Source organism: Pinus tabuliformis, chromosome 5_1 (genome assembly GCF_031772625.1).
Source record: "Pinus tabuliformis cultivar Carrire ecotype Pingquan chromosome 5_1, CPIR1, whole genome shotgun sequence".
Classification (NCBI taxonomy): domain Eukaryota; kingdom Viridiplantae; phylum Streptophyta; class Pinopsida; order Pinales; family Pinaceae; genus Pinus; species Pinus tabuliformis.
The window spans coordinates 566,008,591-566,296,948 of NC_142305.1; the positions used below are offsets into that span (position 1 = coordinate 566,008,591).

The 288,358-nt window shown below is 38.0% G+C and overlaps 2 pseudogenes; both read left to right on the forward strand.

Annotated features, from left to right (window-relative positions):
- Positions 1-77,555: 77,555 nt before the first annotated feature.
- LOC149166083 (serine--glyoxylate aminotransferase pseudogene) lies at positions 77,556-154,429 on the forward strand (annotated as a pseudogene).
- An 8,657-nt stretch (positions 154,430-163,086) lies between these two features.
- Positions 163,087-229,619, forward strand: LOC149166084 (cryptochrome-1-like; annotated as a pseudogene).
- Positions 229,620-288,358: the final 58,739 nt, after the last annotated feature.

Sequence of the window (288,358 nt, forward strand, 5' to 3'; positions counted from 1 at the left end):
ATATGGGTTCATATTTTGATTTTGCAAAGCTATTTATTTTATGTATTTAAAGTGAATTTATGATTAAAAGTTAGAAAAATAACATGTATTTTATTATACCTAAAGATGGAATGAGTTTGGTGACATGTGTAGGTGATTTCGAAGGTTCCAAGACACTCTTATGTGGTCTCCAAGACTCAAATTCGAATTCTCTTGAAGATTTGAAAGAGATTTAGGATACGGGTCAAGCATATCTCATGGAGAAAAATCATAGTTAAAGGAATATGTGTCTTCATGTTGGTTGTAACCATATGAAGAATTTGTGGATCTAGGAGGGATTAGTGAATCTCCATTAATGAGTTAGTTGCTTATGTCTTTGTATAAATAGGAGTATCTCCATTCTAAAGGGAGGACTCTTGGAGCATGTATCCTAACTTATGATGGAATAGAATAAAGTTTTATTTCTATAGTTTTAGATATAAATTGTCTTAATGTAGTATATGAATTTATGGAATAGTTTGTCACTTTGTTTTTAAGAGAATTGAGCCCACTCTAAAAGGATCAAAGAAACATTTTATTTCATTATAGATTTTATTTTCATTTAATTACTTAGATGTTTGAAGATTTTTCATTATTAATGAATGAATTTTAGTTTAAATCTTATCAGCATATGAAAGGACAAACAAAGGTCTGAATTAGGCTCTCTTCCATTTGATATGAGTAATAATTCAAATTCATTCTCTTTTTCTAGTTTCAAGTGATTTTATGAATTTCCAGTTTTCCAACAATGGCATTAATGATGAATGAATTTGTAATGAAGAACAACAAGGAACTCCTTAGTTAAGAGCCTCTTCTATTACTTGTTTTGCATCATAAGCTATTTTCCATTAGTGGTTTTTGATTTCTCTTCATGAAGTATTATTCTAGAAGAAGGAAAAATCTAGTTCTCCTAAGTTAGGAGCCACTTCTCCTACTTATTACATACTGGATTAGAAATTACTTAGTTAAATTTTATATTTGTATATGCACTTCTAATTAGTTTATAATTGCATTCCCTTAAGTTTCCATAAATTATCCTCTAAATTTGATTATAGTTTCATCTTAGGTCCCATATATTTTGGTTTTCTTCTAATTTTTACAAGTCCCTTGGGTTGATAATTAAATAATAGGGATTTAACAGACAACTAAATCACCCAACATTTTGGCACCGTTGTCAGGGAAGCAAAATTAGATGTAATTAGGTTAGGAGGATTGTTTAGGAAACATTTTCTTTTAAGGTCATCTTCATTTGGGGTTAGATGCATTTAGGCATTTTCATTTAAGTTTATTTGCATTTGCATATAGAAAACATAGAACATTAAAATAGAGGACCCCATTAATTAAAAAAGAAAAAGAAAAAAAAGTCCAATTGCAAAAACAAGATCTGGAGAGATTTGTGCTATGATAGTTGAATAAAATTAAAAACCGAAATATGACATTCAAATTTGGTTTCAACTAGTCATTCTTCATGAACGTGTCCAAGAACTCAATATGGTTTACTTTTCAAACTTGGATATGAGTCTACTCATGATCTTGTTGCGCAAATGGATGCATTGGAAATTCTCTTATACTTAAGAGAATGTTCCATTTATTTCTCAATAGAATAGGAGTAACAAATAAAAAAACAAGTTTTTATGATTTTTAGGACAAATTTGAAATTTTGTGGTGCAGTAAGAACCACCAATTTACTAACCCTTGGTAGGAAAAAAATTGCAGTAAAACAAACAGTTGTGAACAAAGGGCACAAGTGAAGATTGAAGAGTGACAATTTCAGGTACAGAAGCCAACGACAAAACAAAATCGAAAACTTTATGTCATGACTTAGCTGAAGAAGATTGACAGGTTTTTTAGGTGCAAGAAGGGCATAATCCTACAGCTGAGAAACCTCATGACAATCTCGATTGTTTCAACAAAATTTCAAAGAAGCACAACTTTCTCATACAACATCAGATTTTGACGATTCAATCATTGTTGGAAAGATATCGACGAGATATATATAATCAGAAATATATCATCAAAGTTTGAAACATTTAAAGAATGACAAAATTGCTGACAAGATATAGAAGGTAAAATGAGGCACTACTTTCGACATAGGCATAAATTCTTTCAGTTTTTCTTTCATGAATTTGCTTTAACCAATTCTCAGTTTTTTTTGTAAATGTCATAAATAGAGATATTGATAACCTCTCTCTTATGATAAACTAACATTTCATTGCAGAAAATGGACTAAGTTTTTATAGGCTCCAGGAAGATAAACAAATGACCACAAGAAAATATTGTCTTTTAAAGACCCCATTTCAAGCATGAGGACGTGATTTTGGGTAAGCCAAGTGGGATAATGTCAACATATCTATAAAATCATTGAAAACCCTCTCAAATACCACATTTCTTTCACATGAAAATGATCAGAGCAACAACAAATATGAAACATCAATGCATGAGCACATGATTTGAGATGCGAGTGCCTCCATTGCATCCATGATTCTCTAGTAAATAAAAAATTCACCTCATTTCCCTTTACATTCATCATTGTATTCCTGATTTTTCAGTAAATAAAACTTTCATTGCATTCTCAATTTTTCAGTTGATAAATTTTCCTTCAGAGTCACTTTCTTGCCTCACTTTCACTAACTTGTAACCCATCAATAAAAACATTCAACCCCTCTAGAAAGATCATTCGTTCCATTTCCTTTTCATTTTTCAAAATAAACCTTGATCCACAGCAAAATTTCTCATCCATAATCCTTCAAAATTATTGTTTCATGCTCAAGTTAGATAATGGAGGATTCCTTAAGGCCTCCCTTCTAACAAGTCTTGGCCTATCAACATGGGCACATTATCTAGCTTCAAGGCAAGAGTCCTTATCAATACCTTCAGGCTTGTATACCTTAATGACAGACTCTCTTGACAACAATCATGGGAATACATCAATGTCCCTTGATCGTTGGATCTTGCAAGCGGCGCGACATCAACTCATCTATTCACCCTTCACAACATGTACTTAGGTACCTTGGCACTCATTGACATTAATGATGAGTTGCCTCACATTGGTTAACATCATGCATCAATGGTTAGTAATCCAATGACTTCTCTTCAAGCTTGACATCGACACATTTATTCAGATGACTAGAATTGTACTATTGGTTTTGTAACGATTGAGGACTACATCATTTTAGAAGTTTGCAACAAATCAATTTGTCATAACAACAATAAATATTCAAACCTTTTCATCAGAAAAAAGAACAAAGAAGAATATCCAAATTCCTTTTTTTACATACTCCATGATCCAACAGCATCAATAGTCATGCTCTTCAACATACACAACTGATGTACATTGAGAGTAAGTGAAGGTATGTGGTTTTCTAATTTTTAGTCATGCAATTCCTTAAAATGCTTAACATTGTAACTTTCGAAAGTTCCTCACTTCCTTTTTCACATTGTCATATCTCTAGTTGGAGGGGGAATTCATGTGCAAACCTCATATTCACATTTCACGATATATATCACATTCATATTCAATTATCACCTTTCATATGTCATATATGTCCTTTATACACATGCTATCCTAATCAACATACTTTTCCAAACCACTGCTATTTCATTATGATTCAAAACGTTACATGTTTTGAAAATGATGATCATAGAATGAATGGTTGATGAAATGTTTTCAATAACTTTTGATGCAACACAAAAATAAAAAGCATATTGTTACACAAGAACACTTACTAATAAAAGTTGGTTGCCACACAAGAACCAACCAAAGTAATATGTCGCAATCAAATATTTTTCAAAAGGACACTTTGCAAAAGGAACAAAGTTATCAAATGATTATGAAAAGATGGAAGAAGAATTAACATCAGCCAAAGTTCATATAAAAGGAAGACAATTCGAAATATCAAATCATGATTAAAGTAACTGAATGAAATAGATTGCATGAGGACATGCAATAACTTAAGTTGGGGGTATGTTGGGCCTCCAAATTAGCATACACTTTCACTCCATTTTCACCTTTATCCTCATTTTTTCACCTCATTTCATCACATTATCATTCTATTTCCATTACCATATGGGTTCATATTTTCATTTTCCAAAGTTATTTATTTTACGTATTTAAAGTTAATTTATGATTAATGGTTAGAAAAATAACTTGTATTTGCTTATACCTAAAGGTGAAATGAGTTTGGTGACATGTGTAGGTGATTTGGAATGTTCCAAGACACTCTTACGCGGCCTCCAAAACTCAAATTCGAATTCTCTTGAAGATTTGAAGGATATTTGGGATAGGGGTCAAGCATATCTCATGGATAAAATTCATGGATAAGGGAATATGTGTCTCATATTGGTTGTAACCATATGAAGGATTTGTGGATATAGGAGGGATTAGTGGATCTGCATTAATGAGTTAGTTGCTTATGTTTTTGTATAAATAGGAGTACCTACTCCATTCCAAACGGATGACTTTTGGAGCATTTATCCTAATTTATGATGGAACAAAATAAATTTTTCTTTCTATAGTTTTAGATATAAATCGCCTTAATGTAGTATATGAATTTATGGAATAGTTTGTCACTTTGTTCTTAAGAGAATTGAGCCCACTGTAAAAGGATCAAAGAAACATTTTATTTCATTATAGATTTTACTTTCATTTAATTACTTAGATGTTTGAAGATTTTTCATTATTAATGAATGAATTTTAGTTTCAATCTTATCAGTATATGAAAGGACAAACAAGGGTCTAAGTTAGGCTCTCTTCCATTTGATATGAGTAATAATTGAAATTCATTCTCTTTTTCTAGTTTCAAGTGATTTTCTGAATTTCAAATTTTCCAACAATGACATTAATGATGAATGAATTTTTAATGAAGAATAGAAAGGACCTCCTTAGTTAGGTGTCTATTCTATTATTCGTTTATGCATCTTAAGCTATTGTTCATTAGTGGTTTTTTATTTCTTTTCATGAAGTAGTATTCTAGAAGGAGGACAAATCTGGTTCTCCTAAGTTAGGAGCCACTTCTCATGCTTATTACATAATGAATTAGAAATTACTTAGTTAAATTTTATATTTGTAATATGCACTTATAATTAGTTTATAATTGGATTCCATTAAGTTTCCATAACTTATATTCTAAAGTTTATTATAGTTGCATACGAGGTCCGATATATTTTGGTTTTCTTATAAGTTTTACGAAACCCCCAGGTTGAAAATTAAATAATAGGGATTTAACATAAAAATTTTAGGATTCATTACTAAATAATTTCAATTTGATCTCTCATCTCAGATAATCCACTTAGGATATTACTCTTTTTCAAATATACATTCATTCGATTTCAACATGAAGCGTATGTTTGGTATCACCAACATGAAGAAGTTGAGAACCCAAAATCAATTTCTTCACACTTCTTCCATCCACAATACCTAGATATTTGGTCACATCAATGATTAAATGCATTCTTTTCATGCTTCCTGCACCCACATGGACTTTTCTAAATCCCATTAGGAGCTTTTGTGGAGTTTTCCCTAAATAGCAAGAGGATTGGTAAACATGAGCACAACATGATCTCCATCTCTAGTGGTTTTGTTATGCACATCCAATTGAAGGTCAAAGAGAAGTCACTGGTGTTTGGTGTTTTCCACTTTGACCAAAGTGTCGGAATTGTTCATTCCATGGCATGGCATAAGTAGGGTTTCAAGAAGGGAAATTGAAACAAACTTTGGTGCACAAACTAGAGAATGAGAGAATGTTTTGTAACATACACTAGTAGAAAATGAGAAATTAGTGACTAGGTGACTAAAAACGTTAGTCACCACAACTTTTCAAAGTGAAATACTACCAAAAATGAGCAATCTCAAGTGACCAAACTAAAAAATTCTAACATAAATAACTAATTCAATCATGGGTTAAAATATGTGACAAGATAATAAGTAATACAACTAAAAATGACTAGCATGAATGACTAATTTAGTCTAAGAAAAAAAATACAACTACCTAACAAGTACTACAATAATATGAATCAGTTTTTTTATGTTAATCATCTTAATTGTGTCAAGCAATATAAACTTACAAGTGATAGGGGATTGAAAAGGCTGTTAAATATTCATCGAAAGTTTATCCTTCCTTAAAGACATGTTCATCTTGATGTGGTGTATAGGTGAACCAACTTTGCATTATTTATCTCTAATAATTTGTAATTTTAAAAATATATCTTTTAATAAAAACAATTATTTTATGTATTTTTAAAAAATCTATTCATTGAATCTAATTAGATGTAGTTCCAAGTTCGGTATTGCGTTGCCAAATTAGCATACACTTTCACTCCATTTTCACCTTTATCCACATTTTGTCACCTCATTTCATCACATTATCATTATATTTCCATTACCATATGGGTTCATATTTTCATTTTCCAAAGCTATTTATTTTATATATTTAAAGTGAATTTATGATTAAAAGTTAGAAAAATAACATGTATTTTATTATACCTAAAGGTGGAATGAGTTTGGTGACATGTGTAGGTGATTTGGAAGGTTCCAAGACACTCTTATGTGGTCTCCAAGACTCAAATTCGAATTCTCTTGAAGATTTGAAGGAGATTTGCGATATGGGTCAAGCATATCTCATGGAGAAAAATCATAGTTAAAGGAATATGTGTCTTCCTATTGGTTGTAACCATATGAACACTGTATGGATCTAGGAGGGATTAGTGAATCTCCACTAATGAGTTAGTTGCTTATGTTTTTGTATAAATAGGAGTATCTCCATTCTAAAAGGAGGACTCTTGGAGCATGTATCCTAACTTATGATGGAATAGAATAAAGTTTTCTTTCTATAGTTTTAGATATAAATTGTCTTAATGTAGTATATGAATTTATGGAATAGTTTGTCACTTTGTTTTTAAGAGAATTGAGCCCACTCTAAAAGGATCAAAGAAACATTTTATTTCATTATAGATTTTATTTTCATTTAATTACTTATATGTTTGAATATCTTTCATTATTAATGAATGAATTTTTGTTTAAATCTTATCAGCATATGAAAGGACAAACAAAGTTCTAGGTTAGGCTCTCTTCCATTTGATATGAGTGATAATTCAAATTCATTCTCTTTTTCTAGTTTCAAGTGATTTTATGAATTTCCAGTTTTCCAACAATGGCATTAATGATGAATGAATTTGTAATGAAGAGCAAAAAGGACCTCCTTAGTTAAGAGCCTCTTCTATTATTTGTTTATGCATCTTAAGCTATTGTCCATTAGTGGTTTTTGATTTCTATTCATGAAGTAGTATTCTAGAAGAAGGACAAATCTAGGTCTCCTAAGTTAGGAGCCACTTCTCCTACTTATTACATAATGAATTAGAAATTACTTAGTTAAATTTTATATTTGTAATATGCACTTCTAATTAGTTTATAATTGCATTCCCTTAAGTTTCCATAACTTATCCTCTAAATTTGATTATAGTTTCATCTTAGGTCCCATATATTTTGGTTTTCTTCTAAGTTTTATGAATCCCCCAGGTTGATAATTAAATAATAGGGATTTGACAGACAATTAAATCACCCAATGTTTTGGCACCATTGTCGGGGGAGTAAACTTAGATGTAATTAGGTTAGGAGGATTGTTTAGGAAACATTTTCTTTTAAGATCATTTTCATTTGGGGTTATATGCATTTAGGCATTTTTCATTTAAGTTTATTTGCATTTGCATATAGAAAACATAGAACTTTAAAATCAAGGACCCTATTAATTAAAAAAGAAAAAGAAAAAAAAGTTCAATAGCAAAAACGAGATCTGAAGAGATTCGTGCTATGACAGTTGAATAAAATTAAAAAACTAAAGATGACATTCAAATTTGGTTTCAGCTAGTCATTCTTCATGAACATGTCCAAGAACTCAATAGGGTTTACTTTTCAAACTTGGATATGAGTCTACTCATGATCTTGTTATGCAAATGGATGCATTGGAAATTCTCTTATACTTAAGAGAATGTTTGATTTGTTTTTCAATAGAATAGGACTAGAAAATAAAAAAACAAGCTTTTGCGATTTTTAGGACAAATTTGTAATTTTGTGGTGTAGTAAGAACTACCAATTTAATAACCCTTGGCAGGAAAAAAATTGCAATAAAAAAAACAGTTGTGAACAAAGGGCACAAGTGAAGATTGAAGAGTGATAATTTCAGGTACAGAAGCCAACGACATCACAAACTTGAAAATTTTATGTCATGACTTAGCCGACGAAAATTGACAGGGTTTTTAGGTGCAAGAAGGGCACAATCCTAGAGCTGAGAAACCTCATGACATTCTTGATTGTTTCACAGAAATTTCAAAGAAGCACAAATTTCTCATACGACATTGGATTTTGACGATTCAAGCATTGTTGGAAACATATCGAAGAGATATATATAATCAGAAATATATAATCAGAGTTTGAAACAGTTAAAGAATGAAGAAATTGCTGACAAGATATAGCAGGTAAAATGAGGCACCAGTTTCGACACAGGCATAAATTCCTTCAGTTTTTATTTCATGAATTTGTTTTAACCAATTCTCAATTTTTTTTGTAAATGTCATAAATAGATATGTTGATAACCTGTCTCTTATGATAAACTAACATTTCATCACAGAAAATGTACTAAGTTTTTGTAGGTTCCATGAAGATAAATAAATGACCTCAAGCAAATATTGTCTTTTAAATACCCCATTTCAAACATGAGGACGTGCTTTTGGGTAAGCCAAGGTGGATAATGTCATCATATATATAAAATCATTGAAAACCCTCTCAAATACCACATTTCTTTCACATGAAAATGATCAGAGCAACAACAAAGATGAAACATCAATGCATGAGCACATGATTTGAGATGCGAGTGTCTCCATTGCATCCATGATTCTCTAGTAAATAAAACATTCACCTCATTTCCCTTTACATTCATCATTGTATTCCTGATTTTTCAGTAAATAAAACTTTCATTGCATTCTAAATTTTTCAGTTGATAAATTTTCCTTCAGAGTCACTTTCTTGCCTCACTTTCACTAACTTGTAACCCATCAATAAAACATTCAGCCCCTCTAGAAAGATCATTCATTCCATTTCCTTTTCATTTTTCAAAATAAACCTTGATCCACTACAAAATTTCTCATCCATAATCCTTCAAAATTATTGTTTCATGCTCAAGTTAGATGATGGAGGATTCCTTAAGGCCTCCCTTCTAACAAGTCTTGGCCTATCAACATGAGCACATTATCTAGCTTCAAGGCAAGAGTCCTTATTAGTACCTTCAGGCTTGTATACCTTAATGACAGAATCTCTTGCCAACAATCATGGGAATACATCAATGTCCCTTGATCGTTGGATCTTGCAAGTGGATCGACATCAACTCATCTATTCCCCCTTCGCAACATGTACTTAGGTACCTTGGCTCTCATTGACATTAATGATGAGTTGCCTCGCATTGGTTAACAACATGCATGAATGGTCAGTAATCCAATGACTTCTCTTCAAGCTCGACATCAACACATTTATTCGGATGACTAGAATTGTACTATTGGTTTTCTAACAATTGAAGACTACATCATTTTAGAAGTTTGCAGCAGATCAATTTGTCATAACAACAATAAATATTCAAACCTTTTCATCAGCACAAAGAACAAAGAAGAATATCCAAATTCCTTTTTTTACATACTCCATGATCCAACAACATCAATAGTCACACTCTTCAATAGCCACAACTCATGTACATTGAGGGTCAGTGAAGGTACGTGGTTTTTAATTTTTAGTCATTCAATTCCTTAAAATTCTTAAAATTGTAACTTTCGAAAGTTCCTCACTTCCTTTTTCACATTGTCATATCTCTAGTTGGAGGGGGAATTCATGTACATACCTCATATTCACATTTCATGATATATATCACATTCATATTCAATTATCACCTTTCATATGTCATATATGTCCTTTATACACATGCTATCCTAACCAACGTACTTTTCCAAACCACTACTATTTCATTATGATTCAAAACGTTACATGTTTTGAAAATGATGATCATAGAATGAATGGTTGATTAAATGTTTTCAATGTCTTTCGATGCAACACAAAAATAAAAAAATATTGTTATGCAAGAACCAATACTAATAAAAGTTGGTTGCCACTCAAGAACCAACCAAAGTAATATGTTGCAATCAAATATTTTTCAAAAGGACACTTTGAAAAAGGAACAAAGTTATCAAATGATTATGCAAAGATGAAAGAAGAATTAACATCAGCCAAAGTTCATATAAAAGGAAGACAATTCAAAATATCAAATCATGATTAGCGTAACTGACTGAAATAGATTGCATGAGGACATGCAACAACTTATGTTGGGGGTATGTTGGAATTCCAAATTAGCATACACTTTCACTCCATTTTCACCTTTTATCCTCATTTTGTCACCACATTTCATCACATTATCATTATATTTCCATTACCATATGGGTTCATGTTTTCATTTCCCAAAGTTATTTATTTTATGTATTTAAACTTAATTTATGATTAAAAGTTAGAAAAATAGCATGTATTTGCTTATACCTAGAGGTGAAATGAGTTTGGTGACATGTGTAGGTCATTTGGAAGGTTCCAAGACACTCTTATGTGGCCTCCAAAACTCAAATTCGGATTCTCTTGAAGATTTGAAGGATATTTGGGATAGGGGTCAAGCATATCTCATGGATAAAAATCATGGATAAAGGAATATGTTTCTCATATTGGTTGTAACCATATGAAGGATTTGTGAATCTAGGAGGGATTAGTGGATATCCATTAATGAGTTAGTTGCTTATGTTTTTGTATAAATAGGAGTACCTACTCCATTCCAAACGGAGGACTCTTGGAGCATGTACCCTAATTTATGATGGAATAGAATAAATTTTTCTTTCTATAGTTTTAGATATAAATTATCTTAATGTATTATATGAATTTATGGAATAGTATGTTACTTTGTTCTTAAGAGAATTGAGCCGACTCTAAAAGGATCAAAGAAACATTTTATTTCACTATAGATTTTACTTTCATTTCATTACTTAGATGTTTGAAAACTTTTCATTATTAATGAATGAATTTTAGTTTCAATCTTATCAGCATATGAAAGGACAAACAAGGGTATAAGTTAGGCTCTCTTCCATTTGATATGAGTAATAATTGAAATTCATTCTCTTTTTCTAGTTTCAAGTGATTTTTTGAATTTCTAGTTTTCCAACAATGGCATTAATGATGGATGAATTTGTAATGAAGAATAGAAAGGACCTCCTTAGTTAGGAGTCTATTCTATTATTCGTTTATGTATCTTAAGCTATTGTCCATTCGTGGTTTTTTATTTCTTTTCATGAAGTAGTATTCTAGAAGAAGGACAAATTTGGTTCTCCTAAGTTAGGAGCCACTTCTTAGAAATTACTTAGTTAAATTTTATATTTTTAATATGCACTTCTAATTAGTTTATAATTGCATTCCATTAAGTTTCCATAACTTATATTCTAAAGTTTATTATAGTTGCATACGAGGTCCCATATATTTTGGTTTTCTTCTAAGTTTTACGAAACCCCCAGGTTGAAAATTAAATAATAGGGATTTAACAAAAAAAAATTAGGAGTCGTTACTAAATAATTTCAATTTGATCTCTCATCTCAGATAATCCACTTAGGATATTACTCTTTTTGAAATATACAGTCATTCAATTTCAACATGAAGCGAATGTTTGGTATCACCAACATGAAGAAGTTGAGAACCCAAAATCAATTGCTTCACACTTCTTCCATCCACAATACCTAGATATTTGCTCACATCAATGCTTAAATGCATTCATTCCATGCTTCTTGCACCCACATGGAATTTTCTAAGTCCCATTAGGAGCTTCTGTGGAGTTTTCCCTAAATAGCAAGAGAATTGGAAAACATGAGCACAGCATGATCTCCATCTCTAGTGCTTTCGTTATGCACATCCAATTGAAGGTCAAAGAGAAGTCACTGGTGTTTGGTGTTTTCCACTTTGACCAATGTGTTAGAATTGTTCATTCCATGGCATGGCGTAAGTAGGGTTTCAAGAAGGGAAAATGAAACAAACTTTGGTGCGCAGACTAGAGAATGAAAGAATGTTTTGTAACTTACACTAGTAGAAAATGAGAAATTAGTGACTAGGTGACTAAAAACGTTAGTCACCACAACTTTTCAGAGTGGAATACTACAAAAAATGAGCAATCTAAAGTGACCAAACTAAAAATGTCTAACATAAATAACTAATTCAGTCATTGGTTAAAATATGTGACTAGATAATAAGTAATACAACTAAAAATGACTAACATGAATGACTAATTTAGTCTAAGAACAAAAATACAACTACTTAACAAGTACTACAATAATATGAATCAGTTTTTTTATGTTAATCATCTTAATTTTGTCAAGCAATCTAAACTTACAAGTGATAGGGGATTGAAAGGCTGTTAAATATTGATCGAAAGTTTATCCTTCATTAAAGACATGTTCATCTTGACGTAGTGTATAGGTGAACAAACTTTGCATTATTTATCTCTAATAATTTGTAATTTCAAAAATATATATTTTTAATAAAAACAATTATTTTATGTATTTTTAAAAAACCTATTCATTGAATCTAATTAAATGCATTTCCAAGTTTGGTATTGGGCTGCCAAATTAGCATACACTTTCACTCCATTTTCACCTTTATCCTCATTTTGTCACCTCATTTCATCACATTATCATTATATTTCCATTACCATATGGGTTCATATTTTCATTTTCCAAAGCTATTTATCTTATGTATTTAAAGTGAATTTATGATTAAAAGTTAGAAAAATAACATGTATTTTATTATACATAAAGGTGGAATGAGTTTGGTGACATGTGTAGGTGGTTTGGAAGGTTCCAAGACACTCTTATGTGGTCTCCAAGAGTTAAATTCGAATTCTCTTGAAGATTTGAAGGATATTTGGGATAGGGGTCAAGCATATCTCATCTAGAAAAATCATAGTTAAACGAATATGTGTCTTCATATTGGTTGTAACCATATGAAGAATTTGTGGATCTAGGAGGGATTAGTGGATCTCCATTAATGAGTTGGTTGCTTATGTTTTTGTATAAATAAGAGTATCTCCATTCTAAAGGGAGGACTCTTGGAGCATGTATCCTAACTTATGCTGTAATAGAATAAAGTTTTCTTTCTATAGTTTTAGATATAAACTGTCTTAATATAGTATATGAATTTATGGAATAGTTTGTCACTTTGTTTTTAAGAGAATTGAGCCCACTCTAAAAGGATCAAAGAAACATTTTATTTCATTATAGATTTTATTTTCATTTAATTACTTAGATGTTTGAAGATTTTTCATTATTAATAAATGAATTTTAGTTTAAATCTTATCAGCATATGAAAGGACAAACAAAGGTCTAAGCTATGCTCTCTTCCATTTTATATGACTAATAACTAAAATTCATTCTCTTTTTCTAGTTTCAGGTGATTTTATGAATTTCAAGTTTCCAACAATGGCATTAATGATGAATAAATTTGTAATGAACAACAAGGACCTCCTTAGTTAAAAGCCTCTTCTATTATTTATTTATGCATCTTAAGCTATTTTCCATTAGCGGTTTTTTATTTCTGTTCATGAAGTAGTATTCTAGAAGAAGGACAAATCTCGTTCTCCTAATTTAGGAGCCACTTCTCCTGCTTATGACATAATGAATTAGAAATTACTTAGCTAAATTTTATATTTGTAATATGCACTTCTAATTAGTTTATAATTGCATTCCCTTATGTTTCAATAACTTATCCTCTAAATTTGATTATAGTTTCATCTTAAGTCCTATATATTCTGGTTTTCTTCTAAGTTTTATGAATCCCCCAGGCTGATATTTAAATAATAGGGATTTAACAGATAGTTAAATCACCCAACATTTCGGCACTGTTGTTGGGAAAGAAAAATTAGATGTAATTAGGTTATGATCATTGTTTAGGAAACATTTTTCTTTTAAGGTCATTTTCATTTGGGGTTAGATGCATTTAGGCATTTTTCATTTAAGTTTATTTGCATTTGCATATAGAAAACATAGAACTTTAAAATCAAGGACCCCATTAATTAAAAAAGAAAAAGAAAAAAAAGTGCAATTGCAAAAACAAGATTTGAAGAGATTCGTGCTATGACAGTTGAATAAAATTAAAAAACTAAAGATGACATTCAAATTTGGTTTCAACTAGTCATTCTTCATGAACGTGTCCAAGAACTCAATAGGGTTTACTTTTCAAACTTGGATATGAGTCTACTCATGATCTTGTTGCGCAAATGGATGCATTGGAAATTCTCTTATACTTAAGAGAATGTTCCATTTATTTTTCAATAGAATGGGACTAACAAATAAAAAACAAGTTTTTGCAATTTATAGGAAAAAATTACAATTTTGTGGTGCAGTAAGAACTACCAATTTACTAACCATTGGCAGGAAAAAATTGCAATAAAAAAAATAGTTGTGAACAAAGGGCACAAGCGAAGATTGAAGAGCAATAATTTTAGGTACAAAAGCCAACGACATCACAGACTTGAAAATTTTATGTCATGACTTAGCCAAAGAAGATTGACAAGGTTTTTAGGTGCAAGAAGGGCACAATCCTACAACTGAGAAACCTCAAGAGAATCTCGATTGTTTCACCCAAATTTCAAAGAAGCACAACTTTCTACGACATCGGATTTTGACGATTCAAGCATTGTTGGAAATATATTGACGAGATCTATATAATCAGAAATATATCATCAGAGTTTGAAACATTTAAAGACTGAAGAAATTGCTGACAAGATATAGCAGGTAAGATGAGGCACTAGTTTCGACACAGGCATAAATTCGTTCAATTTTTCTCTCATGAATTTGTCTTAACCAATTCTCAATTTTTTTTGTATATGTCATAAATAGAGATATTGATAACCTCTCTCTTATGATAAACTAACATTTCATTGCAAAAAATGTACTAAGTTTTTGTGGGTTTCAGGAAGATAAACAAATGACCACAAGTAAATATTATCTTTTAAAGACCCCATTTCAAGCATGAGGACGTGCTTTTGGGTAATCCAAGGGGGATAATGTCATCATATCTATAAAATCATTGAAACCCCTCTCAAATACCACATTTCTTTCACATGAAAATGATCAAAGCAACAACAAAGATGAAACATCAATGCATGAGCACATGATTTGAGATGCCAATGCCTCCATTGCATCCATGATTCTTTAATAAATAAAACATTCACCTCATTTCCCATTACATTAATCATTGTATTCCTACTTTTCCAGTAAATAAAACTTTCATTGCATTCTCAATTTTTTAGTCGATAAATTTTCCTTCAAAGTCATTTTCTTGCCTCACTTTCACTAACTTGAAAAACATTCAACCTCGCTAGAAAGATGATTCATTCCATTTCCTTTTCATTTTTCAAAATAAACCTTGACCCACTGCAAAATTTCTCATCCATAATCCTTCAAAATTATTGTTTCATGCTTAAGTTAGATGATGGAGGATTCCTCAAGGCCTCCCTTCTAACAAGTCTTGGCCTATCGACATGAGCACATTATCTAGCTTCAAGGCTAGAGTCCATAGTAGTACTTTGAGGCTTGTATACCTTAAAAACCGGCTCTCTTGCCAACAATCATGGTAATACATCAATGTCCCTTGATCGTTGGATCTTACAAGTGGTTCGACATCAACTCATCTATTCGCCCTTCACAACATGTGCTTAGGTACATTGGCACTCATTGACATTAATGGCGAGTTTCCTTGCATTGGTTAACAACATGCATCAATGGTCAGTAATCCAATGACTTCTCTTCAAGCTCGACATCGAAACATTTATTCGGATGACTAGAATTGTACTGTTGGTTTTGTAACGATTGAAGAATACATCATTTTAGAAGTTTGCAGCAGATCAATTTGTCATAACAACAATAAATATTCAAACGTTTTCATCAGCAAAAAGAACAAAGAAGAATATCCAAATTCCGTTTTTTACATACTCCATGATCCAACAGCATCAATAGTCACACTCTTCAACATCCACAACTCATGTACATTGATGGTAAGTGAAGGTATGTGGCTTTGTAATTTTTGGTCATGCAATTCCTTAAAATTATTAAAATTGTAACTTTCTAAAGTTCCTCACTTCCTTTTTCAAATTATCATATCTCTAGTGGGAGGGGGAATTCATGTGCATACCTCATATTCACATTTCACAATATATATCACATTCATATTCCATTATCACCTTTCATATGTCATATATGTCCTTTATACACATGCTATCCTAACCAACATACTTTTCCAAACCACTACTATTTCATTATGATTCAAAATGTTACATGTTTTGAAAATGATGATCATAGAATGAATGGATGATTAAATGTTTTCAATGTCTTTTGATGCAACACAAAAATAAAAAAAAATATTGTTATGCAAGAACCAAAACTAATAAAAGTTGGTTGCCACTAAAGAACCAACCAAAGTAATATGTTGCAATCAAATATTTTTCAAAAAGGAAACTTTGTAGAAGGAACAAAGTTATCAAATGATTAAGCATATGAAAGAAGAATTAACATCGGCCAAAGTTCATATGATAGGAAGACAATTCAAAATATCAAATCATGATTAGAGTAACTGAATGAAATATATTGCATGAGGACATGCAATAACTTAAGTTGGGGGTATGTTGGGCCTCCAAATTAGCATACACTTTCACTCCATTTTCACCTTTATCCTCATTTTGTCACCTCATTTCATCACATTATCATTATATTTCCATTACCATATGGGTTGATATTTTCATTTTCCAAAGTTATTTATTCTATGTATTTAAAGTTAATTTATGATTAACAGTTAGAAAAATCACATGTATTTGCTTATACCTAAAGGTGAAATGAGTTTGGTGACATTTGTAGGTCATTTGGAAGGTTCCAAGACACTCTTATGCGGCCTCCAAAACTCAAATTCGAATTCTCTTGAAGATTTGAAGGATATTTGGGATAGGGGTCAAGCATATCTCATGGATAAAAATCATGGATAAAGGAATATGTGTCTCATATTGGTATTAACCATATGAAGGATTTGTGGAACTAGGAGGGATTAGTGGATCTCCATTAATGAGTTAGTTGCTTATTTTTTTGTATAAGTAGGAGTACCTACTGCATTCCAAGCGGAGGACTCTTGGATTATGTATCCTAATTTATGATGGAATAGAATAAATTTTTCTTTCAATAGTTTTAGATATAAATTGTCTTAACGTAGTATATGAATTTGTAGAATTGTATGTCACTTTGTTCTTAAGAGAATTGAGCCCACTCTAAAATGATCAAAGAAACATTTTATTTCATTATAGATTTTACTTTCATTTAATTACTTAGATGTTAGAAGATTTTTCATTATTAATCAATGAATTTTAGTTTCAATCTTATCATCATATGAATGGAAAAACAAGGGTCTAAGTTAGGCTCTCTTCCATTTGATATGAGTAATAATTGAAATTCATTCTCTTTTTCTAGTTTCAAGTGATGTTCTGAATTTCTAGTTTTCCAACAATGGCATTAATGATGAATGAATTTGTAATGAATAATAGAAAGGACCTCCTTAGTTAGGAGTCTATTATATTATGTGTTTATGCATCTTAAGCTATTGTCCATTAATGGTTTTTTTATTTCTTTTCATGAAGTAGTATTCTAGAAGAAGGACAAATCTGGTTCTCCTAAGTTAGGAGCCACTTCTCATGCTTATTACATAATGAATTAGAAATTACTTAGTTAAATATTATATTTGTAATATGCACTTCTAATTAGTTTATAATTGCATTCCATTAAGTTTCCATAACTTATCTTCTAAGGTTTATTATAGTTGCATACGAGGTCCCATATATTTTGGTTTTCTTCTAAGTTTTACGAAACCCCCGGGTTGAAAATTAAATAATAGGGATTTAACAGAAAATTTTTAGGAGTCATTACTAAATAATTTCAATTTGATCTCTCATCTCCGATAATCCACTTAGGATGTTTCTCTTTTTGAAATATACATTCATTCAGTTTCAACATGAAGCGTATGTTTGGTATCACCAACATGAAGAAGTTGAGAACCCAAAATCAATTGCTTCACACTTCTTCCATCCACAATACCTAGATATTTGCTCACATCAATGCTTAAATGCATTCTTCCCATGCTTCCTACACCCACATGGACTTTTCTAAATCCCATTAGGAGCTTCTGTGGAGTTTTCCCTAACTAGCAAGAGGACTGGAAAACATGAGCACAACATGATCTCCATCTCTAGTGCTTTTGTGATGCACATCCAATTGAAGGTCAAAGAGAAGTCACTGGTGTTTGGTGTTTTCCACTTTGACCAAAGTGTCGGAATTTTTCATTCCATGGCATGGCATAAGTAGGGTTTCAAGAAGGGAAAATGAAACAAACTTTGGTGTGCAGACTAGAGAATGAGAGAATGCTTTGTAACTTACACTAGTAGAAAATGAGAAATTAGTGACTAGGTGACTAAAAACGTTAGTCACCACAACTTTTCAGAGTGAAATACTACCAAAAATGAAAAATCTCAAGTGACCGAACTAAAAAAGTCTAACGTCAATAACTAATTCAGTTGTGGGTTAAAATATGTGACTAGATAATAAGTAATATAACTAAAAATGACTAACATGAATGACTAATTTAGTCTAAGAACAAAAATACAACTACCTAACAAGTACTACAATAACATGAATCAATTTTTTTATGTTAATCATCTTAATTGTGTCAAGCAATCTAAACTTACAAGTGATAGGGGATTGAAAGGTTGTTAAATATTCATTGAAAGTTTATCCTTCCTTAAAGACATGTTCATCCTGACGTGGTGTATATGTGAACCAACTTTGCATTATTTATCTCTAATAATTTGCAATTTTAAAAATATATTTTTTAATAAAAACAATTATTTTATGTATTTTTAAAAAATGTATTCATTGAATCTAATTAGATGTAGTTCCAATTTGAAATTAGTTTGAAGATAAATTTTAATTTTTAAGACTATAATATGAAATAAAAACTACGTTAATTTCACGTTAACTGACCTAGATCCATGTTAACCCTAGATCTATCAAGTGCCGAGAGGGCTCCAATATCTCGAGGTGCAAACTTTTTTTTCTAGTGCAAAACTTGAGGAAATGTTTGCACCTCGAGAGATTGGATCCCTCTCGGCACTTGATTGTTATAGGTTTAATATGGATCTAGGTTGGTTATATAATACTATCTAATATCTATACTTGTATTTTTGTCTCTTTTTTATTCCCTCTCTCTATCTCACCCCCCACACATACATACACTCTCTCTCCATCTCTTCCTATTCTCTATGTATCTCTCTCTTCCCCTTCTCTTCCTCTCTATCTATATCCTTCTCTCTGTTGTCTCAAAATCAGACCCTGATAGGCTGCTTGTCAGGTTGATTCTAGGTAACTATTTCAAACCTACTTTAGGCTGAGGCTTAGCCTCCTTAACCTGAGAGGGCTCTCTTTGGGTGTAATAATGATTTTGATTAAAAATAAGATGGCTAACTCTTGTAGAACAACTGTGACAAATATGAATGCTGGAAATACATTAAACAAGTATCCATTGGGCCTATGGAGTCAACAACACTTCAATATAACAAAGATCTTGACCTTACATGGAAGTCAGGGCATTCAGCATTTGAATATTCAGAACATACACTCATATGGAACCACACAGTTTATAGATGCATACAGGAAATCAGAGCACATTCAGTGAATTCTGAGTGATTATACATCCATACCACTGTAAACAAAACTAAGAAAAGGACAACATCACACATTCTGAATAGAAGAAATCCTTCATGAATCCTGAGAAGTAAAATCAAAATTATATTACTGAAAGTGAGTCTTTACATAAGCCAAATACTATACTTTGTTATAAAGTTTTCCAACCTTTATTACATTGCTGTTTCAGCTATATATAGAGTTTTTATTCTAACTGATCGAGATTTCTCCTCCAGCATGAGGGGAATTCGAAAACTACTTCTAATAACACCTATCAACCATTTAACTAACTAATAAATACAACAAAGTGCTGACTGGAGTTTTTTTAGAGATCTAAATCAACTATGACTCTAACTCCATATTACATGCGTGATGGCTTCTCCTCGTTCTTTGACATCTAGCCCTCTTTTAGTTTAGCTGAGATGGGTGTTTAATGCTCCATGTTGACCTTGGATGCTGAATCTTTTTAACTGCTCAGAAATATTAGGAGATTACCCTTGCTTCTCGGCTTCAGTTTTCCCCAAAATATTCGAATGCACAGAAGCATGACCTTTAGCCTTTAATTACCCAAAATGTAGAAGACTGCCATGTCCTTGATGCGTTGTAAGCTTTTCCCATGAACATGTGTGCAAGCAAAAGTTTCATGCAGGCAAACCGTTTGATATATCCTGAACTGTGGTAAAGGTGTTCACTTTACGACAAAAATTGGATTTGAAGATTAAACCTTTTTAAGCGTCCACCTGTCTTGACCTAATTGACTGTTGGATAGCTTCAGATGATGCCTTGTATGCCTTTCAAAATTCCCTTTCAAAATTCCCGCTTATAATTCAAAACTGCTTGATTTGCGTTAAAATCATCACCTACAACAGTTTTGTAGCGCGCTACGAAACTGCTGAATTATTCAAAACATCTTGCTTTTAACCCGAGAACTTTATTAGCCGAGTATTTGATTGCCAAAAACTCCTTTATACTTTCCACATGTTGAATAGGAATTTATATTTCCTCAGAAAGATAAAATCAAGCAAATTTGTCAAAACTTTAAAACAAAATCTTACTTGAAATGAAAACTTATTTAGCAGATAGCTGATTTAACTGTGCCTTTAGATCTTCAATTTGTTTCCTCATAGCCTTATTCCCAGCTCTCAATTGCATATTGATCCTTCTTATGTATTTGGCTTCTTTGATTGCTGGTACTGTCCATGTGTGAAATTGTGAATGGCCATCAACCACTGAATTCAGCTGGGCTTCTGCAGCAGCATTTCCTTCCCATAAAGTTTTATAATACTTTGCATGGATAGCTGCATGTTTTCTAGCGGCTTTCTTTAATTTGGCAATTTCATATTTAGCTGATTCCAATTGTCTCTGTATGGCTGCTATATTATCTTCTTGAGATGCAATGACTATTTTGCCCGTGTCTTTTTGTGTCTCTTCCCCTGTTTCCTCTGTTCTTGGCAGTGCCTCCTGTACTTGCTGGAATCTCCTTGTCATAGGTCTTCTAGGTTTGAAAATGAACTCTTCAGCTGGCACATCAAATCTAAGCCTTTTTGAGGCCTTGGATTTCTTGGTGCTTTCCTGTTCTGACTGCATCAATTCGATTTGAACTGGTAGAGACTGCTCAAATTCAATAGCCTGCAATAAATCATTTAAACTTGCCTTGGACATTGGACTTTCTTCAACTGCTATAGCTTTACCTTTTTCCTTATTTATCTGACTTCTTGTTCTTACCCTTGAAACTGCTTCAGATGTGCTTGTTTCAGGTACAGTCTTTTTACCATGAGCCTTTTCCTTAGTTGATTGCTGAGGTTGATCTTGGATGATAAGGGGCTTCACCTATTTTCTTACTTGTGACTTTGGAACTCTTTTAGCTCTTGCTTCTGTTTGGAGCTCAGCTATTGTAAAATCCCTGGAAGGTTGGGGAGTGAGGCCAGTCTGGCTTTTGAAGCCAGCCATAAAAATGAATGAATTCCAATCCCTGTCTATCTTTTGGAGCCCATCTAAAACCCGTAGTTTAATCAAACCATGATGAAACAAAGAGGTTTCACAGTCCTCTTTCCTCAGCTGTACCTTATCACACATCTTACTCAAACTATGGAACGGATAAAAAGGTAAGTCTATGGAGACTTTCCCAGTGAAATGCAAAAGTAGTTTGAAATGGTAAGAATAAACCTTGTTATACCTTCCTTCACAAGTCAAATATTTCTGTATGCAGGTGAGTAAGAGAGCATAATGTTCTTTGACATAATTCCTGGGCACTGCCTTACTTAAATCTTCATTTACATAATCATCCTTCAAAAACTCCTTGCAAGGATTCATGTCAAATTTGAAATTTTTGAACCATTCCTCTTGTCCTCTTGGGATCTCTGTCACAACAGATATCACTTCTGGAGAAACCTGCACTTCTAATATGGCTACCTTTGAATTCAAACCAGTGAAGTTAAGTGCAAATTCCTTAGTTACCTGTGCATGTCCTCCTTGTAACTTTTTGCAAAAGTTCCAGCACCCGGCCTTTTTAAACGCTTTCTTCACTTCTTCATTTCTCAGCGTTATATCCAGGCCTTCAGGTTCAGTCCTTAAAGGTTTACCAGATCTGTGCTCTTTTCTCTCCATTGATTCTTTCGAATCTTCGCACACAAAGACTACCAGCTCCGATTGGAATTGTGATTCAGCCTCGCTTGAATTTTAAACTCTTCCGTTTAAAACCTTTCAAGATACAATCTTTCAGATTTGTCATTCATGCAGGACTTATGGCCATCATTATGGTTTATGCACGGTAAAATTTCTTGGGAATAATAAGTTGTGCATATCAATAGATCTAGTGGTGGTGATAGTGGCAATGAGCGTTAAAATGTGATAAGAAAGGTATATGAGCTGACATGAGAAGACATGGCTGATGACTCACCTAACAGACTTGACATTTCGGGAAAGATTCGCCGCGGAATGTATGAATCCATGATTTCGCAGCACTGTTAGTTTTGAATTTTAATGATGCGCTGCGAAACTGCCTAATCATGAAGCGCTGCGAAATTGCCTAGTTATGATTGTGCTACGAAATTGGCGAATTTGAATAGCGCTACGAAATCACGAAAAGGCACGGTGACTCACATAAGACAAGAGGTGGCTATAGAACAATGATGGGTAGAGGGGAACCAATGGGAGTTGAGAACAACTTGAGTTAAAAACTCTTTTAAAAACTCCAAATCCTACGGGAAGAAAATTAAAAATGAAAATTTGAAATTAAACTAGCACAGACCTTTCTCATCGGGCTAGGATAGAAAATTACATGTATCAATTTTTAGTTCTAAGTGATAACACTCTCTATTCCTTCTCACTCTCCTCTATCCCTCACTCTCTCTCCATGACTCTGCTGTCACCCTCTCTCTCTCTCCACCTTTATCCCTCAATATTTTTCTTGTTCCCTCCCTCTCCTGCCCCCTCCAATTCCATCTCTCTCTCCCCATCTCTATCTTCCTTCCACTCTATCAGCTATATCCCACCTCCCTCTATCTCTCCCCCCCAAATCACTCTCCCTCTCTCTCTCTCTCTCTCGCTCTCTCTCTCTCTCTCTCTCTCTCTCTCTCTCTCTCTCTCTCTATATATATATATATATATATATATATATATATATATATATATATATATATATATATATAGATATCCTCTCTCTTCCTTCCTCTCGCTCCCTCTCTCCCACCTCACTCCCTCTACTCCCATCACTCTCTCTTTCTCTCTCTATCTACCCTCCATCTTTTTCACTATCTCCCTCCCTCTCTCCACCCCCTCCCCGACTCTCTCCTAAAATTGATCACATTGTATTATGTTTAAGATATTATCTAAATTTAAAAAACTTAATTGGTTGTAAAATATCAAACCTATATTCTGGATCAATCATGTCAAAGAAGATGAAATAATGATTTTTTTTTAAAATCATGCACTATATTTAATCTATTATAATTAGTTAATTAGCTAAGATATATCTAGGCCATTTCTCTCTCTCTCTCTCTCTCTCTCTCTCTCTCTCTCTATCTATATCTATATATATATATATATATAGAACTGACATAGATCCATCTTAGCTTAATTTTATTAAAACTTTAATTTAATTTCTATAGGAATATTTTTAGTAGTCCTGAGGATAGAGTCTTTAGATATATCTCAAATTATAAAATTCTCCCTTTTAGATTCAATTAAAAAAATGTTGTAAGATTAAATTAAAATAAAATATTTTTACGATGAAATAAGTGATGGTTTTTTGGCATTTGATAAGCTGCGGTATTGGCCCATGGTATTGTAACATAGTTGTTTTACAGTTTAATATCCATGGTAAAGTGAGGGTGAATATCCATGGTTAACAATCTTGTCATATTGTTATAAAATATTTTGATTGTGAAATAATTTATGTTTTTTTAGGCATGTCATATTTATAATCCATGGTATTGACCCATCGTATTGTCAGAAAGGCTATTTTTTACAAGTTAATAATATCTACCATAATGCGGGGTTGAAAATATTTTGATTGTGAAATAATTTATGATTTTGGGGCATGTGGTATTGATAATCCATGGAATTGTCCCATGGTATTGTAACAAAGGCTATTTTTTACAAGTTAATAATATCTACTGTAATGTGTGGGTGAATATCCACACTAATAATATCTAACGTAATGTGGGGGTGAATATATTTTTATTGTGAAATAATTTATGATTTTGGGGCATGTGGTATTCATAATTTTTTACAAGTTAATAATATCTACCATAATGCGGGGTTGAAAATATTTTGATTGTGAAATAATTTATGATTTTGGGGCATGTGGTATTGATAATCCATGGAATTGTCCCATGGTATTGTAACAAAGGCTATTTTTTACAAGTTAATAATATCTACCGTAATGTGGGGGTGAATATCCACACTAATAATATCTAACATAATGTGGGGGTGAATATATTTTTATTGTGAAATAATTTATGATTTTGGGGCATGTGGTATTCATAATCCATGGTATTGACCCATGGTATTGTAACAAAGGCTATTTTTTACAAGTTAATAATATCTACCGTAATGAGGGGTGAAAACATTTTGATCGTGAAATAATTTATGATTTTGTGGCATGTGGTATTGATAATCCATGGTATTGACCCATGGTAATGTAACAAAGGCTAAATTTTACAAGTTAATAATATCAATAGTTAAGAATCTTGTCATATTGTTATAAAATAATTTGGTTGTGAAATAAGATCTGGTTTTTGGACTTGTAATATTGATAAGGGCTCATCCCAATATCATTTTTAACTTCTTCTTCTTTTTAATTCAGCGTCTTACCCAAAAATAACAAATTCTTATTAAAAATAAATCATTTAACCCAGTTAAAATTTATATATTCTAATTTATATTATAAATATTTCTTTTTTTTCCATTATAAATATTTATTTTCTTTTCATTTCGAGTTTAGCACTTGGTTCAAATAAAATATTCATAGATTACAACATCACATTGTAGCACTGCATTTTTCTCTGCCTTGTTGATATCTGCATGGAAATGCCAGAACAAGGAAGACCATCGACATGAACTATGGATTTCATGGGATTCGAAGACCATCAACGTGATCTATGGATTTCACGGGATTCAAACCCCAGATGGAGTTTGCATGGGAAAAATCTTTTAACTCCTTTGTTGATATCTGTGTGGAAATGCCAGAAGAAGGAAGGCCATCAACGTGAACTATGGATTTCATGGGATTCGAAGACCATCAACGTGATATATGGATTTCATGGGATTCGAACTCTAGATGGAGTTTGCATGGGAAACACCTTAGGAGAGCATTAGATGGAGGAAGTGGAGATTTTGGCCATTTGTACATGGGTATGAATTTGAACTCTGGAGAGTTCTTCCTTTTTACTAAAAATGATTTTTGTTCTTATGGGTAAACAATTTTGAGCTTTTATATGATCAAATAATAGATTTCATCTAGAGTTGAGGGTTTAATGATTATGATAATGCAGATCTTGATTGTAGGCAACAATTCATCAAAAGACAATGGAATTTTGCATATCCTTACTATACAAAAGGTTGAATGATTACGATAATGAAGATGTTGATTGCAGCCAACAATTTAACCAAAGACAATGGACAGGTAAGAAATTTGCATGTCTAGGGTCGGAATGCATGAAATTTTATTTTTTCTTTTCACCTTTTTTTAGTGGTTGATTGTTTGTGTAATGGACTCTACCATGCCCAAATTCAAATGGCTCGAGTGATGGAAACACATATTTTGGTAGGATGCAAACACTAAACCTTCCTCAAACTTTGTTAAATGAAATTAAAATTTCTTGTAATCATGAGCATGAAATATTTTTTTGTTTCATCCTTAGATTTTGATCTAAATGCCTAATGTTTTAAACCATGTTACTATATTTTCAGTAGAATATACTTAGATCGATTCAACCTTACAACTCTTCAAAGCTGAGGTTATTTTGACCCAAAAAAGGAATTTGAGTGGATTTTGTAATGTAGACTCAATGCTTACAGACTGTTAGGTCCATATAATACTAGTGATTCCCCCATTACTATTGTCCCCGTATTGTTATTATTTTTCCCCATAGAATCCCACTATTGTTATTTTTGTGCCTTTATATTATTATTGTTAGGTCGGTTTTGGTTATATTGTGACCCCTTCGACTCCTATACATAGAAAGGAGGTTTTGTCATTTAAATCATCTAAGAATTGCTCATTTTTGTAATGTAAAGTAGGTTTCCCCCTCAAAGAGGCTTATTTCTAAGGCATTGATCTATCTTTCTATCTTTTTGTGAGCTGGTCTCATAGCATTTGGTATCAGAGCTTTGGATTCTATGGTTTTGCTGCTCCAAACAGGTCAACGTGGAATTTTCGCTATAACATTTTCGCTACAACATTTTAGAAGCTGAAAAAAACCATTTGAGACAAAATCAGTGTAAACCTTGGGCTTGAATTTCAGATTTTGTTTAGCTATATTTTCAGAGATATAATGTGAGGAAGTTAGGGTTTGTGTAGACCCCTGAATTACATTCCAAATAGGTGACCTTAAGAAAATCTTCATAATGTTTTCTCTAAGCATTCGATTGAATTTTCATAAGAGGTTACAGAAAGAGGATCGACCATAGTTTTTTGGATATAATTTTCAGAATCTATGGTTGAACGAGTGACCCGTCGCACATTGTACAAATTCACTCTACTGAACCAGTCTATACTCAGGTCATCGTGGGAGATTTTCCATAACGCTTCATTGGAGAATCCAATCTTGATAATAATTATGGGGTAAGAAAGATTACTCAAAGGCTTACTGTAGGAAGAAATTTTAGACCTTAGAGATCCAAAATTACAGAGATACATCGGATTCCATATCGAGCTCCTACAAAGTGAAAAAAGGTGTGTAGTTTTTATTTTTTATTTTTGCATAAGCTTGGTTTGAAAAATTATTTTAAAGGAATTCAAAGGGCATAGTGAAGCATTATTATTGGTAATTGATGCACTGAAGAAATAAAATGGAAACACCTAGTAAGAAACCTAAAAGCTCTAACATGACTCATGAATAAAAGGAAGAAATGAAACATCATATATCAAAATTACGAGACCAAGTGCAACAAATTTCACTCGCACAAAAAGTAACAGAAGATAAGATGGATGGTTTAAACAAATATGTACAAGCTAATATGTATGATGTGGAAGCTAAGATGGATGGTTTAAAGAAAGGTGTAGAAGCTAACCTGAATGACGTGGAAGCTAAGATGGATGGCATCGAAGCTAAGATGGATGATTTAAAGAATGGCATGGAAGATTTGAAGACATATTTGAAGACAGATTTGACAAATTTTCTACAAGAAACGCTTACTAATGGCGAAATGTTAGTGAAGGAAACTCATGATGAGAAAAAAATAAATGTTAATCATGATTTCATAGACTCTAACATTGGATAAAAGAACCACCATGTTCCAAAAATCAATATGAGGAACTTTGATGGCAAGGATCCTCGAACACGGATACCATAGATGGAGTAATTTTTTGATCTCCATAATGTGCAAAACACACAAAAGGTATGTACTGCAACTTTATATTTGGAACCAAATCAGTTTGTATGGCATCAATGGATTTTCTCTCATAAATAAATTGTCACTTGGGCTATTTTTATGGATGAAATGATAACACAGTATGAGGATACAAACAACAACACTTTTTTTAGCCAATTGATAAATCTCAAACAAAAGGGTTCAATGATGGGGCACATTGAGGACTTCCAAAAATTGAATATAAGGATAAAATATATTCCATAGGAGCATAGGATTGATGTGTTCATAGGGATTTTAAAAAATAACATCCAACAGGAGGTTCACCTTTGGGAACTAGATTCATTGGAGAAGGGATTCAGGTTAACAAGAAAAATGGAAAGCAAAATTGTGGCAACAAGGAAGGCTACCACTCACAATCATAAAAATGGAAGTGTTTTTGCCCCTAGCCATCCACAACCTATAAGGTTGATACCACAACAATTGGAAGAAAAAGGAAAAAAATGGCTTTGTTATAGTTGTGATAGAAAATACACTAAAGGTCATAAGTGTGTCAAGAAGAAATTATTTTACATAGATTGTGGAGAGGAGGAAGAAAAGGAATAAGAAACTTTAAAAGAAGAGGATATACACCAGGAACAAACCCTAGAAAAGGAAGAAATGAATCTGACCATATCTTGTAATGCATTGGCTAGAATTACCACTCCTCAAACTATTAAGATAGAAGGGCATGTCAATAACAAAAAGGTAATATTGTTGATTGATTTGGGAAGTACCCATAATTTTATTCATTGTAACATAGCCAAGGAATTGAATTGCTTCCTATATCCAACACTAGATTTTCAAGTGATGGTTGCAAGTGGAGGAACCATAAATAACTTAGGAAAGTGTCATAATATCAAGATATCCATGGGAGAATATGTATTGAATAGCCCAATGATTTCCATTCCAATGGGTGGTGCTGATCTTATACTAGGAGTCCAATGGTTACAATCCTTGGGTACAATAGCTTTTAATTTTCAAGAAATTTTCATGAAATTCTCTTCAGAAGGAAAGGAAGTTGAATTAAGGGGTATCGTAGGGAAACTAGGAAAGATAATCAGTTCTAATGGAATGACAAAGCTTCTAAAGAAAGAACAATGAGGCATAATTGCACAATTATGTTCACTAGAGGTTCCCACATCGAAATCATCCATTTCTCCATATCTCCAAAAAGTCTTAGACAATCATTCCAAGGTATTTGAGACTCCCAATGGCCTCCCACCTATTCATGATCATGATCATGCTATTAATTTGATTCCAGGAAGTGTTCCTCCAAACATCAGGTCTTACAAATATCCCTATGTCCAAAAGCGTTAAATTGAACATATGGTTGCAGAAATGCTAGAGGATGGTATAATTCAACCTAGTCAAAGTTCTTTCTCTGCTCCAGTAGTATTGGTTCACAATAAGGATGGATCATGGCACATGTGTCAAGATTATAGGGAGCTCAACAAGCTCACTACTAAAGATAAATTTCCCACTCCTGTCATTGATGAATTATTGGATGAATTGCATGGATCAATTTACTTCACCAAGTTGGATGTTTGTTCAGGATATCATAAAATTAGAATGATGACTGAAGACATTAAAAAAACAACATTTAGAAATCATGAAGGTCATTATGAATTTTGTTCATGAATTTTGGCCTTACTAATGCACCTTCTACATTTCAAGGTTTGATGAATTCCATTTTCAAACACTTCCTTAGAGAATTTGTGTTAGTATTTTTTTGATGATCTGCTAATCTACAACAAGTCTTGGAGGAATCATGTCCAACATGTTGACATGGTGCTCAAACTATTGGAGGAGAAACAATTATATGCAAAAGTCACCAAATGTTTCTTTGGAGTACAAGAGGTGGAATATCTAGGTCATTTTGTATCTCATGAAGGTGTTAAGGTAGACCCTAGCAAAATTAAAACCATTAAGGAATGAAAAATCCCCACATCCATAAAGCATCTATGAGGGTTTCTCAGTTTGACAGGGTATTATCGCAAGTTTTTTAAGAATTATGGGAGAATAGCATCACCTCTAACAACATTATTGACGAAAGATGCATTTTCATGGACTCTAGAAGAAACGAAGGCCTTGGAACATATTAAAGAGGAAATGTGTCAAGCACTAGTCTTAGCTACACTGGACTTCACAAAAACCTTTATTGTGGAATGTGATGCCTCAGGAAATGGAATTGGTGTTGTTTTAATGCAAGAAGAAAGACCCATTTCTTTTGAAATTCATCCAATCAAAGGAAAGTATTTACAAAAATCTATTTATGAGAAGGAAATGTTGGAAATACTACATACACTTAAGAAATGGTGACCCTACCTACTGGGAAGACACTTCAAGGTAAAAATAGATCATGATAGTCTTAAATACTTTTTAGAACAAATATTATCTTCAGAAGAGTAGAAAAAATGGGTTATAAAGATATTGGGTTATGACTTTGAAATCATCTACAAAAAAGGGAAGAAAAATGTTGTGGAAGATGCACTCTCAAGAAAGGATGATGATGTGGAAGCATTTCTTTGTGCCATTTATATTATTCAACCAAATTGGATAAATGAAGCAAGGGATAAATGGAAGAATGACAAGAAAGTGTGGGCATTCACTCAAAAGATACAGCAAAATCCCAGTACATTTGATACATTTAGCTGGAAAAATTATTCATTATAGTACAAGGATCGGTTATACCTATGTAAGAATTCCCAACTAAAACAAAATATTCTTAGGGAATTGCACACCTCTCCCTTAGGAGGGCACTCAGGATTTCTAAAAACCTACCACGAGGTTAATAAGGATGTTTTTTGGATGGCCTTAAACAAGATATTTAAAATTTTGTGGCGGAATGTTTGGTTTTCCAACAAAATAAAGTTGCAACAATTAAGACCCTAGGACTATTACAACATTTATCTATTACAAGCCAACGTTCGAAGGATGTTCCAATGGATTTTATCGCAGGTTTACCCAAGTCCAAAGGAAAGAGTGTTATCATGGTCGTAGTTGATAGACTTACCAAGTATGCACACTTTTGTGCATTATCTCATCCATTTAAAGCGAGTATAGTTTCTACTGCATTTATGGAAACAATTCAAAAGCTACATGGAAACCCAAATATTATTGTAAGCGATAGAGATCCCATTTTCACTAGAGATTTTTGGACAGATTTATTTTCCTGTCTTGGTACTTAGTTATCTCATAGCTCATCTTATCATCCTCAATCTAAAGGGAAAACTAAGATAGTAAACAAATGTTTAGAAGGATATATTCGTTGGTTTGTATATGATAAACAGACAAAATGGGTTAAATGGTTGCCTTTGGCTGAATGGTGGTATAACACTTCCTTCCATACTGCAACAAAAATGACCCCATTTATGGCACTTTATGGATATCATCCACCATCAATCACATCATATTTAAGAGAAAATTCTAAGGTTCAAGTAGTGGAAGATCACATCGAGCATCATCAACAAGTTCTCCAACTCTTAAAGGATAACCTGACCTTAGCGCAGAATAGAATGAAACAATAGGCAGATCAACATCACAATGAAAGAAGTTTTCATGTAGGTGATTGGGTATTCCTACAACTACAAACATATAAAAAAATGTCCCTCAAGCAAGCTAAGAAGGATAATAAATTATCACCAAAGTATTATGGTCCGTACAAGGTGTTTCAAAAGATAGGTACCATGGCATACAATTTGGAGTTTCCTTTAGCTTCCCTAGTGCACCCAGTTTTCCATGTTTCATGCTTAAACAGGGTTATAGGTGACAAGCTTCTAGCTCAAACAATATTGCTAGAACTTTATGAGGAAGGAAAAATTATATTGGAACCCCAAGCAGTCAAAGAAACAAGAAATCGACAGCTACAAAATCGATCAATTTCAGAGTATCTCATCAAGTGGAAGAACTTACCCATTGAAGATTCCACATGGGAGGATGATAATGTTATGCAGAAGCATCTAGAACTACTCAAGCATTGAGGACAACACTTTTTTGAAGGAGAGGGGCATGTTAGGTCCCTATAATACTAGTGATTCCCCCATTACTATCATCCCCATATTATTATTATTGTGCCCCATAGAGTCCCACTATTATTATTTTTGTGCCTTTATATTATTATTGTTAGGTCGTCTTTGGTTATATTGTGACCCCATAGACTCCTATATATAGAAAGGATTTTTTGTCATTTGAATCATCTAAGAATTGTTCTTTTGTGTAATGTAAAGGAGGTTTCCCCCTCTAAGAGGCTTATTTCTAAGGCATTGATCTATCTTTTCTATATTTTTGTGAGTTGGTTTCACAACACAGACAATGATTAAAAATGGAAGAACCCAAATGGTCTAATAACTTTTACCCACCCATCGATTTCCAAGACCTTTTATATTATTTTGAACCTAAAACTTAGAGAGTAGAAGAAGAAGAGGAGTCTAGATGAGGTGGACCCTAACCTGCTTGATACTTTTCAAAAGGTGGGCATGCCCTTGAGTAGAAGAAGAGATTGACCAACATTGCTGTAGATGTTGTTTTTGATAGTGTTTTCATTGCTACCATGCATAGGTAGACTCTATAGGCAATTGAGGTTATCTTTTGTTCATTATAAGAGGTAATTCAAGAGTACCTTGATATAGTTAGGAAGAAACATGGCAGGTCTGTTCCTCCTGCTGATAACTATTATGTTGCATTGTATTTTTTTTTTGGTGATAGCTCATTCTATTAAATCCCCAAGAACACTTTTTCACCCATGGAAATATCCATTTATTTCAGGATGAATGAGATGGAGACCAGACAGTTTGAAAGGACTGTTATAGTTGTAGATTAGAGGAGTTGTGTGACATATATTGAGGATTCATCTCCATGCTAGAGTAGTGGATCTCTATTACACCGAGGGAGCAATGATAAAGTATTCCACTTTAAATAATTAGTATGTCGGGGATGAGGAATGCAGACGTGGGATTTATAGTTTTATTATGAAAATAGGTTTGTGCGATGGAGACAAATCAAGGATTTTGTGAACCTGAGTAGAGATTGGGTTGACAATCACCTAAAAATAATCAAGCATTGTTTCTAAAGGAGATGATGCAATTGGACAGTTCTATTCTATTGCCTTGAAAATAACTATCAATATGGGGGGAAAAAGATGATCCATATAGGGAAGAATTACAGAACTATGATTGTTTCTAAAATTATATCTATAGGCAAGTCAAGGAACCACTACAGAGGATTAGTGCAGGTGCAACCAAATTCTCATAATTCAAGGAATATTTTAGAGTGTGATTTGATGCTCACCGGTGACAGAGAAGTTGCAAATACTTATTGTTACATTCAGGTACAATTTGAGTTGTATTCTAAATTCTCTAATTTCATTTAATGATAGTTCTTCTTGTGTCCTTGTCTCTCTTAATTTCATTGTGGTAGGATTGGAATGGGTGAAGAAATCAAGCAAATCATTGAGTAAAATAGACACCCACAAGTCACTTCATGTCATTGTGCATACTCTATGTTTTTGATACAATCAAAAATGAGAAATATAATGTGTAAACAACTAAAAATCCTAGCAAGCATGATGAATCTAGTCTTAGCATGGAAATTGAGACCGAGAATCATAAAATATTAATAAATTTGTGACACAGAGTAAACAAAACAATAAAAGATTATAGCCAACATTGTCTATTTAGTGCAAGATACTACTAATATTTCATAATTTTTAGAGATTGTGGATGTCATGAAGATGCCCTCAAGTAAAGTTGTTGACTTGAAGATAATATGGCCAGTGAAACTATTTACTTCAAATAGGCTAAATTTAGGTAACTAAAACAAGTTTGAAAATCACTAGAAAAACCACCCCTATTTATTTTAAATAGGCTAAATTTAGGTAATTGAAACAAGTTTTAAAATCACTAGAAACACCACCCCCACATCATTTTATGTCTAGTTGTACAAGATAATATTGAATAAAATTATGAGCACTTCCATTTAAATTGACTGACGTACATAAAATATGAAACAAGGTTGATGCTTTTAAAATATATATCCATCATTAAATATAAGATATGACAATCATGGCTCATAATTTTAAAGGCTATTTCCATCACCAACTATAAGATAAGAGTTGATGAGATGAGAAAAAAATTGTCTTGATATAACATGTAAACTTCATATTACTTATAACTCATGCATATTATATCTTATTGTGAATATGTTAATTGTATAACTTATTTTTTTGGGTAGGTAAGCACCCACGAGGGATTTGAACCAGTGACCTATCACAAGGAGTGCCTTAACAGTGCACCCATTCACCATCAATCCAAAGCCCCATGGGCTAATTGTATAACTTCAATCTAGGTAATTCTTTACATTTAAATTCTCAAATATGTAGAAGTTACATTATACTAGCTTAAATCCGCACACAAATAAAATATCAGAAGTATGGTAGGGGAATGAGTAAGCATTTTCATACTGGTTAAAAATTTCCCCTTGGTTGGTGAAGAACCAATTCAATGCTATTCTTGGTGGAGTATTAAGTTATTAACCGAAGATTAAAAAACAAAAAAAATTAGTCACTTAAATGACTTCAAAGGGATATTGAGAATGTTATATAGAAGTTACATTTCATGTAGCTATATCTACCCTGATGTAACTATGATATTCCAACTCAATTTTTTATATACAAGTTACATTTCATCTAGCTATAGAAGTTACATTTACATGTTTTAGGTAGAAGTTACATTTTACGTAGCTATATCTACCATGACATAACTATAATATTTCAACTCCATTTTTTTCACACTTTTCAACATTTTAAAGATTTGTCTATATTAGTGTGATTATGCAATTAAATAGTTGATATTGTTTAAGAAATTTCCTATTGGCAACATTCTGAATTCTTAAGTGGGATCTTGGGTAGCTTTTTGTTACTACCATATATCATGTTTTAAGTAGATGGCGTTTTATAATTCACCCAAGAGACTTTAGGAGCAGCCTTGAATTGCATGCGTGTTTCCATTATACATCTAATATTTGCAACCTTTTCCATGTGAAGAACCTAATAGCCCATGTTGAACATGAAGCAAGTACCTCAAAAATTAGGGAATATCATTTATTATATTTCTATAGGGAGATAGATCTAGAGAAGGCAATGAAAACTATCATAAATGGCTTTTGTCTGGTTTTATTTAATGAAATCCCATAGAATTTGCTACTAAAGTAAATCAATTGATGAATTTGAAGGTTGAAGGTAGTGTTGAATAGGCATTGCAAGGTATCTCTATAACATTATCTATATACATGATTCTAATTCCATGAGATGGTGTCTCAATAACTCTATTGTCCTGTGACGGGTGCTAGATGTAGATAGATTTCTCATGTCCTATAGGTAAATCATATCATTATACTTCTATGAAATCTCAGAATGTATTCAAAGTTTGTCTCAGATAAGGAATATGTATGTTCTCTTGAATTTATCTATGTTGTAATAAGATCAATAATAAAGTTGTCATTGCAAATTATTGGGATCTACAGTGTAAGTTTACTTTACTACATGAAATTCTTGATTTGTTAGATCTCAACTAGTTAGGGTTGGATTTACTTTTGTTGTAATGAGATTAAGAACAAAGTTGTCATTTTAATCACTCAAATATACCATGTAAGATTTATTTATTGTTGGGTGTGGAGCCTAATTATCTTCTGTATTCAAAGGTATCACCGCATTAGACCCCAGTTCGTAATGGGGTGGCAACGCCACCCATAAAATATTCACTATAGGGGGGGTCCAGGGTGGGGAAACTGCGACCTTTTGGGAGGCCCCCCCTAGGGGGGGGATTGGGGGCAGCGCCACTGAAGCTAAGAATAGATGTAAAATTGCCTTGTAAAATTTTGAAATTTTGTATTCAATCTGGGCCGTTCATTAGGTGGAGATCTGATGGTAGAAGTTATGTTTAATTTAGGGTCTTTTGCCCTAGAAGGCACCCCCTCACTATATATGTGGGAATTGTATTACATCTATGTAGATCTATATTATGAGTGAGGAAGAGAGAGGAGATTGAGAACGAAGAGGGAGTTACAACGGATCTGTTGTAGGTTGTATCTCTTCAGTGTGCTAGATAATATAAAAAGAAGGACTGGTTGCCACTCTGTGGACGTAGCCTAAATTGGGTGAACCACGTATATCGGTGTCTCTCTTGTTTTATGTGTTTTCTATGTTTATATTTCTGCAATATTTTATGTGTTCCATTGCTATGTAATATATAATTTCTAACATTTACTACATGAAATTTTTTATTTGTAAGAGCCCAACTTATTAGGATGATGAAGAGTTGTCGTTCATGACAATATTTATGATTGTTGTATTATTTCTCAAAGAATTACATATTGCAGACAGGTGGAAAATAAATGAGATGCAACATAATGGTTTCTATTTTAAAATTTGTGGAGGGAGTATAGAATCATTTTCAGTTGCGTTCAAATATTTTGGAGCACCCACTAAAGTGCTTCATTTTCCTCCAAGTTAATTCTATTTCCATTATCCCAATGCTTCTAGAAGACCTTCTCTAAAGTGATATCTTAACTATCTTAGACGGAAATTGATTACTTGATTGGAACCCATGGATTATAATTTTATTAGGAGCAAGGGATGAGAAATATTCATATTCTTCAATATATTGTGCAAGTTAGGAGCAAGGGATGATACGACAATCACTCGAGCATTTGTTAGAATTTTGAGACCTTTTCAATGATTTTTTTTTTCTTCTGAAAATTATGTTCTCAACTAAATAAATTAGAGAAAAGGTGAACATGATGCAATGGAAGGATTGTCTGTTTTAGTGCCTAAGAATGTCTTGCTAATGTAAAGGGCTTGGTATTTTCTTGACTCAATATTAGTTGCATTTAACTTCTTAGCATTTCTTTTAATTTCATTTTTGATGTATTTATATTGCTATCCTTGAAGTTGGTGATCTAGTGTGTGTAAAATAGGAAGTATTAAATACTAAGCACTCTCAAAGGTTTGATGGATGACTAACTTTAAATATCCCTACTTTACACTTTAGTATTACATGATCATGCAAAGAAATTATTAATCAATATTAAAGGGAAGATGATTAACGTGCAGGGTTTCATGGCTATTCATATACTAATTACTACATCCCCCCCGCCGCCCCCCCCCCCCCCAATAATATATTTGAGGCTACATCTTAGTTGTTACTTTTGGAGCTTCCCTTTGGCTCAGAAAAACATCGAGGATAAATGTCCATTGCATTGGAATTAGACATCATCAAAGAGGAATTCACCAAAAGCAGTAGAGGAAATGGAAGAAATTGGTGTCTCACCCCCTTGCCCCCCCCCCCCCCCCGCGAATATTTTCATGTATATCGAAATACTAAAAATGAAAGTTTAGACTAATTATTCATACTAATAATTATCTTATAGTCATAATTTATAATTAAATAGTATAATATGATTAATATTATATTACACAAATATAGGGTCTGACTATGAGGGGCATTGCGACAATATATGTACACTTCTCATTATATTAGACAATCATCTCTTACAGTGTGATATCCATCCAACAAAATGTACTCCGATAGCCCATTGTGGGATTGAAATTTTTTCTTTCAGTGGACCAATGGTGATATATTTTCTTAGGCCTTAGTGTTTTACTTCCCTAAGGTATTGACAATACTCATAGCTAGCACCTTCACTCAACCAAGTGAGGTACTCATCTTGGAAAGTTGAATCATTTTGTCTCCACAATCCAATATGATGTTGGATCAATCTCATGATCCTAAAAACATAAGTCATAATAGCTAGGAAATTTTATCGTGGGCAAAAGAATATCCAAATTTAAGGAACATGAATATTTTAGAACAAATAATAAGGATACTTTTTACATTGATCTTTTTTTTCTATTTATTTTCACAAGTTATCTATTGCTTGATATTTTTAACATGTAACTTATTTGGTATGATTGTGCCTAAGGTGTTTTTGAAGGTTGAATACTAAATCCCTTAGGTGTTATTTTCTACAGTAATTTTTTATTTTCCTTGTTTATACAGGTCATCTACTTGCACAGTGGCCACTATCGAATGTTGAGGTATATGTCGTATAGATATTTTATAGTCTACTTTATTTTATATTCAAGTATTCGTCGTCTTTCATGCCTTATACTATGTATTGTATCTTCTTTCATTTTCAGGAGAGGAACTCAATATTGATGGTAAGAAGTAGCAGTTGAAGAAAGAAGAGAACAATAACACTGGAGCTAAAAATGTAAAATGAGATAGAGAAGAGAATTTGTCTAGTGATACCCTTAGAGCCAATATCTTGCATAAGACAAACTCATAGAGACTAATGGTCAAGCCTTCATAGTTGGTGAGTTCACTTGAAATGCTTTGGCAACATAGTGATAATGTTTTGAAATGATGAAACAATATTTCATGTGTAAATTGTAGTACAACCGATATTAAGTTGGAAACTCGTATTGTAATACTTGATATTTTATATAATAAAATTTATATGCTTGAAATTAATTTTATTTACACTTGTTATTATTTAGTCTTGTAATTAACATATGTAACTTTGCATTATCATATTAGATAAACATGCACATTGTATGGCATTTTTTTTTTAAATTTAGTCGCAAAATCATACTAATTAATTTATGTTGATTAATAATGAACGTTTAAAATCAATTTAAAACTACTAAAATAGTAATTTATATTAATTAATGATGAACACAAAAAAAAATGAATATATGACTAAATTAGTCGTTTATAATGATTATGAATGAAATTAAATGAAATAAATAGAAACTACTAAATCAGTCGTTTATATAATGAATATGAAAATACCAAAAAAAGATAAATGACTACTACAAATGATAGATTTTTTATTAAAATCACGACCAAATTTTTCATATATACAACTATTAGTACGTAATTTACAGTATCTTATAACATGACTAAAATTTAGGCATACTTATTTGGTCATTAATTGGATTGAAATGATGACTAAAATTTGCATATATATGACTATTAGTAGCTAGTTTACAGTATCTTATAAAACAACCAACATTTTGGTCATTAATTGGTCTTCTCGAGGATTCATATAGTAATTTATTTTGTTTTATATTTGGTCATTAATTTTCACAATTAATGACTAAACCAATGAAAAATTAATGACCAAATTTATGATTAAATATACTACAAGATGGTAAAATTGAGGAAACCAATTAATGACTAAGTTAAAAATGGCTAAAAGTTGGTCACGTTATAAGATATTGTAAATTAGATACTATTGTTCATTGATTGAAAATGGTCATTTATATGCAAATATAAGTTGTTTTTTTAGTAATTAATTAGCCATTTTGTACTAGTGTTACTCCATAGAACAATGGGTACACTGATTGCCCTATGTAAAATTTGTAAGTTTGGCCTGAGTAACCAATTGCAGGATCACGACACATGTTCATGTTTGTCATGGGTACTTTATTGCAAATTCTTCAGGATACCATCTTACCAAAAATCTCCCACATGTGTAAAATTCAAGAAGGAATTTGACCATTTCATCATGCTAGTAGTTATGACAGTGATTATAAGTTTTTCATAGAATTGGTTGTAACGTCTATTCACCATACATAATTCACCATAGATAAATTTAGTTTCAGTTATTACACATATCCTTTACAGCACTCTTACTAATACAACTTCATTACTTCACTTTTGGACTCTGTTTCAAACCCAAACCGAGTGGATTAGCATTATTCTTAGGTTTCAACTTAATATTCAAGTAATCTGGAGTATGGCCTTCAATTGACCTCATGTTTTCCCCACAATTTATTTTCTTGATGGCTCAATCTCAATCTCGACTACTTTGAAGCAATATTTCCTGTATTCGTCCAATAATTTTTCATTCTGTTTATTTAATGATTACTTTGGTGTAAGCATAAAGTCAATCCTTTAGAAACATGCTCAAATGCATGCGCACTACATTGGCAAGCCTCTTAAGAAATCCAAATAATATTGAAAATTGCTTATCATGCTTGATTTTGTGTGCAATTTAAGCCTTGATCAATTACTTTCGAATAAATAAATCATTTGTTGGACACTTTGCATGTCTGACCTAAAAGACATTCTTGTTGGACCCAAAAAAAAAATTTAACACACAGAATTCACCATAATGTCAACTGGATTTGAAAAATCTATATTAGAAGTTCAAGACTCAGGCAACCTTACCTCAACGGTCTGAATAAGCTTTCAGCCCAACAATCCTTTAACAGGAAGAGTACTGCAAATCAAGAGGTTTAATGTCTATTATCATCGCTTCTTTAAGGCTTTAAAGAATCGAAATATTTACAGGCATTAGGATAAAATTCTTAAACTCAAGTTCACATGTCAGCTAAGATGATGATACATGAGGTCATTATAGCTAAGCTTATTCATTTGAGTTAAAATTCAATTTTTTTGGAGTTGATGTTTATTGTTTCTCTGATAAGAAGATAAATGCAATCTGTCTAAAATTTTGTCATTGTCAATAATTATTCAATTTTGTAATTTGAGCTAAATTTAAGTTCATTTTCAATTTTATTTAAATGCAATGCTTATTATTACTCAATGGGACGAAAATAGGATTATAAATGTATTATCTTAATGTAACTGGAACTAAAGTTTAGCCTTTGGATCTCCAAAATAATTATTTGAAGCTTAAATTGATACTCTCTTCTTCTACGATTTCAAAATTTTCTGAAGTCATTGAGTTCTAGTATATGATGCTAAATTTATATGATTGGAACAAAGTATATTTTATTACGGCATTAGATATTTTGTTGAGAGCTAACTTTGTCTAAAATTAATTCTTATTTAAGAAATGTTAATAATTTGAGGTTGATTGGATAAAATTTGTGGCATATGGTGTAAACTTCTGATGAGTAAAGGCTAAATTTCCTATTTTGCAGTAGGATTTCTGTATTTGAAGTGGAAAATGGATTTCGGAAAAAAAGAAAATGACAAGCTACCTTCTTGTATTGCTGACCAAAAAAGTATGTCAGCCCATGCATCTCCTCCAACTTGGCTTGGATATCCCGCTCACAGAATGTTCATATCTTTAGATTATCTCTCGAAAATCAAATGTCCATTGGTCCCCCTAACATTACTACTAATATCATTGTTCCTCTTGTTGCATCTGTTTTGTCTAATACCAGTTGTTCTTTTTGTTTAGGGAATAACATGCTCACTCTGTTAAGCCCATCTGCTTCTACTATTTTGTCTTCTCCTATGATTAACATTGTGAGATCTACTTGAGATGATACCTCAGAAGTCTCACTTATTAGTATAGAATTTCTCTAGAAGGCTACATTTTGACAACCAAGCTTATGTATAGCTTCTTGTTATTTACCTAAACCTTGCAAAGGCATTGTGTATCTACACGGTATACCTATAAACATTTGAGAAGGTGATTTGGAGAGTGCCTCGAGCTACCAAGATTGGGATGAGTAAAATTATAATTGGGTTATTCATGAACTACAATGTTGAAAATTAGTTGGACTACAATGTTGAAAAATGGCATGCGAGTTGCAACCATGAAGAAATAAGTACTTCTTAAGGGGTAATTTGGAGAGGGGCCGAAGTTACCAAGAAATTATGAGAAAAATCATAATGGGGTGACTTTCCATGATGAAAATTAGTAAGTTCCATACCTTCGAAGACAACCCACAATGAGAACGTGGGTACCAATAAACTTAATTAAGCTATACCACTAAGCTTAGCCAACCGAAACACAAAATATTATTTGATGGAATATCTTGGGTACTGAGAAAGTTTCAATTAAGTGTTGGGACTACCTGCATAGTTTCCAATCATAATATTGGTGACATCTACAATAGGTCCAATGACAACCAATGATTTGATTTGGGCCAGAGATAATGGAAATCCTTCATTATTTCTGTTTAACTGAACTATCCACTATCTTGCAACATCCAATGCCAGTGGTTGATATTGTTCACTACACACATCCTCAGGTCTAAGGTTACCATAGGGATGCATTTTTGGATTTCCATCAAATAATCCTAGGCACATATGAATAGTGAAAGAGTTAAATAGATTTGTGTCTATAAAGGCTTCCTTCATCATCCCAACCTTCAATGATGCTTCTCAATTATCCACAAGGAGATTTCCACAATTAACATCCATTCCTATCAATCAGACACAAGCAAGATTGGAATAGTTAATTAGTGTGCAACCACTTGTTCTTTAAAAATAAATAACAAAAAAAAACTTTACTATTTGTACATACTACTAAATAGAGTCCATGATATATGTTGTTACTCTCTTAGGAGTCAAAGTCTACTATTTGGTGGTGTACATAAATTTTGTTATATCACAATCTAATACTATGTATCTACACAATAATTCTAATAGAAAATAAACTAATTTAACAGTTGATCAAAATTCTACACTATTTTCTAGAAGAAATTCGACACCATTAAGCAAATATTATGGAGTACAAACTAGCATTCGCAAGCCTATAAATTACCTCTTAAATCCCCATTCTCCTCTGATAACTCCATTAAGAAGCTTTGGGTCTACATAGTATGGAAGTCCATTAAATCTATTATAAGAACACATACAACTTCTACCCTAACCATCAATCACACAGTTCCTAAAGGGTGGGTTATAAGTGTTCTATAGGTCCTATTGTGTAACTTGAATTTTTCATTGCATATTTGAGATCAAAATCAACATCAGGAGCATAAATTATATAACATATGGATATATGAATTTTTAATTCGTACCCTAACATTGTTTATGTAATCAATCAATATACCTGGGCATCAAAATGGAAGCCATCAACACCATTCAAGTTATCCAAATCATAGGCAGTCTAATGTTTGCAACATGTAGCAACCTTTAATATGTTAGGATCTAAACTATCTATTAACTATAATCCCCTGACATAGTTGGTTTCATATTGACTAACAAGTAAAGGATCCTCTCCTGGTGTCTCTTGACCTCATCCCCATCTAGGATCATGAAATGTATTCACATTAGGGATCCATTATGTCAAAATTGTCTTGTACATTACACGAGCCTTTATTGATACCTCCTACATGTGAAATTCCAGTTTGAGTTGTTTTTACTAAATTCAATCCATGCTAAAATTGTTTGGTTATACTCAATAGTAAATTGTATACTTAGTGACGAATTCCTTAGAATTAAAAATTCCAGATACAAATTCATGTGACTATGGCTAATCCTATAAAACTAAAAAATAATTAGAAATTGATTCATTTGGAATAGGAAGAACCTTGTAATTAATTTCTCTTTATCTTCTAACATTGAATGACATTTTGTTTACTAATTTTTATCTCCAATGATTATTTATATGTCACAATTCTTCTCGAATTTATGCCTTACAACGTTTCCTTTACAACATCAAGTGCAATTACTAGTTTAAATTAACAATCAAAGAATTTTTTATTATGTGAAACTAAATAAACAATAATTTTATAGATGAAATTAAAAATAATTTAAAAATGTAAGTTAAAATATAAAAAAATAGATTGAGAGGATGTCTCCATCTCTCTTTTTGTTTAGTATCACATGAAATTGATAAATATATTATAAAAGGATAAACCATATAGAACATAGACTTTCAGACTTTAATATGTATGGACTCCTTGTTACATCTATTACAGTTTTTTTATCATTTTAACAATTTGTACATTAAATATTTTGTTATTATATTTTCATTTTCATTTTAATTTTTCATTAAATTTACATAGAGATAAAATAATTAGACGTAATTTTCTTTTTCCTTTAAGATAAAGATGATGTGTAATTTATTGTAAAACTAATATTTTTTAATTGTTCTAACCCAAGAATATTTGGATTTCGAACCTCATGGTTTACTAATTACTTCATAACAAGGCAATCCTCAATCGAACTACACCACATGGGTAAAAATAATATTATTCATATTAAATAATGTGTAATTAATTTTATGTTTAATTGAAATATAATGTTTAAAACAAAAAATATTATAGTGCAATATTTATTACATTTTTAATGTGGAGTTGATGTATAACTTTTAAATAACAAAAAATCATAATATAGGTTATAAATCAAATATTTCAATATACATATTGAGTAAAATATAGAGAGAGAATTATTATTCCATTAAGAGGTTGTTTCTATGTTGTGAAATAATTCCTTTAATCTTTAATATGGAATTGACATGTAACATTTAAAAAAATATTAATAACAACATAAACACATGTTTTATATTTCTGAATATAAAGGGTAATGCGTTAGCATTTTAATGTGGAGAATATCAACCATAAATAAAATAAATATTTCAATGTCAACTATACATGTATTATTCAAGTCCTCATCATGAAAAGAACCTTTTCTATTGAGAATTCACTAGCCCAATTCTATGGATACTCTTGTTTATTAGCACTAGGACGACCTTTTCCATGTTAGAAATAATATCTACAAAATTTCTCTGGCATGTTTTATTAGACAATAGACTTTATGAAGCTAAGTTCCTCAAAGAGAACCACATTGTGGGGATTTTCTGGGTGAGTAAGCGAGACAATAAACTATGGTTTGCAGGACCTGAATGTAGAGAATGTAGACTAGGTATTCAGTTGCTTCCTCTTTTGCCAATTACAGAGCTCTTGTTCTCTTATTTTGAGTATTCCTAAGAGCTGGTGGAATGGGCGAGAAAAAATGGAGATCGGGACATTGAAGATGTGTGGAAGGGATTTATATTTGTGTTCAAAGGAGTATATGATAGAATAGTTTTCCTACATAAGGTCCAGTCTCTCACCGACTACTGTGATGGTAAATATTTGAGAAATCTGTTGTGGTTGATGTAAACGAGAGGTCGATCATGGTCATTTTTTAAAACTCATATTTTAGTAGACTAAGTTTGAGAGCCATGTATTGTTTCATTTTGTTTCTCTTCTTTGGATTTTTTGTAAATCTAGAATGTTGCTCTCATTTTTATCATCAAGAAATATCATTATTTACAATATAATATAAGGGAGTCATGTGACCTGAAAAACCCCTAATACATTGACTCATATTAGATTACAGTATTATTCCTTAATCAAAATTAGAACACCATGGGTTGAAACAACATGTGCCATGAAATTACCAAAAGAAAAAACCTTGTGTTGAAAATTGCTAACATGGACATACAAAACCAGCTAAACATAAGCATTGTGTAGCATCCCCAAATAGATTTTCCAACCAAAGTGATCAATAATTTCTTAGAAAGCTATTTTTGATGATTGATTTTGAAAACCCACACCAATGGGCATAGTGGTTTCTCCTAGCACAATGGTATACCACTTATCATGGAGCTATCAAAACAACAAAATATGAAGTTGTGTATGGCCCAAAACACTTGTTAGTAACCTCCTATTTACTAAGAATATTTAAGGTTTAGACAACGGATAATGGACTTTATAACAAAGAATATGTTCTCTATACATTTAAAGTAAATTTTCTTATGGATAAAAATAAAATTAAACCACAAGTAGATTAGAATCTCTTCAAATATTCTTTTTTAAAAGGGGATTAGGTGTTTATTTACCTACAACCTTATAAAAAACCATCATCAAAGAAAATCACCGCCAACAATAACCACAAAAATTCCATGGATCCCATAAAATGATACAATGTGTTTGAAATTTGTCTATATATTGTCTCTTCTAGCACACTCAAGTTTTTTCTTGTCTTTCGTGTGTCTCACATGAACAATTTCATGGTATCAAAGTGAAAGGGGTACACTACATTATCAAAAAAATATGAAGAAGACTCCATTTCGTAACTATTAGTAGTAGTATTGAATACTAAACAATGCTAAGTGAACCAATACATGATTCAAGTACTAATGCAGTGAAATATATGTAGCCTGGATATGCAACATGGTAATCAATAACAATTATGCAGCAATTTCCTCATCTCTAGCTTTGACAAAAATGTTTCTTTTTAAGGGAGAGGATATTTTCATGTCCTAACCTAAGAGCCATACTTTAAACTACCTAGGAGTCAATCAATTGATGCATGCAGCCATCCAATTTGAGTAAGGTCCATTAAAGAATAGTTGATATTTATTTAACATAAAAGGGTCCACTTTATAAGGAAAAATAGGTAGTTGGTACCCATTAATGATAGGACAACAAGTATTTAGGGTTTTCTATTAAGAATCTATTTAACAAAAATAAAATGCTATGAAATGTTTTGTCTTTTATTGTTATATTTGGATTTTTACTTAGTAAAAGGTTTCCCTGTAAAATAGGCAAGTAAAAATTGTTTTCTTTATTTTAATTATCATAATACAAAGGTACATTTCATATATTTTTCTTACTCAACATAATAAACTATAAATTTTCTCAATACTCAAAGAATTAAATAAGGAGTTGTATAAATCATGTTTTCATTTAGCTATTTACCTATGTAATTTTCAATCAATCATCTTACTCTCGCCATAACCAAATTTTGCAATGGAAAATTTCCATCAGCAAGTAAGAAACCACTAAAGTAGAAGCTTCCTCTTCGTATTCCAACAATTATTGTGCTTTTCTTGTGCTAATAACATTAGCCTCATTCCCAGAGTAGTGTCCACTAGACTAGTGGGATCTCACAGGAGGACTCGTTGTGTAGCCTAGGGAACAAGTTTCTAGGTTGTAGGCCCTCAAATAGAGGAAAAAACAATTGTGAGGTAGTTGTGTCCTTCACCCTACTACGATCTGACAAAAGCTGAAACTTCTACTTCATGAAAATATGGTGAATATGTTAGCATTCTTCTCAACACTGGGACAATACTACAGATCAATGATCCCATTATTAATCAATCCTTTGATGTAGTGCGGGTTTATCCTTGCAAAACTTCAGTGTACATTGATTTTTAGCTAGCACGCCAGTCCATGCCTCAAAAGGTGTTTTTCTAGTAAAAAGTTTGTGAGGATATATATTATCAATGTATGAAGAAAAATTGATAGCGTCAGCCCACAATTATGATTGAAGATATCTTATATGCAACATCCAACTATCCATCTCTTTCAATAATATGTTCTTCCTCTTGGGCACCCCATTTTGCTGTGAAGTGTAAGGAATCATGTGTTTTAATTATATGCTTGCTTCATTACAAAGGTTTTGGATATATTTGTTGACATATTCAATTCCATTATTTGTATGGAGGATTTTGACGTGTTTTCCAAACTGATTTTCCACATTCTTTGAAAATATTCAGATGTTGAAAAACTCTTGACTTGAGTTTTAGGAAGTAAACTGAAGTGAATATCATGTAATTTTCTATAAATGAAAGCACATATCTTTCTTTTCTCATTAAATTTTTTGGAAATGGGCCCATGAGATCATTTTGTATAAGCTTCGAAGATAAAAAGGCTCTCTGTACATGCCCCTTCTCATGCCCCAAGAGCACCTCCATTGAAATTGATCTAGATTTAAACAGGAATGCAGCAAATTACATATATAACCATACATATAGAGATGCAGAATAATTAATACATTATTTCATTACTCTAAAATACTGAAATATGCTTACAAATAGAAATGGAAATAAACTAGCTAGGGCGATGGTAGCTTATCTCTGAGAAGAGATGTGGCGGCTACATGCCCCTGAACTGTCTTACAATGAGGCTAGAATGCCTATTTATTATTGAGAAACAATGGATAACCCTAAACATCCAAAAGCCTAACCCTAGGAGATGAAGCGCCAAACTATGGGCCCCATTTTGGGTAAATTGGTACATCAACTTCTCAGGGTCGTAACTTTGGCATATGTTCTTCGTTTGACATGTAGAATACCTCGTTAAAAAGATCTATACGAGGAATACAACTTTGGGAAGAGAAACATCAATCCATGTGCCCATGTTGCTACCATGTTTCCCAAAAAACATCGTTTAGGGCCTCAAAATAGCTCTGGAAGTTCAAGACACAAAAAATTGCTAAAAATAGTAAATTCTGCTATAATTAATGAAACTAAGAAGCTAAAAGAAACAATAGTGGGGGTCGAAGTGGAATTGGTGGGTGGCCGCCAATATCCACCTGGATCATTCCTCTGCCCTTAGGAGTAAATGATCCCCATTGCATTGAGTTCCTCCATGAGATGAGGAAACTTCTGCTGAACATGATCCCTCGTGAGCCACTTGCTAGTTGGATCTTCTGCTAACAAGTGTGCTTGATCTATGTGTCCATGATCCGATTAGTTGTAGATTGTTCCATGGAATCTGGATCTAACTTTGTGGGTGTGAGTTGTTCTACAATGTTAGATGCGTCTACTAATGGTTGAAAATATGGTCGAAGGCAGTCTACATTGAACACTGGGTGTAGGCAAAGGAATGGGGAAATGCTGAGCTCAAATGACTTATCTCCCACATCCTTGGTAATGGTGTAAGGACCATATCAGAGTGGTCTGAGTTTCCGTTAGGCTTTGGTAAGTTTTTCCTTTTGCAAATGCAACCAGACTTTGCCACCCACCTGAAACTTGTGTGGCACCCGATGTTAATCATGTCACTGCTTGTACTTGGCATTTGATTTGTCCATAATGTCATGGAACTACAAGAAAATATGTTGGATGTGCTCAATGAAGTTGTTTTGCTTATATATTTCGGACTGGACATGAGCGAAATCTTCTTAAGTAGCTACAAATGGCATGGCCACATCAATGGGACATAGTGGCTGGAATCCCAAGCCCACCTGAAAAGGGTTGTGGCCAGTCAAGCTATGGAGAGCCCAGTTATAGCTGCGCTAAACATAGGGGAAGCTCTCATCCCATGTGCATGGATGATTTGAGTTGTACATGCACAGAATGTGTCAACCTCTGTATGGCCATCATTTTGGGGATGGAAACTTGTGGACTTAGTGACTTTGGTGTCCAGCATCGACCAGAGACTAGACCAAAATGTACTAAGGAACTTGCTATCCCAATTTGAAATGATAGACTAGGGGATCCCAAAGTGTACCCACACTCATTCAAAGAATATTCTAGCAGTGGCTTCTGCTGTGATATTCTTCTTGTAGGCTGCCATAATGGCCATCTTTGAGAGCCTGTCGGTGACCACAAAAATACAGTTGTTTCCATGCTTAGTAGAAGGAAGGCCCGACATGTAATCCATGGAGATGGATTCCCAAGGTGGACTAGGGATAGGCAGCAGGGTATATAGGCCTTGCTTCTTGATGGTCAGTTTGGCAATGGCCCAGGTAGGACATGATTTGATGTACTTCCCGACATCCTATCGAAGATTTCACCAATAGAAATACTTCTGCAGTATTGCCACTGTTTTCTCAACCTTGAAATGCCCAATAGGCTGACTGTAGTGTGCTTCCCAAATCATCTTGGCAAGCATTCTTGAAGGAACACAAAGGTGACCCGGGTGGCATAATAGGGCATCTTGGAGGTGAAAATCTAGGACATACTGACCCTCCAAGAGTGTCTAGTATTTGTGGCCAAATTATGGGTCACTTTTGTAGAGAAGTGGCCAACGAAAAGTCTCGTGTCCACAAGAGTTGAGCACAGTGGTTAACGCCGTGATCGGTGGTCAACTAAGGCAATCTGCAACATTATTGGTGCTGCCCTTCTTATACTTGACATTCAAATGGATCTGTTGCACATATGTGGACTACTTCTGATGGTGATCATTCTGCAATTTCCCTTGGGTCTGTATGAACTGCAGGGGTTGGTGGTCTGTGTGGATGATCGTTTCCTTCAATACGAATACATCTCTTTGTCATAATTGGGATACTTCCAGACTGTGTCTGAAAGTGTCTCATTGTGATATGCCACTAGATGCTCGTGTTCAGTAAGGACTGCCCCAATAGCAGAGTCAGAGGCATCTGTCTCAACTCCAAATGGTTGTTGCAAGCCTAGTAATGCAAGCACTGGTGTCGATTTGAGACAATGTTTCAACTCTGTGAATGTCTTCTACTGAGATTTAGACCAAAAGAATTTTTCTTTCTCTCCTCCCTTGGTAACTTCACTCAAGGGCCAAGTGATATGAGAAAATCCCAAGACAAATTTATGGTAGAAGTTGGCAAGACCTAGAAAGATGTTGAGCTCTTTCAAATTGGCTGGAGATGGCCAATATTGAAAGACTTGGATCTTGGTTGGATCCACATGCACCCCCTATTCACCAATAATGTATCCCAGATACAGAACCTAGGTCATGCCAAAAATGCATTTCTCCAAATTGGCACATAACTTTTGTTGCCGCAGTGTTTGGAGAACCTGTCAGATGTGGTGGAGGTGCTCTTCCCAACTTTGGCTAAATATAAAGATGTCATCTAAGTATACCACTATAAATGAGTTGGTGAATGGTTGCAAGATGTCATCCATTAGTCTCATGAAGGTTGCAGGAGCATTCGTGAATCCGAAAGGCATAACCAACCATTCGAAAATGCCCTCCTTGGCTTTGAAGGCAGTCCTCCACACATTGAAGGGTCCGATTGGTAACTGGTGATATCCTAACTTCAAATCAATCTTGCCGAAATATTTCCCCCCTTCAGGTTGTCTAGGGGGTCATCAATTAGTGGTATCAGGTACGCATTATGGATAGTGATCTTGTTCAGCGCCCGATAGCCAATACAGAGTCTTCAAGTCCCATTATTCTTTTGTACCAACATGATCGAGCTCCCACAGGGAATTGAACTCGGACGGATGTGACCTTTCTACAGTAGCTCCTGAATCTACCTCTTGATTTCATCGTTCTCTAGAATGGAGCACTGACAGATTGGTCCATTGGGCAGTGGTGCACTTGGGGTCAGATCAATGGAGTGCTTGACCTGACAGTGAAGAGGAACCCCTGTGGGAGAGTTGAAGATGTCCTTATACACCTCAACGACCTTGTCCATCTATAGTTGTCGTGCGAAGGGGCCCTGTCTGGAGGTCATGGCCATCATCTTCTTCTTTCCTTGAGGGCGTATCATAAGGAAAACAAATTTCTTGGTTTTTGAAATGAGCTTACTGCATTGTTTTGAAGTAACGAAAGAGATGGCAGTAGGCGGTGCTACCACTGGTATCATGTACAAATTATTTCCCAAAGTAACAAAAACAGCATGAGGCCTTGATTCATACACAGCATGTTGCTTCCACAAGTATGGTTGGCATAATGATACATCACAAACATCAAGGGGAGAAACGTCACACAATACCTCATCCATGAAGGGCTTGATGTTCTATGGAAGGCGACACTGCTGGCTCATGCAAAGATCCCATCCTTGTTGAAGCCACTTGATTGTGTATGGTTTTGGATGTGTTGTGGCCAATAAGCCCAACCGCTTCACGACCTATGCCAAAATGAGGTTCTTTTGGCTCCCACTATTGACAATGAACTATAGCGGGGAGCCCTTTACCCACATTTGTGAGTGGAAGAGGCGTTCCTCCTCCTCTGGATCTTCGAGTTCCTCCTTCTAGATCTTCATGCTTGCAACAGTGGCATTGGGCTCTACATCGATAATATGCTTCCCTTTGTCATTCCCCTTGTTGGGTTCTGACATAGAGTGGGAACATGCATCTGATTCTGAAACCTTTAGCTTGACCACCAGTGACTGCTTGGCCCGACACTCACTTGTGTTGTGAGTGGAGAATGTATGGAACTCACACCACTTTCCCGTGTCCTTTTTCGGCTTTGCGGCGCTGTTCTTTGCTTGTAGCTTTAGCGAGTTGTCTTAGGCAACCCCACCTTGTCTTTTTCCTTTTTTATATGGTTTGGGGGCACCTTTACCATGCTTCGGATTTGCAAATCCAAAGACTCACTTCTTGTGTTTAAAATTTTTCTCGACCTAGACAAAAAGTTGGTCATGGGGGCTTCACTGGGGGAGCAATAATATACCACGTGGGTTCATCTTGGGGGATATATATTTAGGAAAAAATGAGATAATATATTAGGGTATCTATAGGGGGTAAATGGTTTTTATATTGGCAGGTATAAAAATGGAGCTCAAAGTTAATGAAAAAATATAAAGGGGTATACAAAATGTTAATGAAAAAATGGATACCTACAATATCTAGTGAAATTAGGGGTTTTTTAAATTGCAAGATGTATTGGTGTTGTATTGGTAGGGTTTAAATAATGAGATTTTTTTCTAATATGTAGTCAAATTGGGGTTATTGTTTAGCATGCCACAAATGCATGTGATATGTTAGAGGTTCATTGAGTGAAACCCCCGTGATATTGGTATGTCGTGCTGAGTAAGGAGATGTTCAGGAATTATATTTCGTCGTGGATGTACCTGTGTAGGAAGCTGCAGTATTTGAGTGCCAAATTCTGTTCTGAATCCTTGATACCCAACTTTGTATGAAGGGTATGGAAAATATTGGTAAACAACGGAACGTCTTGGTCCCTTCCCTACCGCAATGTGGCCCACATTATGTATTGATCGTCATATCTTCCAACAGGGTAGTACTTCTCCTTGATGGCAGCCTGGAATGAATTCCAAGTGGGTGCAGCGAAAAATAGTGATGTCATACTTTCATCCTTCTTCTCGTAGTAGGTTTCCCACCAGTCCTTGATGTGGGGGGCAGCTTTGAGAAGAGAAAAGTAATATTTTTCCTAGCTAGAAAAATCATGAACAAGAATATACCCTTCTAGTAGATTTAACCATTTATCTACAGTGTCTGCATCTATCTGACCCTCAAATATTGGAATGTCAAAGTTAGCTTGTACCCTAAAGGGTGTGGCACTTCTAGAGTAGTTGCAGGAAGTAGATGTGTCACCCCTGGGTAGCCGTTGAAGGATCTGTGCAAACTTGTCCATCATTGCATTCCTTTGTCACTCAAGGGCCTCTTCGAGGAAGATTTTGATAAGATCTCCTACCCCCTTTTCTTTATTTTCATCCACCATGGGAGGCCATTAGGATTTGTGAGGCACGTCTTGCAAAGGTTTGACCAGTTCAAGCCCTAACTCCTTATATCCCGACCTCATTGGGGACATGCAAAGAAAGACACAGAAGGAGCAGACCACTCTGATACCGATATGGATTTAAACAGGAACACAACAAATTATAGATATAACGATACATACAGAAATGTAATAGAAATAATACTTCATTCCATTACTGTAAAATACTGAAATATGCTTACAAATAGAAATGGAAATAAACTAGCTAGGGCAATCATAGCTTATCTCTAAGAAGAGATGTGGTGGCTACATGCCTTTGAACTGCCTTACAATGAGGCTTGATATCTAGGACCTAATTTAGAAAAAATAGAAAGAATCAATTGACTTTTCTATTTGGATATATCAATCTAGTATTATTGTAATTGAAAATGCAACGATTTGAATTTCATAAAGAAATCCTGAAGGTTCTCAAAGTTGCCCAGAACTAAGGAATTTATCCATTTTGAAGAAGATGAGTTTGCACCCCATCCCTCTTTCCAGATATATTTTCCAAAGTTGTCTATTCTTGATTTGGAGTTGTGCATGTGTCCACATGGAAACACAATGTTGCAGATATTATAAAAAATAGACGAAAAAAAGGCCTCATTCAACCCATTGAAGTATTTGGATTTTTCAATGGAAAATTTGGCTTTAGTTTCTGTATCCATAACTATCTGATACAATCCTTCACCTCTAAGGTCAATAAAAATATCTAGCTTCCATTGGAAGTAGTTATATGGAGTCAGAATAGTTAAAGATGGAAACTCCATTCTTTCACCTTTCAGATTTTGTGGCAGTTCTTCAATATCTGGATCTGCAAACCAAATCTCCCATGAGTTTCTAATGATTTGATCTTCAAACCTACAAAATATTTTCCATGCACCTTCTCAAGACCCCTCACAGCTCTGATACCATGTTAAATTATTAGATCCTGCACATGTAAGGACCTTGTTGAAGAATAATTGCATAAATTTGCAATAATTGACAAAATTGGAAGAGAAAGTGAAATTTATATATTCACTAGTGATGAAAGAATCAATACATAAAGTAGCTAAGTTAAGCTTAGCGACATGCAAGAACTAAAACTAACTAAGGATAAGTGTGTTTTATGTTATGTTCATGTTCATGTACATCACATACAAGCATAAAGATAACTAAAGCTAACTAACGTGCATGTGCATTGACAATGGGTCATAAACTATTTCAAAGAGGCATAGGTGTAGTTCAAATTGTACTACAACAACCAATAAGTCATAATATAATTTGTCTAATTGTTTTAGAGTTTTCCATTGTATTTCACAAAATAATTTTTAGTCTAAGTGTATTTTTTTATCATTTGAAATCTATTTGAACTTCCAAAACATAAAAAAATTATAGTAAAACATAAAATACAACCTTCTTATATTTATCCTCATTTTTCTGACATAAAAATCATATACTTGATAATCCCAATATTGTCATATAATATTTCTTAAATTGATTACATTGATGCTATCTCGACAAAGGGGTATTTCTAAATGAGAAGTGTACAACTTTTTATTTAATGTCAGAATGCCTATAAAACCAACAATGAAATACAACAAGTAATTGAAAATGATTACATGCACTTTCATTTTTCTTGTTTGCTTAAAGCAGTACATGAAATTTATCCTTTCTCAACATACCTAGGGGTTTATAAATTGAAGCGTCACAAGCGAAAAAATATTGATCAAAAATATTTTGAATTTAGCATTGAATATGTAATAGGTAAACAATTTTTTTTTTTACATAAAATGGGATTATGACAACCGAATCATGATAAGAATCTTAGAAAGATGATTTAATAGATGCTTTGATCTAATAACAAAACTTTGTTGGAATAAGGAATTACTGAGAGAGGGGGGGTGAATTAGTGATAGTGAGATTCTTAAAAAAATTGATGACTATGTCATTAGTTTTTTCTTCTATTGTTTGTTACTTACAAAAGAATTCATACATAATAAAAATGAGTAGCAAGATGATACATTCATATGTACATACAATCCATCACATGAACAACATACACATATTGACACTGGTATTTTTACACGGAAACCCAAAGGTAAAAAATCACCAATCTGTTTATTGCTATGATGTAAATTAAGCACCTACTTAATTACATAAGTTTGTTTGTGAGCACTCACTCACAGGAGGAACCAAACCCCTTAGGATAGTAAGAACATACTTTCCAAGAGGCACCAACTACTTGTGAATCTAGGCCACCACCTGCTCTAGCCATTGTTATACTTTTCATACAATTTTTAAACTACAAAACAGAAGCACATACAAATACAAAAAAACACAAATATATTTTACTTCAGAACCAAATTTTTATCTTTGTCGTCTATTGTTCTATAGGTTCTCTCGACCTCACACAGCAGCACCCTATCCTTTGCACTCTACCTTGTATTCAACAAGCTCTCTGCAACACTCTGCTCCAGTTCAACACTTACGTCAGTTGCACACCTCTCACATGCTTTGCTCTACACTCTTCATCACATAAAAAAATACTCTGTTCCCCTAGTTGCTTAATGGAAAACACTATTTTTGTTCCTTTTTTGCACTCTACACAATGTTGCCTCTTCTCCCTATTTCCACACTTCCCAAGTGTACTTCTGTATGATACCTCCATACTGGTGTTGCATTTTCTTCTTGAGTTTTGCCACTACATTAAACATGCGGATTACTTCTTGAGTGCTTCACCAACCATCTGTGTGATCCTCCATGCTGAGAATTTAATCTCAGTCCACCTGCACATTCCAATGGTACTCCCCATGCTTGTTAAAGTCTTGCAGAGCTTGACTACACCACAACATGGATTCTTTATTTTTTATTTAAGATTCTAATGTGTGCACAAGAGCTCAAAGATAGATTTCTTACAACATCGGAACAACCCAATAGTTATTTCCCTGAGAATAATGGTCCTCGTTGTTTTGATGAAGCGATTTATGTACTTTCCATTAACTTCATCAACCAACTTCTCTACACACATTTACTCAGCAGTTGTCGATCCATTCATCCTTTAACACTCTGTATAGTTGCATCGAATCCTTAACTCATCGTAACTTATATTAATATAATGTTATGAAATCACAAAATCTCAATACATTTAGCCCCTTAGTGCTTAGCCCCCTTATCATTTTATTTCTCATACGATTGATGCTTGAGACCCTCATATTAGCCCTTAGGTGCTGCAATATCAGAGCCCTCAAATCTCATAATTTATATTCAGGTTCTATTATGAGGCTGTGAGGTTCTGAGCTCTTTTCTCTTGGCCCATTCCTATTTTTCCTCTATGATACTAGGTGCTGCGATAAGTGGCTTATATTTTAGGTGTTAAGGCCTTCACATCCTATTGGGGGACCATCTCCCTTTGTCTTTTCTCTTCCAACCTTGGTTCTTTTAGGTTTCCTTGACCAAGCGCCAACACTTCGAAGCTAATACATATCAGAGATTTCTCATAACTCAATTAGAGGGGTGCCCAAAATTCCAACCTTTGAATTACTCTCCATGTGGAATCACATAGCACTCAGGTACTTATGCCTTCTTTGCACCCTACATCCTTTGGATCTCCTACAACCATGTGCCAAACCACATCAGAGACCCTTTGTTGTAGTGTTTTCTTCACAAAAATGTATGAAAACAACCCACTTAATATTTTGGATGGTAAACAATCTCAACAATATAAATGGTTGCTAAACATTGTAGATCTACAATAACTAATAGAAACAAAACCGGCGAAAATTCTGATCTATGCCACAATCATAGTTAAACAAAAAAAAGAAAGAGTAATAACTCCAATTATCCAATGTAAACCCGATATACAAAGAATAGTTCTATTATAACACCTATGAAGGGAACAAATAAATGTTACCAGTCCCCCTCTATGGGATGGGTTCTTGGCTATCCTCAAACGTCTTCATCTTGTGTAGAGTCTCCCTCCTCCATAATGTGTAAACCTAGCAAAAATATGGTGTTCAACAATGAAAATAATCTGAGTTACAATAGTGAGTGCAGTAATGAAAATAATCAAAAGTTAATAATGAATGGAAAACCCTTGTATTTATAACAAAATATTGAGTTATCCTCAAATAATGAGAAATAATAAAATATTATTGATCCCATTCTTGGAAAAATAACCTAGAATATTTTATTATATTTTCTTAGGAGGGAAAAGGTATTTAAACTTTTATTTAGAAATAACAAATAAATAAATGATTTATTTATCATCTCAAGGAATTAGTTAAGGAATAATAAAAAAATAATGATTTATTTAATTATTCCTAAGGGATTTAGTCAAATTTGACAAACAATAATAATTAATTAGTGATTAGTTAATTATTCTTAGAGAAAAATAAGATAATTGAGGATTTATCTGTTTCTTTTTCATGACTGGGTCAAATATGACAAGGAATAATAATTGAACAATGGTTTCATTAATTATTCCTAGAAGAAAATCAAAGAAATAGTGATTTATTTAATTATTCTTCATGGGTTTAATTATAAATTACTTAACAAAGGTGGTTTATTAAGTAATTTCTCACAGTGAAAGCGATTTTACTATGGTAAAATTGGCTTTACATGGTGTTCTTCGATCCATCTAGTAAACTAGGCTAGATGATCAATTTTTTGGTGATAACAGATTTCTGCCCAACGTACAAGTCTTAGGAGAAAAACGTATGACCAAAGTATGTTGTAAAGACACAATCACTAGACAACATAGGGGAGTTAGAGAGAGAGATTGATAAACTTGAATTGAAAGAGGATAGGGACACAAGGGGTGAAACTAATGCAAGTCTCCCTTTATGTTGTGGTACCAAACCTTAGTGAGTTAGGGGAGGCATACCCATACCCTCCAAGATAACTGAGGAAAAAAATAATGGTTGCCCCAGAAATATAAAACTGAGCAATGAAGTACATGCCAAATGGTACATGACATGCTAGGATAACCGAGCCAAAAAATAATACAATGTGTCCCATATATATAATGCACATAGAAAAACATAAGCCAGGACTAAATACACTAATATCTGAGTACATGAGATACAAAGGCCCTTCCCTCAAAAAAAGGGTTGGAGGGAGGGTAGAACAATTGGAGAAGCCTTGTTGAACAAGTAAGGGCTCTGCAAAACTAAATTGATCATCTGAAGGAGACGTGCATGCTATGAACAATGCAATAGGTTGGAAACGGACCCATCAACTCTGCATAACTACATCTAAGGCTGTAGCATAGTAGGTATGAATCCAGGCATGTGGGGGGCTACGTAAACGGCCACCCCCTCATGAGGTCTGAAACATCTCACACACACTCAGGAATCACTCGTACAATCTGTTGCATCAATGGAACATCAAGTGTATGAATCATAAATATGAAACAACCAAGTCAAAGGGCAACAAGAAGTCCCTCTAGTTGATCGAAGATTCCAAACAAGAATGGGAGATGGAACCAAGATACACTACCCTCTAGGTCGTTCTTTTGGAATAAATGAGGTGATGTCAACAGAATAGGACCTACGATAGATGAGGTAATGAGGATCCTCAACTAAATCATAAGTGGAAATAGTAATGTGATTGATGAACTAACACCAGGGAAAATGGGGAGAAGTTGGGCTTGAGTGACAAATAGATGACTACCAATTGTTAGAGCATAAAGTGCAGACTACGAGAATCAATATCTGTGACTTTTAGGCAGGTGGCCTTACTCATCTCTTCAATTTCAGTGGTTTATTTCTTGATTTTTGGCACCTGACATCTCCCTAAGATACCCCTACTCTTTCTCACAGCCACATCACACTTTTTAGGCCCAGAAGTGCGATTTGTCTTGTAAGAAATAGTTAGAAACCTATGAGCTCGCACTTTCACAGGCTGAAAACTATGATTTGGGGCTAGAGAGAGGGTTGGTCTATTGGCCTACTGGGGTTGGTACGCTGATCAGCGTAGACTATGGTTTTCTTCTCTGAACTGACAAGACATGTGGTGTTTTGCAGGCATGGCAGAGCTGCAAATCAACTGGCATGAATGAGACTTGGATTCTCTTCAATTTGAGATCCAGGGGGATAAGGTGGTTCGAGAGGCATTGGCTCATTATGGGGTTGTTAAGTTGGTAGAGAACCCACTAATGAGGGTAGTTGAGCCCTTGCTATTGAGAATTGTGAGTTATTGAGATCCAGATAAGGAGGTCTTTGTCATGAAGGGGCACAAGATTAAGCTCAGATTATAGGATATTTACTTCTTGACTGGATTTCCTCCTCTCGGAGTGGTGGGGGATATTCATCCAGTGTTATCTTGTGGGAGGAATAGTATTGAGTTTGTGGAGCGCCATTTTCGATGGGGTGTTCGTGTCAATGGCATGAATATCCTGCTTGTTGATCTAGAGAGGCTAGAGACAATGGTTGTTGTCATAGCTATGCTACGAGTCCTAGGAAAACCAGGCATTCCACCACATCACTAGTGGGCAAATGATGTTGGTTGAGTGTGTTTTGGATGGCATCTACTATGGGTAGGCCTAGATGATGTCGTTGTCAATGAAACGACAGTTGATTCTTTGCAAGAGGCAGGTGAATGGTGACTGTGCTTTTCATATAGTACTGTATGCATTCTTCTTTGAGAAGATACCACTATCCATCCTCATGCACAAGTATGAGATGGGGGCCCACAGGAGCCCAGGATGAGCTGCTGGGGGCAACTACTGTAGAGAGGAGGAGGAGGGGGGAGTCGGATAGGTTTCCTGACCTGAGTTTCTCACACATTGGGATCAGATGCCCCTTTACATTAACAAATACCCTTATAGTGGGATGAACTATCAGGCAGATCCTGATTTTCCACTTTTGCCTCAGTGAGCATGGGGACCAGATCATAACTATTAAGTTGCTAGTTTTCATGGTGCTTTTCATATTTTTATCACATGTATATGGTACTGAGTGTAGAACATGTTGGATGCAGATGTAGCACCAGTAAATCGTGTAGGATATCTAGGCCAAGCCATAGTGCAGGGGGTTGCAGATCAAGGGACATGATCATCACATCATGGTCCAGACGATATTGTGCTGCTCGTTGATCTTCATCATAGGTTTGATGTACTCTTTACCAGAGTTTTGGAGCGTGAGTGGCATGACTTAGAGTATTGATACACATATGAGTGCACCGGTCTTCCCTCAGAGTGGTGAGGTATCGTTGGACGTGTGGCGATATCTGGTCAGGCAGTACATGATATACGTGTAGGTGGAGTAGAGCCTTTGGTGCGATACCCGCTAGACAATTACTAGGTGTATGGACATATGGGATGCTTTGATATTCATTTTTTGTAACATGCTATGGACATGTCGGATGTATTTAGAGCTATGGCTCCAAATAGTTTTATGATAAACAATATTATTATGCATTTTTATATGATGATGATGGTTTTCCATTTGTTTTATTTATGGTTATCTTCTGTGGTATACATGTGATAAATGCCAATCTAGAATTTTGTGTGCAATGGAATCTACATAGTTATATTGGGCTCTAGGAACATGACTGAATGTAATGGTTTCAAATTCATGTACCAACACCTTAACTCATAGATATTTTCTAAATAGGACTTGGTTATGGATATGATATACACCATTTAATTACATGGAAAGTATCAAGGAATCTAAACGAACATGAAGATGAAGGATGTGATGAGCGAGGGCATCGACTAACTAACCTATCACTACATCATATTCAGCTTGATTATTGGTGGTAGATCCAATGCACACATAGTTCAAAAGGAATAAATTATGAAAGGGGTTAAAAATGGCCCAGGATGCTGAGGCTAGATTCAAGGAGAAGCAACTCACACCGTTGACATGACTGATATACAGTGTGGATGATGCATCCATCCGAAAGGTGCAAAAGAGAATAGATGAGATGATGCAATCTACCTAACTTCATGGGAGAAACAAAGACATGTAGATCAACAGGATGTGCTATGAGCAAAATTTATTAAGGTAGAGTGTGTCAAGAGAATTAGGAAGGAAATGGCCTTCAAAATCCCCGAAAAAATACCCCCCTACCTAAGTGCAAGGTTAATCAGGGGTAGACATAACTTCCATAATGTCCTCATCAGGCTAGGAGATGGGCAGATGTGAGGAAGATTGACTACATGATGCAGTGGCGTTACCTGGTATATCAACCTGAGAAATAAGGTTTACATATGCATCATCTTTAATGGTAGAAAACGAGCTAGTATATTGAGGATCTACGGATGTTGAGACCTGAAATTTTGTCGAAGGAGGTTCAATAGAAGTGCGTGTAGAAAACTCAGAAAGGTGTGTTCACGAGGAACTCAAGGATGATGACATGTAAAGGATATGGCCTATGGTGTCCATCATCGCGATATTAGTGGGAGGGATCACAATGGTAGGACCAGAGTCCCACTTTCCTGGTTGACTAGTGGTACTGGAATCCATAGGTAGAGGACTAGATGATCCACTATGAGTGGCCTCGTATTCATGAAGTGCTTCAAGGTAGTTATAAAATTCATCTAGATGAGAGCAACAATGGGAATAGTAAACATGATTATCACACAGCGCACAAGGGTGATTTCAGCACAACATTTTGAGTTTCTTAGGTGGTCCCGGTAAGTTAACATGGGCTTCAGGGATATTTGACTTAGGGAACATTTCATGAACCAAAGGTTTGAGTTCAAGAAGCTTGGGAAAATTATTGGTGGCGTGCCCAACAACTTGACACAAAGCGTACGGAGGTGATGGCTTTGGGGCCTTAGGGGATGGAGGAGATTTGGGAGCCTTGTCTTTCAATTCTTTCCTTTTAGCTATTCCCCCCTAACCAGATGCTTTCACAATAGGAATGGGTTCTTTTTGAGGTTGTGATGGAACTGAAGTAGCGATAGGGGCTGTAGGGACTAGTTGATCCATGGTTAAAGCATCACAAGGTCTTGGCTGACCAGGCTGAATTCTTGTAGGGGGATCGATTTACCATACTAGGATCCCCAAGGTCATTTTAGGAAGGACAAGTGAAGCCATGACAGGGACAAAAAAGATTCCCAGAGGGGGGAATAAGAAAGGTATCTAGCCTGCATGGTAATGCCCTAGTGGAATAACTCCTAGATGGTGGAGACCTGGAGGAACAATTCCTAGTGGAAACATAGGAGAGGCACCCACAAACGGAGGAGGTCCTAGGGGGTGGATCCAGAGGGCTCAGCTGTAATGGCAACAGAAAGTGCTAGTTGTTGATCAGATGTATGAGATAGCTTAAGGACAGCCTGTGACGCTTGTAACATGCAAACACCCATAGAGTTAGGCTCTAAGATGGGAGGGGATGGATCAAGGAAAGCACCCAACAAAGAGGAGCCTTTATAGACTCCGGGTGAAGCATTGGTGAGAGGAGGGTGTTAGCACCTAAATCTCCCTTAGGCTGAAGGAAAGAAAAATTTAGCGTAACCACAAACCACGCTCAGTCTGGTAGCTAGCCCTACCAGAACAAGAGAGGGCTCCCTCTGAGTCACGCTCAGTGAATAGGTAAGAAAAAAATGATCTGAGATGACTTACAATGAAATATTGATATTAGGCTAGTAAGTGAAAATGGGTACAAGAAACAAATTTTATGAATGACCGAGCTTCTGGGATGGTATGGGACCAATGCTCAGCAAAGAACAAAGAATTTAATACAAAGGCACAGATTATTCCATGAGGCAAGGTAAGCGGAAAATGTAACAATTTAGTTTGAGGTACCGCGGCATGAATAGATTGTTGAAGAAAGTGAAAAGGGCATAGTGACATGAATCCTTTTCAATAGAAGAAAAACATTGAACATGAAATTTTCCCACAGGCAAAGCAATAAAATTTAATTCTACCTAATCTCACTCAGAAAATTTCACTGGAAATGAGCATGAATTGAATTATGAAACATAAAAAAATACATATGAAAACATAAGGGACACATTTGCTACACTCACAACCACAAGAATCTCAAGAAATAGAGTCGCTGCCTTTCATTAATTCTTTGTAAAAAATATACAGTGAAGAAACAGAGTTTCTTTCCCACAGTCTCCCAGAAGTTACAAGCCAACCAACCCTTTGCAAATAACTTGCATACAATATATAGAATGTGTAAGGAAGAGATAGAACGCCCAAGGGTTGGGGAGTTACTCGAATCATTGCAAAATGGAGATGGAGAGCCAAACATCAGCTACAGGTGCAGCGCTACAAACATGACATTTGGCTTGGGTGACCGTTTGCCTTCCTTCACCACCTGGATAGAATCCAATCTAGAGAAAAAACACTTTAAATTCCATCTCTGGTGCCAAAAAACCAAAGTTTAGATGAGCGGGCCCACTTGGAGAAGTCGTGAACCAAAATTCCACGAAACAGAAGCAAATTGGGCAATTTTTCCTCTGTGCGTCGTGCTACTTTGGGGCCTGTTTTGGGGCACTTTCATGTGTCCAAAATGTTCCCACATGGGCTTGTTGGAAAGCCTATCCTGTCTACTTTCTAACCCCACTAGAATTTTTGAATTTTGTGTTCATTTGCCCCTCCAAATCTTCATTCTCCCAAGACTGCTTCCTGTGTGTCAAAAAGGTGGCAGAGAGGCCATTTTTGGGTGTTTTTTGAACTTTTGGAGACTCATACCTTGCCAAAATTTCTTGTCCGGACACCAGTAGTCATGATTTTCCATGTTGAATCCAAAAATGGAAACCATTCCTCATTTGGAGCTCCATAATTGTACCGTCGCGCTAGTGGTGCGATGCATAGGGAGAAAAACCCTATTTTTTGCCCAAAAATTTGTGAAGTGACCAAAAATTCCCCAAATTTCTTGAAATTTGGGCTGGAGTTTCCCTATGGGGTGTTATGATGGGCCAAGGAAGCCTCTGCCAAGATTCAAAGCCGATCTTGCTCTTTTTCCTTTCTTGTTGCTTTCCTCAATTTCGCTTTCAAACTCCTTATTCGGGCCTGTGCACTCATGTTTTGCACCCTGTAACGGAAAGCCATGTGTATTAGTAGAGCAAGGTCCTGGTCAGCCTTGTCCAGCAGCCTCTCCAAATGCATGTTGACCTTCTCAAGGTTGGCCTCCCGATCCTCATTGATTTCTTTCTCCAAATATGTGAGCTCAACCTTTCTTCTTTGAGCAGCTTGGCGATGCTCACGAATGTTTTGCAGGTCCATGGTCGCTCGTTGGTCCTCAAGCTGCTTGTTTCTCTGCTCCAAGTACTTCATGTTCCACTTGGCCCTATCCAAGTCAAGGGATAAGGACTCAATCACTGACTGCTGCTCCTAGATGATCTCTATAAGCTCTACATTTGTTGGTTCTACATTTGTCTCATCATCGTGGAGGAGAACGAATTCGATCTCTCGTTCACCTGATGGCCCTTCCTCCTGCACTGGCTTCTTGTACTTGCCCTGCTCCTGTGATGCTAATGTCGGAAGTGATGCCCCTTCCACCCCTGGTGGAGATAACACTCGCTTTGCTGCTGCAAATAAGGGTCTACTGCCTCTTTGATAGGTGATGTATACTAGCATAGTAGCAGTCTCATGTCGCTCATACTGATGAGATGGGCCTCCTATCTCATGCTCTGCCTCTGATACTACCTATGGAGTGCTAAAGAAGTCACGGGAGATGAAGTCCTCCCAAGCAATACCTTGCAATTCCAACTGATGGTCCACCAAAATCCGGATAAGAGAAAAGTGATAAACACTGTTGAGCTACTGTTGAGGGGTCTTGTGCTACATGAAATTTTTCATCCTCTCTATGTTCCCGCAAATGAAAAATGGGAGGTTCATCATCCGCACCCTGGTAAAGTGCATGAGCAACTTGATGTGATAGGCATGAAGGAGAGAAAACATCCCCTCACAGCTGAAGTATTTCATGATCAATTTCATGAGCTGAGCATACTCATCTCTCGAAAATCTGAATGGAAAAACTCTCGTGAGCTGGCTCAAACAGCTGGCCTTAATGTAAGGCTCATAATGATGCCTCTCCACCTTCTTCTTCTTATGCCACTGTTCTCCAATGTTTGGTATGCCTGTTGCCACTCATATGGTTTCGGGTGTCAATGTGAAAGTGACCCCAGCCAAGATAGACTGTCCTCCATGTAGGTGAAGTGCAAAAAGACGGGCCAACTCATGATGAACTCTAACATTTGCCACCCTTTGAAAAAATTCAAAACATGCTAAGTGCTGCAAACATGACATAGCAAGAGGGCATGCCTGCAACTCGGTGAGGGTGTTTGGCTCATCTCTAACATGTTTTCCACTCTGGTGATGTCTCCTGGGGGCTTGTTCTCCTGAAGTTGTATCACTGTGGGTCTCCTCCTCTTATTCTGATGAAACCTCGGATGCCATGACTGCTGTTTGTAAACTAAATTTAGGCTTCCCTTTGATTATAGTGAAGCTGGAGGTTGCTTTGAAAATCTACCACCAAGGGGACAATCAAAAAGGGAGTATTAGGATGGGGGATAATATAATGGGAATAGGGGTTTATAGAAAAATTGTATTTAGGGATATACAAGGGGTTTTGGGGTATTTTGATAGGGTAGTGTTTGTGTTGTTGGCAAGGTAGGGTTTGGGTTTTTTGAGCAATAGGAGGAGGGGGAAAGGGAGTATGATTTTAGTAGTGTTAGGGTAGTGATTATGGGGAAAATGGCATAGGGGAATGAGTAATAGGGGTAGGGTAGGAAAAACACCTTGGCAGCAATATCACTGTAGCACAAACCCTAGCATCATGGTTTTCTTGATGTCTTCTTGTGCTTGCTTTATGAAATTTTTTTGCAATTTATTACAGGCATAAAATCATCATATCACCCATAAAAATTGGTGCACAATTGAATTTAGGTGGCCTACCTTGCAAATAGAAGAGCTCCACAAAAAATTTGAGGCGATTTGGCAATGTTCTTGGCGTTTTGCCCTGTGCGCCGTGCGCAAAACACTGTGTGCCACGTGCTCTGAGTGCATCATGCCAATGGTGATTTTAAACTATGGGCGGGCTCTGTATGCGCTGTGCCCGATGAGTGCACCACGCCCCTGAGTATATGTGCTGCGCTCTGTGAAACTACCTCCAAGCTGCTCCAAATCGCTCCAACCTCAACTCACGACCTTGCAACCTTCCTCCAACGCTTTGCTTGCACAATGAACTTGTTTTATGATGATATTTGTGTATATAGTCTTGGAGGTCATATTTTTAAATTAACCTTTTAAAAAACCCACTTTTCTAATGTCTTGTTCAAAACCTTTCACTGACTTTAATATAACCCTGATTTTCACCTTTTCTCTAAATTTTGGGCTCAAATGATGAAATTTTCAACACTTGTCGCAGGGATTGCATGACAGAGCACTGTGGCCACGGAAACCATGAATGCACTTGAAGAAATCAATTGTCAACCCATTTTGAAAATTTTGTCACAAATGACATTATTTGACTTTTCTTCAAAACAGAGTTTTGAAGAATAGTCGAATTCTGTCAATATGATGGTGAAACTTTGCGGATCATTACATTGCAAGAGCATCCCTCTAGCCTGCATGGCTATACTGGACATATTTAAAGACCAAATTGATCAATCCCTGGACCTAATGACCAAAAATGACTTTTTTCCATTAAAGGACCAGACCTTGACTGTTGTGGACTTTTTGGTTGTTTGACACAAAGGCATAAGCCAGCAAGAGCCAGACATGAGGAGAAATGACTAGTATGACCTTCTCCGTCAAATTATGGCATGCCCCTAGCAGAATGCAGCTGAGTGAATGGAGTGAGACACTTAAACATGAAATGCATAAAGAGTTTTGATCTCTGACGGAGGATTGACCAGACCGATTCTAACATTGGCTCCAATGGGGGATGGTAGCTCCTTGGAGGTGCCAAGAACAGCAAATCTCTGGAGGAGCTAGACAGTGCCTTTGTCCATTGGGCTATGGAGTCATCATTTCAACTACAACACAGGGCTCTGACTTATTTATGAAACTGAAATGACCAAGAAATTAACTCAAACTTGACATTGAAATGACTCAAAAAACTTACTTGACAGACTGAAACCAAACTGAAATAAAAATGGTATTTACAATGACAGTAGAAGTAGCTTTAATAAATCAACAGTGGTACCGCTTGAGCAGCCGACCATTGATCGGCCCTCCTGGACAATCTTCTCTGTTCATTTCCTTCAGAAGAATGGCATTCTGACCCCTATATGCTGCAATTTTGTAAGGAACTTTCCAAAGATTCTTGAACTTTTCGTGCTTTCCTTTCTCTTCATTCCTTGCATCCCAATTCAGCACCACATCATCCAACTAAAATTTTTCTGCCTTTGCTTTTCTGTCATAGATTTTCTTTATTTTCTCCTACAATTTGGATGTGTTCTTGAAAACTTCTCTTGTCTGTTGCAAGTGAACCATTTGATTCAACCTTCTCTGCATGGGATCTTCCTCACTACCGGCCTCCTGAGGAAGTATTACTACCGGGGTAGCGAGAGAGGTGGGAAATACTATGTCAACTCCATAAACAAGCTCAAACGGTGACATACCAATGGATTTTTTCTGACTGATCCGATCTGCCCAAAGCGCATGGACCAACCTCTTATTCCAGCTCTTTTTATTTATTTCCAGCAGCTTCTTGATGAAGTTGACCAATGATTTATTTGAAGATTCCGCCAATCCATTACCTTATGGATGATAGGCAATTGAGTGACAAAAAATGATGTGATATTTATGACAAAATTATACCATCCCTTTTGATTTGAAAGCCGCTGCATTATCGGTGATTAAATTATTTGGACAACCAAAGCGAGACAAGATGTTATTTTTAAGAAATGAAATGATTACCATATCTGTAGCTTGTCTGGTGGGAGCTGCCTCAATCCATTTTTTGAAATAGTCTGTCGCTGTAAGGATCCATCTATGCTGTCCGGAAGAAGCAGGATGAATTTCCCCAATGAAATCCAACCCCCACTGCTAGAAAGGAGCGCTCACCTCAATAGGTTTAAGTGGCAAAGGCTGTAATTTCTGTTTTCCTTCAAAAATCTGACATTTATGACAGTGCTTGACCATCTTGTATACATCAGCGAACAATGTAGGCCAATAATATCCTGCCCTCAAAATTTTGTTCGCTGTTGACTTCCAAAAAAGGTGACCACCACACTCTCCTCCGTGGAAATCTTCCATGACTTTCTTTTCCTCTTCTTCCACCAAACAATTTAACAAAATGCCACCGGGCTCTTTCCAATATAGCGCAGAATTTAGAATGCAAAACTTGGCAGCCTTCAACTTGAGTGTTCTCGCTTTGTTTCTAGTAATGTCGGGCGGTGTGGACAAATTTTTAGGCACATATATTATATCTGAATACCATGGGGATAGAGAAAACATTTCAGATAACTGAATTGACAATCCTCCCTCATTCTCATCAGACATAGTAGCGATCAGATTTATGTCCAAGGCATGTAAATTTTTCGGCCATTAACTTCACCAACCCCTGTCCTTTGACCAGCTTTGTGGGCTTTATTTCCACATCATATTCTAGCAAGGCTGCAATCCATTTGCCTCTTCTTCCTTCCGGATCGGTCTGCACTAAAACATCTTTTATAACAACATTAGGAACATAGGCCAAAATGTGAGAATGTACAATTTATACCCAGAAATCCTTCAATGCCTTCACCAATGCCAAGGCTTGCTTCTCAATGATGTTTTACTTTAAAGCTGCATCTCCTATAGCCCTTCTGAAGAATGCAATGGGTCCTTCATGATCATCTCTTTTTTGCAATAATACTGCTGCCATAGTGTGCTCAGAAGCAAATGAAAACAATATGAAATCCTGAGTGTAGCCCGGGTTGACTAGAACTGGAGCTGAGGAAAGGGCCAATTTGACCAAGTTGAAAGATTTTACAACCTCCTCTGTCCATTTCACTTGGCTGTCCTTCTTGAGCATGTTGGTCATCTCTCTTAAGTGTTCAGCAAGATTAGGCACAAAGCGATGCGAAAATTCATCTTACCATTAAAAGATTGTATCTCCCTTTTATTCTGGGGCAGATCGATTTGCTGAATTTCTTGCACACGTGCTGGGTCAATACGAATGCCATCCTTTGAAATGATGTGCCCAAGTAATTTGCCTTCCTCCATGGTGAATAATCTCTTCTTAGGATTCAGCGATAAACCATATTTTCTGCACTTTTGAAAGACAGTTTTTAGGTGATGCATGTGCTCTTCATCAGATTTGGAAAACACCGTCAAATCATCCAGGTACACCACCAAAAACACATCCTTCTCATTCGCAAAAGCCAAGTCCATTGCACGCTGAAATGTGGCACCTGCATTCTTTAAACCGAAAGGCATTTTAGCATAATGAAAGGTTCCCCATGGAGTGGTGAATGCTGTCTTGTCTCGGTCATCATCATGGATAGAAATTTGGTTATATCTGGAATAACCATCAAGCAGTGACATACGAGACACCCCGACTACTCGCTGAAGTATATGGTCCATCTTGGGTAGTGGATAGTTGTCCTTTAATGAGACTTTATTTAGATTTCTGAAATCAATGCATAGGCGGATCTCACCGGTCTTCTTTCATATGGGAACTAAGTTAGAGATCCAATCTGAAAACCTGATGGGCACAATGATACCTGACTTGTACAACCTGTTTACCTCCTTTTCAATAGATGGCAGCAATTTTGGATTTATCCTTCTCAGCTTCTGTCTAAATGGTTTTTTATTGGGCTTGATGGGTATTGTGTGCTAAATAATATTGGTATCATAGGTATTTAAATCATAATAGTCCCAAGCAAACACATCTAAAAATGAGGCCATCAAACTGATATATTTGTCCTTGATCTTTGGCAGTAATGCTTTAGAAAATTTTACCAACTTAGGATTGGCACTGTTCCGATGTTGACCTCTTCTACACCCTTCTATGTTGGCTGCAATGTTGGCTTGCGGGCTACATCATCCTGATAAAAAATTTCTTCTAGAGGTATCAAGCCTTTAGGAATAATGTTATTCTTCAGCTGCAACACGTCCATTTCATTGATATGCACTTCATCTGTACCATTTCCTTTGCCATCGTCACTTTCTACATCAATTGAGGTTTCTTTGAACTTGCCTTTGTTTAGCATAAAATCCTTAATCTCCTCATCATCTTGAAACACTTGCCAATATCGCTGATTGTCTGGAATGGTTGGACGATGCTTGACATGGATTTCAAATTTATTGTTGGAGTTCATGGGGATCTTCAAACTACTTGCTGCATTTGCAAGAGCATCAACAATACTATTTTGTATACGAGGTACACATGTCAAGGTGTATTCTGAAAATAACTTTAAGATGTCTAAAACTGCATTACGATAGGCCCGCATCCTAGGATGTTTTGCTTGATACTCACCTCTGACCTACTTTATTACCAATTCAGAGTCACCATATACCGAAATCCTTTTTGCATTTAGCTTTCTAAGAATCTTCAAGCCAGCAATCAGAGCTTCATACTCAACTTTGTTGTTTGAACACTCAAAGGCCAGCTTGTAAGAGCAAACCCTCACGCTGCTAGGCACTTTGTTTGGGGTGTAGAAAGGACTGCATACCCAAATTCCAATTCCAGTGCCATCATTTCCTACTGCTCCATCAAAATCCATGGTCCACAAGCCTTCTTCCTCCTCTTGTAAGTGCTGGAAATCTGTTTGTCGTGCCTTGTCTGCTTACTGTCCATTACTTTCAGCTGATTTCCCAACATTTTTCTACTTTTCTTGTCCTTCTTTCTTCAAAATTTCTCTGAAATTTTTTGTTATTTCTGGAATATCATCTACTTCTACTATCTGACTATCTATATCATTTAAACTATCTGAAAATAAAACAAAAGACTCTAAATCTATATGTACATAGTTAATAGGATGATTTATAGGTTTCTCCTTGATTGTGATCATATATTTCATTTTTTGTTCTCGATATAATTTCCTCATTTGTCCAAACACTGGGATTGTTGCATAGGAGAAATCTAGTTGTAGTGTCCGTTTCAATTTCGCTACCCAAGACCTCGAAAGAAGCATGCCAAACCTTGGAGGAATATCTACTACCACGACATCCATCAAAACATTTTTCATGGGAAGCTAATCCAAACTCACAACCAAGTCTTTCATGAGTCCTATACATCTTACTCTGCTGGAATCGAATGAATAGAGATCATGATATTGCTGGGTGATGTCCAGACCAAGCTTATCCATGATAGCCTTGGGCATGAGATTGTGAGAAGCTCCAGAATCGAACATGGCATTGTGTAGCACAAAATCATGCAATCTTAAACTGATATAGAAGGGTGGCACATCGCTATCAGGAGACTCACCATTCGATGATAGTCCAAAAATCATTTCAGGCTGATCATCTTCTACATTTACCATGTCGGACATTGGGTCCAAATTCAACATCTTAGATATTTGTCCTCTATAACCGTCGTCCTTCATTATTTCAGTCAAGGGGATGGATACCTTTAACTTAGAAATCTCATTCTCTAAGCTAAAAGCGGGAGTCTTTTCTACCTCTTTGACTGGGATCTCTTTCTTTTCCTTTTCATTTGATGTAGCTTACTGCTGTGATTGTTTTGCTCATTTTGATTTGCTACTCTCCAGGCCAACCGCCTCTTTTCCTTTTCTTTGTGTAGCTGACGAATCATTCTTTGCTGCTTCAACCTCTTTCTTTTTATGAATTGGTTTGGCCGGCACATCTCTGTTTCTAAGTGAATATCGCTGCTACTGTGCAGACAGAGCATTCATATACCCCCTTTGATACTCCTCTGGTTCCTCTTCTAAAACAGTGTCGCTAGCTAGAATGAAATCCGTGTCTTGGTGTGCAGCTGAACTCACCGCACACTCTTCTTCTTTGGTAATGTAAGTAGGCAGCTCATCTAGAGTAAAGAGGTGGTTTTCTTTGCCTATTACATTCCCGTCCTCATCTGACTCCGGTCCATGCACAAAATTCTGTTGCAAAGGTGTTTGTACCGGCTGTTGTGTTGTCTGCTCTTAGGTTCGTTGATCTCTCTGTCTTATTCTAGATTGTGGCTGCTGTTGGCCATGGAAGTTAGGATTTCTAACTTGTGGCTCAGGCTTGTCGAGCTTCACCCTTTCAAGCATCTTCTCTACCTTTTTGAGCAGTTGATCCATTGAAGAAGACTGTTCTTTCATAGCGATTTTCTTTTCTACTTTCACTCTAGCTCTTTTGGACAGCAGATTTGCTTCAACGTTGACCGCAATTTTCTGCATGTCTTCCATTGTGGCCGGCTCTCTCTCTCTTAATTGGTAGGCCATATCAGCATCAAAACCATCTAGAAAATTCATCATAGCTAGTCCCACAGGTGGCTTTAGATGATCTGGAATTTCGTTATAGAATGCATTAAATCTAACACAATAATCTTGGATCGACTCACCAGCGTTTCGTTTGATTTGTTCATATTCAGCCAAAATTTGAAGGGGATTCTTTTTCACTTCCCACCGGTTTAAAAATTGTCTTTGTAGTTCAGCCAAGGTAGTGATACTTGCTACCAGCAAACCTCTGAACCATTTCCTTACATCACCTGCAAATGTGTGTACAAAGAGTCTCATTGCCACGTTCTCCGCATCGATCTCATGGAGTTCATAAAAATCTACCATTTTGTCTACATGTTGCTGAGCAGTAATGCTATTAGGAGTGCCATCAAAAAACAGGATTTTACTTTGATAATCCGTTGGCATATCATCTAGAACTTGGGGCAGAACAAGGGGTGAAAAATGGGTAGCCATCATTCTCAGTGGATTTGGCCTTGGAGGTGTTGGAGGAGTGTGAACAGTTTGTAAGGGGCTAGCAATTGGAGTTTGGGGCTGTGTTGCAATATAATTATCGATTGATCGGTTAGCTCTTTCTGTTTCCAAGTCTACAAGAAATTGTGGATTGGGGACAGTATAATCAACAGCCCTTTCGGATTTAGACTCAAACAATGATATCTCAAACCGTTTGTCAAACTCAAGCTCTTCAAGATACTCAAAAATGTCGGGACATGAATGGGATTTGAACACAGGAGTTATGGTGCTTTCTTGATGAAGGAGTCTTGGAATCAAATTGGGGTTTTTGTAAATATGAGGAGGATCTGGGTCTAGATTGGCTCTGGTATATCGTCTCGAAGCCAGCGTGCTATTGAGAAAAATCACAAGACACAACCAACTTACTCAGCCTTTCCAATCCTAAGCTCATCATCCGGAAGCTTAGAATTATTATGAAACAAGGGGATTTGATTTCAGTTGATTCCCCAGTATGGTCGCCACTATGTTAGCACCTAAATCTGCCTTAGGCTGAAGGAAGGCAAAAATTAGGGTAACCACAAACCACACTCAGTCTGGTAGCTAGCCCTACCAGAACAGGAGAGGGCTCTCTCCGAGTCACGCTTAGTGAATAGGTAAGCAAAAAAGGGTCTAAGATGACTTACAATAAATTATTGATCTTAGGCTAGTAAGTGAAAATGGGTACAAGAAACAAATTTTATGAATGACCAAGCTTCTGGGATGGTATGGGACCAATGCTCAGCAAAGAATAGAGAATTTAATACAAAGGCACAGATTATTCCATGAGGCAAGGTAGGCGGAAAATGTAAGAATTTATTTTGAGGTACTGCAGCATGAATAGATTGTTCAAGAAAGTGAAAAGGGCATAGTGACATGAATCCTTTTCAACAGAAGAAAAACACTGAACATGAAATTTTCCCATAGGCAGAGCAATAAAATTGAATTCTACCTAATCTCACTCAGAAAATTTAACTGGAAATGAACATGAATTGAATTATGAAACATAACAAAATACATATGAAAACATAAGGGACACATTTACTACACTGACAACCACAATAATCTCATGAAACAAAGCCGCTGCCTTTCATTAATTCTCTGTCAAAAATATACAGTGAAGAAACAGAGTTTCTTTCCCACAGTCTCCCAGAAGTTACAAGCCAACCAACCCTTTGCAAATAACTTGCATACAATATATAGAATGTTTAAGGAAGAGATAGAACGCCCAAGGGTCGGGGAGTTACTCGAATCATTGCAAAATGGAGATGGAGAGCCAACCATCAACTACAGGTGCAGCGCTACAAACATGACATTCGGCTTGGGTAACTGTTTGCCTTCCTTCGCCACTTGGATAGAAGCCAATTTGAAGAAAAAACACTTTAAATGCCTTCTTTGGTTCCAAAAACCAAAGTGTAGATGAGCGGGCCCACTTGGAGAAGTCGCGAACCGAAATTTCGTGAAACGGAAGCAAATTGGGCAATTTTTCCTCTGTGCCCTGCACCATTTTCTCTGTGCTCCGCGCTACTTTGGGGCCTGTTTTGGGGCACTTTTAGGTGCCCAAAATGTTCGCAAGTGGGCTTGTTAGAAAGCCTGTCCTGTCTACTTTCTAACCCCACTAGAATTTTTGAATTTGGTGCTCATTTGCCCCTCCAAATCTTCATTCTCCCAAGACTGCTTCCTGTGTGTCAAAAAGGTGGCAGAGAGGCCATTTTTGGGTGTTTTTTGACCTTTTGGAGACTCATACCTTGCCAAAATTTCTTAGTTAGTGCCACGCCAGTGGTGCGGTACACAGGGAGAAAAACCATGTTTTTTACCCAAAAATTTGTGAAGTGACCAAAAATTCCCCAAATTTCTTGAAATTTGGGCTGGGGTTTCCCTATGGGGTGTTATGATGGGCCAAGGAAGACTCAGCCAAGATTTGAAGCCGATCTTGCTCTTTTGCCTATTTTGCCTTTCTTGTTGCTTTCCTCAATTTCGCTTTCAAGCTCCTTATTCGGGCCTGTGCACTCATGTTAAGCACCCTATAACAGAAAGCCACGTGTCTCAGTAGAGCAAGGTCCTAGTCGACCTTGTCCAGTAGCCTCTCCAAATGCATGTTGACCCTCTCAAGGTTGGCCTCCCGATCCTCATTAATTTCTTGCTCCAAAGATGTGAGCTCAACCTTTCTTCTTTGAGCAGCTTGGCAATGCTCACGAATGTTTTGCAGCTCCATGATCGCCCGCTGGTCCTCAAGCTGCTTGTTTCTCTACTCCAGGTACTTCATCTTCCACTTGGCCCTCTCCAAGTCAAGGGATAAGGACTCAATCACTGATTGCTACTCCTAGATGATCTCTATAAGCTCTACATTTGTTGGTTCTGCATCTGTCTCATCATCGTGGAGGAGACCGAATTCGGTCTCTCGTTCACCTGATGGCCCTTCCTCCTGCACTAGCTTCTTACCCTTGCCCTGCTCCTGTGATGCCGATGTCAGAAGCGAGGCCCCTTCCACCCCTGGTGGAGATAACACTCGCTTTGCTGCTGCAAATAAGGGTCTACTGCCTCTCTGATAGGTGATGTATACTGGCATAGTAGCAGTCTCATGTCGCTCATACTGATCAGATGGGTCTCTTATCTCATGCTCTGCCTCTGATACTGCCTGTGGAGAACTGAAGAAGTCACGGGAGATGAAGTCCTCCCAAGAAATACCCTGCAATTCCAATTGATGGTCCACCAAAATCTGGATAAGAGCAAAGTGATAAACACTGTTGAGCTACTGTCTAGGGGTCTTGTGCTGCATGAAATTTTTCATCCTCTCTATGTTCCAGCAAATGAAAAATGGGAGGTTCATCATCCGCACCCTCGTAAAGTGCATGAGCAACCTGATGTGATAGGTATAAAGGCGAGAAAACCTCCCCTCACAACTGAAGTATTTCATGATCAATTTCATGAGCAGAGCATACTCATCTCTCGAAAATCTGAATGGAAAAGCTCTCGTGAGGTGGCTCAAACAGTTGGCCTTAATGTAAGGCTCATAATGATGCCTCTCCACCTTCTTCTTCTTATGCCACTGTTCTCCAATGTTTGGTATGCCTGTTGCCACTGATATGGTTTCGGGTGTCAATGTGAAAGTGACCCCAGCCAAAATAGACTATCCTCCATGTAGGTGAAGTGCAAAAAGACGGGCCAACTCATGATGAACTCTGACATTTGCCACCCTCTGACAAAATTCAATACATGCTAAGTGCTGCAAACATGACATAGCAAGAGGGCATGCCTGCAACTCGATGAGGGTGTTTGGCTCATCTCTAACATGTTTTCCACTCCGGTGATGTCTCCTAGGGGCCTGTTCTCCTGAAGCTGTATCACTATGGGTCTCCTCCTCATATTTTGATGAAACCTCGGATGCCATGACTGCTATTTGTAAACTAATTTTAGGCTACCCTTTGATTATAGTGAAGCTAGAGGCTGCTTTGACAATCTACCACCAAGGGGACAATCAAAAAGGGAGTATTAGGATGGGGGATAATATGATGGGAATAGGGGTTTATAGGAAAATTGTATTTAGGGATATATAAGGGGTTTTGGGGTATTTTGATAGGGTAGTGTTTGCGTTGTTGGCAAGGTAGGGTTTGGGTTTTTTGAGCAATAGGAGGAGGGGGAAAGGGAGTATGATTTTAGTAGTTTTAGGGTAGTGATTATGAGGAAAATGGCATAGGGGAATGAGTAATAGGGGTAGGGTAGGAAAAACACCTTGGTAGTAATATCATTGCAGCACAAACCCTAGCATCAAGGTTTTCTTGATGTCTTCTTGTGTTTGCTTTATGTAAATTTTTTGCAATTTATTACAGGCATAAAATCATCATATCACCCATAAACATTGGTGCACAATTGAATTTAGGTAGCCTACCTTGCAAATAGAAGAGCTCCACAAAAAATTTGAGGCGATTTGGCAACGTTCTAGGCGTTTTTCCCTGTGCGCCGCGCGCTCTGAGTGCGCCGCGCCAGAGATGATTTTAAACTGTGGGTGGGCTCTGTGTGCGCCGCGCCCCTAAGTATATGCTCCGCACTCTGTGAAACTGCCTCCAAGCTGCTCCAAATCGCTCCAACCTCAACTCATGACCTTGCAACCTTCCTCCAACACTTTCCTTGCACAATGAACTTGTTTTATGATGATATTTGTGTATATAGGCTTGGAGGTCATATTTTTAAATTAACCTTTTAAAAAACCCACTTTTCTAATGTCTTGTTCAACACCTTTCACTGACTTTAATATAACCCTGATTTTCACCTTTTCTCTAAATTTTGGGCTCAAATGATGAAATTTTCGACACTTTTCATAGGGATGGCATGACAGAGCATTGTGGCCACAGAAACCATGACTGCACCTGAAGAAATCAATTGTCGACCCTTTTTGAAAATTTTGTCACAAATGACACTATTTGACTTTTCTTCAAAATATAGTTTTGAAGAATAGTCAAAGTCTATCAATATGATGGTGAAATTCTGCGGATCATTATATTGCAAGAGCATCCCTCTGGCCTACATGGCTTTACTGGACATATTTAAAGACCAAATTGATCAATCCCTGGACCTAATGACCAAAAATGACTTTTGTCCATTAAAGGACCAGACCTTGACTGTTGTGGACTTTTTGATTGTTTGACACAAAGGCATAAGCCATCAAGAGCCAGGCATGAGGGGAAATGACTAGTATGACCTTCTTCGTTAGGTTATGGGATGCCCCTCGCGGAATGTAGCTGAGTGAATGGAGCAAGACACTTAAACATGAAATGCATAAAGAGTTTTGATCTCTGACGGAGGACTGACCAGACTGACTCTAACAGAGGGGAAGACTGTTTATCTGACATTGACGAGATAATGGACTCAAGGGAGGTCACAGATGCCAGCTCGTAGTAAGTCAACTGATCAATGGTAAGGATCTTCCCTTCATGGGGGAAGCACATCTTGCGTAACCCGCAGACGCGACGGATGACATGGCATATGTGGAACTATGACCTAAGAGAATTTTTAATCGAAAGGGGCATCGATGACTTCAGTGCCGATGTGAACAGTCTTGCTTGCGGGGGTCACTCGAGAGTTGCTGTACATCCCAAGGAGCTAGGAGGAGTGTCCATTCCAGGCACGCAAAGTGATGGTTAAGGGGGACAAATCAAGTGACTTAAGTTGTTTGCAAATAACAATGGACATCACACAGGTGGATGCACCTTCATCAATAATGCATCAGGAGATGATGGAATTACAGACTCAGACTGGTATATGGAAAGAAACGGATGAAGTCAATGGGGAATGTTCTGATGTATCAATCGGGAAGATAATCAGATGATCATTAGAAGGATCTACTACACCCAACGAAGTTAGTAGATATTTCTTTTGAGATGGGTATGACTGGAGGACATCCAACTTTGACATGGCAGTAGGCGATTTGATCTGGATTTAAACAGGAACACAACAATTTAAAAATATAACCACAAATACAGACATGCAACAAAAATAATGCTTCATTTCATTAATATCAAATACTGAAATATGCTTACAAATATAAATGGAAATAAACCAGCTCGGGCGATCATAGCTTATCTCTTAAAAGAGATGTGGCGGCTACATGCCTCTGAACTATGTTACAATGACCCTCAAAGGCCTATTTATTGTTGAGAAACAATGGAAAACCCTAAACATCCGAAAACCTAACCCTAGGAGATGAAGTTCCAAACTGTGGGCTCTGTTTGTATAAATTGGTACATGGGGATGTAACTTTGGCATATGATCTCTGTTTGCAACGTAAAATACCTCATTAGAAAGATCTATTTGAGGACTACAACACTTTAGTCACCAAAATTGACCAACGAGCCATGTTGGTCCCAATTTTTCCCAAAAAACATCGTTTAGGGCCTCAAAATAGCTCCGAAAGTTCAGGACCCAAAAAACTGCCAAAAATAGTAAATTTTGCTACGAATAAGGAAACTGAAAAACTAAAAGAAGCAAAGGTGGGGGTCCAAGTGGAAAAGGCGGGTGGCCACAATATCCACTTGGATCATTCGTACCCCTTAGGAAGCAATGGTCCCCATTGCGTTGAGTTCCTCTAGGAGATGAGGAAACTTCTACTGAACTTGGTCCCTCGTGAGTTGTTCTGCAATCTCTGATGTGTCCAATAATGGTGGGAAACATGGTCGAGGGTGGTCCACATTGAACACTCGGTGCAAGATAAGGAATGGGGGAATTTCATGCTCCAAAGCATTATTTCCCACACCCTTGGTAATGGTGTAAGGACCATATCGGAGTGGCTTGAGCTTATGATGGGCTCTTGTAAGGTGTTCTTTCTGCAGACGCAACCAGACTTTGTCACCCTCTTGAAACTTGTGTGGTACTTAATGTTGATCATGTTGCTACTTGTACTTGGCATTTCCCACAATGGAGAGAAAATATATTGACCTGTTGGGTAGAGGTGCTTCGACCGAATGCTTGACCTGACAGTAACGGTACTCCTGTGGGTGAGGAGAAGATGTCCTTGTATTATTTCATGACAGTATTCACCTGCTTCTGCTGCATGGAGGAGACCTTCCCGAGATCCATGGGTGTGGCTATGATCTTCCCCTTATCTTGAGAGTGAACTAGAAAGAAAATAAATTTCCTAGTCTCAGAGATGATCTTACTACATTTCTTAGCAGAGATCAAAGAGTTGGAAGTAGGTCAGGCTACCTTTGATATCCTATACAATGAATTACCCAAAGAAATAATAACAGCACGAGGCCTTCACTCATACACATCATGTCTCTTTCACAAGTATGTTTGGCCTAATACATGACAAACATCAAGACGTGCAACATCACACAATACCTCATCTATGAAGGGTTTGATGCTATAGCGAAGGTAGCACTGCTAGTAGACTCAGAGATCTCATCCTTGGTGAAGCCACCCCATTTTGTATGAGTATGGGTGTGGTATGGTCAGTAGGCCCAGCCACTTCACAACCTCTACTGAAATGAGATTCTTTTGGCTTCCACTATCGACAATGAATTCCAGCAGTGAACCCTTCACCCACATTTTTGAGTGGAAAAGATGCTCCCCCTCCTCTGGATCTTCGATCTCATTCTTTTAGATCTTTCCGATGGAAACAATGGCATTGGGCTCTACATCAATGATTTGCTTCCCTTTGTCATTCCTCTTGTTGGGTTCTAACTCAGGGTTGGAACATGCATCTGATTTTGAAGCCTTCAACTCAGCCACCAGTGACTACTTGGTTTGACACTCAGTTGTGTTGTGAGTGCGGCTCTTACGGAACTCACACCACTTTCTTGTGTCCTTCTTTGACTTCGTGGTGTTGTTATTTTCTTGCTGCTTTGATGGGTTTCCTTGGGTCACACCATCTTGGATTTGTCCTTGGTTCTTTAGTTTGGGGAAGCCTTTCCCTTGCTTCCAATTCACAGATCCAAAGTATTTCTTCTTCTCTTTAAACTTATTCCCGATCTTGAAAGTGTATCGGTACCCTGTGTCAAGTGAGGAGATGCCTAGGAACTCCATCTCATCCCAGATGTACCTATGCAGGAATCCACGGTATTTGAGTACCAAATGCCACTCAGAATCCTTGATACCAAACTTTGTGTGAAGGGTATGAAAAATATTGGTAAACTCTGGGAAGTCTTGGTCCCTTCCCTGCCACAGCGTAGTCCACTTTATGTAGTTGTCCTCATATCTTCTGACAGGGGTAGTACTACTCCTTGACAACATCCCAAAATGAATTCCAAGTGGGTGCGGCTGAAAACAGTGAGGTTGTACTTTCATCATTTTTCTTGCAGTAGATTTCCCACCAGTCATTGACGTGGGGGGCGGCTTTGAGAAGAGAGAAAGTAATATTTTCCTGGCTGGAAATATCATGAACAGAAAAATACCCTTCTAGCAGATTTAACCATTTATATATGGCATCCACATCTATCTAACCCTCAAATATGGGAATGTCAAAGTCAACTTGCCCCTTAAAGGTGTGGCACTTCTAGAGTAGCTGCTGGAAGTAGATGCGTCACACCTGGGTAGCCACTAAAAGATCTGGGAAAAGTTTTCCATCATCACATTCCTTTTTTTCTCGAGGGATTCCTTGAGAAATATTTTGATAGGATCTCCTACTCCCTCGTATTTCTTTTAATTCGCCATGGGAGGCCATTGCGATTTACAAGGCTGTTCTTGCAAAGGTTCGACTAGTTCAAGCCCTAACTCCTTATATCCTGACCTCATTGGGGACATGCAAAGAAAGACAAAGAAAGAGCAGACCACTCTAATACCACTGATCCGGATTTAAATAGGAACACAACAAATTATAGATATAACCATACATATAGAGATGCAACAGAAATAATACTTTATTTCATTACTGTAAAATACTGAAATATGCTTACAAACAAAAATCGAAATAAACTAGCTAGTGCGATTGTAGCTTATCTCTAAGAAGAGATGTGGTAGCTACATGCCTCTGAATTGTCTTACAATGAGGCTCGAAGGCCTATTTATTGTTGAGAAATAATGGAAAACCTTAAACATCGAAAAACCTAACCCTAGGAGATGAAGCGCCAAACTATGGGCCCCATTTGGGTAAATTGGTACATCAACTTCCCGGGGTCATAACTTTGGCATACGATCTCCGTTTGAAATGCACAATAGCTCATTAGAAATATCTATACGAGGACTACAAATTTTGAGTGACCAACATCAACATTATTCTATGACCCATGTTGGTTCTAGTTTTCCCAAAAAAATGTCGTTTAGGGCCTCAAAACAGCTGCGGAAGTTTAAGACCCAAAAAACTGCCAAAAAATAGTGAATTGTGCTACAAGTAAGGAAACTAAAAATCTAAAAGAAACAATGGTGGGGGTCCAAGTGGAATAGGCGTGTGGCCACAATATCCACCTGGATCATGATTGCACCAATACTTCTACTATACTATATGTACGGAAACTCAGTTAGAAGCCGCATTATGTCGTAATGGTCCCTTTGGGATCTTGGGAATGGCCTCAACTTTAGCTTGAGGGATCTGTCACAGACCAATTGATGTCATAAGAGGCTCAGCAGATGCTTTGGTTTCAGATTCAGTGGCAGACAAATTCGAGGCTTGTCATATTAACGCGACCGATTTTGCAAGTTGATATTGGAGAGATTAACCTAGTCAGAGTCCATCATAAGGATCTAGTAGTCACTAGGACTAGAAGGTTGGGGCGGATGGGCTGTCTGACCTAGATGAGGTTGAGTAGCAAAAAATCCTTTCTGAGGTAAAGGATTTGTGAGCACCGCTAGTTGAGATGGGGCAAGATTTTTAGGTGATCGTTGACCCCTTGAAGTTGCTTGAGCTTCCCATATTTCACATATCTGGGAAAAGAGAAGACACTCGCGTATAATGGTCATGTACACCAGAACATGCACAAGTCTTGGTCATGTGAATAGCATTTTTATGATTAGGTTGGCTACCCTTTTGCTAGTTGTTAGTGTTAGGCTAGTACCCCTAGCGTTCACTAAGCTGGTTACCTCGATTACCATGGTTACCCTTGTTACCCTTCCCCTTATTATTTTTCTTCAAATTTTGGGGTTTGGTTGCATTCTGTTGCATAAACACCTAGCCCTGAGGCGGTGGTGGTTGTTGTGGCTGAGCATGCATGGGATGATGTAGTGCTAATGATTGAGGGGTTAGAGCACTAGCTATGCATAAGGAGGGGAAATAGTTTGGTAGACAATTTGGGGTCCTAAGAACATGTTGCTAGTAGGAGGGGCATGATTGTTAGAGGAACTGTTGCCCCCTTGTAGATAGACATAACTTTACTGAGTATATGGTGAAGGGTGTGTAAGGGTTATAAATATACCATTGATGACATGAGATGTCCCCTGTGTATTGGCACTTCCAGGATGAAGGAGGTCTCAAATGACAGTATAGACATAACTAGATTGCCGATAAATCAAGTCATATCTTAGAGCGGTTTCAAGATATTCTTCCTTGGTCTAAGGAAAATGCGAAGTGAAATATTTTCCAATGGGTTCTAAAAGGCTCCTAAGAAACCAATCTAGATAGACACGAGCTTCGAAAGGTAGGGCACGACATGTGCTCCTCCTTCGATGCCACTCTTGAACATGGTCGGATAGGCGAGTGGTAGAGAACTGATGGAATGAGGTCAATAGCTCTGTACGAGTGCCATAAAATAGAGATAACTGGAAGTATGAAAGGAAAGCTTTAGAAAGCATCATGAAAACAGAATGAGATGCAAATGGCTAGTCTACATACCATTTTGTAGCATCTCCAGTGAGCGTGTGTTGGAATAGCCAAAGACAAATGGAGTCATCAGTTATGGAGCTGGATGAACACCACATGTGGAAGGATTGAACATGGTTGGTAGGATCCTCTCCAGCATTACCCTCAAACTTCGAGATGTCTGAGGGAAGCTTAGTCAGCATAGAAGGCCAGCCAGCATCATGGTGTATGCGATCATTTACGAATTGGTTAAAATCTGGTAGACTTAACCCACCCATAAAGGGGAGCACGGGGGATGTCGGAATGGTTCTTGAGACTGTTCTGCTTGATGTGACCACTGGGATAGAACTGGAGCCAACACTAGGTTGGGTTCCTGCACTAGTTGTGGGTCCAGACATGGTGATGATATGCGATGAAGGAGGCTCAGACTCATATGAGGAATCAAGTGAAACTTTAGAAGAGTCAGTGTGGGGACTCGGGGGGCTATGAACTCGAACCTGATGGGGGGGTAATATGGCCAAGTTGAAACTAGGGGTGAAGGCTTAATAGTCTTTACAACAAATGCTTTGGTGGCGCAATGGTGGTAGGACACACGTGACATAGAAATGGTAAAAGGAGATCAACAATATGTCTTTGTCTCGATGAGGGGAAATAAATTATTATGTTAAGTCTTGGCTTGGCAGTGTAAACCAAGCACCCTTCGCTTAAGGCGTGCTTGTGTGTGCAAGTGTATTAATTGATGAAGCCCAAATTATGTTTGTGAAAAAAAAATCTTGTTGAAAATGAACTGAAATTAATAACAGAAAATGAACAACAAAACAATTGACTAAACCACACAAACTGGGTTTGCTAACAATGTGCTAATTGGTGGCTAAATCAACAGAAAATACACTTAAATGGTCAATAGATCTAAATGTTGGTGTGACTGGGATCAGATGACACTAAGCTATTGGAAAGTGGTGCAACCACAAAAAAAAACCAGAGGGGAAGATTGCTGCAAAAAGATAGGGAGATGGTTGAAACACCTAGGGCAACCAATGGGACCCTAAGGCCAATGACTAAAAAAGAATAAATGTGAAACTATAGATGGTGACAACCTATATTTATAGATCTGAGAAGGAAGGTTATGAATCTGCAAAATGTGGCTAAAAGTGTTGCAGAAACTGAGACTACTCACTGAATTAAACTCCTCCTAGAAAGGTGGAAGCATACTAGAATCCCTAAGGGATACTAAGCTCGTCTTTGACGAGTAAATCAAAGTGGATCAAGGCCTAAGCGGGATGAGATAGAGGTCATACAAACCAACAGATAGCTCTCTGCAAAACCCAGAAATAGATATGAGAAAAACCATAAAACCCAGAAATCGCAAGTACTGACTTGTTTTCCTATAGGGGATTGCACTTTTTGGGCTGATAAGTGCTCTTTGGCCTCCATGGATCCCAGTCTGCAAATCTTGGAAAAAACAAAATTTCCCCTTTGTTGCGGTTGGTTCCTATGACCTTCAGAAACAACCAAAAGTCTTGCAAAAGTAAAAAATTTAACAGATCTAGGGGTAGAAAACTAGAAAAGATGAACAAAATTGAAGAAAGGAGAAACCCTAAGCTGAAAACTAAAGGTCACCCAGGTTACTAAATCTAAAGTATAAAACCTAGTGGAGTCACCAATTTTGTTGTAGTGCTTTCTTCTCAAAGATGTACGAAAAGAACCTACTTAAGATTGTGGATGACAAACAATCTCAAAAATATAAATGGCTGCTAAACATTGTAGATCTATAAAAACTGATATAAAAAAACCAACCAAAATTCTGATCTATGCGACAATCATAGTTAAACAACAAAAAGAAAGAGTAATAACTGCAATCATCCAATGGAAACGAGATATACAAAGTATAGTTTTATTATAACACCTATGAAGGGAACAAATAAATGTTACCAGTCCTCCTCTATGGGATGGGTTCTTGGCTATCCTTAAATGTCTATAGCTTGTGTAGAGTCTCTCTCCTATATAATGTGCAAACCCAACAAAACCATGGTGTGCGACAACGAAAATAATCAGTGTTACAATAGTGAGTGCAACAATGAAAATAATCAAAAGTGAATAATGAATGGAAAACCCTTCTATTTATAACAAAATATTGAGTTATCCTTGAATAATGAGCTATAATAAAATATTATTGATCCCATTCTTAGAATAACCACCTAGAATATTTTATTATATTTGTTTAGGAGGGAAAAAGTATTTAAACTTTTATTTAGAAATAATAAATAAATAAATGATTTATTTATCATCTCAATGAATTAGTTAAGGAATAATAAAAAAATAATGATTTATTTAATTATTCATAAGGGATTTAGTCAAATTTGACAAAGAATAATAATTAATTAGTGATTAATTAATTATTCTTAGATAAAAATAAGATAATTAATGATTTATCTATTTATTGTTCATGATTAGGTCAGATATGACAAGGAATAATAATTGAACAATGCTTTAATTAATTATTCGTAGAAGAAAATCAAATAAATAGTGATTTATTTAATTTTTCTTCAAGGGTTTAACTATAAATTACTTAACAAAGGTGGCTTATTAAGTAATTTCTCACAGTTAAAGCGATTTTACTATGGTAAAATTGGCTTTACATGGTGTGCTTTGATCCATCTAGTAATTAGGCTAGATGATCAATTTTTTGGTGATAACACCTTTTATCAGATCATAAATTTTATATAAATCAATTAGAGGAGAGTTACAAAAAATTCCAACATATGATATGCCAACCTTCGAGATGATGTCATGTTGTTATCATCACTCCACATGGCACATCCTTTGCGGTCACACATGCCACCCATATTTTTCCCGTTAGGCCACCTAAAATGTCGAATCTAACTACCATGTGTCCACCATATAGTCACATCATGCTGGTGACATCTATCCTATCATTTCCTGAGGGTCCAATCAACTACTTCCATGTGTCTATTAGAGGAGAGAAAAAACGGTTTATCGGTTGTTGGTTTTTCAACGATTTCCTCTGTTAATTCCTCCCCTCACAACTTTGACGCTTTTTAAACAATTACTTTGTTAAGAATTTATAAGGTCTCGATCTCTAAAATATCTAGGCTCTGAGGTCCCTCTTAAATATACCATCAAGTTCCCAATCCTTTGACCTCCGATATTCATCCTTCCACTGTGTTGACCTCTAAAATTTCAAGTCTTGATATTTTGGCCTGCATAAGACTTAAATACCCTGACCTCAGTGGCTCATAAATTTTACTCTAGAAGACCATTAGCAGACTTTAACCCACTATTGGAAATCTATTTCAGAGAACTTTCTAGTGGTGAGGGTCTGATGTAGATTTTGAGCCCATATTCTACCAAAGAAATGGTTGCAAACTCTCTGCCTCAAATTGAGTCTAGTTGACATCAATGCCATCATACCAAATGCTAGAAGCCATCCATATAATTTCAACTATCCAACAATATCCTCCTTTGGCATTGATGGAAACAATATAAGCTCCCCATAAAACCAAGCATGGTCTTCTTTACTATTGTTCTTCTTAGTTGTAGACACAACAATATTCTCACCCTTTGGCATCAATGATAAAGGATGTCCTTGAATACTCCCCCTAAACCACTAGAGGCTACTCTTCCATTGATCCCATATGCTGAGTAGCTACCAACACACACAAAACTTGAGTCATTTGGGTGGAGAAGTCACAATACCTATCTATTGCCTAAGATATTTGAAGGGTTCTCTTTTCAGTGTCTTAGTAAACATATCTACAAGTTGGTCTTTAGTAGCCACATATTCAAGCCTAACAACATTGGTCGAAAATTGTTCCCATAAGAAATGGAACTTGATAGGGATATTCTTGATCTTTGAATGCATGATGGGATTATTAGACATACTTATGGAACTTGTGTTATCACACATGATTAGAATAGGATCAGTCAACTCTACCATAATATCCTTCAAGGTGTGATTCATTGATAGAATTTGCTAGCAATGCGTGGTAGAAGCAATATGCTCTACGTCAATAGTTGTTATCACAAAAAATTGGTCATCTACCCATAATTTACTAGATGAATAGAAGAACATCATGTAGGGCCAATTTTACCATAGTAAAATTGCTTTCACTGTGAGAAATTACTTAATAAACCACAATTGTTAAGTCATTTATAATTAAACCCATGAAGAATAATTAAATAAATCCAGATTGTTTTAATTATATTCTAGGAATAATTAATTAGACCATTGCTTAATTGATATTCCTTGTAACATTTGACCCAATTATGAGAAATAAATAGATAAATGATTAATTATCTTATTTTTCTCTAGGAATACTTAATTAACGACTAATTAGTTATTATTGTTTGTCAAGTTTGACCAAATCCCTTAGGAATAATTGAATAAATCATTATTTGTTTATTATTCTTTAACCATATTTATTGAGATGATAAATAAATCATTTATTTATTTATTATTTATAAATAAAAGTTTAAATACTTTTTCCCTCTAACCAAATATAATAAAATATTCCAAATGGTTAATTCTAGAATGAGGTTAATAATATCTTAATATTGCTCATTATTTGAGGATAACCTAATATTTTCTTATAAACAAAAGGGTTTTTCATTGATTCTTCACTTTTGATCATTTTCGTTGTTACACTCACTATTCTAGCTCTGATTATTATCATTGTTGCACACCATCTTCTTTTTTGTTTGAGTTCTCGTTGAGCTCAAACATTTTTGTTTGTTTGGTTTTACACATTGTAGAGGAGAGAGACTCTACAAAAGACGAATACAGTTGAGGATAGCCAAGAACCCATCCCACAGAGGGGGAATGGTAACATTAATTGTTCCCTTCACAAGTGTTGTTTAATAAATATATTCTTTATATATCTAGTTTCCATTGGATTATTGGAGTTACTTGCACATAATTGACTATTCCATTTTGTTGTTTAACTAGTTTTGTTGCATAGATTAACAATCTGACAGGTTTTGTTTCTATCATTTGTTGCAGATCCATACTATTTAATAGTCATATTCATTGTTAGGGTTGTTTGTCATCCACAGCCCAAAGTAGTTTCTTTCGTACACATTCAAGAAGAATTCTACATAACAGCAGTTGATAAAGAAATGGAAGCTTGCTTCTTGCTTACCCATGACACTAAGAAATTTCCCACAAAAAATGTTGCACCTGAGGTTCTTTTCCTATCATCAATATTGCATGCCCATTTAGCATCATTTTAGGCATTCAACTTAAACTCATTGCTTTTAGCATACCACAATCCATAATCCGTTGTCCCTTTAAGATATTTGAAGATCCTTTTGACAACAATGACATGAATTTCATGAGGGAAAGCTTGAAATCTGGCCACAAGATCCACCACTTAGATGATGTCTGATCACAAAGCTCTGAGATACAATGTTATAGCTCTGATACCACTTGTTATAGATCTAACCCAAAGATATTATGATAATAGAAATAACCCAAGAATAACAAGAAAGAAATAGATAGAAATTCTTCTTTATTGATCAAACCCTTAAGGTAGAGCAACACCATACATTCACTCCTTAAGGAAGGAGAACACTCCACAAGCTATATGCCTGTTCATACAATAATCCTTCACTATCTCCATGTGGAGTCTCTAGCCTCTATATAGGCCTCATACATACAATACCATGGGTCATTACCATGGTTCCCTCATACAATCAACTAATACCATGGGCCCATTACATTATTATTAACTACTTGTGGTCCCTTACATGATATGGGTTAACCACCTTATTTATTACTATGGCCCATCCCATTATTACATTATTACCTTGGGTACCTCCCTTGGTACCCCATATTATCCCCCCTAGGTATATAACACTCCACCCCCCTTAGCATGTTTCGTCCCCGAAACATGGGAAGAACACAAATAAGAAGATCTACTCAAAAGAGTAGTCCACTGGTACCATGCATGTGCATCTAGCCATCCAAGAGAAAGGTGAACCCTCGATCTCGTTGGTACCTCGCTCACTTGAGATGGAAGTTGACCATGGCAGCTCTTCTGTGTTGATGTGTAGTAGGTGGATCTTTGCTCCTCACTATCCGTCATACGGGGGTTGTTGTCCTTGTGGCTAATTGGTTGCCATCTTGTTGGTTGTTTTGTTGCGGGGTGATGTGGGTGATGATATGTTGAAGTTTTAACCCACGGTGTCTTTTTCTTTAATTCACCCTGCTGTGGTGCCTGTTGTGGTGTCTTCTTTTCCAATATGACTTCAACCCCTGAGCCCTCCTCTGATGTATCAACACCTGTAACCTTTTCTGCTTCCGCCTCTGTTTGTGTTTGATTGTCTATCATCACTGGCTCATCATCTAATATGTCAGACCCTAGAACATCTTCTGCTTCAGCCTCCTTGCACTCTACCTATTTATTAATGGAAATATCCTGTAATGTAATTGTCTTCTTTTTATACCAGAGCTTCAGGAATTTCTTTTGTACATTAATATTGATAGTACCCACTGATTCCATCCAAGGGTATCCCAAAACAACATCCCTATCATCCATCTCTGAAGTATAAAAATCACCATGCAACACATACTTATACATAGAAAGCTTCAATTCCTTATAAATTTGAACAGCCTCATCATCAACCTGTGTATTTTCAATTTGTTTTGCTGGAACTTGCAATTTTTTTGCCAAATTAACATTGATGAAATTATGCTTGCAACTAGGATTTATAGAAACAATGATATTCTTTTTCTGAATCAATCCATGAACCTGCAATAAGGAGACACCTATAGAAAATAACCCCTTATGTGTCTCATTCTCCTTTTTTCTAGCCCGAGACCATTTGTCCAAAAAGAGTTTTTCAAATTCTGCATCTAAAAGTTTGGTCAACTGCTTGTGGTCAAGTGATAACCACCATTTTCAGCCTCATCTCTCATATTAAGCTTCATTATAATCTTCCAATGTGTCCCATGTATGTACTTGTATCTCTATATGAATTCTTCAATAGTAGGACCATCATCTTTCCTTATAAAATATATCATCTCCATGAAGAGGGTTTGAGAAAAATTCACTTACTTGGCGAAAATTTGAAATGGTCACAGTTTCGTCAATATTGCTCAGAATCCCTATTATGACCTGTTTTTAGAAATGGAACAATCATTCTGCATCTACCCATGTGATAGAAATCTTGATCCCGGCACTAAAATTTCAGATCTGCGCTGCAACTCTTCCACCGTCACCAAAATTTCTGCAAAAATAGCTGATTTTAAATCAGCGATATCTCCCTCATCCGAACTCCGATTCGACTGATTTTTTTTTGAAATCGGGTATTTTTTCACATAGAATCCAGATCTGCAATTATATTTTTCAGATCTTGTACCAGGACGTCTAGATTTGTGCCGCAAAATCGCTGCCCTGAAAATTATCAGCAACCCCATTGATTTTTAGATCAACGATATCTCCTTCATCCGGACTCCGATTCAACAGAATTTTTTTTTTGAAATCGACTATTTTTTCACAAATAATCCAGATCTGCAATTATATTTAGCAGATATTGCACTAAAACATACAGATCTGATCTGCAAACCCGCTGCCCCCGAAACCTTGCAAAAAATAAAAAAAATTCTCCACGGTTTGCCCAAGAAAGTGCTTTGATACCACTTGTTGTAGATCTGATACCACTTGTTATAACTCTGATACAACTTGTTGTAGCTCTGATACCACTTGTTGTAGATCTGACCCGGAAATATTATAGATCTGATATGAAAATATAAGACAATGCAAATAAACCCAGAAATAATATGAAATGATTCTTTATTGATATCAAAACCCTTAAGGTAGGGCAACACCATACATTCACTCCTTAAGGAAGGAGAACACTCCACAAGCCATATGCCTGTTCATACAATAATCCTTCACTATCTCCATGTGGAGTCTCTAGCTTCTATATAAGCCTCATACATACAATACCATGGGTCATTACCATGGTTCCCTCATACCATCAACTAATACCATGGGCCCATTACATTATTATTAACTACTTGTGGTCCCTTGCATGATATGGGTTAACCACCTTATTTATTACTATGGCCCATCCCATTATTACATTATTACCTTGGGTACCTCCCTTGGTACCCCATATTATCCCCCCTAGGTATATAACATACAACAAGCTTCCTATCATGGATTTGTATTCAGTCTAATTTACCAATGATGCAGTTTCCTATCTTCTTTGCAAAATTTGTAGCTTGTAACCATAGGTGTGATAACTGGCTTGGAATCTTCAAGTCCAAACTTCTTTAGAGTTTCTCGGAGGTACTTGGATTGGGAGATAAACACTTCATTTTGAGACTAAGAAACTTGCAATCCCAAGAAGAAAGAGAACTCTTTAATCATGGACATTTTGAACTCTGTCCGCATACTGTTTGTGAAATAATGTCCAAATTGTTCCATGTCACTGCCTAATATTATGTCGTCCATGTATACTGCTAAAATTAGTACATGATCACCTTCACACTTCAAGTATAAATTATTGTCTAGCAAACCTTTCTTAAAGTCATATTTCTAAAGGTATCGATCCATTCTTTCATACCAAGCTCTCAGAGCCTGTTTGAGTCCATATAGGGCCTTTTTTTGTTTACACACAAACTCTTTACTAATCCTTCTCGCGGCTCAATATAAACCTCTTCTTCCATATGTCCATTTATAAATGTGGACTTCACATCCATATTATATACCTTTATATTTGTATGATTAGAAAAGGCAAGAAATATTTTGATAGCTTCTAGTCTTGCTATTGGTACAAAGGCTTCCTCGAAATCTACACCTTCTATATGGACACATCGTTTGTAGACTACTTATTCCTAATTACATGGCCCTACTCATTTTGCTTATTTTTGAAAACCCATTTGGTTCCAATGATAATTTTCTCTTTGGGTCTTTGAACAAGCTCCAAAGTGTCATTATTTTCAATTTGGTCAAGTTCTTCATTTATAGATCTCACCCAGAATTTTTCCTCATTTTCTTGGCTAAGATTTTTAGGCTCAAACTGAGACAACAAAGCAAGATTTGCACAAATTGAACTGCCAACAATTTTCCTCGTTTTCTTCTTGAGCTTCAAATTTTTTAAAACTCTTAAATCCTTCCGGTTTTTCTTTTAAGAGTACAATCCAAATGGCTCTTGTAAAATAATCAATGAGCAACATTAAATACCTTTATCATTTTTGTGTTTTTTCTCTAGTTGGGCGAGAATCATTTGTGTGAATTATCTCCAGTGACTTAGATGAAGAGAATTCCTTTGACTTGAAATGAGTCCTAGTATTCTTATCAAATTGACATGACTTGTAGATTGAATTATCAAGCAGTGACAGTCTTGGAAAACTTCTTACAGCTCCTAGCTTGTTGACTCTTATTAGACTGTTAAAATTCATATGACCAAGTCTCTTGTGCCATAACCCGGATTCATTCGACTTGCACAAATAACAACTTACTCTTTAGTCATCGAACACATATGCATTATTTTGAGTTCTTCCTTCTTTTCCCACCATCTTTCCATTTTCTTCATTTGGGATGTCATAGCCCTTAGATTGAAAAGTCACACTAAATCAATTATCACACATCTATCTTACACTATGCAAGTTGTGCTTGAGACCTTCCACATATAGAACATTTTGAGCTTTCATCTTTTGATCCAGACTGATTATGCCTTTAACATTAACTTTTACTGGGGCATTGCTACCGAAAGTGACATTGTTTCCTCTGTTTTTTTATATTAGTGATAGAAATGTGCTCTTATCCCCAATCATACACATAGAACAACCACTATTCACATAACATTTGTTCTCTTGATTATGTGCGGATAGAAAAATTCCACATTTCATGCGCTTTTCATTTTTTCATTTCAAATTCTCCTTATGCTTCTGAGAAGTTGCCTACCAAACATTATGGGGCTTATATAGGTACTCAAACTTGCTTTTGCATTCATTTTAGTTTTGCCAAAAATTATTACATTTAAAACACTCAACATCATTTGATAGGGGAGAGAAATATTTCAATCTCTAAGAGGAGAGTTTTGAGATCTAAAATTATGATACTTGTTATATCTATAATTTTTATCTCTTTCAACTTTGATCCTTCTATAATCAATAGCCTTATGCCCAAAGATGTGACACTTATAAAAGTAACCATAGATTAAATAAGTGTACCTATTGTTGCAAGGTTTATGAGTTTGTCCATTTAGGTACCTCTGTTGTATGGTTGATTAATTCATTCTTAGTTGGTGTTGCTCGTTGGGGTGGATGGAATTATTATTCCAGTGATGATCTCCTCTTTGCATTATTGCGCTTTTGTCTTCATTGATTCTTTCTTGAAGATTCTTTGCATAGCTTTGTAGTTCCTCAAATCCTATAGACCTGGAGTTTAACTTTCCCATAAAATATTCTTGTGTTCTTGAGTATCCCAGACCTGTTTTGTTTCCTAAACACCGTTAACTCTTTATAATCTAATATAGCTTTCTTGTTCCCTCTGCAAATTTTTCATTTTAAAATTTCTCAGCCTCCATTGTCTCAAGATTTGTTCTCAGGGAGACAACCTCTGCGTGGAGTCTCTGACATTTTTCTTCCCGTTCATGGATCAAATTACAAATAATTCTTCCTTTCACTTAGCTTGTTTGAATTTGATTTTCAAGGAAAAAATTTCATGCTTGCATGTTTTGAGATTATTTCCTTTTGTGCCTTCAACAACTTTTGTTTTAAATTCTTGTTCTCTTCTTCTAATCTCTCACTTGTTCCTTGCTTTTACTCTAGTGGAAGGGATAAACTATCTTTTCTTTTAATGGATTCTTCAAGTTTTTCTTCTTGATATACAAATTATTCATTGTATGAGTTAGACATACCTTATTGAGCATGCTTCAGTTGTTATTTTAGCTGCATGTTCTTTTTCTTGGCATTCTTTAACTCATCAAGAGAACTGACAAGTTCCCCTTGAAAGTCCACTACTCCTTCATATTCTTCCTCCTCTTCAGAATCAATAATATTTCATTTCTTGGAGTTTGTTCTAAATTCCATAAGTAATTTTTTGAATCATCTCCTAAAGAGTTTTCACTGTCTGACTCTAGTGCTAAACTATTCTCTTTGGATTAAAGCCCCTTTTTCTTATATAAATTCTTCTTATGGTTTTTTTGAGATTTGTTTCTAAATTTATGATCATCTTCCTTTTAAGTCCTTTCTTTGTAAGGGAACTTGGACGATATACTTCTAACTCTCCCACAATCCAAGGATTTAAAGGGAAACTTGCCTTTATATTTTCTTGAGCCACAATTTAGTTTCCTCGCAAATTTTCCCAGTTGTTGATTAGATTCATGGCTGGAGAAGTCTTGATGATATTTGTGATCCTTGGCCTTCTTGGACACTTTGAAATTTTCCTCCTTGGATTCTAACTTTTCTCTTCCTACTCCCATATCATAGGCTACGAAAGTACCAAGCAACAAGTCCATCTTGAGATCCCTTAAATTAACCATTTCTTCAATAGCTAAGACTTTGGACTTAAATCTCATGGGTAGGGATCTTAATAATTTATGAACAATCATATCTTTGTTGGAAATAATACTGAGAGGGGGGGTGAATCAGTATTATCAAGTTCTTTTAATAAATCTTCCTTATTTATACTTTGAATTATTTTTGCATGTCAGTACCATAAAATAATGATCATGAACAAAGAAAATAGATAGTCACACCAAAGAACACCAGATGTAAGGTGGAAACCCAATGTGGGTGAAAACCACCTACTGCAATATGTCTCTATCTTCTTTCAAATTAGAAACTCCTTTTACAATGGTTTTGTACTGGTGCACTCCTTTACCAGTATGCAGGCTGCAACCTACAGAGAGCTACAACTCTCTCTCGTTTTCCAGTCTCTCCTGGAAGGGAGCTACAACCCCCTACTTCTTTTCTTTCAAGGACCACTTTTCATAAATTTTCAAACTGGATCCATAAACATCAAGAGATCATCAAGTACAAGTAAATCACCCAGTCAACTGCAGTAACCAGATCAACAATAACAGTAAACAAAACCCAGAACACCTTATCAACAGAAAAATTCAGCCAACAAAAGGTCTTAAGACAGATCCACAGTTTTTCTTTATCTGGCCTGCGTGGCTCCGCACTTCACCTTCTGCTCCCCTGCGTATACCCGCAGAGGGTCTTCTGCTGCACCGCGTACCCACGCACTGTTTCTTCAATCACGCGGCGTACTGTTACTGTAGGCACGCACCCACATATGCTATCGCGCCACATACTGCTACTGTAGCCACGCACCCACAGATGCTATCACGCTGCGTACCTACGCACCTGCGGCTTCTGAAGCGAAGCGTACTTTCACTGTGCCTACGCACCTGAACCTCTGTCGCACTGCGTACCCACGCACTGCGCCTTCTTTTGCTCTGCGTACCCACGCACTGCTCCTTCTTCTGCTCTGCGTATCCACACACTTGCACTGTTAATCACCTGCGTACCTTTGATTAGGGCTGAATTGGCAGTCCCCCAGCGTGCCACAGATAGTCAGATGCCCAGATCTGATCATGCGCCCGAGAGATCACACTTCATAGATTCACTTTCAACCTTACTTTTATATAGATCAAGCTTTTAAAACCGATAACCCAATATTTCAGATCTTAGGATATTCAATTTGCAAAAAGATGCATTAGCCAAGTGATCTCCTTCCCTATTTATAGTCAAGCCCTCATTCACCATGGGACAAAACCATCAATAACCAATACAAGGGATCCAAACTGGGGCAAAAATAGATCCCATACCACGGGCCAAAAACATAGAATCAAGAATGGCAGGCTTCTCTGCCTTGAAGTGAGTGAACTGGGGGTACGCACCTCATGAACGGGTGACCTGCATGTATGAACGCACTTCCTGGCCGGCGTACCTACGGGTACGCACCTTTTGAACCATTCACCTGCGTACCTCTTAATTTCCAACATTTTGAGAGCCTGATCAGAGCATTGCCACTTGAGGGTGTTGCCATCAAGTACAACATCTGTAACATAGAGCCATACCAGAATCATAATGCCAACAATCTCCCCCTTTGGACTTGATGGCAACCTCAAGATCCTCAACGTCATTCTCCCCCTTTGACATCAAGGGCAAAGGGTTATGCTCCCCCTAAGAACATGCTCCCCCTGACTATAAACCAGATCTGCAAAGAAGAACCATAAAACACCATAAATGACCATGAAAGAGATAGAGACATATTGCAGCAATATTCAGACCAGCATCCATGATGTACTTCCTCCATAATGCCAACAATGCATTATATGCTCCCCCTGAACCTGTGCCATTCGATCTTCAACCAATCCGCAACCCAGCAAATGTACGCATATACCCCAAATGAACCTTGCGTACAACCATCAATCAAAAGAGAGTCAACAACATGATGATGCATCAACAACCCCCAGCATTTGCCTGAGGTATTCAAAGGTCTCCCTGGGCAATGGTTTGGTGAGTATATCAGCAACTTGTTCCTTAGAAGGAACATACTCCAACTTGACCTTTTGTTCAAGTACTTGTTCCCGGAGAAAATGATACTTGATCGGTATGTGCTTGGTCTTTGAATGCATGACTGGGTTCTTTGAAATGTTGATTGCACTTGTGTTATCACATAAGATGGAGATAGGTGGTGTACAAGCAATTTGAAAATCCTGCAAGTTCTGCATCATCCAAAGGAGTTGAGTGCAGCAAGATGCAGCAGCAACATATTCTGCTTCAGCTGTAGACAAGGCAATCGAACTCTGTTTCTTGCTGAACCAAGATACTAATCTAGAACCCATAAAGAACGCACCACCACTTGTGCTCTTCCTGTCATCCACGCTTCCTGCCCAATATGCATCTGTATAAGCATGAAGTGTGAGATCTGTATCTCTAGGATACCATAAGCCATAATTTTGAGTCCCTTGAAGACATTTAAAGATTCTCTTCACTACCTGAAGATGAGTTTCCTTTGGATTTGCTTGAAATCTTCCAACTATTCCCACTACATGCATGATGTCTGGTCGGGTACCTGTCAAATAAAGTAGACTTCCAATCATAGATCTGTAGGTTGGTTGATGCACTGCTGCTGATTCATCATTTGCACTGAGGCTACATCCTGTGACCATGGGTGTACATACTGGTTTTTCATCTTCCATGCCATATTTCTTCAAAATCTGCTTGAGATACTTGGTTTGAGACAAAAAGATTCCTCCTTCTTTTTGTTGGATTTGCAAACAAAGAAAATATGTCAGCTCTCCCAGCAAGGACATTTCGAATTCTTTCTGCATTACCAAGGGAAAGCTTTGACTCATAGCTTCTTCATTGCTCCCAAAGATAATGTCATCTACATACACAACAAGTATTAGCAATTTGTCGTTTTCACTTTTATATAAAGATTGCTATCTGCTGATCCTTTTGAAAAACCTTGTTGACGAAGATATTTGTCCAAGCAATAGTACCAAGCCCTTGGAGCTTGTTTGAGACCATAAAGAGCCTTTTTCAATCTCCATACAAGATTTGGATCATTTCCAAGAATGAAACCATATGGCTGCTCAATGTATACTTCTTCTTCCAAGTCTCCATTCAGAAAGGCTGATTTCACATCCATTTGAAATACTTTGAAGTTTTGAAAGCTTGAGAGAGCAAGGAACATTCGGATGGCCTCAAGTCTTGCAACAGGAGCAAAGGTTTCTTCAAAATTTATTCCTTCTTGCTGCGCATACCCTTTACAAACAAGTCTGGCCTTGTCTCTAATTACTTCTCCATTTTCATTCAATTTATTTTTGAAGACCCATTTTGTCCCTATAACATTCTTATCCTTTGGTCTAGGAACCATCTCCCAAGTGTTGTTCTTTTCGATCTGCTCAATTTCTTCATCCATTGCTTTGACCCAACATTCATCTTTGCATGCCTCTTTCACATTTTGTGGTTCAGTGGAAGAGAGTAATGCCAAATAGCTTGAAGCTTCTGCAACTGTTCTTCTTGTTTGTACACCTGCTTCTTTCTGCCCCAAAATCTGAGATTCTGGATGATTCTTCTGAACATATCTGGATAGAGTCTTCTCTTCTATCCTTATCTGCTCCTCTGGTTCTTCTTGAGGTTCTTCTTCTTCATCATTCTGTCTTTGAGGGTAGTCTTCATCTTCTTCGATATCTTCATGATTTACTTGCCTAGGAATGTATCCCTTCTCATCAACCACTACATCAATGCTGTCAACAATTCTTCCAAGTCTTTTATTGTAGCACTTGTATGCTTTGCTGTGTGGAGAATAACCAAGAAGAATGCCTTCATCTGCTCTAGGTTCAAGTTTGCCAAGTTGCTCATCAGTATTCTTAATATGGCATTTGCTCCAAAAGATTTTGAAGTGCTTTACCGAAGGAGTCTCACCATACCAGAGCTCATGAGGAGTTTGAGTGCTGTTCACCCGGACATTTGTTTTGTTGAGAATAACAACCGCAGCATATGCAGCTTCACCCCAGAAAGTTGTGGGAGTTCCAAACTCATCAAGCATAGCGCGAGCCATTTGTTGGACTGTTCTGTTCATTCTTTCCACCACTCCATTTTGCTGAGGAGTTTTAGCTGTAGAGAGTTCTCTTCTTATCCCATGTTCTTCACAGAAATCGAAAAATTCATTTGAGGTGAACTCCCCACCTCTGTCGGATCTGAGGCACTTAATTTTGTATCTTGATTCATTTTCAACCAAGGCTTTAAAAGATTTGAATTTTTCGAATGCTTCATCTTTGTGCTTCATAAGTCCTAACCAGACAAACCTGAAGAAATCGTCAATGAATAATATCAAGTATTCTTCTCCTTGAGGTGTCCTTTTCTTGAATGGTCCACATACATCTATATGTACAAGCTCAAGAGGCATGCTAGCTGATCCTTCCTTCTCTGGAAAGTTAGTTCTGGTTTGCTTTCCAAACTGACATGATTTGCATATGGTGTTGTCTGGAATTTTGATATCTGGAAGACCGCGAACTGCCTGATATTTGCATGCTTTCCTTATTTGTGAAAAGCTTAGATGCCCCAACCTCCGGTGCCATAACCAGTGTTCATCATCCTTGCTTAGATAGCATTGTTGTTGTCCTTCTTCAAATATGTATAGATTATTTGGAGTTCTTTTACCTTTGATCACCATTTTACCTATATCGAGATCACGAACAAGACATCCATTTGATCTAAATATCACTTCGGTTCCTTGATCACACATCTGGCTGACACTCAGAAGATTATGCTTCAGTCCATCAACATACAAAACATTTCCAGCTTTGACCTTTTCTTTTAACTGAGCAGTGCCTTTTCCTTTTATAGCTGCAGGAGTATCATTTCCAAAAGAAGCTTTCTTTCCCTTTTCTAAAGTAGAATATGATTCAAGTTTTTCTTTATCACCTGTCATATGCTTCGAACATCCACTGTCAATGTACCATAGATTTTCCTATCCCTCTGCATAAAATGCTATCCCACATCTTTCTGTTTGTGGTTCCTTTATTCTCCATGTTTTGGTGCTTGAGGCTTGTTCCTTTGTCTGCTGAAACCTGCTCCTGCATTCCTAATCTCCATGACCAAAGTTATTGCAAATAGAACATTCAACTTCATTTTCAAGAACCGAAAAGTTGTTATAGGTCCTTTTTGTAATCCCGGTCATACTTCTTTGTTTTTGAGCTTCTCTAGTCATGATCGTTTTATATGCAACACATTGAGCTACTTTGTGACCAAAGTTATGGAAAAAGAAGCATTGTCAATTGAAGAAACTTCTGCGGTTATCAAATCTTCCGGCCAAACGATTGTAATTTCTATTGTCATTCATTCTTGAAGCAAATTGAGAGGATTTTACCTGTGGCTGGTTGTAGCTTTTGTTCATCCTTAAGACGGATTGCCCCTGGTTTACCTGATAGTCTTTGTTTGTAATTGGTCCCTACTTTACCTGGTGATCTCCATTGTGCTTTTGCTCATTCCTTCTTGCTGCATCAAGATAACTCTTTGAGGTGGATGCTTGAGAAGTTTCTCCATTATACCCCAGACCTGTCTTGTTTAGTGGAGAACGCTGTACATTGATGATCTCATCCAGAGTTTCAGATCCTTTGACAAACTTAAGATTAATAGCCTTTGTTTTCTCAATCTCTTTTCTAAGACCAACAATTTCACCTTCTAACTTTTCAAGATATTTTTCTTTTTCATCAATCTGAAATTGTAGAGTATCAATTATCATATTCTTTTCTTCTATACATGTCTTGAGTCTAGAAATTTCTTCATGAAAACTATCCACATCTATAGCATCCATGTAATCATCATCTTCAAATGCCATTAAAATTTTATAGTCGTTACCTCGTTCATCTTCATCACTATTTGATAGACCATCACTATCTTCATGAGTGTAGTAGCTTTTCATATTCGCATTCTGTTTCTTGCTCCATCTAACAGGTTCCTTTCCTTTGTCAATCTTATCCTTATGAGGACATTTCGCAACATAATGACCTACTCTTCCACAAGAAAAACATTTAAAAGGTAACTTACCTCTGAACCTTCCAGTACCCCGTTGAAGATTTCTGACAAAATTTGATTCTTCTTCTCCTTCTGGCACATGACTTGCTTCATAGTAGTCTCCTTTGCCTAAAGCCTTGAAAGCAGCTTCTCTCCTATCTGATGGACCTCCCTTTCTCATTTCATAAGCAGTTAGAATTCCGTGTAGCTGAGACATAGTAAGAATTCGTAGATTTTCCTTTTCTTCTATTGCAGACACTTTAGATTCAAACTTGGGGGACAATGATCTTAAAACTTTTTCAACCACAATAGCCTCTTTTATTTCTTCACCCAAGTTTTTCATGCAATTAACAATCTCGTCTACCCGAAGAAAATAGTTAGCCACACTTTCATCATTATACATTCTGAGATTCTCATACTGAATCCTGAGGGTTTGAAGTTTAGCACGCTTTACCTGTTCATCTCCTTCGTAGCTCAAGACAATCTTGTCCCATATTTCCTTTGCGGATTTATATTGCATAACCTTTACGAATTTTGTTTGAGATAAGCATCCTAGCAGAGTATTGACTGCTTTAGCATTTGTTTCATATTTCTTCTTCTTGGCCGAATCTGTAGGAGTAGCTGAAGGAAAAGTGTAGCCTGTATCTATGATATCCCAAACTTCTGTACCAAGAGATTGAAGATAGGCAGTAACTCTTACCTTCCAATAATTGAAGTTTGTCCCATCAAAGATTGGTGGCCTGATTGATGCTTCCCTCTCGTAGTTGCTCATGATGAATGATCTTCCTTCAAGCGATCAAGCTTCTCTGAAGGACCTGCTCTGATACCAATTGTTGGAAATAATACTGAGAGGGGGGGTGAATCAGTATTATCAAGTTCTTTTAATAAATCTTCCTTATTTATACTTTGAATTATTTTTGCATGTCAGTACCATAAAATAATGAGCATGAACAAAGAAAACAGATAGTCACACCAAAGAACACCAGATGTAGGGTGGAAGCCCAATGTGGGTGAAAACCACCTGCTGCAATATGTCCCTATCTTCTTTCAAATTAGAAACTCCTTTACAATGGTTTTGTACTGGTGCACTCCTTTACCAGTACGCAGGCTGCAAACTGCAGAGAGCTACAACTCTCTCTCGTTTTCCAGTCTCTCCTGGAAAGGAGCTACAACCCCCTACTTCTTTTCTTTCAAGGACCACTTTTCATAAATTTTCAAACTGGATCCATAAACATCAAGAGATCATCAAGTACAAGTAAATCACCCAGTCAACTACAGTAACCAGATCAACAATAACAGTAAACAAAACCTAGAACACCTTATCAACAGAAAAATTCAGCCAACAAAAGGTCTTAAGACAGATCCGCAGTTTTTCTTTATCTGGCCTGCGTGGCTCCGCACTTCACCTTCTGCTCCCCTGCGTATACCAGCAGAGGGTCTTCTGCTGCATCGCGTACCCACGCACTGTTTCTTCAATCACGCGGCATACTGTTACTGTAGGCACGCACCCACATATGCTATCGCGCCGCATACTGCTACTGTAGCCACGCACCCACAGATGCTATCACGCTGCGTACCTACGCACCTACGGCTTCTGAAACGCCGCATACTTTCATTGTGCCTAAGCACCTGAACCTCTGTCGCGCTGCGTACCCACGCACTGCGCCTTCTTCTGCTCTGCGTACCCACGCACTGCTCCTTCTTCTGCTCTACGTACCCACGCACTTGCACCATTAATCACCTGCGTACCTCTGATTAGGGCCGAATTGGCAATCCCACAGCGTCCCACAGATAGCCAGATGCCCAGATCTGATCATGCGCCCGAGAGATCACACTTCATAGATTCACTTTCAACCTTACTTTTATATAAATCAAGCTTTGAAAACCGATAACCCAATATTTCAGATCTTAGGATATTCAATTTGCAAAAAGATGCATTAGCCAAGTGATCTCCTTCCCTATTTATAGTCAAGCCCTTATTCACACCATGGGACAAAACCATCAATAACCAATACAAGGGATCTAAACTGGGGCAAAAATAGATCCTATACCACGGGCCAAAACCATAGAATCAAGAATGGCGGGCTTCTCTGCCTTGAAGTGAGTGAACCGGGGGTATGCACCTCATGAACGGGTGACTTGCGTGTATGAACGCACTTCCTGGCCGGCGTACCTACGGGTACGCACCTTTTGAACCATTCACCTGCGTACCTCTTAATTTCCAACATTTTGAGAGCCTAATCAGAGCATTGCCACTTGAGGGTGTTGCCATCAAGTACAACATCTGTAACATAGAGCCATACCAGAATCATAATGCCAACAATCTTCCTTGACTTATTCACCAATTCCTCTAATCATATTGGTTAGTTGAACTCTAAGGAATTATTCTATTATGCTTTCTTCTTCACTCATTTTGAAACTTTCAATCCTCCTTTTGAAGGTTTGAAGTTTGTCCTCTTGACTTTGTCATCTCCTTCATGACTCTGATTGTGCTTCAGCCACACTTCCTTGGAAGACATGTAGTGCATAACCTTTATGAGTTCATAGTGAATATGGCCAAAGAGAATGGAATTCTTGGCTTTAGAATTAATTCGATACAATTTTTTACCATCTGCATCAATGGGAGGGGCATTAGGGACATCATAATCTAATAGTACATAACTCCAAACATCTACTCCTAGAGACATAACAGAGGCTTCCATCATGACTTTCTAGAAGTCGTAGTTTGTCCCATCAAATATTGGTATCTTTATTGAGTAAGCATTTCGACAATCTTGCCTAGAAATAATTCCTTATGGATCTACTTTTCAGTGGTTAGAGTGTTCTTGAAGGAACATGAATCCAATACTAATTGTTCAAATAAGGAATTACTGAGGGGGTGCGAATCTTTAATAGTGAGATTCTTAAAAATTTCTATGAATATGCCTTTAGTTCTTTCCTTTATTGTATGGTACTAATGATAGAGTTCACATATAATAAAAATGAGAAGCAATATGAGCCATTCATATGTACATAAAATCCATCACATGAGAAACATACACATATTCACACTGATATTTCATGTGGAAACCTAAAGGGAAAAAACCACCAATTTGTTTGTTTTTATGATGTAAATTAAACACCTACTTAATTACATTAGCATTTTTGTGAGAACCCACTCACTGGAGGCACTGACCCCCTTAGGATAGTAAACATCTACTTTTTAACAGGCAACAACCTCTTATGAATTCAAACCACCACGTACTCTAGCCATTGTTCTTCTTTTCATAGAATTTTCAATCTAGAAAACATAGTCACATACAAATATAGAAATATACTAGTCGGGTTTACTGCAGAATGAACTTCAACTATTGGTCCTCTACTATTCCACGGGCTCTCTTGGCTTCACACACAATTCCCCTATCATATCCACTCTACCTTCTATTCCATAGGCTCACTGCAACACTCTGCTCCAGTTCAACACTTGGGTCAGTTGCACACCTCTCACACGCTCTACCCTACACTTTTCAACACATACAATAATACTCTCTTTCCCCAGTTTCTCAATGAAAAACATTGGTTTTGTTCCTCTACTGCACTCTACATAATATTGCCTCTACTACCTGTTTCCACACTACTTGAGTGTACTTCTGTATGAGACCTCCATACTCTTATTGAGTCTACTGCTTAAGTTCTATCGTTGCATTAAATATGATGATGGGTTCCTAAGTGCTTCACCAACACTCTATGTGATTCTCCATACTGATAATTTAATCTCAGTCTACATGCACATTCGGAGGACACTCTGCATGCTTGTTAAAGGCTCACAGATCTTGACTGTACCACAACATGGCTTCTTTGTTTCTTATTTAATATTCTAATATGTGCATGGGAGATCAGAGATGGATTTATTACAACATCGGAACAACCCAATAGTTCCTTCCCTGAGAATCGTGGTCCTTGTTGTCTTGACCAAGCGATTTCTACAGTTTCCTTTAACTTCATCAACCAACTTCTTTGCACACATTTACTTAGCATTTTTTGACCCATTCATCCTTTAACACTTTGTACAATTGTATTAGAGCCTTAACTAATCGTAACTTATATTATAATAACGTTATCAAATCACATAATTTAGATGCCTTTAGCCCCTTATTTCTTAGCCCCCTTATCATTTTCTTTCTCATATGACTACTTCCTGAGACATCCATCTTAGTCATTATGTGTTTCAATATCAGAGCCCTCAAATCTCGTAGTTTATATTCAAGTGATTTTATGAGTTTGTGAGGTTCCGAGCTCTTTTCACTTGGCCCTTTCCTATTTTTCCTCCATGAGATAGGGCACTGTGACTGACTACTTATATTTTAGATGTTAAGATCTTTAGATCCTACCAACAGCCTATCTCCCTTTGTATTTTCTCTATTCCACTTCACTATTTTGGGTTTCCTTTACCACGTGCCAACACTTCAGAGCTCCTGCATATTAGAGATTTCTCATAATTCAATTAGAGGGGTCCCCAAAATTCCAACCTCCAAAATATTTTCCATGTAGCATCACATAACACTTATGTGCTTAGGCCTTATTTTCACCCTTGGTCCTTTGGAGCTACCTCGACCACGTGCCAAACCACATCGGAGACCCTTTATCAGATCAAAACTATTCTATAAACCAATTAGATAGGAGTTACAAAAACTCCAACCTATGATATGTTCACATTCTAGATGACATCATAATGTCATTATCACTCCATGTGGCACCACCTTAGTGGTGACACATCACCCTGGTTTGTCACATTAGGCACCCAAACATGTTAAATCTAACTGCAAGGTGTCCATGGTACAGTCACATCATGTTGATGTCATCTACCTCTTCAGCTCCTCAGGGGCTAATTAGTTGTTTCCATGTGCATATTAGAGGAAAGAGAAAAGGGTCCATCAGTTCTTGGTTTTTCAACAATTTCCTTTGTTAATCCTTCTCCTCGCAACTTTGACGTTTTTTAAAGAATTACTTTGTTAAGAAGTTACGAGGTCCCAATATGCTACCACATGTCCTGTCTTGCTAATGTTCCAGCTTGCCTATGATATGACCATCCCTCCGGGATATCGGGTCTTCATGCCTTTTTGAGTCCCTTTTAAATAAACTGTTAATGTTTAAAGCCCATACCTCTCATATTCATCCCTTCCGATATCTCGTTCTGAAAACCGACTTCCTCTGATATTCATCCTTTCACTCTGCTGACCTCAAACATTTTGGGTCCCGATATTCTAGCTGCCTCTGATATTTTGACTTGCATAGGACTCCAATACCTTGACTTCGATAGTCCATAAATTTTGATCCAGGAGGCCATTTGCATACTTCAAGACACTATTGGAAAGTTCTTTCAGAGCACCTTCTAGCAAAGAGGGTCTAATATAGGCTTTGAGCCCATATGCTACATGAGAAATGGCTGCAAACTCTCTACATCAAAGTTAGTCCAGTTGACATCAATGCAAACATACCAAATGCCACAAGCGATCTAGACAATGCCAACTGTCTAGAAAATTTAATTTAAATTATAAAAATGAAGTTACGATAACATTAGTTTTAGTTTAAAAATAACATGCAATAAAAAAATTATATATTAATAAGTAAGTATCAAAATAACCACTACATCTATCAAGATTGAAATATAAATACAAAACATGCATTCATCTATCCATGCTTATTGACATAAAATATTGTTAAATCTCTACATTTCTCTTTTAGCTAAAGATATTCACTTAAAAAAGATGTTAGTGCATAAGATACATGGAAACCATGCAGATATTGATGTGTTGATTCCTCATCATGAATACACATATAAATTATATATTAAAATAATCATTTATATATGTTTATATTAACTAGTGTATATGAAAATAAAAAATGCATCCATCAAAATGGAAATAGGAGGAATCACCTGCGAGGTTGTGTGTGAGATTGCATAGAAATAGAATATTGCAGGGTGATTGGTTATCCCACTAACAATTTCTATTTGAAGAAATAATACCAGAGAATAGGAATGCATTGTAATGACTTGTGACCATAGTGTGCATTGAGCACTCAACAAGACATGGTTACAAAAAATAGTATCTGCTAGTTTCTTTAACATTAACTAGAATAGGAAGTTGAACCAGTGGTGGAGCAAGAACATAGTGTTACTAACCATGATGATGCCTTCATAATTTTAACATCATAGACATAATCAACCATGGATTATTCTCCATCTTGACAATAGTAGACTCCAGTATTTGGGTTCAATATATGTCAATTTCTTATTCAAAGATCGCACAACTTCTTGGCTTGACTAGCTCATAGGTTTAATCTATGTCAATTCCTTCTCTAAAAATCATACAAAATTTTCATTGTGAAAACTTAGTACATATTTGATGCCCAACAACTTCAAACAATTTGTATGGAGATGCCCAACTGCACCTATGAGTACTTAGATTTGATTGAGATTTAAATTTTATAAGATGAAACAATTAGAGATAAAATATGATGATCTTACATTCAATTTGTAGGAACAAGTTTAGGCACTATAGACATTAAAACTTAGACATGGTGACTAGCTAAAATTATAAATCATAGATTTTCTTTTGTCTTTATATCTATGTTTTCCTATTTATGAATTTAGACATTGTGACTAGCCAAAATTAGATGTCAGGATTTTATTTTATGTTCTTTTGTCTCTACCTTCAATGGTTGTGACTTTGATGTCCTTCCTAGTGTGTACAATGTATGAATGAAAGGTAAGGGTGTTCCTTCCATGTGATCATTGAGACCAATGGTTTGTTTGTCTCTCTTGATGTAGTTGATTACATGCTTGACTTCATTTTGAGTTTTCACTGTTACAAAGGATAAGGATTTCCTTCCTTATTGGCAGGAAGGAAGAATGGGCTAAAATATCAACAAGAAATGCTTTCTAGTAAGAAATACGTCTGATGATTGTATGTAGGCCTATTGGAAATTAAGCACAACTACCGAAATTAAATGAACTAATCATGCACCATACCTAGAAGTGAAAGACAAATCAAATTGCATATTTTGGTTTATGCCTGAAGGAATGTGAACTAAATGAATTTATAATTAGCATACAAGCTCCCCCATCCCTGCATTACATTCATCAATCAAATATCTGATAATACTTTCACAAAGCTAGTGTAACTGTCAATGCTTGATTGTACTACACACTATAAGGACGACATTGTCCAATAAATATATGAAATGGTCAAGTTTTTAGTATGTAATTTAATGTGATGGCTATGTGCAAGTCATAAGACATATTATGTATTTTAATAGTTTATTATGTTGGTGTGATGACATATAGTTTTAGTTCTGTTGCTTATAGGTTGAGTGTCTCGAGTCTAAAATAGTTGTGGGCACATAGAATTGTTTTCATTGTGTAAAAACAAAGAGTTTGTAAATCTATGTAAAAAAATTGTTTTATTCTGGACAAAAGGAGATTCAACATCTAATTATTCATTTGAATGTAATTTTCTTTCATGAAATCATAATCCAACATATTTTTCATTATGCACTCAATTCTATAAATTCAATTTTTATTTTTACTATGCAATGCTCTATTTTTTTACTATGCGTCATTATGAATTTTTTTCTCTATGTTTTCTTGTTGTGTTATATACATTTTTATTCTATGTCTTTGCTATCATGTTGTATCAGAGTAGGTTATTTTTCATCACAATAGATTTATCATAGTAGGTTGTTACAAATAGAGGAAGAGTAAACATTTATTAGCAACTAGACAAGGAGAAGGTTTTTATCAGTAAAATATGGTAGCTTCAAGCACAAGCTTGACAAATCCATAGATTCCTAAATTTAATGGTAATAAATATGCTTATTGGGCAATCACAATGAATACATTGTTATATTCTCAATATATATGGGATTTAGTAGAGAATGTGTTCCAAGAACTAGCTAATGCAACAACATATAATGCATTGGCGCAACGAGAAAGAGAATTGTTTAGAGATAATAGGAAGAAGGGCTCCAAAGCCCTATTCTACATATTTCAAGCAGTCTATTAGAGAATTTTTCCAAGGATTGCAGGAGTAACAAAGTCAAAGAAAGCATGGAACATTATACAAAAAAGATATCAAGGCATGGCAAAGGTGAAGACAAAAAAATTGTAAATGTTGAGAAGGGATTTTAAAATAATACATATGAAGGAGTCTGAGACAAGAGAATCATTTTTTACAGAAGTTATTGGAGTGGTAACTCAAATTAGATCTCATGGTGAGACACTAAAGAAAGGAGAATAGTTGATGAGATTCTAATAATTTTACTAGCAAGGTTTGGTCCTATTATTGTGGCCATAGATGAGATAAAGGATCTCTCATGGTTTTCACTGGATGAGATTCATGCCTCACTTATTTCTTGTGAACATAGACTCAAGAGAACAAAAATAGTTCATTTAAACATGCCTTCAACGCACAATTATCGGTTGCTCAAGCTAGAGACAAACAAATATCAAATACCATAGGTAGAGGAAGGAGTCCACATGGGTGAAAGAATTAACCCTTCAAGCTCAAGTGGAAGAGGAAGTGCTCAAAATCCAAGCTAAATTCAAGCCAAAATCAAGCACAAGGTAAGAGGTATGACAAATATAAATTTCAATATCATTATTTCAGTAACTATGGCCATTATGCAAGTGAATGTAGAAATAAACATGAAGACCTTAGTAAACCAATTTCAAATTTCACAAAAGAAAATCAAAACCAAGATAGTGTGTTTTTAACTTCTAATATAGCATAAGAGAAGCAAAATAATGTATTTTTTTAGACTCTGGTTGTCAAAATCAAGTGATAGGGAACTTATAAATGTTTTCTAACTTGGACGAAAGTGTAAAGTCTAAAGTCATATTAGCGATTAACAATAAAGTGTTAGTGAAGGGTAAAGGAAAAATTAATATTCAAACCATGAAGGGGGAGAAGAAGTATATTTCAAATGTGCATTTTGTTCCAGGTTTCAAAAATAATCTTATAAGTATCAGAAAACTTATGCAAAAGGGGTATAAAGTATTTTTCAAAAACGGAGAATGTTGAATCTTGGTAGGAAAATTTTTAGTGGCGAAATTTTCATTAATTGGCTATTTTTTTTAAATTTTCTAAAGAAAAAAAAAATTAGTCAAGTGGTGAAAGTTTCACCTAGTTTTTACATATAAGTGATTAAATGGATGATATTCACAAAAAAAAATTACCAATTTTAATAGTAAATTACATGTTTTTTATTAAAAAAAATTCTATATTCTATATGTATAACTTTTGAAACTAGACTAATCTACTATAACACTATACATAGGCATAATATTTGAATCCTTTAAGAAATCCCTAAATATTGGATAAATTTCCAAGTAAGTAGTTGATTGCAAAATTCAAAATGAAAAGTAATAGAATGTTTCCCCTAAAGATAAAACCAAATTTGAAGGTAGAAGGTGCTCAAGCACAATTGTCAATGAATACATGAGAAGATAAAAGAAAGGTTGCAACAATCACACAAACAAACTTTCAAGATGTAATCATTGATGAAAATTGGCTATGGAATTTAAGATTTTTCCATTTCAAATTTGGAAGTATAAACTTGCTACAGAAGGAATGCATAGTAGAGGGATTTCCACTAATAGAAAAACTAGAGATATTATGTGAAGGATGCCTCTTGAGCATGTTAGGATATTCCGACACATAAGAAATAGTTAAGTATAACTTGGTCTAGTGTAGAGTTAGGTGAAGTGTGTTTCTTTACTATGTACTTTTTTAACTTACAAATCTAGCGGTCATGATATGTTCTAGATATGAAGTGATCCGACAGTTTATTCTCTCCTCGGTATTACCAACACTTGATCTATGGCTTAACACCCAATTGGATCATGATACCTATTTAAAGAGCATGGAGGGTCATTTGTAAGGTGACCATTCTTCAGAGAAGCTTATGTAAATTTTATTTTTTTTATTAATAAATTGTCTGAAGTGGCCACGTTGGCTTAGGCCATGGACTGTTCCCCTCTTTGAGGGTTTTAACCACATGAAGAATACTGGTGTATTGACCTGTGATCTATTTTTGAGAGATGTCCTTTAGTTTTCTATCGAATGAACTTACCCTGTAAATTCCTACATGGTATCAGATTTATCTCAAGGCTACATCTATTGGTGATCCAAATCCAAAGCTGGTACAATTGCATCCAACTGTCATTTCCTAGATCTACTGTTTCTGATAACTTTCAGGACGAGAGGACTGCTCTATTTTGTTATAATCATTTGTTCCATTGAAGAACCCCTTTGGTTTCATGCAAAAAGGTTTCTGGTAGCCCTAACCACGTAATTTTTATGATCTATACGTATATAGTATTTATTTTCATTTTTAGTTATTCATTTGTCAATTTATTTCGGTTTATTTAGCTCTCAGTTTTTTATTCCTGGATATATACATTTCATTTCTATGTATGTTATTTTACCTGCGAATTTGCGCGATCTAGGCAAATCAGAAACAAAAGGGAAGGATTTTCCCCATGTATATGCTCTTTTCTGTTGCGCCTTAATGTGAGCTCAGAAAATAAAAAACATTGAGTAAAATATTTAGTTTTCGGTGAAAGCTAACTTCAAGCCATAAGGTTTGGTTTTTTTTGCATGTCCCTGTTGGGTTGCGTGATTTTATTGTTTTGTAGGCAAAAAGGGATTTTTCAAGTAAGCACGCACTCCAATGCTTTAGTGACAAAATCAAAATCCATTCCTCTTTTCCAAAAATTACTAACCTTTTAAACTCGCTCACTTGGTCCAAAGTTACTTTATGAGAATAGAGATCTTGGGTTCAAGTTTTTCTTTTTCTTGAGTTACTTTTTCAAAAATCACATGTAACTTATGTTTTAAAGCTACTTTATGTAAAATTGTTCTCACCCATTATAAAAAGTGAGTCACTTATAATTCTAAAGTCTCTTTATCTTTTATTTAAGTTACAATTTAGTGGGTAGCTCATAAAGTATCATTGTAAAAGTGAATTTCAATTATTTATAAAAGTGGGTCACATAAATTTTTTTTTAAAGTGAGCTAATTATGTTAAGTTTGGAAAGAGGTGGGATTTTTTCTTTTAAATATAACATTATCATTCACTTCTGTACACTCACTTACTTCATCGGTATCTTCAACAACTTTTCTTCGAAAAGCCATAAATTTTTCATCTGGAAGCCGTTTTCAGAGCTGTTTTTTTTAATCGGATTAATTTTTCGAGATATTTCCATTGGATCACTTAGTTTAAGCATATACAGCTTCATTTTTTGTGTAAAATGGAAATTCCATGCCAAGTTATTCTTGACAACACCAATTACTTCTATTGGGTGTCCTACATGGAGGATTTACTTAGAAGTAAATGTCTTTATAAAATAGTCTCAGGGCAAGAGTCTAAACCTAAAGATGGAGATAAGGCATTCAAATGGGAAAATAAGAAATATCAAGCACATGGGTTGATAGGGATGTCTATTTCTACAGACCTTAGATTCCATATCGCAAAACTGATACCCCTAATGAAGCAATGAAACAACTCAATAAAGCTTTTGGAATTAAAAATGAAATAAAAGCCCATCAACTTGAAAATGAGTTGCCTATGTTGGACCCCAATCATTTTTCTTCCATTGAAGATTTTTTGTCCAAGTTCAAGACCCTTAGACTTCTTTTGGAAGGTGTTAAAGTTAAGAAAGAAAATGTTATACTTATCTATTCCATCCTTACTAAGTTAGGACTAGCCTACTCTGTGTTTGTTTCCACCACCATTCTACTAGAGAAGCCTTTATTTCTCAAGGACAAGCCTACAAGTCCCCGTCTTTTGATGCATTTTTTTATTCTTTAATAAGATAACAATTAAAACTCTTACATCTTGGTCTTCTTAATCTTGGAAACTCTTCTAAGAAAGCCTTAGCTGCTGAACGGAAACCAAGTTCAAAGAATCCTAAGAAGCAGCATCCTAAAAAGAATGGTCCTAAACCAACCAAGGGTCCTAAGCACTTTCAGTATCAAAATGAGAAATCGATTCAACAAAATGATAAGGAAAATAAAAACAAAGGGAAGAAGACTAATAGACATTGCAACTTTTGTAATCAATATGGCCACTTAGAATCCAAATTCTTTAAAAAGATGGAAGCCTTGGAAGTAGCAATGAAGAATTATAACATCCATTTGGAGCACTCTTCAACTTCATCTTCAAGAGTATCACTTTTTGCATGTAGTTGTAAAGCATCTTAGTTTGGTTATGCACTAAATGTATATTCTTCTTCTCATTCTCATGAGTGGCTCATTGATTGTGGAGCTTCTTATCACATGGAAAAAAACAAAACCATGTTTCCTTCTTTAATTGATTATAACACCAAAAATATATATCTTGGAGATGATAGATCTCTTAGAGTTGTGAGGACTGGAACTATTCATCTAGACAATGGTCAATTTAATGTTGTATTATGTGTTCCAACCTTATGTTGCAAACTTCTATCTGTATATTAGATAACTCATTCAGGTGAAGGTAAAATCGTTGAATTTTCACCTCATGATGTTGTAATTAAGGACCTGAGAGATCCTAGAATAATTTTAGCTACTTGCATCGCTGATGATTCTACAAGGTTGTATAAGTTTAACAACTTTGGGTCATCAAATCTTCCCTTGGTATTTTTTGCTCATAATGATGAAGTCAACAAACTTTGGCATGAGTGATTTCATCACTTAAACTATCGCTCCGTTCAAAATCCATGTAAAGAAAATATGGTGACAGATCTTCCTATGGTATCTTGCAAAGATGGAATTTGTTCTGGATGTGTACTCATAAAACATCATCAGGATAGTTTTAAAAAAACGTGCCTCTTGGCATGCCTCAGACCGTTTACAGATTGTTCATAGTGATTTATGTGGTCCACTTCCAGTTGTTTCATTCTCTGACTACAAGTATGTCTTAACTTTCATTGATGATTTCTCCAACTGCACTTGGGTATACTTCTTAAAACATAAAAGTGAATTATTTAACATGTTCTTGGCCCTTAAGGCCTTTGTTGAGAAACAATCTGGACATCAAATTCTTAAGCTAAGAATTGATAACGGCGGAGAATATGATAACAACAAATTCATTAACTTTTGCACTGAGCATGGGATTCAAATGCAACATACTGCTCCATATACTCCATAACAAAATGGTGTACCTAAAAGGAAGAATCACACCTTAAAGGAAATGGTTAATTGTATGCTGCAATATAAAGGACTTAATCTTAATTTTTGGGCATAAGAAAATAATTTTGCAAATTACATAGTATATCGCACTCCTACTAAGATTTTAAAGAATGTTAATCTAGAAGAAGCATGGAGCTTAATTAAAGCAGATGTAAGTCACTTTCGTGTTTTTGGAAATGAAGTATGGACCCATATTCCCGATGAGAAACATAAAGCCTTAGAACCTAAGATTGAAAAATGTATTTTTGTTGGATATTCTGAAGATGTCAAAGGATATAGGCTTCTTTCACCTAAATCCGAAAATGTTATCATTAGAAGAGATGTAAAGTTTGTTGAAAATATATCAGCCTATGAGCCTAGTTCGGTGGATGTGCCACATCTCTCTATCCCTTCTGCTTCTAAAAATATTTCTTCTTCAGATGATGACAGCGAGGATGAAAATCCTCCCCCGCCTTCAAAGGATCCTTCTTCAGCTCCTTAGCTTCCAAAATGGCTCTGTGCTACTCAGGACGCAGCAGGTTCTCTTACATGTGATCCTATAGATCAATGATGTACACATTCTCAGTTCAATAGAGTCTCTTCTTTATTGGCTCAAGATTTAGTGAATTATGATCTTGACACCTTTGCAGAAGCTTCAGGACATCCAGATTGGGATGCAGCTACCAATGAAGAATATCATTCATTATTCACAAATGATACATGGGATCTTGTTCCTCTTCCAAAGGGAAGAAAACTTGTTAGATGTAAATGGGTTTACAGAACCAAGTTTGGACCCGATGGAAAAGTTGATAAACATAAAGCTCATCTTGTTTCTAAAGGATTTTCACAGGTTGAAGGCATTGACAATACTGAAACCTTCTCCCCTGTTTCCAAAATGAACTCTATTCGCCTTGTTCTTTCCCTTGCTGCCTCTTTCAAATGGGAAGTCCATCAGATGGATGTTAAATCTACCTTCTTGTACGGGGACTTGCATGAATAAATCTATATGGAAAAACCTCCTGGCTTTATACAAATAGACTCCATCCTTGTATATCAGCTTAAGAAATCCCTTTATGGTATCAACCAAGCCCCTTGGGCTTGGTATGCCAAAATAGATAGCTTACTTTTCTAGGTGTCAATACTGTCTAAACCAAGAAAGTGGGTAAGTCTCTTATCATTCTTTTTATTTATGTTGATGACCTTATCCTTACTAGTAGTGATCCAAACCTTAAAAACCATGTGAAGTCCAGCCTTAAAAAGCAGTTTGAAATGAAAGAATTAGGAAACTTGCATTATTTTCTTGGTCTTCAAGTCTTGCAATCCAAGGAAGGTATTTACCTTTCCCAGACCAAGTATGCCTATAATCTTCTACGCCACCTTCACATCGAAGATTGTAATCCAACCCCTTCTCCCTTTCAATCTGGAGCCAAAATTTTAGTCACTTTTACTTCCCCTGAAGATGCTACCTTATACCATCAGCTTGTCGGAAAAATTTTGTATCTGACCCATACCCATCCTGACCTTTCCTTGGTTGTTTGCCTTATTTCTTAGTTTATGCAATATCCAGATGAAAGTCATTGCAAAGCAGCTAAAAGAATACTTCATTATGTTCAAGGTACAATTTAGTTTGGGATTCATTGCATTGAAGAAGCATCTCCTCTATTAGCTGGTTTCACTATTCCGATTAGGCTGGTGACCCTGATTATCGGAAGTCTACTGCAAGTTATGACTTCACTCTTAGTTCTAGACCTATTACATGGGCTTGTAAGAAACAAAGTGCCATTTATCTTTCATTAGTAGAAGTAGAGTATCGTGGCATAGTAGAAGCTAGTAAGGAAGCCATGTGGCTTCGTCAGATCCTGTCAGAGTTTGGCTTTCAGCGGAAGCATCCTACTACACTTTGGTGTGATAATCAAAGTTCCATTCAACTATGCAAAGGTCTAGTCCAACATCAGCGCAACAAACACATTGAACAACACATGCACTTCATTAGAAATCTCATCCATGACCATCTTCTTGAAGTGCAATATTGTTCAACAAATGATCAAGTTATAGACATCTTTGCAAAGGCTCTAACAGAGGTGGAGTTTACTAAACTTAAATTTATGGTTAGTGTTAAGGAATTTTTCACTAAGCGCGCATACGCTCTAATGCCTCCTTCCTTCTCCTATTGTGTCATATTTGTACATCCTTCAATCCTATCCCAAGTTGTTCTTAAGGGAGGATGTTAGGATATTCTGACACATAGAAAATAGTTAAGTATAACTTGGTCTAATGCAAAGTTAGGTAAATTGTGTTTATTTACTATGCAATTTTGTAACTTACAAATCCAATAGTCATGATATGTTCTAGACATGAAGTGATCTAACAGTTCATTCTCTCCTTAGTATTACCGACACTTGATCCATGGCTTAACAACCAATTGGTCCATGATCTCTATTTAAAGAGCATGGAGGGTCATTTGTAAGGTGACCGTTCATGAGAGAAGCTTATGCAAATTCTATTTCTTTTATTAATAAACTGCCTGAAGTGGACACGTTGGCTCATGCCGTGGATTGTTTCTCTCTTTGAGGGTTTACGTCAAGGATATTGGTGTGTTGATCTATGATCTATTTGTAAGTGTTTTCCTTCGGTGTTATATCTAAGGAACTTACCTTGTAAATTCGTACAGAGTGAACAATGTAGAGAATCATTTTCAACAAGAAAGTCAATAAGGGAAAAGGAATGCTTGGAAATCATCCATTCAAATTTATGTGGACCAATGCATACACCATCAATTAGAGGAAGCCTTTATTTATTGACATTTATAGATGACTACACAATAAAAACATGGGTTTACTTTCTAATATAGAAAAGTGAAGTCTTTGAGCACTTTTGTTAATTCAAGGCTCTTATTGAATAACAAATTTGACACTACATCAAAATTTTGAGAACTAATAGAGGTGGTGAATAAATCTCAAATGACTTCCTACGTTTTTGAAAGGGGCATGCAATTCAAAAAAATTCACAACAAGGTACACACCTCAACAAAATGGTGCCTCAAAAAGGAAGAATAGAACAATTATGAAAATGACAAGGAGTATGTTGAAGAAAAAGAATTTTCCAAATTATTATTGGATTGACTCTTGTGGCTTGTGCACCAGGTATCATAAATTTATGTACAACCAAAAGTGTAAAGAGCCTGATTATGGAAGAAGCATGGAGTGGAATAAAATGTAGTTTCACTCAAATGATAGTGTTTGTATGTGTGGCATATGCACATGTCGCAGATAAATTAACAAAGAAGTTGGACAACAAGGGGGAGAAATCCATCTTTTTTATAGTGATGAATCCAAGGCATACAATATACACAATCCAATAAGAAAAATAGGTCATAATTAATAGAGGTGTACAATTCATAGAAGAGGAAGCATGGGATGGAAGTTTGTATGAGGAAATTAGTGCAAAAGAATTTCTACCACAAGAAGTGAAAGAAGAATTAGAATAAGTAAGTAATTCTTAAATGGTGACTCCTCCTACACCTGTTCAAGCTGAATAAAGTAGTCCTCAAGTGACATCGTCAACAATGAATATGAAAATATCATGCATTCAAGAAAATACCCTGCCAAGTGTGTATGAAATATTAGAAACTCCACATTCTCCAAGTTGAACACCAAGTGACACATCAAATTCATCTTTGGCAAGCATGAGAAGACAAAACTTCAAAAATTTGAGTGAGATTTATGAGCAACATAATGAAGAAAATAGTGCAGGTTTGAATTCACCTTTTTCTATGTTTTCTAATGTAGATGATGTAATTAATTTTGAACATGCAATCAAGAAAGAAAAATTGGTAGAAGCAAATGATGAAGAAACAAAGTTAATAGAAAATAATGATACGTGAAAGTTAGTGAATTTTCCACGAGGAAAATAAGTCATAGGTGTGAATTTCTATAAAACCAAAAGTAATGTAAAATGAAGGATAGAAATGCATAAAGCAAGGCTAGTTATTAAGGGATGAAAAGAACAAAACATAATACTATGTTGAAACATTCACATGAGTCACAAAAATGGTAACAATGATGACAATTTTAGCAATTACAATGCAACATAAGTGGAAGGTATATCAAATGGAGGTGAAATCAAATTTCTTGAATGGATTATCAAGAGAGGAAGTGTATCTGGAGCAACCACTTGGTTATGAGGTTCAACGACAAGAATACAAAGTCTATAAATTGAAGAAATCTCTTGATGGGATGAATTAAGCACCACACACATGGTATAGTAGGATAGACTCATATTTTCTAGACAATGGATTTAGTAAATGTGATGGTGATCATACTCTCTACATCAAAGATAACGATGTAAGTTTTTAATTGTGGTTTTATATTTAGGTTATTCAATCTTCACAATGAGTGATGATCTCTTCATTGTTGATTTCAAATAAGTCATGAAAAATAAATTTAAAATGACATATTTGGGATTGTCAAGATATCTACTAGGCATAGAAGTGAAACAAAGGGAAGATAGTATTTTTATTGCTCAAACAAAGTATGTGTCAAACGTCTTAAAAAATATTAAAATGTGGAAAAACAAGCCTGTGCAAACTCCGATAGCCATGGGTTTGAAATTGTGCAAAGAAGATTGTAGCAACAATGTAAATCCAACATTATACAAAAGTATGGTTGAGAGTTTGATGTATTTGACTGCAACTAGAACTAATTTAATGTATGTCGTGAGTTTGGTTTCTATATTTATGTAGACACCAAAGAATACACATTGGAAAGTAGCTAAAAGAATTTTAAGATATGTTAACGAAATTAAAGGATTAAGAATTTTGTATACTACAACAAGTGATTTTAGGTTAGTTGGATGCACTAGCTGTGATTGGGAAGGAAGTGCATATGATAGAAATAGAACATCAAGCTATGTATTTCATATGTGTTTGAAAGAAATAGCCAATAGTTTTATTGTTCATAACTAAAGCTAAATATGTTGCAGCAAGAGTGGCAACATGTCAAGCAATTTGGTTGAGAAGAATGTTGAAATATTTATGGCATGAAACAAAAGTAACAACAATAATTTATCGTGACAACAATTCTATAAATGTGTTGTCCAAAAATTTAGTTTTTCACAAAGGAAGTAAACACAATAACACAAAGTATCATTTTAACAGGGGGGTGAACACCAATGGAGAAATTATTTCAGAGCATTGTAGGTGGAAAGAGAAGTTTATAAACATTTTCACCAAACCATTGGCAAGAGAAAGTTTTGTCCATATAAGAGACTATTTTGGAATTGTCAATGTCAGTGGTTGTGACTAAGAGGGAGTGTTGTAAATTAATCAACTACTAAAATTAAATGAACTAATCATGCAGCACACCTAGAAGTAAAAGCCAAATAAATTTGCATATTTTAGTTTATGGCTGAAGGAATGTTAAGTAAATGTATTTCTAATCAACATACAAGCTCCCACATCCCTACATTACGTCCATCAATTAAATCTCTAGTAATACCTACATGGAGTTGGTATAACTGTAAACGCTTGATTGTATTGTGCACTGTAAGGACATTACAAAGTAAATATGTGGAATGGTCAAGTTTTTAATATGTAATTTAATGTGTTGAATATTACATATTAGATATTTTAATATTTTATTATGTTGGTATCATGACATATAGTTTTAGTTTTGTTGCCTTTAAGGTAAAATGTCAGAGACTAAAATAGTGGTGGGTGCATAGAACTATTTTCACTCTGTAAAAACTATGAGTTTGTAAACCTATATAAAATTACGGTTTAATATGGGTGGAAATATCTTAAGCCTCCTACTATTCATGTAAATGTATTTTTCTTTCATAAAATCATAATGCAAAGTGTTTTTCCTTGAACTCTACATTTTGGAAATTCAATTTTTATTTTTACTATGCAATACTTTGTTTCCTGACTGCAATTTTTTTTACTCTTGTGTTTTTCTATGCATAGTATACAGTCTTTCCCTATTACTTTGTTTTTAAGGCATGGAATGGCATCACTACTACATGATGGGGTGTTTTAAGACATTAATTTGAGACAAAAAGACAATTTTGTCTCAACTTGACTATTTTGGCTCAACCTACCCTTTGTATAAATGAGGAAGTGTTATTTGATATCCACTTTCTCATTCCTTCTCAGCTTTAAGAAATTAGTTTGAGACATTTCGTATCCACTTTCCCATTTAGTCTCAGCTTGAATGAGCATGATAATAAAAAAATGAGCGAGTGTAGACAATGTTCTCCTCAAAAAAGTCAATATGCAACAAGACTCGTCTAATAAAATTTTGTATTTGATGTTCCCACTACATCAAAGAGGTGAAAATACAACCCAAACTCAATGAAAGCAAGCCCCAACCTGAAAAAAGTGAACCTTCTCAAGGCAACGAAGGCCCAAGTCTTACCAAGTCTCTGTAAAACCGAGGAAGCAATTAACATTGATCCATAAATCTACAGGAAGCATAGAATAACCCAAAGGTAGGGCTTAACCTTGATAAAGCCAAAGGCGAACTATAGGTTTATAGTTCACGAGTTCCAACTATGCCAGTATCATCACTAATACTTGTATTCTATATTATGGTTTTGTTTAATGCTTTCCCATAATTTGTAATGTAGCTATGCTACCATTACCTGGGTCTCCATTAAGAAAGAGAAATTAGTCCACTTTTTATGTTAGTCGAATCAATCATGAGTCTCACATTCAACCATAGTCATTTTCCAGTGGTAGGTATATGTAGGACCTATGGCTACAAAAGTTAATGTTAGGACTCGTAGAAGGAAAGCATCAGTCATAGAAGGAAACCCACAACAAAGGCAAGGAGGCACATAGGGAAAAACCCATCCTACCCTCCAAGCTATCCAAGCCCCATGTTATCGAAGGGAGCCAACTTCCTCATGATTTGTTCTCAATTTACAATGAATTCATTGTTTGATCCGGATTTAAGCAGGAACGCAATAGATTACAGAGATAACCATAAATACAGAGATGCGATAACCATAAAAACAGAGATGCAGCGGAAATAATACTTCATTTCATTAACGGAGAATACTGAAATATGCTTACAAATAGAAATAACCCAGCTAGGGCGATGGTAGCTTATCTCTGAGAAGAGATGTGTCGGCTACATGCCTCTGAACTGTTTCAAACTCTCTTTACAATGAGGCTTGAAGGCCTATTTATTATTGAGAAACAATGGAAAACCCTTCACATTCCAAAACCTAACCCTAGAAGATGAAACGCCAAATTGTGGGCCCCGTTTTGGGGTGAGTTGGACAGCCAACTTCCCGGGGTAGCGAATTGATCGTCTTATCTCCGTTTGACGCGCATGATAGCCCGTTGGAAAGATCTCTCCGAGGAATACGACAGAAAAGAAAATTTTTATCCGAAAAATTACTTGTGGTGGATTTCCCAAAAAAAATCGTTTAGGGCCTCAAAACGGCTCCGGAAGTTTAGGACCCGAAAAACTGCTAAAAATAGTAAACTGCACTATAATTAAGGAAAGTGAAAAACTGAAAGAGACAGTTGTGGGGGCCCAAATGGGATAGGTGGGTGGCCACCAACATCCACCTGGATCATTCCTACCCCCTTAGGAAGCAATGGCCCCCATTGCGTTGAGTTCCTCCCTGAGATGAGGAAGCTTCTGCTGAGTTGGGTCTCTTGTGAGCTGTTCTGCAATCTCTAATGTGTCCAGAAATGGTGGGAAGCATGGTCGCCGATGGTCCACATTGAAAACTCGGTGCAAGCGTAGGAATGGAGGAATGCTTTGCTTCAAAGCATTGTTTCCCGTAGCCTTGGTACTGGTGTAAGGACCATGTCGGAGTGGCCTGAGCTTCTGATGGGTTCTGGTAAGGCGTTCTTTATGTCGGTGCAAACAAACTTTGTTCCCCACCTGAAACTTGTGTGGTACCCCCGTGGGTGAGAAGAAGTTGTTCCTATGTTCTGTTCTGACAGTATCCCTCTGTTGATGCTGCTGCATTGAGGAACCCTTTGTGGGGGTCATGGATGTAGCAACGATCTTCCCCTTACTTTGGGAGCGAACCAGACAGAAAATAAATTTCCTAGTCTGTGAGATGAGCTTGCTGCCTTTCTTAGTAGTGATCAAAGAGGTGGCAGTAGGTGGGGCTACCTCCGGTATCCTGTATAATGAATTATCCAAAGAAATAATGACAGCGCGAGGCCTTGACTCATACACAGCATGTCGCCTCCACAAGTATGGCTGGCCTAATAGTACATAACAAACATCCAGAGGTGTAACATCACATAATACCTCATCTGTGAAGGGCTTGATGCTATAGGGAAGGCGGCACTGCTGGCGAACTTTGAGATCTCGTCCTTCGTGAAGCCACCCGATACTGTACGGCTTCAGGTGTGGTGTAGTCGGTAGGCCCAACCGCTTCACGACCTCTACTGAAATGAGGTTCTTTTGGCTGCCACTATCGACAATGAATTGCAGTGGCGAACCCTTCGCCCACATTTGTGAGTGGAAAAGACGTTCCCTCTCCTCTGGCTCTTCGGGCTCATTCTTCTGGATCTTGGCAGTGGCAACAGTGGCACTAGGATCCGCATCAATGATCTGCTTACCTTTGCCATTCCCCTTGTCAGGTTCTAGCTCAGAGTCGGAACATGCATCTGATTCAGAAGCCTTCAACTCGGCCACCAGCGACTGCTTGGTCCGACACTCACTTGTGTTATGAGTGGGACTCTTGTGGCACTCACACCACTTTCCTGTGTCCTTCTTCGGCTTTGTGGTGGTGTTCTTTTCTTGCGGCTTCGAGGGGTTGTCTTGGGTCACCCCACCTTGGCTTTGTCCTTTAGGCTTCGGATTTGTAGATCCAAAGTCTCGCTTCTTCTGTTTGAACTTTTGCTCGATTTTGAAAGTGTATCGGTATGCTGTGCCGAGTGAGGAGATATTCAAGAGGTCCATCTCTTCCTGGATGTATCTGTGTAGGCAGCCGCGGTATTTGAGTACCAGATGCAGCTCAGAATCTTTGATACCCAACTGTGTGCGAAGGGTATGAAAAATATTTGTGAACTCTGGCACATCTTGGTCTCGTCCCTGCCGCAGTGTGGTCCATTTGATGTATTTGTCCTCATAGCTTTTGACAGGGTAGTACTGCTCCTTGATGGCATCCCGGAAGTCATTCCAAGTGGGGGCGGCTGAAAACAGTGAGCCTTTACTTTCATCCTTCGGCTCGCAGTATGTTTCCCACCAGTCCTTGACGTGGGGGGCTGCTTTGAGAAGAGCGAAAATAATCTTTTCCCGACTTGAAAATTCATGAACAGAAAAATACCCATCTAGCAGATTTAACCATTTATCTACGGCATCTGCCTCTATTTGACCCTCGAAGATGGGGATTTCAAAATTAACTTGTACCTTAAACGGTGTGGCGTTTCCAGAGTAGCTGTTGGAAGCCGATGCGTCGCCTCTGGGTAGCCGCTGAAGGATCTGCGCAAAGCTATCCATCATCGCGTTCCTTTGCCGCTCGAGGGCTTCTTCGAGCAAGATTCTGATAGGATCTCCTGCCCCCTCGTCTTTCTTCTCATCCGCCATGGGAGGTCGTCGAGATTTGCGAGGCTGGTCTTGCAAAGGTTTGACCAATTCAAGCCCTAACTCCTTATATCCCGACCTCGTTGGGGACATGCAAAGAAAAACAAAGAAAAAGCAGACCGCTCTGATACCACTGATCCGGATTTAAGCAGGATCGCAATAGATTACAGAGATAACCATAAATACAAAGATGCGATAACCATAAAAACAGAGATGCAGCGGATATAATACTTCATTTCATTAACGGACAATACTGAAATATGCTTACAAATAGAAATAACCCAGCTAGGGCGATGGTAGCTTCCCTCTGAGAAGAGATGTGTCGGCTACATGCCTCTGAACTGTTTCGAACTGTCTTTACAATGAGGCTCGAAGGCCTATGTATTATTGAGAAATAATGGAAAACCCTTCACATTCCAAAACCTAACCCTAGAAGATGAAACGCTAAATTGTGGGCCCCGTTTTGGGGTGAGTTGGACAGCCAACTTCCCAGGGTCGCGAATTGGTCGTCTTATCTCCGTTTGACGCGCATGATAGCCCGTTGGAAAGATCTCTCCGAGGACTACGACGGAAAAGACAATTTTTATCCGAAAAATTACTGGCGGTGGATTTCCCAAAAAACATCGTTTAGGGGCTCAAAACGGCTCCGGAAGTTTAGGACCCGAAAAACTGCTAAAAATAGTAAACTGCACTATAATTAAGGAAAGTGAGAAACTGAAAGAGAAAGTTGTGGGGGCCCAAATGGGATAGGTGGGTGGCCACCAACATCCACCTGGATCATTCCTCCCCCCTTAGGAAGCAATGGCCCCCATTGCGTTGAGTTCCTCCCTAAGATGAGGAAGCTTCTGCTGAGTTGGGTCTCTGGTGAGCTGTTCTGCAATCTCTAATGTGTCCAGAAATGGTGGGAAGCATGGTCGCCGATGGTCCACATTGAACACTCGGTGCAAGCGTAGGAATGGAGGAATGCTTTGCTTCAAAGCATTGTTGCCCGTAGCCTTGGTACTGGTGTAAGGACCATGTCGGAGTGGCCTGAGCTTCTGATGGGTTCTGGTAAGGCATTCTTTATGTCGGTGCAACCAAACTTTGTTCCCCACATGAAACTTGTGTGGTACCCCCGTGGGTGAGAAGAAGTTGTTCCTGTGTTCTGTTATGACTGTATCCCTCTGTTGCTGCTGCTGCATGGAGGAACCCTTCGTGGGGGTCATGGATGTAGCAACGATCTTCCCCTTACTTTGGGAGCGAACCAGATAGAAAATAAATTTCCTAGTCTGTGAGATGAGCTTGCTGCCTTTCTTAACAGTGATCAAAGAGGTGGCAGTAGGTGGGGCTACCTCCGGTATCCTGTATAATGAATTATCCAAAGAAATAATGACAGCGCGAGGCCTTGACTCATACACAGCATGTCACCTCCACAAGTATGGCTGGCCTAATAGTACATCACAAACATCCAGAGGTGTAACATCACATAATACCTCGTCTGTGAAGGGCTTGATGCTGTAGGGAAGGTGGCACTGCTGGCGAACTTTGAGATCTCGTCCTTCGTGAAGCCACCCGATACTGTACGGCTGCGGGTGTGGTGTAGTCGGTAGGCCCAACCGCTTCATGACCTCTGCTGAAATGAGGTTCTTTTGGCTGCCACTATCGACAATGAATTGCAGTGGCGAACCCTTCACCCACACTTGTGAGTGGAAAAGACGTTCCCCCTCCTCTGGCTCTTTGGGCTCATTCTTCTGGGTCTTGGCAGTGGCAACAGTGGCACTAGGATCCGCATCAATGATCTGCTTCCCTTTTCCATTCCCCTTGTCTGGTTTTGGCTCAGAGTCGGAACATGCATCTGATTCAGAAGCCTTCAACTCGGCCACCAGCGACTGCTTGGTCCGACACTCACTTGTGTTATGAGTGGGACTCTTGTGGAACTCACACCACTTTCCTGTGTCCTTCTTCGGCTTCATGGTGGTGTTCTTTTCTTGCGGCTTCGAGGGGTTGTCTTGGGTCACCACGCCTTGGCTTTGTCCTTTAGGCTTTGGATTTGTAGATCCAAAGTCTCGCTTCTTCTATTTGAACTTTTGCTCGATTTTGAAAGTGTATCGGTACGCTGTGCCGAGTGAGGAGATGTTCAAGAGCTCCATCTCTTCCTGGATGTATCTGTGTAGGCAGCCGCGGTATTTGAGTACCAGATGCAGCTCAGAATCTTTAATACCCAACTGTGTGTGAAGGGTATGAAAAATATTTGTGAACTCTGGCACATCTTGGTCTCGTCCCTACCGCAGTGTGGTCCATTTGATGTATTTGTCCTCATAGCTTTTGATAGGGTAGTACTGCTCCTTGATGGCATCCCGGAAGTCATTCCAAGTGGGGGCGGCTAAAAACAGTGAGCCTGTACTTTCATCCTTCTGCTCGCAGTATGTTTCCCGCCAGTCCTTGACGTGGGGGCCTGCTTTGAGAAGAGCGAAAATAATCTTTTCCCGACTTGAAAATTCATGAACAGAAAAATACCCATCTAGCAGATTTAACCATTTATCTACGGCATCTGCATCTATTTGACCCTCGAAAATGGGGATTTCAAAATTAACTTGTACCTTAAATGGTGTGGCGTTTCTAGAGTAGCTGTTGGAAGCCGATGCGTCGCCTCTGGGTAGCCGCTGAAGGATCTGCGCAAAGCTATCCATCATCGCGTTCCTTTGCCGCTCGAGGGCTTCTTCGAGCAAGATTCTGATAAGATTTACTGCCCCCTCGTCTTTCTTCTCATCCGCCATGGGAGGTCGTCGAGATTTGCGAGGCTGGTCTTGCAAAGGTTCGACCAATTCAAGCCCTAACTCCTTATATCCCGACCTCGTTGGGGACATGCAAAGAAAAACAAAGAAAAAGCAGACCGCTCTGATAACACTAATCCGGATTTAAGCAGGAACGCAATAGATTACAGAGATAACCATAAATACAGAGATGCGATAACCATAAAAACAGAGATGCAGCGGAAATAATACTTCATTTCATTAACGGAGAATACTGAAATATGCTTACAAATAGAAATAACCCAGCTAGGGCGATGGTAGCTTATCTCTGAGAAGAGATGTGTCAGCTACATGCCTCTGAACTGTTTCAAACTGTCTTTACAATGAGGCTCGAAGGCCTATTTATTATTGAGAAACAATGGAAAACCCTTCACATTCCAAAACCTAACCCTAGAAGATGAAACGCCAAATTGTGGGCCCCGTTTTGGGGTGAGTTGGACAGCCAACTTCACGGGGTCGCGAATTGGTCGTCTTATCTCCGTTTGACGCGCATGATAGCCCGTTGGAAAGATCTCTCCGAGGACTACGACGGAAAAGACGATTTTTATCCAGAAAATTGGAGCTGGTGCATTTCCCAAAAAACGTCGTTTAGGGCCTCAAAACGGCTCCGGAAGTTTAGGACCCGAAAAACTGCTAAAAATAGTAAACTGCACTATAATTAAGGAAAGTGAAAAACTGAAAGAGACAGTTGTGGGGGAGCAAATGGGATAGGTGGGTGGCCACCAACATCCACCTGGATCATTCCTCCCCCCATAGGAAGCAATGGCCCCCATTGCATTGAGTTCCTCCCTGAGATGAGGAAGCTTCTGATGAGTTGGGTCTCTGGTGAGCTGTTCTGCAATCTCTAATGTGTCCAGAAATGGTGGGAAGCATGGTCGCCGATGGTCCACATTGAACACTCGGTGCAAGCGTAGGAATGGAGGAATGCTTTGCTTCAAAGCATTGTTGCCCGTAGCCTTGGTACTGGTGTAAGGACCATGTCGGAGTGGCCTGAGCTTCTGATGGGTTCTGGTAAGGCGTTCTTTATGTCGGTGCAACCAAACTTTGTTCCCCACCTGAAACTTGTATGGTACCCACGTGGGTGAGAAGAAGTTGTTCCTGTGTTCCATTCTGACTGTATCCCTCTGTTGCTACTGCTGCATGGAGGAACCCTTCGTGGGGGTCATGGATGTAGCAACGATCTTCCCCTTACTTTGGGAGCGAACCAGATAGAAAATAAATTTCCTAGTCTGTGAGATGAGCTTGGTGCCTTTCTTAGCAGTGATCAAAGAGGTGGCAGTAGGTGGGGCTACCTCCGGTATCCTGTATAATGAATTATCCAAAGAAATAATGACAGCGCGAGGCCTTGACTCATACACAGCATGTCGCCTCCACAAGTATGGCTGGCCTAATAGTACATCACAAACATCCAGAGGTGTAACATCACATAATACCTCGTCTGTGAAGGGCTTGATGCTATAGGGAAGGCGGCACTGCTGGCGAACTTTGAGATCTCGTCCTTCGTGAAGCCACCCGATGCTGTACGGCTACAGGTGTGGTGTAGTCGGTAGGCCCAACCGCTTCACGACCTCTGCTGAAATGAGGTTCTTTTGGCTGCCACTGTCGAAAATGAATTGCAGTGGCGAACCCTTCACCCACATTTGTGAGTGGAAAAGATGTTCCCCCTCCTCTGGCTCTTCGGGCTCATTCTTCTGGATCTTGGCACTGGCAACAGTGGCACTAGGATCCGCATCAATGATCTTCTTCCCTTTGCCATTCCCCTTGTCGGGTTCTGACTCAGAGTCAGAACATGCATCTGATTCAGAAGCCTTCAACTCGGCCACCAATGACTGCTTGGTCCGACACTCACTTGTGTTATGAGTGGGACTCTTGTGTAACTCACACCACTTTCCTGTGTCCTTCTTCGGCTTCGTGGTGGAGTTCTTTTCTTGTGGCTTCGAGGAGTTGTCTTGGGTCACCCCGCCTTGGCTTTGTCCTTTAGGCTTCGGATTTGTAGATCCAAAGTCTCGCTTCTTCTGTTTGAACTTTTGCTCGATTTTGAAAGTGTATCGGTATGCTGTGCCGAGTGAGGAGATGTTCAAGAGCTCCATCTCTTCCTGGATGTATCTGTGTAGGCAGCCGCGGTAATTGAGTACCAGATGCAGCTCAGAATCTTTGATACCCAACTATGTGCGAAGGGTATGAAAAATATTTGTGAACTCTGGCACATCTTGGTCTCTTCCCTGCCGCAGTGTGGTCAATTTGATGTATTTGTCCTCATAGCTTTTGACAGGGTAGTACTGCTCCTTGATGGCATCCCGGAAGTCATTCCAAGTGGGGGCGGCTGAAAACAGTGAGCCTGTACTTTCATCCTTCGGCTCGCAGTATGTTTCCCACCAGTCCTTGACGTGGGGGCTGCTTTGAGAAGAGCGAAAATAATCTTTTCCCGACTTGAAAATTCATGAACAGAAAAATACCCATCTAGCAGATTTAACCATTTATCTACGGCATCTGCCTCTATTTGACCCTCGAAGATGGGGATTTCAAAATTAACTTGTACCTTAAACGGTGTGGCGTTTCCAGAGTAGCTGTTGGAAGCCGATGCGTCGCCTTTGGGTAGCCGCTGAAGGATCTGCGCAAAGCTATCCATCATCGCGTTCCTTTGCCGCTCGTGGGCTTCTTCGAGCAAGATTCTGATAGGATCTCCTGCCCCCTCGTCTTTCTTCTCATCCGCCATGGGAGGTCGTCGAGATTTGTGAGGCTGGTTTTGCAAAGGTTCGACCAATTCAAGCCCTAACTCCTTATATCCCGACCTCGTTGGGGACATGCAAAGAAAAACAAAGAAAAAGCAGACCGCTCTGATACCACTGATCCGGATTTAAGCAGGAACACAATAGATTACAGAGATAACCATAAATATAGAGATGCGATAACCATAAAAACAGAGATCCAGCGGAAATAATACTTCATTTCATTAACGGAGAATACTGAAATATGCTTACAAATAGAAATAACCCAGCTAGGGCGATGGTAGCTTATCTCTGAGAAGAGATGTGTCGGCTACATGCCTCTGAACTGTTTCGAACTCTCTTTACAATGAGGCTCGAAGGCCTATTTATTATTGAGAAACAATGGAAAACCCTTCACATTCCAAAACCTAACCCTAGAAGATGAAACGCCAAATTGTGGACCCCGTTTTGGGGTGAGTTGGACAGCCAACTTCCCGGGGTCGCGAATTGGTCGTCTTATCTCCGTTTGACGCGCATGATAGCCCATTGGAAAGATCTCTTCGAGGACTACGACGGAAAAGATGATTTTTATCCAAAAAATTGGTGGCGGTGGATTTCCCAAAAAACATCGTTTAGGACCTCAAAACGGCTCCGGAAGTCTAGGACCCGAAAAACTGCTAAAAATAGTAAACTGCACTATAATTAAGGAAAGTGAAAAACTGAAAGAGACAGTTGTGGGGGCCCAAATGGGATAGGTGGGTGGCCACCAACATCCACCTAGATCATTCCTCCCCTCTTAGGAAGCAATGGCCCCCATTGCGTTGAGTTCCTCCCTGAGATGAGGAAGCTTCTGCTGAGTTGGGTCACTGGTGAGCTGTTCTGCAATCTCTAATGTGTCCAGAAATGGTGGGAAGCATGGTCGGCGATGGTCCACATTGAACACTCGGTGCAAGTGTAGGAATGGAGGAATGCTTTGCTTCAAAGCGTTGTTGCCCATAGCCTTGGTACTGGTGTAAGGACCATCTCGGAGTGGCCTGAGCTTCTGATGGGTTCTGGTAAGGCGTTCTTTATGTCGGTGCAACCAAACTTTGTTCCCCACCTGAAACTTGTGTGGTACCCCCGTGGGTGAGAAGAAGCTGTTCCTGTGTTTTGTTCTGACTGTATCCCTATGTTGTTGCTGCTGCATGGAGGAACCCTTCGTGGGGGTCATGGATGTAGCAACGATCTTCCCCTTACTTTGGGAGCGAACCAGACAGAAAATAAATTTAGTAGTCTGTGAGATGAGCTTGCTGCCTTTCTTAGCAGTGATCAAAGAGGTGGCAGTAGGTGGGGCTACCTTCGGTATCCTGTATAATGAATTATCCAAAGAAATAATGACAGCGCGAGGCCTTGACTCATACACAGCATGTCGCCTCCACAAGTATGGCTGGCCTAATAGTACATCACAAACATCCAGAGGTGTAACATCACATAATACCTCATCTGTAAAGGGCTTGATACTGTAGGGAAGGCGGCACTGCTGGCGAACTTTGAGATCTCATCCTTCGTGAAGCCACCCGATACTATACGGCTTCAGGTGTGGTGTAGTCGGTAGGCACAACCGCTTCACGACCTCTGCTGAAATGAGGTTCTTTTGGCTGCCACTGTCGACAATGAATTGCAGTGGCGAACCCTTCACCCACATTTGTGAGTGGAAAAGACGTTCTCCCCTCCTCTGGCTCTTCGGGCTCATTCTTCTGGATCTTGGCAGTGGCAACAGTGGCACTAGGATCCGCATCAATGATCTGCTTCCCTTTGCCATTCCCCTTGTCAGGTTCTGGCTCAGAGTTGGAACATGCATCTGATTCAGAAGCCTTCAACTCGGCCACCAGCGACTGCTTGGTCCGACACTCACTTGTGTTATGAGTGGGACTCTTGTGGAACTCACACCACTTTCCTGTGTCCTTCTTCGACTTCGTGGTGGTGTTCTTTTCTTGCGGCTTCGAGGGGTTGTCTTGGGTCACCCCGCCTTGGCTTTGTCCTTTAGGCTTCGGATTTGTAGATCCAGAGTCTCGCTTCTTCTATTTGAACTTTTGCTCAATTTTGAAAGTGTATCGGTATGCTGTGCCGAGTGAGGAGATGTTCAACAGCTCCATCTCTTCCTGGATGTATCTCTGTAGCCAGCCGCGGTATTTGAGTACCAGATGCAGCTCAGAATCTTTGATACCCAACTGTCTGTGAAGGGTATGAAAAATATTTGTGAACTCTGGCACATCTTGGTCTCGTCCCTGCCACAGTGTGGTCCATTTGATGTATTTGTCCTCATAGCTTTTGACAGGGTAGTACTGCTCCTTGATGGCATCCCGGAAGTCATTCCAAGTGGGGGCGGCTGAAAACAGTGAGCCTGTACTTTCATCCTTCTGCTCGCAGTATGTTTCCCACCAGTCCTTGACGTGGGGGGCTGCTTTGAGAAGAGCGAAAATAATCTTTTCCCGACTTGAAATTCATGAATAGAAAAATACCCATCTAGCAGATTTAACCATTTATCTACGACATCTGCGTCTATTTGACCCTCAAAGATGGGAATTTCAAAATTAACTTGTACCTTAAACGGTGTGGCGTTTCCAGAATAGCTGTTGGAAGCCGATGCGTCGCCTCTGGGTAGCCGCTGAAGGATCTCCTGCCCCCTCGTCTTTCTTCTCATCTGCCATGGGAGGTCGTCGAGATTTGCGAGGCTGGTCTTGCAAAGGTTCGACCAATTCAAGCCCTAACTCCTTATATCCCGACCTCGTTGGGGACATGCAAAGAAAAACAAAGAAAAAGCAGACCGCTCTAATACCACTGATCCGGATTTAAGCAGGAACGCAATAGATTATAGAGATAACCATAAATACAGAGATGCGATAACCATAAAAACAGAGATGCAGTGGAAATAATACTTCATTTCATTAACGGAGAATACTGAAATATGCTTACAAATAGAAATAACCCAGCTAGGGCGATGGTAGCTTATCTCTAAGAAGAGATTTGTCGGCTACATGCCTCTGAACTGTTTCGAACTGTCTTTACAATGAGGCTCGAAGGCCTATTTGTTATTGAGAAACAATGGAAAACCCTTCACATTCCAAAACCTAACCCTAGAAGATGAAACGCTAAATTGTGGGCCCCGTTTTGGGGTGAGTTGGACAGCCAACTTCCCGGGGTCGCGAATTGGTCGTCTTATCTCCGTTTGACGCGCATGATAGCCCGTTGGAAAGATCTCTCCGAGGACTACGACAAAAATGACAATTTTTATCCGAAAATTTACTGGCGGTGGATTTCCCAAAAAACGCCGTTTAGGGCCTCAAAATGGCTCCGGAAGTTTAGGACCCAAAAAACTGCTAAAAATAGTAAACTGCACTATAATTAAGGAAAGTGAAAAACTGAAAGAGACAGTTGTGGGGGCCCAAATGGGATAGGTGGGTGGCCACCAACATCCACCTGGATCATTCCTCCCCCCTTAGGAAGCAATGGCCCCCATTGCGTTGAGTTCCTCCCTGAGATGAGGAAGCTTCTGCTGAGTTGGGTCTCTGGTGAGCTGTTTTGCAATCTCTAATGTGTCCAGAAATGGTGGGAAGCATGGTCGCCGATGGTCCACATTGAATACTCGGTGCAAGCGTAGGAATGGAGGAATTCTTTGCTTCAAAGCATTGTTGCCCGTAGCCTTGGTACTGGTGTAAGGACCATGTCGGAGTGGCCTGAGCTTCTGATGGGTTCTGGTAAGGCGTTCTTTATGTCGGTGCAACCAAACTTTGTTCCCCACCTGAAACTTGTGTGGTACCCCCGTGGGTGAGAAGAAGTTGTTCCTGTGTTCTGTTCTGACTGTATCCCTCTGTTGCTGCTGCTGCATGGAGGAACCCTTCGTGGGGGTCATGGATGTAGCAACGATCTTCCCCTTACTTTGGGAGCGAACCAGACAGAAAATAAATTTCCTAGTCTGTGAGATGAGCTTGCTACCTTTACAATGAGGCTCGAAGGCCTATTTATTATTGAGAAACAATGGAAAACCCTTCACATTCCAAAACCTAACCATAGAAGATGAAACGCCAAATTGTGGGACCCATTTTGGGGTGAGTTGGACAGCCAACTTCCCGGGGTCGCGAATTGGTCGTATAATCTCCGTTTGATGCACATGATAGCCCGTTGGAAAGATCTCTCCGAGGACTACGACAAAAAAGACGATTTTTATCCGAAAAATTACTGGCGGTGGATTTCCCAAAAAACGTCGTTTAGGGCCTCAAAACGGCTCCGGAAGTTTAGGACCCGAAAAATTGCTAAAAATAGTAAACTGCACTATAATTAAGGAAAGTGAAAAACTGAAAGAGACAGTTGTGGGGGCCCAAATGGGATAGGTGGGTGGCCACCAACATCCACCTGGATCATTCCTTCCCCCTTAGGAAGCAATGGCCCCCATTGTGTTGAGTTCCTCCCTGAGATGAGGAAGCTTCTGCTGAGTTGGGTCTCTGGTGAGCTGTTCTGCAATCTCTAATGTGTCCAGAAATGGTGGGAAGCATGGTCGCCGATGGTCCACATTGAACACTCTGTGCAAGCGTAGGAATGGAGGAATGCTTTGCTTCAAAGCATTGTTGCCCGTAGCCTTGGTACTGGTGTAAGGACCATGTCGGGGTGGCCTGAGCTTCTGATGGGTTCTGGTAAGGTGTTCTTTATGTCGGTGCAACCAAACATTGTTCCCCACCTGAAACTTGTGTGGTACCCCCGTGGGTGAGAAGAAGTTGTTCCTGTGTTCTGTTCTGACTGTATCCCTCTGTTGCTGCTACTGCATGGAGGAACCCTTCGTGGGGGTCATGGATGTAGCAACAATCTTCCCCTTACTTTGGGAGCGAACCAGACAGAAAATAAATTTCCTAGTCTGTGAGATGAGCTTGCTGCCTTTCTTAGTAGTGATCAAAGAGGTGGCAGTAGGTGGGGCTACCTCCAGTATCCTGTATAATGAATTATCCAATGAAATAATGACAGCGCGAGGCCTTGACTCATACACAGCATGTCGCCTCCACAAGTATGGCTGGCCTAATAGTACATCACAAACATCCAGAGGTGTAACATCACATAATACCTCGTCTGTGAAGGGCTTGATGCTGTAGGGAAGGCGGCACTACTGGCGAACATTGAGATCTCATCCTTCGTGAAGCCACACGATATTGTACGGCTGCGGGTGTGGTGTAGTCGGTAGGCCCAACCGCTTCATGACCTCTGCTGAAATGAGGTTCTTTTGGCTGCCACTGTCGACAATGAATTGCAGTGGCGAACCCTTCACCCACATTTGTGAGTGGAAAAGACGTTCCCCCTCCTCTGGCTCTTCGGGCTCATTCTTCTGGATCTTGGCAGTGGCAACAGTGGCACTAGGATCCGCATCAATGATCTGCTTCCCTTTGCCATTCCCCTTGTCGGGTTCTGGCTCAGAGTCAGAACATGCATCTGATTCAGAAGCCTTCAACTCGGCCACCAGCAACTGGTTGGTCCGACACTCACTTGTGTTATGAGTGGGACTCTTGTGGAACTCACGCCACTTTCCTGTGTCCTTCTTCGGCTTCGTGGTGGTGTTCTTTTCTTGCGGCTTCGAGGGGTTGTCTTGGGTCACCCCGCCTTGGCTTTGTCCTTTAGGCTTCGGATTTGTAGATCCAAAGTCTCGCTTCTTCTGTTTGAACTTTTGCTCGATTTTGAAAGTGTATCGGTATGCTGTGCCGAGTGAGGAGATGTTCAAGAGGTCCATCTCTTCCTGGATGTATCTGTGTAGGCAGCCGCGGTATTTGAGTACCAGATGCAGCTCAGAATCTTTGATACCCAACTGTGTGCGAAGGGTATGAAGAATATTTGTGACTCTGGCACATCTTAATCTCCTCCCTGCCGCAGTGTGGTCCATTTGATGTATTTGTCCTCATAGCTTTTGACAGGGTAGTACTGCTCCTTGATGGCATCCCGGAAGTCATTCCAAGTGGGGCGGCTGAAAACAGTGAGCCTGTACTTTCATCCTTCTGCTCGCAGTATGTTTCCCACCAGTCCTTGACGTGGGGGGCTGCTTTGAGAAGAGCGAAAATAATCTTTTCCCGACTTGAAAATTCATGAACAGAAAAATACCCATCTAGCAGATTTAACCATTTATCTACGGCATCTGCGTCTATTTGACCCTCGAAGATGGGGATTTCAAAATTAACTTGTACCTTAAACGGTGTGGCGTTTCCAGAGTAGCTGTTGGAAGCCGATGCGTCGCCTCTGGGTAGCCGCTGAAGGATCTGCGGAAAGCTATCCATCATCGCGTTCCTTTGCCGCTCGAGGGCTTCTTCGAGCAAGATTCTGATAGGATCTCCTGCCCCCTCATCTTTCTTCTCATCCGCCATGGGAGGTCGTCGAGATTTGCGAGGCTGGTCTTGCAAAGGTTCGACCAATTCAAGCCCTAACTCCTTATATCCCGACCTCGTTGGGAACATGCAAAGAAAAACAAAGAAAAAGCAGACCGCTCTGATACCACTGATCCGGATTTAAGTAGGAACGCAATAGATTATAGAGATAACCATAAATACAGAGATGCGATAACCATAAAAACAGAGATGCAGCGGAAATAATACTTCATTTCATTAATGGAGAATACTGAAATATGCTTACAAATAGAAATAACCCAGCTAGGGCGATGGTAGCTTATCTCTGAGAAGAGATGTGTCGGCTACATGCCTCTGAACTGTTTCGAACTGTCTTTACAATGAGGCTCGAAGGCCTATTTATTATTGAGAAACAATGGAAAACCCTTCACATTCCAAAACCTAACCCTAGAAGATGAAACGCCAAATTGTGGGCCCCGTTTTGGGGTGAGTTGGACAGCCAACTTCCCGGGGTCGCGAATTGGTCGTATTATCTCCGTTTGATGCGCATGATAGCCCGTTGGAAAGATCTCTCCGAGGACTACGACAAAAAGACGATTTTTATCAGAAAAATTACTGGCGGTGGATTTCCCAAAAAACGTCGTTTAGGGCCTCAAAACGGCTCCGGAAGTTTAGGACCCGAAAAATTGCTAAAAATAGTAAACTGCACTATAATTAAGGAAAGTGAAAAACTGAAAGAGACAGTTGTGGGGGCCAAATGGGATAGGTGGGTGGCCACCAACATCCACCTGGATCATTCCTCCCCCTTAGGAAGCAATGGTCCCCATTGCGTTGAGTTCCTCCCTGAGATGAGGAAGCTTCTGCTGAGTTGGGTCTCTGGTGAGCTGTTCTGCAATCTCTAATGTGTCCAGAAATGGTGGGAAGCATGGTCGACGATGGTCCACATTGAACACTCGGTGCAAGCGAAGGAATGGAGGAATGCTTTGCTTCAAAGCATTGTTGCCCGTAGCCTTGGTACTGGTGTAAGGACCATGTCGGAGTGGCCTGAGCTTCTGATGGGTTCTGGTAAGGCGTTCTTTCTGTCGATGCAACCAAACTTTGTTCCCCACCTGAAACTTGTGTGGTACCCCCGTGGGTGAGAAGAAGTTGTTCCTGTGTTCTGTTCTGACTGTATCCCTCTGTTGCTGCTGCTGCATGGAGGAACCCTTCGTGGGGGTCATGGATGTAGCAACGATCTTCCCCTTACTTTGGGAGCGAACCAGACAGAAAATAAATTTCCTAGTCTGTGAGATGAGCTTGCTGCCTTTCTTAGCAGTGATCAAAGAGGTGGCAGTAGGTGGGGCTACCTCCGGTATCCTGTATAATGAATTATCCAAAGAAATAATGACAGCGCGAGGCCTTGACTCATACACAGCATGTCGCCTCCACAAGTATGGCTGGCCTAATAGTACATCACAAACATCCAGAGGTGTAACATCACATAATACCTCGTCTGTGAAGGGCTTGATGCTGTAGGGAAGGCGGCACTGCTGGCGAACTTTGAGATCTCGTCCTTCGTGAAGCCACCCGATACTGTACGGCTGCGGGTGTGGTGTAGTCGGTAGGCCCAACCGCTTCACGACCTCTGCTGAAATGAGGTTCTTTTGGCTGCCACTGTCGACAATGAATTGCAGTGGCGAACCCTTCACCCACATTTGTGAGTGGAAAAGACGTTCCCCCTCCTCTGGCTCTTCGGGCTCATTCTTCTGGATCTTGGCAGTGGCAACAGTGGCACTAGGATCCGCATCAATGATCTGCTTCCCTTTGCCATTCCCCTTGTCGGGTTCTGGCTCAGAGTCAGAACATGCATCTGATTCAGAAGCCTTCAACTCGGCCACCAGCGACTGCTTGGTCCGACACTCACTTGTGTTATGAGTGGGACTCTTGTGGAACTCACACCACTTTCCTGTGTCCTTCTTCGGCTTCGTGGTGGTGTTCTTTTCTTGCGGCTTCGAGGGGTTGTCTTGGGTCACCCCGCCTTGGCTTTGTCCTTTAGGCTTCGGATTTGTAGATCCAAAGTCTCGCTTCTTCTGTTTGAACTTTTGCTCGATTTTGACAGCGTATCGGTATGCTGTGCCGAGTGAGGAGATGTTCAAGAACTCCATCTCTTCCTGGATGTATCTGTGTAGGCAGCCGCGGTATTTGAGTACCAGATGCAGCTCAGAATCTTTGATACCCAACTGTGTGCGAAGGGTATGAAAAATATTTGTGAACTCTGGCACATCTTGGTCTCGTCCCTGCCGCAGTGTGGTCCATTTGATGTATTTGTCCTCATAGCTTTTGACAGGGTAGTACTGCTCCTTGATGGCATCCCGAAGTGAGCCTGTACTTTCATCCTTCTGCTCGCAGTAGGTTTCCCACCAGTCCTTGACGTGGGGGGCTGCTTTGAGAAGAGCGAAAATAATCTTTTCCCGACTTGAAAATTCATGAACAGAAAAATACCCATCTAGCAGATTTAACCATTTATCTACGGCATCTGCGTCTATTTGACCCTCGAAGATGGGGATTTCAAAATTAACTTGTACCTTAAACGTTGTGGCGTTTCCAGAGTAGCTGTTGGAAGCCGATGCGTCGCCTCTGGGTAGCCGCTGAAGGATCTGCGCAAAGCTATCCATCATCGCGTTCCTTTGCCGCTCGAGGGCTTCTTCGAGCAAGATTCTGATAGGATCTCCTGCCCCCTCGTCTTTCTTCTCATCCGCCATGGGAGGTCGTCGAGATTTGCGAGGCTGGTCTTGCAAAGGTTCGACCAATTCAAGCCCTAACTCCTTATATCCCGACCTCGTTGGGGACATGCAAAGAAAAACAAAGAAAAAGCAGACCGCTCTGATACCACTGATCCGGATTTAAGCAGGAACGCAATAGATTACAGAGATAACCATAAATACAGAGATGCAATAACCATAAAAACAGAGATGCAGCGGAAATAATACTTCATTTCATTAATGGAGAATATTGAAATATGCTTACAAATAGAAATAACCCAGCTAGGGCGATGGTAGCTTATCTCTGAGAAGAGATGTGTCGGCTACATGCCTCTGAACTGTTTCGAATTGTCTTTACAATGAGGCTCGAAGGCCTATTTATTATTGAGAAACAATGGAAAACCCTTCACATTCCAAAACCTAACCCTAGAAGATGAAACGCCAAATTGTGGGCCCCGTTTTGGGGTGAGTTGGACAGCCAACTTCCCGGGGTCGCGAATTGGTCATCTTATCTCCGTTTGACGCGCATGATAGCCCGTTGGAAAGATCTCTCCGAGGACTACGACGGAAAAGACGATTTTTATCCGAAAAATTACTGGCGGTGGATTTCCCAAAAAACGTCGTTTAGGGCCCGAAAAACGTCGTTTAGGACCCGAAAAACTGCTAAAAATAGTAAACTGCACTATAATTAAGGAAAGTGAAAAACTGAAAGAGACAGTTGTGGGGGCATCCACCTGGATCATTCATCCCCCCTTAGGAAGCAATGGCCCCCATTGCGTTCATTTCCTCCCTGAGATGAGGAAGCTTCTGCTGAGTTGGGTCTCTGGTGAGCTGTTCTGCAATCTCTAATGTGTCCAGAAATGGTGGGAAGCATGGTCGCCGATGGTCCACATTGAACACTCGGTGCAAGCGAAGGAATGGAGGAATGCTTTGCTTCAAAGCATTGTTGCCCGTAGCCTTGGTACTGGTGTAAGGACCATGTCGGAGTGGCCTGAGCTTCTGATGGGTTCTGGTAAGGCGTTCTTTATGTCGATGCAACCAAACTTTGTTCCCCACCTGAAACTTGTGTGGTACCCCCGTGGGTGAGAAGAAGTTGTTCCTGTGTTCTGTTCTGACTGTATCCCTCTGTTGCTGCTGCTGCGTGGAGGAACCCTTCGTGGGGGTCATGGATGTAGCAACGATCTTCCCCTTACTTTGGGAGCGAACCAGACAGAAAATAAATTTCCTAGTCTGTGAGATGAGCTTGCTGCCTTTCTTAGCAGTGATCAAAGAGGTGGCAGTAGGTGGGGCTACCTCCGGTATCCTGTATAATGAATTATCCAAAGAAATAATGACAGCGCGAGGCCTTGACTCATACACAGCATGTCGCCTCCACAAGTATGGCTGGCCTAATAGTACATCACAAACATCCAGAGGTGTAACATCACATAATACCTCGTCTGTGAAGGGCTTGATGCTGTAGGGAAGGCGGCACTGCTGGCGAACTTTGAGATCTCGTCCTTCGTGAAGCCACCCGATACTGTACGGCTGCGGGGTGGTGTAGTCGGTAGGCCCAACCGCTTCACGACCTCTGCTGAAATGAGGTTCTTTTGGCTGCCACTGTCGACAATGAATTGCAGTGGCGAACCCTTCACCCACATTTGTGAGTGGAAAAGACGTTCCCCCTCCTCTGGCTCTTCGGGCTCATTCTTCTGGATCTTGGCAGTGGCAACAGTGGCACTAGGATCCGCATCAATGATCTGCTTCCCTTTGCCATTCCCCTTGTCGGGTTCTGGCTCAGAGTCGGAACATGCATCTGATTCAGAAGCCTTCAACTCGGCCACCAGCGACTGCTTGGTCCGACACTCACTTGTGTTATGAGTGGGACTCTTGTGGAACTCACACCACTTTCCTGTGTCCTTCTTCGGCTTCGTGGTGGTGTTCTTTTCTTGCGGCTTCGAGGGTTGTCTTGGGTCACCCCGCCTTGGCTTTGTCCTTTAGGCTTCGGATTTGTAGATCCAAAGTCTCGCTTCTTCTGTTTGAACTTTTGCTCGATTTTGACAGCGTATCGGTATGCTGTGCCGAGTGAGGAGATGTTCAAGAACTCCATCTCTTCCTGGATGTATCTGTGTAGGCAGCCGCGGTATTTGAGTACCAGATGCAGCTCAGAATCTTTGATACCCAACTGTGTGCGAAGGGTATGAAAAATATTTGTGAACTCTGGCACATCTTGGTCTCGTCCCTGCCGCAGTGTGGTCCATTTGATGTATTTGTCCTCATAGCTTTTGACAGGGTAGTACTGCTCCTTGATGGCATCCCGGAAGTCATTCCAAGTGGGGGCGGCTGAAAACAGTGAGCCTGTACTTTCATCCTTCTGCTCGCAGTATGTTTCCCACCAGTCCTTGACGTGGGGGGCTGCTTTGAGAAGAGCGAAAATAATCTTTTCCCGACTTGAAAATTCATGAACAGAAAAATACCCATCTAGCAGATTTAACCATTTATCTACGGCATCTGCGTCTATTTGACCCTCGAAGATGGGGATTTCAAAATTAACTTGTACCTTAAACGTTGTGGCGTTTCCAGAGTAGCTGTTGGAAGCCGATGCGTCGCCTCTGGGTAGCCGCTGAAGGATCTGCGCAAAGCTATCCATCATCGCGTTCCTTTGCCGCTCGAGGGCTTCTTCGAGCAAGATTCTGATAGGATCTCCTGCCCCCTCGTCTTTCTTCTCATCCGCCATGGGAGGTCGTCGAGATTTGCGAGGCTGGTCTTGCAAAGGTTCGACCAATTCAAGCCCTAACTCCTTATATCCCGACCTCGTTGGGGACATGCAAAGAAAAACAAAGAAAAAGCAGACCGCTCTGATACCACTGATCCGGATTTAAGCAGGAACGCAATAGATTACAGAGATAACCATAAATACAAAGATGCGATAACCATAAAAACAGAGATGCAGCGGAAATAATACTTCATTTCATTAATGGAGAATACTGAAATATGCTTACAAATAGAAATAACCCAGCTAGGGCGATGGTAGCTTATCTCTGAGAAGAGATGTGTCGGCTACATGCCTCTGAACTGTTTTGAACTGTCTTTACAATGAGGCTCGAAGGCCTATTTATTATTGAGAAACAATGGAAAACCCTTCACATTCCAAAACCTAACCCTAGAAGATGAAACGCCAAATTGTGGGCCCCGTTTTGGGGTGAGTTGGACAGCCAACTTCCCGGGGTCGCGAATTGGTCGTCTTATCTCCGTTTGACGCGCATGATAGCCCGTTGGAAAGATCTCTCCGAGGACTACGACGGAAAAGACGATTTTTATCCGAAAATTAATGTCGCTGGATTTCCCAAAAAACGTCGTTTAGGGCCTCAAAACGGCTCCGGAAGTTTAGGACCCGAAAAACTGCTAAAAATAGTAAACTGCACTATAATTAAGGAAAGTGAAAAACTGAAAGAGACAGTTGTGGGGGCCCAAATGGGATAGGTGGGTGGCCACCAACATCCACCTGGATCATTCCTCCCCCCTTAGGAAGCAATGGTCCCCATTGCGTTGAGTTCCTCCCTGAGATGAGGAAGCTTCTGCTGAGCTGGGTCTCTGGTGAGCTGTTCTGCAATCTCTAATGTGTCCAGAAATGGTGGGAAGCATGGTCGGCGATGGTCCACATTGAACACTCGGTGCAAGCGAAGGAATGGAGGAATGCTGTGCTTCAAAGCATTGTTGCCCGTAGCCTTGGTACTGGTGTAAGGACCATGTCGGAGTGGCCTGAGCTTCTGATGGGTTCTGGTAAGGCGTTCTTTCTGTCGATGCAACCAAACTTTTTTCCCCACCTGAAACTTGTGTGGTACCCCTGTGGGTGAGAAGAAGTTGTTCCTGTGTTCTGTTCTGACTGTATCCCTCTGTTGCTGCTGCTGCATGGAGGAACCCTTCGTGGGGGTCATGGATGTAGCAACGATCTTCCCCTTACTTTGGGAGCGAACCAGACAGAAAATAAATTTCCTAGTCTGTGAGATGAGCTTGCTGCCTTTCTTAGCAGTGATCAAAGAGGTGGCAGTAGGTGGGGCTACCTCCGGTATCCTGTATAATGAATTATCCAAAGAAATAATGACAGCGCGAGGCCTTGACTCATACACAGCATGTCGCCTCCACAAGTATGGCTGGCCTAATAGTACATCACAAACATCCAGAGGTGTAACATCACATAATACCTCGTCTGTGAAGGGCTTGATGCTGTAGGGAAGGCGGCACTGCTGGCGAACTTTGAGATCTCGTCCTTCGTGAAGCCACCCGATACTGTACGGCTGCGGGTGTGGTGTAGTCGGTAGGCCCAACCGCTTCACGACCTCTGCTGAAATGAGGTTCTTTTGGCTGCCACTGTCGACAATGAATTGCAGTGGCGAACCCTTCACCCACATTTGTGAGTGGAAAAGACGTTCCCCCTCCTCTGGCTCTTCGGGCTCATTCTTCTGGATCTTGGCAGTGGCAACAGTGGCACTAGGATCCGCATCAATGATCTGCTTCCCTTTGCCATTCCCCTTGTCGGGTTCTGGCTCAGAGTCAGAACATGCATCTGATTCAGAAGCCTTCAACTCGGCCACCAGCGACTGCTTGGTCCGACACTCACTTGTGTTATGAGTGGGACTCTTGTGGAACTCACACCACTTTCCTGTGTCCTTCTTCGGCTTCGTGGTGGTGTTCTTTTCTTGCGGCTTCGAGGGGTTGTCTTGGGTCACCCCGCCTTGGCTTTGTCCTTTAGGCTTCGGATTTGTAGATCCAAAGTCTCGCTTCTTCTGTTTGAACTTTTGCTCGATTTTGACAGCGTATCGGTATGCTGTGCCGAGTGAGGAGATGTTCAAGAACTCCATCTCTTCCTGGATGTATCTGTGTAGGCAGCCACGGTATTTGAGTACCAGATGCAGCTCAGAATCTTTGATACCCAACTGTGTGCGAAGGGTATGAAAAATATTTGTGAACTCTGGCACATCTTGGTCTCGTCCCTGCCGCAGTGTGGTCCATTTGATGTATTTGTCCTCATAGCTTTTGACAGGGTAGTACTGCTCCTTGATGGCATCCCGGAAGTCATTCCAAGTGGGGGCGGCTGAAAACAGTGAGCCTGTACTTTCATCCTTCTGCTCGCAGTATGTTTCCCACCAGTCCTTGACGTGGGGGGCTGCTTTGAGAAGAGCGAAAATAATCTTTTCCCGACTTGAAAATTCATGAACAGAAAAATACCCATCTAGCAGATTTAACCATTTATCTACGGCATCTGCGTCTATTTGACCCTCGAAGATGGGGATTTCAAAATTAACTTGTACCTTAAACGGTGTGGCGTTTCCAGAGTAGCTGTTGGAAGCCGATGCGTCGCCTCTGGGTAGCCGCTGAAGGATCTGCGCAAAGCTATCCATCATCGCGTTCCTTTGCCGCTCGAGGGCTTCTTCGAGCAAGATTCTGATAGGATCTCCTGCCCCCTCGTCTTTCTTCTCATCCGCCATGGGAGGTCGTCGAGATTTGCGAGGCTGGTCTTGCAAAGGTTCGACCAATTCAAGCCCTAACTCCTTATATCCCGACCTCGTTGGGGACATGCAAAGAAAAACAAAGAAAAAGCAGACCGCTCTGATACCACTGATCCGGATTTAAGCAGGAACGCAATAGATTACAGAGATAACCATAAATACAGAGATGCGATAACCATAAAAACAGAGATGCAGCGGAAATAATACTTCATTTCATTAATGGAGAATACTGAAATATGCTTACAAATAGAAATAACCCAGCTAGGGCGATGGTAGCTTATCTCTGAGAAGAGATGTGTCGGCTACATGCCTCTGAACTGTTTCGAACTGTCTTTACAATGAGGCTCGAAGGCCTATTTATTATTGAGAAACAATGGAAAACCCTTCACATTCCAAAACCTAACCCTAGAAGATGAAACGCCAAATTGTGGGCCCCGTTTTGGGGTGAGTTGGACAGCCAACTTCCCGGGGTCGCGAATTGGTCATCTTATCTCCGTTTGACGCGCATGATAGCCCGTTGGAAAGATCTCTCCGAAAAATTATTGGCGGTGGATTTCCCAAAAAAAATGTCGTTTAAGGCCTCAAAACGGCTCCGGAAGTTTAGGACCCGAAAAACTGCTAAAAATAGTAAACTGCACTATAATTAAGGAAAGTGAAAAACTGAAAGAGACAGTTGTGGGGGTCCAAATGGGATAGGTGGGTGGCCACCAACATCCACCTGGATCATTCCTCCCCCCTTAGGAAGCAATGGTCCCCATTGCGTTGAGTTCCTCCCTGAGATGAGGAAGCTTCTGCTGAGTTGGGTCTCTGGTGAGCTGTTCTGCAATCTCTAATGTGTCCAGAAATGGTGGGAAGCATGGTCGGCGATGGTCCACATTGAACACTCGGTGCAAGCGAAGGAATGGAGGAATGCTTTGCTTCAAAGCATTGTTGCCCGTAGCCTTGGTACTGGTGTAAGGACCATGTCGGAGTGGCCTGAGCTTCTGATGGGTTCTGGTAAGGCGTTCTTTCTGTCGATGCAACCAAACTTTGTTCCCCACCTGAAACTTGTGTGGTACCCCCGTGGGTGAGAAGAAGTTGTTCCTGTGTTCTGTTCTGACTGTATCCCTCTGTTGTTGCTGCTGCATGGAGGAACCCTTCGTGGGGGTCATGGATGTAGCAACGATCTTCCCCTTACTTTGGGAGCGAACCAGACAGAAAATAAATTTCCTAGTCTGTGAGATGAGCTTGCTGCCTTTCTTAGCAGTGATCAAAGAGGTGGCAGTAGGTGGGGCTACCTCCGGTATCCTGTATAATGAATTATCCAAAGAAATAATGACAGCGCGAGGCCTTGACTCATACACAGCATGTCGCCTCCACAAGTATGGCTGGCCTAATAGTACATCACAAACATCCAGAGGTGTAACATCACATAATACCTCGTCTGTGAAGGGCTTGATGCTGTAGGGAAGGCGGCACTGCTGGCAAACTTTGAGATCTCGTCCTTCGTGAAGCCACCCGATACTGTACGGCTGCGGGTGTGGTGTAGTCGGTAGGCCCAACCGCTTCACGACCTCTGCTGAAATGAGGTTCTTTTGGCTGCCACTGTCGACAATGAATTGCAGTGGCGAACCCTTCACCCACATTTGTGAGTGGAAAAGACGTTCCCCCTCCTCTGGCTCTTCGGGCTCATTCTTCTGGATCTTGGCAGTGGCAACAGTGGCACTAGGATCCGCATCAATGATCTGCTTCCCTTTGCCATTCCCCTTGTCGGGTTCTGGCTCAGAGTCGGAACATGCATCTGATTCAGAAGCCTTCAACTCGGCCACCAGCGACTGCTTGGTCCGACACTCACTTGTGTTATGAGTGGGACTCTTGTGGAACTCACACCACTTTCCTGTGTCCTTCTTCGGCTTCGTGGTGGTGTTCTTTTCTTGCGGCTTCGAGGGGTTGTCTTGGGTCACCCCGCCTTGGCTTTGTCCTTTAGGCTTCAGATTTGTAGATCCAAAGTCTCGCTTCTTCTGTTTGAACTTTTGCTCGATTTTGACAGCGTATCGGTATGCTGTGCCGAGTGAGGAGATGTTCAAGAACTCCATCTCTTCCTGGATGTATCTGTGTAGGCAGCCGCGGTATTTGAGTACCAGATGCAGCTCAGAATCTTTGATACCCAACTGTGTGCGAAGGGTATGAAAAATATTTGTGAACTCTGGCACATCTTGGTCTCGTCCCTGCCGCAGTGTGGTCCATTTGATGTATTTGTCCTCATAGCTTTTGACAGGGTAGTACTGCTCCTTGATGGCATCCCGGAAGTCATTCCAAGTGGGGGCGGCTGAAAACAGTGAGCCTGTACTTTCATCCTTCTGCTCGCAGTATGTTTCCCACCAGTCCTTGACGTGGGGGGCTGCTTTGAGAAGAGCGAAAATAATCTTTTCCCGACTTGAAAATTCATGAACAGAAAAATACCCATCTAGCAGATTTAACCATTTATCTACGGCATCTGCGTCTATTTGACCCTCGAAGATGGGGATTTCAAAATTAACTTGTACCTTAAACGGTGTGGCGTTTCCAGAGTAGCTGTTGGAAGCCGATGCGTCGCCTCTGGGTAGCCGCTGAAGGATCTGCGCAAAGCTATCCATCATCGCGTTCCTTTGCCGCTCGAGGGCTTCTTCGAGCAAGATTCTGATAGGATCTCCTGCCCCCTCGTCTTTCTTCTCATCCGCCATGGGAGGTCGTCGAGATTTGTGAGGCTGGTCTTGCAAAGGTTCGACCAATTCAAGCCCTAACTCCTTATATCCCGACCTCGTTGGGGACATGCAAAGAAAAACAAAGAAAAAGCAGACCGCTCTGATACCACTGATCCGGATTTAAGCAGGAACGCAATAGATTACAGAGATAACCATAAATACAGAGATGCGATAACCATAAAAATAGAGATGCAGCGGAAATAATACTTCATTTCATTAATGGAGAATACTGAAATATGCTTACAAATAGAAATAACCCAGCTAGGGCGATGGTAGCTTATCTCTGAGAAGAGATGTGTCGGCTACATGCCTCTGAACTGTTTCAAACTGTCTTTACAATGAGGCTCGAAGGCCTATTTATTATTGAGAAACAATGGAAAACCCTTCACATTCCAAAACCTAACCCTAGAAGATGAAACGCCAAATTGTGGGCCCCATTTTGGGGTGAGTTGGACAGCCAACTTCCCGGGGTCGCGAATTGGTCGTATTATCTCCGTTTGACGCGCATGATAGCCCGTTGGAAAGATCTCTCCGAGGACTACGACGGAAAAGACGATTTTTAACAAAAAATTTACTAGCGGTGGATTTCCCAAAAAACGTCGTTTAGGGCCTCAAAACGGCTCCGGAAGTTTAGGACCCGAAAAACTGCTAAAAATAGTAAACTGCACTATAATTAAGGAAAGTGAAAAACTGAAAGAGACAGTTGTGGGGGCCCAAATTGGATAGGTGGGTGGCCACCAACATCCACCTGGATCATTCCTCCCCCCTTAGGAAGCAATGGCCCCCATTGCGTTGAGTTCCTCCCTGAGATGAGGAAGCTTCTGATGAGTTGGGTCTCTGGTGAGCTGTTCTGCAATCTCTAATGTGTCCAGAAATGGTGGGAAGCATGGTCGCCGATGGTCCACATTGAACACTCGGTGCAAGCGTAGGAATGGAGGAATGCTTTGCTTCAAAGCATTGTTGCCCGTAGCCTTGGTACTGGTGTAAGGACCATGTCAGAGTGGCCTGAGCTTCTGATGGGTTCTGGTAAGGCGTTCTTTATGTTGGTGCAACCAAACTTTGTTCCCCACCTGAAACTTGTGTGGTACCCCCGTGGGTGAGAAGAAGTTGTTCCTGTGTTCTGTTCTGACTGTATCCCTCTGTTGCTACTGCTGCATGGAGGAACCCTTCGTGGGGGTCATGGATGTAGCAACGATCTTCCCCTTACTTTGGGAGCGAACCAGACAGAAAATAAATTTCCTAGTCTGTGAGATGAGCTTGCTGCCTTTCTTAGCAGTGATCAAAGTGGTGGCAGTAGGTGGGGCTACCTCCGGTATCCTGTATAATGAATTATCCAAAGAAATAATGACAGCGCGAGGCCTTGACTCATACACAGCATGTCGCCTCCACAAGTATGGCTGGCCTAATAGTACATCACAAACATCCAGAGGTGTAACATCACATAATACCTCGTCTGTGAAGGGCTTGATGCTGTAGGGAAGGCGGCACTGCTGGCGAACTTTGAGATCTCGTCCTTCGTGAAGCCACCCGATACTGTACGGCTGCGGGTGTGGTGTAGTCGGTAGGCCCAACCGCTTTACGACCTCTGCTGAAATGAGGTTCTTTTGGCTGCCACTGTCGACAATGAATTGCAGTGGCGAACCCTTCACCCACATTTGTGAGTGGAAAAGACGTTCCCCCTCCTCTGGCTCTTCGGGCTCATTCTTCTGGATCTTGGCAGTGGCAACAGTGGCACTAGGATCCGCATCAATGATCTGCTTCCCTTTGCCATTCCCCTTGTCGGGTTCTGGCTCAGAGTCAGAACATGCATCTTATTCAGAAGCCTTCAACTCGGCCACCAGCGACTGCTTGGTCCGACACTCACTTGTGTTATGAGTGGGACTCTTGTGCAACTCACAGCACTTTCTCGTGTCCTTCTTCAGCTTCGTGGTGGTGTTCTTTTCTTGCGGCTTCAAGGGGTTGTCTTGGGTCACCCCGCCTTGGCTTTGTCCTTTAGGCTTCGGATTTATAGATCCAAAGTCTCGCTTCTTCTGTTTGAACTTTTGCTCGATTTTGAAAGTGTATCGATACGCTGTGCCGAGTGAGGAGATGTTCAAGAGCTCCATCTCTTCCTGGATGTATCTGTGTAGGCAGCCACGGTATTCAAGTACCAGATGCAGCTCAGAATCTTTGATACCCAACTGTGTGCGAACTGTATGAAAAATATTTGTGAACTCTAGCACATCTTGGTCTCGTCCCTGCCGCAGTGTGGTCCATTTGATGTATTTGTCCTCATAGCTTTTGACAGGGTAGTACTGCTCCTTGATGGCATCCCGGAAGTCATTCCAAGTGGGGGCGGCTGAAAACAGTGAGCCTGTACTTTCATCCTTCTACTCACAGTATGTTTCCCACCAGTCCTTGACGTGGGGGGCTGCTTTCAGAAGAGCGAAAATAATCTTTTCCCGACTTGAAAATTCATGAACAGAAAAATACCCATCTAGCCGATTTAACCATTTATCTACGACATCTGCGTCTATTTGACCCTCGAAGATGGGGATTTCAAAATTAACTTGTACCTTAAACGGTGTGGCGTTTCCAGAGTAGCTGTTGGAAGCCGATGCGTCGCCTCTGGGTAGCCGCTGAAGGATCTGCGCAAAGCTATCCATCATCGCGTTCCTTTGCCGCTCGAGGGCTTCTTCGAGCAAGATTCTGATAGGATCTCCTGCCCCCTCGTCTTTCTTCTCATCCGCCATGGGAGGTCGTCGAGATTTGCGAGGCTGGTCTTGCAAAGGTTCGACCAATTCAAGCCCTAACTCCTTATATCCCGACCTCGTTGGGGACATGCAAAGAAAAACCAGACCGCTCTGATACCACTGATCTGGATTTATGCAGGAACGCAATAGATTACAGAGGTAACCATAAATACAGAGATGTGATAACCATAAAAACAGAGATGCAGCGGAAATAATACTTCATTTCATTAACGGAGAATACTGAAATATGCTTACAAATAGAAACAACCCAGCTAGGGCGATGGTAGCTTATCTCTGAGAAGAGATGTGTCGGCTACATGCCTCTGAACTGTTTCAAACTGTCTTTACAATGAGGCTCGAAGGCCTATTTATTATTGAGAAACAATGGAAAACCCTTCACATTCCAAAACCTAACCCTAGAAGATGAAACGCCAAATTGTGGGCCCCGTTTTGGGGTGAGTTGGACAGCCAACTTCCCAGGGTCGCGAATTGGTCATCTTATCTCCATTTGACGCGCATGATAGCCCGTTGGAAAGATCTCTCCGAGGACTACGACGGAAAAGACGATTTTTATCCAAAAATTTATTGGCGGTAGATTTCCCAAAAAAATGTCGTTTAGGGCCTCAAAACGGCTCCGGAAGTTTAGGACCCGAAAAACTGCTAAAAATAGTAAACTGCACTATAATTAAGGAAAGTGAAAAACTGAAAGAGACAGTTGTGGGGGCCCAAATGGGATAGGTGGGTGGCCACCAACATCCACCTGGATCATTCCTCCCCCCTTAGGAAGCAATGGCCCCCATTTCGTTGAGTTCCTCCCTGAGATGAGGAAGCTTCTGCTGAGTTGGGTCTCTGGTGAGCTGTTCTGCAATCTCTAATGTGTCCAAAAATGGTGGGAAGCATGGTCGCCGATGGTCCACATTGAACACTCGATGCAAGCGTAGGAATGGAGGAATGCTTTGCTTCAAAGCATTGTTGCCCGTAGCCTTGGTACTGGTGAAAGGACCATGTCAGAGTGGCCTGAGCTTCTGATGGGTTCTGGTAAGGCGTTCTTTATGTCGATGCAACCAAACTTTGTTCCCCACCTGAAACTTGTGTGGTACCCCCGTGGGTGAGAAGAAGTTGTTCCTGTGTTCTCTTCTGACTGTATCCCTCTGTTGCTGTTGCTGCATGGAGGAACCCTTCGTGGGGGTCATGGATGTAGCAACGATCTTCCCCTTACTTTGGGAGCAAACCAGACAGAAAATAAATTTCCTAGTCTGTGAGATGAGCTTGCTGCCTTTCTTAGCAGTGATCAAAGAGGTGGCAGTAGGTGGGGCTACCTCCGGTATCCTGTATAATGAATTATCCAAAGAAATAATGACAGCGCGAGGCCTTGACTCATACACAGCATGTCGCCTCCACAAGTATGGCTGGCCTAATAGTACATCACAAACATCCAGAGGTGTAACATCACATAATACCTCATCTGTGAAGGGCTTGATGCTGTAGGGAAGGCGGCACTGCTGGCGAACTTTGAGATCTCGTCCTTCGTGAAGCCACCCGATACTGTACGGCTGTGGGTGTGGTGTAGTCGGTAGGCCCAACCGCTTCACGACCTCTGCTGAAATGAGGTTCTTTTGGCTGCCACTGTCGACAATGAATTGCAGTGGCGAACCCTTCACCCACATTTGTGAGTGGAAAAGACGTTCCCCCTCCTCTGGCTCTTCGGGCTCATTCTTCTGGATCTTGGCAGTGGCAACAGTGGCACTAGGATCCGCATCAATGATCTGCTTCCCTTTTCCATTCCCCTTGTCGGGTTCTGGCTCAGAGTCGGAACATGCATCTGATTCAGAAGCCTTCAACTCGGCCACCAGCGACTGCTTGGTCCGACACTCGTGTTATGAGTGGGACTCTTGTGGAACTCTCACCTCTTTCCTGTGTCCTTCTTCGGCTTCGTGGTGGTGTTCTTTTCTTGTGGCTTCGAGGGGTTGTCTTGGGTCACCCCGCCTTGGCTTTGTCCTTTAGGCTTCGTATTTGTAGATCCAAAGTCTCGCTTCTTCTGTTTGAACTTTTGCTCGATGTTGAAAGTGTATCGGTATGCTGTGCCGAGTGAGGAGATGTTCAAGAGCTCCATCTCTTCCTGGATGTATCTGTGTAGGCAGCCGCGGTATTTGAGTACCAGATGCAGCTCAGAATCTTTGATACCCAACTGTGTGCGAAGGGTATGAAAAATATTTGTGAACTCTGGCACATCTTGGTCTCGTCCCTGCCGCAGTGTGGTCCATTTGATGTATTTATCCTCATAGCTTTTGACAGGGTAGTACTGCTCCTTGATGGCATCCCGGAAGTCATGCCAAGTGGGGGCAGCTGAAAACAGTGAGCCTGTACTTTCATCCTTCTGCTCGCAGTATGTTTCCCACCAGTCCTTGACGTGGGGGGTTGCTTTGAGAAGAGCGAAAATAATCTTTTTCCGACTTGAAAATTCATGAACAGAAAAATACCCATCTAGCAGATTTAACCATTTATCTACGGCATCTGCGTCTATTTGACCCTCGAAGATGGAGATTTCAAAATTAACTTGTACCTTAAACGGTGTGGCGTTTCCAGAGTAGCTGTTGGAAGCCGATGCGTTGCCTCTGGGTAGCCGCTGAAGGATTTGCGCAAAGCTATCCATCATCGCGTTCCTTTGCCGCTCGAGGGCTTCTTCGAGCAAGATTCTAATAGGATCTCCTGCCCCCTCGTCTTTCTTCTCATCCGCCATGGGAGGTCGTCGAGATTTGCGAGGCTGGTCTTGCAAAGGTTCGACCAATTCAAGCCCTAACTCCTTATATCCCGACCTCGTTGGGGACATGCAAAGAAAAACAAAGAAAAAGCAGACCGCTCAGATACCACTGATCCGGATTTAAGCAGGAATGCAATAGATTACAGAGATAACCATAAATACAGAGATGCGATAACCATAAAAATAGAGATGCAGCGGAAATAATACTTCATTTCATTAACGGAGAATACTGAAATATGCTTACAAATAGAAATAACCCAGCTAGGGCGATGGTAGCTTATCTCCGAGAAGAGATGTGTCGGCTACATGCCTCTGAACTGTTTCAAACTGTCTTTACAATGAGGCTCGAAGGCCTATTTATTATTGAGAAACAATGGAAAACCCTTCACATTCCAAAACCTAACCCTAGAAGATGAAACGCCAAATTGTGGGCCCCATTTTGGGGTGAGTTGGACAGCCAACTTCCCAGGGTCGCGAATTGGTCGTTTTATCTCCGTTTGACGTGCATGATAGCCCGTTGGAAAGATCTGTCCGAGGACTACGACGGAAAAGACGATTTTTAACCAAAAAATTACTGGCGGTGGATTTCCCAAAAAACGTCGTTTGGGGCCTCAAAACGGCTCCGGAAGTTTAGGACCCGAAAATCTGCTAAAAATAGTAAACTGCACTATAATTAAGGAAAGTGAAAAACTGAAAGAGATAGTTATGGGGGCCCAAATGGGATAGGTGGGTGGCCACCAACATCCACCTGGATCATTGTTATTATGGATAAAGGGTGCTTTTTTTGGGCAATTTTGGACATTGGTACCACTGTGTCGCATAAGCAGTTGGGCACTTCATATCCTTCTATCTTCTTGACTGTAAAACAAATGCAACCACGACACACAGGACCAGAGGCCCAGTTCAATTTCTAGCATTATTTGCAGTTGTTGCATCCACATAACACCCACAATCTTAGCTGCAGTTGCATGATATTCAGAGACAATAATATCAAGCATTTGGTTCTCAAAACCCTACATTCTGGGGTTTCATCTACGAGCTTAAGGATTCATGGATACAGGTCATGTGAACCCATTGTAATGTCTACCTGGGAAAAAAATACACCTTATCATAACCGCACTAGATTCCCCATCGTTTAAGACTTTCTATGTATGTATAATATCATTCTATTATTTGTACTCGACTACTTCCCAGTTCGAAATGCCATCAACCAGATGTAATAATTCAGGGTAAATATCTCATATTTTTTAGTATAAATACCACTCCTCTCTTTTCAAAAGTCAATGTCTTCCCTCTTGAGTGTTTGTACATAGGTATTAGTATCTGATAAAGTTAGCACTTAGAGGTATTCAAACCCTCAAGATACACAATCCCTAGTAAGGACTAGACCTTGGATTGTGCAACTTCAAGGGTTTTAATGCCTCTCAGCTCTACACTAATCAAGGTTTTTTTAAGGGTATGGTTCTCTCAGTGTACTTATATGATTCTCAATCTTAGCATGCTATTTAAAATTTCCCTTGTTAATTTGTGTGAGTGGTAAAAAAGGCTTTTAATGCTAGCTCATAATTATGGATTGTACACCATAAAAAATCCAAAATTTTCAAACTCCTCATTTATGAGAGCTCAAGGAGAAACATAGTAAATTATGATAGAATCCATAAGTTAGGTTTTCGATTTATACTTTTTTTACTAGCACTACAAGATTTCTGGTGTGTAGATTTTCCTACATGGTTTAAACTTTCTTGTTATATTAGATTCTCTTGGCTTGTTAAATTAAAAATTTAAACCCAATCTCACAAATTGTGCTTTGTTTTTAGTAAAGTAAGTTGTGCGTTTGCCTTTAGTTTCGTAAATTTTCCATTTTGTGGCTTCCCTCATATGGTTATAATGAGTCAAATAACTACTAATTTGTGAACTTATTCATTATGGGCACTATTTGGTAATTTCAATTTAACCAAATGTGGTAATATTATATTTTGGAAGTTTAACTTAAATTTTGGTGTTAGCTTAATCCATGTGCATGGTGTATCAATCATATAACATATGTTTTTGAAATTATCCAGGTACTGGTGCTTGGGAAAGTGCTCTTACAATAACACTATCACTGCGAGATCAAATCATTTCTTTTGAGATGGGCAAATTCAGTATTGTTTGAATTAACCAAATGAAGGACCTCAAATTTGATATTGTTGTTGTAAAGTGTGAATGGGGGATAAGGGTGGATATTGGGATACTAAGGGAAAACATCGAAGCATATAAGGAACATACTAAAGGTTATTTGTAGTGTTCACAATGAGACTACAACTAGGGTCAAAAATAATTTGGCAAATATAAGCAAGGTGCTTGGTGAGTATGACCACCAGTGTTGATTTGTTTCTATTAATTCAAAGTGTTTATTTAGCATTTTACAATGCCACTTAATAAATCTATTCTCTATGTAGAAGAATAATTAGTTGAGGGTTATAAAATAGGCTATAATGAGACCATCTTTATCTTGATTATAGATTTTGGAATATTCCAGAAATATGACACACAAGAGAAACTAGCTATAAACATGCCATCCTTATCTCGATTGTAAATTCCATAAATTAGATGGACAAGAATGAAGTAAACTATTTGACTTCATTGCTGTCAATCATATTTTTATAATCTAAAATCAAGTTACTCTCATACCGATAATCATAAGAAAAATGTTTTCTTTTAATTAATAAGTTCACTTGTAAATAATGATATTTGGAATGGGCGGTTGCGTATGATTGCATGCATCCTTCTTTGATTCTCATGGATGGTGTGTATTCAATATGTTCCATTAACTTTTGTATGGATGAATGGGGAGTGGATATAGCACAAATAGTTTCTCAAAAGGATCCACCCTTGCCAATAGTTGTTGGTATTGTGTGTGCAAGCCCAAAAGCCTTAGAAGTAGCAAAGATTAAAAAGTGTGTAAGGGTATCTTTTTTACAAACGACTATTTAAAGTTCTATAAGTTTGGGACGTATTGGTTCTACACACGATCAATTCAACTCTTATACACCTGTGAAGCCCGAATAAGGTAAAAGTATTCCCCACATAAGTCCATGTCACATTAATTAGTATGGAATAATGAAAAAATGCACATAGACAGGAATATTCATATATGTAGCTATTCCAATTAAATATGCCCACAAGAAGATTTTTGAGTAACCATTTCTTTCCTACTTTTCTTTTTAGGACTAGAATCCTGAGATAGTGAGAATGTCTTTATTTTATTTTGTAGTGGCGATTGGCAGGAAACCTTTGATTTCTGGACCCCTGACACTTTTAAAAGAATGGCCTTAACCAATGGAAGTTTTCCATTTGGTATTGTTAACACCACAACCTCAATCCCAACCAAAGAATGAAATTTGTTTTACAATCCTTTGTGATATAGAAAAAATTAACTACAAATTTCAAGACACAAGTGATTTTTTAACATACCCCCTATCTCTCAATAGTTCTTCTTTTATTAATGTGTCATTATCTTCATCGATAATCGCATCTTTATGATTCGATTGAGCAATATCTTTTGGAAAAATAACTAGCTATCTAGTAAACTTGGAATCATGTTCAACCCAAAATATCGTAAATCTATTATATACCTATGACAAACCACTTTCTTTTTCCAATATTTTGTCTTCCTTGCTCTATATTTTTTTCCCTTTACGGTCTTTATTTCACAATAGTGGATACCAAAATAAAATATCATTCTTATGATTATATAGTCTGTCATGGTGAAGGTTTAGAGGAGTTCTCCTCTAAAGGGAGAAGTTATGTGTTACAAGAAGAATTTTGACTGCATCGATAGAAAGGTAAACCAGTCAATGGAGAAGATGAGGGCATGCTTAACTGCTCATTTCTGTCTCTGTGATGGGAATGTTCTCCCCCGTATTTTCACTTCACCTATTAAGGAAATGGGGAACAGTAATCAAGTGTTTTCTATGATTTACAAGTGGCCACCTATTCATAAACACATACCAAGGCCCCTCGATGGGATCATCATGCCAAAAAAATTATATGTGCACAGGATGTAAGGAGACAAAATTTATGGCTTGAAGATCCCAGTTAGAGCCAGTAAAATTAAGATAGGCTACCTATTGATGGATTTGTATCTGGTCCTTAGCTTGGAACACCACTCATCATCTTATCAGGAATAGTATGTAGTATAAAAAACAATATTTCAGGCTAAACTAATCATATAATGCAGCAACCAGTGCAGAGGATGTCTTCTCCTTTCCTTTCAAGCAAATACCAAATTTAACCACCAATGCCAAAAAGAAACAACCCTATGTTTATCAATTTGCAGCCCTCTAAATTTGTTGTGATAGTGCATAGAGTTAATGGTAATTTTTATGTTTAGGATTAAATATAAATTGTTGTACATGACTTTCCATGACTTCCTCAAATTGCTTCCATAAGAATAATCAACCATGGCCTCAAGCAACATGGAACTAGAAGGTGATTCCAATATAAATAAGAAAAATAGTTGTCGTCATTATTTGCTTCCCTTTGTGGACATGAAAGATGAGACAATATCATATCTGAAGAGCTCATGGATAGGGTCATTATTTGCTTGCCTTTATGGACTTGAAGTATGAGACAATATCATATTTCAAGAGCTCATGGATAGGGCTTGTTGAATATTCTTTTTTTGTGCATGACTTCCATTCTTTGTTTTCTATGGCATTAGCTCCCGTAGTTCCTCAGCTTATATTGGATATATAATTACTCCTACTGTAAGAATTCTCACATAGAATGCTTAGTTGTACTCTAAGTAAGCCTATTATTAAGTGACTTTTTTCTCTCTCACTTTGATTCATAGATAGACGAATGATGCGCAGCAAAAATATAATAGAAAATGAATAAAGAGCGACACTTTTCTCACACTGCTTTATTCCTAAATGAATGGTGTTTTCACTACTAAACCTTCACATTAGAATGATAACATGAAGTTTCTGTAACAAATTTCCAACAATTAAAAGGTGTAAATGCAAACATACAAAAAATAGAAAAATACCTCTTTCTTCGGTGGTTTAATATACTAGATAGATCCACATCAGCCATTGTGTTCTACTCACTCCAATTAACCATCTACAATGAGGGGAGAGAGATATTTTAACACTCAATATAAGCACAGAAAGACAGGTTTATATATGTGTATTTTGGTTCCTTTTATTTCTCTGAAACCTACACAAACATTGTTAAACAAATTAGCAATGTGATGCACTAGAGGGTATATACCTTTTTTTGAAAATTCCACTTTGTCATCCACAACCCCACCATTTGGTGGAGATGTATCCAATGTAATAAATATGGTTGTTGGGATTTTATGTTATTGTATTAATATGCATGTTGGTCACTTCTTACCGGTTAACCTGGTCATAGTGTTATACCCTCGTAGCTTCTAGGGAAAGTTCTGCAATTGCTTTATGTTGTGGCTCTGCTTGTGTGCCCGCCGCTATGACTACTCAGCCTATTGATGTTGTTCTTCACTCTGTCGGTCTGTGCATGCTTGTTACGGTTTTGTCCATGTGAGGGTCTTTGGTGTTTTTGTCCATCAGTTGGTTAGCACTATAATCTGGTTTGTTTTAGCAACCTCAGCTCGGTTTAACAGGTATTCTGATCACAATGCGTCTTCTTGTCTTCAATGAGTTGGTTGATTGTGTTTTTGGGTTGTATTTCCCTTAGGGCTTCAACATTCTTGCCTAGTCGGATTTGAACCCTCTTGGTTCTTCTCTCACTCTACTATGTAGAGTCTTTTGATCTAGGGTTTTAGCTATGGTTTAGCGGATGTTTGGTTGATGTCTTCAATAGTGGGGAGCCCTATACCTTTTAGTTGCTAGTTCGTAATGCTATCAGACTTGGATTGAATACTGTGTGTTTTCTTAGGCATTGTAGTGAAGTCGTGCCTTTATCCAACTGTCATGTTGTGCTATATACTTTCATTTGTGTTTTTTTGGTGAAGTTATGCCTTTAACTGAAAGTCATGATTCTTCGAATCTTAACTTATACTTGTATAAATAGGACTCTGTCAAAGTCTGGCACCCTTTCGATTTACAGTAGAATAAAATCTTGACTCTGAATGTTTGTATTTAGCTTAATATTTTGGGCACGAGAATGTGTGCTCTTATGGTATGACATCTGTATTCAGTTCAAGATCTTTTGTTTTTTATATCTAGGAATGTGTAAATGAACTATTTAATCTTGAATCCAATATTTATGCTTCTCTATAAATGAAAATGTAATGGCTTGGAAAGTAAAAGGCTTACCTGTTCATTCGCCTTAGGGCTTTTGTCTCTGGTTTCTATGCAGTGGTTTATCCTTCCAATGGCATCTAATGCTTTCTTCTCTGGACAATATTCGCCCTATCACTCTAGAGTGATTCTTTGTTGGTTATTTTTTAGCACCTGTAATTTCCTTTCTGTCTTCTTACACACAAAAAAATTTACATCTCACTGAAAAACCTTACACAAGAATTCTTTTGAGAAATAATCTTTTAATAACTGTTATTTCTAGAAATAAATTCCTGTTGACACAATGCACAGTTCATAAAACTCAATAGACTCAACAAATTTTGTTAATTTCTTTCCCCTTTCTCTTGGTAGTTGCCCCTCTATGGGAATTGGGATTGGATTTTAAGCCTTTCCCTCTTTCATTACAGTTGGGAAACTATTTCCCTAGTTAGCCAAACACAAAACAGTTTCCAATTAAAAGAAACATTTAACTAATTGAACTTAACTAACCTTAACAATGTTTTGCAGAGTTACATAACAATTAAAAACTCAAACAATTCCAAGAAAAAGTTTTTGTCTCTGCCACCTTGGTAGGAAACGAAAGTGTTTCTTCTAGCCATTGCCTATTGATGAGATTCTCCTCCATTAGGCTCTGAGAGTAAATTAAATTCATGGCTCCTGTCCATGAGGTCATCAATGGAGTACCCAGCACATTGAATCTGACCAATGTCTAACTAGGAACTGTCCTCTATAGGATCGTTCCTCCATTTAATCAAATATTGTAAATACTCCTTCTTTTGAGTCTGTCTGGACACATGTGTATCTAAAACCTACTTGATCTCCAAAGGCTTTACTGGAGGCATTTGTTTGATCCAAGGTGCTTCCTCTTCCTACGTGTCCCGTGTTCATCTCTCTGATCTGTTTGCTTCCTGAACAACAATCTAAGGATACACATATGCAACATTAAAAATGGGTGAGATTCCTATACCTGGGGATAACTGCAATTTGTAAGCATTTGCAGAAAACTTCCAAAGGATTTTGCAAGGCCTAATCTTTTTCATATTCAACTTGTATTTTCCTCTGGGGAACCTTTCCTTGCACAAATGTGAAAGTACCAGGTCTCCAACTTCAAACTATACCTCTTGTCCTTTCAGATCTTCTTTCTATTTATATTTCTGACTGTTGTCCTATAACTTCAGTTTCACTTGCTCATGTAGGTCGCTGACTGCTGTCGCGAAAAATTCACCATCAACACTCCTGCATTCTAACTATCCCAATCCCATAATTCAGATACTCGTCATGGATGCATTCCATACAAAATCTTGAAAGGATTCTTACCCAAACTTCTATTGGGCGAGTCATTGTAGGAAAATTCTGCTTGTGCAAGTACGTGATCCCACTGCCTAGAATTTTCACCAACTAGACTCCTCAGTAGATTTCGTAGACCGCAGTTTACCACCTTAGTTTTCCCATCAGTCTGTGGATGATAAGCTGAGTTGAAGTTCAGTTTGGTGTCTAACTTCTTCCATAACGTTTGCCATAAATGGCCTGTGAACTTCACGTCCCTATCTGAAATAATGGACATTGGCAAGCCATGTAATCTGACGATCTTGTTGAAGAACAAGTGTGCTACATGTGTGGCATCACTGTTCTTCCTACATGGAATAAAATGTGCCATCTTGGTGAAACAATCCACCACCGCCATGATAGAGTCGAATCCCCTCTGCGTATTTGGCAGTCCTAAGAAAAAGTCTAAACTAACTGAGTCCCAAGGTATGTTTGGAATAGATAAGGGTGTGTACAACCCTGCATTCTGACTCCATCCTTTCGCATACTGACACACTTTACACCTATTCACAAATATTTTCATGTCTTTATGCATCTTCGTCCAATAATAGAAGTGGCTTAACTGATCCAATGTTTTGCCGATGCCAAAATGCTCGACTAATCCTCCACTGTGTTTCTCTTGGACCAAGTTCTCTCTCATAGAAGAGTCTGGAATACACAATTGTCCTCCTTTAATAGAAGCCCTTCCTAAATATTATAATCTAGCCATAAATTGTTATCCCTTAACAGTGGATTTTGGCAAGCTTCGTAAGATTCTTTAAAATGTGCATCAGCCTCATACAAATCCTTAAGGTGCTCAAATCCCAACACCTATATCATACTCTCATGTAGGATCAAACTTCTCATGCTTAAAGCATCTACCACTTTATTAGCTTGGCCATATGTTTCAAAACAAAAGTGAAACTCTGCAAGTAATCTACCCACTTTGCATGTTTGTGGTTCATCTTATGTTGCTGCATGATATATTGTAACACAAAATTGTCTGAAAATAAGACAATCTCCTTAGCCAGCAAATAATGTCTCCAATGCTCCAATGCTTTGATGACGGCATAAAACTCCTTGTCGTAAGACATGTATTTCTGTTGTCTTTTATTCAATTTCTCATTGAAATAAGCCATTGGCTTATCTTCCTAGCTGAGTACTGTTCCAATAATTTTCCCACTGGCATCGCAATGAACCAAAAATAATTTATTGAAATCTGGTAATCTGAGAATGGGTTTTTCAGTGATTTTTTTCTTCATCAATTGAAAACTTCTCTCAGCCGATTCTATCCATCGGAAAGGCTGGTTGGACTTCTTGATTGTGTCCAACATTGATGCACAAATCTCACTGAAATGTTTAATAAACTTTCTATAAAAACTTTCCAACCCATGGAAACTTCTTACATCAAATAAACTCTTGGGAGATGGCCAGCTAACTATGGCTGCAACCTTCTCTGGATCCATCTTTAATTCATTCTCAGATATTACAAAACCCAAATAAATCAGTTCCTTCTTGAAAAAAGAACATTTCTTCAAATTTATCAGCAACTTGTTTTTCTGTAATTTTTCCAATACACACCTAACATGTCGAAAATGATTTTCCTTCGTCCTACTAAATATGAGAATATCATCCAAATACACAATCACAAACTTACCAATGAATTCTTTGAGCATCTCGTTCATCAATCGCATGAACGTGCTGGGGGCATTGCTCAACTCGAATGACATAACCAACCACTCATACAAGCCTTCATTGGTCTTGAAAGTTGTCTTCCACTCGTTACCTTCTCGAATTCGAATCTGATAGTAGCCACTCTTCAAATCAATCTTTGAAAATTATACTGCCCCACTGAGAAATTCCATCATATCGTCCATCCTAGGTAAAGGAAACATGTACCTAATGGTAATCTTATTGATCACTTGGGAATCAGTGCACATCCGTCATTCCCCTCCTTTCTTGGGAGCTAGAACAGTCGAAACATCATAAGGACTCAGACTCTCTCTAATCAGTCCTTTATCTAATAATTCCTACACCAGTTTTCTTATCTCCTCATTTTGTTTTGGGCTCATCCGATAAGGAGCCTTGTTTGGCAAACTGGCTCCTAGGATGAATTCAATATGGTGACTAATACTCTGTTTTGGTGGTAACTGATTGGGCCAATCATCTACCATAATATCATTAAATTCCTGCAACATATTCTGTATCTCCATAGGCAAATTAGTAAGTTTTTTGTGTACTAACACTGCCCTTGGTCTTCTCAGAACTACATAACCCAATTCACGCTCCTCAACTTGTTGCAAAACTCCTTTCCTCCTAGCAGTAATGCTTTCATTCGACTTGTTTTTGCTGTCTCCTCTTCTTTCATGGGTACCAACATATGCTTTATCCCATCTTTGACAGATCTGTAACAATTTTTCTCTCCATCATGGAATACCTTTCTATCGTACTACCATGGTCTGCCTAGTAGAATATGGCACATGTCCATCGGCACTATGTCACAAGTCACCTTATCTTTGTACTTACCTATTTGAAAATCTACCTCACATTATTCATCAACTAACAATTGGTGTCCCTTCTGCAACCACGACACCCTGTATGGAGTTGGGTGTTTTTCTCTTTTCAAACCTAGTTTCTCCACCATCTCCGTAGCTACCAAATTATCAGTGCTCCCACTGTCAATAATCAATTTAAAACATTTTCTGTGTGACTTACATACAACACAGAACAATTCTTTTCTCTATGTCATATTTGCTTCTTTCACCGATTTCAACAAAAGCTTGTTCAATACCAAGGATTCCCCTATTTTGGTACATTCTCCACCTCCTACTATGGTTCCTTTGCTGCTTCAGGCTGAGCAACATACGCTCCTCTCTATCCAGCAAGTTCATTTTTAGGACATTCAAACAACCTGTGTCCCCACTTATGACACTTGTAACACTGAAAGGCATTCCCTTTGCCTCTGCCATTACCTCTTCCTCTTTGGTATGGCCTTCCTCCCCTCGTGTTACCTTCTCTCTTGGTCTATCCCGAAGTTTTGGAACTACTGTCCTCTTCACGGCTGTTGGCAGTCTTACCTTTGCCATAAGATTGTCCTGTTCCTTTGTCGGAACCTTGTCCTATTCTCGCATTCTGCTTCCTAGTAAGCTTCTCCTCTACCTTAAAGGCACATTGGTATGCCTCCTCCATAGTTTTAGGAGAAAGAATGCTAGTCTCATCTAGGATCTCCATCCGTAGACCATTCATAAACCTTGTTGTCTTTTTAGGGGTATCTTCCACATATCCTGCTCTCAAATTTACTTTATAAAATGCTTCAGTGTACTCCTTTACAATCATCACTCTCTGACTCAGGTTTTGTACCTGTCAGTAAAGGTCAATTTGATAATCTTTACGCAGAAATTTACTCTTCATCTTCGCTACCATTCTTTTTGAACTTCTAATCACTGGTTTATTTAGTCTTCTTCGTTCTTCCTGTACAACATCCCACCACAACACTGCATGTCCTCTCAACTTTGTAACAACAAACCTGATCTTCTTCTCTTCACTAATTTCTTTGTATTCAAAATACTTATCTAGTTCACTAATCCAGTTCAATAGTGCCTCTGTGGATAGGCTGCCATCGTAAATAGTCAATTCTAGTATTGTCTTACCACTGGCCAATAAAACTAATCTTAAAAATCTAAGTTCTAGTGCCTCCTCATTTTTCCCTTCTATTGTAGCTACACTTTCTTCCTCTTCACTATCATCTCCACCATCAGGATCCATACGTCTTCCTACTTCTAATGGTTCTAATCGTGAATTCAAAACTCTAATCTCTTCTCTTAATCCATCATCTGCTGCTCTTATGTTACCTCTACCTCAACCTCTCCTGCCTACCTCCATCTCTGTTAAGAAGAGCAACCTACTCTGATACCAAAAATTGGTGGAGATGTATCTGATGTAATAAATATGGTTGTTTGGATTTTATGTTATTGTATTAACATGCATGTCAGTCACTTCTTACCGGTTAACCGGGTCACGGTATTATACCCCTGTAGGCTCTAGAAAAGTTCTGTAATTACTTTATGTTGTGGCTCTGCCTATGTGCCTGCCACTGTGACTACTCAGCCTGTTGATGCTATTCTTCACTCTGTCGATCTATGCATGCTTGTTACGTTTCTGTCCGTGTGACGGTCTTTGGTGTTTCTATCAATCAGCTAGTTAGCAATGTATTCTGGTTTGTTTTAGCGACCTCAGCTCAGTTTAGCACATATTCTTCTCACAATGTGTCGTCTTGTCTTCAATGAGTTGGTTGACTATGTTTTTGGATTGTATTTCCCTTAGCATTTCAACGTTCTTACCTAGTTGGATTTGAACCCTCTCGATTCTTCTCTCACTGTACTCTATAGGGTCTTTCCATCTAGGGTTTTAGCTAGTGTTTAGGAGATGTTTGGTTAACGTCTTCAATAGTGGGAAGCCCTATATCTTTCATTTGCTATTGCGTAGTGCTATCAGACTTGGATTGAATACTGTGTGTTTTCTTAGGCATTGTGGTGAAGCCGTGCCTTTATCCAGCTGTCAGATTGTGTTGTATACTTTCGTTTGTGTTTTTTTGGTGAAATTGTGCCTTTAACCGGTTGTCATGATTCTACTACTCTTAACTTATACTTGTATAAAGAGGACTCTATCAGAGTCTGGCACCCTTTCGATTTACAGTGGAATAAAATCTTGACTCTGAATGTTTGTATTTAGCTTAATATTTTCGGCACAAGAATGTGTTTCCTTATTGTATGATGTCGGTATTCAGTTCAAAATCTTTTGTTTTTCATATCCAGGAATGTGTAAATGAACTATTTAATCTTGAATGCAATATTTATGCTTCTCTGTAAATGAAAATGTAATGGTTTGGAAAGTAAAAGGGTTACCTATTCATTCGCCTTAGGGTTTTTGTCTCTAGTTTTTATGTAGCAGTTTATCCTTCCAATGGCATCTAATGATTTCTTCTCTATACAATATTTGCCTTGTCACTCTAGGGTGATTCCTTGTCAGTTGATTCTTAGCGCCTACAATTTCCCTTCTGTCTTCTTACACACACGGTAATTTACATCTCACTGATAAACATTACACAAGAATTCGTTGGACAAATAATCTGTTAATAACTGTTATTTCTGAAAATAAATTCTTGTTGACACAATGCACAGTTCATAAAACTCAATAGGCTCAACAACTTCTGTTAATTTGTTTCCCCTTTCTCTTGGCATCCGCCCCTCTATGGGAATTGGGATTGGCATTTAAGCCTTTCCCTTTTTCATTACAGTTAGGAAACTATTTCCCTAGTCAGCCAAATGCAAAAAAGTTTCTAATTAAAAGAATAATTTAACTAATCTAACTTAACTAACCTTAACATTGTTGTGTAAAGTTACATAACAATTAAAATCTCAAACAATTCCAAGAAAAGGTTTTTGTCTCTACCACCTTGGCAGGAAACAAAAATGTTTCTTCCAGCCATTGCCTGTTAATGAAATGCTCCTGCATCACTAGTGTTCAGGTCCCATGTTAAATTCATAATCATTATGGTTTACAAACCAGTCAATATTATTTCAATCAACTCTTGGAATATGGAGATGGATAATGTTGTATGTGTTTGCCATTTTTTTAGCACAATATTACAAAGAATTTCCCATTTTCACTGCTTATGGATAGTTAAATATTTAATATTTTTGGGTTAGCGACTATTACAAGATGATGATATTAACAATACAGTGGAGGCAATGTATGACAGTTGTTTTGAGCTTATATAGACACAATTATGCCTTGTTTTTCATCACAGTAAAGAGGTTGATCCAAATGCTACATAAGAAGCATCTCGATTTTGGTTGTTGATTTTAGTTTGTCATATTTCCTTAAATACCCATCCTTAAGACAATGATTATTTTATTGGCCTAGGAAAAGAAAACATTAAATATGTTTGGAAGGTATCCAAACAATACACCTCAGTTGATGCCACTGATATTTTTATCTAGAATAAGATTTCAAGCGAAGTGAAAAGAATTTGTAGCATCCATACTCGGTGATGGTAAAGATATATACGTTTATGGAAAAGATATTAAGACATGTTAGAGTATATTTTCAACAATTTAGTAGTTTACTACAATTAATACCATAATGACTTACAGATCTAGCTGGCATGGACTACCTGCCATCATTCAACAACAAGTTGAAAAGTGACTTTTGAGAGAGAAATTTCCAGATTAGAGTGGATGTAGATGGAACACCCTACAAATATCGTTGAAATTTTTTATGGATTAGAATGGTTGCAACCACCACTCATCTTTGGTACATGCACCAAGGGAAGATGGTGCTCCATATGAAGAAATTTTCAACGTGCATTCAGAATTTCATGATCAAGGATTATCCCTTTGGGTAGAAGCATCTAACAAGCCTCTATTATGGGTTTATTTGAGCTATAATTCAATAGTATATATATGATGGATTACTCCAACAAGGGTCCTTTACAACATCATAATACAAGGGGTGCTTTGAAGGTTTTTTTTATGTTCTGATCACATGTGAAATATAAAGTGTTGGGCATGGAATCCCCCCGAGGAATGTTTTGGGGCTCAAAGCCCATGTTTTGACCGAATGATGTTGTAAAGCCCTACGAATTGTGAGCGTGGAGCTATTTTGGAGTCAAATGGTTGTCCACCCTAGTTTTTAATGTAATTTTGACCAACCCATGGTCTGCGGAGCATGGGATTGTATAAATAGAGCAAGGCTCTAAGTGTAAAAGAGCAGAACGGAGAGAAAGAAGGAAGTGGAAGCGAAGAGAAAGAGTCTATGTTAGGCCCCTATACTACTAGTGTAACCCCTTATTGTTATTAGTATAACCCACTTATTATATTGATGTACCCATGTAGTGCCCATATTGTTACTATTGTGCCCCATAGAAGCCCACTATTGTTATTATTGTGCCCTTACATTATTATTGTTATGTCGGCTCTGATTATGTTATAACCCCTTAGACTCCTATATATAGAAAGGAGGTCTTTTCATTTGTATCATCCAAGAATTGTTCATTTATGTAATGTAAAGGAGGTTGCCCCCTCGAAGAGGCTGAATTCTAAGGCATTGATCTATCTTTTCTATCTTTTCTTGAGCTGGTTTCATAACAGTCTAAGTGTCTAAGTGTGTCTTGGGATGTAGAGTAGGAGAAGGCTCTACAGTTGAATGCATAGAGGCCTAGTAGTCCACGGCTAATCACACAAACCCCTGTAGCTGAGTGTGCAGGGCAAAGTCGAGTCTATAACTGAAGGAAGATAATAATAAAAAAGAAGTTTTATCTTAATTCCATGTATCTATTCTTGGGTTTTTACTTGTTTGATATGAATTGCAATTATACTATTTATTTACTGTGCACACTTGTGTTGATGATTTATATCACTAAGTATACTTTACGCCTACAAATAAGCTAAGTTAATCAAATAACAGTGGAATACTAGTAAGGACTTGGGTAATAATAGCGTTCGGCCCCCAAGTAGGGTTGCACGAAGGTAGCATCTCAGGTTGCAAGGTACAGGTAAGTGCGCTTAGCGACGTGTGTGTAGGGTAGAACCATGGACCACTTGAAATCATCAGACATCTACAAGGTGCAAAAACCTAGTTCTAGCACCCTCTCATACTACTTTGGGTGAGACCTCAGTCTGCGTTCCGCGGACTGCTACCTAAAGGGCCAGTAGTACTAGGATTTGTTTAGCTAAATCACCTCTGAACCTGGGTAAGGCCCCAACAGGCCAACATAAAGAAAGCTCTAGAAGCATATAGACATCACTCTTATAGGAGTCCTGACATAGAAGGATTTGGAAGACCACTTGGATCAAGGCTAAGGGAAGACCTAGCAATGGAAGACAAGTTATATAACTTGAAACAATTGTGAATACTGAGCAGAGGCTAAAACATGTTCAATTACAAAATAAAGCCTTAAAGCATTAGGATGTTTGGAGTTTTGTGCAAGCACTAAAACTCACCTGGTAAATATGCGTTAAACCCTACGTATTCTTGAAATTGATAAAGAAATTAGGAGTAATCATCACCGTTGTTTTTACACAAAATATCTCTTTAGTGCTAGAGGAATTCGAGTCTACATAATGGTCTGTATTTGATGGTAGGGTTTTGTGTCTATGTTTGTTTTGGCATTGAGATGACAAGAGGAAATTCCTATTAGAGCAAGGTAGACAACGGAAAATAAAGATTCGTTTAACATGAGCAAATTTCCAGTCAAATTCACATGCAGTTGTCATCCCTAAGTGGGATTCGAAAGTGTGAGTGGGACTTGCTTCTGGGATGAGAAACCAAAGGAAAATTCTCTCCACCTTCAGCCACATTACTGGGAATAAAACCTTTACACATCACTGAGAATCAAACCACTACCCCTCAGATATTAAACCATCATCCCTTCTACAACTATAGTTAATAATTTTTGGCATTAGGATTCCTCATCTCACTCTAAGAGAGTGGTATCCCCACCTAGAGTTAGTAACATGAAGAGTAAATCTCTTCCCATACTAGGCTTCCTCCCTAACATAGTAATACAAGTTTTTTCCTAGAAGAAAAAGGAGATTCCCACTCCTCTTCTTGTTGCCTCTATAGGGCCTAGAGAAAATGAGATCATTTTTCCCTCCTTGTTCCCATACTTATTTTTTTCCATTTGCTGATTATTATTTTCCCAACTTGGCCTAAACCATGAGAACCCATCAACATTACTCCAATTGTCCCTTTTTATTCCAATTTTTTTTGTTTGTTAGTCTTATCATCCTTAGTTTGTTTCTATGTCTGCTAGCCATGTCTTGTAGGAAAATCACCATACAACAACCTATCAGCCTCCATGGCTACCACCAAACTAATCCACATCCAAGTAGTTTTCCTCCTCAGCTCTAGAATCCATGTCCCAAACTCAACTAATTTAATTTGATTAAGGTTATAATGTTTATAGTAAGGGAAAATGTAATCAGGTTGTTAACACTCCTCAAGATCTCCAAGGCTGAGGAAGGGTCCAGCTGAGGTAACCACAGAACAACATTTTGACATGGTAGCTAGCCCTACCAAGCTCGAGAGGGCTCTCTCCAAAGAATCACAACCAAGAGGGCTAGATGGATTAGGGTTTTAGCTAGTTATGATGTGCAAATAATCTTTTGATTTGATTTGATTAGGTTATTGTTGGATGAGGATATTAGGTCAAACAGGCTAGGTCAGGAAAATCGGATATAATTGCAGACATTCAAAGGGGAATGGTAGGCAAGAGGCTTAGCACTTAAAAGGTTATTTGGTGATATGGTTTAAGACTGATGAGGAGTTAGGAAGATCATATGACATGAATTCTTCCTAAACTGAAGAAAAATGGACAAATTATGATAACTTTCCCAAACAAGAGCATGAGTAAACAATTATTCTACCTATCAACTTGAAAATTACCATATAATAGACATGAAATGGTTTATGAGCTTACGAAACATTCATACAAATGATGAAAAATAAGAAACCATGTTAAACGTCCATACCACATCTATCCCAAATAAATAGCCACAACTCATCTATTAAAACTGGCCAAACTCTGATACAATATTGTCTTTGATCACTAGTACAACATCCAACCAAATCCAACCTTTGAAAAAAGTGAAGAAAGGGAAGATATAGACATCAAAACAAACTCCTCCTAACCTCAGGGATCGAATCCATGAGAGGAGGAGCAGTTCCACCAAAATCTGAACTGATAGCTAGAGTGTAGGGTGGTCAAAGTGACTTATCCCTAATTATATTGGAACTGATTCATTTGACTTGATGAAGTCCGTTTACCTAATGTATTTACCACTAGGTAATAGTAAAAGACCATAATTACATTTAAAATATCAATGACATCAGTAAAAATTTTATTTCTAGAGGTGAAAATCATATCTAGAGAAGAACAGTGAAAAATTAGGCAAATTGTCAAGTGCACCATCTTTATGTCAAGTGTGCCCTCGATCTTGCATGCTACTTGTGACTACCTTCCCGGCGTCCAAATTGAGCCCTAGATAGCACATTGGAAATCTTGTCCTATCTAGTTTCCAAATATATATTTTGTTTCCAAAATGGGCTTGACTTGAACCTCCAAAACGTAATTCTCCCAAGACTGGTCAAGTGCACAGCGCCTAGGCCAAAAATGAGTCTGAAACATGATTTTTTGCTAGTTTTTTTCCCTTTCCACCTGCCAGTTTTGAAAACTAGGGCTAGAAATATGGTTTTATGATATGTGTGTGTCATTATGAATCTAGTGGTGGTCTCCATTTCTCCAAAAAGTTCCCCAAAAAAGTGTGCAATGCCTAGGGCACTGCGTGTTTGACCATGCTACTAATTTCTGGGCAAGTTCGTAGCACAAGAAGGAAGTGCGTAGTGCCAACTTAAAATCAACTTTTGAGTACCCTCCTGAAGTCCACATTCAGCCCATGATATCTCGTTGGAAATATGTCTCTCTTGGCTACACAATGATCCTATCAAGCATTGACAAGGATCAATTATAGCCTCTCAAAAATCAATTCGCCCAAGACTGTTCAAAAAGTGCAGAATGATGGTGCAAAAATGAAGTGTGATCTTTCAGGAAACTTTTTGAGGTCTTTCGCAACTCCAAATTGAGCTCATGATATCTCATTGGAAATCACGTTCTGTCTAATTATCATTTGACTCATACATCAAGTCATTTGGACACTCAATCTAGGAGAAACATTGATTTTCCCAAGGTTGCTCCAGAAGTGCAGAAAACCTCTTGTACCACCTGTATGTTTTATATTTCTCCAAAACCATAACACCTGCGTAAAAACTGAAGGAGTTTTTTCATCCTTGGTCTATTATGGACAAAATTGTCTCTCACTTTTGTAAAATTCATCTTTGTTTGGTTGGCAACATACTTTGAAGCAAAACTGGCCCTATGTGTGGCAAATGATTTGTCCCTTGGAATGAATTCTTGAAAAATGATGGAGACATGATGTTTATAAGCTGGAATGGCCTCATAATTGCTTAAATTACCTCCCTTAGGCTTACTCTACTCAGATGTCTCTGATTACATAGCTAACCCTAGCTCAATGGGAGAGGAAATTAGGGTTTAGTGCTTATCAAAATGATGATTTGGACACCCTTGGGAAAAGACAACTCCCTTTGGCATTCACTTAAACTTTTGAAACATTACCCTTTCACTTGACTATTTCCTTTGACAAATTGATCTTTTGATGGTATTTGAGAACTCTTTGAATTTGACTTCTTTTTTAATGAAGTTGGCATATAGAGATGAGTTGGCAGCCTAGGAACATTAGTTATTACATATAGTGAACGTAAAATTACATGACGAAATAAGAATTCCTCTTTACAAATCATCTTCACATGGTGAAGATATGTTATTTGTTCACCCTTTACTTGCTGCTCTTATGAAATGGAATGGAATTTTATTGGAACCTTGGAAACCCTAATGATCTAATGAAACCTTGAAAAACCCTAAAATATCTATTGAGACCTTGAAGGACTGAAATTCAAGATGACATGATTGATGTGATGGCATGATGTCATTAACTTTATGGACAATAGATACTTAGCAAGGCTAAAATGAGCTAGAAAGGGGTAAATTTATAAAACGAGTAAAGGAAACCCTAATTCAACATTCAGTGACCAAATTTTTGCATGATGACCTAATGGAATGACAAAAATTTTAGAATGGGACCCTAATATGATATGAAAAGAGGATTTTTTATCACTGATGGTAGTATGCAAATACTGACACTAACATGAGCTATTACATATTTCTAGTTGTTGTAGGACATTTTGATGATCAAATGAAAACTGAGTACATGTAGGTCAATTTCTCAAGGTGACAAAAAAGCCATCCCTTCCCCGGCTTAGTTACATTCCCTAATTAAGGTTTGGGAAGTAATTTTTTGTTGAAATTGTGTCACAATCAGATGAAATAATGTGAGTTTTAATTTTTTACTACAATCATAGTTTAAGTTTAAGGGAGGTTGTGAACTTATTAGCCAAGGGTATAAGGATATAAATAATGAAAATGAAACTTCCAAATAGATTCCTTGTTAGCTCCAAACCTTTTTGAAGCCACTTCAGAAAAGAATTTTTCTGATTGTAGAACATGAATTCAAGGCATGGATAGTTTTAGAGCACTTCTACCAAAAATTCTTGAGAAAATCATAATTAGTGCTACCCTCATAACATTTCAAAGATAAAGAAACTTAATGCCACATTAGTATCCATATGAAGATCCTACTTTTAGGGTGCTTTGAAACAAGCTTGAATTCCCTTGTTAGCTATTATAATTTCATACGATTTAGATGCTCTAACATTTGGGCTGGAGTCAAGATTGTGCTGACACCTTACATATATTCTCTTATAATTATGGTTGAAATTTATTGTTAATGCAACTAGAGATTCCATGGAGGAAGATTTTTTAAGTAATTTTTTACCTTACAAACACTTCTAATGACATCATTTGGAATGGTATATAAGTACTCCCTAACCTTAATACATTATTATTTATATATTCTACAATCATGGCTTTTATTTAGAAGGAAAAATTATTTGATTCTATTAACACGTGATTTCATTTGATCTCCTTGGTAGTCATGTTGTAGCGACAATTGTTGGGATGTCTCAGTGGTGTTGAAATGTTATTGAATGATATTTCATATCCTGTGAAATTTGGTAGTGGAAGTAAAACAATCCTAGACTACCTACAAATCACCACTCCCTTGATACCATATAGGGTGTGATATTTATATAATTTATCTAGGGACAAGAAACCTATCAGTACATTGTAAATCAAGAGGTTGCAGCATCACAACATCACATGTTTAAATGATGTAATAAACCTGTACCATAGTCAAGTTTATAACTTAAAGGTAAAACTCACACTTTCCAATTACCCTATTACTTCCATTCTCTTCTGATATATCATCCCTAGTCATTTTTCTTCCTAGATGTGACCAATATTTAAGTGCTACACTGAAATTTAAATAGTAGGTGTACACATATTTGAAATTTACACTAACAAAATGTAGTTATAAGATACATTGTCCATGTTATGTATGATATTAGTTATTATTAGAAATGAAAATGAAGTTACATTATACTAAACAACTAAAAAAAAAGAATATACTGAATATTTTTTATAAAGGTATTTCTATATTTAAACATAGTGAAAATGAAAGTGCAAAAATTATTATGGTTTTCATTAATTAAGGAGTCTTGAAGAATAGTTAAATTATGAAATTGAGTAAAAATGTTTTATATTATTAAGGCTATTATCCTTTGTATCACAAATTTTACAAATTTTCTCATCCCAAGGTGTTTTTGGGTTAGTGCAATGTTGGCTTTAATGATGGAGGTCATGAAATTTTATTTTAATTTTGAGTATTTGTTTTGTTCTTTAAGATAAAATGTCATACATAGTTTTGATCAACAAAATTAGGATATATAAAATCTTTGAAGTAGTTGATATTTCTCTAATTAATTATTTCATTGTCATTCTAAGTCTTATCCTTAAATTTCATGGAGACGTAAGATTTGATATTATAAATATTGTTATCACCATAATCTCATCAACCTAGAACATTCAAGTGATGGTACATGGAAGCATCACATCTCTACATATAACTTACATAAGATAGTCAACTCATCGCCCCTAGTCTATTATAAATTATCAAGTAGAGTCAAACCTTTAGTGGACCATTTCTAGGATTTCCCTATATATCCGTCAATACTTGTGGAAGTGGACTCTTAAAAGCTTCAATTATTGGGAAAATTACTATAAATATATAAAATTTAGCATATATTTAGCTCATAAATATGAAAGGACACCTTTCATAGTAAAGTATTAGACAAACTTATTTGAGACCCTTTTCTCATTAGCACTTTATCCTTTCGCCCTCATTTGGATGTAGTTAAGAATTTGGATGCTTATGACTCAAGGAGGAGCATTTTCATTGAAACCAATTTAGATTCATATCTAAATTTAGCCTCTAAGTAGAAGCCATGGTTAAGAATTTAGGAGAACGAATTGATAGCACCATTATGCTAGAGGAACAGAGATAAATATTGAGGAGTACATTGCTTCCATTCACTTAATTATAATTTGCTATAAAAGTAGAAAATCCCAACAAAGCACCAACTCCTAGCCAATACCAATATCTCTATCGAAAATTCCATGACTCTCCAACACAGAAACACAAATTTGTAGGTTTTTCTGCACTCTAAAGGCCAACACAGTTCCATGACATGAGTCAGTTTGATAAAATTACTACAAGCAGAGGGTTTTAAGACATCAATTTAACATGAAATAACATTTTTTCTCGACGTACCCTTTTTCTTTTTCTTATTCTTTTTAATTAATATTTCTTGTCTCTCTGGTGACATAATAGAAATCAGTGAATGATGGTACCCAACTTCCTGCAATGCTTAACTTTGGTTTTGAAAGTCCAATGCTCAAATTAGTTCTTCATCACAATCTATTTATCGGTGTTAGTGGATGAATTTAGCTAAAAATTGATAAGGTTTGTGGGTTTAACTAACCCACCTATCATTCTAATACTATCGAACTCCGAATCTCTTAAAGGGTTCAATGGTTCCTATGTTCTTGGCTCTTGAGGCATCCATATTTTCATAAGTGAGATCTATGGTTCTGGTCAAGTGAGAAATGAACCAATTTGAAATGCATCTAGGGGAAAGGGAAAGTAAGATTTTCAATCAGTGACCTTTTTTTACTTAAAGGGGAAAGGGATAGGCTCAGATAAGTTGTAAAAATGCTTTAAGGACCTAACTAGGGAATATTTTTGCTTCTCATTAAAGGTTAAATGCTTCAAGGACCTAACTAGGTTGTATGCTTACTTCTTGGTAATGGTGTAATTTATTTTAGCATCGTGAAGAGTCAAAATCCCACTAGGTCCATAAGAAAAATGGTTATCAAATAAGATCTAACCATGGAAGAGGCCCTATACATGGTGTCATCGCTAGGATAAATTTCGGATAGTCAGTCATTGTGGGAAAGGTAGAGCAAGAAGAAGTGCTTAATTAGTTCCTACATCTACACCCTGTAGAAAAATTAAACAACAAAATGAACCCTTAGGGATTTAGTCCCCTAGTATAACAAACATCATTCGATGAGATGCACAACCCCCTTGCAATACTACAAGCTACCAGATTCAGGTTTGGATTCAAATTCTAGAATGGGTGTAAAGAGAAAATCGAAAAGTTTGTAGGGTGGACAAGTAATTAACCTAAGCTAGTATCCATTTTTCTTACCTTATCCAAACTTACAGGGTAGGGAAGATAAACAAGGGATACAGGGCACAGGCTAAGGTTAAGTCTAGGGATGAATGTTATTATATTGTGTTGGTTCTCCCATAAAAGAAGAATGCATTGGCTTGTAAGGGAAATTCATGAGGTTGGAATTCATCTAGCTTCCTCTAAGAATAAATGTACTAAGAGAAATGGGATGGAATTGATTAATACCTCTAGTAGAGTTTGGGAATGGTGGCCTAGAATAAGGTTTCCCTAGTTGAATCCCTCCAGCTGGATCATGTTTATGCCTTGAGCAAGTCTGTTATTGCATATTTTTCCCCAGTGGATCATGAAAATTCTTAGCAGGAGGTTGCTGCCAAGAGAAGATTCCTTCAACTTGATCATACACTAGCCCAAAATGAACAACGCTTACTAGGCTTGCCATAACTTTACTATCACAAACATTTTCACTAGTAATAAGCGGCTAGGCATGACAAATATTTTTAGTACCATCTTGATTGGGCTTTGTATTGAATTCTCTCCAAGGAGTAGGCTCACTTGCAAACATAATCAAACATTGACTTTTTTCTCCTAATTATACCAATAAAGTTGCAAGAGGTATTAAGGGACCACTTATGGAGCTTAAAAATTGAGGAGGCTATTGTATAAGGTTGTTTCTAGTAGTCTAAAACATGCATTGAGATTGGATAGGTTGGGGTCTTGAAGGAGTTCGAACTTGGAGCTCTAGACCTTTCGCAATTTTGTGTCTGGTTTTTAGCTACAAATGGTTTCCAGCCAAATGAACTATTATGAAATGATTTTGTCAAAGAAAATCTCGTCTGCATAGAGTGTACAAGAAAAAATCAGAGGGTACTTCTATTATCTATTTATAAATCTATTAAACAAGAAGAAATATTTATACATTCCATAACATTAATGCCTCAATCCATTTACAATGTTCAAATTGTGTGGCAATCTGTAACCACCAGGACCTTCTCTACTCCTTCTATCGACAACTCTTATTTTCTCTCACATCTTCCATAATTGTTTTCCTGGATATTTTCTCGTACATGGGTCCCCTATTAAGCATTGATCTTACTCTTTTATACTCTGCATCATTCTCATCATCTGATAACTACACTTCATCAAAGATCTCTTCATCATGTTCACCAAAAGAATCATATCCTTTCTTGTACAAACTTAGGCCATTTTTTGTACAAATTTTTCAAATTATGGAACATATCAAACATGTACCCCTTCCCTTACATAATCAAGCACATCAGCAACAATATTGTACAAACAAGGTAGTATGTCATTTTCACTTGTTTAAACACTTCATCTATGAAATCTAGTGACAACCTTTTCTTAGTTATCCATAGTATTATACCTTCATTTAGTGCACTATGGCATTCACTATCTTCCACTACTATAGAAGTCCCTAACACCTACAAAATGAAATTCCAAATATTACAAACCCATTAGAATAATCTAAAATAAAAAATGTTACCGGGAGATAAGGAAAAAATAATTTTAGGTGTTATCTTCTTATAAGACATCGATCAGAAATATGCAAAAACAAGAATGAAAAGATAATAGGTTTTGTTTCTTAGGGATTAGAAAAATATTTAAAAAGATACTGACAATATATCACACATAATTAAATGGCACTGTAATCACAAGAATTTCATATATAACAAATAGTGAACATTTAGAATGTCCATCAAAAAATAAGAATATTCAATACATCTAGTGTCCTGGTTTTGTGACCCCTTACTCATATTTTATTATAATTGGGACCTAATAAGACCAACTTCAAGTCATCATAAAAGTGAATGTTTGGAATGTCATCTATCATTATTGTTCTTTTTTACAAAGATTATCCTATCATAAAATAAATTATGTTTCAAAGCATCATCAATCGGTAATTTAATTCCATAACTATATGTGCCACTTAGTGCAAGCTTTGTAACATAGCCATTGATAAATTTCTTACATTTAGAGTGTTCCAATTGTCTAATTTCACTGTTGGAACAATGAAAATTATAAATATCACTTTTTGAGTGTTTTTACTCTTCAAAAATTAGAGCCATCATATAACAATAGAATATGTGTCATCTTAATACTTCAATTTTAGAGCATATTAGAGCTACAAATAATTGTATGGATTCTACAAGGTTTTAAAACCCTAGCTTCTTATAGTGTCAATACTTAAATTGATTAGGTTGTAACAACTAATTTTACATTATGCATTTTGGTTGAATCAAATCCTTTGTCACTTGTTTATGATGATAACTTGAAGCAGGATCTCCCTTCTCGAGGCATACATGTGAGATCATTCAATTCAAATTTACTCTATGAGCCCTAGGAGGTCAATGATGAGGAACGATGTGCATTTTATACCTTTCAAGCTTGTTGGAATAAGTGCCTTAACATTCCATATGGTTTGTTGGCTCCCCTTCTACCTTCCAAAAGGATTGTTGTGGGTTCGCACTCTCCTTTAGACTCTTTCTTAAATGGAACTATGATAAGTCCTTATTCTTTTCGATACAATTATTTTCCATGTCAATGTGGACTTTCATAGAGTGTCAAGAAAGAAAAGCCTTTAATTAACTTATATTATTTTGGACATATTAGATTTTCACTCTTACCGATAGATCTAGCACAGAGATGAATCTTAAGGAATCATATTATTTCAAGGTTAATATACATCAACTTCCACTCATTTAGTACCCATAATAGGGATCTAGGACCTCAATTGATTTGATAAGTCATTTTTAGTATGGTTCCTAAACATACTATTGGGTATTTCACAGTATATCATGAACACTTTTTAATTGTTGATCTACTTCTAATATCAAGAATTCCCCTTGGATATCAAGCATAATGGATGGTTATTCTTTTGTTTTTGAGTAAGAAATCCAATTTGTAGATATAAGAAAAATCTAGCGAATGAAAATAATTTTAATGATTTAAAAAAATTGTGGTCATGTTTATTTGATTTTGTTGTAGCATTTTTTGGTTTTGATAATTTAGAATAAATTAGACAAAAAATGAAAATGTATATACAAAATGTTAAGATAGGATATGGACAAAAAGGATATTGAATAAAAAATGTTAGGAAATTTTTTGAATAAATATTTCCATATCAAAGAAAATGTTAGGGTAGATTCCCTAAAAAATAAAGGCAAAACAAAATGTTAGTTTAGACAGAAAGGAAAAGAAATAAACTTTGAAAGTGTTGCAAATCTAAATGCCACTACTTTGTTCTAAATTCAGTTTGGAATATAATAGTTGTGTGCAATTTGTTTAGATGCCACACTAGCTTATTTTATCCAATTATAAGTTTCATCATAATTGGATTTGTTCTCATAGGTAGAAAATGAATTGGCTCAACAGTTTAATCTGAGCCAATGGAAGAAATAAGGTATAGAGTTAGATTGTTCATAAAAAGAAATATTGAGTTGCTAGTTTAAATGCACTCTAAAGGAATAAGTAAAATGTTAGGAATAGAAGGGTAGGTAGAAATTGAAGCTTTGAAATGTTGAAATGGTTATTTCTTAAAGTATAATATCGCATCGCATAATTCATAACGGAATGAAACATTGGGCAGAAGCGATGTGTAATGTGCGATAACGACTTTCAACCATTGGATGACTATGGATTCCTGACCGTAGGATCTTATAACATTGCATAGCTCTTAAGGGAATGAACCATCGGGCATAAGAAAATGTGATATGCAATATTATATCCCTATATTCACTAAAATTACCCGAACCCACATCCGCTTACCATATCCTTCATAATGTTCATTCCCCACTCATACAATAAACACCTGTTTACCTCCGCTCCACATCACTTCATTAACCTCTACCTGATTAATGTTAAACCCATCATCAACCTTCAATGATCCCTTACTGCCAATGCTTAAATCACTGGGCCCCTCCCTAAGCCCATGCTTTATTGCCCGCTCGCTTCCCTCGCTTGACTGTCGTTATATCAACTCCCGTCTAGATCCAATGCTCCACATGCATATTGGTCGTGCCTGATGCCTGAACAATAATCGTCTGATAAAGCGGCTTTTCCTGACCCCCCTGAGCCTATGTGTCATGCTCTAAAGTTTATCAGGTGAGCCCTCTTCAAAACCAGCTTCACCTCATAAGCAGTGCGACGACCCTTTAAAACTGCCTCCTTGCCAACCCGATAAACAATCGATTATTCAAACATTCGCGCCATATTAAAAACTTTTCTGTTACATATTGATACCCTAAAAACTCTTGTTTTCATGCCTTTTTCCCATTTCACATTTTAAACCATTAAAACCCTTCATCGCTACCATGAACCTCTGCTATGCCATCTAACCTCCAATTACATTCAGGACGCTGCCACAACTCCTTCTTGAGGCATTCCTGTGCCAGAAAGCCATCAATTGTTTTTCTTCTTGAACCTGTGTTTTCTTAACTATTGTTGTATTTTGCATGCAATCAGTCGAAGACTTGAGCATTGGATAAATAACTATGATATCAGTCGCAAGGTCTATTTATTCTAAGAATCAACAAGAAACCTCTTAAAAAGTCTATATTCAGAGAAGAAGACTATTACATAAGGAATAAAGAAGAAGACAACTATGCAAAGCCTTGACTGTTGAAACAGAGGATCAATTATAAAACTCTCATAATAAACACACTCAAGGATTATTTCTTCATCCAAGATGAAATCAATCATATATTTTGGTAAAACCCACTTTTACTAAACACACCGAGATCGATGAAATCTATAGAAGGATAACAAGCATTTCTATCCCAGATAAGAAACGTTGGGAAAAATTAACATATTAACTTAATCAAGGATAATTGAACAACATTCAATTTTTAAAGGAACAATCAGCTATTTTCAATCACTTTTCAACTTTTTTAGTGACAATCATTAAACAGCATGGCACCAAAGCTGTGCCAGATCATTAGACAGTTTTATTTTTTATTGTGTAAATAATCTATTTTTGTAAAAGCAGTTTAGGATGTTTTCCTCCTACGGTTGTATAAATAACTCTCTTCACGAGTTATCACGGGTTGACCCTTGATGAAGCATTTCTAGATATTTGATGTACTTGACTTTTCTGGAACCTCAATATAAAGCAAAGGATTCTGAATTTTGTTTTGCGTAGTTTGTGTTTCCTGTAAGTTTTTCCATTATTACTCATTATGTTTTTGTTCATATTCTTATGACTTTACAGAGATAACTAGGTAGGAATAATTGTGTCTCAATCTATTCCTAGAAGCTTTTTGAAGTGATAATCATTAAAGAGAATGGATTAATGGATTGTGTGTTTAATTAATTCCCTCTAAATTAATAATTCATCAGCATCTTGTTGTAAGCATATGGATATTCTCTTGGACCTTCTGAACATCGGTTAGAGGTTTTCATACTTATGATTATGTAATTATCTATCCGAGAATTGTGAAAATCATATTATTTTTTGGTTTTTTGCTCACCACTATTCAAGCTTTATCACCGTGTGAAATTTTATAGTAGCCCTTTGCTGAGATATTGATATTATTCAAAGGGTTAGGTGTATCAGTTCTATATTTCTTTTATTCATTGGTCTCCCAAATCAAAACAAAACCCCCCAAAAAAATTATCTTAGATGCTCTGGCATAATAGCTGATGATTATTATCTTAGAGGAACAACATCAAACTAGCGTCGTTGTTGTGGATCTCGAATTTCATTAAGTTTTCCTAGGGAAATGATATGTATTCTGTCCCTTTAAGGTGATTAAAGGTCTAGAAAGGTTAAAATCCTTCACTTGGTGACTCCACTCTCTCAAATTGGCACCTTTTAAGCACACCAGATCTCGTTCAAAGGGTAACCTAGTTGTTCCTTTGTCAGATCCTGAAAAAATTCTAAGAAAAACCAGTTCTACAAGGAGACATCAACTGTCTTCTTCTTCTTCTTCTTCTTCTTCAATCTCACATTCTAAATATTTACCATCATTTGATCCTTATAGTAACATTCCATCCATTCCAGATTACTCTCACCTATCACTTAGGGTTGCTGAACTCTTAAGGTGAGGAGTTGATTTTAAATCATCGTTCCTCATTCATTCATTTGAAACTCATCCAAAACCCTCACTACCACCAGGATCTCAAATTGAATCTGACTTAGGTGTTAATTTACCAGAATATAAACCAACAGATTTCATGTCCCCTACCACTTAGTCGTTTCCTCCCACTTTTGGACAACCTGAAGCTTCTACTTCTTAACAACCCAAAGAGACCTTCTCTATGTATTCAAATCCACTCTTTGAAGCAAAGGAAGGTATTCATCCACAGGTCCAAAAGTTAGTTCTTAAGACTCCTTTGAAACCACTTAGGAGATCCCCTCCTTCTTCACATCCAACTAGTTCTTCAACCAATCAATCACCTTCTTCAACATCTTCTTCATCTTCTTCAACTTCTACATCCTCACAAACACCTCATACACCACCTCCCACTATGGCTTTCCAACCTATTGTAGTGGCTAGATATGCAGCTTTAGTCTTACCTCCTAATCACAATGCATTCCCAGCTTGATACCTGAAATACCTTCCCAGGTATAATGGAGAGACCAATCCTTCTGCTGAAGACCACCTTCAAGCCTTTTTAGACTCTGAAGATAACATGAATATTGAATGAGAAAACATTTACATGAGGTTGTTTGTACAATCACTTGAAGGAAATGTAAGAATTTGTTTTTGGTAGTTACCTGCAAATACCATTAGAAATTGGGAATAACTTACAACTATATTTAAAAACCAGTGGGCTGTGAAAAAAAATCCTCTTTACTTTCTTACTGAATTTGATGAACTTAAAAAAAAATTGGTGAACCTGTATCATACTTTATCAAAATATTCAATAAGATTTATCATAAAATGCCCCCTGATTGTAAACCCCCTGTAGCAGCAACAAAGTCTAGATTTTATAAAGCCTTTGATGATAATTTTGTTGTTATGCTAAGAGAGAGAACTTCAAGAACTCTTGAAGATATGCAATCAAATTCTATTGATGTAGAAGAAAACAGGGCTGCTTCAACTACTTTGAAAGCTAAAGAGGAAAAGGCCCAAAGAAAACTCAAATCAACACCAGATGCTTCTAGTTCCTTTAAGACTAAAACTGAAGATTCTAAAATAGATGAAATAACTTCTCTTCTTAGAAATTTATCTAATAGAATTTCCAAGATTGAGACTCAACCTAGGACAACTCAACAAATAGTTTCCAGACCCCAAAATCAAAATCAAGTTCAGTATCAAAGAAATCCACTATTATGAATACTTCAGAGACCTAGTAATGATCAGCAGGTTCCTACTCCTTTGTTGATAGATGATCAACAACCTGATGATAATACTATGACCATCACTAAAGATATAAATAATTTGGATACTTCCTCTGATCAAACAATTATTATTCCTTTTACACAAAATCAGGTTCAAGAAGATCAAGAATCTTCACAGGTTTCTAAATGCCATGCCTTCTCAGAATTTTTAATTGCAGAGTTGAACAAAATATATGACCTTAGGCCTAGGCCTAGCCCAGGAAGACCTCCTAAGGAAACCCCAGTAATTGAACCTCATGCCAAAGCTACTCAAACTCAAACAACTTTTATTTGACCATTACAACAGCCAATTGATATTCCTCAAAATGACAAAAATGCATTGACTACTTTTAATGTTGAAAAAGAGTTAGAAAGAGTTAAAATCCCAATTCGTCTTTCAGAACTTTCTAAAAACCCCGGGTATAAAAATCAGGTCTCCAAATGGATACAAAATACCTCGGTTGATGTTGAAGGTGATATCATCAGTCTACAAGATGAAAAACCAGCAGTTGTTTTTGGCCCAAGCTCAGATATGATAAATGAAATAGTGCCTCCTTTCTATGTAACTCTTAAGACAAATGATTCCATGTTGTATAATTGTATGCTTGATTCTAAAGCATCACATAACTTCATGCCAAAAGCTATCATGGGTCATTTAAAACTTGACATAACTAGATCCTCTCATGACTTGTACACCTTTCATTGTAATAGGCTGCCTTGATTAGGATTGATTAAGGATTTAGTAGTCACCCTTGCCCAAATTCCAATGAAAAGTATAATACTTGATATAGTTGTCACAGATATCCCTCCCAAATTTGGAATCCTTTCAAGGTCTTGTTGTGCCAAATTAGGGGGAACTCTTTAGATGGACATGTCTTATGCTACTATTCTAGTTTACCAGGGAGAACAACTAAGATTATATAGGGAGGTGAGATTTGTGCACACTGTTTGTAAAACAGACTAGCCAAAGGAACCATTCCATTTATGCAATTGACCAAGATTTTGGTTGATTTCAACTATATTCAAACCAAGTGCATGAAACTCAAGTTAAAATTGAAGATGTAATTGAAAGTCCACTACCAAATAAAACTGACATATGGAAACTATTCTTTGATGGCTTCTATACAAAAGATGGATCAGGAGCTGGAGTAGTTTTAATATCACCAGAAAAAGAAAACAATACCCAATCATGTAAGCTGGAATTCGAAGTTACAAATAATGTGGCTGAATATGAAGCTTTCCTTTTAGGATTGCAATTAGCCAAAAGCTTAAAGGTTCGAAACTTAAGTGTTTTTACTGATTTAGATATTATAGTCAAAGAAGTGAGAAGTATTTGCCAAACTAAACATCCTAGACTTAGGTCTTACTGAAATGAAGTATGGGATTTAGTTGCAAACTTATTTGATGCCGTTAGTTTGACTTATATTCCAAGAGATCAGAATATTCATGCAGATGCCTTAGCTATTTCTGCTAGTTCATTTAAAATTCCTGATCAGACTAATGTACTCTACCAAATACAAGTCAAGTATAGACCATCTATCCCATACAATCTGAAACACTAGCATATATTTGAAGATGATGAACACTTGAAATATTTTTTTCAACTTGTACATCAATTTTCTCTTCTACAAATTGATGAAGATAGATCCGAAATAAATGAAAATACAAGTGAGAATGATACTTCAGATTTTAGTTCAAAAATTGCTGATCATAATATTATTCAATTGTCTAACAATTTTATTCCTAAAGGGTTGATACCTTTAGAAAAATTGTTTGATCAAAATGATGTTCTCTGAAATCCTCAGTCCATTTCTTCAAAATAGGGCATAGAAGAAATTAACATTGGAACAAATGATGATGTCAAAAGCATCAAAATATGTGCATCTCTAGACCCTGAGATTAAAACTCAATATCTTAAGTTACTTAAAAATTATAAGGAGTTTTTTGCTTGGACCTATGCTGATCTAAAAACTTATGACACTTCATTAATATAACATAAGATCCCTTTGAAGCCAGAAGCAGTACCTTATCAACAAAAACTTGGGAGGATTAATCCAGCCCTTCTACCAATTGTCGAAAGGGAAATTAAGAAAATGTTAGATGCCCATATCATTTTCCCTCTTAGATATTCTAATTGCATTGCAAATTTAGTTCTAGTTAGGAAAAAGAATGGAGAAATTAGGCTTTGTGTGGAATTTAGAAATTTGAACAAAGCATCATTAAAGTATAATTACCCTTTGCCAGAGATGGACCAATTACCTCATATTGTTTCAGGAGCACAAAGAATTTCTAAGCTTGATGGTTTTTTAGGTTATAATCAAGTGAATGTTGATCTAGCTGACAGGGAAAAGACAACCTTCACTACACCCGAGGGTACATTTATGTACGCTACAATGCCTTTTGGTTTGTCAAATGATGGAGAAACATTTTAGAGAGCTATGGATGTAGATTTCATGGGTTAGGTAAACAAATTTGTCGTTATTTATCTTGATGACATTACTATTTTTTCTAAATCTAATCAGAACATCTAAAGCACTTGAACAAGGTTTTCGACAGGTGTAGGAATTTTGGATATCATTGAGCCCTAAAAGGTCTTTGCTTTCTATCAAAGAAGGAAAACTATTAGGCCATATAATTTCAAAGGAAGGAGTGGCAATTGATCCCAAGCGTGTGTTTGCAATTGAAACATTGACTTTAGCTAGAAACAGGAAAGAAATTCAAGCTTTTCTTGGTAAGATTAATTTTTTGAGATTCATCCCGAATTATGCAGAGATTGTAAGAGATATAACTGAAATGCTCTGAAAGGATCGTGAAGTTAAATTGACTAACTCTTCTAGGCATGCATTTGATTAGATCAAGAAAGATATATCTGCAGCTCCCACCTTGGCCAGCCCTGATTATACTAAACCATTCAGTATCTTTTCTTTTGCCTCAGAAACAACCCTTGTTGTTGTCCTATTACAAAATAATGAATATTCGCATGACCAGCCCATAGCCTTTTTCAGGAAGGTTATTAAAGATGCTGAGCTTAAGTATGACATAATTGACAAGAAAGCCTATGCCCTCATTCAAGCCCTGAAATTTTTCAGGATGTATGTCCTACATTCACCTATTACTTCTTATGTTCCTAATGGTGCTGTAAAAATTGTTTTAACTCAAATTGACACTGATGGGAAAAGAGGTAGGTGGATCACTCAAATAATTGAGTTTCATCTAACTATAAAAACTACAATGCTCGTAAAAGGGCAGGGATTAGCCAAGCTTCTAGCAAAATCCAATTGCAAAAAGTGCTTGGAATCAATTCTATTTTAGAAGTACAAGAGAAGAATCCACAAGAGCCTTCTGCCCTTGCACAAGGAAAGAATCCGCAAGAACCTTTCCTAATTCTACAAGGGGAGGATCCACAAGAACCTTTACCTTTAGATCAGATCAGCCCATTAGATATTGATGACAAATTTCTATTGTCAGATTGGTATAAAGACATTGTAAATTTTCTCCTCCATTTTGAATGCCCAACATCATTTTCCGAAGCCCAATGTAAAAGTCTTAAATTGAAAAAAGTCAAGTACTGCATCATAAATGCAAATTTGTATTGGAAATATCCACCGAATATTTTGTTATTATGTTTAATAGAATAAAAAACTGAAGGAATCATTGATCAGTTTCATGCAAGATTTTGTGGAGGACATTATGCTTGGAGAGAAACAACATACAAGATATTAAGGGGAGGATTTTATTGGCCAACATTGTTCTTGCAAGTAGGGGCAAAGGTCAGAGGTTGTGTTCCTTGTCAGATGTTTGCTAGTAAACAGAAACTACCAGCTCTTCCACTAGTACCATCAATAATCTCAGCACCTTTCCTTCAATGGGGATTAGATGTTATTGGAGAAATCCATCCCATTTCAAGTAATCAACACAAATGGATTCTCACAACAATAGACTACTTCACTAAATGGGTAGAAGTAATTCTAGTAAGAAATACTACTGATTTAGTAGTAATTAAATTCATTGAAGAAAACATCTTATCTAGGTTTGGTTGCCCAACTCAAATTGTCACAGATAATGCAGCAGCAATCTCTAGTGTTAAAATGATTGAGATTTTCCAGAAATATCAAATTATGTTCCATCATTCAACTCCATACTACCCTCAAGGTAATGGCCTTGCAAAATCCTCAAATAAAAGTCTAGTAAAGGTAATCAAAAAGACCATATCAGATCATAAAAGGAGTTGGGACTCTCATTTAATTTATGCAGTATGGGCAAAGAAAATAACTCCAAAAATATCTACTGGGAAATCTCCTTTTCAGTTAGTCTATGGGAAAGATGCAATTTTTCCCACCAATTTGGCTTTCCCAGTTTTATAATTCTTGCAGGAATCAATAGGTGAACCTAATGGTTTTTCAAGAAGGATAAATCAGATTATTGAACTAAATGAAAATAGAGATGAAGATCAATAAAAATTGAAGAAATATCATAATAAGATGAAAAGCTTGTTTGAAAAAAGAGCCAAGGAAAGGGACTTCAGAGAAGGTGACCTAGTTCTGAGATGGGACTCCAGGAGGGAGGAAAATGGAAAGCATGGTAAGTTTGATAATCTATGGTTTGGCCCATTAGCCATTACTGAAGTAAAGGGTAACAACACCTTTGTGTTGCAAAAATATTAAGGGACAATATTCCACTTATCCTATAAATGGAAGGTTTCTCAAACATTTCATTAAGTACTAAAAGGTTGGGATACATTTCATTGTAAATACTCTAGTTTCTTTTATTTTTAAGCTTCTAGTGAGATTTTTTATAGCAAAGACTCCAGAGCCCAAGGAGAAGGCACATGGATCCGCAGGTTCTCTTCATTCTACAGGAGAAAACAGTCCCCAGTTGGAGCTGATGTTGTAGCATTTTTTGGTTTTGATAAGTTAGAATAAATTAGACAAAAAATGAAAATGTATATACAAAATGTTAAGATAGGATATGGACAAAAAGGATATTGAATAAAAAGTGCTAGGAAAATTTTTGAATAAATATGTCCATATTAAGGAAAACGTTATTGTAGATGCCCTAAAAAATAAAGGCAAAACAAAATGATAGGTTAGACAGAAAAGAGAAGAAATAAACTCTGAAAGTGTTGAAAATCTAAATGCCACTACTTTGTTCTAAATTTAGTTTGGAAAATAATAGTTGTGTGCAGTTTGTTTAGATGCCGCACTAGCTTATTTTATCCAATTATATAGTTGCATAATAATTAGATTTGTTCTCATAGGTAGAAAATGAATTGGCTCAACAGTTTAATCTAAGCCAATGGAAGAAATAAGTTATAGAGTTAGATTGTTCATAAAAAGAAATATTGAATTGCTAGTTTAAATGCACTCTAAAGGAATCAGTAAAATGTTAGGAATAGAAGGGTAGGTAGAAATTGAGGCTTTGAAATGTTGAAATAGTTATTTCCTAAAGTATAATATCGCATCGCATAATTCATAATGGAATGAACCATCGGGCATAAGAAAATTCGATATGCGATATTCTATCCCTCTATTCACTAAAATTAACCGAACCCACATCCGCTTATCATATCCTTCATAACGTTCATTCCTCGCTCATACAATAAACATCCATTTATCTCTGCTCCACATCACCTCATTAAGCTCTGCCAAATTAATGTTAAACCTCTCATTAACCTTCAATAATCCCTTATCACCAATGCTTAAAGAGTTGGGTGTTGGAAATAATACTGAGAGGGGGGGGGTGAATCAGTATTATCAAATCAAACACTTTTTCATTTTCATACTTAGATTCATATAAGCTAATTCAGTGAAAGGAACCTGCGTGTACACGCAACTGTGTCTAATGCAACTAGCGTATATCTAGTAAACTTTTGATTTAGTTAATCCATTAAATATTGATCTTTAGTTAGTGCATCAGAATTTTTATTAACCATATGAATAGTAAACAGGTGTAGTAAAACAGAATAGATCATCACACACAAGAAGAACATATGAACACCATGATGTAAGGTGGAAACCCAATGTGGGTGAAAACCACCTGCTGAAAGTTGTCTCTATCTCCTTTTAATAAGAAACCTCTTTTACAATATTTCTATACAGGTGCAGTATTGTACCAGTACACACGATTCTACCTATAGAAGTCTACAACCTTCTCTCATTCTCCAGCTTCTCCTGGAATGGAGCTACAACCCCCTTAGCTCTTGTACTAGCTGATCCTTTTACTAGTACGTAGGTGCCGGCCTACTAAATTCTCAAACCTTCACTCATTTTCCAGCTGCTACTGGAAAGGAGCTACCACCCCCTTGGTTCTTGTACTAGCTGATGTACTAGTACATAGGTGTCGACCTACAGAAGGCTACAACCTTCTCTTTCTTCTGCCAAGTACCAAGTTTCATACATTTTCAGACTGGATACTCTTGAAGCACAATACCATAATCTGAAGGCCATGTTTCATCAAATTTTCATACTGGACCCATCAATATCATTGAAGCACACAATCAATAAACACTAGCATCATCAATCTCTAAATCACCCAATATTGAATTACTGAAACCTTGTCAACAAATTGCAGTCACCAGAACACAAAGCAGAACACAGAACTCTGCAACAACATTCAAATCTAACTATATCATCAAAAATCATGCATCAAACTGCATACGCTACTTCAAAGAGCTGAACTAGCGTGTATACACAACTTCACCAAAGCGAACCAGTGTATATGTCATTAATTACTTACTTATAACTTGCTGCACTTCCTTACTTCAGACATACCCAAATTATTATATATACATGGATAACATGTGTGTTAGCAACCAGATCTAGACCATCAGATCACATAAATATAATTCATTATGATCCTGATCCATTATTAGATCTCATCCATCAACACTGAAGCTAAACACAATCAACCAAACTGAATATGCAGAATACTGACACCAGTAAATAGTCATCAGAACTCATCAACAACTAGAAACACCTATAACTTCAAACATCATAGCTCATATGGTATACGCTACTTAGATGTATCTAACCTGCGTATGTACATGCTTTTATCATACTCAACCAACATATACATCTGTAAATATTCATTCATGATTTGCAGTTATTCCAAACTTGAGTTATACCCAGATCATAATATTTACAGAACATTACATGCATCAGTATATAGACCTAGACTTAACAAGATCAAACTGTATAGAGATGATTCATTCTAAGCCATTAGATCTCAATCTATCCTTAGATCTTGTTCTCCATCAACCGCTGAGATTCCTCCGTAGCTCAGATCAAGCAAATCATCATGAACCCATAACCTGCATACTGTATCTCATACTTCACTAGATATTCAAGATTTTCTTAATTTCCTTTGCCTAATGATCTTCTTCTCCTTTCGTAGTCTTAGGCCTTACTCAATGCCATGGTACAAAACCATTTAGAACCAATACTAGGGACCCAGTACCTAGGTTCAACACTTTGGACGCAATACCAAGGTCCAAAACCATGGGTCTAAATACCAAAAACCCAAAAATAAGCTTTCCCACATATACATGCTTTTCCATGCATAAAAGTGCGTGCATACGCATACGTGACTTTTGATCAGCAATCCCGTGTGTATACGCGCCTTTTTATATAGTGAACATGCGTGTATAACCTGCGTACATACGCGACTTGGTATATAGTGAACCTACATGTGTACACGACTTGGTATATAATGAACCTGCATATATACCTTTATTTCTTCATTATTTGTAGTCTGATCATCAATTCTTTGCTAATAACCTGTTTCACTATGATCTATCATCTATGAGAGTTGCCATCAAGGACAACACTTGCATCATAATGCCAACAATCTCCCCTTTTGAACTTGATGGCAAAGCTAACTTGTCATACTAAGAACTGTCATCTTAATGAGTTGTCATTGTTCATTACATCTGAACTGATTCTTTTGGGCTGTCCTGCATCCCATGTGTTCTGTCACATCTGATCTCTCTTCTGTAGATTCATCTAGTTATGTATAAGTGAGATGTTGTGCTACAAGTGGTTTTCCATCAAGTACAACACATGCATCATAATGCCAACAATCTCCCCCTTTTGACTTGATGGCAACAACCATACCAAGTCACTCTTCCCCTTTGACATCAAGGGCAAAGGGTGAACCAAGATATTCTCTTCCTTGATATACATTTTGCTGTCCATACTCCTCCTGAGTACCTGCTGAAGTCTCTGATTGAGTTCCCCCTTTGTATATGCCAAGATGTACCAATCCGTCCATGCTCCCTTTGAGTACATGCTGAAATCTCTGCTCTGCTGAAGTGTGTTGTTCATGCTCCCCCTGACTGAAAACAAGGTCTGCAAAAAAGATGTTCTACAAGAGGAACATGACTCTATACACCATAAATGACCCTCCTATCACCACAGACTCATACATACATCCATCTCCCAACCAAGTGGGGATATACAAATATTGACTCATCCACCCAACCAAGTGGGGATATACCAGATACCAATTGTTTATACATGACTGAAATATTACATCATCCTTCCCATGCATAGTGGGGGTACAAATTACATCATGTGACCAAAAGGGATTCATCAAATGACTACAATAGATAGAGACAAACTATTACATCCCGAGTCTTGACATGACATTTATAACAGAGACCAAATATCTAAATAAGACCATGATAGTCATCAACAACTATCATACACAGTGTCTGATCTGCTCCATAAGCATCTGTCAACAGCATCTAGACTAGCAACTTGTATCTGACAAGATATGTCTACATATAGATATCAATTCATCCTCTTGAATATTATCATAGCCTTCCATGAATGAATTCTGCATATGACATACAAAATCATTCACATTATATCATATGTGAAGAACACCATAGCCATCTCATCAACATCAAGATTTGCATGATCTTATATATCATCCATGTATCATCACTTGGGAACATTGTATATAGCACTATGTATCTTAAGCTCAAGATATCATAGGAATCCTCATCCATGTGAATGCTAAGAACTATAGGAATCCTGCATCATAACTGTATTATATGTCGACAGCAACATATGAGTGACTCATCATCAAGTACTGAAATTGTGTATTCAAGCTTTGTACTTCTCCTTATCCTTATGAAGATCACCATGTAAGCACCATATATGCATCATCAAAGAATCAACCACAAATCTGATCTGAACACCAACTATGTAACCCCAAGAATCATATGAGATTTTATCATGGAAAACTCATAACCATGTCATAGCAAGATGTATCATTTGGCCATATAAACTTCATCACCAAGGACTACTAACCATAATGCCAACAATGTATTATTAAAAGTATATGCTCCCCCTGAACTTGTGCCATCTTGTTTACTGTCAGATTTGATCATGCATATATCAGCAAGAAGTATCAAGGAATCATCATCGACAAGTTAGGATCAAAACACTTCTAAACATCTTACAAGTATCAAGACATTTCCACACATCATCAGCAGATTGTAACCATTATCAAACAGAGCAAGTAATGGAATGAATCATATCAGACCCTTTTCCTAAGCCTGTCCCACTGCTTTTCTCAAACTGACATATACGCGACTGTGCATTGTCAAACTCACGTATATACGTGACTTCTCTTTATGAAACTTGCATATGAGATTGAGAACACTGAAGTTTTACGCTTTCAGCTTCCTCTGAGTTTGTTATGTCTGTACATTGTGCTGTGCCACATCTTTCTGACAGTACTTCCTTCTTCTTTAATATCTTTAAGTGTGATGATGTTTTCTCCTTTTGGTATGGTGCTTGTACTTTGTTCCTACATTCCTTTGCTATATGTCCAAGCTTGTTACATGCATAACATCTTATATGTTTCATATTCCTTCTGTAGCAATCAATAGCTTTGTGACCAAACATATTGCAAGAAAAACAATATCCCTTAAAGTACCTGGAACGTGATGATCTTTCTATGTGATGGTCTTGAACCATTCGACTTCTGCATCTGGCTACAACATGTCCAAGATTATGACATACATAACATTCAACACTATTCATCAGAGGAGTAAAAGATTTTCTTTGAAGAATTTCTTTCCTTGGTTGTTGATGGGATTGACCTCTCATCTCCTTGTTGAGTATTTCAGATTGTGCATTAGAGTTCCTTGTCTTATTTTGTGAACTAGATTCACCTTCAACAGATTCATGAAAACGAAGACCAGATTTGATAGCAGGAGACCTTTGACTACTAATAATATCATCCAATATCTTAGTACTATCTTGAAATCATAAGAGATTATCCTTTTCTTCTAAGTTATCTTTTAGAATATTTACCTCAACCTAAAGTTGCTCGTCCTTTTCACAATACTACTTCTTCATGTTTTCTTCAGCTTTTCTTCCTTCTTCCATCTAGTTTCTTAATTCAAGAACTTCGTTTTCTTGTTTTTCAAGAGCTTGGAGTAGTTCTTTATTCTACTTATTTGATTCTTCAAGATCTTCTTTTAGCGAGAGGATTGTGGCTTCAAGACTTTCATAGTAACGGGATCTTTCTCTGAGTTTCTTGCTTGTTGTGCTCCTTTCATTTACTTCATTTCTTAATGATGTCACTTCATCCTGCAACTTTTGACATTTTTCCTTGAATAGCTTCCATACCTTGTTTCCTTCCCCTAGTTGAGATTTTAGTTTGGTAACTTCTTCTTTGGAGATACTTTCTCTTTTATGCAATAGTTCTTTTTGATATCTAATTTTGTCTGTAAGCCTTTTAAATTCTGCCTCTATTTGATATCTTTCATTCTCACCCATAAGAGAAAATTCAGTTGTCTCACTATCAGTTTCATCATCTTCAAATGGATGAAGAAATGTATCACCAGAGGATAACAAATTCATACCTAATAGTTCTTTTGCTTGTTCCTCTTCATTCTAAAGTGATTCCTAATCTGAAGTGCTTCTTCCACATATTCCCCAATCGATTCTCCCACTATCATAGTTCTTTTGAGATGTTTTCTTCTTCTTAGGTGCTTTCTTCTTAAGCTTCTTTCCCATTGTTCTATGGATCTCCTTCAAGCGATCAAGCTTCTCCCAAAGGACTTGCTCTGATACAAATTGTTGGAAATAATACTGAGAGGGGGGGTGAATCAGTATTATCAAATCAAACACTTTTACATTTTCATACTCAGATTCATATACGTTACTTCAGTGAAGGGAACCTGCGTGTACACGCAACTGTGTCTAATGCAACTAGCATACATCCAGTAAACTTATGATTCAATTAATCCATTAAATGTTGATCTTTAGTTAGTGCATCAGAACTTTTATTAACCATATGAACAGTAAACAGGTGCAGTAAAACAAAATAGATCATCACACACAAGAAGCACATATGAACACCATGATGTAAGGTGGAAACCCAATGTGGGTGAAAACCACCTGCTGCAAGTCGTCTCTATCTTCTTTTAATAAGAAACAGTTTCTTTTACAATATTTCTGTACTAGTGTAGTCTTATACCAGTACACAGGCTTCTACCTGCAGAAGGCTACAACCTTCTCTCGTTCTCTAGCTTCTCCTGGAAGGGAGCTACAAACCCCTTAGCTCTTGTACTAGCTGATCCTTTTACTAGTACGTAGGTGCCGGCCTACTGAATGCTCTGTTGGCATTATGGAATAGGTTTGGAGCTATGGCATAGGTGTTATCCTTGATGGAAACTCTCTCTGGTGACAGATCTCAGTTCAGGCTTTCAGAATGAAGGAAAACACATATACGCAGGTTCATCTAGACGAAGCCACGTATGCACGCAAGTTATACGATGCAAAGGTGTGTATGCGTATGCATGCACTGTCACACAAGGAAAAGCGCGTACATGTTGGAGAACTTACTTTTGGTCCGTGGTATTAGTCCTTGGTAATTGAACCTATGGTTTTGGGCCATGGTATCTCGTCAAGAGTGTTGATCCCAAGTATTGGGTCCATGGTATTGTTTTTTTATGCTTTTGGACCGTGGTATTGTGAAAGGCCTAAGTATATAAAAGAGGAAGGAGATCATCTGGCAAAGCATCATTGGAATTATTGAATATCTAATAAAGGGCTAGATCTAGAATATTGGTTATTTGGTTATGTTGTAGATCTAGATCTAAATAAAGGAGGAACCTGAGCGCAAATAGAAGGATAAGTTCTATTGATGGGTCATAATCTTAAGGCTTGAATAATAGTATCTTTGTATGATTTTGATCCGTTATATGTGGCGCATGCTTGATCTATAAATCTGGTAATCTAGGTTAATTAAGGTCTGAATATTTGAAATTATCCTTTATTGATCTGTACGTAGGTTCAGTGAGGTGAAGGCACGTATACACGCTGTTTCTGTGAGTAAAAACAGCGTATACGAGGTTGGTCCAAACACAGAAGCGTATGCACGCAGGTTTTTGGTTATTGAAGTAGCATACATCTCTTGAGTTGTGTTCTAGCTACTTCTGTATGATTGGTGCAGTGTTCTGGGTTCAAAATTTGGTGTGTGATTACTGTTACTGTGTTCTAGGTACAGCTGTCAGAGAAGTATCTACCTGATTCAGTTCTAATTGGTGAAAAGGAGATTGTTTGATGCAGAAAGTCTTGATGATTGATTGATGTTCATGGATTCAGTCAGAAAATTTATGAAACATGGTCCTCGGAAGAAAGAGAAGGTTGTAGCCTTTAGTAGGCCAGCACCTACGTACTAGTATCTTGGCTAGTGCAAGAGAAAAGGGGGTTGTATCTCCCTTCCAGGAGAAGCTGGAGAACGAGAGAGGGTTGTATCTCTCTGCAGGTTGCAGCCTGCGTACTGGTAAAGGACTGCACCAGTACATTGTAAGAAGAAGCTTCTAATTAAAAGAAGATAGAGACGAATTTCAGCAGGTGGTTTTCACCCACATTGGGTTTCCACCTTATATCTTGTGTTATTATGTGTGATTGTCTTCAACTCTGTTTTACTGTTTCTGGTTACTGTTTATTTGATTCTGATACATAGATTAATGATCAACATCTGTAAGATAAACTAAATTATAAGTCTGCATTGTATACGCGGGTTTCCTTCTCTGTAGTTGCGTATATACGCGGTTTTATCGAACTGAAGTAGCGTATATGATCTGGGTTTAAAAAGAAAATAATTGACTTAATAATACTGATTCACCCCCCCCCCCCCCCCCCCTATCAGTATTATTTCCAACAATTGGTATCAGAGCAAGTCCTTCAGAAGTAGCTTGATCGCTTGAAGGAAGATCTATCATCATGAACAACTATGAGAGAGAAGCATCAATCAGGCCACCAATTTTTTATGGGACCAACTTCGTCTACTAGAATGTAAGAGTTACAACCTATCTTCAATCTCTTGGTACAGAAGTCTGGGATATCATAGATACAAGGTACACTTTTCCTTTAGCAAATCCTACAGATCCGGCTGGTAAGAAGCAATATGAAACAAATGCAAAGGCTGTCAATACTCTATTAGGATGTCTATCTCAATCAAAATTCATCAAGGTTATGCAGTATAAATCTGCAAAAGAAATATGGGACAAGATTTTTCTGAGCTATGAAGGAGATGAACAGGTAAAACGAGCAAAACTTCAAACCCTCAGAATTCAGTATGAAAATCTCGGAATGCACAATGATGAAAGTGTGGCTAACTATTTCCTTCGTCTAGATGAGATTGTTAATTGTATGAAAAACTTGGGTGAAGAAATAAAAGAGGATGTTGTGGTTGAAAAAGTTCTAAGATCTTTGTCCCATAAGTTTGAATCTAAAGTTTTTGCAATAGAAGAAAAAGAGAATCTACGAAACCTTACCATGTCACAGCTGCACGGAATTCTAACTGCTTATGAAATGAGGAAAGGAGGACCATCAGATAGGAGAGAAGCTACTTTCAAGGCTTTAGGCAAAGGAGATTACTATGAGTTAGGACACGTGTCAGAAGAAGAGGAAGAATCAAATTTTTTCAAGAACCTTCAACGGGGTGCTGGAAGATTCAGAGGTAAGTTACCTTTCAAATGCTTTGCTTGTGGAAGAGTCGGTCACTATGCTGCCAAATGTCCTCATAAGGATAAGATTGACAAGGGTAAGGAACCTATTAGATGGAACAAGAAATAGAATGTAAATAAGAAAAGCTATTACACTCATGAAGATAGTGATGGACTTTCAAATAGTGACGAAGATGAACAAGGTAATAAATATAAACTTTTAATGGCTTTTGAAGATGATGATTTTGTGGATGCTATAGATGAAGAAAGTCTTTATGAAGAAATTTCTAGACTCAAAATTTGTTTAGAAGAGAAGAATGTGGTCATAGATACTCTACAATTCCAACTTGCTGAAAAGGAAAAACATCATGAAATGTTAGAATGTGAAATTGTGGGACTGAGAAAAGAGATTGAGAAAACAAAAGCTCTTAATCTTAGATTCGTTAAAGGATTTGACACGTTAGATGAGATTATCAAAGTGCAGCGCTCTCCACTAATCAAGGCAGGTCTGGGATATAATGAAGAAACAAATCAAGCACAGAAACCATCTACCTCCAAGAGTTATCTTGATGCTGCAAGGAGAAGTGAACAAAGACCCAATGAAAATCAACAGGTAAATTGGGGGCAATCTACTTTAAGGAAAAACAGATGCTACAACCAGCCACAGGTAAAACCTTCTCAATTTGCCTCAAGAATGGATGTCAATAGGAACTACAATCATTTGGCTGCTATATTTGATAATCACAGGAGTTTCTTCAATGGAAAATGTTTTTCTTGTCATTACTTTGGTCACAAAGCAGCTCAATGTGTTGCCTATAAGACAATCATGACTAGAGAAGCTCCTAAACAGAGGAGTATGACTCGGATCATGAAAAGGACCTACAACAACTTCTCTGCTCTTGAAAATGAAATAGAATTTTCTATTTGTAACAATTTCGGTCATGAATATTCTGAATGCAGGAGAAGGTTTCGGTAGACAACTCAGAAGGACCAAGCGTCAAGTGCCAAATCATGGAGAATAAAAGAACCCCAACCAAAAAGATGTGGTATAGCCTTATATGCGGAAGGGTAGGAAAATCAATGGTACATCGACAGTGGATATTCGAAACATATGATAGGTGATAAAGAAAAACTTCAGTCATATAGTGCCTTAGAGAAGGAGAAGAAGGTTTCTTTTGGAAATGACACCACTGCTCTCATAAAAGTGTTCGTGATCTTGATACAGGAAAAACAATGATCAAAGGTGTAAGGACTCCAGATAATTTATACATATTCAAAGAAGGACAACATCAATGCTATCTGAGCAAGAATGATGAACACTGGCTATGGCACAGAAGATTGGGGCATCTTAGTTTCTCACAGATAAGGAAAGCATGCAAATACCAAGCAGTTTGTGGTCTTCCAGACATCAGAATCCCAGACAATACAATATGCAAATCATGTCACTTTGGTAAGCAAACCAGAACTAACTTCCCTGAGAAGGAAATATCAGCCAACAGGCCGCTTGAACTTTTCCATACTGATGTATGTGGTCCAACTAGGAAAAGGTCACCTCGAGGAGAAGAATACTTTATATTATTCATTGATGACGATTCCAGGATGTGTTAGATAGGACTTATGAAGCACAAAGACGAAGCCTTTGAAAAGTTCAAACCATTCAAAGCCTTGGTGGAGAACGAATCGGATCACAGAATCAAATGCCTCAGGTCTGATCGAGGAGAAGAATTTACCTCGAATGAATTTTTCGATTTTTGTGAAGAACATGGAATAAGAAGGGAATTCTTTACAGCTAGGACTCCTTAGCAAAATGGAGTAGTGGAAAGGATGAACAGAATGATTCAACAAATGGCTCGTGCAATGCTTGATGAGTCTGGAACTCCCGCAACCTTCTGGGGTGAAGCCGCATTTGCTGCAGTTGTTATTCTCAACAAGACAAATGTCCGGGTGAATAGCACTCAAACTCCTCATGGGCTCTAGTATGGTGAGACTCCTTCGGTAAAATATTTCAAAAATTTTGGAAGCAAATGCTATATTGAAAATAATGATGAAAATCTTGGCAAGTTTGAACCTAGAGTAGATCAAGGCATTCTCCTTGGTTATTCTCCCCACAGCAAAGCATATAAGTGTTACAACAAAAGACTTGGAAGAATTTTTGACAGCATTGATGTAGTGGTTGATGAAGAAGGAAACATTCCTAGGCAAGTGAATTCCAAAGATTTCGAAGATGATGAGGACTATCCTTCAACATTTAATTAGACTTATGATGAAGAAGAAGCTCAAGAGGCACCAGAAGAACATATAAGGATAGAAGATAAGACTCCATCCAGGTACGTTCAGAAGAATGATCCAGAATCTCAAATTTTGGGGCAAAAAGAGGCAGGTATACAAACAAAAACAACAATTGTAGAAGCGTCAAGCTATTTGGCATTACTCTCCTCCACTGAACCACAAAATGTAAAAGAGGCATGCAAAGATGAATGCTGGGTCAAGGCAATGGATGAAGAACTTGAGCAGATCAAAAAGAATAACACTCGGGAGTTGGATCCTAGACCAAAAGATAAGAATGTCATAGGGACAAAATGGATCTTCAAAAACAAGTTGAATGAAAATGGGGAAGTGATTAGAAACAAGGCCAGGCTTGTTTGTAAAGGGTATGCTCAACAAGAAGGAATAGACTTTGAAGAAAATTTTTCTCCCGTTGCTAGATTTGAGGCCATCAGAATGTTCCTTGCTCTCTCTAGCTTTCAGAAGTTCAAAGTATTTCAAATGGACGTGAAATCAACCTTTCTGAATGGAGACTTAGAAGAAGAAGTATACATTGAACAACCAGATGGTTTCATTCTTGGGAATGATCCAAATCTTGTATGCAGACTAAAAAAGGCTCTCTATGGTCTTAAATAGGCTCCAAGGGCTTGGTACTATCGTTTGGACAAATACCTTCATCAACAAGGTTTTTCAAAGGGATCAGAAGATAGCAATCTTTATATAAAAATTGAAAATGACAAATTGCTAATACTTGTTGTGTATGTAGATGATATTATCTTTGGCAGCAATGAAGAAGCTATGAGTCAAAACTTTGCCTTGGTGATGCAGAAAGAATTCGAAATGTCATTACTTGGAGAGTTGACATATTTTCTTGGTCTACAAATCCAACAAAATGAAGGCGGTATCTTTTTGTCTCAAACCAAGTATCTCAAGCAGATCTTGAAGAAATATGGCATGGAAGATTCGAAACCATTATGTACCCCTATGGTTACAGGATGCAGCCTCAGTGCAAATGATGAATCAGCAGTAGGGCATCAACCAACCTATAGATCCATGATTGGAAGTCTACTTTATTTGACAGGTACCCGACCATACATCATGCATGCAGTGGGAATGTTTGGAAGATTTCAGGCAAATCCAAAGGAAACTCATCTTCAGGCAGTAAAGAGAATCTTCAAGTATCTTCAAGGAACTCAAAACTATGGCTTATGGTATCCGAGAGATACAGATCTCACTCTTCATGCTTATACAGATACAGATTGGGCTCGATGCATGGATGACAGAAAGAGCACAAGTGGTGGTGCATTCTTTATGGGTTCCAGATTGGTATCTTGGTTCAGCAAGAAACAAAGTTTGATTGCTCTATCTACAGCTGAAGCGGAATATGTGGCTGCTGCATATTGTTGCACTCAACTCCTTTGGATGATGCAAACCTTGCAGGATTTTCAAATCACTTGTACACCACCTATCTCCATCTTATGTGATAATACAAGTGCAATCAGCATTTCAAAGAACCCAGTTATGCATTCAAAGACGAAGCACATACCTATCAAATATCATTTCCTCCGGGAAGAAGTGCTAGAACAAAAGGTCAAGCTGGAGTATGTTCCCTCTAAGGAACAAGTTGCTGATATACTCACCAAACCACTACCCAGGGAATCATTTGAATACCTCAGATAGAAGCTGGGAGTAGTTGATGCTTCATCCTGCTGTTGAAACTTGTCTGTTTGAGAGAAAAGTGGTTGTACGCGAGTTGGCTGAGGAGGATCCACGTACATACGCTGGTTTATGCAGATACAGTCGCGTATATGGAGGTTTGAAGGATATCAGTAGGGAAAGGCTCTGGTTGAAGATAGTCTGATATGGGTCTGACAGAGACCTTCTGGCACAGGTTCAGGGGGAGCAGATAAACTTCTAATGATGCATTGTTGGCATTATCTTAGAAGCCTTTGGTTCAAGTTCACAGCTGTTGTTGGTTTCAGGTAGAACACATGCAGAGGGAGAACAGAAGGAGAACATGGTTGCTGATCTGAATAATGGTTGACAGATGCTGCTGATAGTAGTTATTGATGACTTTCATAGTCTTGCTCTAGATACTTCGTCTCTATGTCATGTATATCTTCTTTTTATCAAGGTCATGTAACGGCCTATTCTGGTTCCCCACTATGCTTGGGATGAATGATATAATGTACTTGGTTGTCATATGTAAATTTCTGATGTAACCCCACTTGGTTGGGAGGATGATCCCCACTTGCTTGGGTGATGAATGTATGTATAGAGTCTTTTGGTGATAGGAAGGTCTTTTATGATGTATAAGTCATGGTTCTTCTTGAAGAAAATATTTTTGCAGATCTTGCCTACAGTGAGGGGGAGCATGGTCAGCTCAGCAGAGCAGAGACTTCAGCATGTACTCAGGGGGAGCACAACCCTTTGCCCTTGATGACAAAGAGGGAGAATGACTTTGAGGATCTTGGGGTTTCCATCAAGTCCAAAGGGGGAGATTGTTGGCATCATGGCACAGGTTTGGAGCTATGGCACAGGTGTTGTCCTTGATGGCAACTCTCTCTGGTGACAGATCTCAGTTCAGGCTTTCAGAATGAAGGAAAAGACATATACGCAGGTTCATCTAGACAAAGCCACGTATGCATGCAGGTTAGACAATGCAAAGGCACATATGCGTTTTCACGTACTCTCACGCAAGGAAAAGTGCGTACATGTTGGAGAACTTGCTTTTGGTCCATGGTATTTAGTCCTTGGTAACTGAACCTATGGTTTTGGGCCATGATATCTCGTCAAGAGTATTGATCCCAAGTATTGGGTCCATGGTATTGTTTTGTTATGGTTTTGGACCGTGGTATTGTGAAAGGCCTAAGTATATAAAAGAGGAAGGAGATCATTTGGCAAAGCATCATTGGAATTATTGAATATCTGATAAAGGGCTAGATCTCGAATATTGGTTATTTGGTTATGCTGCAGATCTGGATCTGAATAAAGGAGGAACCCGAGCGCAAAGAGAAGGATAAGTTCTGTTGATGGGTCATAATCTTAAGGCTTGAATAATAGTATCTTTGTATGATTTTGATCCGTTATATGTGGCACATGCCTGATCTATAAATCTGGTAATCTGGGTTAATTAAGGTCTGAATATTTGAAATTATCCTTTATAAATCTGTACGCAGGTTTAGTGAAGTGAAGGCATGTATACACATTGGTTCTGTGAGTAAAAACAGCGTATACGCAGGTTGGTCCAAACACAGAAGGATATGCACGCAGGTTTCTGGTTATTGAAGTAGCATACATCTCTTGAGTTGTGTTCTAGTTGCTTCTGTTTGATTGGTGTAGTGTTTTGGGTTTAGAATTTGGTGTGTGATTACTGTTACTGTGTTTTGGGTACAGCTGTCAGAGAAGTATCTACTTGATTCAGTTCTAATTGGTGAAAAGGAGATTGTTTGATGCAGAATTTCTTAATGATTGATTGATTTCATGGATCCAGTCTGAAAATTTACGAAACGTGGTCCCTGGAAGAAAGAGAAGGTTGTAGCCCTCAGTAGGCCAGCACCTACGTACTAGTATCTTGACTAGTGCAAGAGCAAAGGGGGTTGTAGCTCCCTTCCAGGAGAAGCTGGAGAATGAGAGAGGGTTGTAGCTCTCTGCAGGTTGCAGCCTACGTACTGGTAAAGGACTGCACCAGTACATTGTAAGAATAAGTTTCTAATTAAAAGAAGATAGAGACGAATTGCAGCAGGTGGTTTTCACCCACATTGGGTTTCCACCTTATATCTTGTGTTCTTGTGTGTGATTGTCTTCAGCTCTGTTTTACTGTTTCTGGTTACTGTTTATTTGATTCTGATACACAGATTAATGATTAACATCTGTAAGATAAATTAAATTATAAGTTTGCATTGTATACGCAGGTTTCCTTCTCTGTAGTTGCGTATATACGTGATTTTATCTAACTGAAGTAGTGTATATGATCTGGGTTTAAAAATAAAATAATTGACTTAATAATACTGATTCACCCCCCCTCTCAGTATTATTTCCAACATGCTCCAACCTTCACTCATTTTCCAGCTACTACTGGAAGGGAGCTACCACCCCCTTGGCTCTTGTACTAGCTGATGTACTAGTACGTAGGTGTCAACCTACAGAAGGCTACAACCATCTCTTTCTTCCTCCAAGTACCACGTTTCATACATTTTCAGACTGGATACTCCTGAGGCACAACACCATAATCTGAAGGCCATGTTTCATCCAATTTTCATACTGGACCCATCAATATCATTGAAGCACACAATCAATCAACACTAGCATAATCAATCTCTGAATCACACAATATTGAATTACTGAAACCCTGTCAACAAACTACAGTCACCAGAACACAAAGCAGAGCACAGAACTCTGCAACAACATTCAGATCTAACTGTATGATGAAAAATCATGCATCAAACTGCATACGCTACTTCGAAGAGCCGAACCAGCGTGTATACACAACTTCACCAAAGCGAACCAGCGTATATGTCATTAATTACTTACTTATAACTTGTTGCACTTCCTGACTTCAGACATACCCAGATTATTACATATACAAGGATAATATGTGTTAGCAACCAGATTTGGACCATTAGATCACATAAATATAATTCATTATGATCCTGATCCATTATTAGATCTCATCCGTCAACACTGAAGCTAAACACAATCAACCAAACTGAATATGCAGAATAGTGACACCAATAAACAGTCATCAGAACTCATCAACAACTAGAACCACATGTAACTTCAAACATCATAGCTCATATGGTATACGCTACTTGGATGTGTCTAACCTGCGTATGTACGCACTTTTATCATAGTCAACTAGCGTATACATCTGTAAATATTCATTCATGATTTGCATTTATTCTGAACTTGAGTTATAACCAGATCATAATATTTACAGAACATTACATGCGTCAGTATACAGATCTAGACTTAACAAGATCAAACCATATAGAGATGATTCATTCCAAGCCATTAGATCCTAATCTATCCTTAGATCTTGTTCTCCATCAACCGCTGAGATTCCTCCTTATCTCAGATCAAGCAAAGCATCATGAACCCATAACCTGCATACTGGATCTCATACTTCACTAGATATTCAAGATTTTCTTAATTTCCTTTGCCTAATGATCTTCTTCTCCTTTTATAGTCTTAGGCCTTACTCAATGCCATGGTCCAAAACCATTTAGAACCAATCCTAGGGACCCAATACCTAGGGTCAACACTTTGGACGCAATACCAAGGTACAAAACCATAGGTCTAAATACCACGGACCCAAAAATAAGCTTTCCCACATGTACATGCTTTTCCGTGCATGAAAGTGTGTGCATACGCATATGCAACTTTTGATCAGCAATCTTGCTTGTATACGTGCCTTTGTATATAGTGAATGTGCGTGTATAACCTGCATGTATACACTACTTGGTATATAGTGAACCTGCGTATATATGCGACTCGGTATATAGTGAACCTGCGTGTGTACACGACTTGGTATATAGTGAACCTGCATATATACCTTTCTTTCTTCATTATTTGTAGTCTGATCATCAATTCTTTGCTACTGACCTGCTGCACTATGATCTGTGATCTGTGAGAGTTACCATCAAGGACAACACTTGTATCATAATGCCAACAATCTCTCCTTTTGAACTTGATGGCAAAGCTAACTTGTCATATTGAGAACTATCATCTTAATGAGTTTCCATTGTTCATTGCATCTGAACTGATTCCTTTGGGCTGTCCTGCATCCCATGTGTTCTGTCACTTCTGATCTCTCTTCTGTAGATTCATCTAGTTATGTATAAGTGAGATGTTCTGCTACAAGTGGGTTGCCATCAAGTACAACACATGCATCATAATGCCAACATTGGGCCCCTCCCTAAGCCCATGCTTTATCGCCCACTTTCTTCCCTCGCCCAACTGTCATTAGATCAACTCCTGTCTTAATCCAATGCTCCACATCCATATCGGTTATGCTCGATGCTCGAACGATACCCATTTGATAAAGAGGTTTTCCTCGAACCCCCTAAGGCTATGTGTCACGCTCTAAAGTATATTGGGTGATCCCCCTTCAAAACCACTATTGCCTCATAAGCAGTGCGACGATCCTTTAAAATCGCCTCCTCGCCAACCCGATAAATCACCAATTATTCAAACATTCGTGCCATATTAAAAACTTGCCCATTACACTTTAAAACCCCAAAAACTCTTGCTTTCGTGACTTTTGCCCGTTTCATAGTTTAAACCATTAAAACCTTTCATCGCTACCCTCAACCTCTGTGATGCCATTTGACCTCCAATTGTGTTCAGGACAATGCTATAACTCCTTCCTCAAGAATTCCTATGCCAAAAAGCCATCAGTTTTTTTCTTCCTGAACCTGTGTTTTCTTAACTATTGTTGTGTTTTGCAGGTAATCTGCCGAAGACTTGAGCATTGGATAAACAACTCTGATATCAGTAGCAGCGTCTGTTTATTCTAAGACTCAACAAGAAACCTCTTAAAAAGTCTATATTCATAGAAGAATATCATTACACAAGGAATAAAGAAAAAGAAAACACCGAGATGGATGAAATCTACAAAAGGATAACAAGCATTTCTATCCCAGATAAGAAACGTTGGGAAAAATTAACAGATTTACTTAATCAGGGATAATTGAACAACATTCCGTTTTTAAAGGAACAATTAGCTATTTTCAATCACTTTTCAACTTTTTTAGTGACAATCGTCAAACAACATAGAAACAAAGCAGTGCCAGATCATTAGACAATTTTATTTTTGATTATGTAAATAATCTATTTTTGTAAAAGCAGTTTAGGATATTTTCGTCCTACTGTTGTATAAATAACTCTCTTCATAAGTTATCATGGGTTGACCCTTGATGAAGCATTTCTAGATATTTGATGTACTTGACTTTTCTAAAACCTCAATATGAAGCAAAGGATTCTGAATTTTGTTTTGCACAGTTTGTGTTTCCTGTAAGTTTTTCCAGTATTACTCATTATGCTTTTCTTCATATTCTTATGACTTTACAGAGATAACTAGGTAGGAATAATTGTGTCTCAATCTATTCCTAGAAGCTTTATGAAGTGATAATCATTAAAGAGAATGGATTAATGGACTATCTATTTAATTAATTCCCTCTAAATCAATAAATTATCAGCATCTTGTTGTAAGCATATGCATATTCTCTTGAACCTTCTAAACATCAGTCAGAGGTTTTCATACTTATGATTATGTAATTATCTATCTGAGAATTGTGATAATCATATTATTTTTTGGTTTTCTTCTCACCACTATTCAAGCTTTATCACTGTGTGAAATTTTATAACAGCCCTTTGTTGAGATATTGATATTATTCAAATGGTTAGGTATATTAGTTCTATATTTGTTTTATTCATTAGTCTCCCAAATCAAAACACAAACCCCCAAAACATTTATCTTAGATTCTCTGGCATAGTAGCTGACCAATATTATCTTAGAGGAACAACAGATTGTTTGTTCAATTCTTATTACCTTCGATAGTTTCTAACTTGTTTTTCATTTTTTTCTCACTAGTTAGTATTCATTCTCTTCTTATAAATGTACTTTGATTACACCTTTTCTTTCTTGCAATTGCTTTCACGTAATTTTCTCAAATGATTTCCTCCCTTTTGTCTTTTATGATTTTGCTTCATTGCATAGCATGGACTTGTCTAGATTTGATGTTAGGTCTAAGGGGTGAGGATGCTGCCAAAATTTCCAAGGACATGCCCTAAGCTTCATCATTTTCTACAACATTCCATTCAGGTTGGGGAGACCATAATGAGAATAGAACCCTTTTGGACAATTTAATACTCCAATGACATCACCAACAAAACAATATACCATTCGGGATGGTTCCTTTGTTTTATTCTATACAAGTCTCAAGCTAAAAGTGTGTACATTACAATATTAAGGTTTTACAACTAGATTACTTTTTGGACACAATCAATTAATTCTACAGGAGGGAGTTAGAAAAAAATATACCAACAACCCAACAACCAATCTTATGTCTTTCTTCATCCTTGGATTGTGGTATTCGTGTGGCTTACCATACATTTGAATACAATATGTTTCTTCAATGTTTATGCATTTGGAATCAACCTGAATATAGAAAATTGAGAAATATATACAAAAATTCATTTTTTTCCAAGAACATAGATTTTGGAAGTGTGAAAAGTTGAAAATGATATAAGTATCATGGCCTAGCATTGCAAAACTTGTATGAATTGAACTTTTATGAATAGGTGTTGATACTAGATAAGTAACAACACTCTACCAAGAAGCATTTGAGCTTTATTGTAACATCTCTGAAGAATAGGAATTTTATATATGAGATGATTATAAACTTATAAAATGAAATTTGTTGCCATAATTTTATTATTTTGAAATTTCAGTCAATAAGTGGTATGTCCATTGAATTCAAATGTGTCAATTTTTATTATAAATCATTTCTCTAATAGAGAAGTTTTTCTTTAAAATATATCTATAATTTTGTTAAAGCTTAAGATAGGAAGCATTACCTTTGCATTTTTACAAGAGATAAAACTACTTAAGGTTCCTTTCAATAAATGCTAATCAATTATTAGTCAAGTTCAACTATAACTAGTGAAGACTGGAATAGTGATCTCTATAAAAAGGTGTATCATTGTTTATCCCACATCCATTAAACTGTACAAGTAGTAGCCTGCAATATGGAAACTGTAATGAAAATGTTTGCAAACAATTAATAAGGATTAAGAAAACTAGAGGCACAAACTAGATTCATGATTAGTCTAAGCTCCTACCTTTGAGTCTCAAGACAAGATTAGGCCCACCCTTATGGTCATCCATTTACACTCTATGATATGCTGAAATTATAATGTTGTTCGTGGTTGGTACAGGAATGACACTAGTCTTATCATAATCAATGCCATAGTAAATAATTCGAGCCTACATTTGTGTGACAAGTTTTCAACCAAATATTAATCCTACAAATTAACATTCATTGTCTAACAACAATTGGCGCAAGGATTTGACTACATGCAGATGAAAAATACTAAGCACCATGCAGTAAGTCAATGATCAACTTATTGTGTTTTCATATTTCCATTTAATACTATATTATTTCCATTTAGTTGACAAGATGGAAGGCTAATAAACCATTCATTAGCTTCTTTCATGGAACTTGGTAGTATTTCCCCTTGCAAACCACCATTTTCCATTTAAATTTAAGTTATATATAATGAACAATTAGTGATGCATAATGATCAACTTTGATAGATCTCAGTTCTCAGACAGATCACCGCAACATAGTCCCTACTGGGTTTTTCTGACAGGCGAAAGGATGGCACACTCAAGGGTTTCTACAGCAACCAACCAAGCCACCGACACACTAAGTGTCTTTGTCCCTGAAACACAATACATCTCTGGACATGGCTCAGTCCAATTTGGATGGGCTGATGCAGATCGGATCGGTGTGCTCCTCTAGGCATCTCACCAGAAACACCTGAAAGAGATCGCAAAACTCGCAGATCAGACCAAGGAGGGTGGAGAGTTGGCCGAGGAAAACCCTCAGGTCATGGGTCTAGGCCACAAGGGCTTTTTAGCAATGGTGTACAATCAGATAACAAGGCATGCAACCCTTGTGAAAAAATGGCCTCCACTACTATCACAGAGGACCTCCCCTCACTTGAAACACAACATTCCTAATGGATCTAACCCTGGGAAAGAAAAAGGGGGTAGCCAAAAAGCAGATCGGCTCAGAAGTGGACCAGATCTGGCTGCCCATAGACCAAGCTCCACGGTTTACCACTGGCTAGTAGAACCTGCGATAACAGAGGGAAGGAAACCCTCTATGACAAGCATAGAAGTGCAAATGAAAGTATGGGGCACCTGGATGGGCATGCACAATACAAATCTCCCACTACACTGAGCTCAGGACTCAGCCAAAGAAGAACCAGACAGAGCATCGCTATACACACCACTGCCATCTCAGGGCACATGGGCAATAGATCGAGCCCCTTCTCAAATAGATCCACCCACAACTGAGGAAGATTGGATACAAATATTCATTAAAACACTGGAGGGAAAGACTATCTGCTGGCACATCTGGAAGGGGACGAGGGTTCAAGAGCTAAGGTTAAAAATCCAGAACCACCTCGGTATACCAGCACACCAGCAAAACTTGATCTACTCAAGCTACAGTCTACAAGACCAACACACACTCCAGGACTACAGCATCACCACAGACTCTACCATCATGATCAACCTGCGTCTGAGGGGCGGCTGCGCTGGAACTAGTTCAAAAAGCACTGGATCTTTTAAGGACGCAGTCAAAGGCAAGGATAAAGCACAAGCCAAAGCAACAACTCTGCTAGAGCTACCAGGACCTTACATCGTAGAACAAAAATATGAGAACCCTGTGCTTACCATTGCAATGCCTGAGGTAAAAAACCTGTACGCAGATCTCTATTCCAAATCAGTTATATGTAGATTCAATGGGTTCTAGCCTAAATCTGACATGCTGCATCAATGGATATATGATGCTTGGTCACCAGACTATGAAATATACTTATGCCTGAAAGGATTCTTTATAGTCCAATTCAGAACAGCCCAAGAAAAGGAAAATATACTAAATAAGGGACCATGGTTTTTGGGAAATGCATGCCTATTTATGACCCGGTGGTTTCTAAATTTCGATGCCAACACAATGGTGGTATCAAAGATGCTAGTTTGGGTCAAGCTGCACAACCTCCTGCTATATTTCTGACACCACAATGTATTAATCGCCATAGGAAATACATTGGGAAAATTCCTTAAAATCAACAAGGACAGACTTACAAGAGGAATATTTACTTTTGCCAGGATATGCATCGAGGTAGATCTCAATGAAGGACTACCAACAAGCATAACACTGAACTTTAATAATACAAAGTGGACACAAAAACTAAACTATGAAAATACAGCCTTCAGATGTTGTGGGTGTTCACAAATAGGACACCTCTACGGTGCATGTCTAAAAGCCAAACAACCACCCAAATGGAACAAGAAGCAATAGAAACAACCAAAATGGTGGCAATACACAGCCCCCATAGAGGAAGAAGCAGAAAAAGTAGAAACAACAGAATACAAAGAAGAAATGGAGGAGAAAAAGACACAGAACAACACACCTAACGAGGAGAAAGACCCCAGCAACCCATTGCAGCACCACGAAACTCAACCAACAGGAATGGAAATAACTGGAATCAAGCGAACTCATGGATCAGAAGGATCTAAATTTGAAAAAGACTCTCCAACCCATACAAGTGAAAATAAACTCTCCATTATAACCACTCCCAACACTGGAGGTTGGCGAAAAGTGGAAAAAAGAAAGGGAGAAAGGAGTAATATCAATTTTTATTTTATTTTATTTTTTTTATTTTTCTATTTCTCCAGGGTAGTGCTACTACTCTATGTGCATCATGCACATGAGCCCAGCTACTCTGTGTGCTTCAAGCACATGAGTCCTTCGGGACACTTCTAGAATGCTTCATTGCATATACTACAATGTAACTCTTCGTTTTAATTAATAGAAAGTTACTGTCTTTTTTCTTTTGAAAAAGACAATTAGTTATGCATAATGTAATGAAAGCATGGTGATGGTTGATTACTAACATATCATACTATAATAAGACCATGGTGAACACACCTCACTGGAGCTCAGCACTAACACCTTCCAAGACCTCAAAACACTGAAGATTGTGCTGCATAGTTCCTATTTTATTACATGTGTATCACTACATGTGGTATTTTCTTATTGAAATGCTTATTAAATGCATGTTCATGTATATTCAGGTGAAGTTTCTAACTTCCAACCATATGATTTAAACCTGGAAGATAAATATGAAAAGACCAACAATGCAATTTTGGCAAGGGAATGGTCACCTCGTTGGAGCAGTTCTGACAAGGCTATAACTCCATTTACCAATGGACCTTTGCAGTATTATGAAATAAACCATCATAAAGTAGACAGCACAAGAACTTCTCTACTATCACCTCATCTACATTTTGGGGAGTTGAGTGTTAGAAATGTGTTTTACCTTGTTCACATCAAACAAGTTTTGTGGGCTAATGAGGGAAATACTTTAGGAGAACATAGTGTGAATATGTTTCTGAAGTCAAATGGTCTCTGGGAATATTCAAGATATTTGAGTTTCAATTTTCCTTGCAGCCATGAGAGGCCAATTCTTTCACATCTTAATTATTTCCCATGGAGGGTTGACAGGGATTACTTTAAATCTTGGAGGCAAGGTAGGACTGGTTATCCACTAGTTGATGCTGGGATGTGGGAAGTTTGGGAAACAGGATGGTTGCATGATCAAATCTGGGTGGTGATCTCTTGATTATTTTTTAATATTCTCCAACTTCCTTGGAGATGGGGTATGAAGTAATACTGGAACACACTCATGGATCTTGATTTTGAGTGTGATGCTCTTAGATGGAAGTACATTTTTTGCTTCTTGTTAGATGGGTGTGAGATGGATCGAATAGATAATCCCCATGCATGTTGTAGTGTTGTTTGAATCAACCTTAATTGACTCAGACTGCAACATTAATTGTCAACCCAGGGTAGGTCTTGTTGTTTCAATGTAGTTTTCACTCTCTATGTTGATACACTAGAGCCAAGAATAAGAAAATGCAAAAAACTGTGAAAGATATCGCTGATCTAAATTTTTGAATCAAACCATGCATGTAGATATAAAAAACACTCTATAGAATTAAATCACAACTTGCAGCTATCAAAATAAAGGTGTGCCACACAGGAACTAACATCTATTCCAGCTGGTTACTATCATTCTGTTAATTAACTCAGTGTAACAACATAATATAAATGAAACAACAGCAAATGTAATCCACGATTTATACAGCAACAACGAAAAACCATAAATCAATTAACTAAACTAGAATGTACACTACCTATATCACTGCAATCCCTACCAAGGAGGATGGCCCTTCCTCCTCAACATGGTTCAAGAAGAACGCAAATGTGATTAACGAATCAGTTGAAGGATAGTAACAACATCACCATGCTAATTGATATTAAAATAAACTCAAAAAATATAAAAGTAGCGTAACAATACTCTTCTATATGTTGTCTCTTATACATGAAAAATTGAGTCTTTTATAGTTATTACAACCTGAAATTAGAAATAGATCAGTCATGAGAATCTCATGATTCTCATGCTGATAAAAAATAAGAGAAGTTACAACCTATTGCTAAATACAAATATACATCAGTTATGATTGCAACTGCTTGAGTGTTGTTGCTTCAAAGATAGACAATCCCTACTGCTGACAGCTGTTACGTTGAATAATACCCAAATTTCCTAGTTTTGATGGAATAGTATTGAGTGAATGGTGGTTTAGAATGACGCGACACAGCTGGTGACAACACTATTGGTGTGACAACGGATCAACACGAGGTGTATCAGCATCCTGTAACAACATCCAATGTGTAACTACAACTTGTAACAACATCCAATGTGTAACAACAACCTATACCAACATCTAATGTGTAGCAGTAACCTGTAACAATAGTTTAGGGGGTAATAATGAATTGTTCAACCATTTCTTGTAGTTAATACTTGTTGCCTATCTACTTCATACCTTCATTCTCGTGAGCCAGCACCTAAAAAGAAGAACTTCCCAAAATACTTCTTCAATGCTCTCCCAGTTAGCCACAAAAAGGAATAAAGCCTCATATTATTCAATAAAATATAACAAAGTAACATGATAGTAGAATAGGTTAAAAAGGTAAGGAAACAAGGAATTTGGTCATATAAAGTCATAGGCCTAGGGGACATAAAGGTCAAATCAGCGGAAAGAATTGGCAGAAAGTAGGTTAAAAACCACTCCCAACATCTCTCCCCGACTGAAGCAACTGCACGTCCCCATGCAGAATCTTAGTTCCTTCTACTGTGCCCCTGATGCAAATCTGTGAAATTGTAGGCAGCAATAGTATCATCGCCTGGATCTCTGAATCCTTAATCAGCCATTAACTGAGGTCGCCAAGATTCCTCTTCAAAATCACATATATGATAATCAGGCTGATACTCCTCCAATGGCAACCATATCAAAGGGAATTTTAACCTGAGGCCAATCCAGAATGCCCCCAATGTCAGCACAATCTAAGCATATTCTAGCACTCGTGTAACAGTAGCCACAAAGTTCTTGTACTCAAATGGGTACCCTTGCTGTAATTCCTTGCTGTAGGCCTCAGTGCACTTGAGACATCCAGCTAGCACTTGACCCCTCATGGTTGCAAACAGGTTGAGGTAAATCCTCACGAATCTTCTTCTGTAAATGTCCAATTGATCTCTGATTTCCAAAGTCCTTAGGAATAGTCTAAACTCTCTTCAAAATTCATGAGCCATTCTTGGTTTAGCGGTGACCCACAATGTTTTTCTTTCCTCATTGGTCTCTATTGTTTTCATGGCTAGGTACCACTCAATTTGATTCCTCATGAATGAAAGGAAGGCTCGCAACTACAAGTCCCCCATGTAGGAGAGGACACGTGACACCATCTTCATGCTTATATATTCAGAAATAATATTGTGCAAGAACAGCTCGCATAGCAAACTCCGATCATCAAAATCACAGGAGCAAAAAATTTCCAAAAAGGTGCGGGCTATAGAACCCAAATAGGACTTGTTCTCATAAACTTCCCTTAATTAAGTAGTAATGTTCCCACAAGAACACATGGTATAATGGGGACGACCACCTTCATGCTAGAAGGTTTAGAGTGAGGTCACGAAGTTTGGTCTTATCAAAATTCAGGTCTAAGACCTGGCGATGCAGCTAATACAGTTGCTCACCCTTCTCCTTTACAATTTCATTGTACCTCCGTGCCTCCTCTTTCCTTTCCCATTCTTCTTTTAGCCGATTTTCTCTCAGGGAATCCATCATTATTTTATGTGTTTTGAGTGGAATAACTACCTCCTTTAGTGAGAGCGCCAGCTGCTCCCACTTTTGCAGCTTTGGCAACAACAACAATCTCTCAGAATGCCATCCTTCATCAGGACCCAGCGTTCCTCCGCATGAACTATCAATTGAGGGTGTAGCACCCTCTTGAGGGTGAAGCTACCCCACCTCAGCTACTGGTTCTTATGTAACAACAACTTCGTCGGTGGGTTTTATCACAGTTTCTTTACCTTCCTGGTCAACTTCCATTTTCACTACTGGTTCTTGTGTAGCAGCAGTGTTATCCATAGGCTTCTGTGCATCGTTTTCCTCTGGACCAGCTTTGGTCTATTTTGCGTGTTCTTGTGTAATAGCAGCATTGACCGTAGGCTCATGGATATTATCTTTCTATTCCTCCTCTTGGCTGACTTTCTCCTTCATTGTTGGTTCTAATGAAACATTAGTGTCAGCCAAGGGCTCTCGTGTATCCATTACCTGATCACTTTCTGTGGATTGCATTGCCTCGATTGTTCGTTCTTATGTAACAGCAATGTCCTCAATGGGTTCTTGTGTAAAAGCTTCCCAAAATTCAGTTTGAGTCCTCCTCCAGGTAATGTCTGTTGCACAAACTTCGAATCCTGCTGCCGCCAACTTCTTAGCACAGGCTACACATAGAGTGCCCAATATTTCTCCCCTTCTAGCTCTGTCTACGGCCTCTGCCAAAGTGTCTAGCCCTGGGGATCTTAGCTCTTCCTTTCCTTCTGCTAGCTATTCCCTCAATTCCCTAATTTATTTCTCTATAATTTCAATTTTTGACAGCAGAGATTGGGTTTCGCTCTTACCAGGTGAAGGAGGTTTCTCTGGCTGAGCTTGCTCCTCATCCTTTTGCTCTGTTGTTGCTTTGTTCTTTCTTGATGTGGACAGGGGCTCTGGGTGCCTGCTAACCCTTATCCTCTGCTTCAGCCTCCTGTCACCAATTGGTTTATCAACCAACCTCTTGCTGACCCTTACTGTTGAGGACTGGGGTTGCTCCTTTGTCACCTCTAGAGCTTCCTCAGATGTCTCTGTTTGCCTTTTATGGGTGGTCCTGGGCTTTTTCCGCATAAATTCTTCCCAATTCTTTCCTTGTTGGCTCAAAGCATCTAGAACAATGAGTTTAATAAGGTCATGGTAGGTAACACACGTTTCTGGATGTGCAGTCATTTTCACAGCTGTAGCCATGTGCCTAATGTTGCCCAACAAGAAATAAGGAAGGTTGATCAACTACTGATGCCAGAGGTGGTCCCGCGATGGAAAATGATAATTAAACACAATTTTTTTCCATTCCCTCGCAAGTAATGTACTTGATGAGGTAGAGGACAACATCTGCCCATGATTGGGGGAGTCACAGTCTATCAATTCCCCCGCCTTCCTTTACCAGTGACTCTCTTTCTTATAGAAAATCCCCTTTTAGTGAGGGGTCATTGACCTTCCTGGTAAACCATTTCTTCCCAACCACTAGCAATCCTGTTACTCTGGCAATAACTTCTTCCGTGACCTCCAACTTCAACCCTCTAACTTCCGTCTAGTTTCCCTCTAGATTCTTTGCAAATTCCATGGCAATGCCATTGTCTGATCCTTCCAACCTCCGGAAGAATTCAAACTAGCCTGCATCCTTGAAAATCTGGCATGCTTCAGGGAAATCTTCCAAGGCTTCTGTGGACCCTAGTTCATGCCATATTGCTGCTCCTCCCATTGCTTATGCAATTTATTGTTGTTCCACCTGCTTATTCTTCCCTTTAAGTTCTCTGGGGTAGTCGACACACTCTAGCTGTTTCAGCCTGTACTACTATCTTCCTCCTCTTGGAGCACTCTGAATGAGGATCTAGTGCTTCCAGCTGGGGTAAATGGTAGGGCGGCACAAGTGAAGATTTTGGTTTGGAATTTGACAGGCATGGTTCGTACTACACAATTAATTTTTCCCTAATGGTGAATCATGGGGAGGTCGCATCGGTGGTACATTTACCCTTTTTGGTATAATTCATCATTAAGTAACAATATCTACTGGGTCATCAGCCTTAATTACTATATTTTTCTAATAATCACAAGTCATGCAATGGTCATGTCGCCATATATTTCATCCCCCCCGGCTTAATTATGACAGTCATCCTCGGCCATCAATAGTCATGTTAATTTGGCATAATTACAAAATAAAATGAATTCAATATTACCTTTTTGATGACATACCTGGGTGATGTGGGGTGAATTAATGGGCAGCGCGATGTACGAATCATGCTCGAGCAATGAGACACACAAACTTAATTCTGGTGATGAGGATCATGGTGATGTGCTGCTATTTATTACAATAAAATATCTCGTTTATTCATGAAATGTCGTCGGTTTTTACAGGTGTAACAGCGAAGACAACTGATATATATTATTTTAATTTCTACAAAAAGATAAAGAAGAGAAAATCATGTAACATCACTTATCGTAAGATATGCTTTGAAATAACAAATTTTGTTACAGAGTGTGTAACAACTGCCACCAGGTGGTTTTCAACTGCTACAAAAGTGTTTGTCTACATCTAAGAAAGGTTTTCACAGCCATATTATTATTATTATTATTATTATTATTATTATTATTATATATATAGTTTGAAGGTGTAACAGCCACCACCAGTTGGCTTTCAACTGTTACACTTATTGGAAAAATTAAAATTTTTACATCACAGGGGGGCTTTCCCCTTTTCCTGTAATCTGTAAATCTAAATTTTTAACAATGTTGACAAATGAATCCATCGAGGTAGGTTTGTCATATAACCGAAGACGGTGTGCATTTGCAAGTAATGGTGTCCTCAGATTATCAAAGGTCACCAAATTTATAGTCTCATTGTCAGTGACTGCATCTGCCTCATAAGGACCTAGCCATCTGGTGCAGGGCTTACCCTTGAAGTCTTTAAACCTTGAGTCATATAAGAGAGCCCAATCTCCTTTCCGAAACTTCTTCTTATTTATAAATATGTCATTCCACTTAGCTCTCTGTTGCTAGATAATCTTTGTTTACTGGATAGCAGCCAACTGTTACTCCTCCAATTCATTGAGCTCGTTCAATCTTTCCATTTGTGCTATAGCCAAATCCAAATTAACCTGCAATGTTTTCCTTAGTGTCTTGATTTCAGATTCAATGGGGAATAAAGGGTTCTTGTCATATACAAGTTCATATGGTGAGAATGCAGTGGTATTCCTCCATGTAGTTCTCTATGCCCATAAAACTTCTGGAAGTTTGTCAGCCCAATTTCTTCAATGGTTGGCCACAGTCTTAGTAAGGATCCCCTCAATGACTTTGTTAGTGCTTTCTACTTGGCCATTTGCTTGTGGATGATAAGGTGTTGTGATTCTGTGATGGATCTTATATTTCTCAACCAACTCCTAGAGCTTATGAGATGTGGACTGGGGCCCTCCATCTGTGACTATCTCCCTGGGTATGCCAAACTAAGAAAAAATGTCTTCAAACAAAAGTCTGAGACAACCTACTCCATGGCTTTGGTTAGTGCCTTTGGCTCAACCCATTTTGTGACATAGTTAGTACAGACCAAAATGTAGGATCTCTGTCTAGATGAAGGATTGATTGGTCCCACAAAATCTAGAGCCCACTTCTCAGAAGTTTCTAGGACAATCTAGGGCTGTAACGGAATCTCATCTAATTGCAGCGGTTGGACCATCCTTTGACAACTATCACATCCCTTCACAAATTTCTTGGCATCCTGAAATATTGTCGGCCAATAGTACCCTCTTGAAAGGAATTTGTATCATGTCCATTTGTCTACGAAGTGTCCTCTATAGGGTTCCTCATGACAGGCTGTAAGGATATCAAAGACTTCATCTTCTCTAACACAGTGCCTGATCTGGAAATCTGGTCCGGTGTGGTAGAGGTTCCCATCTATCTAGGTATATGTAGCACTTTGTTGTATGATTTTTCTTTTCTCCTTGGAGGACAAATACTTTGGAAACTTCCCCACAGCAACATAATTGGATATATCTACATACCAAGGTGAGTAAGTAGAAATAGAAAAAAGATATTCATCAGGGAAATAATATTCAGTGGGAGTACAACTATCATCAATAGTGATATCAAATTCTTGTAACAAAAATAACTAGTGTGTGATCCTACCATTTGTAATTGGCTTAGTCATTAAAAACGAATGACAGAATGGTAAGTGTGTACAAATACTTGATACCTGGTGGTGTAATGTCGGAATTTATTGATGGCATGCACAACTGCTAAGAACTCCTTCTCAGCCCCTGTGTAATTGATCTCAGTTGGAGTTAGATTTTTAGTTATGTAGTAAATAGTACAAGGCTTTTTATCCTCCAATTTGATCGAAACAACACCTACAATAATATCTGATGCATCTAAAGCTATGTGAAACAATAGTTCCCAATTAGTTCCTCACATGTCTGGAGTTGTTGATACACAACATTTCAACTTTAAGAAGGCTTGCTCACACTTCCCTATCCACAAGAAATCAACATCCTTTATGAGAAAGGAAAATAATGGTGATGCAATTTTTGAATTTTTTTATATAAATCTTCTATAATACCCTGCATGCCCCAAGAAACTACGTACCTCTCTTTGCATTTTCGGGGTTGGAATTTTTAGAATTACCTCTATTTTTGCAGGGTCTACCTTGATTCCATCAGTAGAAATTTAATGTCTAATCATGATCCCTTCGGTCATCATCATGTGACAATTCCCAATGCTCAAGGAAACATTAGTCTGTACACACAGTTCTAGCACTTTTTCCAAATTGACTAATGTTGTTTCAAAAGAATCTCCATAAGGTGTGAAATAATCCATGAAGATTTCCAAGATGTCATTCAACAATTCAGAGAAAATTCCTAGTGTTTCCCTTTGAAATGTTGATGGCACATGACAGAGCCCAAACGAAAGTACTATGTACATGTAGGTTCCCCAAGGACAAGTAAAGGTCATTTTATCCTGATCTTCCGGGGCAATATTTATCTGATTATAGCCACTAAATCCATCCAAAAATGAAAATAACTTCTTTCTGAAGAGAGTATCAAGGACCTGATCTATAAATGGTAAGGGAAAGTAGTCCTTATGAGTGGCCTTATTGAGTTCTCTGTAATCAACACAGACTCCCCACTTGCCATTCTTTTTAGGAACGATGTTAACTGGCGACACCTTCTGACTGTAAGATATTCGATAAATAAAATTATCACTCAGGAGTTTCTGTAGTTCTTCTTTCACCACTTCCTTAAGTGCAAGGTTCATGTGGTGCTATGGCTATCTGACTGGTTTGCAACCATCCTTCAAATAAATACTGTGAGTGCATAGGTTAGGGTGGATCCCTTTCATATTTGTATAGTCCCATCCAAATTCCTTTTTGTACAGCTATAACAGCTATAACAGCCGTCGGTTTTGTTCAACAACCAAATTGCGATTAACATTAAAAAAATTTCCAGATTGAATCTCAATTAGACTGCTAGCAATGTTTGGAGTGGTTCTCATTTGTTCAAAATCTATATCCTCCACCTCTTCTTCCTCATTTTCATTTTTAATAGAAGCAATAAAAAATGAATTACTAATAAAATTGTTAATAACATCATCTTCTGTATCATCTTTGAAATACTGGGCTTTCTCAGAGTGAGGAGTGGCAAGGAAAGATCTTACTCGGGCTCAAAATCATCCCACCAAGGGTTGTACACATCCATATTTGGTCTTAGGGGACAAAGATTAAGGTTCTGGGCTGCCTGGCCATCTGAGATTACCATGTATCCCATCTTGCAACCTATAAATGCATCTGCAGTGGCCAGCCAAGGTCACCCTAGGATCAAAGGATGCCCCCCAAAATTGGATTTGGGCTGTAAGATAAGAAAATCAGCCGGATATCTCGAAGAAGCTATCGTAATTACTATATCCTCTAACATCCCTTCAGGTTTAACTTGGGACCTATCTGGTAAGTCAAGGATAGTAGGACTATGTCTGAGTCCCTGTAGCCTAAGAGCGATAAAGATTAATGGCAGCCCCAAGATCAATCAACACATTGGCTATGTGCTGATCATTAATGTATACAGTGACTGTAGGATTTCCTAGATCATTGTACTTAGTAAGGAGAGGCTGATAAGACATTAATTCGAATAATTTTCCCATCACATGGATGGTGGCATGGTCTTTAGGCTTCCTCCCACGTTTCTTGATGCACAAATCTCTCACTGTCTTGGCATAGATGGGTACTTCTTTAAGGGCTTGCAATAGAGAAATTAATGTATACAAATTTTGCAACTCCTTAAGAAAATCAGATTCAGGCTGTGAAGTTATCCTAGGTTGGGCCAATATCTGAGGGTATGGGGGGTCCTGCATTACAACAGTCGAATCTATTGTTACGGGTGTATCAACCTTCACCGAATTAGCTATTATAGATGTAACAGTTCTTCGAGGGTTGGCTATTAGAGATGTAACAACTTCCTTTATATCAGTTGTTGTAGGTGCAGTACCCACCTCAGAGCCTCCAACATCTCCTCGAGATCGCTCACAATCCTCCTTTATAATGATAGGGGACTGATTAGGGTTAATTACTGTGCCCAATCGCAATTGTATTTCATTAAGTCCCATGGGGGTAATAAGGTAGGTTTGGAAGGTCGTAGGAGCCTCTATGCCCTGAGGTGCTTTATTTTTTGGGTTTGGGTTAGGTTACACAGGTAATTGGGGTTGCACATGTGGTGGAGGAGCAAGAGCTTCGAAAGGAGATAACTACAGCTATTGTTGCAAGGGCGGTGTAGGCAGAGATGAATTTTGGACATTTCCTCTCTAGTTATAGTTCCAAGGGTATGGTTGGGATTGAGGATATTGAATAAGAGGATATGGAGACCATTGGTTCCAGGGTGAAGGGAATCGTGATGAAGGAGGGGCAGAATATTTCCATGGATAGTTTTGGTTATTATATGCATTGTTCCAATAATTGAAAGAGGAAAAGTCTTGTGACATACCTGGAGGTCGCGGTTGTCATGGCCTCCTTGGTGCGATGAAGTAAGAGTATTGGACCTCTTCACTTGATTCTCTGAGTACTGCCTTTAGTATAAGAAGATCTAGACACTTATCTGTTGAATGCTCCAGCTCGAAAATATTACACATGCTGATGTTGTTCAATTCACATTCGCTGAAAGGATGTTTCTTCCAACAATTCAGACAGAACACAGCTAGGGGTGTGTTAGCTTTTGCTCGTGTCTTCTTAATATGTGTTGTGGTTATGTAGGCCGAGAGAGTACTGAGGATATTGGTCTTGAAATTTTTGAACAAATTCTTGATCTCCGCTCTGGTTACTCCTCCACCTGCAGATTTTTGTATGCAAACAGAGGCATCCCGAACTGTACTCCTTCCCTTGGATGATCCTCGAGAGCATCTTAGGCAGAGCTTTACAATTTCAGTGAATGGCTCTTGCGATATATCCCCTTTTCCCAATAGGTTTAGGGTGTCAAGGCAGTCATCCCTCATTCCTCTGATGAATATAGTCTTCAAGATTTCCGAGTCTAAATCACTATGTTTAGACCTCTACATATTATAATGGAACTGTTCCACATAATCTTTTAGGCTTTCATCCTCCTTCTGTGTCATCCTAAATATCTCTTCCCTTAAATCCCTGGTCCTGCAATAGTCTTGATATTTTGACAAGAACGTCTCCTTCATATCATTCCACATTGAAATAGAAGCGGAACCCAATCCCATGAACCATCTCAAGGTTTCCCCTTTTAAGGTAGTAGGAAATAGATTTACCTTCTGAGCATCTGTTGCGTAATCATAAGTTCTACATAAGACATCAAACTCAAATAGAAATGTGTCTGGATCTTCCACAGTCATCCCCTGGAAGGATGGTAAGGATGATAGAGGAATATTCTTCATAGGAGCTTCACCTCCGATATTCCCAATTGGGAACTCAAAGGTGGTGGTAGTGGTGTCTATTTTAGCATTGTTTTCCCCCATGGTTAATTCTTCTAACCCTTTTTGTAGCAAACGTCCTTCGAAATGTGTTTGTGATGGCCTTGTAGATGTAGTTAGTGCCTCAGATACCCCTGGGGTTGGTTGTTTCACCGCACTACCTGTATCTGGATGTTGATAAAACAACAAGTGTTTTCTTGTTTCAGGTGTTTCATGTTCCCCCTCAGTTTCCCCTTGCCCCTCGGTCCTCAAATTATAGCTACTAGCTTCCCCTTCTTGCTCATGAATCGAATCCTTGGGCTTGGGGGTATGAGTGCTAACATTAGAATGATATGGTCCCGAGATAGAGGAATCAGAGGTTTCTACTTTCACTATGGGGATAACAACTTTCTACGGCCCTTTTTTCCTTTCATTCCTTTGAGAGATGGACTGTTCTTTTTTCGCGTTGGAGATTAATTCCTAGATAAATGTCTTCCTTCCCAAATACCCACCCTTCATTTCCTTTTTACAACCCATCATTCCTGTAACTTATTAGAATGGGGGTGATTTCAGTATCTCTATAAGTCCTACAAGTGCACACATGGACCGTATATGTATTAAATCACACTCTAAGTATATCAGCCTTCGACAGTGGCGAGCCTACCCAGGTATGTTAGAGCAATGCATAGGTTCTTACCTCTTGTCTTACCACCCAACGACTGAGGACTATGAACACTCTATATCAAACAAACAACTTGGCTAATTGTACCGTCAACTTTCCAAAATGTAGTGTTTTTTTAATCAACCTTAATTGACTCAGACTGCAACATTAATTTTCAACCTGGGGTAGGTCTCACTATTTCAATGGAGTTCACACTGTCTGTGCCAATACACTCCAGCCAAGAATAAGAAAATGCAGAAAACTATGAAAGATGTTGCTGATCTAAATTTCTGAATCAAACCATGCGTGTAGATATAAGAAAACTCTACATAATTAAATCATAACTCGTAGCTATCAAATTAAAGGTGGGCCACACAGGAACTAACATCTATTCCAGCGAGTTACTCTCATTCTATTAATTAACTTGGTGTAACATCATAATATAATTGAAACAACAACAAATGTAATCCACGATTTAGATAGCAAGAACGAAAAACCATAAATCAATTAACTAAACTACAATGTACACTACCTATATCACTGCAATCCCTACCAAAGGGGAGGGACCTTCCTCCTCAGCAGGGCACAGGAAGAACACAAAAGTGATTAACAAATCAGTTGAAGGACAGTAACAACATCACCATCATAATTGATATTAAAATATGTTAGAAAATTATATATTACGGAGCAATGGAACACATAAAATATTGCAGAAATATAAACACAGAGAACGCATAAAACAAGAGAGACATAGATATATGTGGCTCACCTAGTTTGGGCTACGTCCACCCCGAACAACCAGTCCTCCCTTTCTATTATCTAGAAAAATGAAGAGACACAACCTACAGCAAATCCGCTATAATATCCTCTATTTTCTCTCACAGTCTCACCTCTCAGTTTCTCGCTCACAGAATACACATCTATATCTCAGCCTCCAATACAATACCCTCATACAAAGAGAGGGGTTGCCTTCTAGGGCAAAAAAACCCTAAACTAAACATAAGTTCTACCATCAAATCATCTGCCTAATGAACGGCCCAGATTGACTAGAAATTACTATACTTTTACAAGCCAATTTTACATTTTTTTTTAGCTCGGGGGCGCTGCCCCCGAGCCCCCGCTGGCCCGGACCCCCGCGGGGGGACAAGTCCCCCCTGCACCCCCCCGCATGGAGGGGTGTACAAAATTCCTGGGGTATACATCCGGCTGAAACAAAGACCTCTGAACAATCATGCTCCACACACAAAAATCTCCCACTTGGACAATGATTGTAGAAACTCCATCGCTGCTTCATTTGCTGGACAATGACTCCTGTTTGGACCTGGCTATTTCTCATCTTCATCGTCATCCTTGAAGACCAATTGAAACTGAGAACATTCTCAGTTTCTCCCTGGTTACAACTTTTGTTAGCATATCTGCAAGATCTCGCTAGTGTGTATCTTTTCCGGCTTCAACTCTCCCTCTTCCAACACTGATCGTATGAAATGGTACTTGAGTTGTATGTGTTTAGTCCTAGAATGAAATGCTGAGTTCTTTGCAAGATGAATGGCACTTTGGCTATCACTGTATAATGTGCCCATATCATGCTCCTTACCCAATTCACCCATAAACCTTTGTAACCAAATCATTTCTTTACTAGCCTCTGTAGCAGCAACATACTCTGCTTCTGTTGTTGAAAGTGCAACAACACTTTGGATTTTTGAAATCCAACTGACAGTTGTTCCACCAACATTAAATACATATCTTGTAGTGCTCCTCCTATTATCCTTGTCACCTGCCATATCTGCATCAACATATCCCTGTAGATAAATTTTTGCACCACCAAACCATAATGCTTGATTTGTAGTACCTTTCAAATATCTGAGAATCCATTTCACTGCCATCCAATGTTCCTTTCCTGGATTGTTCATGTACCTACTTACAACTCCCATTGCATGTGCAATATTAGGCCTTGTGGAGACCATTGCATACATTAAGCTTCCAACTGCTGATGCATATGGAACTTTAGACATATAATCCATGTCTTCTTGGGTCTTTGGGCACATTTCCTTACTAAGTTTGAGATGGCTAGCAAAAGGTGTACTAACTAGTTTTGCATTGTGCATATTAAATCTTTTCAACACCTTTTGTATGTACTCATTCTGAGACAATGTTAATTTGCGATTTTTCCTGTCTCTAGTGATTCTCATACCAAGGATTTGTTTTGCAGCTCCCAAATCCTTCATTGCAAATGAATTTCCCAATTTTCTTTTGAATACATTTATTTCCTGCATGTTAGATCCTGCAACAAGCATGTCATCCACATACAATAACAATATAATATAGCTGCCATCATTTTGCTTTTTCAGATAAACACAATGATCAGAGTGACATCTAGTATAACCTTGTTCAGACATAAACTTGTCAAATTTTAGATACCACTACCTTGGAGCCTGTTTTAAGCCATACAAGCTCTTCTTCAACCTACACACTAGTTTCTCCTTCCCTTTCACCTCATATCGTTGTGGCTGCTGCATATATATCTCTTCCTCCAAATCCCCATGGAGAAAGGTTGTCTTTACATCTAACTGCTCAAGATGCAAATCTTCAGCTGCTACAAGACTTAAAATAGTTTTGATTGAAGTCATTTTAACAACAGGAGAAAATATTTCATCAAAATCAATACCTTTCTTCTGTGCAAACCCCTTCACCACAAGTCTAGCTTTGTACCTCTGTTTTCCTCCATCTTCTTCCTTCAGCCTGTAAACCCATTTATTCTTCAATGAAGTTTTTCCTGCAGGTAACCTGACTAAATCCCAAGTCTGGTTATGCATTAAGGAGTCCATCTCTTCTTCCATGGCTACCTCCCACTTCTTCCTGCTTTCAACCTGCATTGCTTCTTCATAACATTCAGGTTCACCAGAATCAGTCAACAATAAATAATATAATGAAGGAGAGTATCGTTCAGGGGGTCTACTTATCCTGGTAGATCTTCTAACACCACTTTCAGGTGTTTGGGGTACCTGTTGCTATTGTGGTGTGATCCAGGTGGATATTGGTGGCCACCTGCCAAGTCCACCTGGACCCCCACCATTGTCTTTCTCAACATTTTCAGTTTCCTTAATTGTAGCACAACTTACTATTTTTAGCAGTTTTTTGGGTCCTGAACTTCCGGAGCCGTTTTGAGGCCCTAAACGACGTTTTTTGGGGAATCCAAGGGCAACATGGGTCCATGGAATGGACCGATGTTGCCCGTTCCAACAATGATAGTGCTCGGATAGATCTTCCTAATGAGCTATTGTACGCGTCAAACGGAGATCATATGCCAAAGTTACGACCCCGGGAAGTTGGTGTACCAATTTACCCCCAAACGGGGCCCACAGTTTGGCGTTTCATCTCCTAGGGTTAGGTTTTGGAATGTTAAGGGTTTTCCATTGTTTCTCAACAATAAATAGGCCTTCGAGCCTCATTGTAACACAGTTCAGAGGCATGTAGCCACCACATCTCTTCTCAGAGACAAGCTACCATCGCCCTAGCTGGTTTATTTCCATTTCTGGTTGTAAGCATATTTCAGTATTTTCCATTAATGAAATGAAGTATTATTTCCGCTGCATCTTTGTGTATATGGTTATCTCTGTAATTTGTTGCGTTCCTGTTTAAATCCGGATCATGGTGGTTGTTGTTTTCGATTATTATTATTTTCAGGCAACTTTACCTTTTCAGTGATTTCATCAAGAACTGCATATTCCTTGTTTTCTTTTTCCTTTTTCTTTTCCTACAACTGATTCTTATACAAGACCTTTTCATTGAATATTACATCTCTGCTCCTAATGATTTTGTGATTTTCATAATCATATAAGCCATAACCAAAATCATTAACACCAAATCCAATAAAGGTACATTTCTTTGACTTTGCCTCAAGCTTTGTTCTATTTTCTTTATCAATATGGACAAAGGCCTCACAACCAAAAGGCTTTAAAAAAGAGTAGTTTACCTTTTTACCTATCCATGCTTCCTCCGGAACACCACCATCCAAGGAACTTGAAGGCCCTCTGTTTATTAGATAAACAACAGTATCTACAGCATCTGCCCAAAACTGTAAAAGCAATCCTGCATGCAATCTCATGCACCTTGCACGCTCCATGATTCTTTTCTTCATCCTATCTGACACACCATTTTCTTGTGGTGTTCTTGGAACTGTCTTCTCTCTGCGAATTCCATGTTCTAAACAGTACTTATCAAACTCTTTGCTGCAATATTCACCTCCATTGTCTGATCTAAGACACTTCAATTTCTTTCCTGTCTCAATCTCAACCAAAGCTTTCCATTTCTTGAAAGTATCAAATACATCAGATTTATTCTTAATACAATAAATCCAAGTTTTTCTAGTTGCATCATCAATAAAAGTAACATAATAACGAGAGCCACCGAGAGATGATACCTGAGCAGGTCCCCATACATCTGTATGCACAAGCTCTAATTTTTTGCTCTTCTTTTCTTTCCCAACTCTGAGAAATCCGACTCTCTTCTGTTTTCCATAAATGCAATTCTCACAGAAATCCAAATCAACATTCTTCAAACCCAGTAAAAAATTCCTTGAGTGAAGAATCTTCATCCCCTTTTCACTCATGTGTCCGAGCCTATGATGCCATAATGCTGCATCTGCTCCTTTAGAAGTTAAAGCATTAACAAAGTTAGAAATACCATTGCATAAATACAATGTACCAACCTTTTCACCTTTTGCTATTACCAGGGCTCCTTTGGTGACCTTCCAAGCTTTATCTGTGAAAGTTGTCACACAACCTTCACCGCCTAGTTGCCCTGTTGAAATCAAATTTTTCTTTAGATCTAGGACATGCCTTACCTCCTTTAGTAGCCATTGGTTTCCATTCTGTTGTTTTACAAGAACCTTACCCATTCCAACAATTTTACAGGGTTTATCATCACCCAAACAAACTTGTCCAAAATCTCCTTGAACATAGTCATGAAAGTATTTCTTATCAGGCGTGGCATGGAATGAGGCCCCTGAATCTACCACCCAGGAATCAGTAATATTTTCGAAAGAAAGAATCAAAGCATCTTGTAACACCTCACCTATCACATTTGCTTCGTGATTGTTTTCTTGCTGTGCATCTCCTTCTTTTACCTTCCAAGATCTACAGTCTTTCTTTAGGTGTCCTTTCTTTCCACATTTCCAGCACACTATCCCCGATCTGGACTTGGATCTGCCTTTCCTTGATTTACTGCGATATCCTGAGCTCTTTCCTCTTTCCATTTTTCTTCCCCTAGACTCTGCACTCAAAGCATTACCCGATGTCTCACCGGAGCTTTTCTGTCGCATTTCCTCGCTAAGGATAGCACCGACAACATCATCAAACTTTAAAGTACTAGATCTAGACATAGAGTTACTAATGGCCATTACTAAACCATTCCAACTTTCTGGTAATGAGCACAAGAATAACAGAGCTCTAACTTCATCATCAAAGTTTACCCCTACAGAACATAACTGACTTGTAACAGTATTAAAATCATTTAAATGGTCTGCAACAGATCCACCTTCCAACATCTTCATATTAAATAACCGTTTCATGAGAAATACCTTGTTTGAGGCCGAGGGTTTTTCATATAGTTTCAACAACGCCTCAATCAAACCCTCTATCGTTGTTTCCTTCGAAATGTTGAAGGTGACTGATGCAGCGAGGCACAACCGTATTGTTCTGAGTGCCTTTCTATCGAGAAGGTTCCATTCTTCATCTATCATACCCGTCGGCATCTTTGTCTTTCGGCCCAATGGTATGTAAAGATCTTTCTGATACAAGTAACCTTCCATCTATGTCTTCCACAGCGAGAAGTTTTGGCCATTAAATTTCTCGACACTAAACTTACCATCTTCTGCCACTGCTCCCAGTCGAACCAAGAACCCTTCTTTCCTGCGAGTTTATCAGCCAAATAGACCTTCGGCTCTGATACCAGTTGTTAGAAAATTATATATTACGGAGCAATGGAACACATAAAATATTGCAGAAATATAAACACAGAGAATGCATAAAACAAGAGAGACATAAATATACATGGTTCACCCAGTTTGGGCTACGTCCACCCCGAATAGCCAGTCCTTCCTTTCTATTATCCAGCAAAATGAAGAGACAAACCTACAACAAATCTGGTGTAATATCCTCTGTTTTCTCTCACAGTCTCACTTCTCAGTTTCTTGCTCACATAATACACATCTGTATCTCAGCCTCCAATACAATACCCTCATACAAAGAGAGGGGTTTCCTTCTAGGGCAAAAAAACCCTAAAATAAACATAAGTTCTACCGTCAGATCATCTGCCTAATGAACGGCTCAGATTGACTAGAAATTACTATACTTTTACAAGGCAATTTTACATTTGTTTTTAGCTTCGAGGGTGTTGCCCCCGAGCCCCCGCCGGGGGACCGCTGGCCCGGACCCCTGCGGGGGGACAAGTCCCCCCTGTACCCCCCCGCGTGGAGGGGTGTACAAACTTCCTGGGGTATACATCCGGCTGAAACAAAGACCTCTGAACAATCATGCTCCACACACAACAAAATAAAATCAAAAAATACAAAAGCAGCGTAACAATACTCTTCTATATGCCATCTCCTATACGTGAAAAATATAGTCTTTTATAGTTATTACAACCCAAAATTAGAAATAGATCAGTCATGAGAATCTCACGATTCTCATGCTAATAAAAAATAGAGAAGTTACAACCTATTGCTAAATACAAATATACATCAGTTATGATTGCAACTGCTTGAGTGTTGTTGTTTCAAAGGTAGACAATCCCTACTACCGACAATTGTTATGTGGAATAGTAATCACATTTCCCAGTTTCGGTGCAACAACATCAAGTGAGTGGTGGTTCAGGATGATGCGACACAGCTGGCGACACTACTGTTGGTGTGACAACAGATCAACACGAGCTGTATTAGCATCCTATAACAGCAACCTATAACAACATCGAATGTGTAACAGAAACCTGTAACACCATCCAATGTGTAACAATGACCTGTAACAACATCTAATGTGTAACTGCAATCTATAACAACACTTCAGGGTGTAATAGGGAACCGTTTTACCCTTTCCTATAGTTAATCCTTGCTTCATGTCTACTTCATAGCTTAGTTCTCGTGGGCCAACACCTGAAAAGAAGAACTTCCCAAAATTCTTCTTCAATTCTCTCTAGTTAGCCACAAAAGGGAATAAAGTCTCGTATTATTCGGTAAAATATAACAAAGTAACATGATAGTAGAATAGGTTAAAACGGTAAGAAAACAGGGTATTTGGTCATATAAAGTCATAGGCCCGGGGGACAGAAAGGTCAAAATAGGGGAAATAATGTGCAAAAAATAGGTTAAAAACCACTCCCAACACATGCTAGAATATAATTTGAAATTTTTTTCTAAAAAAAGATACAATTTTTTTCATTTAAATTATTCATGGATGAAATTAATTAGGATTTAATTTAAATATTTTGACTGTTCATATTTTGGGTATTTGGGATTATCCATAGCTTGAATGCTATAAATTTAATCCATCATGAGAATATGTCTACTGCTAGATTCTAGAGTTGGCTAGATTTCCCACAAAGTTGATACATCATCCATGGGATGCACCAAAACAAGATATTCATTCTATTAGAGTTAAGTTGGGTTCCAAATATTTCTCACCCATTATAGAATCAGTAGCTAAAGAATGCTTGCAAGATGCCCTTTCAAAAATGTGGCAACGTGAAGCAACTATTACAGCTTCTTTGAAAATTGACACAGAATAAGTTTTAGGAGAATCATTGGAAAATTCCAATTCCTCAATGTTCGAACATATGGATGTTGATAGAGAGTTAGTTAGAAACAACAAAGTTTTTATAGCAAGGTCACAAGATGACCAATTGGTGCCAAGTATAAGAAATGTGATGCAAAGGGTAGATGTAACTTATAGTTTGAGAGAGGTTATAGCTTCTACTTGATTTGAATAAGCAAAAGTGTCTTCTAATAAATATTTAGGATTAGTTTCTATAGCCTCATCTCGACAATATTTAGGATAGTCCAGTTGGTCCATGAAAAGGGGTTTAATACAATATCTACTAAATGTGATTACTCATTAACACCAAATGCAAGCCCTAGATGAAGAAAATCAATCTCATTCAACCACATATTATTCTAGTATCTTCGAAGGGAAATATGATATAAGTAGTGGAAGAATTGTACCTATCTAGTCATAGTCTTTATCAAGACATTCACAATAGTTCTCATAGGTAGGAACTAATCCTGGAACAATTGAATATATTCTTCAGTAACAATTACACAATCATTCAATGGGTAACTGGAGACATGGTCATAATGAAGATGTGGTTCAAATCATCAATCCTATTTGTCTAGAATTTAAATTTAAGCATGTTGTATTGTGGATATTGACCCTATTCCTGTTTTTTTCAAAAAAATTATATGCAGGCACCTTCACATCTAAACTTTGAATTGACATCTATTTCTCCAATGTGTTGTCGATTCTTCTAATCTTTACCAACATAAAAAATATGTTATGGGACAAGGCTCAACTTCCATTTGGCAATGGTGGGAAGCAAAGAATAATTTTTGGCATAGCTATGAAGACCAACTAGATTCAAAATTTGAGACAACATGGCTTGAGTAGCCATGGAGATCATCACATAGAAAATGACTTTGGCTCATTATTTTTCCTGCTACAGCATTGATGCATACAATGTTTGTTTTGGTAGTGGTGGTGCTTCGAACCACTGCAACTCACATTCGATACATAGTATATTAGTGCTGACTATTCCATAAGCTTCATGATCGATAAACATAGGGGAGTCATTCTTACTAACTTCCATATCACCAAGCCTAGTAAGCTTCTAATGTATTTTCCATTAAATTTCATTTTTTCTAAACTTTGTATTTGTAATTTAAAATGAAATTCCATTCAAAGCTTGCAAAACTTTCAAATTCCAATTTTCATTCTAAAGTTTGTATAAGGCTTTTAAAAGAAATTACATATAAATCTTGGGAAGGTTCCTACTTCTCCTGCTAAACTTGGTATTTGTCTTTTAGAGGGAAATTGCATTTAAAGCTTGTTAATATTCCGATTTTTTCTCTCTTTAATTTCATGATTTATAAACTTTGCATATTTATTAAAATCCTGGAAAGCTTCTAACTATTCCTTCATTTAATTTTGATGATTGCTAAAGTTTGTACTCATCTTTAAAACATACAGATAAAGCATGGTATGCTTCAAACAATTCCTGCATTTAGTTTTGTTAAACTTTATATTCGTCTTTAGAAGTATAATATGTTTAAAGTATGTTCAAACTTTATCTATTCTTCCAATTATTTTCAATACTGCTAAACTTTGTACAAATATCAATAGTTAAAGAGAGCTTGCAAGATGCCCTTTCAAAAATGTGGCAATGTGAAGAAGCTACTAGAGCTTCTTTTGAAAATGGCATGGAAGAACGTTTGGGAGAATCATTGGAAAATGATAATGCCTCAATGTCTGAGCATATCATCTTACCCTCTCAAGATACTATAATAATTTGTGGTTGAACGAGATTCATTCTATTCATATAGGGCTTTCTCGACACATTTTCCAAATTTTTCCACATATATTTCTTATCTTCAGACCCACATGCCATATATCTTCTATCCTAATTAGAAACATATTGCCTCGCAGTAGTAAACATACGTCTGTTAGATTTTTTTATTTTTTATTTTTGGATCATGCTTTCAATGATTTTGGTAAACAATTTCAATCCATTTCCATCTTGGGAATGTTCAACCTTTTTATTTATAGGGTACTTAAGATGGGTAGATTTATAATAGTTGTGAGGGTACTTGGTACCTTAACCTACTTTTTCCCATACACGAGCCAATTATAGAAATCATTGTAAATAATCTCTATCACTGGATGAATAGGATGTGACGGTTTCTATCTAGGTTAAGTTTCTCAATAAACCAATTGAGGGGAAAAGTTGTTTTATTAGTTTATGAGTATGTCGACATCTTCTATTGACATGAAAATTCATTAGTATATCCATCAAAACCAATGGAATATATGAACAGTAGAAACATGCTAAACCGAAACCACAAAATTTTATGTTTAGAAACCTTTCTTTGAAAGACAATACACAAGTTTCTTTTTCCTATTTAAGAATAAAATTAGAAAACCTAATCAAAAACCATTCAATAGTTGTGGAAAGATATTAACAACTTGTGCTAATTCTAGTTACTTTTCTTTGTATGACTAGATTAAGTAGTTTGTAATTTATTTTGTATTGTTAGCTTCTTGTGCAATTCGTGCTACATGGATGTGACATTGAAATAACTCCATTGAGTTATTTTTATTAAGTTAAAACTAAGGGTTGCATGATTATAGAATTTTACAATGATTATGTCATTATGTCTTGAGAATTTTTTAAAATCAATCCCTATATATGCAATTTCAAGGACTACCATAACTCTTCACATAATTATTTAAAGGGTGATAGGTCAATGGAAGAGCAACTTCTTTGTAGACAAGTGTTTGAATATTCGATTTCACTCTACCCTAACATGAATTAATCATTGATATTGTAGCTTATGTTTAATTAGGTACTTTTTATATTGGTTTATTTAACAAGTGAGAAATTTTTCTAAATTGTTTCTTAAGAGACAAAAGTTATGTTGTATTGCCCTTGCATATAAGTTTTTATTGTCTCTATAGACAAAATAGCTAGGATTAAAGACATTGCCTCTGTAAAGACAATATGTCTTTAATCCCAACTATTGTCACTATAGAGAGAAAAATGAAATTGTCTCATACAAGTCAAAAAATGCTTTTGTTATATATTTTCTTTCTAGAAACAATATTTTAACACAATAATTTGAGACTCTTCCTTAAAGAAAATATTTAAGACAATGCACAAGTTTTTTTTTTCTTAGGTTAAGACAATTTACTCAAAAATCGTCTCAAATATTGCCTTAAAACCCCCTTTATGTTGTAGTGCATATAATTTCAAACTTGTTCAGCCTGCCTGATAAAAAAGGCATTTTTTTTGGAAAGGCAGAGGAGCCAAAACACAAATTTCATACACAAAACACACAAGTTGTGGCTCTTATATTGATCACACAAAACTTGATGATTACAATGAACCCGTGAAGGGTATTTAAGCATTTTCGACTAGTGAATCACCTAAAATAACTTGGAATGCAACCACACACTAAATTTGAGTATGACTTAACTTGACTTGACTTTATAATAGCCTTGGTGAAAATTCCTTGCAATAAAAATTAAAATTAATAAACACGGTTGATGGGACACTTATTCCAATATGAATGTTGGGAAAGACATCCTAGGGGGTGTTCATTTGGTTTGTTATGGCTAAGGAAATGGCTAAGTCTTTGGAAAGGAAAAATGGCATTTTTTACACATTTATTTATGAAAATAATGGAAATTATGAGAAAAGGGAGGTGAAAGGTCATAGGTTGCATGTGAGAAGGAAATTGAAGGAAAATAATGGAAAATGAAGAAAATAGAGGCCCCATTAATAAAAAGGATTCTGAGGATCTATTAGGAACCTTTTGTGAGTTCAGTTTTGGAGCTCTCTCATTATTATCTCTCTCTCTCTCTCTCACTCTTAGACACTTAAAGTTTTCTTGCATTAGGGGAATTTTGAGGTCTAAAATGGGTCTCCTAAAGAAATTATAAAATAATAGTTGAAATAGTAAAATAAGATTATATTACATCATCAACTTTTAGAGGGAAAAAACAAAAAGCTATATTTTCAACTTATCTACCTATGGGCTTACTCAAATTCCAAGAGGAAACACTTTCTGGATGTAGAATTTGATTCCTCATCTAAAGAGTACCCATGTTGCATACGCTCAATGAATCCTACTACACACAAAATGAGAAATACATGAAAAGCGTGATTGCAATCATGTTTTTTCATGTATTTCTCATTTTTCGTGTAATAGGGTCCATCAAAAGTATAAAACATGGGTACTCCTTGGATGAGGAATTAAATTTTTCATCCAATGAGTACTCCCCCTCAAAATTTGAGTAAAACCTTAGGGAGATAAGTTGAAAATACGAGTTGAAAAAGTAGTTTTATTATTTTATTTTTTTAATCTTTTTACTTTTTTCACTCCAAAGATGGTGACCATCACCCATGGTTGAAATCATCATCTTGAATCCTATTGGTTCTTATAAAGTTTATTTTGGTTGTACATTTTTCTTATGAGGCCCATTTTAGACCTCAAAATTCCCCTAATGGAGCACTTGGGAATTGGATCAAGAAAGGCAAAGAAGGAAAGAGGAAGTGAAAATCAAGTAAGGGAAAGCATGATCAAGCCACTATAGTAGGATTCTTTACAAGTATTGATTTTCATGTGTGATTTGCTTGATATATTTCGCATGCATGGTATTGCATGTGGTTCTTTGTTGTTATGGCATGGGTATTTCCAAGTGTGACAATGTTCGTCAGCGTAGCCTTGCCATTTCCTAATATCTTTGATGAGATGGGTTATCATACTTCAGTTGAGCTAGATTTCTGGATGGAATTGAAACTGAGTGGGGTGAATCTCCAAAATGTCAAACACATGGCCTACTGTTCCTTGAACCAGACTGTGGATCATGGAAAAACCATTGGCCTAGTAACCCTTGAGCTAAACTGTGGGTTGCAGTAAAGCTAAGATTTTTTGCCTCGGTGGGCATAGGAAACCTTGTCAGTGAATGATGGGATATATAGTAAATCCAAGAGGTGGATTTCTCTCCGTTGGGCCTAGTAGTCCCGAGATGGGATGTACGGCAAATCCTAGAGAGTGGGTCTTAGTGTAGGGCCTAGTGATCCCTAGATGAGACTGTGGATTAGGGTAAAGCTTGAGAGACTAGGAGCAGAACTCTGGTAGAACCCATGCTTGTTTGGTTCCTTTTGGTTTGTTATGAGTCCCACATTCATTGTTCAAATATGGCATGGGGGTGATTAGTTGAAGAGAGACATGGCTCAGCTAATCTATGGTTAGGTGGGACATGGTAGTCCCATCGCCGATTGGTTTCTGCATTCATTAATAAGAAGTTCATTCCCTTAGTTTTCATGGAAAATGTATTGGTTTATATGAGGATTTCATGGCTGGTGTATTTATGGCATTTTTGTTATTATTATATTGGTTATGTGTATGTTTTATGACAGTAACTATGTATGGCTCTCATTGTGTTTTTACTTAAAACTGAATGAACAATGTATCTATGACCTAATAGATGATAATGCAACAAATGACATGAGGGAAAAATGGTTCTTGGTGATTCTAAGATAGGTATGAGATCCCTATGCTTAATTATGTTGCTTACACCTTTAGATTACATGTTGGTGATATGTTTGATGAAATGACTGTCATGGCTAGTAGGGGTCTGGTTAAGGGTTTTTTTAACTAATTTCTTCCGCATCATTGATTCCCTATTATTTTATTGCTCTTAAGAAGTCATTCCATTCTAGGAAGTGACCTGGGCTATGGACCTGAAAAGTGGCTTGAATCTTGGAGACGCTGGCACAAAAATGGACAAATTGGTTCCTAGATGTTGGCATGCAAGCCCGTGAGAGCATCCAAAGGTTCTCAGATGTTAGCATGCCTATAACATGAGAGCGTCTAGACGAAAAGTGATCAAAATTTTCAGTGGGACCTAGGGGCAAGTTGCCTAAAGTGTTGGCATGGTTTGTATGCATTCTGTAGTTGATGTGGAAGGTTAGTGTGTTGTGTTTCTATCAATTCCATTTTCTTTTAAGGTCACACAAGAGGTCGAATCCAATCGTAGTAGCCTCTCATCACATGTTTACTCTGGTTGGTCGATTACTTGGGTAGATGCAGGAGAGGGGTGTTATAGAGTGGTATCAGAGCATGGTTCACCCCTTGGACTGGATAGGTTGTGTGTTGGTCATACATGCATGTCAGTTGCATGTGTCTCTTACACTCATTTCCTGTTCTTGTTGCATTACATAATGTTGATCATGGTTGTAGTGATGTTGCCATGAGGAACTTGATGTTTTTATTGTGGAGTGCATCGTAATGGATGTATGACTGGTAACATGTTGTTATATGTCACTTACATGTTCTTATATGTCGCTTGGTTACATTCTTGTATGTTAGGTTGCATTATTGTATGTTTGGTTACATGTATCAGTATTGTAGGTTTGGTTACAAGTATTATTCGCTTACGCTTGATTACATGCACTTATTTGCATGTGTGGTTGATTACGCATTGCTTATGTATGTTGATGGTTTCATGTGGCCACGTGTACAATGGTGTAATGGTTGTTGTTGTCATCGATGACGTCATGGTATGTGTAGTCAATATAGTAATGCATTGATGGCTTGACTCTAACTAGAATGATGTTTATGTGTTGATGCACTCATTTGTATATGTATATATGCTGTTATGATTATGTTATACATGTATCATGATAATTTGGATGATATTTCAGATTAGGTAACCTCCCCAAATTACACTAAGGTACGTTGGTTTGTTATGATTTGGTTTATCTGACATATTATGCCTTGCAGGAAGAAGGTCAAAATGAATAGCAAGATGGTAGACTACAAGGACTCTCCCTATGAATCAGATGAGAAATGTGGTGGGCACTCTTCTAATTTGGTAGATACATTGAGAAGCTTGAAGGAAGAAATAAGGATTTGTAAGGAAGATAATGACATGATCATACAGGCACAAGAGAAACAAGCGGAGGTTAATGCAATACTACTTCAAAGTTGGTCATAATTGTAGCGACAAGGGCCACTTCGGATCATCCATGGATAGGAGGAAATAACTAATGGGGCATATGTAATACGTCTCCTGGTAGACACAGGTCTGATAGAGATGACATGGTGAGAGATGGAAGGTTGTTGGACACTCTGGATAGGAGGGGTGATGATTACAGGTACTATTCTAGTTCTAGTTCTAACATGAATCATGATCATCATTGTTATCATCCTTACAGGAGGAGTGTTAGGGGATACTCGCTAGATGATTTTAAGTAAGAAAATCCACCTACTTTTGATGGAGATGTGAAGAAGCAAGAAGATGCAGTGGCTTGGATACTCGTGAAGAACAAATTCTTTTTGTTGCATGAGTGCACATATAACATGAAGGCCATAATCACTATCTTCAGCTTGAAATGTAAAGCAGACATTTGGTGGGAATATGTGACATGGGTCAAAGACATCATGATAGATGACTTGACTTGGCATGAGTTCTAGAGGCTTTTCGGGAAGAAGAACTTGTCAAAAATGTACTACAACAGTAAGGCCAATGAATTATATGACCTAAAGATGGGGTCAATGATAGAAGAAGAGTACATGACCAACTTTCTTGAGCTACTTAGGTATGTACTATATCTGACAGATGAGAAGGCTAAATTTCATCGATTTGTCATTAGTTTTCCGTTCGAATTTAGAGATCGGATTGAGTATGATGAGCCCCGGTCACTTGAGGAAGTTATTGGGAAATTGAAGCATTTATATGAACAGTCAAAGTGTATGAATAAATCTTAGCAAGGATGGAATGGAAATAGAAAAGGTAAAGGTAAATTTAAGCCTAGGAGACCAAGGCCTCAAAATGCAAAGGAGAAAGAAAATGTGGCACCTCAAAATAAGTTTAGTGTAGATAGATAGGGACATGGATTAAAAAAAAACATACAGGTAATGCTACAGGATGGTTGGAGTCTTGGACATTGGGTGAGGAACACCTTAGGAGAGATTGTATGCAAAATCAAGGTGGCAGCCTAAGATATATAGTGCATAGGAGGTGTAGATTATTGGGGATGTTTGTGAGAGAATTCCTCGTATTTATACAGTCGTGGACAAAAGACATGCATAACCCCAGGAACCTATCATTGATATGGATGGTAAGATTTATGATCAATTTATTTCTATTTTGATTGACCCTAGATCTAATTATAGCTATGCTAGTCCTGAATTGGTGGATAAGTGTGGTTTGAGTAAGGAATTGAATGAAAAATCTTGGTTAGTGGAGTTGGATACAGGTACAAAGAAGTGAGTTCATTGTTGGGTAAGAGCTTGTGCATTTTATTTGAATGGTATGCCTACCACAACACATCTGAATATCTTACCGTTGGGATCATACAGTATGTTGTTGGGCATGTATTGGTTGTATCTTCATAGAACCAAGGTAGACTGTTATGGAAAATCCATTGAGTGTGTTGATGACAATGGGGAACTAAGAGTCTTACAGGGCAAGAAGAATCCACAATAGTTAGGATGGTGATAGCTACGTAGGAAAAGCGTAGTCACAAGAAAGGGTGTATGTTATTTGTAGTGCACATTTCTAGTGACAAGGGTAAGGAAGTTGAGGATGTGGATGTGTTGACAAATTACCCTTTTCTACAATAGTTCAAGGATGTATTTCCTGAGGATATATTAGATTTTCCACCTTATAGGGAGGTAGAAATTTCTAATGAGTTAATTCCAAGGGTGGTACCAACATCAAAATCACCTTACAGGATGAGCATGCCTAAGTTGGTAGAGTTAAAGTTGCAATTAAATGAAATGTTGGACAAGGGATACAATAGGGCAAGTGAATCACCTTGGAGTTGTTGGCTCAAGTGAGTCATTAGTTAAAAGACCCTTGGTTCAGGCATGAAAAGCCAACAATGGTCTATTGTAGTCTAGGACAACGCTGACATTTTCACCTTACCCTGAAAGGCAAAGAGTCTCACCCGAAGCGCGCTGCGACCAAAAGGGGAGAAGAGCTTAGCATAGGATTGAAGGGACCTAAGCTATACACAAGCGGTCATATACATATGTGGTCACGCAACATGGAACATAAATAATAATATCATCAACTCATACATAGAGACTCATCATATATACCACAAAACTTAATAATATACTAGTGTCGTTCTATCAAGCAACATCCTCATGTAAGAAGGGGACTAATTAAAATTTTGGTAAACCATAAGGTGTATAGTATATCTATGGGCCTTAACAGTTATGAACTTCGAATTACATTAAATTATTAGAATAGAATATATTAGAACTCGGCTCTTGGCCATCAACAACACATAGAATACCTAGCTTAGTAGCTCGGGTTAGATCTACTCTACAACTAAGTTCCTTAGTGCTTAGCCCTTCCAGCTCCTGCTCTGGTATCTACATACCTCCTCAGCTACCTAATCCTTCAGTGTCTCAACAACAACCCCGATGATTAATGAAATTCAGCAACAATAGTAGCAACACCATCAACAACCCATAGTCCCACCCTTCCTTTCTTTTCTTCCTCTCTTTATATCGTTCTCAACTTCCTGGACTGCTAGTTCTTACTTAGTTGCTTACTTCCTTGGCTACCTCTGCGCTTTCATGTTTACTTGGTTGCCTTTTCCTTCCGCTGCAACCTTGCCATCACCTTCCTGCAACTGCTCGTTCCACCACCCAACCGTTTCTACCATTTGTCCTTTCCCGCCCTACAGTTGGTCAAAACTCCTCAAAATTAACAAAGGGTCCAACAGGCCCCGACCACAATTTCTTGACTCGTCCCCGATTCAAGTCATTTCGTCCTTTGGTGATGATAGTGTTGTGTCCATGGGTTCTACAGGTGGTGGATGTGTTTCTATAGGCATTATTTCATCTGTCTGTTGTGCTGACACCTCTGTTTTTGTAATGCCTTCTTGCAGAATAGGCATTCCTTCTGTTTCCAAACTAGCTTGTGGTGTGGCATTTACTTCTGTGCCCCTTTCCGGACCTTCTAACTCCTTTGTCCCAAATGAAGGCTCCAACTAGGGGATTTCTATTGTTGTTTGATGCCTGAACTCGCTATATCATTAGATAGACAAGTTCCAATTTGCGAGGATCGTGTTTGACCTTTGTGTAAATGTCTCGGCTAATTGTGATGTCAGGGTTGTCACTCGTTGGACCTACAGATCATCTAGTTGTTGGTTGCTTGAGTCACATGCCTCTTTCAATTGTAGGACCTGAATCCATACCGGGGGTCATAAGTCTCAGATTACCCTCTTCATCCTGGTCGACTTCTCCTCAATTGTATCAACTTGGGCTTGGAGGATGTCGATTTGTTCGGTTAGCTGCTGGATCTGAACAAGATTGGTGCATGCCCTTATGCTGGAAAATGGAAACTAAATCTGCTCTCGCAATGTGTAGACATGGTGATTCTTCAGAGCTAGAATTCCTGACCAATCGTGGACTTTTCCCATTAAGGCGTATCCATCTGTGAGGGCATCAACTAGTGCTTGTTTCTTTGTCTCTAGCTCTCGCATCTTGCTTTCAACTGAACTTGCATATATTTCCACAGGGTTGGCATTGTGGACCTTATAGCCTCTAGCTTATTCTTCATCTTCGCATTTGTGGTTGCCAGGTGTACGCATGCCATCTATATGTGATTGCAGCAGTCGATCAAGGAGCAGGCGAACATGTTCGTCGGTGCTTTAGTGTTGTCTTTGATGGCTGTGGGCCACATGGCGTTGAATCATTGCGTAAGTTGTTGCAGTTATGCTTGCAACCCTGTATTTGCCTCTTTCAGGTGATCACATTCCTCTGTCACTGTGAGAAATTGCGTCATCTGCTGCTTGTGCTCCTTAACCAATTTCTCATGCAGGCACAGAGCCTTGTGGGTGGCTTGTTGAATGAAAGAAAATAGTTGGCCCGCTAACTAGTGATACAGTGTATCAGCCCTCATGATGTCTAGTTCTAGAAACTATTATTTTAGGGGTAGGCCGCTTGCAATGGATTTATTGGAATGTGAGGTGAGTGAATGCTCTTGCTGGGATGGTTATTGTGATGGCAGGGTGAACTGTGGTGTGGCTGGGGTGATACTAGGGTTTGGGGGGACTGCGATTTTTATAGGGGCGTGGGTAGGTACAGGCCAGTCCTTTCTCCCTGCGAACTGGAATCCAAGCGTCCTCTAGTCAATGTGTCTAGACCTAGCATTGTGTTGTACTCTCAGTAGGTAGCATTTCTAAAGTCGAGGTGGCACCTTCCTTCTGACCACTTCATTGAACTTCTGCTTCCACAGATATTCTTCTGTGGCCGAAGGGGAAGATCTCAGACACCATTGTAGAGGTGGAAGTTGTTTGCGGGGATGACTCCCAAGATAGATGTGTTGAAGTGGTTGCGGTATTAGAGATTTCCTCAACTGTGGAAGTTGCGAGAATTTGATGTTCGACCTCAACAGTGAGATCGACGACTGGGACTGGGGTGCTAACTTTTGGATTTTTGATAGCTAGCTTTTTGACTTGGGGGTGTAGATAACCCGCTTCGTTTGTGGTTTGGGCACTGGGTTCATGGAGGGGGGCTGGGCTACACATGTGGGAGGAGCTGTTGAGAGGGGTGGCGTGATTATTGCGAACAACATAGTTGAACCTTAAAAATGTTCAGGATATTCACCCTCACCTGGCTCAGAGCTTGAAATTGTCCTCCTTACCTCGAACATTTTCTCCTCTATCTGGAGAAGCATTGGTTGAAGCACTTCCATCATCACCCTTCTGCTACTTTCTACCCCCTCTCCTTCTTACCTCCGTGGCGCCATAGCTTCGAATAGATACCTGGGCATTCCCTCCATTATTTCGCAGGCCACTCCCAGCCACGACTCTACTTCTTTGCGCAGATCCTCCTCTATCAGACCAAATTTTTGTGGCCTTAACTTAAATGTGGAGGGGTTGACACACCATGGTCTAAGGTACGTATCTGCGTGCGAAGCACTGAACCAGAGGTCGCTCGAGAACTCATCCAGGAGAGTCTTGGGTATTCACTCTACAGACAGAATGGCATCCACCATCTAGGCGTACGAACTCCTAAAGGTCGCTTCATTAATTTCCTTGACATTGGGATCTCCCAATGCCCTCCTTTGTTCGCTTCTGAGTGCGATTGGCTAATCTTCAACAATGGTTGCCATCTACCTCTCTGGGGGTGGCCTCCACTTTCATATCGCTAATGTCATTACCAAATATCCGAACACAGATCCAGTGCTCCACCGGTAAAAATCTTCGCATGCCTCAAAGAGTTCATTGAGTACAAAGGCTGCCCAGTTCAGTATCTCACCCTGGCAACAATGTTCTGCTATTGATACTATGTCCATGGTGCATTCATTTCTTGTGAAGTGCCTCATCGTCTTTCCTGCAATCAGGTAGCAGGAAAACCAAATGTTATCATTGTTAATTTTGTCTAGCTTTGCACCTTCCCCCCCCACTCCATTCCATATCGAGTGTAGATGTTGTCCTCTGTGGGTTTCTTGCCCCGCTTGGCCCCCACCTATAATTCTCTGCTGACTACATTCCCCATGTTTGTCAGCCCGGTCAATCAGTAGATATCCTCGGCATGGATTGGGTATTCTCTGTCCATCCATAGGGAACGTCCATGCATCATGATTGCTAATAGCTTGGTACACTGCATGGTGGCCAATTGGGTGCCGAACATAGGAAGATTTCTTAAGTTGAACAGTGTGGAATTCTATAGCCCTTTGAAGTCTCCCCTGATTCTGGAGGCTATGGTGCCATCCTCTTGTTGAAATTCTTCTACATATACCTCCCTCTTCATGGCCAGGAATTGGAACCCATCTTTGAAGTCATTGTCGATGAGGATCGACTGATTTCCCATATAGGTCATCCATAATGTTGATTCTTGCATCTAGAGAAATTTTTGGAACTGATGTGATTCTCTTTACATTGTTCCCCTTATTCTGTAGACAATTTGCACTGTTGGTCTTCTGTTTCTTCTGTCCTACTTATATTCTTTCGAGTTATTCTAAAATCCTTCTAGTGTTTGAAATTTTACTATTCCCTGCATTCTTCTGAGAGTTATGTATATGGTTCTGACATGACATCCCTTGAAAGACGAGGCTTTAATCAACTAATTACTCCAGTGGCCTTTTCATGTATTCTAGCTATCTTTTTGCTGTCGCCAGCTGACTCGTACATGCCAAATATGACGTGGGCTTGGCAAGTACAGAGTGGGCTGCATGGCATCTTTATTCTACCGTGATGGGCTTATTTATTAACTAATTCTATGCTTAACGGGAAAGATTTTCCGAAACTATCATGACAGTTTCCTTATTGATTACTTAATTAGGAAATAACTACTGGTACGGCGAATGACGGGTGCATGTGCGGTCATCAATTTTGGAAAAAGTTCAAACCTACATGGATTCTGTGAATAGTGCTTGACATGCATGGCTACTATTCCTGCCAACTAGGCTTGCTGACTCTATTGGCACTATATCCCCCCGACCACAAATGGGTTGCGGTATCTGTCTATTGACTGCAACCTTACTATGAATACTGAAAATAAATAAATAAATAAAAATTTATTTATTTATTTTTACTTGTGGAAAGGTTTTAGACGTGTTCCATTCACCCATCTTGGCAGTAGGACTCCATCCAGTTGTGCGAGTTTCACCACACCTTATTCCTTTATATGTGAAATTATGAACAGGCCTAACTAGTGCATCTGTAGTTTTGTTGGGAACTTGAGGAACTCACTGTCATAGAGGAGCACTTGGTCACCAACGCTGAACGATTTCTTCTTGATGTGCCTATAGTGCCAAGCCTTCTGTCTTCGTTGCTCGACAGATTGATGGAACTCAGCCAAGAATTGCATTTCATCGAGCTCTAATAGCTGTCTCAGTCTGTCCCACAAGGAACTGCTATTTTTCATTTCTATTGCTTCTGAAATAAACATGCTAGGTAGTACAAACTCTACTAGCACCACAGCCTCTCTGCCATATACTAGCTAAAATGGAGTTTGTTTGTGTAGTCTTTTAACTGTTGTTCTATATGCCCAAAGAGTCACTAGAATTATTTCATCCCAGTCATCTCTATTGGCTGATATGATTTTGCTTAGCCCTTTTTCCCGTATATTCTTGAATTCTTCTACTGCATTGTTTGCTTGTGGATGGTAAGGGATGCTCTTGTGATGTTGTACCATAAAAGTTGTTAATAGTACCTGGATTGTCTCGTTCAAGAAGTGTGTAACTTCATCACTTGTGAGACTTCTTGGGCATCCGAACCTTGAGATGATGTTTTCAAACATGAAGCACGCTCATGTCTCTGTTGTGAAGTCTTTTACTAGCGCGTCTTTTGCCCATCTTGACAGATACTCTGTCGTGGTAATTATGTATCAGGCTTTGGAGCGACATGCTGGTGGGCATATTGGACCAGTGAAGTCTACCACCCATTTATCAAATATTTGTACTGTATGGACCAAGTGTAGTGGTATCTCATCACGTTGGGAAGGTCTTCCAACTCTTTGACTTACATCACATTCATTGGTGAATGCCTTTGAATCCTTATGTATAGTAGGCCACCACAGTCCAACTTGTAGTATTTTCCTTGTCATTTCCCTACCCCCAACATGTCCTAGCGCAAACGCACTCCCATAAGATATCTTCTCTTTTGTGTTGTAGGACATAGTGCATGAGTATTCTAAACCCATTTTGTAAAGATGTCCTACTATGAGTTGGTAATCTGCTGCTCTAACCACCAGGTGCCTTTCCTGCATTGCGGTGTAGTCTTGTGGACAATTTCCTATTGTGAGCAGAGTAGAAATTTCCTATAGATGGTCGGGTATAGCTTCTATCATGAATAAATCAGCATCGGGTAACTGGTTGTCTATTTCTCCATCTTTCTCCCCTGTATCCAGACGAGAAAGGTGATCTAGGCCTACATTCAGTTTGCCCAACTTAACAACTACTTCAAATGTGAACTCTTGAAACAACAATAGCCATCTACATATCCTTCCTCCAATATGGGCTTGTTTACTAGGTATTTTAGTGCAGAATGGTTTGTGGAAAATTTGAATGGCACCCCCAGCAGGTAGTGCCTAAACTTTTGGAGAGAGTAGGCCGTTGGTAGAGCCTCTTATTCTATTGTTGTATAATTCTTTTCCTCCATGGAAAGCTTTCTTCTTGCGTAGTATACTGGGTGATCCATCTTCTCTCATGGTTGCGCCAGACTACTCCTAGTGTTATTCCAAACGCATCAATATGTACATGGATAAAACTTTTCTAGTCAGGGTATACTAAGATGGGCGCACTTACTAACCTTTCTTTTAGTTTGTCGAGCACTGCTTGACAATCTACTGTCCATATGAATTCCTCCGTCTTCTTTAGCAGTCTCTCCATTGGGGCTGTTATGGTTGCATAGTTTCTAATGAATATTCTGTAGTACCTTGTATGGCCTAGAGTTTCTCTTAATTGCTTTATGTTGCGGGGTGGTTCCATGTGGATGATTGCTACTATTTTACCAGGGTCCATGCAGACTCCATATTTGTAGACAATATGGCCTAGCAGGGTTCCAAAGGGAACTGCGAAAATGCACTTCTTCAAATTTAAATAGGTTTGTAATTGTCTTCATATTTCAAACTTTACTCGCAACAGGTTGTTGTGCTTTTTCAGTAGGCTGTACATTGTCCAGTCGTCTATGTAGACTTCTAGGAATTTATGAATATAGTCCCTAAAGGCTGCTATTACAATCCTTGAAAAGATTGTTGCTGCATTCTTCAATCCAAATGGCATTACATTATATGTGTATGACCCCCACTCCATCGTGAATGTTGTTTTCCTTTTGTCTTCTTCATCTATTCGGATTTGGTGATAGCCCTAGAAGCCATATGTGAATGAATAAACCTCATTCTCTGCAACATTTTCTATGACTTCATCGTTGAAGGGTGTGGGGAATGGGTCGTCATGCATGCATTGTTCAGGCTTCTATAATCGACACATACTCTAATCTTATCCACATCCTTCTTGTTTTGAATCACTATAGGGCTTATCCAATCAACTTCATCGACTGGAACAATGATTCCTGCATCTAGCATTTTATCAATCTCCCTTTTAACTTTTTCTTTGACCCTTGGGTTCAGCCGGTATGGTCTTTGCTTCACTAGTTGGACCCCTGGTTTCAAAAAAAAAAATATTTCTCCCAAGTTACCTTTTGTCCCCTTGAGCTCAGCTACAGAAGCTAGGAACATGTCTTGGTACTCTTGTAACAAGTTGAAAATTTCTTTAGTGATCTTTTCATCCAAGTAGTCTCCTACTGATGCTATCTTGGGTTTATCCTCTGTCCCTACATTTTGCTTTCTCAGTTTCACTGGTAGGAGATGAGCACCTTCTGTCGAAGGGATCTCATGAGTCCCTCTCTCTCCCTCTGTTTCTTCAAAGGCTAGATGTTTAAGCCTTCCAATCCATCTTCTTTTGGTTCTGTGTCGACTCTGTCATAGGTTTCCAGTTCTGGAGGTTCCATAGCAAATAAGTAGTGTAGGAAGTTTTCTTCATGCTCCCCCTCAACGTTCATTTTTGAGGTGAACAAAACTCCTTTCACTGCTTAAAGCACTTCTGTCATTTTGTCTTCACTGTCCTTAAACAAGAAATCACCGACGAACTATGTTTTCAAGGCATCCCAAGCAGTTGTTTGTCATCATAGTTCTTCATGGACATACCATGCCTAGGGGATGGCGCGAAGGGTGTGTGTAAAGACATGCACCCACAAATTCCTTGTTAGTCCCTGGATTTCCCAGTTGGTTGTGAATTTTTTAATATGTTCCTCAGGACTTGAATTCCCCGTGTATTCTTTTTGGCCTGGTGGCTACTCTTCCTTCTTGCTAAACCTTTCCTTTAATGCTCTCTTTGCATCCGTCCAGTCTTTCAATACTTGGAAGTGTGCTTTCCACCATCTTTTCAGTGTTATCATGAGTGTAATGTCCAGAAAGGGAATTTGCTGGTCTTCTGGTACATCCTGGTCCATCCTATCCAGGAACTGATCTATCGCTTCAAGGCCACAACATTTTCAGATATCGTCCTTTCCTATATGTCCCCCATTTACTCGACTTATCATTGTACATCACCAGGTTGTTAGTTCATATCACCCCTGCTTCCATGCATCCCATGCAGCTTCTGAACTAGCTACGAAACTTTGGATGCTCCTCCAGCTAACTAATCCTCCGGTTGTAGGATTTATGTAATCTTCCCTCTTTCCTACCATAAGAGTATACAACTGGTCTAACATCCCTGGTTCTTCCCAATCGTCTATTGGTTTTGTGAACCTGGGTCCTTGATAATGGTCCAGTGGCTGAATGACCCTTAGGCCTTCTTCTTCTTCAAATATCATCAATTCCTTTTTCAAATCTATGACGACATAGTTTTCATATGCCCATTCAATCCCCATGAGTGTTGGATATTGGTCTTTATCCCCCATAATGTCTATTACCTTGAACTCAGTGTGTGTGTTTACTCCTACATCAGCTTCTACATTCTCCAATCTTCCAATGGGCAGTATGCAGTATTGATTTTCCATTCTCTACTGAATTGGCGAATATTTCAATTGTGGTTTGCCCATTGCCTCCGAAGCTTTTCGGGGTAGGATGTGTACATCCGATCCCAAATCCGACATGGTGTCTTTTATGTGGAATCCTGCCACCTGCACACTGATTCAAAATTCATTCTTGCTTCTCTTATTATTCCTATTTACCCTCCTAGATGCTTTCTCTAGCCAGACTTCACAAGGTGGTCCCGCATCCTCTCACTCTATGAATACTATGACTTTCAAGACTTTCCATAATTCCCTTAGCATGGTATCATCTTCAACAATTTTTAACAATAATTTAAACCATTCCCCAATGGGTTGGGCAGGGCCGTGCACGTAGATTTACGGACCTCGGGCATCCCTATATTTAGTCATTCCTTCGAACAGTTTGGTCGCTTCTTGGTAATACTGCTTCTGGCGCTCAGGTTGATACACCTTTTATGGTGATGCTGCTTTGACAATCATGGGAGTTTCCTCATCGTAGCTATCTTTCCCTATCTTCTTCACTCATTAGTTGACTATATTGATATTTGTTGTGGAGAGGGCTTCATCGGCCCGCGGCTCGGAATTCGCCAAGTTATCTCCTCGTTGTCTGGTCCTCTCTTCCCATTTTGCAATGAGCTCCAAGCAATCTTCCTTTGCTTGGGTGTTAACTCTGCATTGTGAAAACCATGGTCTTCTCAGGAGTGGGCATTCGGTTGCGACATGTCCTTCTTGATTGCAGTTGTATAATCTTATGGGTCATCTACCCCCCGATCTCCCTCCATGTCCATTGCCTCCTCAGCCCCCTTGATTTGCTTCATTGATGTGAAACATGGATCTATCCAATCTTTCTACTATAGCATCTAGCGCCCAACATTGATCTTTGTGTTGAGTAGTTGATGCGCAGAACTCACAGTAGTTGTTATTGCGGATGCTAGAGTACTTTTGCAGCATTAGACACATCTATGGCACGTGTCCATATGTTCTACAAATTTCGTAGAAATCTATGTTATTCCTTCCTCGGAAGGGTCCTTACACCCAATGGCCACAAACCCTGCAGCTGAAGTGGTTCCTTATGACCCCGTCACCCCTCCTGTTTGGTTAAGACCTCACAGTCGTGAGCATTCCATCGCAACGTGCCCCTCCACCAGACAATGGGTGCACCAAACATTGGGCTTGGCCAGTCATGCAGGCTGAAGATCCCTCAGCTTCTCGGTCAGGTTTTCGATCTGGCTCTACAAGCTCGAGATTGCTGGGTCTTGCAAACTTGTGCCTCCTCGATATTCATGGGGATACCCTGCCATCACTTCTATCTGTGATGCTTGCTCTAAAACATCCTGCAGGGTTCCTATCTTCTGTTGTGTCAATGGTGTTCTGGTCAAAGGCAAGAGCACCTTGATGAACCAGTCCCGCTGGTGGTTTGGGTCCAAAGTATAACTTAGCTTGGCAATGGCATCCTTAAATCTTTGCATGAGATCCCACATAGTCTCTCCCTCCCTCTGCTTGATTTCCCACAACTCTGACAGCCCTTGCTGATCGGTTTGCAGTACCTTGAACTCTTGCACAAATCCCCTCTTAATGTCATCTATGGTTGGGTTCTGGTTTTCCTCTACCCACTTTATGGACTAGTGTAGAGCTCGTTCCCTAATCATGGTCTAGAACTCCATCGCTCGAACGTTATCTGGAGTCTCACGGGCTCTCCAGATGGCTATGCTGAGGTGACACTGTTTCTCCACATCATCATTCGTCTTGCCCGCAAACTCCAAGTATCTTGTAAATAATCCCACCATCCTGTTTTGAATATTAGCTAACAATACAAAACCATTGGCTCTCCATTGTAGTGACCCCATTGGTGGTGTCGAAGTTTGAACAATTTATTCACCCTTTTTCCTACTTTAATGTATCAATCCGGCTGCATATTATTTTCAAGGCAACACACAATGGATATGCAGGGGCAGGTTACAGTCTGTCATCAACCAAGGATTCATGACTACCAATCAAAACATTGATGAAACAGAAATAAAAACTCAACTTCAAAACATAGAAAGGTATTCACGGTTATCTAAGAAATCTGCAACAACAACAAGAAATAAATACAATGATAAACAATACATGCAAACAAGGAAGCACGCAACACCTAATCAGAAGAGTGGGCCCAGCTCTCTGATCATGGTTGCGTTAATCACAACGAACTATAGATTAGCAGAAAGCTTTGTATCTTATTAATCTGAATAATGTTGTTACAATACAATGCAGGGTTCGACTAATCCTGATATAGGAATGACCCATCTTTTATACAGTACAAAGGAGAATAACATCTCTCCCCAAAACCTGGAAACTATATGCCCAAAGATATACATCTGTTCCATCACAGCACTGGTGCCAAGAGAGCAAGAACAAGAATGGTCCCAAAATAGGTTGAGAATAGCTACAAATCAGTTTAGTTGTTTCGTCGTGGTTGATCAGCTGTTGTGAATCACGGAATTGATGCGATATGTTGTGCAATCAACACCCGTGCTCCACAATCTGCAGTAATCACATGTTTTAGTGGTTCGCATAGGTAAAACCCTCATAACTCTACTTCATTAATTAAATATCCCAAGAGACGATAAAGGGGAATCATGTCATACTTTTACACAGTAAATATATGCGAATGAATACAAAAAGGGATGAAAAGAGGAGTGGAAATGCAAGGAAAATATAGGCCAATTTGGTGCCCAACATCTCCCCCCAACTAGCCTTTTGCATGCCCTCGTGCAGCTCGACGTCTCCGCAGGTTTCGGTTGGATAGGGTGTGTGCTTCCTGAAGCCAGGAAAGATCGTACTCCTCAGCCATTTCTGTTCCTGGGACCTTAAACCCCTCTGAGAGGAAAAATTCCTTCCACCAATCATTTGGCATAGTATAGGCTGGGGTGTAGTGTTCTGCTGGAAACCATAGGACAGGGTATTGGAATCGAATTCCCATCCACCAAACCCCACATGTTTGGATGCATGCCATATATCTTGGCACCCTGCTAAATGTTCATGCAAAACTTGGTGCTCCAAACGGTTCTCTGTTCCAGCCAGATGTGGGTGACATCATCCACCTTTACTGACAACTATCCAGGGCCTCAACTTGAAATGTGACCAATTGTTTGACACAGAGATCGATGCAACACTTTTGGGTCCTCAGCATCTTCTTTGTTTCCCATTATTTCAAAAAATGTAGTGTGCTTATTATACATAGTCATTGATCTCTCGGGTTCTCCTCTTACCATAAAAGGCTTCGTAGCCTAATTTGACTCGAATGTGTCAGAAGCTTTCTGCCAACTTATCTGATTAAAAGTGTAAGAGGTGAGGACCCTTAAATGAATGTCCCCCACATATGGAGCCAAATTAAATTCTCTCTCAACCCATAGGAGATACCTGTGCATGTAAAGCTCACACATCAAATGCTGATTTGGCACATCATGGGCTCTCATTACCCGAAGGAACTGTACACCGTCCTCAATCTCATGACTAATTTATTTTTGGATACTTTCCAAATATAAGAAAAGAAAACACTCATGTAAAAATAAAGAATAATTGGAAGCGGGAGGGCGACATGCCATCACCTCTTGTACTAAATGGAGAATCTTCTCCTTGTTGGTTTTCAACTCTGCCACTTGCCTCTCTAGCTTCTCCACCTTGAGTTGCTACTTGGCATACCTTAATTTCATTATATCAATGCGCTCCACATATTCAAAGATTGTCTTGGATGCTCATTCTTGGGCTCTCTTTGCTTTTTTCTGGTGTCACACCATGGTCGATTTCCATGTCTATAATTCGGCCATCAATGAAAACTCACGGCCTTCAAACAAATATTCTATAGTGTCTTTCTGAGTGGAAACCAAGGTTGTTGCCACTCCATCTACCTATGTCCCTACTTCAGTCGTCGTGGCTGTGGGTCTCTTAGCATGATGCTTATATCTCTTCACCTGTTTCTTCATTCGGTGCATCTGCTTCCTCAACTTCTTAATCTCTATTTTAAGTCGCATTGTTTCTCTAAATTGCAGCTAGTACTTCTACTTCATAGGTAGCATTCGTTGTTGACAAAATTCTACCCATTCTTGTTTAACCACCACCTCATCTAGTACTGCAGCTGGTTCGACAGGTGGTGATTTATTCAAGGGAGTATCCACAGGGTTACTCGATGGGGCTTCCTTGCTTGCTTTCTCTTCCTGGGGAGCAACCACTTCCTTACTATCTCCTGCCTCGTCTTATTATGAGGCCATCTCAAGAAGTGGCAGATTTACTCGGTGGATTTCCATCAGTGGTTCAACTAAACTTTCCCTTCCAGGTTCCCTCGTTTCAAAAACATTTGCCTCTTCCTCTAATTTGGGTTCTTGAGAGAGGTCTCTGTGGGGATTTGCAACCAATAAGCCTATGGTAGTTGGTCCTTTCTTCGACCCACCATATTTCAAGATTAGCTGAATGGCTACGTCCTCTTCTATGTTTCAGGTGGAGTGAGACACCCTTTCCCCTTTTGGAATGGAGAAGTAAGAGGAAAATTGAAAGTATTTTCCTACCTGATCTATCTTTGCCCCAGTCGTGGTCTCGAGCTCTTTCCCTCTATCTACAACGTCTCTGCTCTAGGTTAAAACCCTTGCCTGTGTAGTCCCTTGTTCTAAGGTTGATGTTGGTTCTTGTGGAACAACGTCAATCCCAACATTTAATTCCTCTATGGTCTCCAGGGTTGGACAGGTTGATGATGGTTCTTGTGGGTCACCACCTTCCATGTCTAGCAGTTCTTGAAAAGACGATGTTGGCACTGCTTCTTCAAGCATAGCATTGATACAGATGGATTCTTTCATAATCACATCAATTCCATCCATTATACCCATATCCTCCTCTCCTATTGGCCCCATGGTTCTTTCAGCTTTGGGCCCCTCTCATTCTGGCTCATCTTCCTCCATTAGTTCTACGGTCGAGGGTGGTTCTTGTGGCACACCACCGGCCACAATATTAACGAATTCCTCCACCTCATCCCGATGTGGTCCCTATTCACTTATTATAGTGTTGCTGATTTGCTCCACTAGCTCCATGGTTGAGGCTGGTTTTTAAGGGACAGCCTTGGTCGTGGTGCTGGTAGCCCTTTCTATATTGGCCCCTTGCTGCAGTACTTCTTCTTCCATTGGCTCCGTGGTCGAGGTTAGTTCTTGTGGAGTAGCCTCAACTATCCTCCCTAGTTCATTCTCCTGGTTCCGTTCCAGCTCCTTGGGTTCCATCTCCATTTCCTCTGATTCTTCTTGATCTATGTATTCATCCTCTGCTTTGGTTCCTTCTTTCATTGGTTCTTCTAGCTCCTCTTCTCTAGCAGCTCTAGCAGCTACTATTTCTTCCTCTGTAGAATCCCAGAATGTTTCCCACGGGATTTGAAATCGACTGATTGCATGCATGACTAACAGCTAGACTAGACCATGGTTGGTAATGACTGCTGCCACTTGTCGCGAACACTGAGCAGAGTGCACCGTCAGCTGGAGACTTCTTAACAGAAAGAAAGGCATATTCAATGAGAAGGCTTGTGCCTATGGGAACCGGAGGTGAGCCAATATTCTGAAATGGTATTTAAACATGGTGGTATACCTCCCCTCGCAGGTTATGTATCTCATTACGAAACCTGCTACGTCACCCCATGGGTGTGGTAATGAATTTTGGTCGTACCCCTAGCCTTTCAAAACAACATTTTCTCCAACCTGCAAGAATGCTTCAGGGAACTTTGGAAGGGTGGTTCTTCATGAAAACCATTTCTTTCCCTACTGGGGTAGCCTACTGACCTCTACAATGGTTTCTTCTATAACAGTGATTTCTATCCCCTGGACCCAAGAGCTCCCTTCCTCTAAATTGAGTGCAAATTCAATTGCAATTTCCTCTTTAAATCCTTGTAATCTATCGAAATAGATGTTCCACCCTGTATTTTCGAAAACCTGCCATACTTCTGGATTGTTTCTGACCATTTTCATACCCTCTAGCTCATGGCGCACAACCAATCCACCCATCGCTCTAAGAACTGGATCAACACAATGGATACAGTTGGCTGGTGGGGGGAGTTATAGCAACCAACTGATGGTGACAATATTGTTAGCAAGGTGGCCACAGGGTAAAAGAATAATAATGATGATTGGTACACCTTGAAAAAGACAATAATTAATGGCAGGGTGTGGCAGTACAAGTGAATAATTATGGTAATTGAATACAATGTACTGGGGAAATGACCGGTAAGTTCTTGGCGTACAATTTCAAATTCTAATGCGTAGGAATCATGATTACAAAATTGCACAATTTTTGGTTTCTGTTCTCATTGGATTTGGTAATGATGTGATATGATTACAATTTTAGGTACGCCGTCGTTTCTTTATGATGGAACCCCCCCAACTTAAATACAATTGTCCACGGCATGTACTAGTGTCTTCTTTGGAATATTTTAATTAAATCTGTAAGAGTCAATGGAGGCGTACCTGGTGACCTACTTGGCAGTGGAGTAACAACAAAGATAACTGGTGGAGTAATGGCAATGGCGGAGTAATGACAATGGCAGATTAATGACACCAACGGAGTAATAGCATGGGGGAGTAACAACATGGTGGTGTAACAGCAGCTATGGTGTAACAACACCAATGGAGTAATAGAAACGGCAGATTAACAACAACGGTGGAGTAACAGCACCGGCAGAGTAACAATACCAACGGAGTAATAGCAACAGTGGAGTAATAACAACAGTAGTGTAAGAGTGACCGTGGAGTAAAAGCACCAGCGGAGTAACAACAACAACTGTTACTTGAAAAATTTCTCTGTTTCTCCTTGTCATAATTCAGTGCTTATTCCTGTAAAAAGACAAACAAGTAAGTAGTAGCACAATATATTTATTATTATTATTATTATATTTATTTATTTATTTATTTTTATTATTTTTTTTTAATTTATTTTTTTTTTCAGCAAAAGGTAGAGGAAGCATTCTCTGGACCAACGACCATCAAACCAGATGTATCAGAAAGATTTTTTATGAAGGCATCTTTAGAAGTTGGATGGTGGTATAGCTTCAAACATTGTCCCTTCACTAGGAAGGAAGTACGATTTTCATCTCCTGTAACCAATCTGATTGTGCCATTGGTGGATACAACGTCCACTTCATAGGGTCTCATCCAACGAGTGCAAAGCTTTCCTTTCAAAATTTTGAACCAAGAGTCATATAACAATGCCTAGTCCCTTGTATGAAACCCCTTATTCTTGATAAATTTATTATGCCATTTCATTCTTTACTATTGGACAATAGTGGTTCTTTAGACAGCTACTGAACGAATCTCGTCTAACTCATTGAGTTTTTCCAACTAGTGTTTCTAGGCCTCTGATAAGTCTAATCCCACTTCCAAAGCTGTTCTGAGCATACTAATTTCGAATTCAACCGGAAATAAGGGGGATTTCCCATAGACTAGCTCAAATGGTGAAAACCCAATTGTGTTCCGCCACATCGTCCTATACACCCAAAGAGCTTCTGGAAGTTTCTATGACCAATCCCGGCAATGACTTGCAAAAATTTTTGTCAAGATATTTTCTAAGACCTTGTTTGTGCTTTCTACTTGTCCATTCGCTTGGGGATGGTGAGTTGTCACTTTGTGTTTAACCCCATATTTCTGCATAAGCCTCTCTATCATGTGGGATGTGAACTATGATCCTCCATCTGAAAAAATTTCTCTCGGGGTATCACATCAGACAAAAATCTCTTCAAAATGAAAATCAGCCACCACCTGTTCTGTTGCTTTCACAGCTGCTCTGGCTTCGACCCACTTAATCACATAATCAGTACAAACTAGGATGTGAACCTTCTAATGGGAAGGTGAGTTGATGGGTCCAACAAAATCGATGGCCCACTTCTCAAAAGGTTCAAGGACTATGTGGGGCTATAATGGCATTTCATCTGATTTCCCAGATTGTCCCACCTATTGACAGTTGTCACATCTTTGGACATAATCTCTAGCATCACGAAAGATAAAAGTCCAGTAGTATCCCATTTGCAACACCTTGTGGCCTATTCTTTTATCTGCAAAATGTCCTCCACAACGTCCACTATGGGAAGCCTTCAATATCTCATAGATATCATCCTCTGATACACAACGATGAGTCTGTTGATCAAGCCCTGTATGAAATAGGTATCCTGCCATCCATGAATATCAGGTACTATGATGAATAAGTTTCCGTTGGTCTTTATATGACAAATGACGAGGTACCTTCCATGTAGCAAGATAGTTAGCAATATTTGCATACCACGGAGTGGTAGCAGAAATTGCAAAAACATATTCATCTGGAAAGTTATCTTCGATAGATGTACCTCCGGCATTATTTTCTAATCTAGACAGAAAATCAGCAACCACTTTATCCTTACCTAGTTTATCTACTATGGTAATACCAAATTCTTGAAATAGAAAAAGCCATATTGTAATATGACCAGGAGTAACGGGTTTATTCATCATATACCTGATGGCTACACGATCCGTGTGTACAAATGTGGGGTAACTAGTGATATAGTGTTGGAACTTGTTGATGGCATAGATGACAACAAAGAATTCTTTTTCAGTCACTGTGTAGTTTACTCAGTAAGGGCCAAGTTATTACTAACATAGTAAAATGTATATGGTACCTTATCCACTTGATGCCCCAAAACTGCCCCAATTGTTGTCTAAGAAGCATCAGCATGAATATGGAATGGTAATGCCCAGTCTGGTCCTCTAAGGATTGGAGCACTACAGACCAATTCCTTGATCTTCATAAAGGTTGCATCACAGTCATATGTCCACGCAAAGTCTGCATCTTTTGTTAGTAATTGAAAAAGTGAATGTGTTGTTTTAGCAAAACTTTCTATAAAATCCCTGTAATAACCAGCATAACCGATAAAGATACGTACCTGAGTGGGTGTTTTGCCTATTGAAAACTATTGTATTACCTTTATCTTGGTTGGGTCCATCTGAATTCCTGCAACCGAAAGCAAGTGTCCCAGGACTATCCCTTCATTCATCATCATATGGCATTTTTCTGTACTTAAGGAGGCATGCACCTGCTTGCATATTTCAAGAACTTTTCTAGCTTCCCCAATGCTTCTTCGAATGAATCTCCATATGCTGTGAAATAATCCATATAAATTTCAACACTATCATCCATCAGATCGGAGAAAATCCCTAAATTACCCTCTAAAATGTTGCAGGTGCATTACAGAGAACAAATGGGAGAACTTTGCATGCAAACATTCCCCAAGGGCATGTAAATGTAGTCTTATCCTGATCTTCAAGAGCTATCTGGATCTGGATGTACTCGGTAAATCCATGCAGGAAGGAGAAAAACTTCTTCCCAGCTAATGTATCCAAGACTTGATCGATGAATGGTAACGGAAAATGGTCTTTATGAGTTGCCTTATTTAGTTCTCTGTAGTCCACACATATTTGTCATTTATTGTTTTTCTTAGGGACTAGTACCAATGCGGAAGCCCATTGGCTGTCTCAGATGGGGTAGATAAATCCCACGTCCAACAGCTATTGGAGCTCTTCTTTAACAATATTTTTCAAAGCAAGGTTCATTCTTCTCTAGGGTTACCTCATAGGACGATACTCCTCCTTAATGTATATGTGATGGGTGCACAAATTAGGAGGAATTCCTTTCATATCTGAGTAGTCCCAGGTGAAGGCTTCTTTGTATTTCTGAAGAACATCCAAGAGTTGTCATTTTTTGGGAATCCGACAACTCTGGATTGATATTCAAGGCTTTTCTTGGTTCTATTTCCACGAAAACACTGTCATGGGGCGCAACTGCAAGTAGCTCATCGAATCCATCTATTGTTCCAGTACTTTCCTGAGTCTCACAGCTTAAGATAGACTCGAAGATTTGTTGATTCACATCCGAAACAGAACAAGGATCACTAATAAAAGTAGTAATTATGTCATATTCTCTTTCAACTTTTAGCTAGAGGGCCTGCCCAATAGTGAGACCTGGTCTTAACTCCTCATTTTCTGATACAGACTCTTTCTTGTATAAAGATTTCTTGTGGTCTGCTGATTTTGTTGATGGGTTAGGTTCTTCGCGAGGATATAACACTATATTCTTATCGTTTTTCCCATTCGAAATGATCATATGTCTAGACTGACACCCAATATAATTGTCTGCGGTTGCCAGCCACAGTCTTCCCAGAATCACAGGATGGCCTCCAGCTGGAGATTGCATTTGGAGTACTAGGAAGTCCATAGGGTAGTGCCATGAATAAAAAAAAATCATGATATCTTCTAACCTCCCTACTTGTTTCACTGTAGAATGATCTGCCAGTTCTAACACTGTAGGTGTGTGTTTCAAGTTATGAAGTCCTAATGCATGCATGGTTTCAGTAGTGATGACATTCATGGCAGCACCCAAATCTACTAGTACATTTGAAATTTCTACCTCATTAATTTGCACGGTCAAAATTGGGTTCCCTAAATCCCTATACTTTACAGGCATGGACCTTCCCATCATGAAATTTGATAGCTTCCCCATTACATGAATGATGAGTGGACCTCTTGATTTCTTTTTAGGCTTCTTAGCGCAATATTCCCTAAGATTTTTCGCATATATAGGTACCTCCCTCATAGCTTGCAACAGGGAAATCCTGACAAGTGAATTTTGTAACTCCCCTAATAGGTCAAACTCAACTTGAGGGGTTGGTTTACTCACAGCCAACCTTCTTGGATAGGGAGGTTTAGCTTGGTGTTTTTGAGTAACTAGTGGTTGAGGAGGTGTTTGATTTTTGTTAACTCGGGTTGGTTCCTCTCCAACCATTTCTAGTTCCTTCTCACTGTCAATCTGTTCAATGATAACTAGTGAGGGTTGAGCATCTACTGTCTGCCCAGATCATAAATGCATCTCATAGAATTCTGCGGTAGAGATGTTGTATGAAGGTAGGTTGAGGGTGTCAACTTGCTGAGCCCCTTTATTGTTAGGGTTCAGATTTGGTTGGATAAGGAGTTGGGGACAAACAAGCTGACTACCAGGAGGCACATTAGAGGACAACTGAAGTTGTTGTTGTGGCATTGACTGGGGAAACTGATTAGGACGAGAATTTCCCCACTAGTTCGGAGCCCACGAGGAACCTGAACTAGCTTGAGGAGCCCACTGCTACCAAGGTGGAAACTGGTATTGGGGCCACAAGGGTGGATAAGGCATAGTGTGGGGACCCATATTAAAATTTCTAAAATATTGAGATGGATCCGGAAACATACCTTGATTCCCATTGACGGCTGAGGTTACCATGGATTTTTAGGTCCCATAAAGTACAGCTGCGCCATCTATTCGCCTATCCCTTGAAAAATTGCTTTTAGTCCTGGCAAGGATGGGCATGAACTTGTCGCATGCTTCAGTTCACAGATTGCACACTCCTCTACATAGTTTAATGGACATTCCCTTTGTGGGTGTTTCTTCCTACATTTGGGGCAAAATACGACCATAATTCTTTCCAATTCTAGTTGTTTCTATTTTACCTACAGTGTGTCTATCTGTTCATACTCAAGATATCAGTCCTCAAGCTGTCTAACAGATTCCTAATTTCTGCTTTTGTAACACCTCCACCAAATACCTTTGTTGATCAAATCCCTTGTTTATTTCTTGCAAGTCCTCTTAAGCACTGGATACACAACTCACAGATGGTATCAAAGTCCTCCTTTGATATTTCTCCCTTTCCAACTATATTCAACAATTCCAAAGAGTCTTCTCGGAAGGCCAAGAGAAGGATAATTTTCAAAATGTTCTTATCTAGGTCAAAGTGACCTGATCTCTCCAATGTGTATTTAAAGCATTCCACACAATCTTCCATATTTTCATCCTCTTTCTATGTAAATTTAAAAATCTCTTCTTTAATATCCCATGATTTACAGTAGTCCTAGTATTTCTCCAAGAAAGCAGTTCTCATCGCCTCCCATGTGGTGATAGACCTTCGTCGAAGACCCATAAACCACTGCAAGGCTATCCCTTTTAGCGTATCAGGGATGATCTTCAATTTCTAAGTGTCCATTATGTAGTCATACCCTTGACACACAATGTCAAATTCAAACAAAAACGTGTCAGGCTCTTATGAAGTAAGCCCATGGAAACTGGGTAAAGCTGTTAAAGGAATGGGCTTTGTTGGTGCACCAGTCCCTAATTCCTCAATTGGGAAGTCAATAGTAGAGGTTTTAGGTTCCATGAATATCCTCCAATACTCACTAGGAATTTCAACAGGCTTCGCAGGAAGGTATTTTATCACAGGGGTTTGTGTTGCCTTAACAGCACTCCCTCTATCCTTTGGTGATAGAAATGTCTTTACAATCTCTTCCTCCCTATCATAGTGGCTAGACCATTCAGATCTCCTCTCTGCAAATCCTTCTTCCCTACTGGGATGGATTGTTCCTTCGGATGCTTTACTTGCAACTTCTTCTTCTTCTGTTACAAGCAACGAGATCCATTTAATAGGTGTATTGTTGCTTGTCTCTTCGGCTGCTGGAAGGATCTGTTGTATTTAATTGGTGGGAGGTGTTGTGAACAGCCCTGGTTGATCTACAGATTGTCCCCCAGATTTTTTCCATGCAGTTGGCCTCATGGCTACATGGGAAGACGCCTCTGACTTAGCTTTTGCAATGATTTGTTGGATGTAGGTGTTCCTTCCCAAATCCTTTCCTCCCTTCTTTGGGGCTCTCCCTCTGCCCCTTTTATTTGGCTCTCTGTTCATACAAGTTGGTGTGATGATAGACATTGTGATCAAACCACAATTCTCACGGCCTGGAGTAGGGCATCAAAATACCATTCGCTCCCCAGGACAAGAGATCAAGTTGAAAAGACGGCAGTTAATAGAAAAAGAAAAGAAAATAGGAACCTATGGCTCAAGGCCTGGAGTAGGGCATCAAAAGACTCCTCCCTCCCCTGGAAAAGAATCCAATCGAGAACATAACACACATACAAGAAAACCTAAAACTTCAATACTTGAAGTAGGGCATCAAAGGACCCCTCCCTCCCTAAGCTGAGAGATTGGGTTTCTTGAAATCGGAAATAACAAAAATGCTAGGGAAATCTAAGCTCGGGGACTGGAGCAGGGCATCAAATGACTCTTCCCTCCTCAGGGAAAGAGATCGGCCCTAATAAAACAAGAAAACAATAAAAGCGTGAAATAAATGAAATACCTACGCTCAGGACCTGGAGCAGAGTGAGAAAGCTCGTTCTCTCCCCAAGACGAGAGATTGACCCTCTGGTTAATACAGATCGTGTCTTGCACCTCGTTAGCCTCCCCAGCAGTGGTGCCAAAATGTTGGTGTCCAGGTATGAACAATTTATCCACCCTTTTTCCTACATTAATGTATCAATCTAGGTGTGTATTCTTTTCAAGGCAACACACAAGGTATATGCAGGGGCAAGGTTATAGTCTATCCTCAACCAAGGGTTCGTGATTACCAATCAAAACATTGCTGAAATAGAAATAAAAACTCAACTACAGAACTTAAAAAGGTATTCATAGTTATCTAAGAAATCTGCAACAACAACAAGAAATAAACACAATGATAAACAATACACGCAAACAAGGAAGCATGCAGCACCTGATCAGAAGAGCGGGCCCAGCTCTCTGATCAGGGTTGTGTTACTCACAGCAAACTATAGATCAGCATAAAGGTTTGTATCTTATTAATCTAAATAATGTTGTTACAATACAATGCAGGGTCCAACTAACCCTGATACAGTTATGATCTGTCTTTTATACAGTACAAAGGAGAATAACATCTCTCCACAAAACCTAGCAACTATATGCCCAAAGATATACATCAGTTCCACCACAGCATTGGTGCCGAGAGAGCAAGAACAGGAATGGTCCAAGAACAGGTTGAGAATAGCTGCAAATCAGTTATGTTGTTTTGCCGTGGTTGATCAGCTGTTGTGAATTGCAGAACTGTTGCGATATGCTGTGCTGTCAACACCTGCGCTCCACAATCTGCAGTCATCACATGTTTTAGTGGTTCACATAGGTAAAACCCTCATAACTCTACTTCATTAATTAAATATCCCAAGAGATAATAAAGGGGAATTACTCATAGTTTTACACAGTAAATATATGTGAATGAATACAAAAAGGGATGAAAAGAGGAGTGGAAATGCAAGGAAAAGATAGGCCAATTTGGTGCCCAACACCCATGTAGTCTCAAATTACTGCTACAGCCAGTTTTGGTATCACCCCCAGTGGTGAGACCAGTCTTGTATTTTTCTCATGCTCTATATACTCGCGCTGCTTTTGTTAGGTTAAAGATGAATTCTTCTGGTTTGTTGTAAGGTACCAGGGGAAGGTTGGGAAAAACGCCGCTTGCGATTCGGGGTTGGGGCTGCTGAACTTTGGTTCATGCGTGTTCTTCATTGAATAACTTCCTCATTCTATTGCCCATGGTGTCATCGTCCTCGTGCCAGCATGGGTGCCGATCTTGTGGTTCTTCTTCCGCAGCCTTTGGGGAGGATCCTTCATGGGGTCCCAGTTGCGATTCCACATCCGCAACATTCCGGGATAGTCCTCCTCCAGTTCCTTGTTGTGATTCTATTTCCACAACCTTCAAGTAATTTCCTTCCTCCTCTTCCTAATTTCGACACCCTTTTATCCCATCTTCTTGTGCCCTAGCATCCTCTTCCCCCTTCATCTTAGCTTGGTGTTTTTCCATCACCACTCCTATCGAAAGGGACCCTCTCCTTCTTTTCCTTAGGGCCCGAGATGCTCTTACCTGCCACTTATCTACTAACAATTCCCTTCTATGTGATCTAACATCCCTCGCTTTCTTTAATCTTTCTGCATCCATCCCCTTGCAGCACCCTTATCCCCTAGTGGGAAACATTTCCCCCTTTAGTTCCTTCCCCCAATACTGAGGTTTTACGCTTCCATCCCAGCAGTGGCTAGAGATAACATTCCCTCCTCTACCAAAAACATCTTAATCCACGTCGAGATTTCTCCTATCAATTCCCCCTTAGCTTAGAGTGGAAAACTGCCTCTGCCTTTGAGCAAGACCGATAGCTCTCTATAGCAAGCTCGATTACATACCCTTCTACCATAGTTCTTACCCGGAAGTCAACTTCTCTCATCTGCTCATTATTTAGTTGTTGTAATAGTGCAGTCTCGTACAAAGTCCAACTCTGGTAGGCTCTTACCGATCCACTCGAAGGACTTTTCCGCTTCAGTTCCCTCACCGAATTGTACAAGTCTTCAGGGAATTTGCACCAGAAAATTTCATATCAGTCATCTGAGCTATCAACGTATAGGATCTTCTTACACACCATATCAATCAGTTGATTCCTATGGGCAACTTTTTCTGCAACAAATTGGTCTATCTTGTGATTCCACCAGTTTCCGATCTCTTTCTCAAACACCCTCGACACCATATTCTGAACCAGTTCTCCTAATTTGAGGTCCTGGAAATGGAACCATTTGTTGGCTTGAGTGAGTCATCAGGGAAAAGACCCTGGGTTCAAGCACAGAAGGCCAACACTGGTCCACTATAGTCTAGGACAGTACTGGAATTTTCACCTTACCGAAAAGGGCAAAGAGTCTAACTCGAAGCGCGCCACAACCAAAAGGAGAGAAGGGCTCAACATAGGATTGAAGGGGTCTAAGCTATACACAAGCGGTCATATACATATGCAGTCAGGAAACATGGAACAGAAAAAATATTATCATCAATTCATACACAAAGACTCATCATATGTGCCACAGAACTTAACAATATACTAGTGTCGATCTATCAAGCACCATCCTCATGTAACAAGGGGACTAATTAAAATTTTGACAAACCATACAATAAGGTGTAAAGTATATTTATGGGCATTAACAGTCATCAACTTCAAATTACATTAAAGTATCAGAACATAATACATTAGAACTCAGCTCCTGGCCGTCAAAAAGACAGAGAATACCCATCTTGGTAGCTCGGGTCAGATCTGCTCCACAACTCGGTTCCTTAGTGCTTAGCCCTTCTTGCTCCTCCTCTAGTGTTTGCATACCTCCTCAGTGGCCCCATCCTTCAGTGTCTCAACAATAGCCCTAATGATCAATGAAACTCAGTAATAGTAGTAGAAAAACCATCAAAAACCCGTAGTCCCACCCTTCCTTTATGTTCTTCTTCTCTTTATATTCTTCTCATCCTCCTAGACTGCTAGTTCTCACTTGGCTGCTTGCTTCCTTGGTTGCCTTTGCACTTTCTTGTTTCCTCGGCTCCCTTTGCCTTCCGCTACCACCTTTCCGTCACCTTCCCACAACTTCTCATTCCGCCACCTAATTGTTGCTACCATTTTTCCTTTCCCGCCCTAAAGTTGGTCAAAACTCCTTAAAATCAACGAAGGCTCCAATAGGGGCACACCGATATTGTTTGTGAAGAAGAAAGATGTAACTCTCATGTTATGCATTGACTACTGGTAGCATCACAAAATCACTATCGAGAAAAGGTACCCATTACTGAGGATTGATGTTTTTTTTATCAGCTGAAGGGAGAAACAACGTTCTCTAAGATTAAATTGAGATCTAGATACCACCAAGTATGCATCAAACAGGAGGATGTTTACAAGACAAACTTCTGGACCAGGTATGAGAATTATGACTTTGTTGTAGTTCCATTTAGTTTGACTAATGCTCCATCTACATTTATGTGCTTGATGAATAGTGTGTTGCGTCGATATTTGGATAAGTTTGTTATTGTGTTCATTGGTGATGTATTGGTATATTCTAAAAATGAGGGAGAGCATACCAAACATTTAGCAATAGTGTTGAGGTTGTTGAGAGAGCATCAATTGTATGTTAAGCTTAGCAAATGAAGTTTCTTTCAGACTGAGGCACATTACTTGGGACATTTTGTCTCCAAGGAGGGAATTACAATAGATACAGAAAAGATAAGGGCCATCGTGGAGTGTGTAGGTCCTAAGAATGTGGATGAGGTCAGATCTTTCATGGGGTTGGTAGGATATTATAGGAGTTTCATCAGTAAATTGTCACAAATTTCTTATCCTATCACATCACTGCAGAGGAAAGGTTAGAAGTTTTAATGGACAGAGGAGTGTGAGGTTGGTTCTGAGCAGCTTAAGTAGTTTCTGACACACACCCTAGTCTTAAGGATTGCAGATCTGGACAAGCAGTTAGTAGTATGCACAGATGCTTGCAAGAGAGGACTTGGTGGGGTCTTTGTGTACGACAAACACATGGTGTGCTATGAGTCACGAAAACTAAATGAACACAAGAAAAAATACTTGACGTGTGATTTGGATTTAGCAGTGATCATACATGCCTTGAAGATGTGGAGGTGGTATCTTCTAGGAAGGAGGTTTGTACTGATGAGTGATCACATTGGGTTGAAGTATTTGTTTGGCCAACTGAATATGAATACCAAGCAGGCTAGATGGTTGGCTACAATCAGTGAGTATGATTTCGAGATCAAGTACATCAAAGGAAAATAGAACATGGTGGCAGATTTTCTTACAAGGAAGATACAGGTAAATCACTTAGCAACTATGAGCTCCTATGGGACAAAATTATAGGATAGGACCTTATAGGCATGTTAGGAGGATGTTAGGTATATGCATATTATGCATAGGTTGTAGCAGAGTACTAGTATAGGTACAGGTGATAGTACAAGTATTGGTATAGGTACATATATAGGTACAAGTGCACGGGATGTGGATTATTGACTTACATCAGATGGATTGGTCAAATTCAAAGACAAGATATACATGTCAGATAGCAGTGAGCTCAAGAAGGTGATATTGAGAGATTTTCATGTGAAACCTTATTTAGGTCACCTAGGGTATTAGAAGACATTGACTGTAGTGGAGAAATTTTATTATTGGCTGAATATGAAGAGGGATGTAGCAGAGTTTGTGCTTAGGTATTTTGATTGTCAACTAGTGAAGGCAGAGTGTAAACATCCAGGTGGACTACTATAGCCGATTACGATTCTAGAGTCAAAATGGGAGGTAATTTCCATGGAATTTATCACAGGGTTGCCGAAGGTAGTGAGACAACATGATTCCATCATGGTTGTTGTCGACAAGTTGACAAAGGTTGCACACTTCATTGAAATCTATATTCTCAGAAGAAGACCATGCTAGACAGGGATGAAAAGTTCACTTCCAAGTTCTGGAAAAATTCATTTGTAGGTTTGGGCACAAAGTCGGCCTTTAGTACAGCTTATCATCCACATACTGATGGATAGCCGGAGAGGGTTAACAGGATATTGGAGGACATGTTTAGGATGTAGTTAATGCAACAACAACGAAAGTGGGAAGATTATCTTCCCTTGGTTGAGTTTTCATATAACAATGGTTATCAAGAGTCATTGAGGATGAGCCCTTTTGAGCCATTGTATGGACGTAGTTGTAATACTATCATCAGCAGGAGCGATCCAATGAACACAGTACCTATTGGACTAGACATGTTGGAAAACATGGAACATGAAATGTAGGTGATCAAGAAAATATAAAGGAAGCACAAGATAGGAAGAGAAGTTATGCAGATCGGAACACATTGTTCAAGGAGTTCTAGGTTTGGGAATTGGTGTACTTGTGCATCAAACTATAGAAGAGATCCTTGTGGATTGGATCATGTGCCAAGCTAGTATCACAGTTTTGTGAACCCTTCAGCATTATTAAGAAGATTAGGTGAGTAGCCTATAGACTTGTACTGCCTCAAACAGTTAAAGTCCATGATTTTTTCCATGTGTCATTACTTAAAAAGTATGTAAAAGATGTTGATAATGTGATTGACAAGTTTGTATAGCAGGTGGAATCAGATAGAGACTTCCAGTTGGAGCCTCAGTTTATATTGCAGAAAAAGGTGCTCATATTGCTTTGGAATCGAGCAATCGAGCAAGTTAAAGTGTAGTGAAAGTACTTTGGGCCTGATGAAGCTAGATGGGACATGGGAGATGGAAGATCAGATGCAGGCCATGTATCCTTCCTTATTTTTTAGTTGAGGAAAAGCCATTGGATATGGTGTTTTGGTATATGCTTTGATATGGTGTTTTTTGATATGGTGTCTTGGTATATGTTTTGGTGATATTTATATATGTGCATATGTATAAGGATGTAAATACCGCCATGAGATATGTTATAAAGCTCCAATAAGTGGTATGGGTGTCATGTCATTATGATTGTCATGTTGTTATGCTGTTGTGTTACTATCTTATCATGTTGTTATGTTATCATGTTTTTATGATGTCATGTGGGTTTGCATTCTGCAGGGTGATCATTGTAAGTACTACATCGAGCTATGTTATAAAGCTCCATGACCAGTATGTTTTCTTTCAAGAAGGCTGTTGAGGTATATCTGTGATTGAACACCAAGGATGGTTTCCCCCATGGGGGAGGGTTCTGTAATAGCCCTAGTGAAAATTCCATGTAATAATAGTTAAAAATAATAACCACGGTTGATGGGACATTTATTCCAAGATGAATGTTGGGCAAGACATCCTAGGGGGTCTTCATTTGGTTTATTATGGCTAAGGAAATTTGCAAAGACAATGGTTAAGGATTTGGAAAGGGACAATGGAATTTTTGACACATTTATTTATTAAAATAATGGAAATTAGGAGAAAAGGGAGGTGAAAGGTCACAGGTTTCATCTGAGGAAGAAATTAAAGTAAAATAATGGAAAATGAAGAAAATAAAGGCCTCATTAATAAAAAGTCTTCTGAGGATCAATTAGGAACCTTTTCTCAGTTCAATTTTGGAACTCTTTCATTATTCTCTCTCTCTCTCACTCTTAGATACATAGTGTTTTCTTGGAGCACTTGAGCATTGAATCAAGAAAGGAAAAGAAGGCAAGAGGAAGCGAAGATCAAGTAAGGGAAAGAAGGATCAAGAAGTTACAACATGATTCTTTGCAAGTATTGAATTGCATGTGTGATTTCCTTGCTAGATTTGGAATGCATGGTATTGCATGTGGTTCTCTGTTGTTATAGCATGGGTTTTACCAGGTGTTGCGGTGTTCCTCAACCTATCCTTGCCATTTCCTAATAGCCTTGATGAGACGGGTTCTAATACTTCTGTTGAGTTGTATTTCCGGATGGATTCAAAGCTGAGTCGGGTGGATCTTCGAAATGACAAACACATGGACTAGTAGTCCTTGAACCAAACTATGGATCACAGTAAAGCCATTAGCATAGTAACCCTTGAGCCAAATTGTGGGTTGTAGTAAAGCGAAAATTGTGTGCTTTGGTGGATCTAGGAATCATTATCGATGAATGGCGAGATATACCGTAAAGCCAAGAGGTGGATTTCTCTCTATTGGGACTAGTAGTCACATGATGGGATGTATAGTAAATCCTAGAGAGTTGGTCTCGGTGTAGGGTCTAGTGATCCCTAGATCAGATTGTGGATTACGGTAAAGCCTGAGAGACGAGGAGGCACTCAAAATCCTCACGGTGCAGGTGGAGAACTCCAACAGAATCCATGCTTGTTTGGTTCATTTCAGTTGGTTATGAATCCCACATTCATGCTTGGAATATGGAATGGGGATGATTGGATGAACCAAGACTTGACTCGGTTAATCTATTATCAGGTGGAACATGGTAGTCCCATCCCTTGTTGGTTTCTACATTCATAAATAAGAAATTCATTCCCTTGGTTTTCACGTGCAAATTTATTGGTTTATATGTGGATTTTATGGCTGATGTATTTATGGTATTTCTATTATTATTATGTTGGTTATGTGTATGTTTTATGACATTAGCTATGTATGGCTCTCATCATGTTTTTACTTATAATTGAATGGACAATGTATCTATGACCCAATAGATGATAATGCAACCAATGACATGAAGGAACAATGGTTCTTAGAAATTCTCAGATAATTATAAGATACATGTGCTTAATTCGGTTGTTTACAACTATAGATTGCATGTTGGTGATATGTTTGACAAAATGCCTGTCATGGCTAGTAGGGGTCTAGTTAAGGGCTTGTTTAACTAATTTCTTTTACACCATTTTTTCCTTGTTATTTTACTACTCTTAAGAAGTCATTCCATTTTGGGCAGTGACTTGGGCTCTGGACTTGAAAAGTAGCTCAAATCCCGGGAACACTGGCACATAAATGGACAAATTGGTCACTGGACACTCACATGCAGGCTGGTAAGAGCGTCTAGAGGTCCGTGGACAATGGAATGCCCATAGCATGAGAGAGTCTAAAGGGCAAGTGATCAGAGGTTTCAGTGGGACGCAGGGGCAAGCTCCCTGAAGTGTTGGCATGGTTCTCAGGGGTCCTGTAGCTGATTTGGAAGGTATGTTTGTTGTGTTTCAGTCAATTCAATTTCCTTAAGGTCACATAGGAGGTCAAATCTATCCTTAGTAGCCTCTCGTTGCATGTTTTCCCCAGATAGTGAGTTAGTTGGGTAGATGTGAGAGGAGGGTGTTAGAGACTTAAATTGACTCCCTAAATTTAGCCAGCCCTTCATGTGTTAGTAATTAGCTTATTTTAATGATCCCCCGTAATTACGACTGTTAATCTCAGACATGATGCATGACAACTCAAACATGCCTGCTGGTCTATGTCTCAGTTAGGCGTCAAGTGAACTTGCCCATTTCTCACAAGTTCTCTAATAAAATGATATCTAGTATCAATATGCTTGTTATTTTGATGAAACATGCTATTCTTGGATAATGCAATCGCTGAGGAGTTTTCATAATATACTGTTGTTGATCCTTGTTGTTTATGCTTGAGTCCATCAAATACTCTTCTTAACCATACTGCTTGACATGCTACTCATGTTGCTACCACATAGTCTACTTATGTTGATGATAGAATTACAATAGGCTACTTCTTAGATGCCCATGAAATCACACTTGAACCAAGATGGAGCATACAAACATAAGTGCTCTTCCTATCATCCAAACTACCCACAAAATCATTGTCAGTGTATCCAATCAAATCCTTATTTTTTGTTCTTGCATACTTTATACCACAACCTCTATTTCTTGCTATGTATCTTAGAATTATTTTTCCTATTCTCCAATGTATATCTTTTGGAGTCTCCATAAATCTGGAATCAAGCTCACTCCTTGCGTAATATCTAGTCTTGTAGTTGTGAGATACATGAGGCAGCCAGCCAATATTTTGAATAAAGTTGGATTGAAAATTGATCCTTCATCATCCTTGCTTAAATTTGTACTTGATTCAACTAGTGTAGGGATAGGTTTGCAATTCTCAATCTTGAATCTTTTCATCAAATTGTTAGAATATTTATTTTGGAAAATAAAAATTCCTTTTTCAGATGGCTCAACTTCTATGCCAAGAAAATATTTCATGAGACCAAGATATGCCATCTCAAATTATTTCATCATGGCTGCTTTAAATTCATCTACCTCAAAATCACCTGTATAAATCATGTCATCAACATATAAGAAAATAATCAAAATATGTCCATGCTCATTTACCATTTGTACAAGATAGTCTCAGTGATGCTTCTACAAAATCCATTCTTGATCATGTAGGTGTCAATTCTACTATACCAAGCTCTAGGCGCTTGCTTGAGTCCATAAAATGCTTTCTTCAACCTGTAAACTTTATCTTCTTTACCTTCAACCTCATATCTCGGAGGTTGCTACACATAGATTTATTCTTCTACAATTCCATTCAAGAAGGCTAACTTGACATCCATCTGATATACCTTCCATTTGTTCTAAGTTATTGTGGCTAGAACTGCTCTTACAATATCGAATATGGCTACCCGAGCAAAGGTTTCTCCAAATTCTATTCTTCGTTGCTACGAGAACCCTTTTGCTACAAGTATTTCTTAAAATATATCAATTTCACCTTTCTCATTCAACTTTGTCTTGTACACCCATTTTACACCAATAATATTTTTGTCTTTTGGAAAATTAACCAAATCCGATGTATCATTCTTTTCAATAGCTTCAATTTATTCATCTATGGCTTGCACCTAATTTTCATCTTTGACTAATTCTTCAAACGAAAAAGGTTGGAATGACAACAATGCAAAATTTGAACTAAGATCCAAATCATCATAAATATCTTTCAAAGTTCTCATCTTTCTCTTACCATTGCTTTATTCATGACCTGATTGGTTGTTAGGAGAATCTCAAATCTATTGATATGATTGAAGATGCATGCTACCCAGAAAATATTGGAGTCCTTGCCCGTGTGACTATGTTTGGTGTATGTTCTTTTGATCCCTACTGCTCATTTTCTACTACATCATCCTCTTTCATCAACAGTGATTGTGAATCAATTGTTTTATCTAAGTCCCATTCCATGACTCTTGTTCTTTGAACACAACATCTATGTTAATTATGGTCTTCTTGGTGACAGGGTTATATAATTTGTAAGCTTTTGATTGCTCACTATAACTAATAAATATGCATTTTTCACTTTTATCATCAAATTTTCCTCTTCACTCTTTATGAATGTGTGCATAAGCTACACATCCAAACATTCTGAGATAGGATACACTACAATACATACCTAATCATGCTTCTTCTGGTACTCTGTTCATCACACTAATTGTAGGAGATCTGTTTATCACATAAAAGATACATGCAACTGCTTCTTCCAAATACTAATTACACAAGTTTCTTCCTTTCAACATGCTTCTTACCATGTTCATAATTGTCATGTTCTTTCTCTTTGCTACACCATTCTGTTTTGGTGTGTACCTAGATGTAAACTTTCTTCTGATTCCATGTTGTTTGCAGTAATCATAGAATGCCTTTGAATCATATTCTCTACCATGATCTGACCTCAATACCTTGATATGTCCATCACTTTGGTTCTTTGCTAAGGCTTTGAATTCCTTGAACTTTGCAAAAGTTCCAGATTTCTACTTCAAGAAGTAAACCCAAGTCTTTCTGCTATAGTCATTAATGAAAGTGTGGAAGTAAAAGCTTCCACCAATCGACTGTGTCCTGATAGGTCCATAGAAGTATGTATCTACTAGCTCAAGAGGTTGATTTTCTCTGTATGCAACTCCCTTTCGAAAACTTTCATGGTGTTTCTTTCCCAAGATGCAACTCACAAGTACTACCAGGTTCTTTGATGGGAGGTAATCCTCTAACCATCTATTTCTCCTACAAAAATCTTAAACAAGAAAAGTGCAAGTGTCCAAACCAAACATGCCATAAACAATGATCATTATAACATGCAAATGTAAAAGAACTGACTTGATCACTGCAACTCATAATTAGAGGAAAGAGTTTGTTATTCGTCATCTGCACCTTTGCTATCAGCTTCCTTCTTGGGACTTGTCATAGATAACACACTATTGTCCTTGAAAGGTAACTAATATAGGTTCGGGTGTGAAAAAGGACCCTTCCAAGACCTTTTACTTTCGTGATGTGTTAAAATTTCTTTTAAAAGAACATTAATGAATACAACTACGGACTATAAAGAATAGGAACATAACAATCATCAGCACATGAAATAACAAGACGATGATAATGGAGTTTGTCCACGAGGGACTATGTCTCTAGGCCCCGGTGTCAAGATGGTGTAGGCTGCTACATTAAGTGCTGTCAATAACGGTGATGTACACAAGAGATGATGTCTCAATCATACAAGGAAAAATGCCCTCATGCAAGAGTGGCTCTAAGAGATGTTCCACAACTAGAACTCTCAATCAAAAGACTCCTATCAGTATGACATAAAACATGCATGGTGCGCATCCCACCAACATGGCACAAAAGGGATGTCAAAGCAAAACACATAGATGGCAACAACAAGAGTATCCTAGCAACATACAACAAGGGATATCAAAGAATAACTTGATGAGTTATGAAAACAAGTACATCACATAAAAGGTTTCGCATCAAATCAAGCAAGGAATCATGACAACATGTAATAAACAAGATCCTGCATCAACGTCAATCATGGATCTATACAACATAATGTAGAAAGAAGAAGTACATGGACACATCATATACCTCACAACCAAGGGCTATCTGAAGAAGTGGATGTCACATTGTTGAAGCTGCTCAGACCATTGCTCTCAAGGCATCAATCTCATGAAGATGGCTGCTCGCACATCAATGTGTACATATGCACTGGCACTTAGAAAAGTGGCTAGAAGAATAAATGAGAGAATAAGAAATCTGAAGCCACCATCAGATTTGTGGCGTCGAGTAGTGCTGAATTGACTATCCAAAATCTGAATTCTGAGAAGTGCAGAATTTTGGGCTCAAGGAATCTCTTAGATTCCCTTGGGATTCCTCAAAGATTTTGATCAATGGATGGACTATAAATCTGCAACTCAGATGGTGAATCTAATCTCGCCACTGCAATCCCATGGAAAACCATGAAAAACAAGTATAAACGTGACTATATTTTGAAATGTCAAAATTTTACCTCGAGAAAATTTCATGGCCCATGGTTTTGCTCCATGTTTTTGCAGAAATCATGGTTCCATATGCATTCTGGAAATGACTGGAAAATGCATACCTCTGATGAAGAAACTAACACCATTGTGTTCGTGGTGACGAGAGGTGTAAATACCATATAAAGCTTGTCAAATTCTGACAAAGTGAAAATTCTGCCCTCTTGCAAAATTCATGGTTCTTGCATTAAAATATTAATTAATTTGCCTTATGCCTCAAAATCTATGTCTGAAGTCTCTCTCCTGCTCAAACTTTGTGCAGAGGTAAAAATACTGAGTTTAAATAAAACTCATCAGCGGATTCTCCAACAAATAGGCCTTTGGCCTAATGGTAAAAGAAGCTTATGGTTACGGAGAGGTCGGGTCCACTTTGGGTGGCCCACCCCTTAAACTCCGCATTAATCGATTATTGGCGTTAACATATATATAGACATACATCGGCACGCCCACCCCTTAAACTCCGCATTAATCCATTATTGGCGTTAACATATATATAGACATACATCGACACGCATTAATCACAATCAGTGGTCAGCAAGGATTAGAGCTGATTAAATCGGTGCGATATCAGGGTTCCACCGATATATATCGGTGACATTATAATCAGTGATTGGCAGTTGCGGAGGTATCAGCAATTAACTTGGCACTGATTGCGTTTATCGACGCGATTCCAGGGACTTCAACGATATGATATATGGCTTCAGAGTGTGGGTCGGGTCCATTGCCGAAGGCCCATGCTCACCCCTTAATACAAAGTTTTAACAACATATATATATATATATATATGGTTGGACATATATGCGGGATATGTGGATGAGGGTTCGCCGGGGGTTATTGCCGCCGATCTTGATCCCATATATGTGTGTGTGTGTGTGTGTGTGTGTGTGTGTTTATTGATGCGATAAGGTGGTTTTAAAGGGTTTTGCGAGGTTTGTTGCCACTGATTCCGAAACCATCTATTTGGATGGTTTTATATAGTTATTGTAATAACTATATTGAAACATTTCGTTATATTTAATAATCATTTTTCCATGATTTTGTCTCTTATGTAAGTTTAGGAGACAAATGAGAGAATGCCCAGTGTCAATGGATGACGGGCTGCCATGTGGGTCCCACCTACTTACTGGGATGCCATGTGGCACACTATGGGCCCCACTTTCCCCTGTCATGTCAAACTTTGAAGAGCTCTATCTTTTGCATACGATCTCAGTTTCACGGACCGTTCACACCACCACGATTAGGACAATGAGATCTTTGATCTGGTCTTAGTTCGAGCACAATCTAAACACTTTGATTTTTGAGCCATCTTTGTCCTATGTGTCTTTCTAGAGCCACCTAGATCAGTCCTCCCCACTCAGGAGATTTTGGTCCTCCAAAAGCATGAAAAATAATCTTCATCTTTATCTGTACCATGTCCACATCACAAGCGTCCTGAAAAGGTCTCGCTTCCATCTCCATCACCTTTGTTCTTCGGAGCCTTAAGCGATGAACCGAAACCTACTACATCTACAACTTGTAGTACATTGTTTTGCAAATTAAATTCTTTGAATGACAAGACCAACCAAAGACCCAAATATCCCATACTTGCCATGAGTTTATAACACATACTCAATGGTCAAGTTTACAACAAGATGGATGCAATACCCCAACTATGATAACAAGGCCAACCCATCATGGTTTCTTCAAAAGTGATGGAAAACACATCATCACTGCAAAACATTATTTACATTCATAAGACCAAACACTATTGTTTTGACAAGTGATGGAAACATAACCTCATCTTCAAAGCTTTAACATGCAACTCAAAATACGACTCAAAACATGACTAGACATCATTGTTGTTGACCAAGTGATGGAAAACACATAATCACTTTTACACTTTAAATACAACAAATGATTTACAAAAGAATGACCATGAAATGACAACATGTCTAGAAACCATTTCTCACTAATCAATGTGAATGGGTCACCTCCTTGGGGTGGTTTTTCTTGTTGAATAACTACTCTTCCTGGTTCACGCATCGACGCTTTGTCTTTAAGGTGTTGCTCTATATGGAGCCTCTAACAAGTGGCTCTTTAATGGCCATTTCTATCGCAATGACTGCAATAGGCTTTCTTCCTCCATATCTTCTTAACCTGTCTCTTTTCATGCTATTAAGGGGGTCTTTCACACCTCATCCTTGTGAGTGTTGCCATTCTTTTCCAACACTTACAAAAGGTATGGTTAGGTAAACCATAAAAGGTGCATGTTTTTTGATGCCTTGACATTCGTTCATTATTAACAACATGATCATAATCAAAATGAACATTCTAAGATCGAAAGTGATTATACCTTCCTTTTCTATCTCTGATGTCAGTATGGTGATGAGAGCTTGCCTCAGCTCTTTCTCTATAATGGAAACTGCCATGGGATGATGGGGATGTTTTCCCATTATTTTCTTTCCTCGATGATGTCTTAGACAAATCTGACACCTTTGAGCATTCTCCTTTAGTGTACCTCGAGCCTGCAAATCGATGCTCATGCACAACCTCCAAAGGTTGAGTGATGCCTTGGTTATTAACACCAAGTTCTTTCTCCTTGTGCCTTGTCTTTGTAAGGAGACTCATGTTTATCCCTGTAACTAGGATCTCCAAATCCCCAACAAACATCATACTGTGGGAAGATGAAATCAAAAGGACATCAACATATTTTACCTTCTCTTTCGATTTGGAAAGAACTGATGAGGGCTGCTCATCATCTGTTGTTGGTGGTTCACTAACTGTCTCAGTGCATTCCCAGACTTGTTTCCTGACATACCCAAGTCCTGCCTGATGGGGTAATTCCTCTACTTGGATGGGGTTGACAATGCCTTGCCATTAATAGCCAAGCCCTTTCCTTCATACCCCATTCTCTTCAACAATTTGGAGAAATTCCTATGGTGTGATTTTCAAACACAATGAAATCATCATTAGGAAACATACATGAAGATGGAGAACTACTTTTTACCTCATATGGGTACATTGCAGCTTTTCCAAGGCCTCGTCCTTTTCTTGCAGCTATCGTAGCAAACTTTGTTTTTCGTCTTTCTCTTCATGTAGCCGCATCTTCAACTCATCATTCTTTGTTTGAAGATTATGTTTGTTTTGCTTCAGTTCTTCCATGGCCTCTTTTGTGGCTTTCAACTGAAGCTGTAATTTCTCCTTTTCCTATGTCTCTTTTTGTATAGTTTCATACACAATTTCCACATTCCTGGAAATGTCAAGAATGGTCTCTTACATTGCTCTTTCATCCTCTATCATTGTTCACACTGCAATTCACATACATGTAAAGACCGCTCTAATACCACTTGATCCAGGTCCGAGTGTGAAGAAGGACCCTTCAAGACCTTTTACTTTCATGATCTGTTAAAATTGCTTTTAAAAGAACATTAATGAATACAATTGCAGACTGTAAAGAAGAGGAACATAACAATCATCAGCACATGAAATAACAAGATGTTGATAACGGAGTTCGTCCAAGAGGGACTACGTCTCCGGGCCCCGGTGTCAATATGGTGTAGGCCACTACATTAAGTGTTGTCAATAATGGTGATGTACACAAGAGATGATGTCTCAATCATACAAGGAAAAATTCCCTCACGCAGGAGTGGCTCTAAGAGATGTTCCACAACTAGAACTCTCAATCAATAGACTCCTATCAGTATGACACAAAATATGCATGGTGCGCATCCCGCCAACATGGCACAAAAGGGATGTCAAAGCAAAACACATACATGATGAAAACAAGAGTATCCCAGAAACATACAACAAGGGATCTCAAAGCATAACGTGATGAGTTATGATAACAAGTACATCACAAAAAAAATTCCACATCAAATCAAGCAAGGAATAATGACATGTATTGGTACAACATAATGCAGAAAGAAGAAGTACATGGACACATCATATACCCCACAACCAAGGGCCACCTGAAGAAGTGGATGTCACACTACTAAAGCTACTCGGACCATTGCTCTCAGGGCATCGATCTCATGAAGATGGCTGCTCACACATGAATGTGGACATCTGCACTGGCACTTAGGAAAGTGGCTAGAAGAAGAAATGAGAAAATAAGAAATCTAAAGCCACTATTAGATTTGTGGCATCGAGTAGTGCTGAATCGACTGTCCAACATCTGAATTCTGAGAAGTGGAGAATTTTGGCCTCAAGGAATCCTTTAGATTCCTCCAGGATTCCTCAAAGATTCTGATCCATGGATGGACTGTAAATCTGCTACTTAGATGATGAATCTGATCTCACCACTGTGATCCCTATAGAAAACCATGAAAAACAAATATAAACTTGACTATATTCTGAAATATCAAAATTTTACCTCGGGAAAATTTCATGGCTCATAGTTCTGCTCCCTGTTTTTGCTGAAATCATGGCTCCACGTGCATTCTGGAAATGATTGGAAAATGCATACCTCTAATAAAGAAACGAAAACCATTGTGTTCATGGCGACGAGAGGTGTAAAAACCATATAAAACTTTTCAAATTCTGACAAAGTGAAAATTTTGCCCTCCTACAAAATTCATGGTTCCTACATTAAAATATTAATTAATCTGCCTTCTACCTTGAAATTTGTTCCTGCAGTCTCTCTCCTCCTCGAACTCTGTGCAGAGGTAAAAATACTGATAAAACGCATCAGCAGATTCTCCAACAAATAGGCTGTTGGCCTAATGGTAAAAGAGGCTTATGGTTATGAAGAGGTTAGGGGATCAAATCCCACCTCTTCCCTATATAAATTTTTAACCATAAATGTGTTTGAAATAGGGTTTGGGTCCACTTTGGGCGGCCTGCCCCTTAAACTCCGCATTAGAAAACCCCATCCCATGCCTTCCGATGGTACGGGTTACCTTTGTATTCCGTTCCTCAGTAAGGTAGGAGTAATCCCCGCCAGATCTGGGTAGTGGAGACTAGCTCTGAATTCGAATAGTGGTAGAAGTGTCGCTCCCCTCATGTCTATTAGAGAGAGATATGCCCCTATGTGTGTCTGTCGATCAAACCACATTACATATGTGCATCTTGTACATTGAGAAATGTGTCACGATTTCTTTAGTTTCTCAACTATTATTGGGGGCCGCCAGAGGTCCATTACTAGTGTTAACATATATATAGACATATATCAATGCACATTAATCGCAATCGGTGGTCGGGAGGGATCGGAGTCAATTAAATCGGCACGATATGAGGGTTCTGCCGATATATATATCAGCGACATTATAATCAGTGATCGGCAGTTGCAGAGGTATCAACGATTAACTTGGTGCTGATCACATTTATCGGCACGATTCCAGGGATTTCAACAATATGATATATGGCTTTGGGGTGTGGGCTGAGTCCACTTCCGATGGCCCGTGCCTACCCCTTAATACAAAGTTTTAACAACATATATATATATATATAGATATATATATGGTTAGACATATATGCGGGATATGTGAAGGAGTGTTCGGCGGGGGTTATTTGCCACCGATCTTGATCCCATATATATATATATATATATATATATATATATATATATATATATACATGCATTTATTGATGTGATACGGTGGTTTTAAAGGGTTCGGCAGGGTTTGTTGCCGCTGATCCCGAAACCATGTGTTTGGATGGTTTTATATAGTTATTGTAATAGCTATATTGAAACATTTTGTTATATTTAGTAACCATTTTTCCATGATTTTTGTCTCTTATGCAATTTTAAGAGACAAATAAGAGAATGCCAAGTGTCAATGGTTGATGGGGTGCCATGTGGGTCCCACCTGCTTACTGGGATGCCATGTGGCACACTGTGGACCCCACTTTCTCCTGTCATGTCAAACTTTGAAGAGCTCTATCTTTTGCATACGAGCTCAATTTGACGAACCGTTCACACAGACATGATCAGGACGATGAGATATTCTATCTGGTCTCGGTTCGAGTAGAATCCAAAGACTTTGATTTTTTAGCCATCTTTGTCATGTGTGTCTTTCTGGAGCCACCTAGATCAGTAACTCTGTATCCCTTTTGTGTCAATTGACTAACACTTATCAAATTATGTTTGATACCAAGGACATAATATACCTCTAAAATTGTCTTCGACTCCCCTTGCTTGGTCAGAATGTTGAACACTCATTTGCCATCTACATCCACAGTCATGTTAGTACCCAACTTTAACTCTGTGTTCACAAATTGATCCAAATTTGTAACCAAATAATTGTTGCCTATCATGTGGTTACTGCAATCATTGTCTAATAACCACACATTATCAGAAGTTTCGTGCATCGTATGGCAAGCTGGAAACATGGAATTAATACTCTTTGTAGTGACGTTAGCTCTTTATTTCCCTTGATCAACTAACCTCTTCCGGTAATCACAGGCATAGTGACAAATTTATTGCAATCACACCTTTGTTTTGTCAACTCTTTGATTATTGTCGAAGCTTCTATTGTTGCTTCCACTTTCATGTTCATGATCTTCTTATCCATCTCTCTAACCACCATATCTTCTGTTGCCTCTCGATTTCCTTCTGCCTCGACCTTTGTCTCTTCAAATAGAAACATGGCTTTTGAAAGCAAGTTCTAAAGTGGAATACTTATTTATTTCTATCCTTGCCTCATGTGATAGAAGTCATCCCATCAACTCATTAATTGTAACAGCCCCGAAAAAAAAAACATGTAATTAATTAGATTAATCATGTGATTTATAGTCAACACGTAATTTATCAACTAATTAACATTAAATTTCAATAAATCACTGTGAGGAGAGACAAATTACCTGCGGAACGCTAGTTGAACACTAGTTGAATTCTGCTAATTGCAACAAAGTCTTGGGTACGACTCTCCACCCAACCGTAGGCTTAGTTGCACAAAAACTTGCTACATCTGTCCACCCCCGAGACGTTAATCAACATACTACTGCCAGGGAATCCTTTGTCTCACAACACTATTCTCTCAAGAGAATGGATGGTGGAATCATGGAATGATGGAATGCTTCTCATCTTCCTCACCATCTATTAAATAGAGCAAACCTTGGAAGGGGAACCACATGCACACACTCCATGTGTCAACATGCAACTTTATTTCTTTCTTGTTTTATTCTTTTGTTTTTACTTTTTGATAGCTTTACTGATTTTAACTGCTATCTCGTTTTATTTCTATTTATATTTATTTAGAGCTTTAGTATTGTTATTTATTATTTTATTATTATTTATTATTTATTTACTATTACTATTTTTTTATTTATTGTTTATTATTTATTTTCTTGTATTTTAATATTATATTATATTATTTACTATTTTTTATTTATGATTATTATTATTATTTATTATTTATTATTAAGGGACATTACATACTCCCCCAATTTAAGGAACTTCATCCTGAAGTTAAGTTGAATTATTTAACATTTTATTTTGTTATTTATTACTTCATGTTGCTGACACCCTCTGCTGAACTAGTATAACCAGCACGCATCGAAAGTTTCACAACACCCGGGAAAACCCAAGGAATCTTTGTGCTTTTTCCCACTTTCAAAACCAGGCACAAGCCTCCCCGATCTATATCCTAGTCCAAGGCTGGCCCAAATGCTCGCACTCGACTTAGACCTCATCTACCCCAAGGCATGCATCCGTTACGAAACTCAATGACTCCGAGCATCTCACAAGGTTGGCCCACTCCCTCCACAACTCACTAAGGTGCACAACCCTAGGCATCGAAGTCCTTACACCATCACCAGACTTCGGCATCACAATTCAATAACAGGCACCTAGCTTAGAACATCAGGCACTTGGCCTCCTCAAGATGGTCCCATAGCCCTTCAATAGTTATCCATCAAGAGCTATGCAAGATAGAGTAACCACTAGCATATGTAGTGTTGATTGAGTTTGTCCACAACCCATATGGTGTTACTTATTCTTCCTCGTGCGTATAGGCTAGCACAGGATCATCAAATAAACTGGTCCTCTCGGCCCATTTGTGGAGTCCTGTCAATCATCACACCTCAACATGCAACCAATGCATTAGCTATACCATCATAGTATCATAGAAAATAATCCACATGCCAAGTCTTGCATGTCATCATGAGAACATTCATCATTGTTAACTGCAACATTATGACTAATAATGAACTACATGCTCATGCATGTCATAAATTTGTACGCAACTATCACATGCTTCACCTCATAATATCCTCATAAGTTACAACATCAACATATGAACATCAAAGACATGTCATCACATAATAAATGAACCACATGTCAATATACCTCAATATAACATCATAATCCCTATGCATATCATATTCATCATGAGCATTCAACGTCATTATCATGATAAATAAATAAATAAGAACCACATATAAATCATTACCCTCTCATCCAAACTATATCTGTTTACCACATACCATCTCATTATGAAACATCATTAATATGAGAATCATCTCAATACATATCAAATATAGAACAACAGTAAACTTTAAGCATTATTATCATGAATTGATTTCATTTACTTATATAAACAACTAATATTAACTATGAATTAAGATTATTCAATATTCCTCTAAGATCTATGTTATCTCATGAGTACTATTATTGTCATGTTTTCCTCAAGGTACCAATTACTTTTCAAAAACCATTTCTTGTTTTTTCTATTAGGAAGTTAACTATTTACACCGTAGGTATACTTATCTAAGTACATCGTTAAATTTCAAATGAGTCTCATCATCTTGAGCCTTAATCTCTCATCAACTATTCTTCTTTCCCCAAGGAAATTTTAGTGAAATTCATTGTTAAGATATTACCATTTGTACAATCATATAAATCATCAATATCAAGTGAAAATTTCATGATCACTATATATTGTGCTTATCCAAATGACACACATACACGAGGCCATCCTTATTTAAGTCTTATGTTATGCTTAATCCACCCGCATGAGGGCTTGTTGTCCCTTAGTGATTTATCCATCACTCACATAATTGTCATTGTTCATCTTAAAAATATTTTCCTATCTCATCAAGTTCCCACTTGATCTCTTTTATCATAGATTCACCCATCTTCAAGTTGGACTAGGGATTCTTCCACCTTAATTTCCACTTATTAAATATTTAGTTTAGAATTTGAAATGCTTAGAACCACTACCACCATTATCATCTATGAATGATCTGGTATGCCCAATGTGTTTGGCAATAACTTCTTTCAATAATAATGACACACTAGTAAGTTGTTTTATCTGAAGTAACACTAGGTCATCAATCCACTTGTGAGTAACATTTATTCAAGTACACCCTTTATTAGTTGATTCTTACTTCTTCAGCCAATTCATGTGTAATCATTCTCAAAGTCACATTATAGAATTTCCAATAGTATTTCTTCCTACACTTCATGCTCGGTGCTTTTCATTAGTCTACATAGTGTCTTTCTTTTTCCAAAAGTTAAACAATCATTATCCAAATACTTTATTGTGAAAAGAGATGTTTGTTTGTTTTTGTCAAGATAAAAAGAACGTAGTAGCCACATGGGCCTTAATTGGTATTTCTAGTCCCTTCGCCCCAAAAAGGGGTTAACCAATCACTATGTTTGTATATCAATGTGTCCATTAAACTTTACCTAAAAATCAATATTTATTATGTCAATTTAGCATTGTGCATTACAAAGTACCCTGATTAAGAAGGTTAATATTCAACATCATTATTCATTAAACTTTTCCTTGCCATAGTTAAGATATCCCCTTACACTAAACCAACATATACACTTTAAATCCTTTTTTTTTATTTAAATAAATTCCTCTTTTATAAACTCATTTAAAAAACAACTTCACTATAACTTATAATCTAATAACATAACTAATTTTAAAATCACTACTCTATACTGATTAACAATTTGTATTTACATATACCAAATATTTTCACCTATTATTATATTTCAATACACAATTTTTTTTCCTCAATATTACATTTTCTCACAATATTTTTATTTATTCTATTAATAAAATATTTACCATCCATCCAAAATAATTATATTTATTATTTTAATTTAATTTCACTTTGTAAAAATTATATTTTTATAACTCATATATATATAATACAAAATTACAAATACATCTCAGAAAAAGAATGTAATTTTAAATGTGCTCACATGTTATATATAATGTATATATTTCGTTAAAGAATTGATTACTAGATTTAAACACCTTCCACCTTATTGTATTAATCATAATAAGTACGTTAAACTCTAGACCATGTTAATGGGTAAAGTGTCCAACTCACTCTTTTAAGAAAAGTAAGTCTATTATTGAATTCCTTTACATGTCTATGAGCAGTTATAGCATGATTTTTGCTTTTCTTCTTCTTAAATTAGATAGGGAAACACGATTGGTTTTTTTCCAGTAACAATAAAATCAAGTCTCCTCCCTTACAGCAGCAGCTAACAAAGTGAGAACAAAATAGTGAAATAAATAAATAATTGACGGTTATTTAAAATGCTCAGAAGTAATTGTTTTTCCGACGTTAGAAACCTTCACAACGTTAGATATTTATATTGAACTTTGCAATCAGAAATTAGTGGGGCAACATCGATGACAACAAACAACAAACACTGATAAAGAGACAGACCTACAATGCAGTAAGATTGGAACATAAAGTATTAGATGTTTAGACTTACATGTCGGCATCAAATTGGTTTAGATAAGCAGAATATTAGTGGTTTAAAGAATCAGGTTTTGACCATTGCTTCAGAAAAAAATGGCCTGGAGGATATCAACCGCTCTCTAGAAACTGATACAATGAAGGTGACATTAGGTTCAGTTGTAGACGAACAAGACCAACTCAAAGAAATGATAAGGGATTTGGAAATCACTTCCAATTTGTTTCCATTCGAACGAGCATGCTTGGAAGGTGATGTTGGGTCATACTCAGAAATCTCGATGAGTAATACTCGTGCTCTGATATATATGGGTTATGTGATATAATACTAAGATCCTAATAACTTGAAAAAAAAATACTCGCCTTTAATTTATGTTTAAGATATTAGCCGTAAAACCCATAATGCAGAGATTTCTTATAAGGATACCAAAAAAAAATCGTTTTGGAGATTTGATTTGATAATAGAAGAATAATGCTTGTTTTGGATTGCAGGTTTCTGTGGAGTGGTTTTTGCGAGATTGAATTCGGATCATCCACAGTGTTCATCTTTTTCTGTCGACGTTTCGAGTCTAGAGCAAGACTCATCATCAGGACATGATATACAGAGAAGAGGAGAAAGAATTTGCAATAAATATGGTGAAGGATGACAGCTTGGGAGTTTAGCCGACCATTGCTCATTTAATAAATTATTAAATTTTTCATTTTGTTTAAGCTACTAATTGGATATGCCCTAGCTTTGCCGCTGTACATTGTTAGGTTTTTTATTAATTTTAATTGATTATTCTTTAAATTTTTTTTTTTTTTTTTATTATGAAGGATTTGAATATTGTATAATTAATTAGTTATTATATTGTATATTTAATTTGTATAGTTTTTATTTTGTTTTTTATTTTAGATGCTTATTGTTCGATTATATGTATTAGGTTTTATAAATTAGTTGTATTAGCTTAGGTTATATTGTTCAATTAACCTAGATATCTATTAATCTATGTATTGTGTAATTAAGTATTATATTGTATATTTAAGTATTATATTTAAGTATTATATTGATTAAGAATTATATTGTATATTTACTTAGTATAGTTTTTATTTTGTTTTTTATTTTAGTTGCTCATTGCTCGATTATATGCACTAGGTTTTATATGTTTGTTTTATTAGCTTAGGTTCTATAGTTCAATTAACCTAGATATGTATTTATCTACGTGTGTGTAATTATTTTAGATTTGTATTAATTAACTTAGTTATATGATGTTTTAATTGATTTAGTTTTCTATTGTTATTATTATTACTATTAATAAAGTTTTATATTGAATAATTTGCATAAATCTATGTTGCTTTAATTAGAATAGTTTTATTTTGTTTTATTTTAGATGCTTATTGTTTGATTAACTCTGATTAATGCACTAGGTTTTATATATTTGTTTTATTAGTTTGTATTCTAATGTTTAATTAACTTGGATATATAATTCTATGTATTGTGTAATTATTTTATATTTGTATAGAGTAATTAATTCAGTTATATGATGTTTAATTAATTTGATTTTATATTGTTTTTCAATTTTGACCATAATGTTAATTAATAAAGTTAAAACATTAGGTTTTGCATTGTTTAAATAATCTGGACTATATAGCTTAACTGACCTAGATATAAATTGAATTATTATTTAATTAGATTTCAAATATGATTATGATTAAAGATAAACCTTGGTGGCTACAGGACATCAATTCTAACGGAAGCATGAATATTAAGGATGAGAGAGGGGCAAGTTTAAGGCAAGGAAATATGGGAGGGGGAAGGGGAATGCAGAGGGTGGGGGGAATGACTTTTTTTTAAGCAGAGAGTTCCAGTTTTTACTAATGTCCCAGCCTCCATCCCTATTAAGGTTACTAGGATGTTTTATGATTTCAATAGCTTCACGAATTTTCCTCTTGAAATGGTGTTCTTCCCTAGCAACGACTTTGGTTTCTTCGAGGCATATGTGATGGTTAGTTTTACCTACATGCTCAGCTAAGGCAGAAGAGCGAGTTCTTTCCCTCCGGATGTCCGCGCTATGTTCTTTGAGTCTTATCCTAACAGACCTGTCGGTTTCTCCTATATATTGTTTACCACATGAGCAGTTTATGACATAAACACCTTTCCCCTGAAGCTGATCCTGGCTGTCCTTAACAGATTTCATATTTTGTTTAATAGTTGACAGGGGCTTGAATGAAGTTTTGATGTCTTTATTCCTGAGAATTTTGGCTATCTTGTCCGTGACACCTTGAATGTATGGAAGGTAGGCGTTAGAAGTTACCGGGTTTATTGTTTTATTTATATTGCTTCCAGTCTTTGCCTTATTAATAGCTTTGAGGATGCTTTTAAACTTTATTAATTAACATTATGGTCAAAATTGAAAAACAATATAAAACCAAATTAATTAAACATCATATAACTGAATTAATTACTCTATACAAATATAAAATAATTACACAATACATAGAAATATATATCCAAGTTAATTGAACATTAGAATCCAAACTAATAAAACAAATATATAAACCTAGTGCATTAATCAGAGTTAATCAAACAATAAGCATCTAAAATAAAACAAAATAAAACTATTCTAATTAAAGCAACATAGATTTATGCAAATTATTCAATATAAAACTTTATTAATAGCAATAATAATAACAATAGAAAACTAAATCAATTAAAACATCATATAACTAAGTTAATTAATACAAATCTAAAATAATTACACATACATAGATAAATATACATCTAGGTTTATTGAACAATAGAACCTAAGCTAATAAAACAAACATATAAACAATGAGCAGCTAAAATAAAAAACAAAATAAAAACTATCCTAAGTAAATATACAACATAATTCTTAATTAACATAATACTTAAATATAATACTTAAATATCCAATATAATACTTAATTACACAATACATAGATTAATATCTAGGTTAATTAATCAATATAACCTAACCTAATACAACTAATTTATAAAACCTAATACATATAATCGAACAATAAGCATCTAAAATAAAAAACAAAATAAAAACTATACAAATTAAATATACAATATAATAACTAATTAATTATACAATATTCAAATCCTTCATATAAAAAAAAAAAAAAAAATTTAAAGAATAATCAATTAAAATTAATAAAAAACCTAACAATGTACAGCGGCAAAGCTAGGGCATATCCAATTAGTAGCTTAAACAAAATGAAAAATTTAATAATTTATTAAATGAGCAATGGTTGGCTAAACTCCCAAGCTGTCATCCTTCACCATATTTATTGCAAATTCTTTCTCCTCTTCTCTGTATATCATGTCCTGATGATGAGTCTTGCTCTAGACTCGAAACGTCGATAGAAAAAGATGAATAATGCTTGTGTCAGATCTCAGGACCCATCCTAGAATGGTCACCAGAGTTAATTAAAATGACAATTGATCTAATTCACAGTATATGAAGTCTAGAGAAATTTGGTTCCGATATAGATTTTGGAGGGTAGCCCTTAACAATAGTTTTCGGAACAAATTTAGAAAGACAACATTAAAGCCAAAAATTTAAGCAAATCTAGACCAATAACAATAGATCTTATTAGTTTTTGCATTAATGTTTAATTCCCAAAGGTACCAAGAGTTTGGACCCTGGTCTAATACCATTTGTAACAGCCCCGAAATAAAAACATGTAATTAATTAGATTAATCATGCGATTTATAGTCAACACGCAATTTATGAACTAATTAACATTAAATTTCAATAAATGAGTGTGAGGAGAGACAACTTACCTGTGGAACGCTAGTTGAATTCTGCTAACTGCAACAAAGTCTTGGGGATGACTCTCCACCTAACCGTAGGCTCAGTTGCGCAAAAACTTGCTACAACTAGCCACCCCCGAGCCCTCAATCAACGTACTACTGCCAGGGAATCCTTTGTCTCACAACATTATTCTTCCAAGAGAATGGATGGTGAAAACATGGAATGATGGAATGCCTCTCGTCTTCCTCACCATCTACTAAATAGAGCAAACCTTAGAAGGGGAACCACATGCACACACTCCCTGTGTCAACATGCAACTTTATTGCTTTCTTGTTTTATTCTTTTGTTTTTACTTTTTAATAGCTTTACCGATTTTTACTACTTTCTTGTTTTATTTCTATTTCTATTTATTTAGAGCTTTAGTATTGTTATTTATTATTTTATTATTATTTATTATTTATTTACTATTACTATTTTTTATTTATTTTTTATTATTTATTTTCTTGTATTTTAATATTATATTATATTATTTACTATTTACTATTATTATTATTATTATTAAGGGACATTACATTAATTGTTAACAATGTCAAATCCTTGGCTTCATCTATGGCTACTACCACAACATCAAATTTGGTAGACAAATATCTGAGGACCTTCTCAACTATTGTTTGATCTTTAATTTTGTCACCATAAATTTTTAATTGATTTATGAGAGTCATGAACCGATTCATGAAAGAATCGATGTCCTATGTCTCCTTCGTCTCCAAACTTTCAAAAGCTCTCTTAGTATTATGCAACTTACCAATATTGACTTTGGTTATATCTTTATAGCTTGTTTCCAAGGTCTCAAATGTTGTCTTTAATGAAAACGTGATCATAATCTTCTAGAGCACTGCTCGGTCCATTCCCTACTAGATAAGTTGCAATGCTTGTGCATTGTTATTTTTGTCATTCTTCCATAGTTCCCTCTCTGCAATAGTGTTAGTTCTTTTTTTTATTTTTAGATTCTTCACTAACGTGGCCGTCATCTTAATAGCCCATACATTATAATATTTACCTGGAAATTAAGACTAAAATTTTGGAAAAACCATTTTTCTTAAAAAATAAAAAAATAAAAAAAAATAATACCCTTGTGAAACCCTAAATTATTTTTAATATAAAAAGATATATATATTCTATATAAATCACTCGGCTCACATTTATAGCAAAACACTTTTGTATACGCTTCAAGTTTTTTCTTTAAAAAGCCCTTATATAAAAAAGCACCTTTTAAAAACACACTTAAAAACTTTTAAAAAGAACTTAATGTTGCCACTTATTAACCTCCACGTGCGTCTTTGTAAAAAACTTTTAATAAAAAGCTTTTCAATTAAAACCCTTTAAAAAACTCATGTGGCTCCTCGACTTTGGAGGTATGCAACTTCGAACTTTAATTTTGCACGCTCATGGACTACGATCAACGCAATGCTTTTTCCGACGTGGCTGTGGAGCATTGATCGGCCAAAAACTAAAGAAGCGTTAACTTTGCCCAATTATGGCGCAGCACACTTTAATTATTTGATAATTTTCTAAACTGAAAAAAACACTGTTTTGATTTTTTTCACTTGGCCTTCTTTTTGACTGGTTTTGTTGGTTTCAGATATCTTGGGATCTTTTTGACTGGTTTTGTTGGTTTCAGATGTCTTGTGATTTTTTTAAGCTGGATATTAATTTGTTAAAAATATAGAGGGATAAAATACAAATTTCACACATAAAATACATAGTTGGGATTCTTCTAGTAATCACACAAAATTTGATGATTACAATAAATGAAGAATATTTAAACATTTTCCGTTAACAACACGAAATTAACTATGACTTAACTTGACTAGACTTGGACTCCCTAAATTTAATCAACTTTTCATGC